The sequence below is a fragment of the Ptychodera flava genome, chromosome 7 (assembly GCF_041260155.1).
Source record: "Ptychodera flava strain L36383 chromosome 7, AS_Pfla_20210202, whole genome shotgun sequence".
In the NCBI taxonomy this organism is placed as follows: Eukaryota; Metazoa; Hemichordata; class Enteropneusta; family Ptychoderidae; genus Ptychodera; species Ptychodera flava.
The window spans coordinates 45,611,032-45,847,789 of NC_091934.1; the positions used below are offsets into that span (position 1 = coordinate 45,611,032).

The window sequence follows — 236,758 nt, forward strand, 5'->3', positions numbered from 1 at the left end:
CTCTGTAACTAAGTAAGTACGCAACTTGATACAGGCCCCCGTGTAGTTCCCCAAGCCTAACTCTGTAACTATGTAAGTACACCACTTGATACAGGCCCCCGTGTAGTTCCTCCAAGCCAACTCTGTTACTATGTGAGTACGCAACTTGATACAGGTCCCCGCGTAGTTCTCCCTGCCTAACTCTGTAACTAAGTAAGTACGCAACTTGATACAGGCCCCCGCGTTGTTCCCCCTGCCTAACTCTGTAACTATGTAAGTACGCAACTTGATACAGGCCCCTGCGTAGTTTCCATAGCCTAACTCTTTAACTAAGTAAGTACGCAACTTTATACAGGCCCCCGCGTAGTTCCCCTACCTAACTCTGTAACTAAGTAAGTACGCAACTTGATACAGGCCCCCACGTAGTTCCCCTGCCTAACTTTCTAACTAAGTAAGTACGCAACTTGATACATGCCCCCGCGTAGTTCCCCCAGCCTAACTCTGTAACTAAGTAAGTACGCAACCCGATACTGGCCCCTGCGTAGTTCCCCCAGCATACCCCCCCATTACCATATTTGAGCTCTAGTCATTTGCATAATTTTCGTGTACCCCTATATTCGTGTCGGCTACATGGACTATCTACCCCATGATTAGTCTAGAACCAGCGGTCCTGTCTACAGCGCTCTGTTTCTAGTGCCTGAACGTACGCACAGTCCCATATGTACAAGCAAAGCACTTGGGGCTAGATCTGCCCCAGGCAGTTTTGTTTTAGGCTTGTAGTTCAGTAGTTGGACTCGCAACTTTCGCTAAAAGCAGCCCTTCTCAAAGTTGTATTCGTAGAAAACTTTATTTCTGCTCTACTTAAACATCGACACCGAGTGCTTGGCCCCTATATCTGTATATTCTGTAGCCATTCTATACACTGTAAGTGGAAAAGCTTACAGTTGCACACGTCGACTGCTTCAATGACCAAGTTTACGGCGTCACTTCCGGTATTTTAGTACACCGCTGTTGTTAGCCAGAGAGGGAAAGTGAATAAAATCGACTCGAAAGCCTTTCAATGACCATATCAGTTTAATAATCCAAAATTAATTTTCAGGGTTAATTTCCCCTTTAATGAAATGAAAATTTCTGTACCCAGTAAAGCAAAATTTTATTTTGATAATAACACACATAGACATTCTTGGCAGTCATAGGTGATTTTACGAAAGTACTTCATTGTTTTGAAAAATAATATGTTTGCCTGCAACACTCCATTCCATTTCAGTAATAAAGATTTTATAACACACATGGTAAAACACAATCTGATGAAAATCTGTTGTACAGATGAGGACCGAAGAAAAAAAACAAAGATCGACCAATCTCTGCATCTGATTTGGGTAAAACATATCCTATTAAGGTACATTAAATGTAACTTTTGATTGTTCCTCTGCACTACTTTTGTTTGTAATATTGACCTTTATATCTTCTTCTACTTCCCAAAGCATGTTAAGATACACAGTATTCAGTTTGTCAACTCGGCCTGTGCGGCTAGACTGCATTGTTATTATTGACAACTGAATATTTGTCAAAAGTAAAATATAATGTAAACAATAACAGTGTTTTTCACATGTATACATATGTTGAGTTGACAAGCTAACTGGGTTTCAACATATTCTGGGGAGTAGAACAAGAACTTGAAATTAACAACAAAACAAAAATCATGGAAAAATCATCAAAAGTTACAGTTACTGGCCTGTAAGTAGAAAGCTATTCATATTTCAAAATCAGTTCAAAACATAATGGACAAATTGTTGGAATCCTGTACATCTTCTCGCAAAGAAAAATACATTGAAAAGAAGATAAGATCAACTTAAAAGTTTTTAGATCTACATACTTCTCTTTGTGTTGAAAGTAATGCCTTCTCCCTTTCTGAATAAACAGTCAACTGTGGAAAGTTTTTACTCTTTAAAATTAACAGATACAGGCACGCTTGAGTACTTGGTACATAAGTGACTGCGTCAGTCATACTTGTAGTACTTCTGAAAGTCAAAGTACAATTTGCATATTTACAAAGTAAACACTAGATAATTGACAAACAAGACACATATCCAAAAAAGTCACAGGTACATGCGGTAAAGGAAGGATATGTTTTAGGTATGTAGGATAAAAAACTAATATTTTTGGCCTTAGAATACATCTCTCTGAAATCTGTGTGTCATGCCTTTGGTTTCCTTATTTGGTGTGTTCAAGTAATCCCAACTATAGTTTTCCTACCCACACAAAATTATTTATGACACAGTATGAACAAAGAAATAGAATCAACTACAAAAATAGACTTAATCAGACTATATAAAGCGGTCTCCTTGTAATCATAAGAAATACAAACACATAGACTACGTCATGTGTAAAGCTGCCTTTTTATACTAAAAGAATACTAAAATTTAAGAGGTGTTTTGCAGTCTATACAATAAGTATTGCACTTATATCACATCAAAATAGAAAAAAACGGGGGAAAAATTGTATCACTCTTGCAACAAATCAAGCACCAGAAAGGATTATTTTGTTGGCCTTATGAACTGCTTCAACAAATTAATAGAACCAGTTCACATTTCTATCAACTGTTTTAGGATAAAGCATTATCATATAATGCTTGGTGTTTGCTCTTGAGAGAAACGAAAATATTCATTTCAGGAGGATAATTTAAATTTTCCACTTTAAAGGAAAATATTTACAGGTTTTTGTTTACCAATAATAGGACTTTTATAAACATTCCATGGTCAATAAACATAGCAAAACTTTACTACCAAAATAGTCAGTAATTCAATAATGCAGTTTGCTACCCCACCTACGTAAGTCTTTGGAAGTTTTCATTAAAAAAATACACACTGTATTCGAATAGAATTTTACCATGTATCTTTTCTGCCTGAAATTTTTTGCTTACAAATTTGTAAAATGTACTTCAAATGCCTGCATGCTTGTCACATCGTAGTGTAATTGTTAGGAGAAAAAAGAGTTCCTGCATTGATTCTTGAATTGGTATTCATTTTATATGGGAACAATCACTGAAATAAGAAACTTGCATTTGTAAAATTTGCTGTATGTGTTTTGAACCACCTCACCTACTCACTTATCTTTCAACTTAATTTTGAGTGACCACAAAAAGCAACGAATTTAATTACTCTTGCCTTACATTTTTGACTTTGTCAAAAGTGGGCTTTGGTTCAAGAAATGCTGACTTGAACTGACCTGAAGCTTGAACTGACACAGAAGTACAGTGCACCTAGTCACAAGAGAGAACCTGTGTTTAACCTGTTCACCCCTAATTCCCTGTAAACAGGTCCATGATCACCATTGATAACAATTGGTTTGGGCAAAACCATGGTGGTGAAAGGGTTAAACTCACATACCTAATTTTGTTCTGCATGTTCAGGGATTTTATCATTGCAGTATATCACATTGACATCAAAATGGGCAGAACAAAACCAAACATACCTTGCAATCTTCAAAAATTAAAACTGACATTCAAAATTGGCAACTAAAATATCCATAAAATTGCTATAAACCATATAAATGTATCAACCACTATCAACCAATATCTTACATTTACCACAATGTTAAATTAATATTCATAAATATTAACAAGGAAAATATTAATACAATGGCCACGCATCAGTGGCTAATATGCTGCAAAATGGCAACACATCAGTGGCTAATATGCAGCAAAATGGCAACACATCAGTGGCTAATATGCAACAAAATGACAACACATCAGTGGCTAATATGCTGCAAAATGGCAACACATCAGTGGCTAATATGCAGCAAAATGGCAACACATCAGTGGCTAATATGCAGCAAAATGGCAACACATCAGTGGCTAATATGCTGCAAAATGGCAACACATCAGTGGCTAATATGCTGCAAAATGGCAACACATCAGTGGCTAATATGCAGCAAAATGGCAACACATCAGTGGCTAATATGCAGCAAAATGGCAACACATCAGTGGCTAATATGCTGCAAAATGGCAACACATCAGTGGCTAATATGCTGCAAAATGGCAACACATCAGTGGCTAATATGCTGCAAAATGGCAACACATCAGTGGCTAATATGCTGCAAAATGGTCACACATCAGTGGCTAATATGCTGCAAAATGGTCACACATCAGTGGCTAATATGCTGCAAAAAGGTCACACATCAGTGGCTAATATGCTGCAAAAAGGTCACACATCAGTGGCTAATATGCTGCAAAATGGCAACACATCAGTGGCTAATATGCTGCAAAATGGTCTTTGGAATTCAAAGAGACAGCCATTTCCTATATAAATACTATTAAAAATATAGCTGCAAAGCAGCGATAACCGGGTTTTGAGACATCTCGGTGCACAGGGGCAATAGAGAAATACATATGCAAAAACATGGAAGGCTATGGTAGTATTTGTGAAATCGACGTCAAAGGTCATCGAGGTGATGTTACATTTTGTTAAAAGAATTGAATCCCATAGTTATCCCTATATAACAAAAATCAGACCTCTAGCTCTATTGGCTTGCCCAAAATTAGATATGTGCATAATTAATGAGGTAGAGGATATGTCGTCATAAGGTGTCCCATCATATTAAATATGAAGGGTGTAGCACTTGTCGATACTGAGTTGTGGACATAAATGTATATTTCGGGTCAAAGGTCATTGAAGTCACATGACATTTTGACGAAAAAAATTGTATCCCATAGTTATCCCTATATACCAAAAACCAGACATCTAGCTCTATTGGCTGGCCCAGAATTAGATATGTGCATAATTAATGAGGTACAGGATGTGTCATCATTAGGTGTCCCATCATACCAAATATGAAGGGTGTAGCTCTTGTGGTAACTCAGTAATGGACAAATACGTATATTTGAGGTCACAGGTCATCGAGGTCACATGACATTTTGTCAAAAAAATTGTATCCCTTAGTTTTCCCTATATACCAAAAACCAGACCTCTAGCTCTATTGGCTTGCCCAGAATTAGATATGTGCATAATTAATGAGGTACAGAAAGTGGCTGGTCATGTGACATATTCTTGAAAAACTTTGCTCCCATAGTTATCCCTATGTGCCAAAAATCAGACCTCCAGCTCTATTAGCAAGCCCAGGATTAGATATGTGCATAATAAATGAGTTGCAGAAAGATACCAAGGTCAAAGGTCAAGTGGAATCCCCAAAATTGTGGAGTGCAATTTGGTCCCCTACTGCGCAGTAAGTGAGGCTACCCATGATTCCCCTTGATTTGTTCACTCAGACATTTTTGCTTAAGGCTTTTTCAATTTTATCAGATTCTTAACACTTTTTAACTTACAATTGAAGTTCAGGATTATTTGTTAAAACTATGTTCCAAAAATATTGAGTATGTTTAAAATTCAAGAGTAAATTGAATGAGAAGACAATGTTTGGAGGTGCTAAAAATTGCACACTTTTCAAGATAAAGTTATCAGCAACTAAGATCTCAGCTAGGCGACTGATGCCGTATGTTGTGGGTTCGAATCCGATTGAAAACCATCCATATGGTCTCATCATACCACCTGTCAGACATGCAAATTTCCTTTGTTACAAACATTAAAAAAAATCAATACCCTTTCTTTTGTCAACACAGATGCAACTCATTCCCTTAGTTTCCTTGAAAATATTGTGTATGGCTGTCAAAAATCTATGTCGACAGAATTACAAAATTGCTATCTCCTCCGCGGAAAATGGGTTGAATTTCTCATTATTCACAGTGAGAAACCAGAAACTTTTGATAATCAGAATTATGTTGCCAAAATTTTGAAATATTGACCGGCTTGTTCTGTGTACAGAAGAAATTTGCTTCAGTTCAGTGAGTGATCTCCGTGTGTACAGATCATGGAGCATTGTGGGTAGCCTCACTTGCTGTGTACTGGTCATTGTCCAATAGATTGAATTAGATTACCCGGTAGTAATCAACGAGACACCATCATTGAGGCAGAATGCACCTTGAGGATACCATATTCAAAAACTTTCAAACTTCTACAATTCTTTTCTGATCTACCACTTATGGGGGCTCATTTTAAAGCTCTTAATGTAAGAAAAATTCACATTGTCTCAGTTTTTTTTAAAATTGAAAATTCTATTTTTCTCCGTATAATTATTACAGGGATGGTGGCCATTATAGTTTTCAAACATCGGTAAATTTTGAGTAATTTGTTTCTCTGGTACCAAAATTTGCAGGGTGACCCAATTTGTATTCTTGATTTTGAAAGAGAATGGTTGAAAGATTCTTTTTGAAAAGCTGGTCTTTCATTTCGATGCGCATACTACGTCAAATGCCCACACTGGGTGTAACTTACCGGTATGATCTGTTTTGTATGAAAATTCCAAGTTCTTGTCCTTCTCCAAACAGCATGTTGACATATCTACTATTTTTTTTTCTTTCTTTATTTTTTTTACGATTTTTATTTACGACATAGCTTCTATTTAGTTTGTCAACATAATGTCTATAGATGTAAAGTGCACTGTTACTGTTTGTATTCTTGTCAACAGTAAAATTCACCTGACAAGCTGTGGAGCTCAATGTGCTCTGCAGAGTAGAACGATAAACTACTGCTGACATTTAAAATAAAAACAGTTAAAGATACAGCTGCAAGCAGCAATGCCGGGACCAAAGCAATCTTAAGTGGGAAAAAGAAGGCAAATGTCATCAGAGAGAGCAAAGGTCATCACAGTTACACGTCTTTTTTGCAACATCACAAACGTCAGCTTTGTCGGGGTTGCGAAGATCTTGGGGCTGAATTGCCGGATCGCCCCAATCTGTCCGTGCTGTGTTTTAGTTTCGCGTTCATTAAATTCGAGGTATTCAGATCCATTCGGCGTTGCTTTGAGCGTGATGTCACCCCATGCTAGTTGACGATTTTCCTGTCCACCCCGAAAGCCAAGTATTTTTGTGTTGTTTAATTACACCACGTAAAACAGGGACTCAGGATTGTTTCGTCCAACGATGCCTTTCTCCACAAAGATCGCTTCCTCCTCGCTGGTCAGGGCATCTGCTGTATTAGGTTTGTTTCCCATGCCTAGTTTCTTCAGTTGAGAACGTTTTGCGGCCAGACATTTACGCGATCTTTTAAACTCGTCATCTCTGATTATAGAGTGTCCGTAATTATTCTCCTGGAGAAACCGGTCTATCCCACGTTGGTAGCCAGTCAGTGTGTCCGGCTCGTATTCGCGACCATCACTCTGTCTCGTACCCAGGAAATAGCCTGCTTAATACGAATCGAGATCGGTTGGTTGAATTTCAAGGAGTGGTCGATGCTCGTTCGGTTTCATTGCCTTCAGCCACAGTGAGAACTGTTTGACGGCAGTGTTGGTACTTCTGATGGTATTTTTCTTTCTCTGCATGGCGACAAATTCTTCCTCCTCATCAAGTGAGAATTCGGCATAGCGTGGATGTTGTTGTTTTTGTTGTTGATGGCATGTCCAGGGTGGTAATTGCTGGAAAATTTCGTCTTCAGATAGAGAATCGGCAAGAGCTAAAAATTCGCTGAGGTCACAGTCGAACGACATCTTGGCAAATGACAACAGATCAGGTTGTTACCCGCACAAAATGACAACAGAAGAGGCACATTTCATTTGATCGTGATTATTTATTTGGGGGATTGGAAAAATAAATGGCAACGACAAAACACTTGTTTATTTTTGAGCTTAACTGCTCGAAAATTACCCACAAAACGTACCGCGCGTTAATTTTGCAAACGGAAATAAATTGTTTACGAACGGTCACTCAACACCACACTACAGTCTAAACAGTTAAATAATAACACACGCCAGCAAGGGCAAGATCACGATTTGTTGCCCGTCCAAGGGATGGTGCTCATGACGGTAATATTGATGATGCCCGAGCCGGAGGCGAGGGTATCATCAATATTACCGTCATGAGCACCAGCCCGAGGGCAGGCAACAAATCGTGATCTTGCCCGTGCTAGCGTGTGTTATTAATTTTATTACACCGAACAAACACAGTAACTGTTGTTTTCGAAACTTTGCTTAAAAGGCAGTCAAGTGTCGATCGAGACTCGCCACCGTAAAGCCTTCTATTTGTTGCTCGATCGTAATGCTACATCAAGTTGAAGGTCAACATACCTTAAGGGCTATAAAAACATAGACAGTGTTGTTAAAGCTTTTCTCGTTTAATGTACTAAATATCCTCTACTTCAGATCCAGCTAATTTCTTGTACCTTTTCAAAAGCCATTGCCTTACAGAAAATTCCAAGCAAATATACGCGATGATGTGGTACGCACAGAAAGGACGCGCGGTATTCCAAAACGTAGTAGCGGGCTATATCACTGCACGCGACAGGGCTATATCACTATAATCAGCGCACGCGACAGGGCTATATCACCTAAGCCATGTTCTATCACTTTTTGTTCTATATCACGTGAGTGAGGCTCAGCCAATCACAGTACCTGGATAATACGTGAGGTGTAATAATACGCGTTCGTCACCGTTGAGCGGCAAAGTGAGCCGGCCGGGCGGGCGGGGCGGCCGGGAGATCTCGTGATTCCCGTTCTTTGTTTTGAGAAATATATTTTTATTCAGTTTAATATGATAACCTCTAAACAGCCTTTTTCAAAAAATGTTTCCAACGAGGTACATCAAAATTAAGGGTTTTTTATCGTATCCTACAATTAAAAAAATTGAATGGATAGAAAATGGCGAGTTTGTTTTGATTGAAAGTCGCCATCTTTGAAATAGTTCCGGCGCGCTCAAACTGATGACGTTTACCTTCCCATGTCAGGCCTGACATTTTACGGTAAACGTCACAAGTGTAAAAGATATTTTCCATGTCATATGATAAAATTCAAAATAATGCTTAAACTTTTGTTTCAAAAAGCACCTTTTCATCTTGTGGATTTACATGGTTACTGATTAGTGATTTATCGACACTTAAGCCAAAACTCCTAAAATTTTCAAAAATGTCCACGATTATGCAAGACTTTCAGATATTATAATATTCCGATGTCTAGTCATTTGGTTAATAATCATTAGGTATGACATAATTGTGGACTACGCAGTGAGGTGGTGATAAAAATGACATGTAAGAATATATTTTTGACCTCTACAACTTTTGTTTTCAGAAAGCAGACAGAGCATGAGTGTACATTTTCTTGAAAATCTAACTCATTCACTTTCTTTTCATCTTAATATTTTGAAAGCTACTAAATTACTGAAAACTTCGATATGTCCATAAACTCATGCAAATTTGCATAAAATTCATATATGATAAAACATGCAAATTTGCATAAAACCCATATACGGTACAACTCATGCAAATTTGCATAAAATCCACATATGGTAAAACTCATCCAAATGTGCAATAAAATCCATATATAATAAAACAGGCATGTCAGTTGTATTTGCTCACAAAACATCAGCACCGGTAGTTCTATACAGGATCAGTGGCGTACTTGTTTTAGCAAGTCCATCTCAGTGAAACTCTGTGATTACTGTTAGAAATACGGGTGACAGAATTCCTTTAATCAATTGTCATTTTCTCATCCTCTTCAACAGTCTAGTGTTCTCTCCACATTCTTCCTTGTTCCATCAAGACAAAGTCAAAATCAACTCATGACCCATTTTACGATATTGTTTCTGCAGCAAGATCAGAGGGTCCAAATCCTTTCGGAAGGAGCTCACTTGATGTTTCCATTTCATACGACTTATCGGGTTTTGTCTGATATATACTGATATGTTTACCAAACTATTAAAATAGAAAAGACACATTGTTTTCAAATTAATATGTACGTGCAAGCAATTGTAGATTGCGAGCTCCAAAGACTTCACCATTGCATCATTAACCATTTGAGTGCAACAGTCAATTTTTGTTGCCTTTGTAAAATATAACCCAGTCAATTTTTTTCCCCAGATTTTTGCCAAAGTTTTGTTGAAAAACTAGGCAATGACATGCAATGTCCATTTGGTCCAAAATTATAAAAAAAGCTGATGAAAAATTCATAAGATTCAGTAAAATGTTGCACTGGAACTAAATCAATAAATATAAGACACTACAAGACACGGATGAGCATTGATACATTTTAAAAGGTGGGCAAAAATTCCATTTACATGATACAGAATGTCCACGATTCACTTGATTTGTGATGCACACAAATCTTAAAACTGGTTTAAAGTACTAGTAGTTTACAGGTCACAACAAGCCAATGGAATTTACAGGGCCTAAAGCTATAACTTTTGACGATTTTTTTTGCTTTTTTTTTCTCAAATTCAACCAGTTTTCATGTAAGTTCTTAGCTCCAAAAGCATGTTGAGATACACAGTATTCAGTTTGTCAACTCAACCTGTACATGTGTAAACTGAATTGTTATTGTTGACAAGGGAACGCTAGTCCAAGACTAGAATTTAATAATGGGGGACTTTGCATATACAGCTGCTGTATTGACAAGCTAAGCAGAAGGCATTTCATGATATTGCAAAATATCATCAAAAGTTGAAGGTACTGGCCCCGCATGGTACAGGCTGACACACATGGGTGAGCAAATAAATGCTGACTGTATTTGCTCTACAACTGTGCATCTATGGGAGATTTCCAGACTTGTTGGATCAATGGCTTTTGAATTACCCTTCAGTCAGCCGTATCTTGCATGTCAACTCTTGAGACAAAGAGATAACTCTTGGAGTAATGGACAGTTGAATTAGATTACCCGGTAGTAATCAACGAGACACAATCATTGAGGCAGAATGCACCTAGAGGATACCATATTCAGAAACTTTCAAACTTTTACAATTCTTTTCTGATCTAACACTTATGGGGGCTCATTTTAAAGCTCTTAATGTAAGAAAAATTCAAATTGTCTCAGTTTTTTTGAAAATTGAAAATTCTATTTTTCTCCGTATAATTATTACAGGGATGGTGGCCATTATAGTTTTCAAACATCAGTAAATTTTGAGTAATTTGTTTCTCTGGTACCAAAATTTGCAGGGTGACCCGATTTGTATTCTTGATTTTGAAAGAGAATGGTTGAAAGATTCTTTTTGAAAAGCTGGTCTTCCATTTTCGATGCACATACTACGTTAAATGCCCACACTGGCTGTAACTTACTGGTATGATCTGTTTTGTATGAAAATTCCAAGTTCTTGCCCTTCTCCAAACAGCATGTTGACATATCTACTATTTTTTTTCTTTATTTATTTTTTTTTACAATTTTTATTTACGACATAGCTACTATTTAGTTTGTCAACATAATGTCTATAGATGTAAAGTGCACTGTTACTGTTTGTATTCTTGTCAACAGTAAAATTCACCTGACAAGCTGTGGAGCTCAATGTGCTCTGCAGAGTAGAACGATAAACTACTGCTGACATTTAAAATAAAAACAGTTAAAAATATAGCTGCAAGCAGCAATGCCGGGGCCAAAGCAATCTTAAGTGGGAAAAAGAAGGCAAATGTCATCAGAGAGGGCAAAGGTCATCACAGTTACACGTCTCTTCTTTGCAACATCACAAACGTCACATCTGTCAACCAAAAATCAGAACACTAGGTTTATTGACAGGGCTCGAAAAATTTTTTAAAAATTCACTTGCCATAGGGCAAGTGATTTTCAATGTCACTTGTCCGGAAGAAAATTCACTTGCCCTGAATTTCAGATGATTTAAGGAGTAAATGTGTATGGTTTTATTAATGTCATTGTAAAGAAACAGTAGCTGTAACTTACTGATAAATTTGTGTCCTTATTCTGTGTATCAAAATAATATCTTATGTAACGTATACATGCACAGTGTTTCAGCCAGCTTTTGCTACCATGGGGACACAGTGACCCATAGTAGGTCTTAAGGGGGACAAATTATATATAAATAATTTGAAATGTTAGCAAAATTAATTCTAGACTACATAAAATTAATTACAGCAAAGATAAGCAGAAAAATTAATTGGAACACATAAAATTAATTCGGCATGATTACACAAAATTAATTAAAGCATATAAAAATTAATTAAAAGAAACATACAATTAATTCGAGATGCTAGTAAATTAATTCCAGTCAACATAAAATTAATTCTAACATACTAAAATTAAAAATAGTGACAACATCACTGTTCGCTCCCATATAGTTATCAAAACAAGTCAACAATTGTATGAAACATGGACATACATATACAGACAGACTGACATACACAGACTGGCACAGAGTGATGACATTGACCCCAAGTGTGCCTTGGCCCATGGAGAGTGATAAAGATATAACAAATAGCTGAATGTAATGAAAAATAGTTAAGTATAGGCCTATACAGGCACTGACAGTGAATATGTACAGCAATTTGATTAGTTTCGTTTCCTTTTCTACTTCTGTGATAATATTTAAGACAATCAATCTGCAAGGCAGTTTATGTATTGACAAATATGTTATCTTTTACAAGCACACAGTAAACTGTTCTTGACTTTTCATTTACAATATTTGACATAGACTGAAATACATAACATGAAACCAATGTTTACACTTTGCCCATACACCAGATACATGGAGAAATTTCAACATGCAATCATCAACTCAGAAACCCTACAGGAAAAAGTAAACATTGTTTTCTTCCAGAACAGCTGGTACATCCACATCTGGAACAACTTACAAACTTACCAATTACACAAGGATGATGACACAAGAGATAAAGATAAACTGTGGTGAACTTGACTATTCCTTTCAAATCCTTACCTAACTTGACATCTTAAACTAAAATACACTGCATGGTTAATTGTGCACAAAAATACATCGGGGTTGACCATTTGATATGGGATGGTGTCTGGAAGATCGATGAGGTACATTATTTTTTTTATCCGATCCATTGTACATTCTTTTTTCCCCACTCTCCCACCTTTTCTTTTGTCAAACCTTCTCTGGCTGAATTTTTTATTGGCATTTGTTTGAATTTTTTCAAAATCTGCCGGGATTTTTTTACAGCATTTCAACACCAAATACAGTTTACCATATCAAATGCTTACTAAATCACCACATTATATACTCTTAGTTCCAGTAGGTATAAAATTACCCCCCCCCCCAAAAAAAAAAAAATCTTAAAAATACAAAATGAAAGATATCCAAGTAAAACTGAAAGTTCCGCAAAGTTGCCCAAAAAATTCAAAATTCCGGATTTCAACTTAATTTCAATATATCTTATTAACAAAACCCTAAGGACCGGTTTACTAAATATCAAAGCAATCAGACTGGTAAATTTTGAGAAACAAATTTTTTGACCAAAAATGAGAAAAATTGCCCCCAAAATACAAAATTGCAGATTTCATCCTAATTTTAAATATATCTAATTAACATAAACCCTAGGAACCTGTTCACTAGATATCAAAGCTACCAGATCAGAAGTTTTAGGAGAAAAATTTTTTGACCAAAAAAGGCAAAAATTGCCCCCAAAATAAAAAAAAAATTGCCAGTTTCAATATACCTTTAATACATTATATTGAGATTAATCTTAGATACCTGTATACCAAATACATGTATCAAAGCTATCAAATCAGCAGTTTTTGGATTAAAAATTTTTTTATCAAAAATTGGGAAAATTGCCCCAAAATTACAAATATGACAATATCAATACAATTTGTAAAAGCATGACTGAGGTCATTCTGAAGAACATGAACATTAGGTTTCATAGCAATCAGACGAGCGATTTCAGAGAACAAGATTTTTTGACTAAAAACGGAAAAAATACCCTAAAAATAAAATCATGCAAATTTCATCCCAATTTTTGCACATATAATTTAGAATACCTAAAGAAATCTGCGTACCAAGTTTCAACCAAATCTGATCAATGCTTACTGAGTTTTAGCCATTTGCAGGATTTTTCCTTTTTTCCCCTCATTTGCATATTTTTGGCACTGACATGTTCATTTGAATAAATTCACATCTCCACCCCTAGCTGCACCTGTACACCAAATACTAAGACAGTAGGTGCTACAGTTTAGGAGTTTTTGATGTTGACAGACTAACAGACATACATACATACATACATACATACACACAGACGCCATTTTGCCACCTTATACGAATACCTCCCATTTGCATATATACATATGCATATATGGGAGCGTAAAAATTGCCCCCCAAAATACTAAATTGCAGATTTCATCCTAATTTTAAATATATCTAATTAACATAAACCCTAGGAACCTGTTCACTAATTATCAAAGCTACCAGATCAGAAGTTTTAGGAGGAAAATGTTTTGACCAAAAAAGGCAAAAATTGCCCCCAAAATAAAAAAAAATTGCCAGTTTCAACATACCTTCAATACATTATATTGAGATTAATCTTAGATACCTGTATACCAAATACATGTATCAAAGCTATCAAATCAGCAGTTTTTGGATTAAAAGTTTATTTATCAAAATTTGGGAAAATTGCCCCAAAATTACAAATATGACAATATCAATACAATTTGTAAAAGCGTGACTGAGGTCATTCTGAGGAACATGAATATTAAGTTTCATAGCAATCAGACGAGCGATTTCAGAGAACAAGATTTTTTGACTAAAAACGGAAAAAATACCCTAAAAATAAAAACATGCAAATTTCATCCCAATTTTTGCACATATAATTTAGAATACCTAAAGAAATCTGCATACCAAGTTTCAACCAAATCTGATCAATGCTTACTGAGTTTTAGCCATTTGCAGGATTTTTCCTTTTTTCCCCCTCATTTGTATATTTTTGGCACTGACATGTTCATTTGAACAAATTCACATCTCCACCCCTAGCTGCACCTGTACACCAAATACTAAGACAGTAGGTGCTACAGTTTAGGAGTTTTTGATGTGGACGGACTAACAGACATACATACATACATACACACAGACGCCATTTTGCCACCTTATACGAATACCTCCCATTTGCATATATACACATGCATATATGGGAGCGTAATAATTAAATAATAACACACGCCAGCAAGGGCAAGATCACGATTTGTTGCCCGCCCAAGGGCTGGTGCTCATGACGGTAATATTGATGATGCCCGAGCCGAAGGCGAGGGTATCATCAATATTACCGTCATGAGCACCAGCCCGAGCTAGCGTGTGTTATTAATTTTATTACACCGAACAGACACTTGTTTTTCGAACTTTGCTCAGAATGCAGTCAAGTGTTGATCGAGACTCGCCACAGTGAAACGTTCTATTTGTTGCTCGATCGCAATGCTACATGAAGTTGAATTAACGTCTAAAAACGAAGACAGTGTTGTTCAAGATTTTCTCATTTAATGTACTAAACGTCGTCGTGAACTTCAGGTCGAGCTAATTTCTTGAACCTTTTCAAAAGCCATTGCTTTACAGAAAATAGCAAGCAAATTTACGCGATGATGTGGTACGCGCAGAAAGTATACGCGCGGTATTCCAGAACGTGGTAGCGGGCTATATCACTGCACGCGACAGGGCTATATCAGCGCACGCGACAGGGCTATATCACCTTAGCCATGTTCTATCACTTTTTGTTCTATATCACGTGAGTGAGGCTCAGCCAATCACAGTACCTGAATTATACGTGAGGTGTAATAAAACATAATTTTGACCAAAACGGGCCCCCATACGAATGACGCTGTTGCGTAGCGATTGACACTTTGGATATTTTTGTGTCCCGACAGTTGCTGGATTTGTGTCGGCGGAATTCCGGCGTGATGCAATTTGGTAATGGCAGTCTTTCTTACGCTGTGATTTACCTTTTTCCCAGTGATTCCCGCTTTCTCTGCCATGGTCGTCAGCACAGTAGCAAGTTTGTTCTGTCCCATCGGCTATTTTGTGTACCATACTTGGCTCTTGGGGTTGTAATTTATTGACAGATAGAATGGGCTTGACTCGCAACACATCTCCGCGGGTCGACGATCTCTGAATACCTTGTACGTTGTGACGGGACAAGTGTCCGGCTTTGTCGGGGTTGCGAGGATCTTGGGGCTGAATTGCCGGATCGCCCCAATCTGTCTGTGCCGTGTTTTAGTTTCGCGTTCATTAAATTCGAGTATTCAGATCCATTCGGCGTTGCTTTGAGCGTGATGTCACCCCATGCTAGTTGACGATTTTCCTGTCCACCCCGAAAGCCAAGTATTTTTGTGTTGTTTATTAAACCACACCGCGTAAAACAGGGACTCAGGATTGTTTCGTCCAACGATGCCTTTCTCCACAAAGATCGCTTCCTCCTCGCTGGTCAGGGCATCTGCTGTATTAGGTTTGTTTCCCATGCCTAGTTTTCTTCAGTTGAGAACGTTTTGCGGCCAGACATTTACGCGATCTTTTAAACTCGTCATCTCTGATTATAGAGTGTCCGTAATTATTCTCCTGGAGAAACCGGTCTATCCCACGTTGGTAGCCAGTCAGTGTGTCCGGCTCGTATTCGCGACCATCACTCTGTCTCGTACCCAGGAAATAGCCTGCTATTGCTAAATACGAATCGAGATCGGTTGGTTGAATTTCAAGGAGTGGTCAATGCTCGTTCGGTTTCATTGCCTTCAGCCACAGTGAGAACTGTTTGACGGCAGTGTTGGTACTTCTGATGGTATATTTCTTTCTCTGCATGGCGACAAATTCTTCCTCCTCATCAAGTGAGAATTCGGCATAGCGTGGATGTTGTTGTTTTTGTTGTTGATGGCATGTCCAGGGTGGTAATTGCTGGAAAATTTCGTCTTCAGATAGAGAATCGGCAAGAGCTAAAATTCGCTGAGGTCACTGTCGAACGACATCTTGGCAAATGACAACAGATCAGGTTGTTTCCCGCACAAAATGACAACAGAAGAGGCACATTTCATTTGATCGTGATTATTTATTTGGGGGATTGGGAAAATAAATGGCAACGACAAAACACTTGTTTATTTTTGAGCTTAACTGTTCGAAAATTACCCACAAAACGTACCGCGCGTTAATTTTGCAAACGGAAATAAATTGTTTACGAACGGTCACTCAACACCACACTACAGTCTAAACAGTACGCGTGCGTCACTTTTGAGCGGCAAAGCGAGCCGGTCGGGCGGGCGGGAGATCTCGTGATTCCCGTTCTTTGTTTCGAGAAATATATTTTATTCAGTTTAATATGATAACCTCTAAACAGCCTTTTTCAAAAAATGTTTCCGAGGTACATCAAATTAAGGGTTTTTTTTATCGTATCCTACAATTAAAAAAATTGAATGGATAGAAAATGGCGAGTTTGTTTTGATTGAAAGTCGCCATCTTTGAAATAGTTCCGGCGCGCTCAAACTGATGACGTTTACCTTCCCATGTCAGGCCTGACATTTTACGGTAAACGTCACAAGTGTAAAAGATATTTTCCATGTCATATGATAAAATTCAAAATAATGCTTAAACTTTTGTTTCAAAAAGCACCTTTTCATCTTGTGGATTTACATGGTTACTGATTAGTGATTTATCGACACTTCAGCCAAAACTCCTAAAATTTTCAAAAATGTCCACGATTATGCAAGACTTTCAGATATTATAATATTCCGATGTCTAGTCATTTGGTTAATAATCATTAAGTATGACATAATTGTGGACTACGCAGTGAGGTGGTGATAAAAATGACATGTAAGAATATATTTTTGACCTCTACAACTTTTGTTTTCAGAAAGCAGACAGAGCATGAGTGTACATTTTCTTGAAAATCTAACTCATTCACTTTCTTTTCATCTTAATATTTTGAAAGCTACTAAATTACTGAAAACTTCGATATGTCCATAAACTCATGCAAATTTGCATAAAATTCATATATGATAAAACATGCAAATTTGCATAAAACCCATATACGGTACAACTCATGCAAATTTGCATAAAATCCACATATGGTAAAACTCATCCAAATGTGCAATAAAATCCATATATAATAAAACAGGCATGTCAGTTGTATTTGCTCACAAAACATCAGCACCGGTAGTTCTATACAGGATCAGTGGCGTACTTGTTTTAGCAAGTCCATCTCAGTGAAACTCTGTGATTACTGTTAGAAATACGGGTGACAGAATTCCTTTAATCAATTGTCATTTTCTCATCCTCTTCAACAGTCTAGTGTTCTCTCCACATTCTTCCTTGTTCCATCAAGACAAAGTCAAAATCAACTCATGACCATTTTACGATATTGTTTCTGCAGCAAGATCAGAGGGTCCAAATCCTTTCGGAAGGAGCTCACTTGATGTTCCATTTCATACGACTTATCGGGTTTTGTCTGATATATACTGATATGTTTACCAAACTATTAAAATAGAAAAGACACATTGTTTTCAAATTAATATGTACGTGCAAGCAATTGTAGATTGCGAGCTCCAAAGACTTCACCATTGCATCATTAACCATTTGAGTGCAACAGTCAATTTTTGTTGCCTTTGTAAAATATAACCCAGTCAATTTTTTTCCCCAGATTTTTGCCAAAGTTTTGTTGAAAAACTAGGCAATGACATGCAATGTCCATTTGGTCCAAAATATATAAAAAAACTGATGAAAAATTCATAAGATTCAGTAAATGTTGCACTGGAACTAAATCAATAATATAAGACACTACAAGACACGGATGAGCATTGATACATTTTAAAAGGTGGGCAAAAATTCCATTTACATGATACAGAATGTCCACGATTCACTTGATTTGTGATGCACACAAATCTTAAAACTGGTTTAAAGTACTAGTAGTTTACAGGTCACAACAAGCCAATGGAATTTACAGGGCCTAAAGCTATAACTTTTGACGATTTTTTTTGCTTTTTTTTTCTCAAATTCAACCAGTTTTCATGTAAGTTCTTAGCTCCAAAAGCATGTTGAGATACACAGTATTCAGTTTGTCAACTCAACCTGTACATGTGTAAACTGAATTGTTATTGTTGACAAGGGAACGCTAGTCCAAGACTAGAATTTAATAATGGGGGACTTTGCATATACAGCTGCTGTATTGACAAGCTAAGCAGAAGGCATTTCATGATATTGCAAAATATCATCAAAAGTTGAAGGTACTGGCCCCGCATGGTACAGGCTGACACACATGGGTGAGCAAATAAATGCTGACTGTATTTGCTCTACAACTGTGCATCTATGGGAGATTTCCAGACTTGTTGGATCAATGGCTTTTGAATTACCCTTCAGTCAGCCGTATCTTGCATGTCAACTCTTGAGACAAAGAGATAACTCTTGGAGTAATGGACAGTTGAATTAGATTACCCGGTAGTAATCAACGAGACACAATCATTGAGGCAGAATGCACCTAGAGGATACCATATTCAGAAACTTTCAAACTTTTACAATTCTTTTCTGATCTAACACTTATGGGGGCTCATTTTAAAGCTCTTAATGTAAGAAAAATTCAAATTGTCTCAGTTTTTTTGAAAATTGAAAATTCTATTTTTCTCCGTATAATTATTACAGGGATGGTGGCCATTATAGTTTTCAAACATCAGTAAATTTTGAGTAATTTGTTTCTCTGGTACCAAAATTTGCAGGGTGACCCGATTTGTATTCTTGATTTTGAAAGAGAATGGTTGAAAGATTCTTTTTGAAAAGCTGGTCTTCCATTTTCGATGCACATACTACGTTAAATGCCCACACTGGCTGTAACTTACTGGTATGATCTGTTTTGTATGAAAATTCCAAGTTCTTGCCCTTCTCCAAACAGCATGTTGACATATCTACTATTTTTTTCTTTATTTATTTTTTTTTACAATTTTATTTACGACATAGCTACTATTTAGTTTGTCAACATAATGTCTATAGATGTAAAGTGCACTGTTACTGTTTGTATTCTTGTCAACAGTAAAATTCACCTGACAAGCTGTGGAGCTCAATGTGCTCTGCAGAGTAGAACGATAAACTACTGCTGACATTTAAAATAAAAACAGTTAAAAATATAGCTGCAAGCAGCAATGCCGGGGCCAAAGCAATCTTAAGTGGGAAAAAGAAGGCAAATGTCATCAGAGAGGGCAAAGGTCATCACAGTTACACGTCTCTTCTTTGCAACATCACAAACGTCACATCTGTCAACCAAAAATCAGAACACTAGGTTTATTGACAGGGCTCGAAAAATTTTTTAAAAATTCACTTGCCATAGGGCAAGTGAATTTTCAATGTCACTTGTCCGGAAGAAAAATTCACTTGCCCTGAATTTCAGATGATTTAAGGAGTAAATGTGTATGGTTTTATTAATGTCATTGTAAAGAAACAGTAGCTGTAACTTACTGATAAATTTGTGTCCTTATTCTGTGTATCAAAAATAATATCTTATGTAACGTATACATGCACAGTGTTTCAGCCAGCTTTTGCTACCATGGGGACACAGTGACCCATAGTAGGTCTTAAGGGGGACAAATTATATATAAATAATTTGAAATGTTAGCAAAATTAATTCTAGACTACATAAAATTAATTACAGCAAAGATAAGCAGAAAAATTAATTGGAACACATAAAATTAATTCGGCATGATTACACAAAATTAATTAAAGCATATAAAAATTAATTAAAAGAAACATACAATTAATTCGAGATGCTAGTAAATTAATTCCAGTCAACATAAAATTAATTCTAACATACTAAAATTAAAAATAGTGACAACATCACTGTTCGCTCCCATATAGTTATCAAAACAAGTCAACAATTGTATGAAACATGGACATACATATACAGACAGACTGACATACACAGACTGGCACAGAGTGATGACATTGACCCCAAGTGTGCCTTGGCCCATGGAGAGTGATAAAGATATAACAAATAGCTGAATGTAATGATAAAATAGTTAAGTATAGGCCTATACAGGCACTGACAGTGAATATGTACAGCAATTTGATTAGTTTCGTTTCCTTTTCTACTTCTGTGATAATATTTAAGACAATCAATCTGCAAGGCAGTTTATGTATTGACAAATATGTTATCTTTTACAAGCACACAGTAAACTGTTCTTGACTTTTCATTTACAATATTTGACATAGACTGAAATACATAACATGAAACCAATGTTTACACTTTGCCCATACACCAGATACATGGAGAAATTTCAACATGCAATCATCAACTCAGAAACCCTACAGGAAAAAGTAAACATTGTTTTCTTCCAGAACAGCTGGTACATCCACATCTGGAACAACTTACAAACTTAACCAATTACACAAGGATGATGACACAAGAGATAAAGATAAACTGTGGTGAACTTGACTATTCCTTTCAAATCCTTACCTAACTTGACATCTTAAACTAAAATACACTGCATGGTTAATTGTGCACAAAAATACATCGGGGTTGACCATTTGATATGGGATGGTGTCTGGAAGATCGATGAGGTACATTATTTTTTTTATCCGATCCATTGTACATTCTTTTTTCCCCACTCTCCCACCTTTTCTTTTTGTCAAACCTTCTCTGGCTGAATTTTTTATTGGCATTTGTTTGGAATTTTTTCAAAATCTGCCGGGATTTTTTTACAGCATTTCAACACCAAATACAGTTTACCATATCAAATGCTTACTAAATCACCACATTATATACTCTTAGTTCCAGTAGGTATAAAATATTACCCCCCCCCCCCAAAAAAAAAAAAATCTTAAAAATACAAAATGAAAGATATCCAAGTAAAACTGAAAGTTCCGCAAAGTTGCCCAAAAAATTCAAAATTCCGGATTTCAACTTAATTTCAATATATCTTATTAACAAAAACCCTAAGGACCGGTTTACTAAATATCAAAGCAATCAGACTGGTAAATTTTGAGAAACAAATTTTTTGACCAAAAATGAGAAAAATTGCCCCCAAAATACAAAATTGCAGATTTCATCCTAATTTTAAATATATCTAATTAACATAAACCCTAGGAACCTGTACACTAGATATCAAAGCTACCAGATCAGAAGTTTTAGGAGAAATATTTTTTTGACCAAAAAAGGCAAAAATTGCCCCCAAAATAAAAAAAAATTGCCAGTTTCAATATACCTTTAATACATTATATTGAGATTAATCTTAGATACCTGTATACCAAATACATGTATCAAAGCTATCAAATCAGCAGTTTTTGGATTAAAAATTTTTTTATCAAAAATTGGGAAAATTGCCCCAAAATTACAAATATGACAATATCAATACAATTTGTAAAAGCATGACTGAGGTCATTCTGAAGAACATGAACATTAGGTTTCATAGCAATCAGACGAGCGATTTCAGAGAACAAGATTTTTTGACTAAAAACGGAAAAAATACCCTAAAAATAAAATCATGCAAATTTCATCCCAATTTTTGCACATATAATTTAGAATACCTAAAGAAATCTGCGTACCAAGTTTCAACCAAATCTGATCAATGCTTACTGAGTTTTAGCCATTTGCAGGATTTTTCCTTTTTTCCCCTCATTTGCATATTTTTGGCACTGACATGTTCATTTGAATAAATTCACATCTCCACCCCTAGCTGCACCTGTACACCAAATACTAAGACAGTAGGTGCTACAGTTTAGGAGTTTTTGATGTTGACAGACTAACAGACATACATACATACATACATACATACATACATACACACAGACGCCATTTTGCCACCTTATACGAATACCTCCCATTTGCATATATACATATGCATATATGGGAGCGTAAAAATTGCCCCCCAAAATACTAAATTGCAGATTTCATCCTAATTTTAAATATATCTAATTAACATAAACCCTAGGAACCTGTTCACTAATTATCAAAGCTACCAGATCAGAAGTTTTAGGAGGAAAATGTTTTGACCAAAAAAGGCAAAAATTGCCCCCAAAATAAAAAAAAATTGCCAGTTTCAACATACCTTCAATACATTATATTGAGATTAATCTTAGATACCTGTATACCAAATACATGTATCAAAGCTATCAAATCAGCAGTTTTTGGATTAAAAGTTTATTTATCAAAATTTGGGAAAATTGCCCCAAAATTACAAATATGACAATATCAATACAATTTGTAAAAGCGTGACTGAGGTCATTCTGAGGAACATGAATATTAAGTTTCATAGCAATCAGACGAGCGATTTCAGAGAACAAGATTTTTTGACTAAAAACGGAAAAAATACCCTAAAAATAAAAACAGCAAATTTCATCCCAATTTTTGCACATATAATTTAGAATACCTAAAGAAATCTGCATACCAAGTTTCAACCAAATCTGATCAATGCTTACTGAGTTTAGCCATTTGCAGGATTTTTCCTTTTTTTTCCCCCTCATTTGTATATTTTTGGCACTGACATGTTCATTTGAACAAATTCACATCTCCACCCCTAGCTGCACCTGTACACCAAATACTAAGACAGTAGGTGCTACAGTTTAGGAGTTTTTGATGTGGACGGACTAACAGACATACATACATACATACACACAGACGCCATTTTGCCACCTTATACGAATACCTCCCATTTGCATATATACACATGCATATATGGGAGCGTAATAATTAAATAATAACACACGCCAGCAAGGGCAAGATCACGATTTGTTGCCCGCCCAAGGGCTGGTGCTCATGACGGTAATATTGATGATGCCCGAGCCGAAGGCGAGGGTATCATCAATATTACCGTCATGAGCACCAGCCCGAGCTAGCGTGTGTTATTAATTTTATTACACCGAACAGACACTTGTTTTCGAAACTTTGCTCAGAATGCAGTCAAGTGTCGATCGAGACTCGCCACAGTGAAACGTTCTATTTGTTGCTCGATCGCAATGCTACATGAAGTTGAATTAACGTCTAAAAACGAAGACAGTGTTGTTCAAGATTTTCTCATTTAATGTACTAAACGTCGTCGTGAACTTCAGGTCGAGCTAATTTCTTGAACCTTTTCAAAAGCCATTGCTTTACAGAAAATAGCAAGCAAATTTACGCGATGATGTGGTACGCGCAGAAAGTATACGCGCGGTATTCCAGAACGTGGTAGCGGGCTATATCACTGCACGCGACAGGGCTATATCAGCGCACGCGACAGGGCTATATCACCTTAGCCATGTTCTATCACTTTTTGTTCTATATCACGTGAGTGAGGCTCAGCCAATCACAGTACCTGAATTATACGTGAGGTGTAATAAAACATAATTTTGACCAAAACGGGCCCCCATACGAATGACGCTGTTGCGTAGCGATTGACACTTTGGATATTTTTGTGTCCCGACAGTTGCTGGATTTGTGTCGGCGGAATTCCGGCGTGATGCAATTTGGTAATGGCAGTCTTTCTTACGCTGTGATTTACCTTTTTCCCAGTGATTCCCGCTTTCTCTGCCATGGTCGTCAGCACAGTAGCAAGTTTGTTCTGTCCCATCGGCTATTTTGTGTACCATACTTGGCTCTTGGGGTTGTAATTTATTGACAGATAGAATGGGCTTGACTCGCAACACATCTCCGCGGGTCGACGATCTCTGAATACCTTGTACGTTGTGACGGGACAAGTGTCCGGCTTTGTCGGGGTTGCGAAGATCTTGGGGCTGAATTGCCGGATCGCCCCAATCTGTCTGTGCCGTGTTTTAGTTTCGCGTTCATTAAATTCGAGGTATTCAGATCCATTCGGCGTTGCTTTGAGCGTGATGTCACCCCATGCTAGTTGACGATTTTCCTGTCCACCCCGAAAGCCAAGTATTTTTGTGTTGTTTATTAAACCACACCGCGTAAAACAGGGACTCAGGATTGTTTCGTCCAACTATGCCTTTCTCCACAAAGATCGCTTCCTCCTCGCTGGTCAGGGCATCTGCTGTATTAGGTTTGTTTCCCATGCCTAGTTTCTTCAGTTGAGAATGTTTTGTGGCCAGACATTTGCGCGATCTTTTAAACTCGTCATCTCTGATTATAGAGTGTCCGTAATTATTCTCCTGGAGAAACCGATCTATCCCACGTTGGTAGCCAGTCAGTGTGTCCGGCTCGTATTCGCGACCATCACTCTGTCTCGTACCCAGGAAATAGCCTGCTATTGCTAAATACGAATCGAGATCGGTTGGTTGAATTTCAAGGAGTGGTCAATGCTCGTTCGGTTTCATTGCCTTCAGCCACAGTGAGAACTGTTTGACGGCAGTGTTGGTACTTCTGATGGTATTTTTCTTTCTCTGCATGGCGACAAATTCTTCCTCCTCATCAAGTGAGAATTCGGCATAGCGTGGATGTTGTTGTTTTTGTTGTTGATGGCATGTCCAGGGTGGTAATTGCTGGAAAATTTCGTCTTCAGATAGAGAATCGGCAAGAGCTAAAAATTCGCTGAGGTCACTGTCGAACGACATCTTGGCAAATGACAACAGATCAGGTTGTTTCCCGCACAAAATGACAACAGAAGAGGCACATTTCATTTGATCGTGATTATTTATTTTGGGGATTGGGAAAATAAATGGCAACGACAAAACACTTGTTTATTTTTGAGCTTAACTGTTCGAAAATTACCCACAAAACGTACCGCGCGTTAATTTTGCAAACGGAAATAAATTGTTTACGAACGGTCACTCAACACCACACTACAGTCTAAACAGTACGCGTGCGTCACTTTTGAGCGGCAAAGCGAGCCGGTCGGGCGGGCGGGAGATCTCGTGATTCCCGTTCTTTGTTTCGAGAAATATATTTTTATTCAGTTTAATATGATAACCTCTAAACAGCCTTTTTCAAAAAATGTTTCCAACGAGGTACATCAAAATTAAGGGTTTTTTATCGTATCCTACAATTAAAAAAATTGAATGGATAGAAAATGGCGAGTTTGTTTTGATTGAAAGTCGCCATCTTTGAAATAGTTCCGGCGCGCTCAAACTGATGACGTTTACCTTCCCATGTCAGGCCTGACATTTTACGGTAAACGTCACAAGTGTAAAAGATATTTTCCATGTCATATGATAAAATTCAAAATAATGCTTAAACTTTTGTTTCAAAAAGCACCTTTTCATCTTGTGGATTTACATGGTTACTGATTAGTGATTTATCGACACTTCAGCCAAAACTCCTAAAATTTTCAAAAATGTCCACGATTATGCAAGACTTTCAGATATTATAATATTCCGATGTCTAGTCATTTGGTTAATAATCATTAAGTATGACATAATTGTGGACTACGCAGTGAGGTGGTGATAAAAATGACATGTAAGAATATATTTTTGACCTCTACAACTTTTGTTTTCAGAAAGCAGACAGAGCATGAGTGTACATTTTCTTGAAAATCTAACTCATTCACTTTCTTTTCATCTTAATATTTTGAAAGCTATTTAATTACTGAAAACTTCGATATGTCCATAAACTCATGCAAATTTGCATAAAATTCATATATGATAAAACATGCAAATTTGCATAAAACCCATATACGGTACAACTCATGCAAATTTGCATAAAATCCATATATGGTAAAACTCATCCAAATTTGCAATAAAATCCATATATAATAAAACAGGCATGTCAGTTGTATTTGCTCACAGAACATCAGCACCGGTAGTTCTATACAGGAATAGTGGCGTACTTGTTTTAGCAAGTCCATTTCAGTGAAACTCTGTGATTACTGTTAGAAATACGGGTATCAGAATTCCTTTAATCAATTGTCATTTTCTTATCCTCTTCAACAGTCTAGTGTTCTCTCCACATTCTTCCTTGTTCCATCAAGACAAAGTCAAAATCAACTCATGATCCATTTTACGATATTGTTTCTGCAGCAAGATCAGAGGGTCCAAATCCTTTCGGAAGGAGCTCACTTGATGTTTCCATTTCATACGACTTATCGGGTTTTGTCTGATATATACTGATATGTTTACCAAACTATTAAAATAGAAAAGACACATTGTTTTCAAATTAATATGTACGTGCAAGCAATTGTAGATTGCGAGCTCCAAAGACTTCACCATTGCATCATTAACCATTTGAGTGCAAAAGTCAATTTTTGTTGCCTTTGTAAAATATAACCCAGTCAATTTTTTTCCCCAGATTTTTGCCAAAGTTTTGTTGAAAAACTAGGCAATGACATGCAATGTCAATTTGGTCCAAAATTATCAAAAAAAACCGATGAAAAATTCATAAGATTCAGTAAAATGTTACACTGGAACTAAATCAATAAATATAAGACACTACAAGACACGGATGAGCATTGATACATTTTAAAAGGTGGCAAAAATTCCATTTACATGATACAGAATGTCCACGATTCACTTGATTTGTGATGCACACAAATCTTAAAACTGGTTTAAAGTACTGGTAGTTTACAGTTCAGAACAAGCCAATGGATTTCACAGGGCCTAAAGCTATAACTTTTGACGATTTTTTTTGCTTTTTTTTTTCTCAAATTCAACCAGTTTTCATGTAAGTTCTTAGCTCCAAAAGCATGTTGAGATACACAGTATTCAGTTTGTCAACTCAACCTGTACATGTGTAAACTGAATTGTTATTGTTGACAAGGGAACGCTAGTCCAAGACTAGAATTTAATAATGGGGGACTTTACATATACAGCTGCTGTATTGACAAGCTGAGCAGAAGGCATTTCATGATCAAAAGTTGAAGGTACTGGCCCCGCATGGTACAGGCTGACACACATGGGTGAGCAAATAAATGCTGACTGTATTTGCTCTACAACTGTGCATCTATGGGAGATTTCCAGACTTGTTGGATCAATGGCTTTTGAATTACCCTTCAGTCAGCCGTATCTTGCATGTCAACTCTTGAGACAAAGAGATAACTCTTGGAGTAATGGACAGTTGAATTAGATTACCCGGTAGTAATCAACGAGACACCATCATTGAGGCAGAATGCACCTTGAGGATAACAATTCAGAAACTTTCACTTCTACAATTCTTTTCTGATCTACCACTTATGGGGGCTCATTTTAAAGCTCTTAATGTAAGAAAAATTCAAATTGTCTCATCTTTTTGAAAATTGAAAATTCTATTTTTCTCCGTATAATTATTACAGGGATGGTGGCCATTATAGTTTTCAAACATCAGTAAATTTTGAGTAATTTATTCCTCTGGTACCAAAATTTGCAGGGTGACCCGATTTGTATTCTTGATTTTGAAAGAGAATGGTTGAAACATTCTTTTTGAAAAGCTGGTCTTTCATTTTCGATGCGCATACTACGTCAAATGCCCACACTGGGTGTAACTTACCAGTATGATCTGTTTTGTATGAAAATTCCAAGTTCTTGTCCTTCTCCAAACAGCATGTTGACATATCTACTATTTTTTTTTCTTTATTTATTTTTTTTACAATTTTTATTTACGACATAGCTTCTATTTAGTTTGTCAACATAATGTCTATAAATGTAAAGTGCACTGTTACTGTTTGTATTCTTGTCAACCGTAAAATTCACCTGACAAGCTGTGGAGCTCAATGTGCTCTGCAGAGTAGAACGATAAACTACTGCTGACATTTAAAATAAAAACAGTCAAAAATATAGCTGCAAGCAGCAATGCCGGGGCCAAAGCAATCTTAAGTGGGGAAAAAGAAGGCAAATGTCATCAGAGAGGGCAAAGGTCATCACAGTTACACGTCTTTTTTGCAACATCACAAACATCACATCTGTCAACCAAAAATCAGAACACTAGGTTTATTGGCAGGGCTCGAAAATTTTTTTAAAAATTCACTTCCCATAGGGCAAGTGAATTTTCAATTTCACTTGTCCGGAAGAAAAATTCACTTGCCCTGAATTTCAGATGATTTAAGGAGTAAATGTGTATGGTTTTATTAATATCATTGTAAAGAAACAGTAGCTGTAACTTACTGATAAATTTGTGTCCTTATTCTGTGTATCAAAAATAATATCTTATATGTAACGTATACATGCACAGTGTTTCAGCCAGCTTTTGCTAGCATGGGGACACAGTGACCCATAGTAGGTCTTAATGGGGACAAATTAAATTTTGGGGGACATGCAATGTATTTCAATAAAACAACATCGGTACATTGCCATTGTGTGTCATCATGACCTGGTACCTTTTGTTAAATAGGCAAGTCAGTTCGGTGCACTTGGGTAAGTATATAATAGGCCACCAGTGTTGTTTCAAATTGTGCCCATGTGAAACTTTCAGTATCATTTAGTTTACTGCTACCACGTGGTATGTGCATAAACTGCAGGGTTCCCCTAAGTCACCAAAATGATTAGCCAACTCATTAGCTAAATCAAAAATCTTGTAGCCACTTTCAGCAACTTTTAAACAGTTTATGATCTCAAGTGCAGCAACAGCTTTCTCGGCATTCAGGAGTTCCTAATTTTACAAATCAAGATGTTTTGTATGTTGTTCATGATAGTTTTTATATTAAAGAAATAGTTGTTTAGTTTTTATTACATTAATTATCTGTGTTTTTTATGACATTGAAGGGATTGAAATACTTTTTCATTTCTAGTGGTAAACTTTTGCCACAAGAAATAATTAGGTGGCATTCTAAAAATCAGGTAGCAATGTGAAGTGTATATTACCACAGAATACAGAATACTTCTGCAGCATGAGTCAGTGTTCACAGTATGACAACTTATCATACATATACACTACAAGCTCCTTGTGTGGTTTTGTTAGCCACACACATACAAATTTTCCATGCAGAAGAAAGCATTCGGTAGCATAGTGATAGTGTAGATACAAGTATTGTGGTGTTGTGTCATAGTTGTGATCAAGCAGGCTCAATAGCATCTTCAGCATAAGTATTTTTCTTGAGACAAAAAGGGTCAGGTCAAAATCCTTTAAAACAAGACACAATGATATTGTTCAATTCATTTCCCAATGTTTTAAAGAGTAATAATAGTTTTAATGATAATGATAACATTGTAGCCCAGGAACATTTTCATTTGATATTTTGATATCATCAAGAAATGTCTGGTGATGTTCACTATTACATCATTAAACTGGAGGAATCTGCAGAAATATTAATGTGATGATTTTAAATGGATATGCTTACTGCAACTACTGTTGACAATTTCCCTCCCATAACTGTTAATAAAATTTAATTTAAAACGGACAGTCAAGCTATATGCAATTAAATTGGAAAGCACCAAGAAATTACTATTTATCATAAGATTGTACCTATTAGACCTCCCTAGGTGGTTTCTTTTGAACCATAATTGTGTACTTAAGGGGTCTTTATTCATGACATCACACAAGATGACCCAGATTTGACCTTTCAGAAAACCTCAAGTTTTTCTCCTTTTCTCTTGTATTCTGACTCTGTTTGTGAAAGTTTCCTTTGAAATAATGGTTTTTACTATCAAACTGAGTAATTGCAGGCCAAATTTTGATTCAGGCAAAGTAGATAAAACTTTGACTAAAAAGGACGACAGGTACGCGGGACTCACAGAGGCAAAGCCAAGCCTCAGTGTATTCATGGTCGTTATACGTCCATGATGTATTGTAGCATGGTCCGTCCATGAGGGACTGAGAGGGACCTGATTGCAGTATCGAACAGCTACAATGTTTGCTTCAAGTACCAGGGAATTTGTAACTTTGTAGAAAGGAGAGTAAAGTGTTTCAATACATTGTAACTTTGTAGGAAGGAGGGTAAATTGTTTCAACACCTTACAACATTTTATTGTAAGCTGTAGTTTTCTGTTGAGGAGGCATCGTGACATGATTTCATGAGAAGAAAAAAACATAAGAGCGTGCAAAGACGTTAATATTTTGCCATTTTGTAACCAAGCAGAACAGAGCTATTTTATCGGCCGGCCATATCGAAAGCAGTACACTCAAAGAACTAGAGAGTGGCCTTATTGAAATTCACTTGTCTGTCGGGCTGGGAGAATGTTGTTTTCACTTGCCCGGACTCAAAATTCACTTGTCACGGGCGTCGGGCGGCGAGAATTTTCAAGCCCTGTATTGGCTAGCTCAAAATTAGATATGTGCATAATTAATGAGGTACTGCATGTGGCATCATAAGGTCTAAAATCGTACCAAATATGAAGGGCGTAGCACTTTTGGTTACTGAGTTATGGACAAATATGAATATTTGAGGTCAAAGGTCACCGAGGTCACGTGACATTTTGTCAAAAAAATTGTATTGCTAAGTTATCCCTATATACCAAAAATCTGACCTCTAGCTCTATTGGCTCGCTCAGAATTAGATATGCACATAATTAATGTGGTACAATATGTGGCGTCATAAGGTGTCCCATCATACCATATATGAAGGCTCTAGGCACTTGTGGTTACTGAGTTATGGACAAATATGTATATTTGAGGTCAAAGGTCACCGAGGTCACATGACATTTTGTCAAAAAAATTGTATTGCTAAGTTATCCCTATATACCAAAAATCAGACCTCTAGCTCTATTGGCTCGCTCAAAATTAGATATGCACATTATTAATAAGGTACAATATGTGGCGTCATAAGGTGTCCAATCATACCATATATGAAGGGTTTAGCACTTGTGGTTACTGATTATGGACAAATATGTATATTTGAGGTCAAAGGTCACCGAGGTCATGTGACATTTTGTCAAAATATCTGAGATATCTGCGTGAACGGTTGGACTCACAGATTGACGAACGGACGGACATGACCCAATCTATGGAGAAGTGACTTATACATGGGAGTCTATGGAGGTGTAAACTAAAAAGTCCTCTAACACGGCCAAATTTGATTGCATTGTGAAACAAATCAACGTGCATATGTATGGGGTAGGGTACAATCCTTGTGCAAAGTTTGAAAGAAATTGACTTAGGCATGTCTGAGATATCTGCGTGAACAGACGGACGCACGCACACACGCACGCACGCACGGACGGATGCATGCACGCACCAACATGACCAAACCTTTAAGTCCCCCTGGACGGTGTCTGCGGGGACTACATATGCTGAATCGGGTCAAAGATGAATGACATTATAGTGGAATCGGTGTGTTGATTCTGGAAAAGAAGATATTTAAAGATAAAATCACGATTTTTGCAAACTCCAATATGGCGGCCAAACCACGTGACCAATCCAAACACCTTTCGCAAACTTGAAAGAGACCACACTTAAGATGTTACATGTCAAAGTTCAGTCAAATCGGTGTGTTGGTTCTGGAGAAGAAGATTTTTAAAGATTAAATCAAGATTTTTGCAAAATCCAATATGGCGGCCAAGGTCACGTGACCGCTAAGATTTTTATTGATCAATTATAAAGGGCAAAAGGCAAGCATGCCACACACCAAATGTGAAGATGATTTGCCCTGTGGTTTTGGAGTAGTAGTGATTTAGAAATTTTCATGAAATCCAATATGGCCGCCAGGTCACGTGACTAATTAAAAATTCAAGGGTTAGGTGCACACCTTCTCATTGGCCCTGATCAATGTGCCAAGTTTGATAAGTGTACGTGCAGCGGTTTTCCTGATCTAGGCTGGCAAAGAATTGACGGAAGAAGAAGAAGAAGAAAGGAAGAATTAAAGCTGCAAGCAGCGTTGGCGGGGCCCAAGCGGTTAACATGGTTGAAAGTTCTTGCACTAATGATATTATGTGTAAAATTCGAGCTTGGAAAAGTAGGATTTTGAACATCATCTCATAGTTACTATACATTTCACTTGGAATTGCATGTTTTATGGAAAATCCAATATGGCGGCCAAAGTCACGTGACCGCATGCGATTTTATTTACAAAATCTCAAGACCTTAGGTCATGCTTGCTATGTAAAAAAATTCAAATTGACCAGACCCCTAGATCATCAGGAGAAGCCGTTTTTAGGTTTTTGGAAAATCCAATATGGCCACCAGGTCACGTGACCAATAAAAAATTCAAGGGTCAGGTGCATCACTTCTCATTGGCCCCCATCATTGTACCAAGTTTGAAATGTTTAGCATAGGCGTTATTCAAGTCACGTGACCTCAGTGACCTTTGACCTCAAATATACATATTTGTCCATAACTCAGTAACCAAAATTGACACAAGAAGAAAGAAAAATTCCAACGAAACCAATAGGTGCCCAAGCTTGGGCTTGGGCACCTAAATATTGAACTCCAGTAAAACCAATAGGGGCCCAGCCGGTAAGCTTTGACCCCTAAAGTAAAGCTGCAAGCAGCCTTGGTGGGGCCCAAGCGGTTAACATGGTTTAAAGTTCTTGCACTTATTATATTATATGCAAAATTAAAGCCTCGAAAAGTAGGATTTTGAGCATCATCTCATGGTTATTGTATGTTTCACTGGTAATTGCATGTTTTATGCAAAATTCAACATCGCTGCCAAAGTACTTCACCGATCCAATTGCCTATCAGAAACAATTAAGTGCTCAGATATGAGTAAAATGTCATTTTATCGGTGTGTCGGTTCTTGAGAAGAAGAGCTTTAAATAGTAAATTGTGATTTTCGCAAAATCCAAGATGGCGGCCAAACGACGAGACCAATTGAACTGCCTTTTGCAATCTTGAAAGAGGTCATACTTTAGATGAAACGAGTAAAATTTCAGTTTAATCGGTGTGTTGGTTCTGGAGAAGAAAATTTTTAAAGATTAAAGTGCGATTTTCACAAAATCCAAGATGGCGGCCAAACCATGTGACCGATGAGGATGGCTTTCGCAAACTTGAAAGAGATTATACTTAAGATGACAGGACTTAAATTTTAGTTCAATCGGTGTGTTGGTTCTGGAGAAGAAGATTTTTAAAGATTAAAGTGCTATTTTCTCAAAATCCAAAATGGCGGCCAAACCATGTGACCAATCCATATGCCTTTCGCAATCTTGAAATAGATCACACTAAGGATGATGTTAGTAAAATTTCATCTAAATCGGAGTGTTAGTTCTGGAGAAGAAGATTTTTGAAGATTAAATTGGCCAATTTTTAAAACCTTAAACATGCTTGCTATGTAAAAAATTTCAAACTGACTAGACCCCTAGGTCAGCAGAAAAAGGCATTTTTAAGTTTTTGGTAAATCCAATATGGCCGCCAGGTCACGTGACCAATCAAAATTTTAAGGATAATATGCACTAGTACCCATTAGCACCTATTAGCCCTGTAAGTTTGAGAAGTTAAGTGGTTCCTGAGATCAAGAGGGGCAAAAAAAGTGGCGGAAGAAGAGGAAGAAGAAAGGAAGAATTAAAGCTGCAAGCAGCGTTGACGGGGCCCCAGCGATTAACATGGTTGAAAGTTCTTGTACTAATGATATTATGTGTAAAATTCGAGCTTGGAAAAGTAGGATTTTGAACATCATCTCATGGTTACTGTATGTTTCACTGGTAATTGCATGTTATATGCAAAATCCAATATGGCTGCCAAAGTACTGAACTGATCCAATTGCCTATCAGAAACAATAAAAGTGCTCAGATATGAGTAAAATGTCATTTAATTGGTGTGTTGGTTCTTGAGAAGAAGAGCTTTAAATAGTAAATTGCGATTTTCGTAAAATCCAAGATGGCAGCCAAACCACGAGACCGATTGAACTGCCTTTTGCAATCTTGAAAGAGGTCATACTTAAGATGATACGAGTAAAATTTCAGTTCAATCGGTGTGTTGGTTCTGGAGAAGAAAATTTTTAAAGATTAAAGTGCGATTTCCACAAAATCCAAGATGGCGGCCAAACCATGTGACCGATCAGGATGGCTTTCGCAAACTTGAAAGAGATTATACTTAAGATGACAGGAATTAAATTTTAGTTTAATCGGTGTGTTTGTTCTGGAGAAGAAGATTTTTAAAGATTAAAGTGCGATTTTCACAAAATCCAAGATGGCGGCCAAACCACGTGACCGATCAAAATGCCTTTTACAAACTTAAAAGAGATCAGCCTAAGGATGACATGAGTAAAATTTCAGCTCAATCGGTGTGTTAGTTCTGGAGAAGAAGATTTTTGAAGATTAAATTGGTAGTTTTTGAAAATCCAATATGGCGGCCAAATCACGTGACCGATCCAAATGTCTTGAGCAAACTTGAAAGAGACCACTCTTAGGATGACATGAGTAAAATTTCAGCTCAATCAGTGTGTTAGTTCTGGAGAAGAGGATTTTTGAAGATTAAATTGGTAGTTTTCGAAAATCCAATATGGCGGCCAAATCACGTGACCAATCCAAATGTCTTTCGCAAACTTGAAAGAAATCACACTTAAGATGTTACATGTCGAATTTCAGTCGAATCGGTGTGTTGGTTCTGGAGAAGAAGATTTTTAAAGATTAAATCACGATTTTCTCAAAATCCAATATGGCAGCCAAACCACGAGACCGATCAAAACGCCTTTCGCAAACTTGAAAGAGATCACACTTAAGATATTACATGTCAAATTTCAGTTGAATCGGTGTGTTGGTTCTGGAGAAGAAGATTTTTAAAGACTAAATCACGATTTTCTCAAAATCCAATATGGCGGCCAAACCACGTGACCGATCAAAACGCCGTTCGCAAACTTGAAAGAGATGACTCTAAGGATGACATGAGCAAAATTTCAGCTCAATCGGTGTGTTGGTTCTGGAGAAGAAGATTTTTAAAGATTAAATTGGTATTTTTCGAAAATCCAATATGGCGGCCAAGGTCACGTGACCGCACGCGATTTTCTTTGCCAATTCTTAAGACCTTAGGTCATGCTTGCTATATAAAAAATTCAAACTGACTTGACCCCTAGGTCAGCAAGAAAAGCCATTTTTAGTTTTTCGGAAAATCCAATATGGCCACCAGGTCACATGACCAATCAAAATTTTAAGGATAATATGCAAGAGAACCCATATTAGCACTGCAAGTTTGAGAAGTTTATGTCTTGCGGTTTCTGAGATCAAGAGTGACAAAAAAAGGGACAGTAGAAGAAGAAGATGAGGAAGAAGAAGAAGAATACTGAAGTCCAGTAAAACCAATAGGGGCCCAGCAGGTAGGCTTGGGCCCCTAATTAAAGCTGCAAGCAGCATTGGCGGGGCGCAAGGGGTTGCCCTGGTTTAAAGTTTTTATGCATGCTATGTCCAAAATCAAATATGGTGGCAAATCAAATGTCTTTGGCAAACTTGAAAGAGATCACTTTACGGATGACATGAGTAAAATTTCAGCTCAATGGGTGTTTTAGTTTTGGAGAAGAGTATTTTTGGAAAATCCAATATGGCGGCCAAATCACGTGACCGATCTAAAGGTCTTTTGCAAACTTGAAAGAGATCACTCTAAGGAAGACATGAGTAAAATCTCAGCTCAATTGGTGTTTTAGTTCTGGAGAGGAAGATTTTTGACGAATAAATTGGTATTTTTGGAAAATCCAATTTGGCAGCCAAATCATGTGACCGATCCAAATGTTTTTTGCAAACTTAAAAGAGATCACTCTAAGGATGACATGAGTAAAATTTCAGCTCAATCGGAGTTTTAGTTCTGCTGTTCTGGAGAAGAAGATTTTGTGGAGATTAAATGTGTATTTTTCTAAAATCCATATGGCGGCCAAACCACGTGACCGATCCCAATCTCTTTTACAAACTTGAAAGAAGTCACTATAAGGATGACATGAATAAAATGTCAGCTCAATCGGTGTTTTAGTTTTGGAGAAGAAAATTTTTCAAGATTAAATTATTATTTTTTTAAAATCCAAGATGGCGGCCAAATCACGTGACCGATCCAAATGTCTTTTGCAAACTTGAAAGAAATCAGTCTAAGGATGATATGAGTAAAATTTCAGTTCAATCGGTGCATTGGTTCTGGAGATGAAGATTTTTAAAGATTAAATTTGTATTTTTCGAAAATCCAATATGGCGGCCAAATCACATCACCGATCCAAATATCTTTTGCAAACTTAAAAGAGATCACTCTAAGTATGATATGAGTAAAATTTCAGTTCAATCGGTGTGTTGGTTCTGGAGTAGAAGATTTTTAAAGATTAATTTGGTATTTTTCGAAAATCCAATATGGCGGCCAAATCACGTGACCAATCCAAATTACTTTTGCAAACTTGAAAGGAGTCACTCTTAGGTTGATGTGAGTAAAATTTCAGTTCAATCGGTGTGTTGGTTCTGGAGAAGAAGATTTTTAGAGATTAAATTGGTATTTTTCGAAAATCCAATATGGCGGCCAAGGTCACGTGACCGCATGCGATTTTATTTGCAAATTCTTAAGACCTTAGGCCTTGCTTGCTTTACAAAAAATTTCAATTCGACTAGACCCCTGGGTATTCTGGAGAAGCTGTTTTTAGGTTTTTGGAAAATCCAATATGGCCGCCAGGTTACGTGACCAATCGAAATTTATAGGGTCAGGTGCACGAGTACTAAGTGACCCTTTAGCCCTGCAAGTTTGAGAAGTTTCCGTTCAGCCGTTTAAGAGATCTAGGTCGACAAAGAAATGGCAAAAGAAGAAGAGGAAGAAGAGGAGGAAATGGAAATAGTAGAACTCGAGCAATAACAATAGGGGCCCAGCCGGTCGTCTTGGGCCCCTAAATAGTAGAATTTGAGCAATGCCAAAAGGGGCCCAGCCGGTCGGCTTGGGCCCCTAAAGAAGAAGTGGAAATAGTAGAACTCGAGCAATAACAATAGGGGCCCAGCCGGTCGGCTTGGGCCCCTAAGAAGAATATTGAACTCCTGTAAAACCAATAGGGGCTCAGCCGGTAGGCTTGGGCCCCTAAAAATCATCTTAAGTTGTGGCTATTGGCAGTTCTCTATCATAAAATTCATTTTATTGCAAAATTGCAAATTCACAGATCTAAGTCAGAATTGGCAGTGTAACACATCAAACTTGATTTGGGTACTTTTGACACAGCATCAAGATAGAATATTGCCGGAGACACAAACACTTTGATACCACAGATACTGCACCATTGGGCACAAAATAGAAAGAAATGACAAAAAGTACATATAACTGGCAGTCACATTTGCAGTGTGATGTAATTGAACAAATGGTCAGTTTTATACTGGACACATCACAGACAGCTCTATAATGAATAAAGGTCTTGAATGCAGGATATGCTGTTTTAAAGAAAATGAGAAATGGCACTCACCTCAAATATGAACTGTCTACACATGCCACATGGTCTAATAAATTGATTTTTCATGTCACTGAAAGTGAAACGAAATGGAAAAAGACATCATTCAAAATTAGAGAGTTAACATTCTGGCCGATGTTACCGCTGTAAGGTAGAATAGGCTTGGGGACAGATATTTTCACTGTCGAACTTTTTCAGTACTTTTTGGGTCTACAACTTGTGAGGGCATATTAAGAAGCTCATGGAGTAAATAAGTTTCCGTAAGCTTATTTTTGTGAAAACTGAACATTTACTTCCCCCTCCCCAAGAGTTAAAGAATCCATGATGACTGCAACGCAGTTGCTGTTTTCCTCTGTCAGAATCTCTCCTATGGGGTGTTCGTGTACTCCGTCTATTGCGCCAATTCTGAAAAATGCGCACGTCTGATGAAATTTGCCACTATTTCAGTCTGGAACCTCATTTCCGTTTTTTGGCCTTCATACATACTCCATCTAGCCTAGGTTCATTTTTAAAGCTGCAGTGTGCAAAACTGGTCATTTAAATGACAATGGCCTCCAGCGGAGATCATTACGTCACTGGTGTCCCTTTGAAAGTAAATCAGTCAAAATGATCGTCTCATAATTGCTGAAATTACAGTGACAAAAAACAAGCCAGAGAACTTGCTATAATTGGGCAAATGAATATTAATGAGCAACACCCATGTAATCATCAGCCAATCATGAGAGGACCATTTTGACTAACTAACTTACAAAGGGACGCCAGTTACATCATGGTCTCACGACATCAAAGCCCTTCGCTTACAAGTTTGACACAGCTTTCAATGCAGGTCAGAGTTCATATAGAAACAACAAACAAACAAACATGCAAACTAATTAAAAATGATTACCTGGAAATGACAAGTGCCTTGATATTGTGATGGCCTTCTGATATGGCCTTGACAATGGCAGTTCTTTCAGCACATATAGCTAAACCATAGGAAGCATTTTCTACGTTACATCCTAAGATAATGCAAGTAGCAAGAGCAAGTACAATTGAATTGTAGACCAGGTGATTTCATTTTTTTGCTTCATATATAAGAGTTAGGAAAACATGAGAACTGTGAACTGTGCAATTGGTATTCATAACATACTGCTTCACAGATACACAGTAAGAGCCTTGTTATCAAAAATGTCAAATGTCATGTGACAAGTCATGTGACATCCTAATCATGTGATATTCATAAGATTGTCATCTTTGGATCAGACTTGCTGTGGGTGTTTTGACAAATTATTCACTCTTGTAAAATCATCACAATAAAATTGTTACTTTCATAAAAACTCAAATAATGTTCAGAAAATTCTATACAATGCAAGACCCGAGGTACATGAATATTCTACATTGATTTAGGGTCATTAGCATAGAATTTCAATACCGAAACAATGCTCATGAATGTAATCTGCATATTTGAATATCATAATACCTCGCATCTTGCACTAATAGGAAAATTCAATGTACTTAGAACTCTTGTCAAATAAATTTTTGTTTTACAAGGTCAGGAGTCATTCATTAACAGTAGTAAATGGACATTTGGCAAAACAAACTTGATATCAGTATCTTTTAAAATTATTTTGGATATTTTTTTTCACACAAACTATTCATGTTGTTCTGCACATTGCAACATGCTACCATTATGAAACCTAATAAATCATCAGATTTTTACTTCTCCCTTCATTGTTAATATATGGATAAAATTTGATGAAATAATTTACGCTACAAACCAGAAATTATGTCAACAGCATATTAATATGTATGTAACTTTGCAAGGTGCATATAGAACTTTAATGACTGACCACTGAACATATTTCAGTGAGCAAAACAATATAATTTCTAATTTGAAACAAAAATAAACATTGTAATTTGATGAGATAGAGACTTTGTCCTTTGGACAATTTATGAAACAAGAAATGTTTTTCATATTTAATAATTTAATAATTTTCATGAACAAAATAAATTATTGAGCTTATCGTCATCTCACCTGTGAACACAGATCCATCCTCTGTAATCAAGGCACAACCAACTCTAAATTTACTGTACGGACAATATGCCTTCTCTTTAGCTTCCTGGCTGTCCAGAATAAGCTTATTTATCTTGTCTGCAACGGGCAAAAACAAATTTATCTATCACATAGTAAAACCAGATTTTTCTCAAATTTATCTGTTATGCACAGAATCTGACAGCATAACTGTATTTGGCTGATAATATTATCTAGACTAATGACAGGAACAGATGTTGCTGGATTAAATATTTGTAAGAAAATAAATATGCAAATTATGACATGGTGACAGCGCCAAGCAAAATATCAGGTTAACATTGAACATGGTATCATTGAGAGTCATACGAAAATGTCTGAATTTCACTGAATATTTCTTGATAATCTTTATTTTGTATTTCCACAAAACTTTCAAATCTCTGCTCTGCAGATTTGGTTTAGGGCGAGCACCTTATGGTTCTACTGCACCACATCCCTGTATATGTTATTTGGTGGTCTTTTCTGCCACGTAGTTCAATTATAATTGTTCAACAATAAACATCTGCCACACAACTGCATCTTTGCCAGTATGTACATACATGCCGCCCTTTGCTCTCCAGCTCTGAGACACGTTTATCAACAATGTGGTCTAAAATGGGGGATATAAATTTCACTGTAACCAGGGTCTGAAATGGGGTATGATTTAATCCAGCTACATTAAGTTGAAGTCAAAAATATGTTCTTTCACCAAAATTTTGCTTTTTCCATAAACGTTTTCAACAAATCATGTCTTGGCCAGCAGCAATGGACTTGGAGTTGGCTTTGTTTTCGCCAAAGCCCAGCAAGTGCTCACTTTTTGCTCAAGAACTATTTGCATATTTCAATGATATGACCTTTGACCGGGGTCAAACCTCATGGAGGTCTAGCATGGGGTCTTAAGGGGCTGTGGATAATTAAAATACGCATACGGTAAACACAACTTCTGTATTGGGGGGGGAAGGTGGTTTGGCTGCATTTCGATTACAATGTGCAAAAATCGCACGACATTTTCCTATTGCAACATCTTGCCACACATTTGTCTGTATCACAAACTATGGCTACATAGTTTGGCATGTACCTGGCCACCGGCGCTACAACACCAGTATTCTTTTGGCATACATGTGAGTCAGTGCACGAGTAAAATAACATAACAATCATTTTGGATACACCATTTTACACACCATAATTATCCACGGGGTCCAGACACTTTGCACCAAAACCAGTTCGCCCCACACAACTTTGTCCAAAAACCATTTCATACCAAAACCACCTCGTCCCAAGTACTACCTCGTCCAACGCCACTTTGCACAAAGTACAACCTCGTACTAAAACCACTTCGCCTAATGTATACTACCATCAAATCGTCCTAAAATAATGATGCGACGACGTATCCTAACATTGTTTTTACCACAGGTGCTCCTTAGCTTTGTAGTCTGCTAAGTAGATCGATTTTCGGATCGATCTATTGATCCCGTAGTCGATATGCCCGCCACTGCAACCTAAATACTCACAAGGTGTGCAACACAGTCACTCAAAAAACACACCACCCGATTTGTAAACTGGCCGTGCGCTCGCACAAAACATTCAGAACTGCACTCCCATATACCTAGTTGGATCACAAATTTAACCATCTCCTCTAAAATCACGCCGATGAATGTGTTACTCGCGTCATCTTGAAGAAATTGGCCGCGTTTTGAGACCAAGCGAGGTGAAATGTGGCCTGCAGAACGATTCTACCATATGACGTCATTTTTTCCACTGCTATACTACACCAGTGACGTGTCGCCATGACCTATGTTTTGGCCGTTGATTAGCCAATCAGTAGTGGAATAAATTACATCATATGGTAGAATCGTTCTGCAGGCCACATTTCACCGCGCTTGGTCTCCAAAACACGGCCAATTTCTTCAAGATGACGCGAGCAACACATTTATCAGCGTGATTTTTGAGGAGATGGTTAAATTTGTGATCCAACTAGGTATATGGGAGTGCAGTTCTGAATGTTTTGTGCGAGCACACGGCCAGTTTACAAATCGGGTGGTGTGTTTTTTTAGTGACTGTGTTGCACACCTTATGAGTATTTAGGTTGCAGTGGCGGGCATATCGACTACGGGATCAATAGATCGATCCGAAAATCGATCTACTTAGCAGACTACCCAGCTAAGGAGCGCCTGTGGTTTTTACCTGCAACTTGGAAGCATTAATGTGTCAGGACACTTTGGCCACCACGAACCATTTATTATTGCATGAAACTATAAACTGTAGAATTAGAAAAAAGGAACATGCAAACTACTCAATGCTACAGCTCGGGTGCCTTGCGCGGAATTGCACAATGTCATTTTCTCGAAATGTGTACAATTTCAAGATTTCAGTCCTGGGATGATAGAAAAAGGTAATGAAAACTTCGATGGCAGTATATAGTTGGTTATTTTCAGCTTTACAGGTTGGCGATAAGTTTGGGGCAAAGTGGCATTGTTTTGTGGCAAAATGGTTTGGGGCGACGTGACTTTTGGGGCGAAGTGGTTTTGGTACGAGGTTGATTTGGTGCAAAGTGGTTTTGGTGCGAAATGGTATGGACGAGATGGTATGGTGCGAAGTGATTTTGGTGCGAAGTGTCTGGGAACCCAATCCACTGCCCCTAACATAACAAGATTTTAGGTCAAAATTGAGGGGTTCCCAGACACTTCGCACCACTTCGCACCAAAACAACCTCGTACCAAAACCTCTTCGCCCCAAAGACGAGTTGACGGAACTATACTTTAGTGAAGTGGTTTCAGTACGAGGTGGTACTTAGGGCGAAGTGGCGTAGGACAAGGTAACACTTGGGACGAGGTGGTTTTGGTGCGAAATGGTTTTGGGACGAAGTTGTGTGGGGCCAAGTGGTTTTGGTGCGAAGTGTCTGGGCCCCAATTGAGCTACGGGGGGGGGGGGGGGGTTTAAATAGGTTTGTTTACGTGTGGCCACAACAACCTACCATTTCTCTAAACAGGTACCCCCACCAAAAATAGGCTCAGGAAAATGACCAAATTGACAACTCCATAAACCATGGATTGAGCTACTGTCGATGATTATAAGTTGTTCTACTTGGTCAAGTTCTTCTTCTCTATACTGTGAGTTGAGCACTGTATTGCGTGTCAATGGTGATAAGCGCTGATTACTGGGCTGAGTGATGACAAGTGGGATGTCACTTGGATGTCATGCTAAGGTTCTTATTTCGTTTACTCGTATGAGTTGCCCACTATCAGTTACAACTTTTTTGGTCATCTTCAATATCATTTTAGACTGTGCTTTCCGCGATAGCATCGGTGACTGTCTGTGGATATAGTACTTCACTGTCGCTTATGTCCGCCTCCACATGTCCGGCGTAGATAGCGACTGTTGATTGTCGGGAGCTGACATAAATAAGTCTTCGACGGGTGCTGGCACCGCTGGCACTGCCTCATCTGACAAATTATCATTGCTGACGCAGGCATAGTCCCCGGCACAGTTGCTTGTTGGGGTTCGATACTTGACCAAGGCACAGTAAGTGAGGCTACCCACAATTCCCTTTGATTTGTGTGCTCAGACATTATTTGCTAAAGGCTTCTTCAATTTTATCAGTTTCTGAACAATTTAAAACTTAGAATTTAATTTAAGGATTATTGGTTAAAACTGTGTTCCAAAATTATTGATTATGTTTAAAATTCAGGAGTAAATTGAATGAGAAGTCGATGTTTTGAGGTGCTAAACATTGCACACTTGTCATGGTAAAGTTATCAGCAACTAAGATGGTCTCATCATACCACCTGTCAGACATGCAAATTTCCTTTGTTACAAACATTTAAAAAATCAATACCCTTTCTTATGCTAACACAGATGCAACTTATTCCCTTAGTTTCCTTGACAATATTGTGTATGGCTCTCAAAAATCTATGTCGACAAAATCACAAAATTGCTATCTCCTCTGCGGAAAAGGGGTTGATCTTCTCAATATTCACAGTGAGAAATTAGAGAATTATGATCATCCAAACTATGGTCCCAGAATTTTAATATATGGGCCGAGCTGTTCTGTGTACAGAAGAAATGTGCTTCAGTTCAGTGAGTGATCTCCGTGTGTACGGATCATGGAGAATTGTGGGTAGCCTCACTTGCAAGGCCGCCGCGCTGGCGCGCTGTATGCAGAGGCCTTGACGACTGTCGACGCAGCGCAGGCACAGGCTTTAGCAAAACAGGATGTACACTATCACAGTCCTTGCTCAACTGAAACGTGGAAGTTCGTTCAGCTCCATGGTTTGACGATAAAAGAAACCAAAGACGAAAGGACAAAACTTGTGATGATCTTGTACTGCCTTTTCACGTTTTTTTTTGGATAAAATGAACTATCGCTATCCACCTTACCTTGATCCATGATATGTGAATTATAGGCGCTGCAGGGTCCGTCTGTATACAATGAGGAACCCTTCTTTACTATGACACGCTTCTTTACAGATTGGCAATCGATCTTCTGAGTGTATGTATGTGTCTGATCGATTAACCATATTAGGAGTTGTGCTATTTGCATAAAAATTTGCATGTATTAATATGTAGAACACACCAGATCCAATAAATGCCACCGCTGGATCTAGGTCATTTCCCGCCTTTTGTCATTCAGATTTAGTGACCCGAGTTCTCACATAAATTACGAGGTCAAAATAAAGTGGGCGGTGTTTTCTTACTCCTGTTTTCAGTTCACAAGACTCTAACGTAGTTTCGTGTAAAATTCTACCAAATTAAAAAAATTCACCGATGCTTTTTAGAACAAGGAAAAATTGTTTTGGCGGACTTCTAATTCTAAATTTCTAATTGGTATTTTCAATTAAGATGAATATGAAAAATAAAATTCTATTTCAATCATTTAAATAACGCTTTTTGTGCTAAAATGCATTTTAATATTTTTGAGAATTGATTGGCCGCGAAAACCGTGCAAAAAAATTGATAAAATAAAATTTTTGTCTGCAAAAACGAATATTAAAAATTGGTTGTTATTTCATTAAAATGAAAATTGCATTTTGAAGATGATTTCAATTTTTAATTTTCAATAAATTGGTTGGACGCTACATACACGCATTTAGGTTACATTTGGTGAGTGGGAGTGTTTCGTCTCTTCAACTCCTTGTATAGTATTTATACTTATTTTTTTTTATGACAACTTTAATGTACTTTCTTTTTATCTATAAGTGTTGTAAAGCGCATTGAGATTTTATACTATTATGTAATGCGCTATAGAAGAATTAAATATTATTATTAGTAGTAGTAGTACAGATAGCAGCTGAAAGATTTCCACACCTGAAGCAGTTGTTACCATGTGTGCAAGAAAGTAACAAGAGAACACAAAAACAGTAACGTAGAGGGTGTCTCAACGTCTGTCGACCTTTAACCTGAATGGACAACTTGATTTAAAGTCAATAAATCATTGTTATCTGATTCGCTGAAGCTACCACTTAAAAGTAAGTATTGGTCTGCCATTTTCCTTTTTCTTGCAATTTTATCAACGCGTGTGTAAAAGATGTGTGTGCATACAAGTAAGTATTAATTCGCTTATTGCAATATTACATGCACCCAGAAACTGATCGAGATATTACATATTTACACGTACCACCCTTGAAGTTGCATTTGGTCCTACAAGTCAACAGGAAACAATTTGTTACTATCCCATAATACATGCCGGTTGCTATGGACAGTAGACGTCAACAAACATACCTATTTTCGGTTTGTTAAAACAATAATTTTTCATCCCTGTAAACTGTTCAAAAGCATCCCACAGCAACTTTCGCATGATGGCATGAATGGAAGACCTGATCGAAGTTTTTGTGTCAGAAACAGACCAGGAACTATTCTGGTAGATAACATGCACACATTATTGCGGGGTGTACTCTATTTACTGACCGATCATTTTGCCGATTTTTCTGTCGTCATCAATTTTGCTTCAGCTTACTCATGGAATAAAATATTTGCAAAAATGAAGAACCTGAAAGCGTGAACCTGACATTCAACAAATTTAGACAATTTCCTGTCGTTAAAATCACCATATTTCGATTTCATTCAACGAAGATGAACGACCTTTTTCTACTTCGCTAACCAAGGCATGTCTTTCATAGCAGTAAAATAGTTAAATTATATACAAATTATTTGCCCCGACATGAAATTTGGGTATTTTTATTTTATTCTCCTTTTTCCGCGCCTAGTAGAAAAGTGCAGCCTAAATCCGGTTGATCCCGGATGTAAATTGTTGATCTCGGTTGCCGACGGTCCGATCATCTTTATAGTGTTTGCACGCACATGTTTTATTTTTAGATCACCAGTTGACTTCTCAAGGGCACTTTTGTCTAAGATATCGTGACCAGGACGTGTCTGCCACTGAAGATATAAATGATTACAGTGTTTGGGTTCAAATGCCTAGCTACGTATATAGTGCCAAGGCCATTACAAGTCCAGGATCCTATATAGCAGTCGCGAACACTATTTAACCTGGCAACCGCACCACCTAATTATTCGTTACTCATATTAATATATAGAAAGATCATGGCTGTTATATCCATTTGACAAGTCACCAGACGTTTAGACTTTAAAGATTTTACTTAGTCGCTGAAAGTATGTTTCCCAGTTTTGTATCTTTTTTGTGTTTGTTTTGTTTTATGTTTCAGCCGGGAAGTACCTCTGTAAGCCTTACATTATACTTATTGATAACTCGAGGAAACTCTTGCAACATGAGCAAGAAAGAAATTATGCCCTTTTTTAATTTATTCGAAAAACACTTAATACAAAGTGTTTGGTGGCATCTGCAAGATTATTGACCATGACGAGTAAATGTAATAGCAGGTACAGATTTTCCGAGTGTCACAAGTTTTATAATCTGAAGGTTACGTACACCTTTACAAGTTAGCTATTGTAACTGGTTTTACATATTTTGGAAACCGTTTAAATCTCAAAAAATGTTAACTGTAGAAAGTAACAAAACATTTCCAGTCCAGAAGTATGGAATTTTTCATGCTTAATACAGCCAGAAGAGAGTATTTTAAATATTTGTTGGTCAAACATTTTAATTGTTGTTCTTGATCTGTTTATTTTCGATAGGATGAAAAATGGGCGTATGGTGCAGTAAGAGTGTCACCGTTGTCGTTGCCGACACGTCTCACAGGGCAATACAGGTATATGCACAGTTGGATAAAAAACTTTCTGGCAGTATGTGTGCGTTAGTGTGGGTTGTGGTATTAGTAAGATGCAGTAGACTGTGATGTAGATTTTGTACAGACATATACACACACACACACATATATATATATATATATATATATATATATATATATATATATATATATATATATATATATATATATATATATATATATATATGTAGATGAATAAAATTGCACACGTCTACTGATCTGCTTGTATATTTTCTGTTTATTCTGTTGGTAATTTTGATACAACGTTTCGTCCTAAAAGTAGGACTTCATCAGGTTGAAGATGTCTCCCTTGTAGACATCTTCAACCTGATGAAGTCCTACTTTTAGGACGAAACGTTGTATCAAAATTACCAACAGAATAAACAGAAAATATACAAGCAGATCAGTAGACGTGTGCAATTTTATTCATCTACTATTACCAAACCACGCTACGAACAACACTGGGAGCTATCTGTACATCTCAAGTATACGTATATATATATATATATATATATATATATATATATATATATATATATATATATATATATATATATATATATATATATATATATGTATTCATAATATGTATGTATATATACACATTCATACATTCATTGAAAATGTGTTTAATAATATAATCTATCTATCTATCTATCTATCTATATATATATATATATATATATATATATATATATATATATATATATATATATATATATATATATATATATATACATTCAGTGTAAATGTTTTTAATCACTGTCTTTTGGGCACTGAGATTGACAGTGTCTTAAGTTGGAATTCTCATATCGATAAAATATGCAAGAAACTGTCCATAAGAGTAGGTGTTTTGTGTAAGCGGCGTCGTTTAACACCTGTAAAAGTCTTTTTATTAGTCTACAATGCTATTTTTCTGTCTGTAAATCATTATTGCTGCATTGTATGGGCAATACTACAAAGATGAATCTCAAAGAATTTATAAACTTCAAAAAAGGGCCGGTAGGGTTATACTTGGAGTTGATATCAGAGTGTCAACAAAAACTCTTTTTTCACGTCTTAAATGGCTACCGATTGATCTTCGTATTGATTATTTTATGGCTGTACAAACTTTCAAAGTCCTTAATGGTCTAGTGCCTGACTATTTAAACAATTTCCGATATGTATCTGATATGAATGATTTGAATACTGATGGTTCCAGTAACCGTAATTTATATGCTCCTTCATTCAAGACAAGTATTTGACAAAGGTCATTTATTTATCGTGCAACTTTCATTTGGAATGATATTCCTCTTTCTATTAGAACCATTGAGAGTTTGCAACAGTTTAAAACTCAGTTGTGTAATTTTCTCCACGACAAATATATGAATGAAGGTTCTTCTCTTGATTAATTAGTTTTTCAATTGCTATATGCCTTATTTCAAAATATGTTTATGGATTGTATCAATAAGTATTCACTGTTTTTTTCAGTGATTATATTTATTCTCTTGCATTATACAACCCTTTTCAGAATTAGAGCGCGAAGCCACTGCAGTGAACTGCAATAAAACTGCTCACACTAATTAGTTTCAGCTGTAGCCAGCTGGCAAAGTCGACAACATTGTATGTCCCATGCAGACAGTTTGTCTGGGGAAGTTGAAATAAAAAAGATTTGTACATGGACCAGTGCATGGTAATGTTACATTGTATCTTAATCTTGAACACAGGGTGCCAATCGTAAACTCTCATTTACAACTCGAGCCTCAGACAGAGCTAGTTTTGCCTTTGTACAAGCAGACTTTTTGGTCTTTATCAAGTAGCCTTGTTCAACACCAAAGTGGCCACGGCTACAGCTGAAACTAATTAGTGTAAGCAGTTTTATTGCAGTTCACTGCAGTGGCTTCGCGCTCTAATTCTGAAAAGGGTTGCAATAGTTTGTTCTCCATTTGTATAATGTCCTGTGTGAGGGCTTTGATGTAAATTACAATTATTTTTTGTAACTCAGTCTACACTCTTGAAATAAAGTATAATAATAATAATGATAATAATGACAAAATAATAATAATATATTTATATATTTATTGCGTGTGTTCATAATACATATCTAATATATATATATATATATATATATATATATATATATATATATTTATATATATACAATATTGCGTGTGTTCATACTATTATCTACGATGTGATGACGGAGGGTATAGCAAATTCTGTAATTAATTATTTATTTGCAAATGACACAAGATATTCGGCTTTCATTTATCTGCATACAGATAAACTGAAATATTCGGCAAAACCAGCGCATCGGTTAGTAAGATGTCATATTTTTATCATATGTTTTTTTCTTTGAATATCTCTATTAAATCTTCTCCTTTTCAATCATCTCAGACAGAGGTTTCCCGCGGACAAACGCAAAATCAAGAAAACTCCAATTATAGTTATTCAAAACTTAATGACAGCAAAGTGGCATCCACCAGTCTTCACCAGCAAATGGAACATGGCGATGATGTGCAGGGATTTGAAGAGGGAGGAACATGCCTCACTTTCGAGCCAGAAACAGAAGCACAAAGTGTTGAAGATGTGGAAATATCGATTCAATTTCACGAGAAATCCCTGATAGATCTGAAAGCCAAGCATGGTGAAGATGCTGTGCACTCTGATATCGCTACCACTCTAGATAACCTTGGAAGTTCTTATCATTCCCTTGGTAAGTTTCAAATTGCTTTGCGCTTTCATCAAAAGGCTTTTAAGATGCGACAAGAAATCTACGGAGAGAGAACATCGCATCTAGATCTTGCAGAGTCCTACGAAAAACTTGGGCTGACGTTTGTGGCCATGGGTAAGCACGATGAAGCTGTAAGCCACCATTTGAAAGCCCTGGAGATTAGGAAACATGTTCACGCCGACCGCGAGCGCCACCCCGATATCGCAGTCTCACTTCACCATCTTGGCAGAGCTTACGAATTACAAGGTAATGGTAGACTAGCCATTGACTACAACAAACAGTGTCTTGAGATGAGAAAACGTATCTATGGAGATAAGCCAAATCCATATATCGCTTCCTCTTTTAATAATCTTGGACTGGCTTATGACTGTAACGGTGACCATGACAACGCTGTCGAATGCCACAGACAGGCCATAGAGATACGAAAGAAAGTCTACGGAAAGAGCGTCGCTCACGCATCAACCGCCGTTTCCTATAGCAACCTTGGTTGTAGTTACCATGCGTTGGAGAAGTACAAAGAAGCTATAGTGAACCTTGAAGAAGCTTTAAAAATCCAAAAGATAGTGTTTCGCCTTAATTCCGCTCACCCTACCATTGCAAATACTTTAGTCAACTTAGGGATGGCTCATAGACATCTTGGTGACTATAAAAAGGCAGAGGAATACTTCGTAATGGCTCTTACTATCAGAAGGAAGGCTTATGATAAAGCGCATCCAGAGATAATGTCATCACTTAGTGGTTTTGGTGATTTGCTCTCTTTACAAGGTGATCACAAATTAGCTGTTGGATATTACGAGCAAGCTTTGTCAGTTCATGGTAAGATCTATAACGTCACAGACAGTGACAATGCTGAAAAGGTGGCGCTGCTCACTAAAATTGCCAATGCGTATAGGTCTATGGAAGACCACGATAGGGCTATCAAAAGATTTGAAGAAGCACTCACAGTAGACAGGAAATTGTCAAATTCTGGTGAAAGAAAATTGAACACGGCAACTTTGTTGAACAACTTAGGAATTGAGTATACAAAGAAGACAGACTATGAAAATGCGATTAAGTATTATCTGGAGTCACTGGACATAAAACGAAATAGTCTGGGTCACGATTCCACCGACGAAAGCATCGTCATAACACTTCACAATCTTGGTAACGCGTATGAATCACTATCGGATTATGACAGTGCAGTAAAGTATTACCAAGAGGTACTGAAGTTATGCAGAGACGCTAATAACAATGATTTTGACAAAGGTGTAACCCTTCGTAACCTTGGTAACATACATTACCAGATGGAAAGGTTTTCTCAAGCGATTGACATTCTGTCCGACGCATTGAAAGTGGCCGAGAAACAAACTGGCTCACCTTCTGAAAATATTGCAAGTATCCTTAATAAGATTGGTCGGGCGCATTTTTATTTAGAACAATATCAGGAATCCCTAAAGTTCTTTACTGATGAATATGAGATGCAAAAGAAAATATACGGTGAAGATGCGGTCAACTCAGATTTGGCAACTTCATTGAATAACCTGGCCCATGCATTTGAAGAGTTGAGGCGATACCAAGATGCTGCTGAATATTACGGCAAGTCTGTTAGAATGAGAAAGGAACTGTATGGTGAGAACAGCTATCCAAATATAATCATACCTCTGAAGGGATTAGGAAGAATCCATATAGCTTTGAATGATCATAAACAAGCAATTACAGTTTACGAAGAAATATTAACAATGCTGAGATGTATTCATCAGGAGGAGGTAGCACATCCTGAAGTCATCACAACACTTTCTCTCATTGGTAACTTGTACAACCAAACTGGATATCACCAGAAAGCCATAGAATTTCACCAAAAAGCTCTGAAACTGAATGAAAATGTTCATGGCCGTGATAGCCCTTCTCAAGGCACTGCGCAATGTCTGTTCAATATAGCGAAGGTTTACCATAGTATGCGTGAATATTTGAAGGCAATGGACTATTACAGAAGAGCGTTGGACATGTACAAAATAGTCCATGGCCAAAATACTGCACACAGTGACATTGCAGTTGTTTTGAATAATCTTGCAAATTGTTGTGGTGATGTGAAGAACCATGAACTGGCTCTTAAATACCAGTTGGAGTCATTAGAACTCCTCCAGAAAGTACATGGAGAGAACGCCGTGAATGCGAATATTGCAGCACTACTGAATAATATCGGTCATCGGTACTCTTCACTTGGCGAATACAAGATGGCTGTTGAACAACATGAGAAATCCTTACGAATGAGAAGACAGTTACACGGCGAAGACAAGCCACACTCTGACATCGCTGCCTCCTTAAACAGTCTCGGTTGTGCTTACCATGCAATGGGGGAATTGAAGAAAGCTAAGAAGTATTTCACAGAAAGTTTAAATATGCTGTTTGATATTCATGGTGAGAATGCCGTCAGAGAAGACATTGCCTGTAGACTGACAAACTTGGGAGCCAGCTTTAAAGCACTCGGAAATTACGGAGAGGCACTGTCTTATTATGAAAAAGGGCTTCAGATGAAACAGGAATATTATGGTGATGATCATGCAGAAATTGCTGACACACTGGATAGCATCGGAGGTGTTTTTGAAGCACTGGGCGAAGGCCAGAAAGGAATTCAATATCACAATCAGGCTTTGAAAATGAGGCAAAACTTACATGCTGATTAACCCGTCCATTTTATCTATAGGCTAGATATGGTAATTTAGGTGGTACTATGGACCAGTGGTTAGGGTAACGGACTTACTATCAAAGGAGTTCGAGACCCGGTTCAAGACCCGGTAGGTCCAGAGTAACGGACTCACTATCAGAAGATGGTGAGTTCGAGACTCCAGCACGGTGGTGTGCCCTTGAGCAAGGCACTTTACTCCTCATTGATCCATTGGGGATTAGTGGGTTATTGGTACCTCATCCTGTAAATGGGCTAGCGCCTGTTGGATGATGGACTGATAATTTACAGAAAATTTACAGTAATTGGTTATCATGGGGCTTCAGTTACACCTGTCCAGAAACACTAGTACAAGTGATTACACAAGGTTGAAGCAAAACCAGCTGTCGTTTCTCCTGTTTGTTTGGCAACATATAAGATCGTTGATTCTACATTATGAGCAATAGCATACATCATTGTTTCCACTTTAATACTGGGCTAGAGACGGCGTCGCCGATTCGACGGTTCTTGGACAACGTCAAGAAATGTTGTTGATTCGATATGCAGAGCAACATTAGACATCATTGATCTACTTTGTGTAACATATTTGATATCATGTGATTCACTCAGGGGGAACACAGACAATTTTTCATCCTGATATGAGTCAGAATCTGATATTATTTCCTTAAGGGCATCATTGGGCTTGATTTACTTGAGTAGCGGGGAAAACTTACTGATGTTGCTCTTACTTGGGTTAGTATTGGGTTAAGTGTTAAGCTTATTAAATATACGGTTAGTACTGCACATTTGGTTAGTATTACATATTGGGTTAAGTATTATTACATATTGGGTTGCTTTACATACTGGATTATCATATAATTATTACATATAGGGGTGATATACAATGTGCGTGTTGAGAAACGTTTTAAGTGATTGAGTCCACATTGCAGTTTTAGGAAACTTTGAAGATTTTTGAATGCACCTCGTAGGCAACATAGGTGCAGAACATCATCGACTCTACTTCACCAATATCACTTTCAGAACAGAGTGGGATATCATCATTCAATTTTAGTTAACATTTAAGTCATGCCAATCTCTGACAAAGAAAGCATCATCATCTTGTTCTCGCAATTTCGCTTCAAATCCTACAAATTCCATTGGATAAAATGTGGTTTGCTTTCTGCTCATCATGAAAAGGTGTGTCACTAATATTTGAGCAGTATCTGCAAACAGCACTGGGCAGTGTGAATACTTAAATGATCGTTCTTTGATCGCTTCATATTTGTGATGTCCTTTCAAAAGGTGACTAGAAGTATACAGCTGCCTTTTCCAAGAAAATCATGCTCCGCTCCGCTAAAAGTATATTTTTGCCTTGTTGCCCAAACTTTGTCATTTAGCAGTTTAATTTCAAGGTACCAAAAAATTCTGCGTTTTTTGGTCGAACAAGATATCATTGGAGTGATGTTGAAGTGTATAGCTTGCATTCTGAATATTGGTCATGATGAAGTATTCTAATACAACTTTATACACGTGTACATCAGCTTCTAAAGACGGAGCTGTACTGAAAAATTATTTGCACTAATGTAAGATTATGTATGACATAAAAATACTTTGTACAGTTTCACATTCTAATATAAAGCAATGGCATGATGAAACTGTGAACCGATTCTCTTATCGCATCTTTATGTACATCTGCATGTATTCAGTTTTACATTAGCATTCTGATGTTATCTGTCAACAAACACATTGTGGAAATTCCTATGGTGAGGAAATAGTGAAGAACATCAGACAACAGCGATAGAAATACACAACAAAAATGGACATAAATTTTGTACAGACGTACTGACAGATCTCTGAACTTGCATACATTTTCATCAGTTGATTATGTAACGCATTTTCTTCAAAAAATAACCTTCCTTTTAATAGTCCAGGCATCACACATATCCCCGTTCAAAAGAAAAGATAGGTAGCTAACTTTCCATTTTGTAAAGTACGCAAGAATTATATATTTTTTGTAACAAGTAGTTCTGGCTGTGGTATAGTGCACGTCTTGCACAATGCGAAAGTACAAAGTCTCGCGATACTTGTGGGCCATACCACAGCCATAACTACTGTAATACCGGAGTATGATTTGAGTCATGTAGAAGTATGTAGATTGTTTTGTCACTGACATTGTATAAAAAGTATGATTGAATGTGTAATATTGATTATGACGACTTCACACCTTTGTACAATTCTTAAAGACGAGACTGTGTAGAAATATTATTCGAACCGATGTTAAATTCTGTGTACTCTGTGTACATTGTATTACATGCTTATATAAAACAGGAGCTAGCAGATATGATGTAACAATTTCTCTGATTTCATTTTAAGTACTTTTGTATGTATTTATTATTATATTATAATTAGGATAAAATAATCCGTCCACAATATATTACACGATCTTCTGTGGTAGTGACAAACGCAAAGAACTAGTGTAAAACAGTGTTTCTAATTTCTAATGCTTGATTGTCCAGTCATTTTTTCAATTGAATCGTGTATAGTTTTGGTATCAAACATCGATGTACACGATTTAACTAACGTTTTACATTGTAAAGTACCAAAGAATTGTATGGTTTTGCCTACCAAAATACGATTGGAGTGATGTAAAAATATGTGGCTTCTTTGGGCGCTTATATTCTATTTTCAAACGACATATTGATTATTCTGTCTTCTTATACAGCTTTACACCTTTGTAATGTATAAACCAGCTTTCAAAGACATACCGTACAGAGAAACTTTTGAAAAAATGTTATATTCTTTGTGACATGAAACAAACTTTACATATTTACCATACCGATCTTCAGCAATAGCACGCAGATACGGTGTGTCGCCTCCTCTGATTGTAATGCTATCTACATCTGTATGTACTCCGTTTCATATTAATATTCTGATGACATAATCCGTCCACAAATACATTATAGAACTTCTACGATAGTTACACTGGTAATGTAATAAGCAGAACATATATTAAGGTAGAATGCGCCTCGAGCACAGATAGACGGACTCTCAAATTTCTACAATTCTTTTCTTATCTACCACTTATAGGCGATTATTATAAAGCTCTTGCAGAAAGCAAAAACTTTCAGGGTATAAGTTTTTTGCAAAATCCAAAATTCAATTTTCCCCCATAGAGTTAACACAGGAATGGCTGCCATTTTGAATGACAAATATCGAAAAACGTTGGGTAATATTTGTTTCGCTAGTTCAAAACTTTATTTATTTGTTGATTTGGTAAGAGAATGGTTGAAAGTTTCATTTGGGAAAGTTTGAGCAAAAGTTTATAGTCTTTCACTTTTGAGGTGTTAGAGATATGATACAAAGGCGGGGCATAAATATCGTACAGTGAGTTTGTGTGTCAATCAACTTCCATGTATTTACAACAGCTGATTATTCAAGACATTTTTTTCAATTGAATATTTGTTTTTGAAATAGCCCTGACATCAAACTAATATTACTGTACGATGAAATACCAGCTGACATTTCACTTTGTAAAGTACCAAAAAATTAGTCTTTTCATACCAAAATATGATTGGAATGATGTAAAATTAAGTTGCTTTTTGTCGCTTACAGTCTATTTTAAATGAAATGCTGATGATCACATTTCCTAATATACAAACTTATACTTTTGAACATCGGATTTTAAGGTAGTATGCACCTCGAAAGTGAAACACTTAAACTTTTGCTCTAACTTTCCTCAAAGAATCTTTCAATCATTCTCTTTCAAAATCAAGAATAAAAATATGGGGTCACCGTGCAAATTTTGGTGCTAGAGAAACCAAATACCCAAGATTTACCGATATTAGAAATTCAAAATGGCCGCCATCCCTGTGTTAACTCCATGGAGAAAAATAAAAATTTTCGAATTTCGAAAAACTAAGCCGGTGAAAAGTTTTCTTACACCAAGAGCTTTAAAATGAACCCCTATATGTGGTATATCAGAAGAGAATTGTAAAAGTTTGAGAGTTCGAATGTCTGTCCCCGAGGTGCGTTCTACCTTAAGACAAGACTGTGGGGACAAATATTTTGAACTGATGTAAAAGTCTTCGCGACAAGAAAATACTCTAGGCCTATACTATCCTTTATAGAATGCAGATACGATGTGTCCATTTCTGTGATTGCATTTTAAGTGCTGTGTATGTATTCAGTGTAACATTAGTATTCTGATAACTTAATCCGTCCAAAAATACAGTAGATTATTGGAACTTCCACGACAGTTACACTAGTAAAGAAAAACTGCAGAACATGTACAAAAAGTACTATAAAGGATATATTACAACGTAGGGAAAAATTTCGCTGAGTGAATAATTGCGTCAATTAACTTGAATATATTTCCAAAAATATGATTACTCAAATCTTTTTTTCGGTTAAATATTTATCTGTTCAAGAGTTCCGACATCAAAGTTCAATGGATCCCTAGCTTTGTACGTTGTAAAGTACTGACTTGTGTATTTTTCTTTACGCAGATATGATTGGAGTCATGTCGAAGTATTTACCTTCCTTTATCACTTACATTTATTTTAATGTTAAATATTAATGATGAGGTTTTCTTGTACAATTGTGTGTTTTTTATACTAGCTTTTAAGGACGAGACTGTACAGAAAAATTGTTTGAACCAATTTTATATTCTTTGTGACATGATAATACTCTATTTGTTTCACATGCGAATCTAAAGCAATAGCATGCAGCTACTGTGTGTCAGCACAGACAAATAGAAAGACTGTCTCTCAATTTGTCTGTGGTGTCAGTGTTGAGATTAGCATTCTGATGATATATTCCGTCCACAAATAAGATTGGAGCTTCTACAATAGCACAGAAATAGCAAACTATATCAACAGAAAAACATACACTTTATAAATATGGCGCAGAATGAGTTGTTAAATTGCATTGGATTATTTCATCATTGATCTGCAAAACGGTAAACTCGTATCACATCATACCAATATAGTCAAACCTGTCTAAACTGAATACTAATCTGGAAACCTGTCTATACTGAACACCTTCTCCAGTCCCTTTCACAGAACACCACCACGTTTAACCCTTTCACCGCCATGGTTTAGCCCAAACCCATTGTTATCAATGGTGATTGTGGACCTGTTTACAGGGAATTGGGGGTGAACAGGTTAAGGAACTTCTCAACCAGACAACTCTGTAAACCAAACAGTTTTCTCAGTCCCTTTGGAGTTGGGTTTTAGACAGGTTTTACTGTATATCACAATGATGGTAGATCTAGAACCCGCTGTGACATTCCAGTACTGCAGTATTTCATTTTAACACTGCAGTGTGTTATTGTCGCACTGCTGTATCTAATAATCTAATCTTGAAAGGCATTCTGCCCCATATTGCAATGTTTAAAAACAATCTTGCACACTTGTTAATTACCTCTTTGATATGAACACGAACAAATTGAATCTCTTAAAAAAAGGGATAATAACTGTAACTGTTGATCAAATTTAAGGTAGCATGCGCATCGGACGAGTTGGACTCCAGGCATTTCAACGTTATTTAGAGAGTAGAGAGAAAATTTTGTTTTGCAAAGAAAAGCAAAATCATGGAAATGCATCATCAGTTACAGCTAATTGGACGCTTCAATATACTGTCCGTTTAACTGTGTTGTAGCTATTTATGGACATTTGTTCAGTAACCAGCCATAAATAATTGCTTTTAAGTAATCCGATTTTGTGATGTATGAAATTCAGTTGTCAAAAGTGTGTTATTAAAAATCAAATCAAAAGCAAATCAAAAGAGTCCGAGTACCTGTCCCCCAGGCGCATACTACCTTACTGAGAAAAGAACGTTGATCTGCTTCCTTCCAATCTAAAGCATCTAACAGGGAACTGATTATTGCATTCTAAAAGTTGGCTAATACGTGGTTTCAGTCAGTGTCTGCATCACGAGTGACCGCCACTATCACCGGATAACCATTGCTCTAATGATTTGAGAAATGTGATGAACAAGTCTTCACAGCGTGTTCAAATATTTCTGCTAAGCCATCGGAAGGGTAACCAATAAGATATCTTAAAGTACGTAGATCTACCTACTTCCCTCAAATCTAAAGCATCTGTCAGGGAACTGGTGAACCATGCTCAAATGATTTTAGAAATGTATCATGAATCAGCAAGTCTTCACAATATGTTCAAATATTTCTCGCTAATATCATGCCAATGGAAGGGCAGCCAATAACATGTCTTCTAAATCAGTAGTTACAATCGATTTTTCAGCGCGGGAGGGGGAATGGTATTTCTTTACCTGGATCAGCGTACAAGGCAGGTATGTTGTATCATCAGTGGACGGTAACTCGAACAAAGTAGAGTGTGCAGGTAGAGAGTGGAGGTTTTGCTGATGTGAAATAGCATGTGGCGAGAAGACAGCGAGACAGTACGGGAGGGTTTTAAGTGGGACGGGGAAGCCGTGGTTTTATGATGTAGAGTTTGGAGGAAGGAAATTAGTATTGCAAGGAAAACTTCTAAATCATAGTGAGAAGCGGGGACCAATTGCGAACAGCTTTCGCTTTACCTTTCAAGTTTTAATTTTATTCAAAAACAGTAGAATGTTACATTTACATGTCAAACACCTCTAGTTACGATGTCTTAAAATCACCTGATTTAAATGCCTCTACAATGCTCTCCTTTTCATTATGGTGTCAGGATTCAAAGGTGATAATTCTCTAATATCTCAAATTATACATTATTGTCCGGTAAAGTACGCTCCATGTAGTGCCAATACCCTTGTCGACCGCGGGAATGTATTCAGTTCACATCAAGTACATAACAGGTACATTTCCTCTGTCCCACTCCTTCACATTGACCGAATAATCACTATAATTCTGTATCATTTATCCATTACGTGAAGTTGACGTGACCTGAGATCGTCTGATACTATTACGTATGACACTTTAATCAGGTATCCAGGCGGCTGTGTAAACTTTGACCTGAGTCGACAACCTAACTAGTTACTAAAGTTTAATCCATTAATAACTTCCTGATACGTGAAAGCCCATGCATGAGGTAAGTACTTATCTCGTTTTTCCTCTTCTCTGGTTGTTTTATCGACATGCATGTCAGAGCAGATAAGTTCATACAAATCCATTGGTTACAGTTACCAAGAAATCGACAAGTTTATCCTCTCTGATGTAGCATTTGTAATAAGTATTACACGTTATACACACAATGTACCAGTTGCTATGGAGCATATACATCAACAAATGTTCATGTAGTCTGTCTTTAACCATATACAGTAGAGGGGTACAAGGTGAGTTGTTTACCCTTCTGAAATGTGTACTTCCTCTTAGGATAAATCGCCTGTATTGCATTTGTCAATTCCCAGATAAGGAACCACGTCCGTAAACATTCTTGCAAAGTACATTTGCTCTTCTGAGTGCAAACTATGATTTTCTCATTTTGCCTTTAATGGAATTGGAGATTAAGAGAAATTAGCTTTCTTTCTTTGAGAAATTCGATTTTGCATTTTCAATACACTAGATAATTTATCACTCCTTTATACACAGCGTTACTAGTTTTCACTGAAGGGTCAATAACCTCATTAAAGGGTTAGTTTCATTCCACAAGGCGGAAGTCAAGAAATAAATTTGAGATGTCTCTTACGCACAGCTCTGAGAGCTTTCTAGTCACTTTCTGACATCGCCCGAAAGCTACGGTCTATTGTAGTGAGCAATGCCCAAATATGTAAAAAAAAGCCCGAAATATTTGTAATAGTCGTCTTGAAATTCTAAATGATCCTTCTTTTTTAGAATTTTGACTTGTAGAAATAGACCGGCTTACCTCAGGTCATCAAGCGTTCACCCATTAATATCCAAATTGACAATATTCGTGAAGAAAAATGCAAAAAATAGAAATATGAAGTATGTTTAGTAAGTGAGTGTTTGGTTTTGTAATGCGATATTTACTGGTGGAATTATTATTATTATTGCTGACGTAACTTCAGATACAATGATTATTGCTCTAGAGTTCAAACCCTGCTCTATATTTTGATGATTTCAAGACAAGTTTAGTACCCGGATGTGGTACAAAGGGTACAAAACAGTTTGACCATACACCCCCAACCAAGGCAGTAACTCGTTGAAGTTGTACAGTTACGATGGTATATTGATATGTCCAGAAGTATAATTTACATTTAACTTGTCTAGTCAAAATTATTTTCTGTTCTTACTTGTTAAGCTTGGTCACTCGTCTTTGTTTTTTTATTCATTTTTTATCTTTTTCGTATTCAAATTGAATAGGATCAATAATGGGCGTATTGTGTAGCAGAAGCGATACTGTAGTTACATCGAACACCTTACACACAGATACACAGGTATGTCAGTTCAGTGTGGAATGCTCTAAAATTTAGCGTACTATGATACCACTATGGTGTAGTAGACCTATGTGAAATGCGTGGTCGGATGTTATCAACGATCAATTATACTACTGGCAAGTGGCCATGATTTATTCGCATTTACAATTCTCTTTACGTAAACCGGTACAAATTACCCAGCGTTCAATTATACGTATTCAAATAGGTTGTCTAAATATCAGGCAAAATCCAGTGCTATGTTGCCTGCTCGAATTCCTCTAATGAAATTATCATGTTTATTTGCCACGGATACAGGTTTCCCATGGACAATCACAAAATCAAGGGACCCTCAACGATGACAGTGCACAAAGTACTGACAACAACATACAATCCAGAGATGCACATAAGCAAATAGTGGTAGAAGATGTTACCAGCCAAGAAGGTTCAAATGTTGACAAAAAAGTGTTGGGCCGAAACTCGGCTGATATCAGTGTTGCCACTAGTTTGGTCAACTTAGGAAAGACTCACGAAGCTCGTGGTGCTTATACAAAGGCAGAAGAATGCTACTTAGAGGCACTTACCATTAGGAGAAAGATCCACGGTCAGGTACATCCAGACATTATGCTGTTACTCCAACATTTTGGTGATTTGAAGTCGAGGCAAGGCGAGCGAAAGATAGCTGTAAGTTATTACGAGGAAGCTTTATCAGTTCATAGTCAGATCTACAATGGCAGTCAGAGTGAAAACGCTGAGAGGGTGGCACTGCTGGCGAAAATCGCCGATGCCTATGAGGCCATTGGAGACGATGGTAGAGCTGTCAAGCATTTAGAAGAAGCTATATCTGTTGACAGAAAATTGCCATACTCTCGCGAGAGGAGACTGAACACGGCGGTTTTGTTGAACGACCTTGGGCTTGAGTACGCTAAGAAGAGTGACTATACATTTGCAATTAACTATTATTTAGAATCTCTTGATATCGATAAGAAAACTCTCGGTCCTAATTCTACAAGTGAAAGCATTGCCATAACATTACACAATCTCGGAAGCGCATATGAATCTTTTTCGGACTATGACAATGCTGTTAAGTATTATGAAGAATCACTGAAGACATCAAAAGACACTAAACATGATAAGTTTGACAGGGGCATAACTCTGTATAACCTTGGCAACGTACACTACCGGATGAACAGGTTTTCTCGAGCTATTGAAGTGCTATCCGAAGCATTGGAATTTGCAAATAACAGATATATAAACCCTTCCGAAGATATCGCAAGTATCCTTAACATGATTGGCATGGCACATTTTGCCTTAGAGCAATACCAGATGTCCCTAAAGTTCTTTACTGATGCATATGAAATGCGAAAGAAAATATACGGTGAAGATGCAGTCAACACAGCTTTGGCAACTTCATTGAATAACCTGGCCCGTGTGTTTGAAGAATTGAAGAGATGCAACGACGCGGCTGAGTATTACGGCAAGTCTGTTAGAATGAAAAAACGATTGCATGGCCGCGGTAAGCGTAATCCAAAGATACCTTCATCAAATCGAGGACTTTAAAGAGAACCATTTGTCTTTGAAAGATAACAAAGAGGCAATTGCAGTCTCTGAAACAACATTAATAATTTCATTTTTCATTACATTGTGTGTCTCTAAATCGATGCATGTATGAATGGGTTTTCATGTATTAAGTTAATAAAATACAACAAAAGTGGAAAAAATTAAAACAATAAACTGGAACTGAGAACAAATCAGCAAATTAAACATAAGTAAAATTGCTCCTTTGTGCACGACTAAAATCATTCTTGTGGGCCAGAACATGGTTTCCTTTCCGCGGACGCAAGTAAAATAGGGGACTGTGGTTTACGACGATGGACTAAAATTTGTCCAGAAGGTTGCGAAATGTAATCGATTCATTAAATTGCTTCTTATACAATAGCTGTCATCAAACTATCAATTGACATTGTATATATTGGTAAAGTACAAAAAAGTACGATATAACTCAAGTGGTTGTTTGATAATTTCACTTTTTCATACAAAGTCATGATTTCGATGATACAAGGGTACATTTTTATCGCTTAAATTTGTTGAGAAAGAAAAATTTCATGTGAAATATTCATGTGTATTCCATATTGATTTACATCAACTCTTACAGATCAGTCTGTTGTAGAAAAAATAGGTCCAACGTCAAATATTGCGTGACTTGAAAACACCCTGAAAGTGCTCTCCATATTTTAACCTACACAGAAATCACTCAAATACTGTATATCCATTTCACGAATTTAACTGTACATACAAGGAATTCTATTAATCTCCATCGTACTGATGGCTTATTTTGTCCATCGGTACATTTAGCAACTTCCACGGGTAGTTACCATTGTAAAGAAACAACACATTTTAATTAGTAGCGCTTGCTTGAACCATACATTATATAAAGTGGATGAACTTATACATTTATGACAGTTAATTGCACGAGAAATTTATCAATTCATTATATTCTGTTTAATAGTTCCGACATTGAAATAAAAACTAAGATTGTACATTGATAAAATAACCAAGAAACGTATAAGGTTGTGATTGAATATTTGTGCTTTACTGTATATCATTGTGGTGATGTTTACAAATAAAAGGTATTAGGTAATCTAATAATACAGCATGAATATAAAAAAATTTCTAATCATTTTTCGGCTTGGCCAGCCAAACACGAATGATTACAATGTGGAATATAATGTAATTAGAATTAAACTGGGGTATTATGACACACATTTGATGACGATGGAGCGGATGGATACAATCAGCGGATGGATACAGTCAGCGGAATGATACAATCACTAAGAGTGAAATCACGTGTTGATCCCTTAGTGAAATAAACCCAAGTATGTCAACTGCCATTTATTTATTGAATTAAGAATATTGTATATTCAAGAAGTTTGTTCACCGGAAATTTAGACTGAAAAAAGGGACTGTATGTCCATCTGTATATCAATAAATAATATAGATGGAAAGGCTACATGATGAAATATGTTTTTACACAAAAGATTGAGTTCATATATTTAAGAAATTGAATCTTCAAGTTCACTTGCCCTTCAGCACAATGATCAAGTATATCTTGATTTTAAAGTTTGTACAAAAATTTACACTGAAAACAGCACGCAGAATGTCTATCTTCGCACCTGAAGGTTTGCAGGAATTGATAAAGAGATAATTTTTGGCTTTTTTAACAAATTTTAATGTGTGGTGTAAAAAGTAACATAATCAGGATAGGAAAGTATTGTCTCTGCTTGTGATTGGTTGATGTAGCTAATAATATATAGTAATTATCAAGCGTTGAGCAAGTGATGTAACCGCAACGTAATCCTTGACCCTTGGTTAAAATAATAGATGCAACCATGACGTCATCTTTATATAAAGGTGTTTTTTTTTCAACTGACATGCCATTTGGAAGCCTAACCAAGCTTTCAAGGCCCAAGCCTTCAAGTAGATGTAAAATTGTTGAAATCGATAACATCTGTTTCAACCAATATTATAACCAAAACAAAAGTTATATACAGGAAAAACAAGTACGATCCATAGACTTTTGTAACTTTAAACCAGGTTATTAGCATAACTATCAATGACGACAACAAGCTAATAGTTAAACCAGCAAATAATATTGACTGCGTAGGTTGGTACTCAATCTGAAACGAAAATAAAATCCAGTTAATTAGTGTGAAGAAATACATTATGTATGTATGTATTGTTACGTGCAGAGAAAACGAACAAAAGGGTGAACTCAGCAGTTTCCGTTTAAACAAAATTTATTACGAAAACAAAACTAATTGCTAAGTTAGGGACAGAGTACAAGCTTTAAAAGTGTACAGACTACTTATCTCAGCTGGGACGGCAAAGCTCCAGTCTCAGAGTTGTAACAGTCAGTTGGATGAATGAACAGTCCTTTGGCTTGCAGGCTTGAAGCTGCACAAAGTCCACAGTATAAATCCAGCGTTGACAGTGAAGGTCTTGAAAAGTCTTGAGAATGACTACTGCTGGAGTTTAGTAACACACAAGAGACACGATCCCAAAAGTCTGACTGGAAGCTGTGCACGTCCCTTTTATAAAGGCATGTAAGAACAATCTAGAACTTTTATTGACATGCTAATTACTGTTCTAAAATTATCTCCCTTACACAACTAATCAACTTTCCAGAACATTCCAAACATGACTAATTGAATTCAAGGTTGTGAGGTCATCAAGGGCAGTGACCTTGGGAATGTTCTAGACTAATTGAACTCAGGTCATGATGAGTGTGGGGGAAATGACCTACATAACACACCCCCTCTTCAAAAAAAGAAAATTTTCGAAGAAAAATCTTTCTTTTACAAATGTAATCTTGAAAAGGATTTAAGTACTCAAATTTGTTTTACTCTAAAGTAAAATTTCTTGAAAGTGAACAACAATAAACTCTAAATACGAGAGAGACAGTCTGCAATTAAATTGTCTCTGCCTTTGATATGTCTAATGTCAAGATTAAACTCCTGTAACATTAAACTCCATCTTAGCAATCTCTGATTTTTGCCTTTAAATTTCTGCAGAAAAACAAGAGGGTTGTGATCAATATAAACCACTATTGGCTGATTTGAAGAAGTAACATAAACTTCAAAATGCTGTAAAGCTAATATCAAAGATAAACACTCTTTTTCAATTGTAGAGTAGTTTCTCTGGGATTTGTTAAATTTGCGTGAAAAATAGCAAACAGGATGATCTACCCCATGACTATCCTCTTGCAATAAAACAGCACCAGCAGCCGTATCACTAGCATCCACAGCTAATTTGAATGGCAAACTGAAATCTGGTGCATATAACATTGGAGCACTTTGCAGTATGGCTTTTGGTGTATCAAATGATCGTTGGTATGGCTCTGACCAACAAACTTTACTTTCTTTTTAAGTAAGTTAGTCAAAGGCTCAGTAATTGTGGAGAAATTTGGACAGAATTTTCTGTAGTAACCAGCCATACCGAGAAAGCGCATCAGTTGTCGTTTGCAGTTTGGTATGGGAAAACTTGAAATGGCACTGATTTTAGCATCAACAGGTTTTACCTCACCCTGTCCTACAGTATGTCCGAGGTAAGTTACCCTTGCCCAACCAAACTCAGATTTGGCAAGGTTGACAGTCAACATTGCTTGCTCAGTCTCTCAAAGAACTTCCGCATGAGCTTAATGTGTTCCTCCCAGGTGTCACTATACAGGACTACATCGTCAACGTAAGCTGCACACCCGTCTAGCCCGGATATGACGTCGTTGATCATCCGTTGGAACGTTGCCGGAGAGTTCTTCATTCCGAATGGCATCACCTTGTACTGGAACAATCCGTCTGGTGTAACAAAGGCGGATATTTCACGAGCACGATCCGTCAGAGGGACTTGCCAAAATCCCTTCAGTAGGTCAAATTTTGTCACATACTTGGCTTTTCCCACTCGGTCGATGCAGTCATCAATCCTCGGGATTGGGAAAGTGTCTGTCTTTGTTAAAGTGTTGACCTTCCTAAAGTCCGTGCACATACAATAACTGTGATCTGATATGGGAACAAGTATGCACGGCGAACTCCAGTTACTTTTACTGGGTTCAATAAAGTCATTGTCCAGCAGGTATTTGACTTCTCCTGGAGATATTTCGCTTTTGTTGGATTCAGTCTGTATGGATGTTGTTTTACAGGCTTACTGTCCCCAACATCAACGTCGTGATAGATGACGTTTGTCCTCGTTGGAACATCTTGAAACAGGTGTTTATATTCGTGGAGCAGTTCTTTTACCTGTTGTTGTTGTTCTGGCTGGAGGTGTGCCAACTTTGTAGACTCCAGCTTCTCCAGGATTTCTGAGTTCTGAAGCTTGACCGAGCCCAGCTTTGAGTTTAGAGTATTTTCACTCAAGTCAGTTTCAGTATCACTATCTTCATAATGGTTTGAACTGACTGCACTGACAGGCTGAGTTATAGTAGGATTATCCCTATCCAAATATGGCTTAAGCATATTTATGTGACATAGCTGTTTTTGTTTTCGCCTGTCAGGTGTTATTATGATGTAATTTAAATCACTCAATTTCTTATCAATTAGGTATGGCCCAAAGTAACGAGCATGGAGTGGTTTGCCAGGAATTGGAAGTAGAACAAGAACTTTTTGACCTGGTTCAAACTTCCGTTTTGAGGTGCTTTTATCATATCTGGTTTTCATTGACTGCTGAGATGACTCAAGATTTTCTCTGGCTAATTCACATGCTTTAGAGAGTTTTGTACGAAAATCTGACACATATTGCAAAATATTCAGACAATCATCATCGTCTGATAGGAATTTCTCTTTAACGAGCTTAAGTGGGCCACGGACTGTATGTCCAAATACAAGCTCAAATGGGCTAAAACCAAGAGACTCTTGAATTGACTCTCTAACAGCAAAGAGCAGAAAATGAATTCCTTCATCCCACTGCTTCTCAGTGTCAAAACAGTAGGTCCTAATCATGTTTTTCAAAGTTTGATGAAATCGCTCAAGAGCACCCTGACTTTCTGGATGATAGGCGGAGGACCTATACTGTTTAATGCCTAGCTGATCCATTACTTGTTGAAAAATTCCAGACATAAAGTTGGAGCCTTGATCGGACTGGACACATTTAGGGAGGCCAAATAAAGTGAAAAATTTGACTAAAGCTCTCACTATAGTCTTTGTCTTTATATTTCTCAGTGGTATGGCTTCTGGGAACCGAGTTGATGTACACATTATTGTCAGCATGTACTCATTTCCTGATCTTGTTTTTGGTAGGGCCCAACACAGTCTATTAGAATCCTACTAAATGGTTCTTGAAATGCAGGAATTGGCTGTAAAGGGGCCTTTGGAATAGTCTGATTCGGCTTTCCTACCATTTGACATGTGTGACAAGTTTTACAGAAATGTGCTACATCCTGCCTGAGATTAGGCCAATAAAAGTGACTGAGAATTTTATGATAAGTTTTCCTTACTCCCAAATGACCAGCCCAGGGCGTTTCATGGGCCAGGCGCAATATTTCAGCACGATAGGGCTTTGGAACCACAATTTGATGTTTTATAGCCCAATCGTCATCAACCAAAACATCTGGAGGTCTCCATTTACGCATGAGAATACCAGATTTTGTATAATAGGAAACAGAGCTATCTGAAGTTTTACCTTCATCATCTACCCTGTCAAACAAAGACAAAATATCTGGGTCTTTGTGTTGTTCTGCAATGAGATTTGATCTAGAAAATGTCTGACTTTGGTCAGCAGAAGTTTTACTGGAAGTTTCAAATCCACGAGGGATAACGGAATGATCCGTGTCAAACACCTGACTGAGAAAGGTGTCATTTAAGTCAACATCTGTGACATTATTTTTGAGAGTATTTTGATTCTCAGAAGTTTTCTTTGACATGGCTCGAGTAATGGCACATGAAGGAAATAAATCGGGTATCTCTTGTTCAATTGGCTCTGGATCCTGATCTAAACTAGGATTATCAGTCACAAGTGGATTAGTGATGACCTTGTCCCCAGCAAGGTCGTTCCAAGAAGAAGGTGAATCCCTTCAAAAGGCAAAAAAGGTCTAATACCTAAAGTCACAGGTCCAGAAACAAAGTCCGAAGACAAATAGACATTATGGAGAGGAACAGGAATGTAGTCATTACAATCTACCCCCTTAATAAGAACTTTAGAACCTGAAAATGACTTTTCAGAAAACGGCAGGGTATCTGCCAACAAAAGAGACTGGGAAGCCCCGGTATCTCTTAAAATTTTGACAGGGGTAGCGGAAGAGAAATCACTAGAAAGTGATATAAAACCATTATGAATAAATGGCTCGAAAATACCCATATGCTATCTTGAGAAGAATTGACCTTGACCTCATTAATTGGGGATAAGAGGGGTTTAACCTCAGAAAATGTGTTGCACACATTATTAGACTCTAATTGAGTTGATGAAGAAATAAAGCCGGTTGGCTTAGATCCACTTGACCACTTTGACCTTCACGTTTTCTTTTCAATTTGAAACACTCTGACATTAAATGGCCGTCTTTCTTACAATAATTACAAGAAAGTGTACCGAACTGTTTGTCAGAAGGAGATTGAGACTTGGGATCTGATGATGTGGGAGTGTTACGTGAACTCTGTGAACTGTTGTCATTTGATTTCCTACTCTCCTTTGAAAAATTCTTGGATGAAAAGGAGGAGTTAAATTTACCTGCATTGTTTCTGTATGAAAAGGACTGGGATGGTTTGCTGAGAAATGAAGATTTGTGGGTCAACGAATAATCATCGGCCAAACGTGCAGCAACCTCCAATGTATCTGCCTTTTGTTCATTGATAAACGTCTTGATGTCACTCCGGATGCACCTTTTAAATTCCTCAATCAAAACAAGTTGTCGTAATTTGTCATAATTCTGACTGACCTTTTCCGAAGAACACCAACAATCAAACAGTTGTTCTTTTGTTCGAGCAAATTCAACGTAAGTTTGATCTTTTACCTTCTCACAATCCCTAAATTTCTGACGGTAAGCTTCAGGCACCAACTCATAGCCCTTGAGAATTAATTCCTTCACAGAATCATAATCTGAAGCCTGCTCTACTGACAACTGAATGTAAATTTCTCTGGCTTTACCCACCAAAGCACTCTGCAAAAGCATAGACCAGGACTCCTTAGGCCAACTCAGACTCTGAGCAATTTTCTCAAAATGAAGGAAATATTTATCAACATCCTTTTCTTGGAAAGGGGGAACTAACCTGAAATGCTTAGTGATGTCAAACTTGTCTGAAGGGAAGAATTTTCCTGACTGTCCAAGCTCCAAACGTTTCATTTCTAATCTTTCCTGCCTATCTTTCTCTCTCTGTCTTTCTTCCATTTCTAATTGCATTTGTATTTTTTCTTTTTCTAATGCCTGTTCTCTTTTTCCATTTGTAATTCTAGTTTCTTGATCTCCAAATTTGTCTGCATTTCTAATTCTAATTTTCTGAGTTCAGAGGTAGACTCGGGCTCATAATCTTTCAGGGTGGATTCCTCAAATTGGCCTAAATCAACTAGATGTTTGGCAATACGGTACTGTATTTCCCTCTTGCGCATAGATCTTTTGACTTCTACTTTAAGGAAATTGGCCAGTGCAATGAGGTCGTCTTTTCTGAGGGAATCAAATGTGTCCTGATCAAGGTCATCCATTTCCTCTGGTTTAAATTCCGCCATGATTAAATTTCGCTGAGTTCACAGAATACTGTAGTTTTTAAAAAGGCTGGCAAAATGTTGTCAAACGGCTCAAAATGTTCGTATCCCGGACAAGCCCCCAATTTGTTACGTGCAGAGAAAACGAACAAAAGGGTGAATCAGCAGTTTCCGTTTAAACAAAATTTATTACGAAAACAAAACTAATTGCTAAGTTAGGGACAGAGTACAAGCTTTAAAAGTGTACAGACTACTTATCTCAGCTGGGACGGCAAAGCTCCAGTCTCAGAGTTGTAACAGTCAGTTGGATGAATGAACAGTCCTTTGGCTTGCAGGCTTGAAGCTGCACAAAGTCCACAGTATAAATCCAGCGTTGACAGTGAAGGTCTTGAAAAGTCTTGAGAATGACTACTGCTGGAGTTTAGTAACACACAAGAGACACGATCCCAAAAGTCTGACTGGAAGCTGTGCACGTCCCTTTTATAAAGGCATTAAGAACAATCTAGAACTTTTATTGACATGCTAATTACTGTTCTAAAATTATCTCCCTTACACAACTAATCAACTTTCCAGAACATTCCAAACATGACTAATTGAATTCAAGGTTGTGAGGTCATCAAGGGCAGTGACCTTGGAATGTTCTAGACTAATTGAACTCAGGTCATGATGAGTGTGGGGGAAATGACCTACATAACAGTATGTATGTATGTATGTATGTATGTATGTATGTATGTATGTATGTATGTATGTATGTATGTATGTATGTATGTATGTATGTATGTATGTATGTGTGTGTCTGTGCGTGCGTGCGTGCATCTATCTATCTATCTATCTATCTATGTGTACGTACATATGTATGTATTTATCTATGTATGTATATCTATGTGTATGTATATGTGTGTGTGTGTGCGGTATAGAAAATATCAAAACTTTGATTCAGTCAATACAAAAACAATGTGTAGAGAAAATTTGAAAACATCGGAAAGGGAAAGATAGAAAATGTAGTAAGGGCACGGTTTTACCATCTCCTTGTACATTAACTTCCCATGCTGTAAATTTATGAAAAAGCCCAACCCATTATGTTCTGTATTTTCTACAAATGGGGTATTTGTTCGATGCAGCAATCTTATTTGACACAGACTATAAAAATCATCAACGATACTTACTTCCAAGTCTTCTCCACTCGCTATTGTTCCTATGGTACATGATAACCCAAACCCTAGAAGCATATCTAAACTCAAGTTAAGGATTACATGCAATTCTATTTATTCCACCATTTTACATTTCCTTTTCTGTTTTTATACGATGCATATGAAAAATTCCTGGGATTCCGAAAATTCAAATAGGATCTCGACGACATCTGCTTTTCTGAGATACCACAAATTGTTACTGCAAAACGCCTTATATCCCCGAGAAGACATTTGGCCAAACCAGGAAATGATGCTTATTCGGGCTCCTGGTTCTTTGTACAGAAATGGTATGTAATTAAATGAAAGAACGTGATCAGGAGTATTGGAAGTTCAGATCACTTCAAAACTACTAAACGTATTTTCTGTTGACACAATTTTGGCAGAGTAATCATCAAAAATGTCATATTTGAGAATAAAGTCCTGTTGCTAGTTCTATTTAACGGCTGAAACGAAATTTCTTGATGAGATAACCTTTCAGCGAAATTGCTATTTGTTAAGTTTTATTTAATTTGAACTATGTTGGTATACTTGTCATGTCTGAATAATTGTTTTCAAAGTTTGGACATATCAAAGGATACTAAATAGAGGTCCACCAAAACATGCACCTATGGACATTACGGGGCGACCGGCCTTTGCATTAGCTGTGTCTGTGACTAGGTCTGTGTAAAGATAGTAACACTTGATGAATAACGTGTCAGGTACATGTAATATGGAATTAATCACATAATCACATCATAACGACATCGCAAAATCATCGAAGATAAATCTTGTCATTGCAAGTTAAGGCAGCAGTGCACATTCATGTCTTACATAGAAGAACACATCAGACAGTCTTTACTCTCTCCAGTCCTTACGCTGTATTTACCTTTTAATGTGAAACGATGAAGTGTTGAAGGAATAGGCTTCGTTGACATGATTATAATACCGCTGTACAATTATAAATGGTAAATTTACACTAACAGGGAGTAAGTTCATGCTGTGTTCGACAAATCATTACATGTGGAGAAGAAGTCGACAATCTTAGTCGTGTGTAAGATAGGATATCAATACTGTAATGTCGCCACATTGTACACTAATACACAACTATATCACATCACTTTTATAGAATTCCTCTTGTACTTTTGAATAGACGTGGTATTTATTCTAAAAGTGATATCATTTACCACGTTAACCTACCAGCAATATACTGTATCTATCTAAAAGTGATATTATTTACCACGTTAACCTACCAGCTATACTGTATCTATCTAAAAGTGATATCATTTACCACGTTAAGCTACCAGCAATACTGTATCTATCTAAAAGTGATATCATTTACCACGTTAAGCTACCAGCAATACTGTATCTATCTAAAAGTGATATCATTTACCACGTTAAGCTACCAGCAATACTGTATCTATCTAAAAGTGATATCATTTACCACGTTAAGCTACCAGCAATACTGTATCTATCTAAAAGTGATATTATTTACCACATTAATCTACCAGCTATACTGTATCTATCTAAAAGTGATATCATTTACCACGTTAACCTACAAGCAATACCGTATATATCTAAAAGTGATATCATTTACCCACGTTAACCTACCAGCAATACTCTATCTATGTAAAAGTGATATCATTTACCAGGTTAACCTACCAGCAATACTGTATCTATCTAAAAGTGATATCGTTTACCCATGTTAACCTACCAGTAATACTGTATCTATCTAAAAGTGATATCATTTACCACGTTAACCTACCAGCAATACTGTTTCCTATCGCCAAAAGTAACAGTCCAAGAAGTTCCTCACTGAGATTGAACATAATGCCCAATGCCTGAAGTGATGAAAGTAAGTGTGTTTAATCTGGCGAACTTTTAGATGGATTGATTTAAGACCGACAGGCAGCTCCATTATTTGTAGTCCTTTATTACAGGGTTAGAGGATGTGTGTCGGCAGTGGTACAAACGATTGCTGCACGTCATGCAAGGTAAAGCCAATGCGTAAGAGTTATTAAGATATAGTAGTAAATAACCAAATTAAAACATATTCTTGATTCAGTGCAAACTGAATGCGAAAGATGAAATTTGCCGTTCCGTACAACTCTTCAGTGTGCTAATATTTTGTTTCCAAAGCAAAACGCTTAATGCTGAACCGATAATTGTTTTGATTAAAACAGAAATGATACAGCATGATTTTTATTCAAAAACAAAAAAAAGAATTAACTTGCCTGCAGAACGTTGATAATTTCATTCGCAGCTGTGTAGATCCATATGATTCCCATGGCAAATCCAGCATATGCAAATGCCTGTAATCATATTTACCATATATGGTATGAGAGTATGCAAAACCCTCCTTCACATTTTAAACTGAACCCATTTGGTTAAAGAGTATCAAGATGCCAAAGGTAAGTTTACCTCATGGGGGATAGCATACATGTCATTTATGTAGACTGGTTATGTGGTATAATTTTACCAAAAAAATTATGTACGTTTTCAATTGACCAAATATGGTGTCAGCGTTAAGAAAATAAGTGCAGAAATATCACCAAATATGGTATAATCTGCTTGCTGTTTTGGTGATGTATTTAGGTAGGTTAAGAACCAATCGATGGTGTAGTCGTTTGCTGAGAATCATATGTTGGACATCGCCACCATCGATTTCTTCTTAGCCTACCGAAGAATGTCACCAAAATAGCGAGTACATTTTACCGAATATGGTATCAGCGTATGCAAATAGCCATTGGGATATCACCAAATATGGTATAAGGTATCTGTCATTTCTGTGACGTATATTGTATATTTAGGCTAAAAGCAAATTGGTGGACAACGTCCAACAACGTATGATTCTCAGAAGGGCAGGCATTGCTGTTCACACATACATTTAACTCTTGTTTTCAATTCTTAGTATCGGTGTACATAAAGTTCGAACGTGTATGATCGAAAAAAGCACTGTTGTGGATCGGGTAATTTAATATAGAGCGCGAGCATGAAGATGCTTACCGTGTGATAAATTGGTGGTCTCTCATACTTTGACGTCACAAAGACCAATATGGCGAACACGGTGCCGATAATAAGCGTGAGATGCCACGCAAGAAAGTTTCCTGAGACGGGATTTAGCGCCACTGTGAATAAATCAAAAATAAAGTGAAAGATGATTATATCATAGAGTAATATCACAATATCACACTGATATATAAGCTTCAAAAATAACAAATTTATTTTCACAGATAGTGACGTATTTTCTGTGTGGTATCTGACTTTATTTTGCGTTTTTTGAAAATGGTTATTTTTTTTTTTCGCGATTGCTTAAATCTACCAGTAGGACTGAAAGTTTATGAAATCACACCATATTTATTGCAACTTTTCTGAATTACCGTAGTAAATTATTTCTAGACTAAAAATCAGTGTTTCTTTACAGAAAATGATTAATTTTAGATCCACATAATAAAAAAAATACAAGATTTCAAGATTTATGGAGTCTGGAAAAGGAATTGTTTTTATTATTAATATTTTCCGTGATTTCAATTTAAGATGAGTATTTTGAATAACACACTAAATAATTTATTTCTTACCTCTAGTGACGAGGATGGCAAACATCGGTGCCGTAATCATATGCAATGAATTAAGAATTCTGTTCCAGTTTCGCTTCTCGAGATCTTTATCGTGATCAACCAGTGGAATTGTTAGAATTCCAAGGAACATCACCGGAATCTGAGGGTTGAAACATCGTATGACATGTAGTTAAGGTACGCATGTGCCTCGAAGGTGAAAGACTGTAACTTTTGCTTAAACTTTCCTCAGTGAGACTTTCAACCATTCATTGACGAATAATAAAATCAGGGGTCACCGTGCAAGGTTTGTTATTATGGAAACAAATTACCTAAAATTTACAGATATTTGAAATTCAAAATGGCCGCCATCCCTATGTTAACTTTATGGTAAAAAAGTAAAGTTTCGATTTTCGAAAATAGACAGTAAAAATTTTATTACTCCAAGAGCTTTAAAAAGACCCCCCCACAAGCGGTATATTGGAAAAGTATTGAAAAATTTGAGTCTAAATGTCCCCAGGACGCGTTCTTATCTGTCAGGAAGTCTCTGTGCTCGTCTGTCTAGCTGTTTGTGTGAATCCATGTCCGCCCGTCTTGTATTTGTTTCACTGATGAGATAATATGTTTGACTGTACTTACTTTCAGAACGTTCAATATTTTCTGCACCAACGACTGTTCAGGCCATTCTTTCCAATCGATAGGTATCAAAGCGAGGCAAAGTGACATCAAATGACCTCTGATTCCGACGGGTTGAAGTGTTCCTACCAGGGGTTCCGAATCTATGAAAGGCCATAGAAGAGGTCGTGACAACGATAGGTCATCTCAGGCTGCTAACTTTAAATGTCCAGAATGTTAGGAACTATTGTGTAATACTGGCTGTATGCATGCGAGATGCATACGATATGCGATTTTACAAGAAGACATGTTACGGTGTCAGGCCAACTGGATATTTCACCATTTTTACCTTGGTCGGGATTCAGCGTCAGTTTATATAAAAATTGTAATATTGAATTAGACATACTTAAAAACATTAGTCCTGTTAAAACAAGGCTGTTATATGCTGGACTGTATTAATACAAACAAGTTTTCTCAGCTTTCCTGTCTTGAGTGCATGACTGCACGAAATGGTTGGCTACCACACAGCAGCTGTGTATGCATCGACACATTTACCAGAGTCATCAGTAGTCTTATTTTGCAACACAATTTTTCGGACTCATTTCCATCATTACATCAGAATTTACCCCTTTATTGGTCAAACTATTAAACTTTAGCGAAACAAGATGTTGAATAAAACCTTATCAATGCTAGAGGGACTATCTGGTAGTTTTCTGTATGTGTTCTGTAACTCACCTTTATGGGTGAGGTCCTTGCCTTCCACCGCCAGAGTTCCATACCCTGTAGGTCCTTCAGTGCCTTGATTGGACGCTCCTTTCTCGGTAGAATCTTTCTGCTCTGCAGATTCTATGCGTGCTTTTTGAGAATCTGCTCCAGAAAGAAGAAAAAAGGTGATAATTTTCCACTTATTATCTTTAGATATCAATGTACTAGACGAAGTATCAGTTTAGCTGTTTTAATTCAAGATAGTTTTCAATCCGGATGTACACATAACAATTGGGAAATTTTTGAGCCTTTGTATATGACCCTTTATTATTTCTTTCACAAAATACAAATTATCTGTGTTGATGTGACATTCCTGGGCGACATATCATTGCAATGATAATGTCGCACTTCTATCTGATTTGCAAGTTTCTGAAACTATGTGTCGCGGTTCAAGACTCCTGTACTTCTGTCGCATGTCGTTCCGTAAAACAACAAATTTTCGTCGATGTCTGCTGCTAAATCTACAACCACCAGATTGTTATACTTCTGTTTTACTGAAATCAATTCTTTTATAGTTTTGAGAACCAGCAAATATTCAATTCTTGGTATATTCGATGAAATCAGGACAATTGTAAAAGCTATCAACATTATGGAAATGTTATTGAAAGATATTACTACTACGGAGGCTTCGAAGTTTTAATCAAGATTTCGATAGTTTTTACAACAAGACACTGAGTTGCTCAATGATATGAAGACTTGCGTTGATTGTTACGAATATTTCAGTCGATGTTCGGGGCCATAGGGAAGAATGTCTACAAAATTAGCGAGGATAATTTTTATCACAATACCTGTCAAAACGAAAACGTCACCGATATCTGATCCAGGGTGAGCGCGAAGTTCTCTCCGTTCCCGATACTGTGTTATCTTGTGACCAATCAGAACGACGATGACAAAGATGCCGTAGAGGACGATATAACCTGTGCGAAATGGAAATTCGATAAGAGCAGGACAAAATCGGAATGAGAAAAATCATATTGGAAATATTGTACGACTTTCAGGAGAAACTTATTGTCCAGAAAGAGAATATATTTCTACGAGCAGAAGTAGATTGAAATAGATGAACATGGTCATTGCTTCTGACAATGTTTACTTAACATTTTCTCACACATGGCGTATCTATGTGACGCATAAATTGACGCTTGTTTGGTCAAAATAAGGATTATTTTTAATTAACATATGTTTCTAATTTGATTAACTGGATAATTCAACTGATTTAATAGCAAGGGCTTGTTTAGTGACGGTGGCCAATTTTATCGAAGAGCGTATAGTTGTTTTCTGTTGTTTGTAAAAGTTTGCCTCTTACCACAGAGTAACACAGACAGAGTGGCAACGCCTGCATGCCTTTTGTTCCATGGTCGTCTCGGTAGACTATTGGCTTTTCATATTCAAATGAGCTTCAAAGGTGTTAAACTTTTTGGAGGCTTTGTTTGTGGTTGATAATTACACGAGATTATGTGAAACATACGACGAGATGGCATCGTACTGCCAGTCGCGTAGCAACCATAGTTACTTTGTGAGCTCTCAGGCCAGAAACACTGCTTCACGCCAATCAAAACATAACACGCCAGCAGTTTCATAAACATGTCCTTTCTTGACGCACGTGTAAAATACGGTATGACTGACCGTAAACCATTGAGTGAAACCAGACAGTGTCGATAAAAGACTTTCAAATTTGGTTCAAACACACTTATTATATATTCATAAAAATATGAGAGGAATCTTTAAAACGGTAAAACCCACTTTCCTGAAGCTCAAAACACTCCCATTTTCGCCAGCACATCAATTCCGATCAGCACCACACGACAACAAGAACACAAACTTTGTCGAACATACTTTCGTTTAACAATTGGTGAAAATCCGAAAATTACCGAAGGGTGCATGATCGGCACTCTTCGGAAAAGAGAGCCAAGAGCTTCGTGAGGCGAGGCAAACATGGATTGCTTACGTAACCGCTTCACGCCTTAAACAATAGCCGTTGCGACTCTGTCTATGTTACTCTGTGGTCTTACCTAACCCTTCGTACAATGTCACGCGACCGTCCCAGACAATCCAAAATGTCCAAAACGCTGCACCCAGGTAGAATATGACATCACGCATGAAAGGGACTTCAGCCAATCGAAAGGGACTTGCTACCATGGCAACGGCGAAGACGACAACTGATGTAACAAACATTCCACCACCTGAAGGAATCAAAGAAAGTATTTTCTTATTGAACGTAAAATATGTTTTTAAAATTCTTTTACCACCAAAATGATGTCGCGCTATCATATTTTCTTCCAATACATGTAATATTGCGATATTCCAGAAGTTTTGTCCTTGTTCCGTAAAATGTAAATGTGCACCACTGAAGACTGAGAGAGAGAGAGAGAGAGAGAGAGAGAGAGAGAGAGAGAGAGAGAGAGACTATCGCACAGACGGACAGAAAGACAAGGAAATGGGTAGACAGCTTGATAGGCGAAGACAGAGAGACAAACAGAGTGGGAGAATAGATCGAGAAAAAGGAGGTTGGGTAGAGAAGAAGTTGGGATAGATTAAGTTTATATGTAAAAGTCTGTCATCTTTGAGTTCATAACGTGTTAAACTTTATGTATGTCACTCACCGAACAATTCACCAACGACCAATCTCAGTCCATTATCAGCACCGTGACCACCGGTTACAGCAGCGATACAAGCAAAAATGTCAGGGGCGCCATTACCGAACGCAAGAAATGTTACACCGTAAGGTTGAGTTAAGAATCGTACACAGCTCACACGGATGAACAACACAAGGACAGTTTACTGTTCTATAACTGATAACGATAAATAACTATCTTTAAACACATGAAGTTTCTTCAGTCAGGGAAAGGGGCTGTTAACGTATTTTCCATTCGCACATTATAAAATTCTATTATGAAATGATAAATTGTCATCATAGTGGACAACTCAAACACGATTGGAACTAATTTGGGATAATTGGATGGTGAAGTAATGTTTGTTTAATCTGCAAATGTAAGCTCATCTGCTCTTCTTTTTAACCAATACACTTGCTTTAGGAGTAATTTGTAATATTGCAACATTCTAATCAGCTATAGGGCATCTAACACTTTTGAGAAATTTGAAAAATATGAAAATCTAATTATCCCAAAATAGTTCCAATCATGTTCTCAAAAAACTAAAAAAAAGACTTTAAATTTTAGTTAAAGGATATTGCTACGTTGTCTGATAGATTCAGAGATTTCGCAATGGCGTCGAGTGAAGGACAAAAGCTGCAACGAGAAATAAACATAAATGGTTAGTATCTGGAGTCTTCGACTTGGCCAAATCCTTTAATTAATGATAAAACAGTAAGTGTTCTTTAACAAAACTGTGAAGATCGTATTTTCAATACTTTGTACTCGTCGGAGTTGATCAGCGTATTGAGTTTTCGAGTACGTTTTTTTTACGTATTGGGGACTTTTCACTCTCCTTTGACATTTGATCTGCTACCGTAGTTAAAGGTATACAGTCACCTGTAATCTAAATATGCCCATATATGGTCAAAGGGGCGTTCCTTGCTATTCAAAATGCCTGTGTGAAGGGCACTGTTTTTAAAAGCGGCCACACGCTTAAAATCTTTGGTTGGTTAGATTTTCTCTTTCCATGGTAACTGCGGCAAAATTGGGAACAGGTGACAGTATATCTTTAATTGTTTTTTTTGGCCAGCATCTATTTAAAAGCCTGTCCCCCTTTACGATGGACATAGTCCCTGTGTGACTTATATGACTATGACGATGACGATAATAATGTCAAAGATAAAATATTGAATTTTATCAAAACTGACGTCAAAACTTGCAATTTCAACTATTGTCAAGTAAATGAATCAAATAAACATTTACTATGGTACACTGATAATGACTAAGCACTTACAAACTAGCTGCGATAGTTCCAAGAATTAAAAACAGGTAGAGTAGTATCAATGCCTGCAACGAAGGATGTGTAGAAAAAATTAAAATCTGGCAGAGTTTTGTAAAAATATAACTTTCACTGCTAGTCGTAGGAGAATCTTATTGGTTGAAACATCGTGGTAGTAATCGTAGAGCTGATTGGCTGACACCTGTCATGTGACCTTTCAGGATTGCATTCAGTTCGTGTTGTTAGATTTGTTGTTACAAAATGGCTGATTGCTAAAATACGGTTTCCTTAACACCAAAAAGCGTAAAATTTGGTTATTTTCTTTCGATTATTCATGGTAATATATATCTTCATGCATGAAAATTCAATGCCAATAATTATTCATGGTTGATGGTAATATTTCGAACTCAGAAATAAAAGCCTATCTAATCAATATTAATGTTACTTGGTCACACATAATTTGCATATAGTTATATTGGCAAAAGAGGTGTTAAACCACATCTAAAAATTTTGCTGATAGAATGTCTGTAGACCTTGTCTGTTTATGCGGCAAGTATTTTATATTGACTTAATGCCGCAAAAATTGTGGCTTTTTTGCCACCTGAAGCAGAAGTGGCTGAATTCCTTTAATCTTACCAGGATGATAACAGCAACTGTCGATAACGCCTCGTTGTTCGGAAAAGCACAATATTCAAATTCCAAGTAATTGATAAATCCATCGATATCTTGACAATCTGCCGTGTGACGTATGAAGTGGCATCTTGATGTGTAGTTGTAATTCTCGATACCAGAACACTGTGTAGAAAGAAATAAGACGAATGGTTCACCAAAAGACACTTCAAGTGGTTATTCTTGAATTACAATGCGGACAGCACAAGATAAAACACTTATAAGCATGGAAAAAACACTTATAAGCATGGAAAATTACAAAGAAACGAAGAAATGAACGAAATGCGTTCGTAGGATGAATATGAGAGCGCCCTCAAACCTTGTGATACTTTTGTTTTTTTATTAGCAACGTACTTTCAGCTGGCCGTCTCCAGACAAGTCAAACGAACTTAATATATACTTGCTACGATACACTACAACCGCCTTACTTGACAGGAGCAGGGTATTGTCAATGAACCAGCATCTCTTTCAAAACGTTCTCCCGTTCAAGAAAACTGTTCGCCTTCAGCAATTTGGTTCTTGCAAACCCTCGTAAACCGTGTCAGTTATTCACCGCGGCTCATTTGTATTACAGCCTGGAATCACTTGGAAGAATTGCATAGGATGACACTTTATCATGACGATAATATTTAAATTCAAAATTTTGCGTTGCTGATACAGTTTACGGAGTAGCTGCCATCTGCATGTAAGTTCACAATATTTATGTTGATGACATTTAAAATAACTAGGCCCTCTAAGTACGGAACGTGTCACTATGACCTTTCTCATGTAAGACATTGTAATGGAAGGGATAGATATTCAGCAAGGAACTCTAAACCTTCATGTAATGCCTTACTGCTAAAAAAACTACAAGTGTGTTGATATCTTAGTAGTCTGTTGCAACAGGCTACATACTTTTCGTGTTTCTTTTCGCGTTCAAGTTACCAGCCTTCTAGCTCACGTAATTCCTCCTCGCTGCTAAATTAGACTGTCGACAGTCCCTCGTGCCTCTCAGCCGGGGAAACCGTTCGAAGTAAACTGACTTCTCACTGTTAAATAAGCGAAGCAAAGGCTGCTGGCAGAAGAAGCTGTCGACAGTCTAGAACTAAACCAACAACTACGGCTAACTGCAACTTGTTTACAAAAGTTCATCTTGTTATGATTACAAGCACGTCTTGTGTGCATGGTCCGTAATTTTAACAGTCCGCATACAGGTGCGTGTGCCAATTATTCATTGAAAGTCGATCACACGTGAAAAATCACGATACTACCGGGTTAAAAGCGACACACTTGCAACTGTGACGGGGTTAAATTATTTCGCTCAATTATTTCAGAGTTGTGAATCGGATACCTGGGATAGTCACGTGACTGTTCTCAATAACAGGCTTTATGGTTGAGTGGACTTGCCTTGTACGGTTTGGCCAGTTGATACGGTCCGCATACTTTTATAATGAATTGCCGGCTACACAAAGCATAATGACCAAGTTTTCAAATGAAATAATGAACTTCACTTTGTAAAATTTGTTGTGTAAATATTCCGTGGAACGTAGTCTCTGAAATAATTGTACAAAACATGAAACATGTTCTGAATAATAAAAACTTTATCGCCGAACTCCGGCATCGTTTGTCAATGACTGTTGCCTTGTAAGTTTCCAAGTTATAGCTAAGCAACGGAGAGTAAACTAGGGATTTTCATGACAGCTATAAAAAGAAGTGTCAAATATAAAGAAACTCGCCCTTACCATAAGTTCTGCTTCATAATCTACATAATCGTGGGTAGGACTTGTACCAATATCAGAAAACCCATCGTCCCCGTCCCTTCGGAAAAGTTCGAGCGCTTCTTCTTGTTCTCCAAGTTGCCATGACAATAGAGGCAAGGCCGGCGCAGACTCGACAGCAAGAGAAAGTAAAAGAAAATTGCACAGGGCTAATTGGAAGCGATGTACAGACATTTTGCTAGGGAGGTTAGTAACGTTAAACCTGGGTCGAGTATACCTGTATACCCCAGTGTCAGAACCAATCCCTTTTTTCGCTACTGCATACAACACACAATGCTATCCTTGTTCTGGACCTTAATCTGCATAAACATTGACGTGCAGTATAAGTTGTTGGGACTGGTTTGAACTTTGACCCACGCTTCTTATACCAGGTGAATCAAAACGGTTATTGTTCAGTGCAAACGAAGCATCTGTCAAGTGACAAAGAGCGTTGTATTTTATGTCTTGCAGACGAAAGACAAACGAATGCGACCTCAATTTAGCTATGTAGGTCCGCCTATAGCAAACTTTTCTGTAAAGCGTTGTAGCAGCGGTCAAGGATACATGTTTGTTCTAAGCTCACAGGTAAACTCGACATACCTTCTCATGACGGCAGAGACGGTTAATGCGTCGGTGATATAAAAGTCTTAGCAGTGCAAAGATAATTGTAGGTAGCTCTGACATATATTTGCCGATTGAACACACTACTATTGTATGCTGACAAATCACATTGAAGTTTTTAAAGTTAGTATCTCTGTTTACCTTTGATTTATGTTATTGATGTTATATGATGAAAATGACGACGATAACGTCATTGCAATTATAATCAATAATAATCAAAGCAGTAATCACAATAATAATTATAATACATTACAATAATAATATACAAGAATTATGCAACAACAACAACAACAACAACAACAACAACAACAACAAAAACAACTTTACTAATTATGATCCTGACGACGACGATGACGACGATGATGATGATGATAATGATGGTGCTCGTTGTTTTTGCTTTTGTTGAACTTGCTGTTTTTATTCCTTCAGCGATGCGGCTTTAGTTTTAGCCTTCTTCATCCTGTAGTTCTTTTTCATTCTGTCACTTGCAATATTTGGTTTTAATACTGTCCACAAAAAGGAGGATGATATAATCTCTAAATAGGCTACTGTCGTCCTGGACCACCATCATGTAGGCCTATATTTGCTCCATAAGCTTAAATGTTGAAATTAAAAGCGGGTTTACACAGTTTCATTTTTTTTCGTTCACCTTAACATTATCTGTACATTAATCAAATATTATTATTATATTCTGTACAATATAGCAGAATCAACAACGGGCTCGTCAAGGAGCAACCAAGGAGCCTTTCTTCTGCGTGAGGAGGCGCGCGCGGCGTGATCGACTAGCGCCGGCTGGCGTACTCACGCCGAGTCACGCCCAGTGATATGACATGTGACCTTTCCCGTCATGCTAAGTGATTTCAACATGGCTGCGTCCATGAGCACGAAGATAGCATCCACAAAAATCAATGTTGACAAACTTTGTAGGGCATTTTCCTGGTCGGTAAGGACAAACAGTTATCCAAGAAGAAACACAAATGCTTTTTCTACACTTACATGTTCCAGTCAACACCAACTCTACGCGTAAGTAACAGTTGATGCTTCGTTGTATATTGTTATCATGATCGCTGCCTTGGTATCGGGTTTGGACGGCAATACCGCGACAAAACCTCGAGCTACAGTACTGCAGCTAAGTGGATGCCCTGCGTACGATGCTGTGTGTTCCCGGCATTATATGGCTTCCCACTACAGCCTTGCTAAGGTCCATAGACAAAACCGGCGACATGCGGCCCCGATATGGACCGCGCACGAAAAACTGCTTTTAAACTTTCGGCCCAAATCAACTCCTTTGGGCTTTCCGATCAATGCCTACCCGAATCACTAAACCACTCACATACTGCAAAAAAAAAATTCCTCTCGTGACGTCCCAAACCGTTAGTTTGCCGGCGATGCACTGTCGAGGGCTAGCCCTGCGTATGATGCTATGTGTTCACGGTGTTGTGCAGCAGTCAATGTTAACCCCTACCCTCCCCACCTCGGGGCATAGTGGGGGACTTGGAAATTAGTCTTATGACTTTTGTCAAATGCCCCACCCCCTGGGGCAAGACAGTCTGGAAAATCCCCACCTAAAACAAGTAAATCCCCCACCCCAGGCCCCAATGGGTGGGGCATTCTTAAATTCTGCGCTTGTCATAAGTGACTAGGGGAAATCACTGTTAGGCAATTGCCCCATCCTTTGGGCATAATTTCAAGGCAAACAAGGTACTTCTCCACATTTGTCCCTTTAACGCCTGAGGTGGGGTCCCTGTGAGACTACATTGACTGCTGCATTACATGAGCTCCAATAACAGCTCTGCTATGGTCCACAGACAAAACTGGTGACATGCGGTCCCAGTTGGGGACGCACACGAAAAACTACTTTCCTGACTATTCTCAGCCAAATCAACCCAATTCCAATCTTTACCTACCTGAATCACTCAAGCGCTCACAGACTGCAAAAAATTTGCTCTCGTTGTGCCCTAAACCGTTATTGTTTTCCAGCGATGCACGATCAAGGGCCTAGTGGTCGCCCATTAGATGAAAACTGTATGTTCATGTGATATGGCTGGCCACTGGACAGTGTTCCCGCTAAGGCTTATTTGCGCGCTAATTGCGCAGTGTCTCCGACTGCTCTTGCAGTGAAATTTCATGTTTTGCGCAACTTTAGTCTCAGTCATTTCAATCGGTATTAGTTTTGGAAAAGATATTAACTCATGGTGAAATGTGCAATCTGAGCACAGCGTAGATTTTACTTCTGCATTTCGAGTTTAGCTCCTTTTGGCGGCGCAGTTGCCATCAACGTTCATTGTACATTGTGATGAACCTCAATAAATTAGCATATACATGAACGGACCCAGCTGTGAGGCAATCAGGTGTATCTCAAGTTGCACACCCTCTCAAAACCTTAGCGGGAACACTGCCACTGGACCCTTGACCATGCATTGCCGGCAAACTTAGGGTTTGAGATGTCATGAGAGCAAATTGTTTGCAGTCTGTGAGCGGTAGTGTGATTCGGTGTTATTTTGTGGTTTAATAGGAACATTAAGAATAGAACGTGATTAGATCTCACCCTGAAAATCTTTAAAGTAAAACACGGTTTACCACATTGTGCAGCTGAAGGTCATGTAGTTTGGACACATGTATGTGCGTGAACTGGGAAGTTTGTAAGCATTACGCTCATGCATGACATTGAGATTGCTTTTGCATTATAACTTTGGTGGACCTTAAAAAATAGAAATACACTGTAGATCTTACAGTCTAAGTGGTTGCATACTCCTACTGGCCGAGTCATCCTACTGGCTGACTTCTCTAGCTGGCCGAGCTTGTAACTGGCCAAGTAATCCAACTGGCCAAGCTCGTAACTGGCTGACCTCTCTTGTATTCTTGGGACTGCATGACACCGGTTTTGTCCATAGACCTTAGAAGGGCTATGGTGGAAGGCCGTATAACACCAGGAACACAGCATCATATGCAGGGCTAAGTTTTTGGGTGTTCTGGACATCTGTAGTTTCCGTTCTGTAGTCCACAACTTTCCAAGCGATTTTTGGTAGTCCACACCCCAATCCCTGGAAAAAGTTGTTGGCTACGGTACTACAGCAAGAGAGTACTCTGTGATCTCCTATAGTCACCCAGTTGGATCATAGCATAGACACAGTTCTCAACCAAACTAAACTAACATTTGAATGACCAGGTAGTTTCTAGACTTGGTTCAAGTCTGTGGTTTGTGAATGTTTGAGTGGGGTGAACGTGATGATTTGTGTTGTGTTTTCATATGAAACGTGAGTGGGGTGAAAACGATACAGGGGAATCTGGTAGAAACTAACACGTTACTGTGCAGACTCAAAGGTAACGTGTTCGATTGTTGGAAAAGCCTGACCTTGGCTGCCAAATTTCAAATAAGTTTGAATGAAATAGAAGAGAAACAAGAGAAACTATTGCAATGATTTTATTTTTTTAAATTCACCGACTTGAACCAAGTCTAGGAAGTTTTCTGCGGGAACGACTGCAGTTGTGTGTGTGAAAAGTTCAGTGGGTAGTTGTGTCTGTGCGTGTGTCTGTGTGTGTCAGAGAGCGGATAAGTACAGGATGTTGACAACATTTGTTTGTTTGGCGAGAGAAATTTAGGACAGTGGTAAATAGTGCATGTAGGTATTGTAAATGCAAAGTAATATCTTCATTGTAATGGTACATTGCCGCTCATATATTCTATATGTATAATAGTTTCAACAATTATTTTCTCCATCATTTCCACAGATGTAACAAAGTTACTTCACTAGCATCACAACATCCAATACCTTACCGTCAAAAACTACACACAACAAGTATATGCTGTGGCCTAGAAGAATTCTTTGATGAAGAGAAGAACTGGGGTGAAATGGAAGTGAAGTCGGGACGTGCATGGGAATTAGATGAACTCAGAATAAAAAACAGTGCTGATTTGCATAAATTATGGTAAGATATCTTGCGATTTGGTGTTTATTCAGTTTGTACCCCCTAACCATGCAATTATTGTCAGGTGGCTTGCTAATGATACATCATATACTGACAGTCAAACTTTAACAGCAAAATCAAATCACATCATTGATGACGAACTTTGACCCAATCAAATACCCTAAATATCACTGATCATAATTTAGTTTTTAGCTACTATAGACTATAGTCTATAGAAGCTATTGGGATGGGCATCCGTCCGGCGTCCGTCGTCAGTCTGTATGTATGTATGTATGTATGTATGTATGTATGTATGTATGTATGTCCGTTTGTGAGGCGTCCGTCCACTCAAATATCTTGAGAACAGCAGTACTTACTGATTTGATATTTGTTGTGTAGATGAAAAATATGATTTTGAGAAACTGGTTTTTTTAATTTTTTGATATTGTTGAAAATAGGAAAATTAATGCCAAAAAAGGCGTTTTTGGTAAAAAATCTTCTTCTTCATAACCGCTAGTCAGACAGCTTTGTTATTTGGTATACAGGTCCCTAGGGGTAACCCAACTTAGATTTGTTAAAATTGTGATGAAATATGCAAATGTGTATTTTTAAGGAATTTTTTTTGTCATTTTTGGTCAAAATTTCACTTACATTGTATGTAATTCTTGTACTGTATAAACCCTATCAATTCACCCAGAAAAAAATAATTAATATGATTTTAAATAATTGAATTAATTAGGAAATCATCAAAGCCAAAATAATTTTAATGTAGAATTATCAGAAAGTTCAACTTTTTTGACAGTTCATAGTGAAATGCGTACCATCTTGGAGGATTAAAACATGTAAAGGCAACTTTCCTGAATCCCAACTTCGACATATCTGAACTATCATTTATTGTGCCCTGTATGTTATCCAAAAGAAATTGCTCATAATAGTTTGTCATGATAGGGTGGTCAAATAAATGGAGATAGAGAAAGTTCTAATTTCCATAAATTTTATGGTTGACTTGGTGAGGATAAAATAAAATTACTTTTTAAGGAAAAAAATAGAGTGGTCAATTAAAAGAATGGTCAAAGTGATAGGGTTTTTATGGTAAAGCTGGGCTGTAAGAGTCCTCATGTGCTATTTATAGCAATTATGCAATCTGTGTAAACAGTGCAATGAAAGTGTTACATGATTCCTTATAATGCTTTTGATGACCTTGAACTTGTTAAGTTTCAAACATTTGTCTCTTCAGTGTGCTTTCTCTGAGTACGTACAGTCTCAACTTATTCAACAGAACTTGCAATGTTAATTTGAGAGTTAAAATGTGCTTGGTTAATGTACATATATGTATGTATGTATGTATGTATGTATGTATGTATGTATGTATGTATGAATGAATGAATGAATGAATGAATGAATGAATGGCAGCTTTGTTATTTGGTATACAGGTCCCTAGGGATAACCCAACCTAGATTTGTTAAAATTGTGATGAAATATGCAAATCTGTATTTTTACCATTTTTTTTTTTCATTTTCGGTCAGGCCATCCTGAAATGAGCTATCAAAGATATCCACCTTCTTCATCAATACATGTGTCACAAAAGGTTATTCTCTATATAACACAGCAGAGCTCTGTCAACTGTTGAGTCGCTTGTTTTTTTCAAAAACACTGGTCAGACAGCTTTAATATTTGGTTTACAAGTCCCTAGGATGACCTTAGTGAGATAATTTCATACAGTCAGGAAATACTTAATTTTGTATCCATGTCTATATTAGCTTCAGGGACTTTGGCCCTATGTTTTTACTATATATAGCACAATGCATGTGCACTAGTGGCTTATGCTGATGCAACTATTTCTCGCCCGCTGATATCCTTTCTTTTCAACTGATCAGAGACTGTCCATGTTACCTTTCCACCCCTGTTATCCTGTGTAGAGGTTCAACTTTGTCATAGACAATAAGGTTTCTGGTCCACGATGTGGAAACAAGAGGGTTAATGTATCTTTAATTGCAAAGCTAGACTTTCTTTCTTGACTGTCTAGGTACGTACTGCTCAAAGAAAAAAATATGCTTTTAACGATGAAAGAGGAGGCCAAGAAAAAGAAGACTTTTATGCCAAGCCCTGAACGGTTAGAAAAGGTGAGATTCAGAATGAGATTAAATTTCAAATTTCTCCCAATACATATATTTGAGTTTCAGAAATGCATGCATTTGGTTGTCATTGTCAGAGGGTGTAGGCTGCATGATCATATATACCTGTTTTGAATTTCAAATATTGGCAAATTTTAAGTAATTGCCGCAATTTGCAAGGTGACCCTTGATTTTCATTATTGATTTTGAAAGATGGTTGCAGGATTCCTCAAGGAAAGTTTTAGCAAAAGTTTTTTACCTCCAAGGCACCAGAGGAATTTAGCTCTTTTTCCATATCATGCATGATTTTGCACTAATTGTATGCTGCAGTTACAACAGAAAGCATGCACCAGTATATGCTTGATAATCCAGTGATAGTTCAGATATTGTTTTAAAATGTTTGTTCAAGAACCTGTCAAAACTTTCTTTCAGGGGAGGTAATTTGAGATCAAACATAAAGAGTTTGGTTTGCCATTTGTGTCATTTAGTTACCCATGGTCCTAAAATTGCTTGATTTGGGTTCCGTCCCGGCATGTCAATCAAATCATAGCAGGGAAGAGTTGCAGTTCAACATTAGTTTCCAAATCATGCAGGGTTTTCTCTGTATTCTGCGCAATTGCGCAAATTATGCATTTTGAATCATTTTCTGCCCTTTAAAAGTTACTGACAGCACGAAAATTGCACATAAAACACAGCAAGCAAATACGCCCATATGAGGTGACCCAAGTGCATAGTGTCAGTGACCTGTGAATTTGCTGTTGTTTCTGCACCCTAATTTTGATGAATGCGGCAGAAATTGCCCCTTCAGTGAACATGCAGAGAAAACACTGAATCATGTACAGTGGATGTCCCTCAGCCTCTGCAATGACACTGTAATACATTGTCTTTAAAGGTGGAGACATCAATGGAAAGACTGATGCAGGTCGTCAAAGAGAGAAATGATGCAGTCAGGGAACTCAGAACTGGAGAGAAAGAGGAAATTCCAACCAGGATGTCTTACAATATATTTGGTGAAAAAATAAAACGGCAACTTCGAGAGTGGCCAATTCCATATCATATGAATAAAAAGGTGAGATGCTGGTGAAATTTGTATGTCCAAAACATAAAGCACTGATTTCAATTGTAATTTTGTCACTTGAAATAGCATTGTATGTGGGAACTTTGCTTCTGCCGACAGAAGTTTGGACAGTTGTCAGTTTTGCAACCTTGTTATGTTTGTTCCAACGCTTTAGGCATGATGGTCCCTTTAATTTATCTCTATCATTTTCATCATAGTATCGATTGAAAAACTCATGTACCATTTGATCAACTGAGTAAAAAAATTGAGACAAAAATTTATGCATAATAGTGATAGCACTCTGACTTGATGTGGAATCAACTGTCTTTTCATCTTTTTATTGAAGCTTTAGTTACAATGCGTGCAGGGTTTATGCAGTGCCATATTACAATCAAACATTACCCTAGGGGGTGTGTATTTTTTTTGTTATAAAAGCCCTCTAAGACAAGCAAATTGCTACCATTATGAAGAGTCCACACTTTCTTTTGAGACGATGCTGTTACCTCAAATGGAAACTCTATTGGTCAGTGTAGCTGGGTCTGTGGATGTTTAGTATTCAAGTATGTTGTTTTCTGTTCTGTTGTTTTCAGGTTCAAAATCACCGACACTTCTACTATCCCATGACAGTGAAGTACATACGAATGCGACGGGAAATTGAAGAGAATTATGAAAGGAGACGACAGAGAAAGATCAGTCAGGCAAAAGCATTCATCAAACGAAAGTTCCCAGATGCAGATATTGATTAAATATATTGTGTAAAAATATCTTTATTTGCCATTGCAGCGTTTCATCTTGGCTGATGTGCAGCGTGCTCGGAAGGTTATATCTGATTGGTCGATTATCATGATTCTCACCAACTTAGGGAGTCTTTTTGTATTATTTAATTATAATGGTAAGATTCAGCCACCGCATTGGACATCAGCTTTCGAGACGCTACACATCAACCCTATCATCTTGGCTGCGAGAACGTGATATTCTTGCAGTTTTGCAGGCAATGCTTTACCTATCTACCAAGTGTTTATCCAATGTATTTGTTTGTACCATTTTAATGTGGCACCTTCAGCATGTGGGTTCCATAGACTACTGCAGTACTCAGAGTGGGATATGTTATAGTGGAGTAGAGTAGACCCATTGATAAGTCATTTCTGCAACCCTCCATACAGATTGAAATAGATAAACGAAGCAATTTGCAACTTATCATTTCAGAAGATGAAAGTATCAGAGCATGTGTAAATACCATCTTGTTTCAGAAATAAAGATATGATTTCACTAAATGTTTAGTATACTGAAGTCTGTTCAGTGAAGTCATCAATGAATCTGTGTTGATAGTTGCTGCAGGCAATCTTTGCTGATAGTTGCTGCCGGCAATCTTTGTTGACAGTTGCTGCTGGCAATCTGTGTCGATAGTTGCTGCAGGCCATCTTTGCTGATAGTTGCTGCAGGCAATCTGTGTTGATAGTTGCTGCAGGCAATCTTTGTTGATAGTTGCTGCAGGCAATAGTTGGTGCAGGCAATCTGTGTTGATAGTTGCAGCAGGCAATAGTTGGTGCAGGTAATCTGTGTTGATGTTGCTGCAGGCAATCTTTGCTGATAGTTGCTGCAGGTAATCTGTGTTGAGAGTTGCTGCAGGCAAGGCAAGGAGGCTGTATGCTGCATGAGGGGCTCTGTATGAGGCTGAAGTACTGTCAGTGGAAGAAGTGTGTGTACGTCATTGTGAAGACTTTGCTGCAACTGTCAAGAGATTTTGTTTGTCTAATGACAGGGTAGCTTTGATATGCACAGTGGAGTATGTCAAATGACTTGTACGGTCACTGCATCAAGATTCAGTATTTTCTGACCAGCATCTGTCTTTCAAGGTCATGCACATCTTAAAAGATTTTAAATGTTGGCACTTTGTTGCCATAAACTTTACACTAGCCTTCTTCATTAATTTTGGGTATATTAAAAGAAAATTTTCAAGACATTTGTTATTGTAATGCAAATATTTGTAAAGCATGACCCCCTTGTTATTTTTAGTTTGTAATTATGAATGCAGATAACTACGTTTTTTTGAATGAAATTTCAGGTTTCATTTTTGAGGTGCATAATCATCCAATATCAAGGTTTATAATACTGCTGATTTTAGTAAGTCTGTGTTTTCCATAAATTTATTTCATTTACGAAGGTAACACCCAAAGGAAATTCCCGTCAGTGATTCAAACTGTAAAACACAGGGCTCCCTTCTTTACAATAGCAGTTTCAAGGCATTTGTACACTGAGACACACTGACCTATAGACCTACAAAACTAACATGCTCTACGCGACATAAGCACACATAGGCACAAAGCACAATTCATTGAGACAATACACTGCAATTATATCGTTTAATTCATAAATTTATGAAATATTTGCACATGAAAACTTAAAAATCTCATATTATATGGAAATCAGTGATATTGAGTGTTCATTTAGATCTGAAAATGTTACAGGTAGAAAACAGTCTTCATGTAAAACAGAGGTGAGTGTTCCACTTATGTACAGTTGCCTTTTGACTTCAACCTGCTCACCCCCCAATTCCCTGTGAACAGATCCACAATCACCATTGATGACAATGGACTTGGGCCAAACCATGGTGGTGAAAGGGTGATCTTAAACCTGTTCACCCCCTAATTCCCTGTGAACAGATCCACAATCACCATTGATGACAATGGACATGGGCCAAACCATGGTGGTGAAAGGGTGATCTTAAACCTGCTCACCCCCAATTCCCTGTGAACAGATCCACAATCACCATTGATGACAATGGACTTGGGCCAAACCATGTTGGTGAAAGGGATAAACATACTATCCTGTGAATAACTGGGTAGAGTTCAAATTTTAAAAGAACAGAGAGAGAAAAGTTAGTTTGTAATTCAAATAATGAAAATTGTGGTGTAACAGTATCATTGAAAATTTTTGTGGAATATTCACAAATACATTCATGTACACAATCACTTCACTATAAAACTGATGATAACTAGTAAATAAAAGAAAAGTAGAATTGTTAAATAATAATTGTGAAATTATATTTCAGAGAGCACACACAAACATTTTAGTAAAATAAATTCTCCTTAGAGAAAAGTGGTAGAATAGAGAAAGGAAAGTGCTGACAACTAGAAAATCATGCCAGTTTGGTAGAAATAAAGGGTTCAGATCAGAATAACACCAATTATCTGAAATCTTGCTGTTAAAGTTATTTATAAGAAACATATTACTCATTAAGACTTGGTGATCTGAAAATATATCACAGTAAATGGTGACTAGGAAGTATTTGATATTTTACAAAATTCTTGTATTATGTGTTGGCACTTAGTATTTTCTTGATGCGACCTGTAATTTTTAGGTTATGCATTTGACCCCTATTTTTAAAGAAAAGTCGACTGATTTTTTTAAGGGCAATGCAAATGAACTGGATCATGGACATTTAACTATAAACCTTTTAAGAAAAACATTTCTGTGAGATCAATAGCAGGTTGTTTTGGTTACAGATTTTAAAGATCATTACTGGTACAACTAATGCACAATTTGTGACTCACATGTACCAAGGTAGGTTTTCAGTTGATGAAAAAACATGGCGAAAAAAGGAAAGAAAAAGCTACAAAGAGCAAAGTAATGCCAAGAAATTTGAAATCTCAAAGTACTGCAGTGAATTACACTATGGCAATCTACAGATGTTCATTGTTGCCTAGAATGCACTGCTATAGTCTGTAATGTGACCCCCCTGCCGTGCACCTAGTAACATGTTACTTAACAATGCAAGATTTTCAATAAAACCCAGCTTGTCCACATCACATTGCATTATAATATTTTGCATATGATAGTTTCCAATTTCACAGCTCAAGATATGGTACTTCATGAAGTTCTAAGAATATTGTTTGTTCATGAAAGATTTTTTCTCAATAATATAACCTTCTGCTCACCATGGTATCACATATGTAAATGCAATGACAGAGTGATTCACATCATTCCGTTGAAACATTCAATACTATCACCCTGTAATCTCACACAGTGAGTATCTTTGTCAGTGTCAGTTTCTTCATTAATTCATTACTCCACTGAGAAGATTAGGTCAAGTTCAATAATCACTATGGCGATCGCTATTCTTGACACAGATTAGATTTGGACTTGCATGAAATGTTCGAGTTCGTTTCACAGACATCGTCTGGTGTCATTTATCTCCCGATAGATTGAATTCACTGTTCAGTTTTGCCAAGTCTCGCCTGTCAGCAGCATCATAAAGGTCATTTCTCCCAAGTAATGAGATTGCCATTCTCATAGTAGACCAGATGTTATCCGAAGTGACAGACTTCTCTCCGTATGGACCCTTAGCTGCATGCTGCATATTCAGTGCCAGTAGGAAATGTTCAACTGCTTCCCTGTGAAAAAAGATTATTGAAGGATGAAGTACAAAATCACTGACAATTGCAAAGTATGCAAACGATAAGCAGATGCTGACCTGAATCTCTTTATATGTTGCAAAATTGCATAGAATCAAAAGATAAAATTTTTCAAAAAAGGTAAAACTTTTTAGAAAGAAACACAGCAACCATGATATAATATTTTGGATGTAACCATGATAAAACAACCATGATGAAATTCTGTCTGCTCAAAGCCTGTGTTATCAATAGTGATTGTTGACCTGTTTACACAGAATTAGGGGTGACAGGTTCAAGTGAAAGAGAAAATAAATTTTTATGAAAAGGTATCGGATCACTGAGAAATGAATGTAATAAAGTACTATTGTATTTGGTCGATTTGTTTGAAAAACATCAAAAGACGTTATTAATAGTGCAGTTCATGATAGGTAAATACACTAACCTATGTGTTCCAAGGTTGATACAGCTAATACCTAGGTTATACCTGGCTCTGATAAATCCAGGTCTCTGATCCAGTGCATGGTGATATGCATTCACAGCTTCTTCACTTCTGTTGCCATTGGCTAATGTAGCACCAAGTTTGTTCCACAGTAGAGAATCCTAGTGTGTCAAAAGACATACAGATAATTGTAAAATAAAGACTTCATTCAATACTTAACAATGTCATCAACCGTCGCATATACTGGTATAACTGATACAATGCATTTAGCTCTTCTTTTACTCTAGTCACTCACAAAAATTATCTGTATGCTGAAACAAAAAAGTAATTTTTCCAGTGAAAGGGCAGTATTAAACAGTACTGTTGTACAGACAATTGAGGGCAGTGTTAAACAGTACCTTTGGCAAGACATTGACAGCGATATTGAGTGGTGCCTTTGGCCAGACACTGAGGGCAATATTGAACAGTACTGTTGTACAGACAATTGAGGGCAGTGTTAAACAGTACCTTTGGCAAGACATTGACAGCGATATTGAGTGGTGCCTTTGGCCAAACACTGAGGGCAATATTGAACAGTATCTTAGGCAAGACACCTAGGAAAGTATTGAACATTACCTTTGGACAAACACAGAGGGCAGTATTGAGTAATGTTGACAGACACTGAGGGCAATACTGAATATTATTATCTTTGGACAGACACTGTGGATAGTATTGAACATTACCTTCAGCCAGGTATTGAGGGAAATATTAAACGCTGCCTAAATTTGGCCAACACTGAGGGCAGTATTGACCAACACCTTTGACAAGATATAACATTACCTTTAGATAGACATTGAGGGCAGTATTGAATATTACCTTAGGCCGGACGCTGAGGGCAGCATTGAAGCAATCCACTGCTTTATCGTACTCTCCTGACAAATTGAAGAGAACTCCCAGACCACACTGTACATCAGGATCCACCACATCTGGTGATTGACGGGCTGCTGCTATGAACATCTGACATGCTTCATTAAAAGACTCGCTATCGATAATGACAGAAATCAAATTTAAAATTTTAAAACAAAGCTAATGACAATCAGCAAGAAACATTAAGGATTTACAACTCTTCAAATATAATCACAACAACGTCCCTCCACCACTGGTCTTAGAGTGCCAGCTGATCCTTTGTTTTGATGTGCTTTGATGGTAAAGGAATAATGAAAGTCAAATTTCCTCTTCTCAAAAGCTTCAGTGGTCAAAAATGGTAACAATAAATTTATAAGCTCTTTCAAAACTCCAAAAACACTAAAAAGTGCTGTCTTTGCTAAATGATAACAAACACTGCATGTTGCTTCATATTACAGCATTATTAGAAGTATAATTGCACCAGACAGCATAATTCATGTCTTTGACAGTAGCAATTTCAAGGCCAGAGACTGAGGGACTGTGTCATCAGCAAAATTGTCACATCCTAATAGATGAGTGTATGAAGGTGATACACACTTGTAAAATGAAACCATGGAAATTTTGACTAAGAATTTTACTTCCAGGAATCTTTTGAACCATTGACTCTGGATATCATAGGACAGCTACAGAAGTTAATGTCAATTTTCATAACAATATTTAACTTGCCCACAGCTCTTGCAAACGGTGCTTAGTGCAGGGCCTTTACTGTGTTAGAATGGTGATATAACCACATGAAATATGGCAAACACACTTAGTGATATAACCACATGAAATATGGCAAACAGTTTGATAACTCCATTTTAATGTGACATCACAGCTTTACGACACCTTTTGATGTGACATCACAGCTTGATGACACCATTTTGATGTGACATCACAGCTTGATGACACCATTTTGATGTGACATCACAGCTTGATGACACCATTTTGATGTGACATCACAGCTTTATGACATCATTTATGTTGATATGGCACTAGACGTTAATACCTTTCTTTTATGGTACAACATTACACTTGAAGTTGAGAGATGCATTTATTGCTTTGATAAAATTTGACAGTGATGCGTGATAGCGAGAGAGTGTGTGTGTGTGCGCAGGTGCTGCATGAACTCTACAGCGTGTGGAGGGGTCACAGTCAGAAAAATGGTAATAACTTAGAACAGCTACTGAACCATGCTTTCAAAGCCTGGGGATTTGGCCAAGCGGTTTTGACTGTGATGTCTTTTCCAGGTGACTTGATGCTGTAACGTTGTCAGTTCAAATCCCATTGAGAATTTACTGAATTTGATGACTTCATTGTCCATGATATGAATCGCAGTCAGCTTTTATGAAACTCAGTTATTGTGTGAGATGAGGTCACTCTTAGAATAACTACATTTCTTTTCAAAACATTCCATTATATATCAGGAAACTACTTTCTGACACATGTTACTTGCACATACCACCCAGCAGAAATTACCATAGCATGGAGATACTATACTAGAGATTATCTTAACATCATAGCTTAGCCACCTTGACAAAACATTGGTATCATGGTTTTAATGAGATCTGATGGTTAGTTCGGTAAAGCATTACAATATTGCATGTTAGTATTTACAGTTTATTCACCATAGAGATGGGTAAATAAAGCTATTTTGCCTTCTTGTTGAAATCTTATCTATCCAATTTCCATAAAAACAGGTCCAACAAAACCACTGCAAACTATCGTGGTTGAACAAAGTTTGCTAATTCCAGAATGAGTTAGGTGATGTACAAAGTCATATAACTTCAACCTTAACAGGGGATTGGCCTAACCCCATTATTCTCAATGGTTTGGCCTTGAAACCCACTATTATCAATGGTGACTGTGGACCTGTTCACAGGCAATTGGGGGTGTACAGGTCAAAGATAACTGCCAACTAGGTGAGGTAACAGCAACGTAGTCTGCAATTTCATCATCAAAACTGTGATAATTTGTGCTGTACAACACAGGCAGAAAACATAGTGATTATTGACTGGAATAATATAACCTAAACACTATTCAAAGGGTCAATGCCATACCATATAAAATCACTCTTCATACCTTGAAATGAAGTTACATGACTACCTAGCATTGTGTATCGCCCCCTGTAGTCAGATAACTGGCAAGTTAAAGTATTGGGTGGGTGTGTACCCCCAAAAGCAAACTCAGTCCATTTTTTTCGTTTTTTTCGAAGTTCAGCCAACAGCTTATCTTAATACAGGAATCAAGTCTTTCACACCTCCGTAAATCCCCTGCCTGTAAACTGTGAGGGAAAGGCTTCCATTTACACACCCAGCGACGAGACTTTCTCTGATTCAGTCTCCAGTCTTATTACTGCCATCGGTCATCATGGTAAGGTGTTGTTCCTTTGGAGGCTGCTCTATCAAAGGCGGTTCGGGTTTATTGTTTTATGGCTTTCCATCTGAGAATATCTGTACCACTTTTCAAGCTACTGATCTCAAAAGTATTCAGTCTTTGTAAGTTCACAAATTGGTCAAAAAATCCACCGACAGATTCGAGTCGAAGGAGTCTCCTTGTGAATGTCCATGAACCAGGGACCTGGACCTTTATTTTTATGTGTTCAGTGGTTGAGAATAACGACTCATATAAATGTATATGGCAATTTACGAAGTCTGGTAACTGAACTATTTGTAATATGGTAGCTATTGGCATTCAGGGGATTACTCACAAACATTTCCTGAACTATTTCATTTTGTCACTGTCATGAAAATCTGACAAAGGCCCATGGGAGCATTATAGTACATCCACGCTGTTCTCAGAAACAACTGGTAGTTTCCATAGCTACCATGCTAATTCTGGGCCAATAACTGATATTTCCATCGGGTTCTGATAATACCAAGTAACTCACATACTACGTAGCTTGCTATCTTCAGGCAATGGTTCAGATGTCTGAATCTTTCACGTCTCGAAACGCTTCTTGACAAAGAGATTACTGCACTTTTGTTTTTACCTTAGTTTTGCACAAGCAGTCAATAGCAGTTAATAGCTATGTCATCACATCCCATGAATATTCATGATGATATAATTTGTAACACAAAAAACACTATGACAAGCAACATCGGCACTGTGCACTTTTTACGCTGATGGAGTATAATGTCCCCTGGTGTGACATTGCTGTACATGTTCTCAGTAAAACATTCAAACTAACAGTTGAAGAGGTGGTTGAAGTTTCATGAGCTTAAAATATTGTGTCTGCAAATGTGAGTTGGCAGAAAGGTAATATTTCCGTTGTTCAGTGTGCCAAAGTCGATTTTTGTTGCCTGTATACAATGCCAACAATTTCTTTCAGATGTAGACAATTTTTTTCTGATTTTTCCCAAAATTTTGGTCAGAAAGTGTAGTCCATGACAATTTGTGTCCATTTGCTCGAAAATCTTGGTAAAAATTACAGAAAAATTCATAAAAATTGGTAAAATGTTGCCCTGATATTTTTTTTGGAAAAATTCAGTGTTCAAATTGTTAATTACTGCCATACATAAAGATTTTCTTCTAAATTTACGGAAGTAGGTCCGGTTCCTCATTGTGATATTAGAATAGGTGATGTCATTGTTCACCCATCTGACACTGTTCGCAATCTTGGTGTCACAATGGACTAATGGATTCTACTGGCAGTATGTCAGCACATGTTGTCAATGTGTGTAAATCGGCCTCTCATGCTCTTTGGAAGATTGGTAAAATCCGTAATATACTTGATCAGCCTTCAACTGAGAAACTCATTCATGCTTTTATCACATCTCGCCTGGATTATTGCAACACTTTACTTTTCAGCCTCCCTTCATTTGAAATACGCAAACTGCAAACAATTCAAAATTCGGCAGCTCGTCTTGTTACCAAGAAGAGAAAATGTGATCACATTACTCCCATTCTTCGTGACCTTCATTGGCTTCCTGTGAACAACGTATCCAATTTAAAATTCTTTGTAAAATTCTTTCAAAGTTCTTTGTAGTTATGTACCGCCTTACCTTGATGAGCTTTTGATTAGACGTAGTACGAGTCATACATTGCGTTCATTTTCAAATGGGGAAATTAAGTTACACCAACCCATCGGCCGCACAGCTTACTATGGTGATAGGGCGTTTTCAATATGTGCGCCTCGTCTGTGGAATTCTTTGCCGTCGCACCTTCGTGCATCTCAGTCACTCAATAATTTTAAAGTCGGGTTAAAAACTTACCTTTTTAAGTCATTTTATACATGAGTTTTATACCCTTTTAAGTCATTTTATACCTGAGTTTTATTTGTTGATCTATTTTAACCATTTATTTAGTTTTACCAGCTGTTACTTTTATTGAACATTTAAAATTTACTGTTTTTATTTGTCACTTATTTCTTTGTTTTTAATGTAAAGCGCATTGAGATATTTAAATATGTAATGCGCTATATAAGAAATAAAGATTATGATTATGATTATGATTAAGATGACATTATCATCTGCCAGCCGGTCAAGGATGTCTCCTTTATATTTTTCATTATCTACTTCTGGTACTTCAGTAACTTTAAATAATTTTATCCTAAGTATGCAAAACAATTCAATAAAATCGAGCTGAATCAATCACTCTGTGTAAGAATGAATCTGATTTGGAAATCAGAACAGCATACCTGCATGCACTGAATGTGCAGTGATGTTATCATCAGATCTTGATACTCATACTGCTGTACTGTACCAGCAACATGATCATCTTCTGATCAACCAGTGTTTTGCAATCATTTACATTTTCAGTTAGCAACTTCAGCTACTTTTTTACAACTTTATCCTCTCTGTAAAATGTTGCCCTGATATTTTTTTTGGAAAAATTCAGTGTTCAAATTGTTAATTACTGCCATACATAAAGATGACATTATCATCTGCTAGCTGTACATTTAGTTAATTGCTCTCAGTGAGAATTTATCTGATTGGAATAGTCTCTGTGATCTCTGAGTGCACAATGTTGTCATCTGGTGGTGTTGAACAATCCGGCTGGAGCACCGAAGTGGAAGCCACACTAGTGCGACCATGTATTATTGTTTTCTGTTGTTGTTTGTGTTGTTGTTAATTATTGTTGTTAAACTTTTATAGAAAATAAATTGTTTTACGGCTTTCACATTGAACTGACAGGTGAGGCAACAACTGGTAGCATTTTCTTGGTTATGAAGGGGTTTTGAAAACAGATAAAATTCTACACTTTCATGTAAACTTGGTTACCGTATTGTGGATCAGATCATCTTGCAACTGTCATAACGGCAGTGTTTTGCTATCATACTTGTAACCCTGAACAGTGACAAAACTTATGGCGTGGCAGCAAAATGAAGTGACCAGTCTTCTGCAACACTTGCCAAAGTGCAAATGTAGTTTGCAAGCAATGTTTATATAGCCGGCATTATCCCACTAGGTATATTTCCATTTCAGTGGCATGGTACAATTGATGTCATTTGTGCCAGCTGGTCAACATGCAAATATCAATGCTCGGCTTATAGTAAGAATTGGCCCCCTAGTCCATGAAAAAAGTGGCTGATTCCATCAGACATGGCCCCCTAGTCCATGAAAAAAGTGGCTAAATCTATCAGACATGGCCCCCTAGTCCATGAAAAAAGTGGCTGATTCCATCAGACATGGCCTAGTCCATGAAAAAAGTGGCTGATTCCATCAGACATGGTCCCCTAGTCCATGAAAAAAGTGGCTAAATCTATCAGACATGCACATTTTTCCACACTGACAAATAGACAAAGTACAGAGACGTGTCATTGGAGAGATTCTGAGAGGGGAAAGCAGCAACTTTGTAATAGTTAGCATGGACCCTTTAACTTTGATTAAATGATGACTAAAGAATCTATAATCTATGATGTGAATATCTGAAAAAACTATGTGAAAACACTGAAAGGAGTTGATGATGATGATGATGATGAAAATGCAAGACATGCCAATAAAAATAATCAGTGTTCCCACTCAGTTTTAAATATTCTGTTAATTTGACTGTGAAACCAGAACTACCATTGGCCAAACTCTTTATTCATTGTAATCGCCTAATGATAATCATAAAAACAAGTATTTATATTTCTATTTTGCAAAACAATGGCTTCAACACGTACTGTCTTCATATTAACCCTTATGTTCAATATCTAATAATTTCTGCTCTCAATCAATATTAAAAATGAAGCTGATGGAATTTCTCTTGAAGATGCACAGAATTTTAAGATGTACAATCGAACTGAACATATTTTTATATTCAGTATATTGAGTGCTATACAAATATACATTGTAATTTGGCCAAGTTTAAGTGAAATTGTCTGTTGCATGTGGACAAGACGAGGTTGAGAGCATGAATTTCAGCATCATCACTTTAGCTACCGATAATCTAGGGCCAAGACTTAATTTTCATCGTATATTACAATTAGGCAAGATTGGAGTGGAAACACTGATTATGGTGAGAAACTATTTTTAAGTGTGGTAATTTCAGCTGTACCTTTTAACGACTTGCAAACGGGTGTAATAGCTGCAAAGCAAAGTAATATACAGCTAGATAGATTGTTGGATAAAACAAGACAATTATCCAGAGTATGAAGGGCAAGGGTTTCAAGAGGAGGAATTGCATTTTCCATTTTAATTTATGGTATTTAAGATTGGCTTACACATTTGTATATACATCATATTGGTTTGTGTACTTTGTCATATTTCATTCTGTGTGCCACTACAACAAAACAGTGTAGCAAGCTTTGCAATGAGAAAGTAATATGCCTTTCGTCAACCCAATAGCTCAGTTCTAGCATTACAATACTTTTCACTGTTAAGAGTTTTGATATCTCCCAGCATCAAAATCTGTTTTTTTCAAATGCAGATTAAGAGTAAACATTTATTTTACTACTTACCTTGTTACAAATGATGATGGATTGATATCAGTTGGAGTTTGAGAATTTGTTTTGATATTTTGATATTTGGGATTGGATTGAAGCCATCTCCTGAGTGTTTCACAAGCTTGTTGTTGCATAGATTCATTGGTGTAACTAACAGCCAATGCCATCAGGGCTGTCAAGTTAACCGGCTCTAATTCCAAACATCTGCAATAACCATACCAAAGCAAAAGACAATCAGTATAACTGCTAAAGCCATCTACATAATATCAAATTGTCATGGTCATGATTTTGAAAACCTAGTAATTATGTTATTGTTAAAATTTATAAATCCAACAGACAGTGATAAAATCAACACAAGAATAACACAGGCATAAAACTCATCATAAAAAGTTTGAGACAGCAAACATCAAATAAACTTTCAACCATTCTCTTACAAAATCAAGTATGTAAATCGAGCGTCACTATGCAAAGTTTGCCACTGGAGAAACAAATAACCCCAAATTTACCAATATCTGAAATTAAAAATGGCCACCATCCCTGTATTAACTCTGGTGGAAGAACAACAAATGTCTTGTTAGGTTTAAGTAAGTTGGTGAAAATGTGGTTCTATGTAGGGAATCTCCATATGTGCACCAAACAATCAGACCTCTTTCAGTCAAACGAGTCTCGTACAGTAAAATATTAATGTATCCAAAATGTATACAATAAACATCCAGACTACTAGAATGTGTGTGTCAACTTGCTAACTTACTTTTTTAATGCTGCGATGGAAGCCATCTCTTGTTCATTTTCTGCTTGGCTTGTACCAAGATACTGCCATGCCTGTCAACATCAATAATCAGTTTTTACAATTCCTTCACTTACAATATCAACGTGATAATACTCAAAGAGATTTTTGAGACACACTTCCAAACCAAAACTACCATTTATGCTCATATTATAAGCAGTCCTATTTATGCCAGGCCCTTGCGGGTTCTTTCCCATTGAGATGAATACAAATGATAGCTATTTAAATTGTCAAGCTGCTCAAACCATTCGGGTAATTTTTCCCATCAAATTGTTAAGCAATATTCTACCAAATTTTAAGAATTCTTCTGTAATTTTTTCAATAATTTTGGACCAATGGACAATGTCTTTCAATGGCTACAGATTTGGATCAAAATTTTGGGAAAACCTGAAAAAAATTAACTGGGTTACATTTTATAAGGGTGACAAAAATTGACTTTGGCACTCAAAGGGTTACATTTTATAAGGGTGACAAAAATTGACTTTGGCACTCAAAGGGTTAAAGTAATTTTTTATATCAGCCAAGACTTCATCCTAGCCTTATCAAGGGCTTGATTTCTACAGATTACGTATTTTGTCAAATTTCCAGCAATAAGGTATGGGCAAGTTCTTTCCAATATTGTTTTGTAATGTAGATATGACATGTACCATATCAGCTTTCACTGTTAACTTAGACTGAAAGAGCCATTGCCCGAGGGCGCTCTCTACCCTCCCCTCTTACAGGGAGTGTAGAAAGCACCCTCAAGCAACGGACCATTCAGTCAAACTCTGCGTCATTTTACCTTTGCATGTGTTGGATCAGCTTGAACTGCCGATTCAAATAGTAATACTGCATTTACTAAATCTCCTTCCTCCAATCTTTTTAATCCCTCTTCAAATGGATTAGGATGATCAAGTAGTGGATTATCACTTTCAAAACTATATGACTGTTGGAGACAAAAAGACGTAAATTTTGTTTTACATACAAGATATTAGAGTGTCACTTAAACATGCATTACCAATTAACACAAAAAATATGTGCTGCTAAGTCTATGATTCCATTCAAATATTCAATTAAAATGCACAAATGCAAGTCAGTCTAAGCACCTTCTATACAGTAATTTGGATAACACCCTCCATACAGTAATTTGAATAACACCCTCTATCAAGTAATTTGGATAATCTAACTCATAAAAGTGAGGAAGGTCCAAAGTCAGACAAACAAAGTACTTACACAGACACAGACACCACACACATAGGTTCACACACATACATACATACACAGGTTCACACAAAGGGTTACTGCAAACTTTGGAAAAGACTAATACAGACTAAGTACAACTCAGATATGTGATTGTAACAGAGTGGAGTTTCTGATCCTTTGAGATATATCAAATTTGATATTGGAGCTCCTTATATTGGTACAATGCTCTATCACTGACCTGATCCAAGCAGAGAAGCTAGACATTAAGTGTGTTATTCTCTCAGTAAGTAAATTTCTCTACATTAGCACAGCAATCTACAAGGGCATTTCTTTTGATCTGTCATTTTAGCATGGCTCACATAGATTGAATCAAAATTATAAATCATTACATTGTGCTGTATTTATTAGGAGGAAAAGAAGCTGTTTATCTTTGCTATGACATTAAACAACTTTCAAGATAGGTTTTGTTGTAATGGCATATTATTAACAATAATAATTTTACACTTGGTAAACATACAAGTATGCCACTGGACTACCTTGATGAAAGTTTTTATATTTATTACGACAATGTAACAAGATAAAACAGTATATAAAACTTAGCTTTGCTGGGTAACAAGTAGACTGAAAGATCCATTGCTTGACGGTGCTCTCTACGCTCCCCTCTCTTACAGAGCGTAGAGCGCCCTCTAGCAACGGATCTTTCAGTCTACGTAACAAGGAGAACAAATTTTACAAGATATTCTAATACAGTGTCACTATAAATAATTTAAACTCCTATCTTGATCTTAAAAGTACCTTTACTCCCAAAGCATGTTGCAAATAATGATCCCTATCCATAACTAGCGTCTTAAACTTCGACCAAAATTATGTTCTTAAACTTTGATGTCAACTACAATGTCAGCATTTGGCACCAACTACATGTACCATACGTACCTTAATCTAGACCAAAAGTACTGTTACTTGAGAGTATAGAGAACTTTATGAAATACGATAAGATGTCTATCCCAATTTACCTTACGGAATAAACTTCCTGGAAAACTTATCATACTTACATCAGTGTACTAAAATATTTGGCCATGGATACTCGCATGTTCAAATGTGGCCTACATCATGAGGCATTATGCATGTGTGACCTTTGACCCAGCAGCAGCAATGCATCTCACCTTAGGTCCTACCTCTAATGTCTTTTCATAATCACTTAACCAAGGGTGTTCATCAGTTTTTGCCATGTCTTCCCATTCTCTCTGTAATTTTTCCCAGAAATCAGCATCTTGTTTCAAATCACCAGTCGCTTCCGCTGTGAATTCCTCCGCCCATCCTTCTGCTCCCTGTGAGATATCACACAGAACTTCATAATTGGGCCATCAGAATAACACCATGTAAAAATATTATGAAACTGTACAGACATAAACCCAGACATAAAATGTCTACTGTGAATGTAATGGGGACTGAAACACATGAAATTTCACTAATGAACAGCGCTGACACATCTCTCTGCCTTAATCCAACCAATGAGTGGCCCTGACACATAGATGATTACAGTAAAGGAAATGCTTTGATATGTGACATTTGTTACAATGTAACTAATTTGTAACCAAATAGTCTGTTACAATGTAACAAATTTGTAAGCAATGATCCAGAGTGTTTACTCCACCCAAAAGAACCTCACCTGTTGTTGTGTAAATTCTTCAGACCAGAGTGCTGCAGCTCCCGTTGCCTGTTTGTCATCTTTTGTGATAACTTGATTATTTTCTACCGTAACCTCACCTTCACCTATCTTCTTGATAAATTTCATAAACTACCAAAGATACATATACCTGATCAGTTTACGATTTTCCTTCTAAGAGGTACTAATTATTGAATTGGTTGTGAAATCTGGGGTCTGACTTCAGTTAATCTTCTGTTACAATGGATATTGATTTTGTCAACAATAAACACAGTCAGTTGATATTTATAATGATTGGCTTTCTTTTTGTATTCACTGTTTGACGTATTGGAATTTGGAAAGGTTGTACTGGTTGTGACATTTATGAAGTAATTATATGCTACAGTTATATATTGTTTACCTTGTAAAATTTTGTGGAATGACAAGACAAAGTCAAACTTTCAAATATCTGTTTTTTGGACAAATCGACAACACTGGAAACGATGTGAATGAATTGACTGTGAAGAACGATACTGTCAAAACTCACAGCGAATTCTATAATGGATCGAAGATGGTTTTAATACATGAAATGAAATGTTGATGAAGATAATGAACACAATTTGACAAGATGGATATCTACAATCACATTGCAACTCACGCATCTCATACTTACTTCAGAATTGGAAAATTTTGGATCATCCAGTGATGATAGAAGTTGATTTGCTGTCTTTGCTAATTCATTATCATCTGTTTTCTGTGAGCTCTGAAATTCATCAACCCTTAAAAAAAGATGTCAAACAAACAATTAACAATCAAAATGAGCCTATAACCCCGTGACAGACTGTGGTTTATTGTGTGGAATCCAAGACCAAAGCATGGGCACCCAACACAAGAAACCCTAGTGTCTGAGAAACACAATTATAGAGGTAAGAAAAGAAGCCAACACGATCAACATTTCCATAAGGCCTGAAACTAATGAGGATTATAGAGAAAAATCTCTCATGACTGGCCTTTTGATTTTTCCATGAAAGTAACAATTTCTATTTGTTTTGATAATCAGGGCTTGAATCATACAGCTTAGTCTTATTGATCTCACTTTGCAGTTTGGAGGTCTGATCAAGAATTTAGGCAGAACAGCTCTATTAAATCAATCTTGGAATGTCTGGCAGTTTCTTTAAAATCAATCCTTCACCTGAGTTTATGTGAAGTTTTCTTGAGTTAGGTGTGTGTTTATTTGACAAAGAGGCAACAATAACAATAGGGTACAACAATAACAAACAGATAATGTAAATATGTCCATATATGTGAATCATTCTCACTTTTAAAAGACTAATCACTCATATAAAAGTTTCTGAAATGCTTTATGTTACTACACAAAAATTAATTTAGAATCAATCATTTGAAGTCATTATAGCCAATTTTTCTCTAACAGTTTCAGCGTCAATTCTGGAGTGATATATCATTTCATTCTCTTGAATACCTGGTATTCACTCATGGCATTGCATGCTATGATAGGAAAACATACCGGTACACAAGCACTGCACACAGTGTTTTCTGCAATGGGATTTTTTGTGTGGTGGGCCACCTCTCCAATTTCCAGGCAATCTTTTTATATGTTAATAAGCACACAAAGGAATGCCTTTACACAACAAAAGAATATACAAATCATGTATAGTTATTTGAATTGATCACCCCTCTGTTGTTGCAAGTTGAGGATAACACTGGCACAGATTTGAAAGTCAGCTTACCATTTTTCATCTTCTGCTTTGTAAGTATTTTCAAATTCTTCTGTCCTATATTAGTGAAGACAATGTTGAAATATCACTTTTGAGGCCAAATTATTTAAATTAAAATCGCTTTTTCACAAATTATCTGTACACGCAATCATTTTGCTATTCCTTCACACAGCAGGAAGCAACAAGTTGACAGCGTTTTCTAAATTCTGGTTTGCAATTTTTTGTAAAATACGAGATCAATTCATTGTTCTCGTAAACGGCAAAAGTTTAAAAATAGCGTCAATGACACTGTAGCTCCCATCCTGGACTATTTAGTGTTTGTTCTCTGGTCAGATATTTGAACATGTGTGAAAGGGATAAAGTGCATGAAGTGAAAATACTTAAATGAAATGTACTGGAGACAGTGGAGACAGTGAAATATGTTTAATGTAATTATTCAGAATATAAAATGGAAAAAATACACAATTAGATATATCGAATACTGTGATACAACCATTAAATCAACAAGTCATTTACAATGACATAGTCCCCACTTGTAATAGGAGTATTAGTCTTGATGGGGCAGGAAAATGTGGTCATTAAGAAGTATCACTGGAGTGTATATGTTGAGATCTATGGGCACATAGGTCTATGTCGTTTTTCCCAATTTGAAACACATGAGGCATGTCTAAGTTATGGTTCTAAATCGGGAAAAAAGATCAGACCTCTAGCAGTATTGGCCAGCCAAGAAATACATATGTGCATTATAAATGAGGTACAAGATGTGACATCTTAAGGTCTAATATCCTATCAAAATTGGAGGGTATAGAACTTGTGGTTACTGAGATATGCATATATATGTATAATCAAGGTCAAAGGTCATCGAGGTCACATGACATTTTGAAAAAAAAAATTATATTGCTAATTAATCCCTTTATGCCAAAAAATCAGATCTCTAGCTCTATTCGCTTGCCCAGAATTAGATGTGTACATAATTAATGAGGTAAAGCGTGTGTTGTCATAAGGTCTCCCATCCTACTAAATACAAAGGACATAGCACTTGTGGTTACTTATTTATTGACATAAACATATATTTTAGGTAAAAGGTCATCGAGGTCACATGACATTTAGTCAAAAAATTTCTCTCCTATAGTTATCCCTATATACCAAAATCAGACATCCAGCTCTATTGGCTCGCTCAGAATGAGATATGCGTATAATTATATGTGGCGTCATAAGCTGTCCCTTATACCATACATGAAGGGTGTAGCACTTGTGGTTACTGAGTTATGGACAAATATGAATATTTGATGTCAAAGGTCACCGAGGTCACGTGACATTTTGTCAAAAAAATTGTTTTGCTAAGTTATCCCTATATACCAAAAATCAGACCTCTAGCTCTATTGGCTCGCTCAAAATTAGATATGTGCATAATTAATGAGGTACAATATGTGGCGTCATAAGCTGTCCCATCATACCATATATGAAGGGTGGTAGCCCTTGTGGTTACTGAGTTATGGACAAATATGTATATTTGAGGTCAAAGGTCACCGAGGTCACGTGACATTTTGTCAAAAAAATTGTATTGCTAAGTTATCCCTATATACCAAAAATCAGACCTCTAGCTCTATTGGCTCGCTCAAAATTAGATATGCGCATAATTAATGAGGTACAATATGTGGCATCATAAGCTGTCCCATCATACCTAGTCTGGCAGAGACCCTGCGATTCGCGTTCTTACCTGTTGGAACACGCGCGCGCCCTTCAGAGACGCGACGCGAATCCCAGGGTCTGGACGTTCTTGCAAGCGACCGGTCGGATTTCTGCCTGATCCGGGTACTTTATAGAACTCCACACATCCGTTAATCAAAACAAAAATGACAAGTAGCATAGCCAAATAAAACGAAAAATGATAAATAAAAACATACCACGTATATAAGTCTACCAGCTACTAGTATATATTCTCTCCGCCCGGTTAGATAGGTGTTTCTTTTGACGTCACTACCCTTATGAATATTCATATCCTTGCAAGAACGGACAGTCGCTGTGTCTGGCAGCGCGTGCTCACAGCTGCACAGCGTAGCCTTCGAATGCAGGCCCACCGTGGGCGCGCACAAAACAAGGCACAGCGACTGTGGAGAGTCTACATCATACCATACATGAAGGCTGTAGCACTTGTGGTTACTGAGTTATGGACAAATATGTATATTTGAGGTCAAAGGTCACCGAGGTCACGTGACATTTTGTCAAAAAAATTGTTTTGCTAAGTTATCCCTATATACCAAAAATCAGACCTCTAGCTCTATTGGCTCGCTCAAAATTAGATATGTGCATAATTAATGAGGTACAATATGTGGCGTCATAAGCTGTCCCATCATACCATATATGAAGGGTGGTAGCCCTTGTGGTTACTGAGTTATGGACAAATATGTATATTTGAGATCAAAGGTCATCAAGGTCACATGACATTTTGTCAAAATATCCGAGATATCTGCGTGAACAGATGGACTCACGGATGGACAAACAGACGGACATGACCCAATCTATAAGCTCACTGGACTTCATCCGTGGGGACTAAAAATTGTGTCACTGCATCCTTTTTGCAATATGAATACGATGAGAAACTAAATTTTTATTTTTTGTGGCCTATACATGGGAGTCTATGGAGATCTGCCTTATACATGGGAGTCTATGGACGTGTAAACTAAAAATATGCAAATTTCACCACGATTTGCCTAAATTGGGAAAGGTCACTCCTATGCACTTCCATACCAAGTTTCAAATCAATCGGACTGGTGGTTTCAGAGCAGGAGATTTTTTGACCAAAAATGGGAGAAAATTACAAAAAAATTCATGAATAATAGCAAGTCCAAGATACTGACCCAAGATGCGCACAATCATTTCATGTCAGCCCAAAGTACTTACATGCTAATTTTTCATGTAATCTGCTCAATGGTTATTGAGTTTTTTCAATTTTGACTGTTTTTACATTTTTTCACTTAATTTGCATATTTTTGGCAATGACAACTTCATTTGAACAAAATCTCATCTACAGCCCATCATCCATGTACACACCAAATATCAAGATGAAATGTACAGCGGTTTTGGAGTTTTTGATGTTGACGGACAGACATACAGACATACAGACATACAGACACACAGACATACAGACATACATACATACAGACATTTTCCTAGCCTATAAGAATAGCTTCCATTGCCATATATACATATGGCTATGGGAGCTAAAAACTAAGGAATTACTGGTACAAGGAAAACTTTCCAAGTGTACTTGAAGATCTTAAAATGCAGGAATAAAAATTTCAAAACTACTGAAAATATCTACTAAATGAATTAATTAACATTATGGTAGTTCACTTCGTTGTGCTCTCCTGATATTCATACTGATGTGCTTGCCTGAATGTCCCCACTTCTTTCAGTGCAAGATATCAGGTGTAATATTATTCATTTATGCAAATTATGCATTATTGCATTATTCAAATTTTATGGAACTGATTCTTCATCAAAGTCTAATATTAATGTATCTTGCCTTGTATAATCAACTTACCATATTTTGTCTTCTGTGTGAGCTAGGTATTCTTCAGCCCACTTTGTATTGCTTTCTATTGGATCAGGAGCAGCTAAAGACAGGGTAAAGATACTTATTAATCTAGCATACTATACGTGATCCCCATGACCTTACATCCTGGTACTTTTACTGGCATACTATGAAGCATTCAAATGTTGACACACTTCACTGGAAGAACAATGCAAATTTTCTGCCTTAAAATTAGTTGTGGAGGCACTACGCAGGACAGACAGAATGCAAAGAATATGTATAGTTGTTACAGAGGGTTTACTCAATTGGATAGATTCACATTGACAGAAATACAGATGTAAACGTCATTGAAAGATGAAAATGCCTATAAAATTGGAACCACGGAGATAATTTTACTGTTCTATTAAAGCCCCAATAACTGCGAATGTGTAATAAACCGATCTTAAAATATTCTGAGTTTTTCAAGAGTATTCTTTGAATAAGACCCATTAAAGATGGGGAAAGTGTATAGCACTGTCATGAATGTTGAAAGTGGCATGTAAATTCAATTGTTTTTATCATTTTAGATTTGCCCACTATTTTCAAAAACTAATCATGTGAAAGAGAAATAAAGATTACAACAACAAAATGTCAGCCATCGTGTGTTGTGCATTCAAGTATAAAATGGCATCATGCTTGTTTCTTATATGATCACAATGTGCAGGAAACACTGCATTTTTGTACTTTTCCTTGGAGTGCCATTACGAGTGCGGCACCCGTTTATTATTTAACCTGTTAAAACTCATAGAGATGGTCCACATCAGCGAGCAGTGATACTTCTACACATATCCTTCAGTTAACAGATTTACACGAACCAACTTTGATTTGAAAATAAAATCATGAAAACAATGCATAAAATTCGCAGCTATTAGGGCTTTAACCCTTTCACCACCATGGTTTGTCCCAAATCCATTGTTTTCTATGGTAAACTTGGACCTGTATACAGGGAACTGGGGGTGAAAAGGTTAATCAACAGTAAAGAAGCCATGGGTGTAACTGTGATGTCTATGCCATTGGGACTTTAACTCTTTCACCCCCAGTTCCCTGTATACAGGTCCAACTTTACCATAGAAAACAATGGATTTGGGACAAACCACGGTGGTGAAAGGGTTAAAAGCAAAGTATTCAGAACACAAAAAGAGATCCTATGCTACATATGAGATTTTCTTACCTGCTGCGTGTTGGCTTGCTAGAAAGTCCTGTGTCCACTGTGCTGAATTAGCTTGGGCACTTTTATTGACTTCTTGATTTAGGTATTCCGATGCCCAATTCTCACAGGCTATGTCTGCAACACGAGGCCCCGCTGAAATTACAAGTAATACTGTCTATAACTTGAGTGAAACTTTTCGACCCAAAACACTGACAAACCTATCAGGCTAGCTTTTAATTTGTATGTATTGACACACGTATTGTGTACAAAGTCTTCTTTCGCTAATCTGAATCTAAATGTATGAAGTAAAATAAAAGTACCATTTCATTCAAACTGTACAAAATTTCATTTTTTCAGAGTCCTCCCTATCCCAAAGTAAAATGCCCCAATGGAAGAATCTTAATGAATAAAGTAAAATAAAGGCATCATTTCATTCAAATTGTACAATATTTCATTTTTTCAGTGTCCTATCCCAAAGTAATGCTCCTAATGATAGGATAGAAAATCCTGATGAGAAATTTCAACATTTCAGGGAAGTATGTGCATGGCAAAATGAGACCAGCTGATACCTACCTCTGACAGGTACATGCCTGAGTTCAGTACCTTCAATAGCTTGCATTTCTTGCAGCAAGGAATCCATACGAAATGTTTGTGGTGGAGCATGACGATGCTGCTCTGCAAGAAACTCATTGACAAGCTGTAAAGAACCAAACCACCAGGTAAGTTTTGTGTCTGTGATTCTGAAATCACACATATCATACCACACGGGACATATATCAACTTTTATAATGAAAAAGATCTTAATGAACACATTCCAGATCATATTAACCCATTGAGCGCTGTAATTTTTCCCACCAAAATTTTAGTGCAACATTTTACCAAATTTTATGAATTTTTCTGTAATTTTTTTGATAATTTTGGTCCAAATGGAAATCACATTTCTTTGGCTACAGTTCTTTATCAAAATTTTGGCAAAAATCTGAAAAAATTTGACTGAGGTATATTCTGTAAAGGCAACAAAAATTGACTTTGGCGCTCAAAGGGTTAAAGTTTTACTAATGATACGCATCAGCATAGTGAAATGTGGACAGGTAGTTTTGGTTATACTGAATAATAGAAGTTCATTAATTGGTTAGTTTGGTAGAGTGAAAAATGATTTTAATGAATGATAAAACAACCAATAGAACTTTTTAAGCTGGGTCTTTCACCACCATGGTTTGTCCCAAATCCATTGTTTTCTATGGTAAAGTTGGACCTGTATACAGGGAACTGGGGTTGAAAGGGTTAAAGCTGGGTGTTTCTACCAACCCCTACCCTTAGTTGTATCACTGCACATACCGGTATAAGCTGTAGCAAAGTCAAACAGTCAAACATACACACCACAATGCTCCTAAATCTACTCATAAATTCTAATGAAATATTCACAAAACTGCAAAGACAAGTGCACGTGCACATATAGTAGCAATGGCATCAACTACATGTAAAATGCCATCAATTTTATCAACCATTACTGTCTGATGCCATCAATGGCAAAGCAAAATGAATATTTTATTTATTTATTTATTTATATATTTATGCAGATTTAAATTAGTGTAATGACATATTTATTCATTAAATTTTAAAAAATGCCATTTTGAAACTCAAAAGATTGCTATATGTCATTCGTAATCTACGCCTCAGGTTTACAATATCTACGGTATCCATCCTCCTTACCTGATCCGATGTTGACGGAAAGGGTCTCTGAAATTCCTTAGGGTGAATAGCACCATGTGGAAGTCCTTCTTGACGGAGAGACTTATCCTGTGTGAAATGTGTTGTCAATTTCATCAAGGCATTGGATCCTCCACACTCACCCTCCACTAGATCCCTCATCGCCATGGTTACCTGGAATACATATTCACAAAGCTGACGTACATTGATACGCCACTAACACATGGGATATGTAGTCTGACATTTGAACAATCTAAATTTAGTACGTAATTCAAGAGCCACATCAAAGTATATTAAAGTACCTATCGTAAGGATCCCTTTCCCTTCATGCAACACACATCAAGACTTACTATCAGCCCAATATTTCAACATTTTCAACGTACGTCTACATTTATCATGATTTGGAAAGTCAAGCAATACTAAATTTGCATCATTTTCTGGAGCCATGTGAGAAACTTTTTATCTCTATATGATTTGAAGTAAACTATTTTCATTTTTTATATATTTTCTTGACTTCAGGTAAAAAGGAGGGTCATCCACTGTATTTTAATACGGGAAAGCTCCATTAACTTAGGAATACCCGACTTCCCTAGAGGATCAATTTCACAGACCTGCCTTTCCTACAATGGCACTACAATGGCACCAGCTGGATTAGATAAACATAACAATGGAACATTCACACCTTGGGGATTAAAAGTCTTCTGTTTGTCACCCGAGTTGGTCAGGCAAGGACTCGGGTTTCAGGTACCATGCAAGTTAATGCAGCCTTCCCCTAATTTTAATACTGCAATAAATCATGTATGATCTAGGTAGTCTGTAGATGACTGTAATATACCATCCATTAGTATACACCTACATCTGTAACATGCAGAATTTCATCGCACAGTAAGTTTCTGTATAGAGGATGCGGTGTCCAAAAGCACTGAGCACAATAACTTTAGGTATTATTGGGTGCTATCTGACCTTTGACCCCACATGTGTTGTGTAAACATAGGGAAAACAAGACAATATTTTACTATATTTTTCAAAATGTATACATCCAATGATCGTAACATCAGAGTATGGTTGTCAGTCCAAAACCTGTCATTTTCAGTAAATTCGACAAGAGAAGGGGTATAATAAGGTTATTCACAAATATTGAGATTTAAGTCCTTGTACATCCAACTTTTTCCATATTGTCCTCAACGCTACAAGTCTCAGACAATACCGCCGTTGGATGATGTACTTGGACATAAATCCTAGTATTTTGTAAATAACGTAATATTATTGTGAATATGCGCTGTTGAATAAAAAAAAACTTGTACTTTAACAACTGCAGTTTTTTGAAAACAGAAGATGTCATGTCACACTTGTACAAACAGTAAATGAGGATAAACACATGCACAGGACTACACATAGTTCTATGTATGTTTCTGTACATGGTGGTCTATTTGTATTCAAAAGTTTACCTGTTGACTTTGAATAAATGAATATCATTATCTTACACCCCCTGGCATTAGGAAGAGTTAAAAAGTAGTTGGGTAGTTGCAAGTATTTGTATTGTAAGATATGCAGTTGACATGAAGCATTTCAGGAACATAAAAAGTTGATCACTTACAGTTTCCATACTATTGAAATTTATGCTGTGAATCTATTTTCAACTTTTTTTGCAATTTCTATGAATATTTTATGCCCTGACATAAATTTTGAGGGAAAAGAACTGGCTTCAGTGCAGCAACTATTGACAATCACTGAAAATATGTCGATGAAACTTTTATATATGGACCATTGCTGTAATTTTTGATATTTTCAAATACTTCATGTAATACTGTTAGAAAACAAGTAGTTACGCAGACTTATCTATAAAGTATGTTGAAATACCAAGTACTAGCCCTGCCAACAAAGTGCATGGTGTAAAGTTTGTAATGTTATTGACCAATGAATTTTTGTACACAATAGATTACAGTTGTCATTACACATATTATCATACAGGCTGTGTTGATAAGTTAATAAAGGCATTTCAATGTGTTTTGAGTAGGCCAGAAACAACAGAATTTGGAAAAAAAATGATGGAAAATAAAACAAAAGTTTCAGCTAATGGAGATTTGCAATCAACAAAATTGCCTATCGATAGAAAAGTAATTGTGACGCCATAATCGATAAAGGTAAGAGATCACTGTCGATGACATTTAGCTGTGCAACCTTGTGCATTTGGAAACATCAATCTGTACAGTACAATTATGAAAACCCTTACGACCTGCTGCTTAGTAGAAATGTGGAAGAATAATACTAAATAGACGGTCTGTGAATTAGCACTAATTATGATTGGTATGTGACGATTATCGTCGTATTTTTTCAGGTTTAGTAGCCATTTGATGTACACAATTATCTTAATCCGAGATCCGAGGTACAGGGTTGAAGGACGCTGGACAGCCTCGTCGACGCAAGGGGGCGAGCACCAAAATTGGCACATCGACTCTCTACTTGCTCTTTCGAGTTGATTTCAGCAATTAAAGATATTTTACCGTTTAGAATATGATGTAATATCATAGTCACTTAGTTTCCCTGGATTTTTACTTCCACGAGTGATATGGCCTTTGCCCATTGCCAAAGTATCAAAGTTCGTCGAGGTAAGGCCCACAGGCTGTGAACTCTGTATCTCATATGGCAATGTAAATAAATTTCATAATCTTTTGTATAAAGTCAAACTCTTTCGGGATTTGCGCTACAGTATTCACACAATTGTTACGTGGGAGTGAGATAAACCAAAACTCTCCTTGGTAGTTTCCACGTACCCGCCTTTTCGCTGTATCTGGAGTTAAATACGCCTGTGTTCATCTGCTTATCGTTCGAGTCATGTTGATCACAGTCGACTTCCGGATTTAGAACATTCCCCACAATGCACCTGAAAACGTCATCCCTGAACTGTGAACGCCTTGCTCAGTTTCTAAACAATGTCTTCTGGCGCGTACAACAAACTAGTAAAGCAAAAAGTCAAAGGTGGAAATTTTCATTTTAAAATAGGTGAAACGCAAATTTTAAATTATTTTTATTATCTTCTTAATATTAAATGCAAAACTTTGCCCAATTTTAGGTTTTATACATATTTGATTTAATGCGGAGTGATATACCAGGTTACCAGACTAGACAAGCACTACACGCGCCATCTTGAATATTCAGGTGTATGACAAACGCCTCGTAACCTGTCTGTTATTTTATTCAACGGTACAGAGGAAACCATTTACAACGTCGGCAAACTGAGAAGCGGCTGTGTGTTATATCCACGACATTTTAGCTGCACGTCGTCAAAGCAGGCAAGAAAATGCCACTCGCAAAGGCCGACGATATTTTGAAGGGCTTCAAACTGTATCCTTTCAGATAGTTTTGTTGTTGAGTTCATCATCGTGAACAGCCACTCGTGAAACGATGGTATTATGTATATCTGCCTGTTTTGGTACCATTGTAAATTGCTCAAAAGGTGTGTTATTTATATTTACGTTTATTTCAGCCCTGCAGAATTCTAAGAAGCCCATGTCTACTGGTTCTATTTTCTAAGCACAAGCTTTACTGTGTGAATATGTGTAACACGCTAAATTACAGTGCATATACACATTGTACTTTAAAATACAGTGTATATTGTATTGTATTGTGTACGGGAAGTTGAATTCAAAAATTCATCGTGCGAAACAGTGTCAAATGTACATATGATAAGGTTAAACATTTCAAAACGTGATCACACATTAGCGTTTAGGGAACTTCAATGGTCGACTGAGTGACACTTCATGAATTTACGATCAATGAAACATGAAGTCGGTAACTGACAAACGTTCATCAAGCACTGCAAACTGACAGTTGCGTGTGTATTTACGGTCACGAGTGGGTTTGTATTTGTTAACTATGGCAACCCCTCTGTTCCGGCATTTTTCTTCCTCCAGACTGGAACTCTAGACATCTTGCTACAACCGCCACACCAAATACAACCTTCATATGCAATTTACAGTACATTTCCAATGATTTTGACGATGAGATACAGCTGGATATTGATACACTACCTAATTAGGTTTGTCAGTTTGCTCTTGAATTTACCCTTTTAGTGGTCAACTTTTACAACTTTGCGCCAACATCAGACAGACTAAAACAGCAGGTGACGCAGCAAGATGTCTGTAAACTAATTTACGATGTAATATGTTTATATCTTTACAGCAGCTATCAGTTTCAATGGTGACACACACAGGCCAAATGAAAATATAACATTGCTAGATTTAGCAACTATTGCCACTACCAGCGATTATAGTACTAGTGACAATAACCCATTCAGGTCGTCTACTTCAAGTAAAATTTGAAAAATAAGTACACGTCCCATTGCACAATTTACTACTTTTTTGTGTGATCCATTTTGTACTACTTTTAGATTTTGGTTAGATTTGAGTTGAAGAGAAATGTTTTAGTTTTGAATTATTTCTTCGTTCGACAAAACACTTGTCTGAGTTTTTTTAGACTAGAAAGTTGCTGACCCAAAGCCCTTGGGTTGTTAGTTTTATATTTTATTTTTCTGTTAAATGAAAACGTCGGATCAACTAGAAATGAGAAACTCTTACAATGTTGCAAGGTTTTTATCGCTACAATCTTGTCAATATAGAAAACTGTTGTCTGAGTTTTTTTAGGCTAGAAAGTTGCTGACACAAAGACCTTTGGTTGTTTAATAGTTTTAGATTTTTTGTGTTTAATAAAAACGTCGGATCAACTAGAAAAGATAAACACTCTTACAATGTTGCAATGTTTTTATCGCTTGTCGCTACAATCTTGTCAATATAGAAAACAAATGACGTTCACGAAATAGCCTGAAACCCCCAAGTTCACTTCGTACTGAAGTAGGCCCCGATATCAGCTCGTTGAGAAATGTGTGTCATTCATTTGTTGATAACCAAAGCAAACTTTGTTCATTTTACACATCACTCTATTATTTTTGAAGTCATGAACTTTATTGATATTCAACTACAAAGAACACTATCCTCTGAGTCTAACTTTGCAGTTAAGGTTGTTCTTTTACCACCTCTCCGTGAATTTGAACTGCTTGTAAAACTTGGCAACCAGTCTCTGTGTGTGTCACCATTGAAACTGATAGCTGCTGCAAAGATATAAACATACTACATAGTAAATTAGTTTACAGACATCTTGCTGTGTCACCTGCTGTTTTAGTCTGTCTGATGTTGCCGCAAAGTTGTAAAAGTTGACCACTAAAAGGGTAAATTCAAGAGCAAACTGACAAACCTAATTAGGTAGTGTATCAATATCCAGCTGTATCTCATCGTCAAAATCATTGGTAAATGTACTGTAAATGCAAGTAGCATGGAATGTTCTTGTCCATGATATCAGGCAAACACAAAATTACAGGACAAAATTATTTTGCCATTTCCAGGTCATTTGATGTAATATGCAATTTGAATTGTAGGAGAGGCTAGTTAAGTAGTAGCCGCAAAATTGTAGCGCTACGGTGAGGCGGTCGGTGATTTTTGGTTTTTGCGACTTAGCTCACCAGTAGCGCTACAATGCCGATGGCCCTGGGGAGTATAAAATAAGCGCATCCCACTGGACTAAGCGTGTTGATGTGAAATGCTACATATTTACTGCATTTGGTCGTACCGATTTATAACTATTGAAGACTAAACACTACACTACACTTAACCTTGTCGTTATAGGGTTTGGAATTTGTTCAAACACGTCGAACGCATTCCATAAACATTGAGCGTGGGGCATCCGTGTTTCTGGGAGCCGCCATTACCGAAAGTTGGTAATGGCTGCTCCCAGAAATGTTTTCGGAAAGCGATCGACGTGTTTGAACAAATTCCAAACCCCAAATTTTTCACCCATTGATTGATGAAGAAATTGTAATGATAAAGGCATTATGTTTTCAATAACATATCTTGTTATAGTTGACTTTGATGGCCGCCATCATAAAGCTTACCTCACTTTGATTTGACTTTGATGGCCGCCATCATAAAGCTTACCTCAGAGCAAAGTGACATAGAAATTGCAGCTGCAACTAAACTAGACCTTTTTTGTGAAGCTTTGCCTGTATAACTTTTTAAAGAGATGTTTTGAAAATATAGAACAAATGACAAAGAAAGAAACTAAATTTGTGAACAATTTTAGAAAGAAACATTTTATTAATTAAAGACACATTGCAAAATGATAATACTATCATATTTTGTCAGTTTTAACAGGCAAGACTTGATCTACAGTGTATGACGTGTTCTGTCAAACATAGAACAGTAAAAGTTCATTAGTTATTTGTGATTGAGGAAGTCAAATATTTTTAGAAAGAAACATCGTCATTGCATTATGAAATGGTTATTGATTTATTATTCATTATTGATTTTAATGAAATTGAAATGATAAGAAAGCAAGGCTGTGTTTGACAAACAGGAGAATGGATTTGAATGAAGACATTGTCAATAATACAGTGATGCCTGGAATATGATGGACTGTTGACACTAGTTTCTAGAAAGGACATTGAACCTCTGATGTAATCAATAGACCTTGATGCTTGAGGCAGAATGCAGCTTGCGGACAGATATTCGGACTACAATTCTTTTCTGATATACCACTTGTGGGGGGCTCATTTTAAAGCTCTTGGTATAAGAAAACTTTTCACAGGCTTAGTTTTTCTAAATTCAAAAATTTTATTTTTCTCCATAGAGTTAACACAGGAATGGCGGCCATCTTGAATTTTAAATATCAGTAAATCTTGGGTCATTTGTTTCTCTTGTACCAAAATTTGCATGGTGACCCCCGATTTTTATTCTTGATTTTGACAAAGAATGGTGAAAGAAGTGTGAGCAAAAGTTTAAGTCTCACTTTCGAGGTGTGCACTACCTTAAGTTTTTCACCACCATGGTTTGTCCCAAATCCATTGTTTTCTATGGTAAGTTGGACCTGTATACAGGGAACTGGGGGTGAAAGGGTTAAGTTTTTAGATTCCACCATAGACAGAGAAACTAGAGTCTATGATTCCACTATAGTGCTTGACAGAGAAGACTTGTCTTTTGCCTGGTGAAAATATTTCATACCAATGACAGTTTGATCAGCAATTTTAGTATTATTCAGTTGGAACTTGCTGGGGATGCATACTAATATAAATCTTCAATTACAGAGTTGTTTTGCATTTGTGGTAGCTATTGATTTTGTAGATGCATAGTTTTTATGGTGACTGCCTATGACTAGCAAGCAATATGTTGTAGACAGGGATATTTTTGCTGTGTCAGTGGTACCACCATGCTTCAATTGTTGAACTGTCACTCCTACTCAGTTGCCAATCATGCCTCCTTTCAAACTCCTTTGTATGTTTTAACGGTTTCATTCCTGATTCCCTGTATAAAGGTCCCAAGCAGTAGACGGTAATGGGGTTGTGCAAATATTTGGTAACTATTGTGGGGAGGGGGGGGTGAGTATTAGAGTGTTTTATATGATTCAACAAACCAAGCCAAAACTTGCACTTTGAGTATGTGCGGCTAATTTAACTGTTTAGTTTTCAGGTTTGCCGATGTTGCACCAAGGACTTGTAACTAAAAACCTAAAAAACCTAAACCCCTGATTAGAAACTACAGGGCAACATTGTAGAAATTTCATAGCATTTTTTATTGAGCACTTCTGCCGACAATACTTGTCTTATGTTTATTACGTTTGCATAAACCTTGGCAATGTTACTTCTGTAAAAATTCCACAATCTCATAGTAAAGTTTTTGTGGTAAGAGATTGTTTTAATCTAAGTAAAAAATAGTTACTGTGACAGTATGGGAAGATTCAGTGGTGAATACCGGTAAGTTTCTATATGGTGTTCATGCATTTCGCATTTAATATTTTGTGAAAAAACTGGTCCAAATTTGGAGTTCATTTTATCGCCATAAGTGATAGACTGTATTCTGTTCCCTTTGGCATATGTGCATCATTACTTCAAACAACCAATTTGGGAAAAAATTGCAATGCCTGTTCAAAATAAAAAAAAAAAAAAATAATGTAAATAGTATTAACCCTTTTCCTGCCAAGTCGGTGAAAATCCGCTTGAAATTCGGTGTAGCTAGAAGCTGAGCAGCCACGGCCGTTATCCTCCTAAGGCGGTGGAAATCGGGCTACTTTTTGGTACCCCCTTTCCTGCCTAGTCGACGGAACTACGTTTTGCTATCCCCTGTGCGGTTAGGGGTCATCCGAGGACAGGTTTTCTGACAAGGAACGCCTTTTCCCTCGAAATGGGTTCGCAGGGAGTCGATAGACAGGGAAAGGTGCAGAAACCTGTCCGCCAGTCCCCCACACCCGAGGGGGGCTGGTTTTTTTTTACCGCTTTTTAGCGGACTTGGCAGGATAGCATGGTGACGTTTTCTGGCGGAGTTGGACGTACTTGGCTGCCTGGCACTATAGAGATTGCTGCCGAACTTGACCAACTCGGCAATGCTAATCTAGAAGGCTACCTCTTGCAAACGACTTGGCACATATGCCGATGGTGCGAGACGAAAGTCACTATTCAGTTGTGCGTGACTGAAAATGAGAACGTATTTTTGACGGGACGGCTCGACTTGTTCCTCCCATGGAACGGATATGAACGACTCGGAAATACCATTACAAACTGGTGTCCGACGTACTAAGCTGGGCTTCAGCTCTGCAAGTTCAAGCCAGGCAACGTCCTTCACCGCCTTGGCCATGCCATTCAATGGACGTAGCTTTGGATTTTTATTTATTCCATCGTCCGAAGTATTGGCTCTGGTTTGCAGGCAAACGTATCCTCTTGCCGACGCATTGGTAACTACGTACGCTGTTTGCGTACAGAGAATTCAAAAGGTGACATGAGGTCAATATGCTACATGTACGGGGATACCGCCTGCATTTAGCAGGGACTGCTTTTGTTATGCAAACCAGCTAGCAGTACAATATGGCTGCCAGCATGTGGACACGTCGATGGCTAGAACAATGGAAGCATATTGCGTTGCACCCGTGCATCGCAAAAGTGAACTGAAGACTTGGGGTAGTGACTGGTTATCACTGGTTAGCTGCAGCCCAAGCCATGTCGGTACAAACCCGTACCTGACTGAGGACCACTTGATTAAGTCAGTAATGAACGGTAACACTCGTAAGCCAACTCCCAACTGAGCTGGCAAAACTACGTAAAGCTGTGCTTCAATGGCTCAGCCATGTCGTTAATACAACGGCAAAACGTAGTTTTTGTGCTACACTGCCAAGTCGTTGGAGGTACGTATTCAATTGACCCTACCCTGGGGAAACAGGACAGGTTTGACGGTGCTGCTGCACCCCTAGCACGACCCTCAGGGTCTCTGACTAACAAACGAGTGAGGTGATGTTTGTGCCTAGCGGACGTACGTAATACTGAAGGAGTTTATTTCCGAAAAAATAAACATGAAACGGCAATAAAATGACGCACTCCCAGGGGCAAACAAAGCCGGTGACCTCAATTTTTTTCTGCAGCAACCCTTGAGCTCCTTCCCCTGTCTACGGGCATGTAGAAATTATCGAAGTCTAACACGTATAAGTACGGCTAAAACTACCCTGAAAATGGGCGATTTCTGCCAAAATGCCTGGCAGGATAACATGCAGGAGAGCCAATCTTTTGCAGGCACATATTATGGGGCGGTTTTCTACTGACTTGGGAGAATAACGGACAAGGGCGCTCGGCAGGAAAAGTGTTAAATAAACCATGGTACTGTATGTTGAAATTTGCCGTTGTTATTGGTAGCTAGCTTACAAGCACATTCCAAGAAAATATCATAAATTAATGATTGTATTCTGTCTGACCACTACCATTGAGTTTTCATATAATTTGCTAGAAGTGATGTCCCAAGACAGGATAACCGGTTGCACCAGTAACTGTACATATTGAAAGATATCCTTCTGTAATTTTTCATAGGGTTACTTCTACAGCTTGTTGGTCTACTCATAAATATGGTAAAATACCCAGTATTCAACTCATACAGTATATGTACTGTGTGAACTTTTTGCTGTTGACACTTAGATTACTGTCCAGTTCAGTTGCCATAAATAACAAAGCTCGTCACCATAAACCATCTGTGTTGACAAGCCACACAATGGGCATCTAAAGATTTCTGTTTGGAGCAGATCAATACATTGTTGTCTATTCAGGAACACAAGACATTAAAATTTACTATCAGAGTTGACACAGTAACATAGTGAAGGGAAAGTTTGGGTGCTCGTAGTCTGTTCCAAAGTTGACTATTTGTCATGCTTGCTCATTACTAAGGATATAACCTTCACAAAAGTGGTACAATGCTACAGAATAGTTTTGTAGCTATAATATCAGTAATGTAATCTTTAGTGCAAGTTGTAACTTTGTATTCCTGTTAATGATAAGAAATATGTGAAAGTGTTACTCTGACAAAGATTGTAGTCTTTACTTTGCTCTCAATGCATGTGAATTGTGAGTAAGTGCTTGTATCACATATTATTGTCAGACCTGTTGCCCAGTAGATTCGACTGAACAAGTTTGTAAATCAGGTGACTCATGCATGTTCGAATGAGGATGATTTGTACAGTATATTAAACTGATAGTGAAATCAGTGCTGTACAGGTCCAAGCCATTTGAATTTAACTTCTTTTGTACATCTTTTCCCCTTGTTGAGATCCAGCCTTTATATGGTGACAGTGTTAAACTAAACTTGGTGTTCTTGTTAAAAACTCTAATAAACCAAGTTTTTCAGTGAGGATAAAGATCATATCTGCATTCATCACAGAAAGGTATACCTGACTTTGTTTATCCAGATTGGCAAATCTTCAATGAATGTATTCCTTCCTTAGTTATCTGATTACACTGTACTTACAATTTATATCAAAGTTCTAGGTTTATTGTCAAAGGACTGTTTCCTGATTTAAATTTTACATTGCATTATAAGGAACTGTACAGTTTTATTGAATAGAAATTAACTTTTCATACAGTTTTATTGAATAACAACATTTTTGTGTCGCTGGATGTTTGCTAAAAATTATGTTACATATACTGACTACCTGTGGAAGTTGGTTTTAAAAAAATTCCTAGTTTTGTAAGAAAAGACTTCTGAATTTAGGGAAAAAGAGAGATGATTCACTAGTAATGCAAACCTATCACAAAAAGTCATCAATTTCTCCATGATTTCTTGAGATCTTAACACATAATTGTATGGTCAAATAGCAACTGTTGGTGTTGAATGACATGATCAAAGGTGTTACAATAAGACAGTCCATTTTAATTCTTATCTGGAAGACAATCTCTTCAAAAGTCCCACCAAAGTCACCACCTGACTTTCCTTAATTGCTGTTACCAAAGAAACTGGATGAATCTTCGAGACGCAGAAAATGGAAAAATTTTATGGCAAAGCAATGAAGACCTGTAAGTACAAGACTTGTTGATTATACGTATTCTGATGGGGACATGTTTGCACTGTATGTTCAGGCATGTGTTGATGTGTTGTCTGTAGGTCACTGTGTTTGCATTTTAGCTGTAGAGACTGTTGTTTGATTTTGCCCATGTCCAATTGCAGTCTATGTGTCTGGAACTTCCCATGATATGTTTCACAATTGCAGTCTATGTGTCTGAAACTTCCCATGTTATGTTTCACAATTGCAGTCTATGTGTCTGGAACTTCCCATGTTATGTTTCACAATTGCAGTCTATGTGTCTGAAACTTCCCATGTTATGTTTTACAATTGCAGTCCATGTGTCTGAAACTTCCCATGTTATGTTTCACAATTGCAGTCCATGTGTCTGAAACTTCCCATGTTATGTTTCACAATTGCAGTCCATGTGTCTGAAACTTCCCATGTTATGTTTCACAATTGCAGTCCATGTGTCTGAAACTTCCCATGTTATGTTTCACAATTGCAGTCCATGTGTCTGAAACTTCCCATGTTATGTTTCACAATTGCAGTCTATGTGTCTGAAACGTCCCATGTTATGTTTCACAATTGCAGTCCATGTGTCTGAAACTTCCCATGTTATGTTTCACAATTGCAGTCCATGTGTCTGAAACTTCCCATGTTATGTTTCACAATTGCAGTCCATGTTTCTGAAAATTCCTCTCTTGTAATGTATATGTATCTATGAAACCACAATTCCATTCCTGTTTTTGATCATATTACCATATGAAATCAGAAGCATTTGATAAATTTTATATGATGATTAAGAGATAAGTGATAGATAGAAAGGTATTTTTGATTAAATATACCTGTGTTCTCGCGTACTTGTTGTAACACCAGTAGCTGTGGGTCCACAGCTGTGGTGTTTTCGGACGGGATTTCCACCTTTTAGGGGCTGGTTTTGACTTTTCTGATTTTTAACCCCGCCACCACCGCTGTGGGATATTGCATAGACTAGCGTCCATGTTCCGCCGCAAGCACCCTTTGCGCAAGTTTGTTCGACGATATTTCGAAAAATTTTCCATCCAAATTACAAATTGCCAACACTCATCAACAGCTTGGTTATTAGGGACTCACCAGACCAGAAATCCGCTCAAAATTCACTGAAATATCGCCTTTTTTCTAGGTTTGCCCGACATGACTACACGGAGACCGCCATTTTGCTAGCGTAAAACTGTTGGTCGAGGATCCCTGCAGCACGTCACTACAGTGACGTAGGCGTGACCTGTCAACTTCTAAACACAAACTGAGAGATTCATGGTGTGATATCAATGACCATCGTTGGTCTTATGGACATTCCCAGTCTCACAAAACTGAAACCAAACTTTTACTTGGGGGGAAAAAAGTTCAGTCCTAGGATCTGTGATTATTTGTGGCGCGCGGATGCTGGCCATAATCTCTCAGTTTGTGTTTAGAAGTTGAGAGGTCACCGCCTACTACGTCACTGTAGTGACGTGCTGCAGGGATCCTCGACCAACAGCTTTACGCCAGCAAAATGGCGGTCTCCGGGTAGTCATGTCGGGCAAACCTGGAAAAAAGGCGATATTTCAGTGAATTTTGAGAGGATTTCTGGTCTGGTAAGTCCCTAATAACCAAGCTGTTGATGAGTGTTGGCAATTTGTAATTTGGATGGAAAATTTTTCGAAATATCGTCGAACAAACTTGCGCAAAGGGTGCTTGCGGCGGAACATGGACGCTAGTCTATGCAATATCCCACAGCTGTGGTGGCGGGGTTAAAAATCGGAAAAGTCAAAACCAGCCCCTAAAAGGTGGAAATCCCGTCCGAAAACACCACAGCTGTGGACCCACAGCTATAACACCAGCAGCTTCTAGCAAAGTTACAAAAGTCTTGAACAATATCTCTTCATGTCATATTTGACTTTCATCACACAATGTAGGTTGAAATCTTCACTTTCCTTCACAGTTCATGTTGTTTCTCGTAAATTAAGCACTATTCAGAGAAAGAGAAACATAAAATGAACTCCAAAAATGTTATCATGTTATCATAATGTATGTCGTCATTTCTGTCACAGTAGCAAATATGCCATTTTCATGGCCCCAACATAATAGTGCATGCTGGTATATTTTTTGCTATTTAATACTGAAAACAAAATTAATGTTGGGGAAAATGCAAAGTCATAGTGAAAACTTTAAAGCTGTTCCTGTATAGAATTAAGTGAACATCAATAGGGTTATAAAAGTCTTCAATCAAATGGTTGAGTCATACCAATAACATACCAGAATGTAAAGGATCCTACCAGGATGTAAGGCCAAAAAAAATAATAGGTTTGTTTCTGGTCATTGACATGTGGCAAAAATGATTTGGTGATGCAATTTTTTTTTCAATTTTTTTTTTGTTTTGGCTGGAATTTGATACATTTTCCCCTTTTTCCATAGGGGCAAATGAAAAACAGGAAAAAAAAGAGTTGACGCGCACACTTTGAAGTGATGCGCGCGCTGACCAGAAACAAATCAATTTTTTTTGGCCTAAGGTCTTGTAGGGGCTATTAAAGTTTTCATTACAGTGTCATTGGTTTCTCTGTGCTGAATTATTGATTTGTTGATTATCTATTGATTTCAGGTCAATACCAGAAACTGAGCATGAAGCCAGGGTTCCAAAAAAAATTCTCAAATGCAAGAGTGTTTCCAGAGAAATCAATTTTTCATCGATAGAACAGATGGATAAATTTAGATTAGAACAAAAAGTTATGTTCAAAGGAAGGTGTTTAGAAGGTGAGTTCACACATCACAGGTATGGATAAATTTAGATTAGAACAAAAAGTTATGTTCAAAGGAAGGTGTTTAGAAGGCGAGTTCACACATCACAGGTATGGATAAATTTAGATTGGAACAAAAAATTATGTTCAAAGGAAGGTGTTTAGAAGGTGAGTTCACACATCACAGGTATGGATAAATTTAGGGTAGAACAAAAATTATGTTCAAAGGAAGGTGTTTAGAAGGTGAGTTCACACATCACAGGTGTGAATAATTCATTTGATAGGAGTCATTTGATTAATTTTTACAGAAAGTAATTTAATAATTTATGTTTTGTGTCATTTGATAATTACAAGTTATTCCAACAAAGATAGTGTGGGAATACTCTTTGATAATTGAGGAAGGGACTGTTATCAAATTCATAGCAACCTGTTAACTCTTTGAATACTGTATTTTTTCCCACCAAAATTTTAGTGCAACATTTTACCAATTTTTAGCTACTATAGACTATAGTCTATAGAAGCTATTGGGATGGGTATCCGTCCGGCGTCCGTCGTCAGTCTGTATGTATGTATGTATGTATGTATGTATGTCCGTTTGTGAGGCGTCCGTCCACTCAAATATCTTGAGAACCGCAGTACTTACTGATTTGATATTTGTTGTGTACTTGAAAAGTATGATTTTGAGAAACTATTTTTATTAATTTTTTGATATTGTTGAAAATAGGCAAATTAATGCCAAAAAAGGTGTTTTTGGTAAAAAATCTTCTTCTTCATAACCGCTGGTCAGACAGCTTTGTTATTTGGTATACAGGTCCCTAGGGATAACCCAACTTAGATTTGTTCAAATGTGATGAAATATGCAAATGTGTATTTTTAAGGAATTTTTTTGTCATTTTTGGTCAAAGTTTGACTTACATTGTATGTAATTCTTGTACTGTATAAACCCTATCAATTCACCCAGAAAAAAATAATTAATATGATTTCAAATAATTGAATTAATTAGGAAATCATCAAAGCCAAAATAATTTTAGTGTGGAATTATCAGAAAGTTCAACTTATTTTGACAGTTCATAGTGAATTGAGGATTAAAACATGTAAAGGCAACTTTCCTGAATCCCAACTTTGATATATTCTGAACAACCATTTATGTTATCTAAAAGAAATTGCTCATAATAGTTTGTCATGATAGGGTGGTCAAATAAATAGAGATAGAGAAAGTTCTAATTTCCATTTATGGTTGACTTGGTAAGGATAAAATAAGATTGCTTTTTGAGGAAAAAAATAGAGTGGTCAATTAAAAGAGTGGTCAAAGTGATAGTGTTTTTATGGTAAAGCTGGGCTGTAAGTGTAAGATTCCTCATGTGCTATTTATAGCAATTATGCAATCTGTGTAAACAGTGCAATGAAAGTGTAACATGATTCCTTATAATGCTTTTGATGACCTTGAACTTCTTAAGTTTCAAACATTTGTCTCTTCAGTGTGCTTTCTCTGAGTACGTACAGTCTCAACTTATTCAACAGAACTTACTTACAATGTTAATTTGAAAGTTAAAATGTGCTTGGTTAATAGGATGAAAATACTGATATTAAAAGATAATCAGCTCAAGATTCTTTATAACCTGACAGATATGCTGTTTTTTTATGACGTAAATCTTGATTTAAGCAAGTCTTGTTTACTTTAATTAGAATGTAATTAACTCTCGTTTATTTGCTATTATAGACTAATATAGTCTGATGAAATATGCAAATCTGTATTTTTACGGAATTTTTTTCCATTTTTGGTCAGGCCATCCTGAAATGAGCTATCAAAGATATCCACCTTCTTCATCAATACATGTGTCACAAAAGGTTATTCTCTACATAACACAGCAGAGCTCTGTCAACTGTTGAGTCGCTTGTTTTTTCAAAACCACTGGCTTAAATTTTCCTTTTTCGCTAAAAGCTCAACCCCGATGAAATACTAACTCGGTTATATGATATTTGGTTTACATGTCCCTAGGATGACCTTAGTGAGATAATTTCATACAGTCAGGAAATACTTAATTTTGTATCCATGTCTATAGTAGCTTCAGGGACTTTGGCCCTATGTTTATGAAATTTTCTGTAACTTTTCTGATAATTTTGGACCAAATGAACACAATATTTCAACAGCCACAGTTTTTTATCAAAATTTCAGCAAAAATTTGACAAAAATTGACAGAGGTATATTTTACAGAGGTGACAATAATTGACTTTGGCGTTCAAAGGGGGGTTAATGTACCCTGCAGGAGGAAACATGAAATGTATCGGAAAACATGCATAGACTTCATAGAACTTCATTTCACAGAATTGTCCATCCATGAATTCCTGCTTGTAGAGGTTAGCCCTGTAAAGAATAGTACAGAACTAATTACCATAGAGGAAGTGCTATGGTGGTGTTCTGTTGTTGATTTATAAGGTCAGAGCATTGTAGCTCGTGTGTGATGTGTCAATTAAATTTTATATGCGACGTATTGCCATGAGCCTGTCAATAGAAAACTTCAATTCTGTCTATAATTCATAGAGATGCAGTTTAGAAATGAAGATCCTTTCACCAAGTTGGTCAGAGTTCACACCTTCCAGACGCTAGGTTGAATCTAAGCCCCACAATAAATAAATTTGCATTCCTCACTACCTCTCACAATTTTAAACTTGTCTGATGTATGTGCTGCAATATCATACTTACAGGTAATTATAATCTGGAGGTCAATTTCATACTTTGAACTGTCAAAATTACATTCAATATAGTTCAGTTACAATGATCTTGAATCTGCTGTTAACATTTATTGCGATGTCCTTCACATAAACAAGGTTTTAACAAGATTTAACTTTACCAGAGTAGGATTACGTTTTGGTCAAAGTAAAGAATCAAGAGATAAATGATCAGGTGACCTTGTTCAGATTTGTAGTCTCCTTCAGAAAACATCAAGCTACCAGCTCACACAGTATTATCAATAATTTTTGAATGCTGTCATTCAGTAGTACTTTTTGCCGCATATATCTTTATCACACTGATTATGTTGTTTTCTTTTCTGTGCATTACTTCCGTGTAGAGTGGTATTTTGATTTTGGTTTTGTGATTCCTAATTCTACAAACACCTGGCAGTCGATAATAGAAGCAGCGCCAGAGTCACAGATGATGCCTGCTAATGTTCTCAAGTAAGTAGTCTTATGCACATCATGATATTTCATCAACTAAATACTCCGTCATACCCATAATAGAGTATATCATTGGCATTGATCAGCTCAAAGTGTATAGATGGATTGTAATTTCCATCTATCTGTGTGTATCAGCAGTCATCTCAGGTGCATTTCAACTAGACATTGTCTGTTTGATGGGCAAACTGCATCTAATATTATTCATAAACCCTGAGAAATCATTCCTTGCCTATTCATCCCAACCTCATCTCTATGTCACCATTTTGAACACACTAAGAATGTACAAAAGTCTGTTGTTGAACCTGGTTAACCTGTTCCACCCCAATTTCCTGTAAACGGGTCCACACTCCCCATTGATAACTATGGGGTTTAGAACGAACCATGGTGGTCACAGGGTAGTCTGAAACCTGTTCACCCCAATTTCCCGTAAACGGGTCCACACTCACCATTGATGACAATGAGTTAGGGCCAAACCATTGTGGTAAAAGGGTTAAAACAGGTTTCACAAAGACATTCGATGATTATATTTAACTTGCAGGGCCAAAGGCCATAATTATAGTCAAAGTGAATTTCAATGAAATATGTCTCCACCATTTGAGAACTGTGTGTACATGTAAATAAGAGTAACAGAAAGTGACAGTGAGAGTTGTTCATACATACCAAATGCTCTTCTAATAGTGGTTTTTATGGAAAAGCAGTACAATTACATGAATGGCATCATTGCAAATTACTCTAATCAAATTTGAATTCATTTTGAAACTAGTATGGTCAAAACAGATGTAGCAACAATATAGCTTTTGTATGCCAAGCTCTTTTACACATTAACATATTTGAACAAGATTTATATACTCATAATTCAGTAAAAAAAGAAAAAAACTAAATAGACAAAAATAGACTGATGAATTTTTACGAAAATGTAACAAGAAAACAACTGATATGAACGTAATATCTGCACACTTTATCTAGTTCACCCCTATTCAGTGTAAACTGAACCTCAATTACCATAGATAACAATGGGTTTGGACCAAACTATATATAACAATGGGTGTGGACCAAACCATGGTGGTGAAAAGGATAAGTAGCAGCATTGCCCAAAGTAATATTGTATATATCTTGATAACATTGATGTTTTAAAAGGAAATGGTGTCATCATCACATTTTTCATAGAGGACTGTTCTGTTATCTTAACCCTTTGAGCGCCAAAGTCTATTTTTGCCGCCTTTATAAAATATACCGGATTTTTACGAGAGTACGCCCAGGGCCGTTAAACAGAATATGGCTACATTGTCTGCTTCACACCTGTAGCTAAATAACGGCCCAGGGCCGTAATTCGGTAAAAATTTACCGCCAATTAACTAAAACATACGGGATTTATTCTCTGGTCGTTCTACGTCATGACAAACCCGCGTCTATGTCATCAATTTTGGTGCGTCGGACCTTTTTTTTTGTCGATCTTCGGTGTGCTCGTAAATATGTAAACAACATGGCGGCCGATGTTTCTCCCACGATCAAAAGTCATGTAATGAAATCGATATTTTCACAGACTACGACATTACTCATCCAAACAATGTAAACACAAGAGTGTACCGCCTGTATATTCCGAAGGAATTACGTGAATAATTTGCGGAAACAACGAACTCGAAGCTGGTCGCGTATACCGTGGGTTCCGTACGCATTGCAAACAGGGTCAGGCGCGACGTTTACAGTGTTCGCGCCGTCGAGATTCAGTCGATATTTGTTCCCGAAAAATAGCGTATCTTCGTCTGTGATAAATTTCTAGGACTATACTACATTTGAAATAGAGTATAACTTTGCGGAAGGTAGCCTACGTGTAGACCGAGAGCTGTCATTTGCTCCACACACGAACGAACGTGAGCGCTAACGCACACAACGGACGACTGGAAATGATTGACAACTTGTGCACGGCGTACTGATATTTATTCCTAAAGTAGTTCAAAAGTTTAAACGCGGAATCGTCATGGAAAACTTATTTTATTTTGCAAAAAATAACGAATTCTTGGCTTGTGCATGTGATAAGTATATTATTCCCTAATATTTTTCTTCGTTCAGCAAGGAAAATACTCGTGACGTAATGACCGTGTCACCACGAGTCGAAGAATAATATCTAATTATCACATGCCTCCATGGTTTGTCGAACGCATTCAAATACGGCTAGTTTTCAATCGGATTCGAACCCACAACATACGGCATCAGTCGCCTAGCTGAGAGGCCATAGACAGAACCGCTCGGCGAAAAAGCGAAGAAAATCATCGATCAGATTTTGACGTGTGCACGTGTTCTGAGGTTGACCTAGTTTGTAAGTGTGACAAGTTAATCAAAGTAGTCGAACGTGTGAAAATAGATACAGTGTTTCACATTCGTTGCACGCAAAGAGGTCAATAATCATAAACAATTGTGGATCATACCATTTCTACTAGGGATTACTACTACTGTTACGTTTGTGAATGCAACAAATTTACGCGAAGAAAATCATCAGATTTTTGTATCAAAGCAAAAAAAAACCTGAAAAGTAATGATGTACATTAAATAAAAAAATAATGAAACAGAGTTATTTTTTATGATAGTCATTTTATTTATTTCATGATCCCCATCGTGCAGAATTGAAAATTCCTGGCTCCTGCTTCATCTGTCAATCATTGTCGGCATTGTGTGGCAAACTCTAACGTTTACTTTGCGTTCTTCTGGATCATTCCACCTGCATTTTAGTAGCATAAATAGGGGGATACGGACATATATCGCCGAAGTAATTATCTTAGAAGTGTAACTTATTTTATTTTGTACGCTATATAAAACTTTTTGACCTTTGCGTAGGTAATTTTTTTTAAGGGGAGTCAAGTTGAAATGCCGTAGACAAAGGTTGAGATGAAATTTAAAATTCTTAATAACGGCCCCCCCCCCCCCCCCAAATAACCGCCCATGGGCGGTTTTTCGAGTGGGCGTACTCTCAGAAAAATCCGTACCACAGTCAATTTTTTTCTGATTTTTGCCAAAATCTTGGTAAAACACTGTAGCTGATGAAATGTGATATCCATTTGGTCCAAAATTATTGAAAAACTTACAGAAAAGTTCAAAAAAATTGGTAAAATATTGCATTAAAATTTTGGTGGGAATATTACAGCAGTCAAAGGGTTAATTCCTCATGTTTCAAACTATCAGTTCATTTTCAGTCAACTGACACTCCTCTTTTTTGTTTTGTCTACAGTGGTAATGTTATCATAGAAACCAAATTCTATGACGATGACCTGTTGGTGAGCACATCCAAAGTGAGGCTTTTCTACGTGTAACCATGGTAATAGCTCTAGTGCAATAGACAGTCTTTTACAGCTCGGAGCATTTTGCTTTGCAGCCTTTTACTTCGGCCTTCTATCAATGTGTGATAATGTCAACTGATCAGATTTCATCTTTTCAATGTCAAAGATGATTGTGCATTTTTATGCATACTGTTAACCTACCTGTTCAAATACAAGATGACCATTGGAAAATGATCGTACCAGTTTTAAATGATGTTGCGGGAAATGAGAAATCTCTCGTTCATTATTCTGAAAAATACAATAGGACATGAAGCAGATCATCAAACCAGTTTGTACCAGATCATCAAACCAGTTTGTACCAGATCATCAAACCAGTTTGTACCAGATCAAATGTAGAATTATGACCCTGTAAGAATGCTGCTTTCTTGCATCAAGTAGTTAGGTTTAACCTTGGAATTTTCTTGTCACAACTCTTAGATTTTGACTCAAAAAATAGAGAAACACTGCAATCAATCAGACAAGAATTGAAATATTTGTAAACTATATGAAGGAAAATGCCTAACCTACTTGGTTTTGATACATGTGAAACTGTTTAAACTATAGCACTGATCACGGATGTAGCTTTGTAACTAAATTTCGAAATGGCTTCACGATATCTGCTGCTTTGGACAAAATTTGTCTCTGTGTACCTGTGTTTATTACTGCAGCTTGTGGTCAGACCCTTTGACGTAGTTTTTAGTTTTACAGTGGTAATATCATTGGTACCCAAATACCAATTCACACTTCTGTAATTTCTGAAAGTCATGTGGATATTTTCAGACAAATATTTATTTTTGCATACTGAAAATGGAACTCTGTTGTCATTACAAATCAGCCCTATTGATCATACTCTCTGTAAATTGAGTAATGTCTATGCCTGTATCTAGCTAATATATTTATATTTTATTCTCAAGAATGATGAAAACAATTTGTAAGTCTGATACAAATGTAGGATTGGAATTCTTAAGGGAATTATTGTAGTCTACAAATATTTGTAAGTGATTTGAAAAACATGAATCAGACAATACCAGTAAGGGTGTTTTGCATTTAAATGACTAGTTTGATCAAAGGAAATTTCACTCAGCTTCAGTACCACAAAAATTTCTCAGTTTGAAATATTACCAGGAAAATCTACTAGTTTGCACAATCACAATATTCTGTAATTAGTCTAAAGATATTTTTTAAGAAAAGGGTGTAAAAAAAGAAAAAAATCTGTCACTGTTTGTAAGTGTAATGTTTGAACATCATCAAACTTCACCAAATCTAATTATAACAAAATACAGTGTTGGTAACATAACCATAACCATAAGATTTGTGTATTGTCGAGTAAAAACAATAAATTTGTGAGTATCCTCTTGGTTTTAGAAAGGCTGTACCACAGGCAGTTTGGATTGAACCTTCTAACCATTGTCTTGATTTGACGTCCTGAAAACACCACTGTAATTTGTGTTACCTTGCAAAATGCTTTCTATGTACACTTCTATAGATCATAATATATAATTGTTATGTGGCAATACCTATACCTTGTCATTAATACCTACCAAGCCAATCGCGATGTCTCTTACAGTTTATACAATGGCATACCAGTGGAATCATTTGTTCACTAAGGAAGAGAATTGTATGAAACACAAAAGTATCATTAACCCTTTGAGTGCCAAAGTCAACTTTTGTCGCCTATATAAAATTTACCCCAGTCAAATTTTTCCAGATTTTTTCCAAAATTTTGATGAAAACTTGTAGACAATGAAATGTGATGTCCGTTTGGTCCAAAATAATAAAAAAAATTACAGAAAAATTCAGAAAAATTGTGAAAATGTTGCACTAAAATTTTGGTGGGAAAAATTACAGCACTCAGAGGGTTAATTGATACTTCAAATTGCCTCAGTAAAAGGCCTTTAGTGAAAGGAGAAGTATTCCAAATATGTCAAGTACACCATGTCAAAGGTGAGAGATATGCGGATGTTGTTTGATGGTGTTTTTATTTTATGAACAATTACTGTAGGTATTGTTGCTGTTGGCAGGTTGGAGCAAAATTTGTATATATTATGTATAGTATTTCTACAAGCGAAAAAAGTATAGACAGTCATTGATGGAAGAAAAAAACAGATAAGAGAATCAGCTTTTGTTATCTCTAGTAGAAGTTGTAAATTTTGTATCAATGTTTGTAGAAACAAAAAAGCTGGTTTTCAAAACATTTTAAAACATTAAATTTTGCTGGATTGGCCAGATGAAACTGTGTAAGTTCTAAGGAATCGTCAGATATGTCCAACTCTTTTATCAACCTTATAATCTCCAGTGACATATTTATTTTGTAACTCCTTGATTTAGTTGTATAATTTCATTTTTCTAAAATTAACAAAACAAACCTTTAAGATTCTCTTCATTTACTTTCCTGGTAGCAAAATTGAATAAGAAATTGTAAATTTTTCTTACTGAGTTCTGAGAGTTTGTTTCACCACTGTTGAGACATGGACATTGTGCTGATTTTTCTAGAGTAACCAAGCACCAATCTTTTCACCTGTACAATTTGATAAAAAAATATCATCCTCAGGCCATGTGACCATTCCACACAATGGGAAGTATAAAGTCAATGAATTTTAGAATATTCAAATTGTTTGATAGCAGTACCATCATTACGTAGTTGAACCAATCCTAGTAAATGCAGAATTCACTTGGTCATTCTCAGAAGGGACAGTAATTAGTATGATAGCAGTGCTAATGTATAAGAGACTGGGTTCCCAGAGAAGTGTAGGAAAAGTTAAATTTTCTGCAAATGACAGACTTCACAAAAAATTGGGGGATTGGGGTGAGTCACTTAAAAATAAGGGGATTTGGTTAGCAAGTCACACAACTGGTTTTTATTGAAACTATTAAAGGCTACTCAGTCATTTAAATTGCGTGAATCTTAGACAGCTGTGTAGATATTTTTGCAATTGACAATTTTACAGTGAATTCACTGATAATGTAATCTATGCTTTAAAAGAATACCACTGTCATCAAAGGTTGGATGGATTATGTACAAGTATGCATTAACCCTTGTCCTTCCAGTGTCTGTCAGAGTCAGTAAAAAGTAGTATTGAGTCAAAACCTGTATGATGTTTTCACCTACTTGGCAGTGTATGTTATAGGGACCAGTGGATTAAGTCTGTAAAATATTTTGTACAGTATCTGTTTTCATTGGCCTTTAAATGTTCCAGTTTTTGGTGAAATGCAATGCATGGGACCTGCGTTGCTTCACTTGGCAGGATAATGGTTAAAGGTATACAGTCACCTGTAATCTAAATATGCCCATATATGGTCAAAGGGGCATTCCTTGGTACGAGTATTCAAAATACCCATGTGAGGGCGCTGTTTTTAAAAAGTGGCCACCCGCTTAAAATCTGTGATTGGTTAGATTTTCTCTTTCCATGGTAACTGTGGCAAAATTGGAACAGGTGACAGTACACCTTTAATGTTCCCACCAAACTCAATTTTACCGAGAGACATGAAACTTGATTTCGCCATTTTGGAAATGTGGTAGAGTGCCTCGTCGTTTTCTACTGCATGGTTTGACTTATTCATGAGGAAATAAGGGTGAAACAGTTGAGCTATAGACACTCATCAAAGTTCACCTGCACACCATGTGACTTTCAAAACTAGTCAAAATCTTTTTACAAGTGTCCTGTTTTAAAAACCGAATCCCTCCATTGATTTTTGTGTATTTACATTACATAGTCCATATGAAGTATTTTCTTTATGTAAATGAAGTTTTATGCAGTGTTAACAGCAGTCACAGTATCCATGAAAAGTTTACACACAGCTTTCTCCCTGCGTGGTTCCTCATTAAAGAGTTTGTTTCAAAATATCATTATCTGTACAAATTTGTTGAAAGGTATTGAATGGTAAGATTTAATTATTTGAGCATGGACGCTGATAAAACTTACACCATGTTTGGTGTGTTTCTTTAAGGATTAATTCAAATTATGGACCTGTAGACGCTTATGTAATCCCACTTCAGAATATGAATATGGCAGTGACGGGAACCTGGCTTCCACCGCGCTTCGGCCCCACCCCATTGTTTTCAATGGAGAGGCTGGGCCTTCATACTGGGCTTTGGGGGTGAAAGGGCGACTGTACTTATTGCTGTACTAACGGTACTTCAAATACCATACTGAACAAAAGGGAACCCATATATCCAGGCAGAAGTTTAACTGAATAGCATTTAGATTTGCTGTTCTAACCTTTTCAATTCTGTAAAGCAGTGAATGATTATTTCTCCAAACCATGGCTGTCATTTGGTGCCAATGAGTTGTATTAGTTACAAAGACAAATGTTCTTGTCTTTTGTATAATGGAAAAGTTTCAGTGCATAGTAGAGCATAGGCTAGATTATTATCACTTGCGGTCATTTGTCAATTGCCTCGACATATCCGGTACAAATAACTTGATTCTGTCAAATCCATTCTGAATTTTGTTTGTGAAATCAAGTTTAATTTTATTCAATCACTTTAGTGATCTGATCCTGATTTCATTCACCACACAGCATCATAGAATTATACCATTCTTTTGGTTTTTCTCCATCAAGTGATTATTTTTTCCTTTCTGAGAGATCGTTTTAGGACTAATAAAGTTATTTTGTAAACTTTCAAGTTTTTGTCTGTGTCATACTTGTCATTTTGTACAGCTACTTTGATACAACAGTGATTAGTCAGTGTTTTTGTTTGGCATTCTGGCAAGTATTACAAAGTCAAAGGTTCCCAAAGCAAAAGTTATTTACAGGATCACCCTGTCACAGAGCAACAGGAATGTACATGTGTTACCAAATAATTTTGCCAGAATTCTGTAACTTCAGTAATAACATTGATGTCGACCAATGAACAGAGTAATGTATTACCATTTGCTACTTATATTCTCCCTGGCTCTGTCGCTCAAAAAACTTATTTCTCAGTATGGGTCTCTCACAAAAATGAGAAACATTTTCTAGTTTTGGCATGTCATCAAGGCATGTGGTTCCATGTTAGAGGAATTTAGGAAGTACGTACCTTAAATAGAAAGATTTAAACTTTAGCTCCAACTTTACACCAGAAAAATTTTTATACCAATCACTTTCCAATTCAGGAAATTTCAAACCCATCTCAAATTTAGGAAATTTTAAACCAATTTAAAATTCTGGAAATTTTAAGCCAATCACTTTCAAATTTAGGAAATTTTAAACCAATCATCTTCAAATTCAGGAAATTTTAAACCCAAACACTTTCAAAGTCAAGAATCGACCTCTTGGTCACCATACAAATTTTAAACAGAGGCAAAAATTACCAACAATTTACTATGTAAAATTCAAAATGGCCACCTCATCCATGGTAAGTATGGGGGAAATTGAATTTTTGATTTTCAAGAAATCAAGATAGAAGAAACTTCCTTACTCCACAAGCTTAACAGTGAATCCATTCCATGTAAAATATCGGCAAAAGATTGTGAAAAATTGAGAGTGACCGTGTCTAAATATGTACCCAAGTCACATTCTAACTTCAACAGACAATAGGGATCTTTTAAAACATTTGGAAAATTGTGTCTATTGAATAAGTGAAAATGCCGCAAATTCTGAATACACAAATGCTTGAAATTGAGCCCCAAGTCTTTGAAAAGATGTAGTTCTTATTCAAATCTGCCAATTTTTTCAGCATACCAGCCGTCTCCATCATAATTCTGAGGATGAAAGATTTTTTTAAAAGTTCTGATGCATCTGCTTTTATTTCCATTAAATAAAAATTGTACAGGCAAGTTTATACAAAGGTATTTAGCCTTGTAAGTTGTAAAAACCTTAAAATGATACTTTATACCCTGGCCATCCCTTGCTGAAGGCAATTCAAACTACTTTTTGATAAATGAAGAAAAAATAGAATAGCAGTTGTCAGGCAAATTTTGGTACCAAATTATCACATACAAACTGATGTTTGAAATTCGAAATGGCTGCTATATTCTGTGTTCAGCCTCTACAAGGAAAACTAAAATTTAGATATTTACATAAAATACATCAGTTACTCTTCCCTTGGTAACCATGCATACAAAAGCTTGTGAAAACTTGTCTCCTACACAAGCTTGAGACCAGCCTTGAATGTAAGATTTGGCAAGGCTGAAAATGTCCTTGAGATGTACTCTGTCTTAATTTGTTTGCATTCCATTGATACCTTTTCCAAATTATCTCCACCGAGCGATCAGTGAACAACAGTCTTGATTACCAAGAATTACATTAAAGCTCTTTGGTACATAATTGAAATAATAATTCCATCACCTGTTCTTCATGTAACTTTACGTTCTGTACATCTGTGTTGTGAATTGAAATTCAACAATTAAAATGTCAATTTGAATGTTAATATTACTTAAATTTCCTCATATTGGCAATTGTTATCAATTCTCTGTTGAGGTGAGGACAATCTGTTAGCGAAAAAACCCCAAAATCGTAGTGCGCAGACAGTGATCATCTCATTCCAGGGAACTGATTTCAGTCTGACTGACAGAGCACTAGAGGCAGTTTGAAAATTTGTATTTTTGTTGGTAAGACCATGGATTGGATGAGATGACATATTGTGCAGTCCTTGAGCAATGTGTGTTTGTTGATAGGAACAGGATCTTTGTGATTCTAGGTCACCAGATATCGCCATGGTCACCAGATATCGCCATGGTCACCAGATATCGCCATGGTGCCTTGTGCACTACTTGGGGTGTTACATACAATAGTGTGTCTGTTCAGTGTAAAATATTGTTGTATCTTTTAGCAATAAAGCACGCTCAATGACAGTATACCACAAGATTTGACCAGTTCGAGACATATATGCGCGAGTGAGAGCGAGTGCATATATGAAGTGAACTGGTCAAAATCGAGTGGTATACCGTCGCTGAGTTATTACTATTATATCATAATAGTATATTGAAATTCTGGCGTGGAACGTCAAAAACGGATTTTTACTCAACCTTTAATAGAGCTCATGCGTATGCCAGCCATGGTATGTCGCCAATATACCACTGTTCTTTTAGCGTCTCGACCAATTAGATCGCTGTATTTGCACCATCAATATACTGGTATGATAATACGTGATACAGACTTTGCATCTGGTGTAATATTGAGATATTGCATGTTTGAGGATTTAATGTTCTATGACTGGGACTACATCTTTGTTGTTGAAGTTAATCAGATATAGCCATCATTCATACCCAGTGTAATACATGACTTTTTTACATCATGGCCCATGTATTTCATGTGTTACACTGGCTTTATCAAGTTTTTAATATGTCATTTACTGAAATTTGCTTAGCATAGTTAGGTCCTACCATTATTCTGATGGCCGAAAAATATTTGGAAATGCTTTTCCCTTGTTATGAAATTTAGAATATGCAAACTCTACTGACAGATAGCACCAAGGTTGACCCTTGGAGGGTATGATACCTTCCACACCTGTTGTCTTGAAATTCCCGGTCATATCATAATTATCATATTATGACTGCATTCCAGGTGTGCATCCACTAAACACTGACACAAAGGGTAGAGACTGTACTGGGTTTCACATTTTTAATTCATAAAAATTCCAAACAAACACTTAACTTTCTTCACAGCAATAATATTTGAGACTTAAGGAAATCAAATCAATATGACAATGCAAAGTCTATGCATGACATGTATGCTGACATACACATGTCCTGGACTATTCCATTATTTCAGTTCTTGAAAAATATCTACAAGAGGGTTTTTAACTTTTTTCGCAGCATTTTTAGATATACAAAACTACAACTGCATTTGATGGAATATCTTTTACCCATAGCAAGGAAATCAGAAATGACAATATCATTATTTTGGAAAATAATTTTTGTCTATACTAAATGCCACTAGAATGTCTATGTTGGACAATTTGAGAAAACAGAATTTAATGGCAAGTGGTGGGTTCCCTTCACTTTATGCAGTATTCAGATAACCTCAACTGTCATGTGACATTTTGACCTTTGATATCTGCAAAATCAAACCCCCTAGCTTAGTATAATTTATTTTGTTTCATAAATTTTTGGTTCTGGAGTTGGGTAGTAGTACCAATGACCATCACCTCGCTGTCTCATCAACCTTCGAACCTGCTTTTCTTGTTCCCTGCAAGAGAAAATGGCAAGTCTATGATAATGAAAGAATAGTGAGAAACGCACTTGAAGGGAAAACTGTCAGACATAATAATGGTTGTAACTATCGTCACAGTAATGTGCCTACAGTTACAGAAATGCTGCTATGGCTACAGCATAATCACCATGGTAGCAGAATGCTACAAAAGTAACAGTTAGGTAGTCAAGGTAACAGTGACATTGCCATAGTATCAGAAATGTTACCATAGCACTGTTGCCATAGTAACCATTATGATGTAAAGTGGCAGACCATATACACACAAACATAACAGCTGGAAGAAATGTGATAATTAAGTAGTTGATTAAGATAGTACACACCTCTAAATTGAAAGACTTTAACTTTTGCTCAAACTGTCCTCAATGAAACTTGGAACAATTTCCTTCCAAAGTCAAGAATAAAAACTTTTGGTCACCATGCAAATTCTTGTATCAGACAATTTACTGAATTTGACACTAAAAATGGTTGCCATCCCTGTTTTAACTTGGTGTAAAAGGTCAGATTTTCAATTTTCATAAAAATAAAAAAGAGAAAAAATTTGTTGACTCAATGAGCCTCAAAATCAGTCCACAAAAGCTGTAAAACCAGTTTTGTAAGAAATTGAGAGTCTGAATATCTTTCCCCAAGGCGCACTTCACTTGAAATTTGCTGGGATGTTCCCTACCTCAAAGTTTTCTTTTCCATTTCAATGTCTAAGAAATCCATCATCTTTTCATAGTCCTTCTGTGGATTTCCAGTGATGTATTTAGCAATCCACCTTGTTATGGGATGCTGAAATGAAACAGAATGACTACATTGTGACCTTGTCAATCAAATTTATGATCAGAAGTCACAATATCATTGATATTCTATTGCCACTGTATACAGGAACTTAAAAGTTTTAGTTTCTCAGTTTTATGAATCAATGGTGGCAAGAATATTCAATGTGTTGTGTCATCAAGTTTGTATAGGTACATTTTAAGCTGACCATAAAGGGAATGTATCTGATATCTAACAAGTTAACAAAATTGTTCTGCAGCAATTGAATCAGAAAGCGTAATTCTTGTATAAGCTGTTAGCCATACTGAACTGATATAAGAAAACCCAAGTACCATGGTCACTTTCACTTTATTATTACAAAAATAATCAACAAGTCTTGCTACATATGTGAGTTTGTATTTCCACAGAAACCTTGTATCTTACCTGATGATACTCCCAATGTTTTGGTTCGTAATCTTCTGGTGTCTCTGCAAATTCTGCTTCACCTACAAAATCAATGTCGTAATAAGTGTGACTCAATGAAAAATGCAGGGTGAAAATTGCCCACTGGCTCGACGGTCAGGATAGGAGTGCGGAGTTGCACTTTACAGTAAACTATAAGTGTCTAGCATCAAAAAGCAAGTAAAACATGTATGGCTTGTCTTGAGAAGAGCAGACGAACATAGACCACTAGATGATGAGTTTGTATCCTGCAAGAGTCAACCTCTAAGTAGCAGGACTCAAATAACTAAGTGGAAATTTGCTAAGTCTTAACCATTTCCATAATTAACCTCCCCCCACCCCCCACATTATCCTCTCTAGAGGTCCAGCTAAGCTGCTTTATCATAGAAAAACAATGGGATTGGTTCAAACCATGGCGCTGAAAGGGTTAATGTACAGGTAGCCTGATGTAGATCTTACACACTCTTTTAGAACAATATTTTCTGCAAAAACAGAACACTCGTTTGTAACAACTCTCTTCAGTTTGTTTTTACACAAGTTTGAATGACTTCATCTTACCTATGAAGATATTGATGTAAGTTATGACAATAGCTGATGGTACTGCCGTGAGTAGAACATAGTGTTTCTAGAGAAAAACACATATAAATAAATAAGAAACAAATAAATAAAGTAAAAGTCCAATATATTGTAAGTACATCTTACTGTAAAGGCTATCTCTTGCATGGATATCAAAGTGAATGGCATAACAACTGTACAGCTGTTAAACAATTTTGATGTGATTTCATTAGTATTTACTGTCACAACTATTTTAGGTGACTGACTTGAGTGCTGCTACATACATGTTCACAGCTAAGAATTTAACTACTTATTCATACCAATAATGTCACTTCCAGTGTGTTTGCATGACTTCACAGCTAATATCAGAGCTTTACCTATGCCTTGGTACTTGCAGAAAAAATAAATTTCTCTGATTCAGAGCCCTACCACTCTCTTGATTGTGTTATGTTGCCTTGTTGGGAGTGGGATCACAACATAATGGATGGAGTGGCAGAATGTCAGGTCACAGACAGGTCAAGAAGACAGAAATGGAATACTTACAAATAAATCTAGAAACCTTCTGTCCGAATATTTCGAAGGTCTGATGGTGAATTTTGGTTTGTTGTATGGTCCACCAGCCATCTGCCGTGTTATGATGGATCCTGACAAAATATTGAGGAAGAAAAACTAGTGAACAGGAGATAAAAGTGTGTGCATCATATACAATTTACAGTACTATTATACGTGTTTCGATAGTGTTCTTTTGAGTTTGGCCACACCATCAGCGACGAGAGTTCAGAATTTACTCGTAAATATCTAAGCATCAGATGACATTGCATCAACACATACAGGAAACTACAGTACAAGCAGATAGTGGCAACTACCTTCTTCATTACACCGAAAGGCGAAACGACCGACGAGCGCAACTAAATGCAATGTTGGAGTGTGTTCAAATAAACTACACGTTGCAACTTCAAATTCGCGATCTACACGTTCCTTGAGTCAAGTATATCGCTATACATTACCTATGGTTCCCTTTGGTGTCTGTTGAAGCAATACATTACACCGATGAAGCGGTGTTCCGAGGCGATACAGCTGCATGACCCTCGAGCCTGCTCCGGTCGCCGCCATCTTGAAGTTGCAGCAGCTCACAAATTTTGGCATGACGGGAAAAATGACTAGTGCGCCCCCAGTGACAGGTATAGAGGGATATTTTGTTTGTTGGGAGTTCCGATATTTACAGGAAAAACGGAAGATTTTTGTTAAGAAATGGAAGACTTTTAAGTTTCTGTCTGTTTAATCAGATAACGATGGGACCGACTGTAATGCATGATAGAGGACAAGAAAGGCCTTAAATCAAAATAGTCCTCTCATCTTTTTATCATTCCCTTCAATCCGTAAAGGACAATCATAGACATTCTCACAGTTTGCTTTACATAGATGTATACTTTTCTGTGGTGATATACATGTAGTATGATTTATAATCATCGTGTTGTGGTTGGTTTACTTTTTTGACTGTTCTCTCCTGTACCGTTTTTTGCTTGGTTTCTTTCTTGTCTGTGAAAATAAGACTTTTTATGTGATGGGTAATATTTGCACAGGTACTTTGCACATTGCCATAAAAGACAACATTTATGCATTCAATAAGGTAAAACGTGCCTCGGGACAGATATTTGGACTCTATCTTCTACAACTTTTTTCTAATATACCAGTCGTGGAGGTTCATTTTAAAGCTCTTGATGCAAGAAAACTTTTCACCGGCTTAGATTTTCAAAATTCGGAAATTTTATTTTCCATTTTCCTCAATGGGGTTAACACAGGGATGGCAGCCATTTTGCCAAAAATTCCCTGTGAACAGGTCCAAAATCTCCAAAAGCTACCAAGAACTTTGTTAGAGCACTTTGGAAGGAGAGAAGCGCCCTCAACGATATATAGGCGTGATGAAAATTATTGCCATGCAAGGTGTTTATTTTTTTCTGTGTTAACTTTTGTGAAGTGTATTGCAATCTCTTTGATTGTGTTCTCATTTTAAAAAAAATAACCGTTACAAAACTTGTAAGCAAATAAATAAATAAACCATTGATAACGATGGGGCAATGCTAAACTATGGTGGTCAGAGTTAAAAAGTCCATACACAGACTAACTGCATTTGCAGAAGAATAAACAAAGAGGAACTGTTGAATATTTGTTGAAAAAATTATAATTGAAAACTTTATTTAAATTAAACATAGCAATTTATTAAAAGATGTTCAAAATTGAAAATTATAAAACATCAAAACATGCAGTGTTCTCTTTATGGAGAATCAACATTGTCAAATGACACTGATTTTGTACTCGATAATAAAATTTTACAGACATAGTGTTAAGTTTTGCCTTCATATGTAGACAGATGGTTGAAATGTTATGATGTATGAAACAGAATGGAATGTATCACAGAAGTCAATGATTAAAACCAAGCATACTGATAACATGATAGCTTATAAACTATACAGATTAGGAATAGTTGGTACAAAGTATAAATGGTATATATAGTAACCTGTGTGGATTTCTGGGCAAGTCTTGAAGTGGTGTTGTGAATGCGATAATGTCAAGGTGTACTGTCTAACTTCTGTTTACATCAAATAATTTCTGTCATTCAGAATGAGTGGTTGTACAGACTAATGTACAAAGCATAGAGAAACTCAGATTTGTGTTCGATTCAAAATTGTATGGAATCATTTGCTAATTTTACCAGCAATAAGTATATACCCTTGACAAATACATTTACATTTACGGAACTTACTTGTTACGTTGGAATCGATTTATTAAAAATAGTACAGTATACCCCGTACAAGACTGTATAACATAAAACATGTTTGATCATTCACCGTAAAGTGAAATGTAAGACCAGTAGGATAAGATGACAAAACATGACCCCTAAAATGACCCTGGATGACCCCCAAGAATGACCCCCAGCATGAACCTGGAAGACCCCTAGAATGACCTTGGATGCCCCCTGGAATGACCTGTTGGACAAATTGCTGAGAATGAAACAAAACAAATCTCAAAAAAAAAATTTCTTGACTGCACACCGGGAGTGTAAAATACAATTTCACACATTTGCAATATGATATTTGTCAAGAACTTTGGACATAAACATGGATAATTCCTTTGATCCGATCACATATTTTCATCCAGAATTGATTGACAGACTGGTAAGTGGAAGGTTCTAATAAATTGAATGCAATGTTTTGGTAATTGTGTGAGATTCTGCAGGTTGATCAGGGAGTCAGTAGTTTGTTCAACATTACTATACAATCAATCATAGTCGACAATGAATAGTTCTGTCAAGGTTTCAAACAGTGATCCTGTTTCTACACAGGAAAATGACACCAGATCTTTCAGTAAACATACCATTCAAATAGTAACTTTTGATACTTTTCAGGGTCAAACAAATCTACTGACCCAAGCCTCATGGGTTAGTAGTTTTTATGACTGGGCTTCTTGTTTTTACGGCTGGGCTAGTAATTTTTTCTTCTTTTTACTACAACACAGATTATGAAAAAGAACAATTTTAAGTTCAAAAGTATAAAGCTTCAATTCTGAGATGAGTATAACCATGTAGAAACTCTGGAGAAATATTCTTATTAATATGGACTTGTGATTTTTTTTTCAATTCACAACCTTCAGCTTGAAAGATCTGCTGTCCTACATGTAGTTAGAGAAGTGTTCACATTGGTGATATGTCAATTGGAACAGGTTTCACTCTACTCATTAGTGTTCTACTGGCCAAGTTTATAAGTCAATACAGTAAATGTTTCCAGAACTTTGCCTTTTTTTTTCAGAAGCTGCAAGGATGTGTATTTAAGTACATCTGCTGAATACACCTTTACAGAGTAAACATTGAAAAGTACATCACAGCTTTGCAAATTTGTAGAAAGGAAGTAATAAAGGAACACAAAAGTTTGATAAATATGACATAAATTAACATGGAATGGTATTTTGGATACATACCTTAAATAATTATAAATAATGATATATGCATAAATTACATAAACTGTACAAATGCAACACAAGTACATTTGATAAGTAGTATTACAAATGTACGTACTTAAATTTCTCTGTGATGTAGTGAGTTTAAACAATATACAGTCATCTGATTGGTTATAAAATAAAAACATGACAAAACATGTCAAAGGTCAAATGAGTTTAAAACAATATACAGTCATTAGATTAGTTATAAAATAAAAAGAATGATAAAACATGTCAAAGGTCAAATGAGTTTAAAACAATATACAGTCATTAGATTAGTTATAAAATAAAAACATGACAAAACATGTCAAAGGTCAAATGAGTTTAAAACAATGTACAGTCATTAGATTAGTTATAAAATAAAAAGAATGATAAAACATGTCAAAGGTCAAATGAGTTTAAAACAATACACAGGCATTAGATTAGTCATAAAATTAAAAGATGATAAACATGTCAAAGGTCAATGAGTTTAAAACAATATACAGTCACTAGATTAGTTATAAAATAAAAAGAATGATAAAACATGTCAAAGGTCGAATGAGTTCAACACTTTTCATTATAAATTGAAGGGGCTTACAATATTCTGTTAGCTTCAATATTTTTCTCAGTAAGCTAGGGGATCTACTATGATATGGTTTGCTATACATTTGCCACCTAGGGGTCTGTTATTTTACAGTATTACTTCTAGGCTCTAATACGATGCTGAAGTTATTTTCGTATTCGTTTTCGTATTCGTTTTCGTATTCGTATTCGTATTCGTATTGGAGTCACTGACAGAAAATGTTATTTTTAGTCCAGGTTTCAGGTATGAAACGTGCAATATACGATATTTACTGAGGTTTAAATATTGTGATAATTTGATTCGTAATTTCATCTGCCAAATTGGTTAAATTTACATAAATTTGCATTTGTAGATTTTAAAGAATTTGTTCACCTCATTTTATTTGAAAAAAACATACTTAAAATCGGTTGGGATCTGGTAAGGCAGCATCTTCGCTTGCCATGTCTCTTGACCGGGCAGCTGGATGCACCCCGAAATCAGGTGGTCAGTGCCAAGTAATGGGACTCGTGAGAGTGGATGCAAAGGAGCTGCCCTGGACTGTACCATTGTTTTGCGGGGAGGGCAGATTTTTGTGAGGCGCTGCAAAACGGTGACTGTTGAAAGCTATGATGAACGGGGGACTTGTCCAGGACAACCATCTAAACAAAAAAATGTGAAAACTGTTATATCCGGTCATCCTTTTGGGACTCACTTTAGAATACTCATATCCATTTACAATTTGTATTTCAAGTATTTTACTTCATTTTGACATGGCTCTACGTAGACCTGAAATAAATTTATAATAACAATACAATACAATACTTTACAAAACTCAGTGAGTGCGGTAAGGCAAAAATTACAAAATTGCAAGTTACGACAAAGTTGTACGTGCTGCTACAGGGTAGAAAGTAACAGAAATCAATCACAATAGGTAGTTTAACTTTCAGAGTAAAGATGTGAGCAATAATAACATAAAACCGGACCGACCGATAATTCATGTATTAGGCCTACATTCAATCAGGGCTCAAAGTAGCGACCATTTTCAGTCGCATAGGTGACCAAATTTTATGAGATTGCGACTCAATTTTTTCAAGACATTTCTCCATACCGTATACGTGATCAAATTGTATTCGCTCAGTGTTCACGGAGCATTGTCCCGAAAGGCCGCGACCCCAAAATACGCATTGAATAAGCATAGCCGTTGAGCGGAGTTACTCAAAGGTTTGAGCGCGTTCTCTCCACGCGTTCTCTCCACTGCACAGCGCTGCCAATGTGTCTGCTGATGTTATCTTGAATGATCTGTCAAAATATCCCATGAATTTAATGATAAATTTTAGGCCCGTAAATTTTACTACAATCCAATCAAGTATCAGAAGCAGTTTTAGTGCTGTCACATCATTTCAACTGAACCAATCATAATCCCAGCATAAAATGTCATCAAAATATAGCTGACAAGGGAAAACAAGCAACCAGTAACTGCAACATGTTTCATGCGTTCACGTGCGTAATGAATATTTGCGATAGTGGCATGTGACCGGCTAGACCATTTCCGGAAATCGTCCTTTGGAAAGCAGATCAAAGCATCGATTTCATCAAGCTTGGACTGTAGATTAGCATGTTTCATAAAGGTTCTTGTTTTCTGCTAGATCTAAATAGCAAGCAACTTTGTTGAAATATCATGGCAAATCTGCCTGGTAGCGACTGCAATTATGTAGAACAGACCATGGATGTAAAAACTTCCATGAACAGACCATGGATGGGACTGTGGCGATGACCTCAATGACCCGAGCGAGTTCGATACACGCCACAAGTACCGCTGCGATATCACAGTTAGGATTCAATGCGCATATACGTTTGAGTTTTGTTCTCTTGCCTACAAAATATCTATCGAAAGTTGATAGTTGCTGCATTTCTATTCAGAGTTTTTGTTGAAAAAAGTAGCTATCTACGGCTAGCGGCTTAATTGGTCCCCCAAAATAGTACTGCTGAAAGTTTTTGGAGTGACCTGCAGAACGGAGTTGTAGAGCGGGGCAAACTGCGTAACACTAAAACTGGATCGCACAGTAACAAATGACGGAAACCGATTGAGCCAGTTGCCACAGCTACTAGACTAGCTGAAGCCTATTTATCATAGAATACAGGTATTTCTCGATATTTCGCGATACAAATTAATTTCCATGCATTGTGGTGTATCTTATCATAACGCAAGTTGATTAACATGTTCTGGCAATGACAGTTGACGCAAACGCAAGGAAAGAAAAAGAGATGGGCCGTACTCAAGCACAGACTCTGACAACAGCTCACACATTAATTTAATCTTTATTAGGGAAACAAATGTACCGATCGGGACATAGGCCTATGATGCCATTTTATTCATCTCGTTTTCCTTTGCGACAGCAGTCTAAATATAGCATGTCATATATATAATTTTTAAGGTTTTCGTGACACTACAAAAGCCTCTAACATTTTCAAGGTCCAAGGTTGCCCCTAAAATTTCGACTTACGGGCATGCGATAACGTTGAGCCCTGCATTCACTGTCGTTATGACGATCACTTTCTCAGAGATATCAGTTTAAAACAAGAAAATTACCTTTTAAGTTTACAACTCGTCAAATTGGGCGGGTCAGCTAAATTTCCATTATCGATACTAATGATGTCAACAGAATGTTGAAGTTGGTTGTTGTGATAGAAGTTAATACGAAAACGAATACGAATACGAATACGAAAATGATGTTTGTTTAAAAAATCTTTCCTCAAAAGACTACTGGCCCACAGGCGCTAATAGTTTGGTAGATTGCTAAATAGATCGATTTTCGGCTCGATCTAACGATCCCGTGGTCAGTATGCCCGCCACTGTAACCTAGTGAGTATTTTGGTTACAATGGCGCGCATATCGACTACGGGATCGATAGATCGAGCCGAAAATCGATCTATTCAACAGACTACCCAGCTGAGGAGTGCCTGTGTACTGGCCGTTTGTTTTTAAAATCTCTCCTCTAATGATAGCAACGATATCTTTCAATCTAGGGCCTAAAAAGATTGGATCTTTTTCAACTTACATTCTCAAATATTGAAGTATTGATATATTGTCATATAAAAAGCACTTTGACTTCTGTAAAGACAGAACTTTTATATAATACGTACGAAATTTGGACTAAAAATAAAAAATTTTGTCAGTGACTCCAATACGAATACGAATACGAATACGAAAACGAATACGAAAACGAATACGAAAATAACTTCAGCATCGTGGCTCTAATACATTACAGAAATGTATGACAATACAAAATTATCCATTGGCACCTATAAATGTGCATAAAAATTAGGACTGATAATTATTTTCATTGCAAATATAAAATATAAATGATATAAATGAAATCAAGCATGTTACAGTGTTTTCAATAAAGAAGATATAAAATGAAACCCTATTAACATTTTCATTTCTTTACAATTGATAATAATTTATGTGGCATTTCCATACAAAGGTGAACCAGCTGTCAAAAATATAGATAGATTAATTGACAAAAAAACTGAATATGGTATAACAGCGGTAAAATATGGTAGTCTCAATGTGGAAAAACTATTTGGAAGGTAAAATTCACAAAATGCAAAAAACGTAATTTCCAAAAATATTGCAAAATGCAAGTCTGAATTTTTGTCTGGAATACATTATCTATTATTTGAAAACATTTCCTTGGCATGTCTGTGAAAAAAACATTCACAGACAGCTTACAGGCATTGTAGCTAATATGCTAGAATTGGACTGCAACAAAATTCAAAAATATCATTAAAATTTGCAAAAAAATATTAAAAGCAAAAATGTAAGTACATTAAATAAAAAACATTAATCAGATGGTGGCTTAATACTGCCAAAGTTGTTCAAGTACAGAATTATGCAAATTTATGAAAATTATTGAATACTTAACAAAATATAATGACTACAAGTGTTTACTCTATGGATATGTCAAACTGTACATGGTATCAATTATTTTAATTACAAGTTAATTAATTGTAACATGTGATTCATGAAAGAAGTCTTGAAATGGTGAATTGCAAGAAATTTTCCAATCCTGGCAGACTTTTTTGTCTTTCTTGCATTTAAATTTAATATTGTATCTGCAGGTCAACATGTAGTGTTATTTTAGGGTCAGAGGTCAAATTAATAGTTCATATGATTGTTAGTGCATACTGACACGTTTTAGGGTCAGAGGTCAAATTAATAGTTCATATGATTGTTAGTGCATACTGACACGTTTTCTTGTTACCATAAAAATTTTCAGTATGTCAAAATGAAAGACAAGTGAATAATATTGCAAGAAACTTTTGGCAAAGAAAAGTTAAAGCTACTGAAATAAGATTGTGTTTTATGGCACTGAATATCAACAACTCCGAAATGCCATGATTATTATATCAAATAGTACTGATTGCAAAATTAATAAAAGCACAGAGTAACAGTAGGATAAAATTAAGTATGGTAAGTATTCATTCAGGTAAACATCGAAGGAGAAATATTGCAACAGCAAAATAAAACATTTCCTTGCATTGTATCGCAGGATCTTGCTATGATAGTTAAAGAAACTTTGGGTAATGTCTGTGATATGGCCAAGGTAACTTTGTAAATGTATGTCTATAACCATGGTAGCATTTTGAGAAATATGTACAATGCATATAATAATCATAACAACAACAACAACAACAACAACAACAACAACAACAACAACAATAATAATAATAATAATAATAATAATAATAATAATAAAAGTGATTGAGTCAATTGAACTACTCACAGACTTTTTCATTGCTATTTTTCAAACACAAGACTACGAAAGTATATTATGTGAATTGTAACTGATTTGTCAACTATGTGGTGTTCAATGCATAACCATCACCTGTACTATATTTATGTAGCAGTAACAAGGTGGAACATTCTTGGGAGGAAGTCTGATACACTAATTTCATTGAGTAATTAATGTGCCTTGGGAAAAGATATTCAGACTCTAAAACTTTTATATAACTTACCATCAAAAGGTTTACCACTTGTGGGGGCTCATTTTGAAGTACAGTAATTCAAGTTTTTCGCTGGCTTATTTTTGTGAAAATCAAAAATTTGTCTTTTCCCCATAGAGTGAACACAGGGAGCGCGGCCATTTTGAATTTCAAATATTGGTACATTTACAGTAATTTGTTTCCATAGTACCAAACATTGATTCAGTGAAACATTTTAAGGAAAATTTTCTCTGAGATCAAATCAGACAACATTTTTTCTGATTTCTTCTCATTTACTTACATAAATTATCACAAAAACATATCACAACTGACTAAGGACTTTCATGAGAAATGAAGTTTTTCCAAATATTCCTCTCAAGGACTTCAGGCTTGTTTTATTATTCTACATCAATAGTAACTAATTTGATATCACTGCAGTAAATTGTCCGCTACTAAAAGTGACAACATATGTACTTTAATTTGGTATTCACAAAGAGCAATGTTAAGTTTTCATCTTATAGTACAAATGTACCATGCGTAGAGTAGTATAAAAATATCAAAGAATAAAAAGAAAATCCATTTTAATATTTTCAGTGTTGGAAGCTTTGTGTTGGTAAGTTTTCTCATTGAAACAGAATTGGCTTTCTAATTTACCTTGATCTACACTGGTAGATTATGATCTATGGATTGTATTTATTTCCAAACTAAGAAATTAACTGGACTTGAATAAAGCGAAAAGAAATAAAATAATAAGCCCAAATGGCAAGTAATAACAATAATAACAATAATAATATTACCATACATAATAAGAATATAAAGGGGCTCCTGGGGACTAAAATACCAGTAAAACTAAATCTTGACAGTAAATGCAAAATTATTCAGTTGCTCAATTTGCATACATCTATTATTCAAAACAGCTAACTTATTTACATAAACTTCAATGTAACATCTGTTAATCAAATCCAACTTGCTTTAATTCTGCTGATTGCAGGACTTTCTATCCTATGAAACTCCTTCAATTCCTTTGACACTGGAGGAGTGGAACTTACGTTCTCACGGGCTTCTGCCTGCTGATTGGCTTGTGGGGACTGTACAGGTGTACCTGGCACAAAGAATGGATCTGATTGGTCAGTTTCTGATGTATTGATATCAGTCACCATTCCAGGTGTTGCTGGATGGGGCTCTTTCCCAGTACGTTGGAACATCTTTAATCTGAATTCTGGAGTTGCCAGTTTCTTCTTCAAATCTTCACTGACATACGTTTCTTTCTCTTTTCCTTGAATTTTCATGTCACTTTGTAGAGATTCATCTCCTCGTTTCTTTCTGTGATACCGATGTGGTCTTTTGGGAGTGACAGCAGTGTCTTTATTTTCTCTTTTCAAATCCTGATTCACACTGCCTTTGCTCTGATCATACTTGTGTTTTGTATGGTGACTTCCCTGAGACAAAATAGTTTGTTCTGTACCCAAAATATTCCCACCCTGAGATATGATTTCTTCACCCCTTTGAGTGGGAATGGTTTGTTCCAGATCCAGTGAGAGAGTAGTTTGAGGTATCCCATGAGTCAACGGTTTTGTAAATTTCAGCTCTGTTGCCATGGTTTCCTGGGAGGTAAATCTCTGTGTGTTTTCCTTGTATTGAGAAGCACTGTGTTGTGAGGGACTTTCTGTTATGCTTGCCTTTTTCTTAGAATCTGGTTTCATCTTAAATCCTATCAGTTTTGGAGTTGCCCCGCTCTGTTGAGAAAACTGTAAACCATCTCTAGTGTTTGCAATGATATTTGTCTTTTCATGATCCATATGTTTCTTTCGTTGCGGTGGAGTTGTCTTGGAAGGACTTTCATCAACATGTTCAATTTTAAAAGTTGGTTTATTGCTGCCAAAACTTGAACCAGAGAGATGTGTTGAGTCAATGTCATCATCTCTGGAAGTGCTATGAACTTGAACTTGAATTAGTTGTCTGCTGACATCAACTGCACGACCTGGTTTAGGACTTGTCTTTCTCTTATGTCTCTCTTCTTCAGTGATTCTTTCGCCAACGATTTCTTCTTCATCAAGATCTTCAACTTTGAGGATGTCTTCAGTGTTGCTTTTCCCAAACTTTATCGACTCCGTTCCCACTTCCCGGAAAACTTGTGATGAAATTCTGACATCTGGAGAACTTGAACTTTTATCGGACATGACCAGGACATTCTGGAGTTGGTTTGATTCAGTGGACACAGAGGCCCCCGGTAGAGGCATATCTACAGCGGTCAGCTCAGGATGGCTGCGGCTGATATTATCATACTTTCGCCCATCTGGCATGACGGCAATTTCCTGCAAAGTTTGGGCAAAACTGTGTTCATCATCATTTGGTATGTCAATTGCAATGGACGGGATACTCTCAACTGATTGACATTTTACCTCACGTAGATTTCCTTCACTTGACGCACGCTGGATATCATCTGTTATGTGTAAACTTGGGACGGACAGTAATCGAAGATTGGGATCACTGGCTGTAATATTGCTATAAAGACCCTGATTTACAACAACCAGATCATTGGGAGAATATAAATGTAAATTGGATGGAATGGTTGGGTTTATACAGGATGTCAATTTGAAATATTCCCTTTTCAGTTTCCTGACGGCACTCTTCAAGTCAATTTGACAGTTTGCGATGATGAAGCTACGATTGCTGTATTTCTGTTTGACACAAACACTCAAATGTACAGTTCTTGTCTCAACCATCTCTTTTGAAACTTTCTTGTACTCCAGAGGTTTGGTGAATTTAAACCTGGATGGTTGAAATATTGCCTTAGTGCTTTCTCCATCTTGTCTTTTCACTGTGATAATACTTTGTTTCGTTCTTTCTGCCTCTTCCACTTTGTGTTCTTCCGTTCTTCGTTTTGTTTCTCCTTTCTTGTCCGGTAGAAGGTAACTTTTGATGTAGACCTTACTGATCATGGATGCCTCAACTTGGAAAAAAGAGAGAAAACAGAATACATTTAATGCACATCATGTCATTGCAGTATGATTAACAAGGCTCTTTGCTGAGAGTTGTAATCATGTGGAACCAATGTAAACTTGTTTGAAACTATCTTTCGGTTGAGGTTTTTAAATATTAGTACCTGATTACCATGACAATGAAACATCTAATAATGAGCTAGCAAGGATGGACATAGTTACAAAGGATTGCCTGTGTCAACAATCCTATTCAACATGATTGCTATAGAGGAAATGTGGTAAATGTTTCCCATGGAGGTCTATGAGATAACAACCCTTGATAGACAGAGGGATGTAAAAATTATTATATCCTAGCAATGAGTTGATGATTATTGTACACGTAATACCCAGTGAGTTCATGGACACTGGTTTAATGAACCAGCTACATCCTCCTAGCAATGAGTTGATGATCAGTGTACACGTAATACCCAGTGAGTTCATGGACACTGGTTTAATGAACCAGCTACATCCTTTGTAAATGTCTAACCTACATCTGGCCATCTATGTATCACAATTTGCTAAGTACCGGTATATGAACAATCTTTTAACACTCTTGATACAAGGTCATTGTCTCCACGTACTCACTAGCAATCTATAATGACATCAATTGATACATAATGAAATGCCTGTAAGTGCACTTCAATACCAAGTCAGGTGATTTCTTTTTCTCACTATCAGACACTACCAACTACACAAACAAACTACAACTCACTTACCTGGCGGTAGCAAGAGATCTTCAATATGCCAGACTCTTATCTTGAGAACAGAAGTCTTGGAGTTGTATTCAAATGACAACTGAAGCTGTCCGGCAGCTATAACATAAATTAAAAGAAACAGTTCATGTGGTATGTTCATTTTATCGTACTGATGCCTTTTTCAACTTTTTACATTGTATCCAATTGATCTAAAGAAGGTTTTTCATTCCGTAACTGTATTCACATTTATGGTAACAAGCCTGTATGATCATTAAAACATTTTGAAAAATACATTGAAGTGATGAATTCTTGTTTAAATTCTAATTTTGTTTGTTTTGTGTATTTTAGTCATTGTCTCTCTGTATTTTTTTGTAAGGATGATAGTTTTAAACAATACTAATCTGAATAAAGTAATTAACAATGATAAAATTAAATTTTCAAGAAAATCCCTGCTAAAAACTAAGAACGGAATGTTTACAGTGATTTTTGAAGTTGAAGTTCTAGTTTGTGTTGATACAAGAGTGGTTCAAGAAAAGTGTAAGTTACACATTCACATATCTGTATATGAAAGATAAATTAGATGAAAATGTTTCTTACATGGTTCAATATTTTGTGTCTGTATAACTGGTTTGATATCTTCAATCTTTGTCTCTGTAGTTCCTTTCAGTTTTGGCAAAACTGTTTCTATCAATGATTTCTCCTCTTCTTTATTTTCATGTTCATGGTCATTATCAACTTTCTCTGTCAAATCAACACTGCTGATGACCTCAATCTCGTCCCATGCTTTCTTTCCTGTGTGATCCTGTCTCTCCGGAATGCTGACAACATCACATTTTTCCTGAGATTCCTTTCCATGTTTTTCCGTCTCTAGTATTATCTCTTTCCTTGCATCTTTTGGAGAAAGTCTCATCAGCTTTCTCACTCCTATAAAATATCAGATGAAAGATGTGTCATTCTTTAACCCTTTGAGTGCTGTATTTTTTCCCACCAAAATTTTAGTCAAACATTTTAACAATTTTTATAAACTTTTCTGTAATTTTTCTGATAATTGGACCAAATGAAGACAACATTTCATTGGCCTCAGTTTTTTAATCAAAATTTTGGCAAAAATCAGACAAAAATTGACTGAGGTATAATTTATAAGGGTGACAAAAATTGACTTTGGCGCTCATTGCAGTCAAAATTTTGTTCACCCTAATGCTTTCCATGGATTGGTGGATCAATATAGGTGGGCCTTACTGTGAAAGGTGTAATATTCATGATTTTTTTGTTTTCTTTCTTGTTGATAGTCTGCAGCAATTTTTGTCATCAGAGCCATGCTGTGACATTGCCTATTGGCATGATTTAATACATTAACCCAATTCCCTGTATCCAAGACCAGCTTGGTAACTGTTGACATTTTGTCAGAATGCATTGTGGTGTTGCCAAATACTTCAATGATGTTCTGATGTTTCTGATGTTTAAACTAACATTATAACCCAACTGCTGTAAATCAATATGTTCAGTATCTAAATTTCACAAATCCTATATTGTATAGAACAACTTTGCATAATATAACATCATGTGCATGCTGTAACATTTAGAGAAATTTGAAATCATATTTTTAAAAGAAGACTTGAAACTTATACTTGAGTGTGTTTATGCAATAAGTTTGGAACAATGGTCTGGGAACTAGACTGCTGCAAGTAGAATTGTCTTGACATACAACAATGGGAACCTAAGTGAACAGACTTTAATAGTACTCAGTTCTGTCTCAGTATAGCCTAGATTCCTTTCCCGTCCGCTTGCCTCCGTACCTCCGTCCCCACTACGGTACGGAGGCAAGCGGACATGAAAGGAATCTAGGCTAGTCTCAGTAAAGATGCAATAGGGCTGTTCACAGTTTACGTCACTGTTCTCTCATTAATATGCAAAAATAAATATTTGTCCGCATTTTTAGATTACGCTTTTGAAAATTACGCATGCAAAAACGACGAAAATACATCTCAGTGGGCGACTGCTAGTAAGACAGTTCATACTAAGAAACATATTCACGACTCAGAGTACAAGCTGCAAAAACAGCCACGCATGCAACATTGATAAAATTTGTCCGCATTTCAAGCTGCGTGTCCGATGTCGCGCGCGTACAGCTATATTTAGTAACAAACCTGTAACCGTGAACAGCGCTATCAAAACAGTTCAACTGTGTATACCGTATGAAACAACAGATTACACGAACATCAACTTTGCTTTGAATCTAATTTTACTTTCACTCACTTTGTTTATCTAGTATTTGTTTACATTTTCCTACAGCCACATCTAGACAGTTTTCACCATCATCATTGCTGATATCGTACTTGCCGCCGGCATCAACTAGAGCTTGTAGACATTCCACATGGCCTTCTTTTGCCGCATAATGGACTGCTGTACTACCGTGTAACTGGTCACGTGCATTGGGATCACCTAGTAACAAAATGAACATACACTTCAACACGTAATATTGAGGTTGAAGCTACCAGGGTAATGATAGATTGAATTTTGTGAAGGGATTTGTTTAAATTGCGAAACAAGATGGGTGTAGAGTTACTCTATAAACATGTACATGGATACAGTTACATGAACAAAGAAGGGCTTCGGGCACGCTCCCTCTGTGCTTAGGATTGCACTCAATGGGTCAGTGAAAAAATTTCTGGAGTGGGTGTAATGTTACTGTTACCTGTGTATCAGGATTACACATGTAGATCTATTAACTGTAACTTTTGATCTATTAATATTATCCAGAGTGTTTGTTTTGTTTTGTTTTGTTTTAAAACACAGTTCTGTGTTCTCCGGCCAAAATCACGTTGAAATGTGAGGAGCTAAGCTCTGTGAGTCAACATTTCAAAGCCTTGCAAGGCATTGCTCAAATTATCTGTAGAAGGTTGAGGTCAAATCACACCAATGTATGGTAGAGATTGGAAAGTTCACTGTGAACATGAACTGTTAGACTGTACATTATGATGCCTGAATATGCATAGTTACGACAAGAATGTCAACTTCATTCTGCAAATAGATTAAATATTTGCCATACATGCAACTTAACAGGGTACAATGATACTACTGTATATAATATACTTTGGAATTTTTTAATCAAGTGCAATTTTATCATTTGAACATTTTTAAAATTTTGAAAAATTTTGAAATTTTGAAAAATTTATCAGATATAGCTTGGGAAATTGAAGGAGTTAAATGCAATTGTAAATTCGTGACAGATTATTGCTGATTTGCATATTAATTTGCATAAATCAACAAATATTGACATGCTTCCTGTCACAGATTCATATCATAATCAATAATCTTCTGAAATTTTTATGACTTCAATGAAAGTTAAGCTGTTCTGTCATGTTATATTAATCAGAAGAAAAAGAAAGACGACAAATGCATTGCTTCTTTGGCATTATTTAGATTAATATTAATAAGCAAAACTATATGATATTGGTCAGTAGTTGAGTCATGCAAATGCATGTAATTAGCAAAGATATGTTTATGTGTAAAGTGGGTGTTTTTGGAGTATTTGTGTAATTATATTGGAAAGCAACCGAGTACTACATTAAATAGATCTGACATGAAATAATAAGTCAATTAAAAAGACAAACTTACCATTGTATTCCAGCAGCATTTCCAATATTTCCAAGTCTCCATTATTAGCCGCTTCATGCACACAACTCCATTGATATAAACCAATCTGATTTGGATCAAAGTCTTCCTTCAACGCTTCTAACACTAGGTTGGTATCACCATAGCGAACTGCTTCATGTAGTTTGGTATCTGTACAATCCATTGCCTCATTTCTTCGAATTCATTACTCACATTCCGTTACATTTTACAACCTCAGATTTTTCACCTGTCAAATAAATCATTTTAATAACATTTACAAGTTGTGCCTGTGTAAAATAATGTGTTGTTCACACACTACAGGAAATGAAGGTAATAGTTGAAATATTTCACTGATGATGTCAAAACCACACAGCAATTTTCTAATCTTTTGCATTTGACAAAAGTGATAAAAAAATTTGTCAATCTAAAAAGGAGACACACTCAAGTGTAATGAAAGACCACTTATTTACTTATTTTATTACAAAATTTAATTATTTTTTAACCAAATCTGACAAAAATATGAAAAAAAATACAAAATAAAATTCACTGACTTTGTCATAACTTGGAGAAGTTTTTATGACAAAGTGAAGGGAAGATGATCTTTGAAAATGAACAAAACCCGTGCAATATACAATATGGTGTTTTTAATCAGGTTCTAACTCACAACATACAGCACCCAGTCACCAAGCGTAGAAGCCACAGACACAACAGCTCAGCGAAATCCCTACTCTCAAAAAATAGTAGTTCAATAACAAAACTTAAGAGTTATTACAATTTTTCTGACTGCCACCCCTCCACACGCTGAAGAGTTCATGAAGCACTCACACTCATACACTCACTATTACAAATTGCACACAAACTTTATCGAAGCAATGAAATGGGCGAAAGACAGCCTCCGAAGCAATTCTGTCCACCAGCAGAGCTATCAACCGATGTTTTCTATCAGGTTCCAGCTCACAAAGTTCAGCACAAGTGACTCTTTGAAATGAAATTATATGTACTTGCAGGTTTACATCAACTACTCACAATCTGTCCTTTATTATCTTGTCAATGCTTTTCAAAGAAACGGTAAATGTTTTCTAACATTTCAAATGCAAACACTTCATAGTTATGTTTGGAGGGACTAATTCTTCATTGTAAGAGAAAATGGTGTAAAGTTCCCTTGAGGAAAGTTTTAGCAAATACGTACAACTTTCAGTTTTTGAAGTGCATGTTACCGTAAAGCAGGGCCAAAGGTAAAATTGCTGATCACTATTTCAGCATGTTCAAAGATGTCAAAAAGCATAGCTGACTTCATATATCCTGTTAATACAAATCCGGAAATGTATGATGTTGAAAGACAACAGTTTTGTTCCGTAAACAAAAGCCTGATTCATCAAGAGACGACTGTATGTACACTTTTTGTGTATTAATATTTTGGATAATGTTTGTAAAATAACCTTTTATTCAAAAGCAATCACATTATTCATTGCAATGTGAAGTAAACAGCTTTTTCATTTACAAATCCCACATCGGCTCTTTGAATTGTAACAATAAGAAATGCAAATAGACACTGTCCAAGTACTTATTGTTGTGTAACCAATTGTGTCAATATTCAAACAGGCACTTTAAATGAGGTTGATGTATCGGTAGGTACACTACCTTCCAGAATATCTCAACCAGATCAGTATTTCTGTTATTCTGGGTAATAAGGATAATATTGAACCACTTACAAAACCACAAGTTGGTTTAAGATACTCACTTGCCTCAAAAGCAAACTTGAACTTTTCCTGCGGAGGGACTGTGATACAAAACTTTCCTCGTGGAAACTTTTATAACCATTCTCTTGAAACATAGACTCTAATGTCTATGCTTTGAATGAAGTGGAAAGATACGGAGTCAGTGGGCAAGTCTTAGTAATACTATAGCAAAAACAAATTACCTAAAATTTATTGACATTTGAAATTCAAAACGATCTCTATCCCTGTGTCCCTGCATTGAGGTACCACTCTTTTGGTACCTCCATGGTCCCTGCAACTTCATGAGAAACAATTAATTTCCATTTTCACAAGAACAAGACATAGAACGCTTTATACTCAACAAACTTCAAACTAAGTCTACGTAAACCATAGACTACAAAAGTTGTTTAAAATCTGAGTCTCAATATCTACCCTTAGGCGGCTATATTCTACCTGAGTTCTATCCAATTGTTCACTATGGTGAGATAGGTTGGCTGTAAGGGGTTTAATTGGCCACACAGGAGGTCCTTTTACTATGGTGAGATGGGTTGGCTGTAAGGGGGTTTAATTGGCCATACAGGAGATGGGTGGCTGTAAGGGGGTTTAATTGGCCATACAGGAGATAGGTTGGCTGTAAGGGGGTTTAATTGGCCATACAGGAGATGGGTTGGCTGTAAGGGGGTTTAATTGGCCATACAGGAGATGGGTTGGCTGTAAGGGGGTTTAATTGGCCATACAGGAGATGGGTTGGCTGTAAGGGGTTTAATTGGCCACACAGGAGGTCCTTTTACTATTCACTATGGAGAGGCTTACATACATCTCACTGAAGATCACAAAAGAATTCTAAATTTATACCTTTTTATTTATGAGCTGTTTTACTCCTTAACACTACATCTACATGTTCAGCTTGTTTATCAAGTAAAGGGTGGCATTCCATGATCTGATGACACAATTTATCTTTTTACCACCATGGTTTGGCCACAACCCATCGGTATCCACAGTGATGTGGATCTCTTGACAAGCAATTGCAGTGAATAGGTTAAAACACAACTGTACTGTCTGGTCCATAGACCCTCAAGAAAGGGTCTATATTTCTCAAGGGTCTATGCTTGGTCTCAGCTTTTGAAATTCTGACAATGCAAATTATACAGCCACCACAATATTCAATGAAATTGAAGAACTTCACTTTTGATATATTTTGTAGAATTTTTGTTTTTTACAGTACAGTCCACTCTTCACTGTCAAAATATGTTGCAATGTCCGATATTCCAATTGTCAATCTGTGTGTTTTACATCTTCTGTAATAGTTATTACCTGACTTGTATTTTGGACAAGAACTCTAGCTTTACTATGTCAGCAATAATATCTACACGTAGTGTCGGTAAGGTTAGTATTTTACATTTCAACAAAATGTAAAGGAGAGAAATAAAAACCTTGAGTTGTTTCCAGAACAAAAGTAATGAAAATATTTTCAACAAACAACAATTGGCTCATGAAATAACTTGTGCCTGTGCAATCAAAATTAAATTTCCTAATTTTACAAATGCTGGAGATTGAAAACTTGATTTTCTCTACTAACTTCAGAATCAGTTCAGAGTATTGGAATTTGAGAATCTGAATATTTATTCCGGAGGGGCATTTCACCTTCATAGCGGATAAATTTCTTTGACTCTGTATTTGTTCTGATAAAAACAGTTGTTGCTACAATGTGGCAAACACAAAGTACAAAGTATAGTTGTTTTTGGACCCATTAACCCTTTAACTGCAATGGTTTGGCCCAATCCCATTGTTTTATATGGAAAGATTGACTTCTGAACAGGGAAACCAGGTGTAGAGGAGAGTATTAGACCGATAAAGCTGAATAAATGACTGCACTTTTATTTACCCTATATTATCAGTTGAATAATATTTATCTGCAAAATTTATCAAAATACATATTTTCTTTAAGATCATACATGTGATGAACAAGCTCATGAAATTGGCACATGTTTGAGATTTATGACAGTGAAATTATGGATATCAAAAATTTGAAAAGTTAAAAGGCAGGTATCTGAGATTTCTCAAATTTAGGCAATGAAAGGCATATCTGAGATTGATCATAGAAATGGCAGATATCTAAGATTTAGACTGAATTGCAGATGATTGACAGTGAGATGAGATAAGAGATATCTTTAACTTTGATCTGGACAGTGAAATGATAGATATCAGATGTTTGACAAGTATGATGATATAGAGTGAATGACAAATGTTTGGGATTTGGAAAGTGAAATGATAGATTCCAGACTTGGACTAAATGATACATATCTTGGATTTGGATGGCAAAATGAGACAAGAGATATCTTTAATTTAGGTTTTGACAGTGAAATAATACATATCTGATAAGGATGGTGAAATGGAGAGGTCTTGGATTTACCGTAAACGATAAAGATGATGATCTGATAGAGTTGGTCAGTGAAATGACAGATATCTAGGATTTCGATGACAGACACCTTAGACTTTGACAATGAAAGCTGGTATCCAAGACATTTTACCAAGTATTTATGTTTTCTTGGCAATACAACATACAGAACACAATCTGATTTGAAATTTTTCTTAAAGTCGATGAATCAGAGTAGTTGTGTGTGTGTGTGTGTGTGTGTGTGAGTGTCAAGTGTAAATACAAAGTAACACAGACGTACGCTCATGCTGTCGCTTATGAAAATAATCAACATTAGTGATATGATACCGAGTAAGCACAACATATCATTTTCATAAAATATTCATAAATTGCATTAAAATTCATGATCTTCATTGAAAAGTCAAATATTTTCATTGATTGTTACGAATGAGCATGAAGGTACACAATGTAGATATTCCTTCCTCCTTGCAATAATGATATTGTATAACTATTTGTTGAGTTTCCTCGAATGAGAAATATGTGGTTAAGTTACAGGTGACTTTACCAACAGACACGCATGGAGACGACAGGTTTACCATGGATATATGGCCGTCACTGACAGGATAACGCGGCTGACAATAGCACGAGAAACTGCTACTTCCTGAATAGATCCGCGAGTACACCAGGAAACTATTAAACCCTGCATAAAAAGCCGTGTATTCCCAGCATTAAACGGCATTCAAAACCGGTATTAGATATTGGAAGCCATCAACAGACATGAAGCGTACGTACGACGCATGTATTTAGTTTAATGTACTACACTTCGCTATCAATGCGGATCGGGATATGTGCCCGGGGATATGTGTACCCGACGGTTCCAGACACTTCGCACCAAAACACTTCGCACCATACCATCTCGTCCCATACCATTTCGCACCAAAACCACTTCGCACCAAAACAACCTCGTACCAAAACCTCTTCGCCCCGAAAATCACGTCGCCCAAAACCATTGCGCCCCAAAAACATTGCCACTTCACTCCTCAATTATCGCTAACCGTTAAAAGCTGAAAATAACCAACCACTGCCTGTGAAATTTCAATCACCTTTCTATCATTCTAGGACTGAAATCTTGAAATTGTACACATTTCGAGAAAATGACATCGCATCGTGCAATACCACGCACGGCACCTGAAATGTACCATTTAGTAGTTTGCATGTTTCTTTTTCTAATATACCGTATGGTTTCATGGAAGAATAAATGGTTCGTGGTAGCCAAGTTAAAACAACGTTAAGATACATCGTGGCATCGATGTTTTAGGACGAGTTGACGGAACTATACTTTAGTGAAGTGGTTTTAGTACGAGGTGGTACTTGGGGCGAAGTGGCGTTGGACGAGGTAATACTTGGGACGAGGTGGTTTTGGTGCGAAATGGTTTTGGGACGAAGTTGTGTGGGGCGAAGTGGTTTTGGTGCGAAGTGTCTGGGCCCCGTACCCGACAAGACAGTCAACGCACCAACTAAACGGTTCACACCCGGGGGTTCACAGCCGTCAAGTTCGAGTACTGTAGAAAATTGACAAAAACTCGATGGTTATAGAGTACGTGAGTCCAACTGATCCAAAAATTTGTAAATGTCTTCCACGTCTTGATCACTATTATATCAACGTACACTTACTTACACTTGTAAACACCGGGAAATCCTGCGTCGGCGTACTGGTTACTGTTTCCAACAGACGGCCATTTGTAATTTCGAAAGGTACGCTGGGAGTTAGGCCATCCAGAAAAATATCTTCGACCGTGCAACTGACGTTGCAAAACAGAATATACTTATATATGAATTCAGTTGCTAAATTGACGGCATTGAAATATGCAGGTGTGATATTTAATAAAATCAAATGTTTTAAGTATCATGCACAAGTGGGTCAGTTTTTAAAAGCGGTATGTGACATGCAGTGAATGAGATGAATAGTTTTCTTTCAATTATTTCATTAGACAATCTTCGAGCAGGAATAGATTATAACAAGTACTACTGATATTACTCATCCCTGATTTTTTATATAGCTTTGCCTCGCCAGCCCTGTACGTTGGTGAGCACATTTCAACATAGTATTTGTAGGGGACCCACTTGACGAAACTATAAAAAAGTAGTGATGGCCCGGCTTAAGCAAGGCAATGTGGGAAATCAATGGCGGTCAATGTGGATTGAAGGTACGAGTCGAGAGGAAACTTAATCGAGAAAACTGGACCGAGATCGACACCCTGGTCATCTGACATCTTTCACTCTTACGTCGGAAACACACACCTTTGCTCTGATGCGAACACTTCTTCTAATGGGCTTTCGAACGGTGATACTACTGGCTGCAAAACTATGGAGTTTAATATGCTACCTTCTCCGGAAAAACATTAGAACGGTAAGGGGTCACTCGTCGAATTACTGGCAAAAATCGCCTTTAAATGCTCTGTATTTCACATCCCAAGTGCATTTCATGGAAACGTGCATAATGATAAGTGTTATGACAGTTGTATGAGAGTTTAGGCAAAATATGACATTGTTGTTTATGCGAGAAATGAGCGTGTCTTGCATGTATTGAGGCGTTGATGTGAAAGGTCGCGTGGAACTCGTAAAAATGAATGAAGAATCGTGTATCGATTACGTCCACCACCTCTCACGCGACATGTGCTCCCCATGTGTCGAATACCCCTTTTAAAGTCTGGTTAAGCTAGGCAGGACCTCCCCTGGTCGAGGAATTGTGACATATACAATATGGTTTGATAATCGTGCCTTTAGCCAGGCTGAGTAGAAATTACACATCTAGTGTTTTAAGCAACCGTGTAATCATGTGACCATTGCCGCCTTGTCATGATTGTCAAACCTGTAAATAAAATTTTACATGGAAAAATGTCACACAGATTATATTCATTGTAAGAGGCCGTTTCTTGTCTAAACTAATTATAAAATAACTGTACCTTCTCAAGTAATTATTTACACAGCTGTAGATAAATATCTTAAGTCTGTCTAAATACCCAATGATAACAATGTTGCTTATTAGTGTGAACTGACATATTTCCTAATTTTCCTGGCAAATTATTCATATTTATTTACTGGTGTCTAAGTTTTATTTCATTCGACAAAACTTTGCTGGTATTACCTAGTTCACCTGGGACACATTTTGTAACATTCAGTGTCCTACAGGAAGCACAGACTACATCAAGATGTTTTGCATATCTACAACTCCCTCTTTTGTCACTGGTCGCTCACAGTCCCACACCAATCCTCCAGAACAACACCGGATGTAGACATGGTAGAATGAACAACCATGCGTATTCTGAAGTGATTTCCTCAATTGAGTGACAACATGAAATTGACAGTTGAATATTGTTTGAATTTTGGTAAATGGTTTTATCATACTATAGTCATAAGGTTATCAAGAAGCCGAAGTCCATAGGTGTTTATGAGATTATTTTGTGTGCAGTAACCTGACGCTACAATAGTATATTACAAATCTCACCAGCCCACACCGTGCACATAAATGGATGTTATATTATAGAAAAAGTGAGACAAATCTTCTCTTTCTGAAATTCCTTTCTAGACCAGAGATTTTCTGAAAATAATTTCTTTGTATCTGACTCAAATAATATAGCGTTGGAGAACTCTGCTTATACAGATGTTTACATTTGTCCTATTGATAAAATTGTGTACAGTTTAATCACCTAAACAAAAAGTAAGAAACTTGACTTGTTTTTGTCATTTTATTTCATGCAAGAAGTGATCGATCACATTTTTAAAACACCCTGTATTTTTCTTTAAAAAAGAAATACATCGCAGTCATTTCATTAGTCATCAAACTTCTGCTTTTTGTAGATAACAATACTTCTAAAATAGTTTTATTGTGTCCATGTGTAATATTTTCATGGCTGTGAGCAGGCACTATGACATTTATGAAGATATGCGGAAACCAACCATCAGGTATGTTTCGGTCAACAGGATACATGTAACTGTGTCAGAGAGAGAAATAACGTGTATTGACACTGTCCATTGAAGGAGCATCTCCCGTTATCTGTTCAGTAAATTTAACAGCCTGTTGATTAGCCCATATGTATTTGGTTTTAGTGGTTAAAGTGTATACAGTTTTGTCAACAGTACAAATAGAATTGCACTGACCCATGAACGGTGACCTACATTACCGTGTGTATTGTGCAAACACGCTATGACATTGAAGCCATGGGACATATCAGGACAACTGATAATAAACTCAGTAAACTGAACACAGACTCATCAGTGTTTTTCAACTTGACAAAAATTTTGTTACGGTTGTTATGTCAATGAAAAACATAAATGCTGGGGTCTGATGGGTGTTGAAAAGAACTGGGGTCAAAGGTCAACAGGTCTCATGTACCAAAAAGGTCTGGTTCTATTTATAGTACAAAACATTGTGCTGCTATGTAGTAAACACCTTTAATGAGCAGATTGGTGTATAATGATAATACTATCAATTTCTGCAGTCAAGACAGGCCGCCAGCAACACTTGACATAATCTATAAAATAAGAAGTGTTTAAAGAATAATGGAAGATTTCACTGCTTCTTGAAGACGGATATGTCAAGTGCATCTCTTCAGTTTATTTGAATTGTGTGAAAGAGTGTGACAAGGCAGTGACCCAATGTGTAATATCAAAGTGAAAGAGTGTGACAAGGCAGTGACCCAGTGTGTGATATCAAAGTGAAATAGTGTGACACGGCAGTGACCCAGTGTGTGATATCAAAGTGAAATAGTGTGACAAGGCAGTGACCCAGTGTGTGATATCAAAGTGAAACAGTGTGACAAGGCAGTGACCCAGTGTGATATTTAGATATTATTCCCTAATATTTTTCTTCGTTCAGCGAAGGAAAATACGAGTGACGTAATGACCGTGTTACCATGAGTCGAAGACGAGTGGTGACACGGTCATTACGTCACGAGTATTTTCCGAGCTGAACGAAGAAAAATATTAGGGAATAATATACTTATCACATGCACAAGCCAAGAATTCGTTATTTTTTGCAAAATAAAATAAGTTTTCCATGACGATTCCGCGTTTAAACTTTTGAACTACTTTTGAATAAATATCAGTACGCCGTGCACAAGTTGTCAATCATTTCCAGTCGTCCGTCGTGTGCGTTAGCGCTCACGTTCGTTCGTGTGTGGAGCAAATGACAGCTCTCGGTCTACAAGTAGGCTACCTTCCGCAAAGTTATACTCTATTTCAAAGATAGCATAGTCCTAGAAATTTATCACAGACGAAGATACGCTATTTTTCGGGAACAAATATCGACTGAATCTCGACGGCGCGAACACTGTAAACGTCGCGCCTGGCCTGACCCTGTTTGCGATGCGTACGTACGGAACCCACGGTATACGCGACCAGCTTCGAGTTCGTTGTTTCCGCAAATAATTCACGTAATTCCTTCGGAATATATAGGCGGTACACTCTTGTGTTTACATCGTTCGGATAAGTAATGTAGTCTGTGAAAATATCGATTTCATTACATGACTTTTGATCGTGGGAGAAACATCGGCCGCCATGTTGTTTGTTTACATATTTACGAGCACACCGAAGATCGACAAAAAAAAGGTCCGACGCACCAAAATTGATGACATAGACGCGGGTTGTCGTGACATAGAACGACCAGAGAATAAATCCCGTATTTTTTGTTCGGAGACGACAAACTTGGCTTGTGCATGTGATAACATTATATACTATACTATTGACAAGGCAGTGAGTCACCCGATGTGTGATATCAAAGTGAAATAGTGTGACAAGGCAGTGACCCAGTGTGTGATATCAAAGTGAAATAGTGTGACAAGGCAGTGACCCAGTGTGTGATATCAAAGTCAAATAGTGTGACCATGCAGTGACCCAGTATATGTTATTAGTGGAAGAGTGTGACAAGGCAGTGACCCAGTGTGTGATATCAAAGTGAAATAGTGTGACAAGGCAGTGACCCAGTGTGTGATATCAAAGTGAAATAGTGTGACAAGGCAGTGACCCAGTGTGTGATATCAAAGTGAAATAGTGTGACAAGGCAGTGACCCAGTGTGTGATATCAAAGTGAAATAGTGTGACAAGGCAGTGACCCAGTGTGTGATATCATATATACTATACTATTATTACAGTAACCTGTAATATATGAATTGACACGTTCAGTTTGGTTGCATTTTCATATGAACTTGTACATGGTTTTTAGTTTCCACGGACAAAGTCAAGGGGGACTTGTAGATTAGGTGGTGTTTGTGCATCCTTGTGTAATCGGTCCGAGTTTTTGTTCACACAAATTTCTAAGAGATGCAATCAGCAAGTTCATTCGTACTTGGTAGAAGGATTATACCCTATGTCATACATATGCATGTTGATTTTTTTTTTTTTGTGATACGATCCAACATGACCATCATTTCTGTCAAATTCATAACCAAGTTCTGACTATGTCATTGACAATGACTTGTTATCTGCAAGTTCATCAAAGACGGGCACACTTTACTAAACTTTACTAAATTTGTGAACTGTAACCCCATGGTAGAAGAAGTTGAAACCTTTCACCAAAATTGCTTGGCCCAAACCTATTGATATCTTTTGTGAATTTGGACCTGTTTACAAGGAAGGGAGACAGGTTAAGTTGGAAATGTAGTGTTTTGCGTAGAGTTTGAAAAAGGTAGTTTAAAGACAAGACATCTTGAGTGAAAATGAAAGTTAAAGAGCAATACTTGATTTATGTGATTTTGAATTTTATTATAACACAATACATGATGTGAAAGTTTCCTTTCTATGTAGTGTTCATAATATACGTATATAGGTATATAAGATGAGTTTATTTAGTGGTCCTGGTGTTTGATTTGTTAACTTGTCATGAAAAAAATGGCAATTTTAGGTACATTACTCTTACACATGATCCAGATTTGTCTGATGATTGATGAATGTAAAGATTATCTATGCAGACATGAAGGAACAGACAAATCTGGGTCATGTGTGAGTTATGACCTAAAATGTAAGATATAGATTTAAGGAAATCTGAGTAATTACACAAATGAAATATTTGCATGCTCAGAGCATCATCACAGTAAAAGTATAACATACAGTGCTTTTGGTTTCATCCATGTTTAAAATAGCCACAGGATTTATGCAATACATGAATGGGTGATGACAGGATTAAGATTTTGTATCAGGTCTATTAATAGTGCCAACTTCATTCAGTTGTAAACAGCCATGGAAATCCCCCGTTTCATGCTTTGTGTGTGGTTTATGCAAATGAGTCACAGGTTTAATGGCACTTTGATAAAGTAAATGTATTTCAAAACGGGAAGTCCCAAACATGATTGTTTGGTCATAAAACAGATCAAAAGAGAAATTTACATATCTGAGAGTAGAAACTTTTGGAAAAGATATTGAAAATAATGGTGAATGGCAGGATATCCATGCTTGACTAAATTCTTTGCAATGGAATGTATCCGATTTGGAATTTTTTATGTTTCCAGATGATTTCTATTATCAATCTACGAGAGATAAAAATTGACAATTTTGATTTCGACATATTTATTCCTTTTACTTTAAATCTTTTTTTTTAACAACATGAAAATGTGTTGATGGAATCAGCTGGCTTAGTAGAAGAATTGGCTCCCTGCCAAGTGTTTTTCTCAGAAAGACCAATGATTTGCTTGTCATATTTCACTAACACTTGGCATCTCAGAAGCTGACACTGCCCACCTTGAACCACAGCAACGTAACCTTGCCTTGAATAAAAGAAAAAGGTTCAATGTCACCGTGACATTGAACCTCGCTGTGATGTTGCACTGCATATGTGACCTTTTAGGGTAATTATCGGCATGGGATACTTAAATTATCAGCATGGGATACTTAAATTATCAGCATGGGATATTTAAATTAGCTCTTCTAGAATGACATAACCCCATCCTTGGCAGTCATCTAAAGAAACGTTTATAGACATACATATGCTCAATATATATTTGTGCATTAATTTTGCTGGTTGTAAATTTTTAGCAAATGAGAATTACAAGCTGTTCATCATGACCTATTTAGGTTTAAATACATATGAAGTTGTTTACAAATACATTATCACTTTGTACCAGTACATCAATGTTGTTCTGTAAACAAACACTGTGGTGAACAATGTCATTGCTTAGCAATGGATGGTAAGACAGTGGACTGGAATTTAATTTTGTCAATAATGTCAGACATTAAAGTAACACATACAATGTATGTGTTCTAGCTGAACACTAGACATTTCAACATGATTTTATTAGTACCAGTAAAACAGGCAGTTGTGTTTTAAAAACAGAACCAAAATACAAGAAAATGCATTGAAAGTTATACCATGGCAAATGAAGCTATAATTGACACTTTTATGTTTTTTGCTGACTTGACTATGAAACAAGGATTTGTAGGGATAAACCATTAGAACTTGGTAGGACCTTGACAAAGATGGAAGAAAACTGATTAGCAAAATGTTGCAGATTTTGTAGCCTTGTTAGTTTTGTTTCAAAAAAATATGAATCTGTTTGGCCAAAAAGTGGAAGTTTTGGAAAAAAATGCGTACATGTTGTAGAAAATTCAAAGCACAATTTAGAATCCAATAATCATCAAATGGTTTAATGCTTGGATGCAAAAAAAATATTGCATGTCAGAGTTATGAGATTCCCTTTCCCGGCAAGTCATCCCATAGTTCATTGACCCTGCCATCCAAGTCACAATAACGTTGTAGGAGAGTTACAGCGGACAAAGTCACTATATTGCTGTACTACATAGTACAATTTATTTTGCAAATACTTTGGTGTGAAATAAGGTAACATATCCATCTAAAACCTCAAAACCATGTTATTAGAAATCAATCCATACTTGTTTACTTTGCTATCATGACTTACAAGATGATATTCAATATTACTAAGTCTCGGTATGTCAGTGACAATCTGTCCAGGCATGTCAAATTATCCAGGCATCTGTCAGAGTCAGACAAATGACATGTTGTACTGGCAGACTGCTTTCTGAAACAGGGAAAATACAAGTCACTAAAAAGAATTTTCGAAGGTGGAAAATAAACAGGAACTTAAATTCGCATGAAGCAGAAAGCAGAGGTAGCAAAGCTAGCCAAGTTTTTTCAGGCGTCAGTACATGTTGCAGTGGTTCACTTGTCCCTTTGTATCCATAGTTCCCCTCTGGTATGACAAAGCAAAAATACAAAGGAACAGCAGAATTGCTATGGTTCACAAGGTATCTGTCTGTGTGTCCAAACCATTGCAAAAACTCACTAAAAATGTAAAAGCAATAATTTTGACACAGTATTTTAATATTTTAGAATGGTAGCGCTCTTATTTTGTTTCAAAATAATTGTGCAAAGTCTGTAATGTTGGATACAAAAATGTAGTGATTGTTTGTAGAAGATGCAGGAAAGACTTGTTTATGGAAGATGCTTCAAAAGTTGACCCTTTTGTCTAATCATTGGTGAATTTCTCATCACTTTTTCAGCCATCATGAAAAGTCTGAGGAAACTCTTTGAAATTTTGCTGAGTGTCAGCAATTTCCTGGTCCAACAGCAGGGCTCGGAATTAGCGGTAGTCTTGCATCCACAGACCAACAACTTTTCCATTGGGTACCAAAATCCATGAAATGGTAGCCAACACGGACAACCAAAGCCTGGGACATTAAATTCAGTCAGAACTTTGTGTGCAATGTCCATCACTTTGGGATGAGCTGAATGCAGTCAAACCTAGCTAAAGGCCAGACTATGACTTTGTAATGCAAATTACAATGACCACAGTGCAGTGGAATTTTGCAACAAAGTTTCAATATCTGAACTGATTTACTTGGTTGACATGCACAGGAAATGATGGCCAATGAAAATGCATTTTCACTACATTTAGATCATAATGTATCAATTACAGTTACACTGAAATTATTGTCTCCTCCCCTGCACAGAAAGCCCATGTTCTATTTTAACCCTGCTGTGCTACAGTGCAGTGTATGTCTCAGGGGCTGAGAGAAAGTCATTGTCATGGCGACTGTCAACATTTGCATACAACTCTGAGTATGAAACAGGTTGTCAATAGGTCACCAAACTTTGGAGTGTCACTGCTGTCCAATTCATACTATTGGCTTCCTCTGGGTATTAATAAAGGTGTGCAAGTCACATCAAATGAATAGAAAATTCACTTCATTGGCAGAATCTTGAAAAATAGGTCTTTTCTTGCCTGGTTATAAAGGGAAAAATATCCCTAAGCTACAAAATGCGTGGGCTACCAGCCATTGTCACTGGGCTACCAACTTCAGAAAATGGTAGCCCAAGTGAACTACCAGGGAAAAAAGTTAATCAGCAATGTGAATCCCAGAATGATAAGACAAATTGTGTGTTGTGCAGAAAATTTATGTTGTTATTCTTATTCCTAAAGTATAGAATGTTACACTGTAAAGTATGGGTAAAATATTTTTAATATTGAAATTAAATGTGAAACCAAAAGGACAGAGCTCAAATACTAAAAGACACTTGTCTCCCAAGGAATGACATTTCTTGATTTTAGAATCAAAATTTGAATTTAAGGTTAATAACAACCTGATATTTTCTCTTTTCTGACAAATGATGTAGTCAGATAAATTTAGAAATTACAAAATTTCAAAGAGTGGATAATATCATATCAAAATTCTTTTAAAATGTGTGACATACAATATCATTGATTTTGTGTGGACTAGCAGCCATGCAATAGCAATACCCGTATAGAAGGATAATATTATACATTTTAAAAATAGTGACAAGTCACACCCAAATGGCAACAGATTTTCTTTGGAAGAATACCGAATACATAAAACAACAAATAGTATGTTCTGACAGTCTTCCTGCAGACAGTAGACATTTATGTTTTCTCTTCAGAAAATGACAAAACACTTAGAATATTTCCGAAACATTCCTTCATAAATGATTGTGAAATTAGAGGACTTGCGATAATATCTGTTCATTGGCAGTCTACTGCCACAATTAGCAGATATTTTATTCAGCAGGACAAGTACCCTGGACTCTCTTTTAATTATTAGCTATCAGGATTCACAGCCCCTTGGCTTTATCTAGATAAGCTAATATAATACTGGCAAAAAATGCCCTGTAACCAACAAAGACTACATTTGTTCTAGGAATGGTCCATGTAAAACAAAAGTGTAGGTCTTTGATAAACACATTCATACTGCAGAAAATGAAGTAGTGTACCTTTAGAGTGATTGTGATTGGAAGGATGTTTCTGAATATCAACAAACATATCTCTCTAGAGAATAGAACTGATCACAATCCTAGGTTTGTTACTGAATACAGCATTTGGCACACAACATCTGCTGTCCACAGAAATTCTTACAAATTTTGTCTTTGTTAATGTCTTTTTATCACTTTAGCTTTTGTACCAAATCCTTTCATATTTGATTATTATACATGTAGTTTACTTTTAATCATAACATAGGTTGTAACAAACTAGAAATTAAATCATTCCTGTAACGTTACCTAATTTCTTAAGTCTTTTCAAAATCTTCTTACAGATATGTGTTTTTGCATACAAGATTATTAGTGAAGGAGCTGATAAATTGAATTTTGGACTTCAAGTATTCATTGGAAATTCATGTGTGCTAATACAGTGTACCAGCATATTGAAGTATTTCTTTTCAGTGTCATAAATATTGACCTGGTGTGTACACAAAGTATCTACAATGGAAAATTCTTTTGATGAGATTTCCAAATATTTATTTAAATTGAAAAACTGAGGGTCTCGATGACTCATTATGGTGGTTTACTTAGTCATCTTAAAAAGACACATTGTATAATGTAATAAATTCTATGTCACAGATTGGGGTCAAAGTAAAAGATGGATGTTGGCATACATGTAGGTCAGAAAATATCCACTGTTCATACAAAGAAAACAGTGAGTGTATCAGCTTGTGTTAGGGTAGTATTGTCAGGATGTATAGGCCTGTTCTGTTTTTTTTATTTGTGATTTCCAAAATTTGTGAGATACACTGACCATTGTGGTGTAAAGGGAACATTAGCCTGTTTGAAATCATTGTATTCAAAGCTGGAATAATAACCATTGTACATTTAAAAGGACTAGAGCCATCACACATAAGATACCTCACGGAGTGAGGGCATCTACATGTATACAATTGCAAAGTAGGTCATCTGGGTTAGTGGAAATCTAGGGCAAACATTCACTGTCTCAGGGTTCGTCAGTCAACGTGTTTTGCTGTGGTTCTTCAAATTCCTATTTTCTCTATTTAATGATTTATAAGCCCATCAGAGCAGTTTTCTGAGAGAGACTGTGAAGAGGAATTCAGTGTGACAGACAGAATGTTAACACTTTGAGTGCTGTAACTTTTCCCACCAAAATTTTGGTGCAAAATTTTGCTAATTTTATGAATTTTTCTGTAATTCTGTTCATAATTTTGGACCAAATGAACAGCTCTTTGCATAGGCTACAATATTTGATCAACATTTTGAAAAAAAAATGTGAAATAATGTTTGGACCTAAAAAAAATTGTCTGGGTTATATTTTATAAAGGCAGCGGAAATTGACTTTGGCACCCAAAGGGTTAAAGAGCCACAGCCCATGGCATTGATATTGTTTTTGTGTACCATTTGTACACACTCTGAAGGCATAGTCATAGGTTGGGGTACACATGTATTCCATGCCAAATTTTGTTGCCTTTGCACTGATGACATGTAATGCTCACATGACCTCTTATGACCTCTAAAGATTGAAAAGTTGTTGGGTACAGCTGGTGAGAGCCGTCACATGATGCCACCTAATGTCAAAGGTCACGTGATGAACTATGCATGCTTTATTCTCAAGTGAAACATTGCCTTAAATTCAGTTGCTGATTGTAGGATGTGCACTTGGGTATCAGCCTGATACAACTTTCAAGTAACGGTACCAAAGTATTGCTGAAAGTGTGACAGAATGTCAAAAATTTCCACAACAATTTAACCTGTTCACCACAAATTTCCTGTAAACAAGTCGACAATCACCATTGATAACTATGGGTTATGCAAGGCTGTGCAGCAAAAATCAATGTTTTGAATCACTATGGTCATATTGCATTATGTGTGTAGATGAGTTCACATAATTAATGTACATACACTGTGTAATTACTGTTTAAAAAATAATTATCCAAGAGATATAAATCTGTAACAAACACTGCCATGAAATGTATTGAAAGCTGAAATCAAGTTCAAACTGGAAGTTTTGATGATAATAAATTCAGGAACTACGTGTAACATTTCCATTTAATATGCAGAGGTTTCATTAATTTTGTAATACACACATCAAGCTGACATAATTGAAATCGTTTGAGTAATAAAAGTGTACTTGAAAATGAACTCTTGATAAATATGCTATGTATGTGATATTGATACCAGTGTTCATGTGACCTTTTTTCATCAGTGTAAATACATGACATTAATCTTCAGATGATTATTATAGGGTTATGACTCAGATGGTGAAAGAGACACCAAGTGTACATGGTGTTTGACATTGATGTTCATGTGATGTGCATGGTGTGCATTGACAAATTGTGATTGATACTGATGTTATGTGACATTGATGTTGATGTATCTGATATCCGATAACTCAATATCGTCAGAATTAATGTGTGATTTTTGCGCACTATAGGACAGTAGACATAGAAAGTTATGGTTAATGATATGAGAATGTTAGGTGTATGGTTTAATTACTGTAAATAAACTGGAACATAGATAAAGAAAAATCTGTGATTCAAATGGTTTTAAAAATAAAAGTTACCTACCACAGGAAGGGCCTCATCCGAGCTAACCAGTCCATAAAAAACTGCATCGAGGCAGATAGTTTTACCGTATATTATATACACTTGATTGCCCCAAATTCAACTTCACAAAATTTTTTTAATTTCTTATTTTGTGGTGAAAAATTTTGGACAGGAAATCAGAATTTCAATGGTAGCACTTGTTGTTTCAAATATCTAGAATTACCAAATCTGCATTGACTAAATATTTTGCAGTTTGTGCTGACTTTATTCATTCTTTTTTGTAAACTTGCTCGATTCTGTCAAATAGGGCTTGAGTGTGACTTGGAAAAATTAATGTGTATGAAAACACTTGCTCAAATACAACATTACCATTCTTGCTAGCCAGAGCTAAAGTTTTACATCTGCACCAAGATGCTTGGCAATTCTTGCAGTAACACCTTTTGCTGCAGCCACAAAGTGGCTTGTGAGTTCTGAAAGTGTAGCATGCATGTGTGAGAGCTTATCAAGGCATAGAGTATATAATAATTATGAAGAAGTACTGATAGAATGTCATCTCAGGTTTAATTTAAACTGATAATCAACATTTCTCTGTTATTTTTACCCAACAGATAATTCAACACCAGACAGTTCGATATGATATACTACCTCTCTCACCAATTTCAAGACACAGACTGAGTAAGTATACAGTACCTTTCATCCCACATAATGAGCTGTTAACCCATATTTGAAAGGCATAGATGAAGCTAAGCCCATACAAGGAATTCATCAGGATATACCGTAATGTGGCGTCATCGGTGCGTGCATGTGTGTGTAGAGAGACTGATCTTTGTAGCAAATTTAGAAAAACAGTCGGCTTTGAAAAAAAGCCAAGTGTTTCAAATACATGTACAGAATATTTGGTAGCACAGTGCTAGTTTCTCCCTGACTACTTGTACTGTGTCTACTTCGTTGACCTTTTTTGTATAGCGCTGTTCATGGTTACAGGTTTGTTACTAAATATTGCTGTATGTACGCGACGTCAAACGCTGCTGCTTGAAATTTCAAGAAATTTTATCAATGTAACATGCTTGGCTGTTTTTGCAGCCTCTAATCTGAGTCGTGAATATATCATTTAGTTTTCATTGTTACACTAGCAGTCACCTACGAAGATGTATTTTCATCATTCTTGCATGCGTAATTTCAAAAGCGTAATCTAAAAATGCGGACAAATATTTATTTTTGCATATTAATGAGAGAACAATGACGTCAACTGTGAACAACCCTATTGACATGTTTGGATATGAACTTTTCATTTACTTATATTCATCCATATTTTATGAGCATCTTCTGTTGTGGGAAGTATGTCTGTCTGATACAGTCATCTTACGATAACAAGTCATCCGTGTAACCACTTCGTTTCAAGTGAACGTTTTCATGTTGAGAAATACATTCCAAGATCCATGTGATCCACTGAAGTTAAATATGGTAACAGTGAAAGGGGTTTACCAAATAAACCATGGGTATCCAAAAATGGCAAAAAATATCCGGAACATTGTACCAATTGTTACTGATAAAAGGATACAAGTAATTGTAATATTGCCCTTGTAATTCTGAAAATTATAATTGTAGCTATCACAAAGAAAACAAATCTGTCAGCTGGTTATCATTTATCAGATACTTGAAGATAATGGCTTTCACAATATTTCCCAAAAAGTTCATGCAAATCTATAGTACATTGTAGTTTATTAGTGTTCAGTCGAGTGTAACAGCTGTGGATAAGGGTACTGAAACACTTTTTGCAATATTTACTCAGAGCAATCCTGCAGTATGGATTTAAACTCTTTCTTACAATATTTTTTCCTTAGGCCTAGTCAAAAGGAAAACTATGGTATTAGATCTAGATGAAACATTAATACACTCACACCATGATGGTGTTATAAGACCCACAGTAAGACCTGGCACTCCGCCAGATTTTTTACTCAAGGTGAGTGTTTGTGTTTTCTTTACTCCAAACTGAACATGGTGATACCTCGCCTCTGATTGGTAATATGCGGAACCAAAATAATAACATATTTGTAGAGAACATATGTTATTTGACAGTATTTGGAATGCACCAGACATTGATCTGTGGAGTTTAAGAAATAGAGGAATTACAATTTCCATAAAATAATGTATATGTAAGACTAAAAGGTTAAATTTGGAAACCAATTATCAAAGTTATTCTGGTAATTAACAAGTTAGTATGCAGCTGTACCTTAGAATCAAAATCTTAGCCAGCATCATTTTAACTGTCTTAAAATAAGAGATTGACCTGAAGTTTATAGCTGTAAATATCATTTGTAATCTGAAAACAGCCTTAGCATCTGTGTGCATCACACGACATTAAACTGACCTTTCCAGCAGGATAGAGTCATTTATAGATTTTATTGTCAAGCATCTCATATGTACTGATAGCATAACTGGGCAATGCAGCAATGTTTTCTTACCAATTCACCATTATTTACATTGTCTTCCTTATCAGTTATTTGTACAGGGAGTAATAAAGTAGTAAACAGTTAAAGATGCTGTTTCATTTTCATTTAAGCTGTAGAAAGTCATTAATATTTTTGTTTTACTTCCTTCAACGTTTACAGGTTACAATAGATGGACATCCAGTCCGATTTTTTGTTTATAAAAGACCTCATGTGGATTTTTTCCTGGAGGTGGTAAGTATGAGTTGTATGCACCACACTGTAACTTTACAACCCTTTCACCACAATGGTTTGGCCCAAGCTCATTGTTATCAATGGTGAGTGTGGACCTGTTCACAGAGAAATGGGATTGAACAGGTTAAATACACTGTCTTACGCCAAGTATAATGATATTTTGTGTGTCACAGTATGTGAGAAAAGTAAAATATAATTACACGAGGACGTAAGTATGGCAGCAGAAAGGTTTCTTCAATTTTTTAGAAGAAAAAAAAATACGTGCAATTTATAAAGTGACTGAAAAAGAAACCAAATCAGTTGTTGTGCTGTGAGATAACAAATCAATATATAATAAACTCAGCTAGAGACAGTCCAATTATTTTCAATCACAACCGTACCGACCTGAAATTATACAAATCATATGTCTAAATAAACGTGTGGTTGGCTGTTCAGAAGACAATGCAGCAGAGATCGCCAGTATAGATAAACTGTATGTGCCATATATAACAAGGTGACATATATGAAAAATTGACAGATTGACACTTTACAAGATGATCCAAAATGTGATGTTAGGTGATTTAGAAAGGCTTACCCCATCCTAGGTTAAAATATGTACATACTACATCTGTAGATGGTTGATGATTACAAAGACATCTAACTCAGGTCAGGACAGATAGAATTTGAGAATTAACCCTTGCACTATCAGAGAGTGGTGAAGTCCCATTGTTTTCAATGGGATGGATCGACCCATATGCAGGGCGTTTGGAGTGAAAGGGTTGAAATTGCTCAAACAAGACATGAAAATGTGAAATACTGGAAAGTAAGATGATAACCTGGGAAAAAACAACCAGGAAGTGATGTCAGATGTTTAGAAAAGAGTGAGCAGCTCCTACTCAGAATGCAGCAACTGCACATATCATTTTGCCAGTCATAATTCGGAAATGGGCAACACACTCTTTAGAGGCATGCATTGTGAAACCACATCAAAGAGTCAAATTTCATAATACATTGTGTAAATTTGTAAATATGCCAGTGTTAACATGAACTTCTGCCTTATTTTATTGAATGGCTACTCGCACAGTTCAGAGCTAGATGACTTGTTCACTCCATCATTCCCCATTTTGTCTTCATCTGAATCACAGGTGAGCCAGTGGTATGAAATAGTAATTTTCACAGCAAGTATGGAAATTTATGGTTCAGCAGTGGCTGACAAATTAGATAACAAAAGGGGAATTCTCAGTAGGAGATATTACAGACAGGTATGTATAAATCTAGATTTATTCACTGTATTGTCAGCTACACAGCGTGACTAATTCAATTCTTTGTACAAGGCAAATTTACAACATGCATTGAATATGATTTAACCCTTTGTGCACCAAAGTACATTTTTGTTGCCTTTATAAAATTTACTGAGACTAATTTTTACAGATTTTTTGCCAAAATTTTGATAAAAAACTGTAGCCATTGAAATGTGATGTCCATTTGGTCCAAAATTATCAAAAAGATTACAGAAAAATTCATAAATACTGGTAAAATGTTGCACTAAAATTTTAGAGGGAAAAATTACAGCACTCAAAGAGTTAATACCCAGTATACAGTGTGTATAACATTGTAATGCAAGTGCCTGAAGTGTTGACTGACTCTACGGTATTAGAAAGTGTAGTGTGCCAGTTTCCTGCTGTGCCCAACATGGATTTTTTTTATTGAAAAGTATAAAACTGATAAATGAAACTTAATGTACAGAAAGTCTTTGTGTATATATTTGCCCAACCATATTCATTCAACATTCTGGAGATAGAAAACTCTGTTTTAGGCAAATATAGATGCCACAGTCTTGCAGTCAGAAAAAAAAAATATTTCAAATATTTTGAAATGATTCATTAGGTGGATGAGATAAATTAAATAAAATGAGTCACCCTGTAGGGTTTAAGCAACATAAAGAAAATACATCTCAGGATAGCCATGTGATAAATGTAAATGTTGTATTTAGGAAAACTATAGAAATGACCACTTTAATGAAATTTTTCTTCACAATGGCTCATTAGCACAATGATGCATAAATTGATTAGTTTGGCTGGGGGAGTATGCTTTTATTGCTGTAGCCATTGATATTTTAATAGAGTACTGCCAAGGAATAGCACACTTCCATACAAAAGTATCATAGAAGTGGAACTGGAATTGTGTAAAGTAATTAAGTTTTCAGCATTTCGACCTTACGTCTGTTATTTCTAATATGACATAAAAACTGGTCCAGTAATCATTTCCATTCAAGGTAATATATTACCAGGTCCATGGGACAGTTGAAGGAATGTATCACACATATGTGATAATTAAGCAATAAAGCACGCCCAACGACGGTATACCACGAGACTTTGACCAGTTCACGACATATATGCATGAGTGATAGTGAGTGCATATGAAGTGAAGTGGTCAAAATTGAGTGGTATACGTACACTTGGTGTGATTTATTGTTATTATATCATAACAGTATCTTGAATTCGGATTTTTGCTCAAGCTGAGAGCTCGCGCGTATTCCAGCCGTGGTATATCGCCAATATACCACGGTTCTTTTCGCGTCTCGACCAATCAGATCGCTGCATTTGCACCGTCAATATACTGGTATGATATAATATGGTATATATCATGGTGAATACATGTTATATTCACAACATTGTACATTAGACTATGGGAGCTATACCAAAGATTTGTCAGCTGTCTTGCCAGGTTTATCCAGTGTATTTATAGTAGACAAGCCATATGTGATAATATGGTATATATCATGGTGAATACATGTTATATTCACAGCATTGTACATTAGACTATGGGAGCTATACCAAAGACCTGTCAGCTGTCTCGCCAGATTTATCCAGTGTATTTATAGTAGACAACTCACCTGGTGCATACAGAGCGTTTCCAGGTAAGTCCATCATAAATTACATTAAGTGATAGTGACGATGATGATGATGATGATGATGATGATATGAAGATGATCTCATTTACAAATTTTATCAAATGTTGATGATGATGATGATGATGATGATGATGAGAATATAGTGTTAAAGGTAGAGATCTGTAATATTTAGTCAAATGTGAATGCATTTTATTCAGGAAACTTTCACATACATTGATTTCTCAGTATTACCAGCTTATAAAACAAGTTGGTCAAAAGTTGTATGATGATTTTGTATAAAGAATCACCCAACGAGTGGTTAAATAGTTATTGCATTTGGTAGATATAGCCTCAAGTTAGCAGACAGCAACTGTTTAAAGAAGGAAGCGAAAGTAAGGTGTCTCAAAGAAAATTATAGACCGATTAGAATGTTGTTCTTTAACATTTACAATCATTTGTGTAGTTTCTCTGGTGTGTAGGTACAATATGTAACTGCATATTAACAGGAATCTGCACAAACCCGCCTTCCAATCTTAAGGTAGTATGTGCCTCAAAAGTGAACGACTTAAACTTTTGCTCAAACTTTCCTGAATGAAACTTTCAACCATTCTCTTACCAAATCAGCAATAAAAATTCGGGTCACAGTGGAAAGTTTTGAACTAGCAAAACAAATTACCCAACATTTTGTGATATTTGAAATTCAAAATGGCCATCATTCCTGTGTTAACTGTATGGTTGAAAAATAAAATTGTGGATTTTCAAAAAACCTAAGCCAGTAAAAGTTTTTCTTTCTCCAAGAGCTCTAAAATGAGCCCCCACAAGTGGTATATCAGAAAAGAATTGTAGAAATTTGAGAGTCCGAATATCTATCCCTGAAGTGCATTCTACCTTAATCAAGTTTATTTGTGAATTTCTGTAATGGAATGCTTTTCTTTTTTTTTGTTTCAGACAATGCAGTCCCAATCAAATCTTGGTTTTCAGACCCCAGTGATGTAGCTTTATTAAATCTTCTGCCAGTGCTTGATGGTCTCAGGTTCACACAAGATGTTCGTTCAGTTCTTAGTAGAAATTTGCATTTGCATAGACAATGGCTACAGTAATATCAAATGTAACCAATCCATAGTGATACTTTGTATCATGTAGTGGCTTCCATCAGCTGTTGATGTGTTTGGGATAACTTTTTAGCAAACTGAGGTGTCCTCCATCAATTTTTCAGTGAGTTGAGGTGTCAGCCATTTGTCATTGTGTCCCTAAGTTTGCGATAGTTTGCAGGTTATAAATTTAAAAATATATTCCTATGGATATGATTAGTGACAACAAATAATAGTGACCTGTTTCTAAGGTAAATCTCAGCTTCTTTAAGACATAATTTCTATCGTTTGTCTTTACAAAGTGTGTTTTTCATTTGCTAATTCTGTATCAGCCATCAGCAGTGTCCTGTATAAACCTTCAAAAACATGTCCCAAACATACTACACAGGAAAGTTCAAACGTTGATTTCCTTAATGTGTGTTTGTGACTGGTAAACTGAGAGTGAACGCAGAAAATGATGGAGATCGTACTTACTGTACCCCTTAGGCTACACTCCTTTAGCTCAAGTTGCTTCTTTAACCGTCAGGAGAGCCAATCAGGTAATGCAGATGAAGAAGTAGTGCCGTGATTTACATTTGCTTAGGGGGTTCAGCTCCTCAGGCTGTCTGTGATTGATAAGCAATATTTTGATACAGATGCAATATGAAAACCTAGTTTTGATAGCTTGATGCACATGAAGTTGAGAAGTCAAACTTCCAGTTTGATTGATGGTAGACTCATGACCACACCAAAAGAAAATTCTTTTCGACAGAAACAAGATCTTAAAACCAATTGTGGTCAGAATTTTGTGAATGTTTTGGTACACTTACAGAGTTAGAGACTTTGCTCATCAGACATAACAGGACGTGTGGCAAGTTTCTGGCAAGATAGGCAGCTGTATATTGAAAGTACTGGTTATAAACTTTTTTGACATTAAATTGCTGCATCAACAATTTGATGAAATATGCCATTATTGCTAGTGTTCACCCGCTGTATGGGACTATATTACCCTCATCAAGCGTTGAGCGCAGGACTTCATGAGGTCACCCATAGTTGCCAAAGTACGTACTATGCAGATTATTGTAAATGTGTGAATAATTTTCACAATTAGACATGAGAAGTCTTTCACAAAATAGCCCAGGAATATATTGGCTGATTGGTAGGGTGAAAAAATTGGGCTGCAACAACCATGCAGATAACACTGTCACATACACTGTTCATATTCTAATCATTATAGTTCAAAGGTCAAAGGGCAGACCAGAGACCATGCAGCTGCTGATATTCAGATATATTTGACTGCTTGACTCATTGCTAGTGTAACTACTTCACAAACAGTGTTGCAGGATCATCTACAATGTAACTAAACATGAAATAGTTACATTGTAACCATTTCACTGGTTTCAAAGAGTAATGAAAGATTATCATAAGGGATGGGCTGTTAACTCTATAGGTGTGTTCACAAATGAAAAAAAGTGTAGAGGAAAAGTTAATTAAAAAATATATGGCCGCCTATTAACAAATACATCGTAAAGAGTGACAGGAAATTGAAAAAATATGGAATTTTAGTATAAAAAATACCAAAATGTAACAATCTTGAAACAGTACAGATGTGCGCATTATCAATCTGACCACCGCTTCCCAAGATCCAATTGTCCATCTCCATGGTAACAATTTGGTATCATCAATTTCTTGTGGAATATTACAAGATTATTTACTACTGTGTCATGGGTTATGCTTCAGTATCAGTCAAAAGGGCAGCCAGGTCATTGGAAAGGGTAGTCAGGTCATCAGAAGGGAAAAGAAACGTTTTACGATGCGTGGGTCATCATATGCGTGCTAACAACACCTGATATTACATAAACAGATGAATACAGTTGTACCCAACAGAGTGAAAGTAACAAACCATTTACAGGCGCAGTGTTTGGCAATGTTAGCCTTGATTTGTGTGAAAAGGCAACCTACAGCTTGGTAGCTACATTCCATCATGAAAGCTATGCTAACATCTAACAGGAAACTCTGACACACTTATCTAGCAATGTGCCCTCAAATTTTAAGATTTCAGAAGTCTGTAAGTCAATTGAGGATTTCCCAAAATTTGAGTCTGGCCCATACCAATATATGTAAATTCTTCAAAGAAAGACTGTTTAGTCCATTGCATGTCAATATGACCTTGAGGTCACTCAGCTTGTCTTGAGTGTCATAAAAAGCTGTAAATACTGTAGTTGCAGAATTTCTGTTCCCTTCTTTGACCACTACCAAGGTATGCTGAAGCTTGTGTATTTTGATTGTTACAAGAAATGTTATTCAAAATGATTACAGGGCCATACTTGATTCTATTGCTGAACATAGCATATTGATGCTTACCCTATAAATCACATCATGTAAAAATTTGCAACAAAAAAGTTTGTAACAAACATTGTAACAAAATTTGCAACATTGTAACAAAGTATAGGTTTGTCCAGAGTGATACTGACTATGAAGACTGCTATTTCAGTGGCTGTAACTGTGAAATGCCTGACGGTCTATGCTGCAAGTTAACCCTTTCACCCCATAAGTCTCTTTAAGCCAGTCCAACCATATTACCTATTGATAACAATAGGAAGGTACCAAAGTCTTGGGGTAAAAGGTCAACTAGTTCACTCCCCAGTTGCCAGTAAACTGGTCCAAAATTACCATTGATGTCAATAGGTTTGGGCTGAACCATGGCGGTGACAGGGTTAAACCATCACTGTGCAATAACCTGACCAATCTTCATCAGCTGTCAGTATATCATCATTTTGAAGCAAGCCTTGCACCCCTATTTTACAGTCTAAAGGTCCAACTTTGCCATAGAAAACAATAGGATTAGACTACATCATGGTGTGGTAACCATAGGGGGCTCAGTCTCCAATGTTTCTGGTTGTTTGTTTGTTTGTTTACCAGTACATAGAGTAAATAACAATATCGCTGAAATGTGATGATAAATGATTTTTTTTAAAGGAAAGCGATAAATAAAAGATGAAAAGTAAAATGAAAAACAGCACAGCACACGCACACTCCACCTAAACTTTCACTTTGGACGGACAAATATATTCAAGTAGTTTATGGGCAGAGTGTGTGTGCTGGTCTTGCTATCATTTGCCCTTAATATTTTATTTATTTATTGTTCTTTCAAACAGACATACACCCTCATGTTTCAGCTATATGAAACTTTTTGTATCTGTAAACAAGCAAACAATCAACAACAAAGCATCGGAAACTGAACCCCTATGGTGAAAGGTTAGAAAAGCTCAGATGAATTCTGATGTAGTTACTTCATAGCGTCATTCAGTTTTGCCCTTTGACATTCATAGAATATTTGACTTTGTTTCTAAATTCCCTGACTCAAAGCTGTTCATGACAGTAACAGGTATTTCATTACTTGTTTGTTATCACCTATCAAAAATGCTGCACGCTTTTTGAACCAAGAAAAGTTTTGTCCCTTTTTTTTGTAAATTTCAAGTTAAGAAAATTTTATTTTTATTGCCATAATCATGAAGGTAGAGAAATGATACAATGCATGTAATTTTTGTATCTGGTATTCTTCCTCAAGTTGTACTATATGCATGGATTATGTACAGAGATAGGTCAAATGATAGCACTGATTTTACTCTGACTTTATAGCTTTTCTTAGGGGGTCTTATATTCTTTCATCTAACATAGCTTAGGGAAGCCATTGAGTTGCACTATCAAACTACCAACATTTTCTTGTTATTTTTTTTTTTTGAAAACCGTGTTCACTCCTGTGTAAATGATGATCAATTGTGGACAAGAACCAAATTTTAAAAAACAGGTCAACTTTCAACAGGCCATTGAACAGATCAAAACATATATTGTATATTTCTGTTTATTATGGCCTGCTGTGAGTTTCTTGCAAATTAACATGCTGACATTTTTTGCTGGGTTTGAATACACTGAGAATAAAAACTGTAAAATTGTTATTTTTTTAGTTAGGTATTGCAATATATCTTTTCTTTTCAATGGTCAAGTAAAGCACAATACTCTTAGAAAAGACATGAAGATGTTTTGATGACTGTTTCTTTTCTGTCTGTTATAACCACAGTTTGAGTGGACAGTATCTGCAGTTGAAAAAGCTCTGTCAACTAGGTCAGTTAAGGTAGAATGCGCCTCGGGGACAGATTTTGGACACTCAAACTTTTACAATTCTTTTCTGATCTACCACTTGTGGGGGGTTCATTTTAAAGCTCTTTGTCTAAGCAGACTTTTCACCGTCTTAGTTTTTCTAAAATCCACAATTTTATTTTCCCCGTAGAGTTAAACAGTGGCCATTTTGAATTTCAGATATCAATAAATCTTGGGTAATTTGTTTCTCTAGTAACAATGATGACCCCTGATTTGTTCTTGATTTTGAAAGAGAATGGTTGAAATATTCCTTGAGGAAAGTTTGAGCAAAATTTTGTCTTTCACTTTCAAGGCGCATACTACCAGTACCTTAAGCTTCATTTATTTAGAACCTGCTATACTACCCTTCATGGCATAGCCCTGGGGATGGGGATGGCATGGCCCCTGGGGATGGGGATGTTGGGGAGGAGGACAGCTACTAGATGATGCTAGAGATTAAAAAAATTACTGAAAATCTGTCGAGTAAATTTTTTAAAAATTCAGTCTTCAAGTTTCGCAGAGAATATTCATTTGATTTCAAATTAAAATAAGAAGACTAAGAGATTTACAAATGTTTGGAGTTCTTGAGAAAAAGTATGTATGGTCATCCTACCCTAAAAGATGGGAAATCTTGGAAGGCGGGAAAAATGTGTGTTTACATACGTACCTTTGACCAGCCCCCTCTGGGGTAAGGATTGTAGAAATTAATTGATAAAGTGCAATGGGACTGCAGTCCAAGGGAAATCAAATTCAGAATTGAGTTTGAAATCAGTTCATGAAGTACTCTTTCTCAGTGAATGGCATTTGTATTTTGGTCCAGTCTCCTCAGAAGAGAATCTAGCTAGTTGTTCTGTGACTCTGCAAGACTTAGTAAGGTTGACTGCACCTCAGGGATGGAGATTGTACAATACTTTTCTGTTATGCTGCATGAGAATAATATATCGGCTCAGTTTGAAGCTTGTTCAGCAAAATATATTTCCTCAGTTTTGTTATTATGAAAACCGAAAATTTAATTTTTCACCATAGAATTAATATAGGCATAGCAGCCATTTGGATCTTTGAATGTCATTAAAACTTTAGGTAAGGCCAAAAAAAAAAAAAAAAATGTTTCTGGTCAGGTCTCCCTTTAAAAAATGGTGCGGCGACGCGCATTTCATTTTTTTTTTTTTTTATTTTTTTTTCCCTCAAGGGAGGGAGGAGGGTCAGTTTTATAGTTTTATCAATATAGTCACATATATACTGTTCATGCAGTCACTGATCATGCCCCCCACAGAATTTTCTCTTTCTCTTCAGCCATTTTGGTTTGGTGTCAGCCACGGCCGCCGGCCACAAACAGAAAAAAAAAGGGTGACGCGCTGTTGTTCAAGTGACGCGCGCTGACCAGAAACATTTCTTTTTCTTTTTTTGGTAATATGTTTCTGTTCTACTAAAATTGACACAGAGTGACCCTCAATCATTTCACCTGATTTTGACAAGAATGGTTTGAAAGTTTTGTAATGATAGTTTGAACAAAAGTTTAAAATGTTCAATATGAGGCATTTATTACCTTAAAGGTATACAGTCACCTGTAATCTAAATATGCCCATATATGGTCAAAGGGGCATTCCTTTGTATTAAAAATGCCTATGTGAGGGCACTGTTTTTAAAAAGCGGCCACCCGCTTAAAATCTGTGATTGGCTAGATTTTCTCTTTCCATGGTAACTGTGGCAAAATTGGAACAGGTGACTGTATACCTTTAAGATTTGCAAACTCTCATGATGGTGTGGTAGATTATAGGCTACGATCCAGACCCCCATCGATGCGCGCATCCCACACATCCCCCAATCCCCATCCCCGGCTCAACGCTATAAGTCAACTAAGCAAGACACATGGTAGGAGTTGACCTTCACATTATTGCTGTGTCTGTCTCTGTATTTTGAAATTCAGAAGCTGAACTGTCTCTATGGTTCAACTGCTATGCTTACCACAGTATGATGTTCATAAAGACACATTTATACTAAATTGAGCTAGCTCACTTAAGGTACAATGCGTCTCAGAGACAAGTGTCCAGGTGTTTCAAATTTCTAGCGTACTCCCTGTCATGACTTCTTTTGAAACCTGCAAAGTAAACAAAGTTTCAAAATTATGTTTTTGTGAATAAACAGAGGGTTATAGTGGTCATTTAGAATTTCAATTATATCAATAAATTTTAGATGATTTGTTTCTCTAATCCTAAACATTAGATTTTGATCAAAGATTCCTTCACTAGACTTTTATAGTGAATAGATTTAAGATTCCTCCTTTGGAGACGCATTCTACCTTTAACATGCAATTGAAACCAGGTGTCCTGAAACGAATGCACGACAAGATTTTCATAAAATGGTTCAAGATGAGTAAATGCCATGTTCTCTCTCAGAGAGACAGTATTCCTAATGTTGGTTCAGAATCTGTCATATAGCAGTTTTATTTCTATAGGGTTTACTTGAAGATGTGTATCTGTTTTATGATGTGAGGTACACCAGGTCTTTTCTTTATCGGGTTTCTAGCTTCTATGAATCTTTATTTTCAGACTGTTGGTATCATTCTTTTTTCATCTTTAACGAAGATAGCAGGGATTGAATTGTGAAGACACTCCAATGAAATGGAAATTAGTCCATTAAAGCTGTATAGGCTTGAAATACGATTCCATTAAAGCTATATAAGCTTAAAATATTAATCTTTAATGCATCCTGTCATATGTTGATACAGAATTACTGTTGCCAAACCATTCTTAAAATGAACTTCCACGTAACTTTTTTGAAGTGTTAGCTTAATGTAGAATGCGTCTCGGGGACAGATATTCAGACTCAAACGTTTACAATTCTCTTCTCATCTACCACATGCAGCTTGGGCTCATTTTAAAGCTCTCTGAGTGAGAAAAATTTTTCACTGTCTTAGATTTCCAAATATCGAAAATTTTTATTTTTCTCCATAGAGTTAACACAGGAATGGTGGCCATTTTGAATTTCAATATTGGTAAAATTTAGGTAATTTGTTTCTCTGGTACCAACCTTTGCACGGTGACCCCTTATTTTTATCCTTAATTTGGTAAGAGATTGGTTGAAAATTTCATTAGGGAAAGTTTGAGCAAAGGTTTAAATCCTTCAAAGCTTTAAGCACAAGAAGCACCTAATAAATACCAATGTTTGTCCATTAGAGTTAAGACAAGGATTGTGACCATTTTGAATTTCAAGTGTCAGTACCGGTAAATGCCAGGTCATTTTTTGTCATATACCAAATTTGCACCATGAGCCCTGATTCTTACTCTTTTTTTTGAAAGAGGAGGGTTTTAAAGTTTTCTTGTTGAAAGTAAAAGTAAAAGTGTCTTTCAATTTCAAGGTGCATCTTTGTAAGAGTAATGTCCATTTTGTCCACTGCTTGTGCATTATACCTTTGAAGTATCAGAAGGGGTGGACCATCTGATATACTGGGGGGGGGGGAGGTCCTTGAAGGTTTTTGAAAAAATAGGATTTCCAGCAAATGTCAATAAAAAAATCAGCCAGAGAAAGCTTGACAAAAAAGGTGGGAGAGTGGAAAAAAAAAATAATGTGCAATGGATCAGGTAGGTTAAAAATAATTCTACCTCATCAATCTTCCAGATCACCCCCATCCCTCTGGATATCAATGGTCCACCCCTAAGCTATATAACTGACGATATTTCCACCACGCACTGATCAATTGCGGTACAGAAAACATGCACATTTGCATTCTAACTGCCATTTGAATGGTTCTGGCACATCAGACCTACCTGAGATGCTATAAGGGAGCGTTCAGTTTTACGGCCTGGGGGGGGGGGCCGGCAAATCTTGTCGCCGGTGTTCAAAAAAATATAGACCCCCCCCTGCATTTTTTGTGAAAAAAGATGACCCCCCCCCTTTGTCAGGCGAAAAAAATTGATGACCCCCCCCCCCCTGAAAAATAACCAAAACCCATATGTCAAATTTACCCGCATGGTTTGGATTTGAACTCCGGTACGCGGCGCACTTTATTCGATGCCAGTGCACAAACTTCTCAGCCACATCCATTGAAACGTCTGTTAATTAGGACGACTGTAAGGCAATTTTTAACTTCATTTCCATAGACAACTCATGTCCATGGACATTGTATAAAGTGAACTTTATTGTAGTGGGCCGCCAAAGGCGGCCCGCCGGTAAAGAGGGTCGATCATGGCCATTGCATGAAGTAAACCTAATTGGAGTGGGCCGCCAAAGGCGTCTGCCCGTTAAGAGGGTCATGGGTAATACATAATGTATATTTATTGTAGTGGGCCGCCGAAGGCGGCCCGCCGGTAAAGAGGGTCGATCATGGCCATGGCATAAAGTGAACTTTATTGTTGGTATTATGTTTTTGAAAATGTGGTGACCCCCCCTTTCCTACCAGTAAAAAAGCGATGACCTCCCCCCTTTGCGGATTCCAAAATATGATGACCCCCCCCCCTGGATTTTGCCGGCCCCCCCCCCGGCCGTAAAAACTGAACGGTACCTAATATCACAAAATAGCACACGTCCCAAAAACAAAAACTTATTGTAGTATTGTTGAATGGGTAACACAGGGTACAGTATTACATTACAGTATTACAGGTTACATATTAACTTTGTTTGAATTTCATTTGACATTAATATGAGTTTAAAATTCTTGTATGAAGCTTAACATTCATTATTCCTCAAGATTTTATTTCTACATTCAAATTAAACTGGTTCATCAATCAAGACTTTGTGGAATAGTAAGCAGACACTCATCTCTCAGTTAGTAGAAGAAATTGAATAACTCAAATTTGAAACTAAAGAACGTAAAACTGAAGTGAAAAGATGAGGTACTGATGCTTGATTACGCCATGCAGAAAATAGAATCCTGAATATGAGGGAATGGAATTCTATACTGAACTTCGAGAATTGATAATTAAATGATACACAAAAGCGATAATATGCGGTATGCGGTGGTCGTCACAACCCACGAGCGTACTGTGTACCCTCTAAAGACTCACCACTTTTATTTACACAATTCCCCCCTTACAACGCATTGTCTAAAGGCAACGGACTAAACAGGATCTGTAAAACTGCATTACAAGATTTAGAGAATATACACATAAAAAATACTTGTGTGGACATCGTGGAGTTTCGACCGAGACTGAAGACAAAAGACCTTTACACCAATATATACGCATTCAACACCTGGTGACACAAGCGTCAATCAAAGGAATTCTCTTATGTAACGAATAGATAGTAATATTCTAATCTTCGAAACGCATATAATTATTCATTCTTCAAGTCAAGCGCCCTCTAGTGTTGTAAACTTGGTATTACTTTTTTAAGTTCACAGGTTCAAAGTCTCTTTTATATAAAGTTGTAAATTATCCCCTTTTCTTTGGTTCTTGTTCAGAACTTGCCAGTGTTTCTCATTATTTTAAGACATCTGTTACAAACATCTTAGAGCGGTCATCATTGCAATTCTGCCGCAGAAGGTTTTGCAAGTTTTTCCCAGCACAGCCACACAATAAATAAAGAAAAGAAGCAGATTAATTTGCTTTTGAATATTACCGGTACTATGAAAAGAAAAAGCAAACATTGAGTTGACTTGCTTTGAAGTTTCAGGTGAAGTATATTAGTATTTTGCATTTAACATTTCCTTTCGAGGAGTGGTTCTCCACTGTGAATCTATAAAACCGTCTTTCTCCTCGTTGCTACAGAAATTCATCAGAAAGATCTGAACAGACACTGTTATCGAGAAGTTATACTTTATCAGAAAAATATTTAGAACCTTTGTTTACTGGCATTGTGTAATAAATCTACCTTGAACTACCTTCGCACTGTGTTCTTGGACCTTGTTAAGCGTCGTGTCTTGACACAGGAAAGGGTCTGACGATTCCTCCCAGAAAAATGCTCTTGAGATTAATTCATGTTAATAATTATTATTACTTTTTAGTTTGTAGAACTAATTATTTAATAATTAGTGTATTAAGTTGTTTAAAACAAATGGTCAGGCAGATTTGAACATCGAAAAGTTTCCGTCAACTTGTCAAGAGTTCTGCAAACTTTCCTTCAGGACTTAGAGGTTATTGTGACAATAACGAGTAAGCTAGGTGCCCCTATCTTTAAAGCAAAATGGCGTCGTCTAAACGGTACGATGTTATGAAGATAAACAAAGCGTTATGCCGTTACGCCGATAAAGTTGTCTATCCAAACGAGAAGAAAACGAAGAGAGCGCAGGCATTTATCATCAACCGAGTTGTTAATCCTATTTTAGAGGAAATCGGAAACCTCGACGACCGTTTCCGCAGCGAAAAAGTGAAAGCTGATGGTTGCTACGTTGGACTGATGAAAACAGGGGGTTGGGACTTTGACGTGTTGATCTGTTTGAACAATTTGTTAAAGTGTAAAGTAGTCGGTGACTTTCCAGACAAAGAACCCGCAATGTTTATTGACAGTAATAATTGTGATAACCCGTATCTGACCGGTGTTCCTGGTTTTGGCTATGTGGCAACCGATCCAAATTTGACATTCATTCACGGACTCTACAGCCCAAACAACGTACCGGTTGACACTACTCAGTACTTCCCATGTGAGAGATATCTATCGCCCCAGAAAGTCCTGAAGCAATATTGCTACTTAGCTGAACAAGCTGTCGGATCTCTGGAAGAAGAATGTTTTTGGGAGCAAATGCCAACCGTCTACGGTGTTGATGTGGATATATTTGGTAAGGAATCACAAGGAATGGAGTATGGAGTTCACACTTCTACACAATGCACAGCAAGGCACACTAGACTCAAAGGGGATCGGGAGAAAAATTGACCCCCTGATTAGGAGAATTTCTCCCGATACGGGGACTTCTCTTGACAGAATAGTTCTGCGCAATTTAATAATAATAATAATATAATAATAATAATAATAATAATAATAATATTTTTATTGCTTGCTTGTAAATATAGGATTTACATCACATTTGTGGCAATAAAGTGTGATACAAAAATAAGTTAAAATTTTCTTCAATAAAGATAAAGTATTTAATAGACATGTGCTCATTAAAAAAAAAATGTATACCAGTATGTTCATGAAGTTATCAACTTTGAGGATGGGTTTACCATTTTTCTGAAAAAGTTTACCATTTTTGCAATGTTTTAATTTATTCAATAATAGTGATACCTTCTGTAGAAAAGGCATACAGCAAATTGTCACTTTTCATAAAAATGTGTTCCCCCATGTGGATCAACTCCATTAGTACTTTTTAACATCAAAGTCATGTCCCAGAATTCATTCATTAACATTTTGAAACTGTTTATACACATATAGGATAAAATCTCCCAATTGGAAGAATTCTTTAATTTTAGAGAAAACTGTCATCAAATAGCTGTATCAAAATACACGCAACATTTCTAGGAAGTCTCCTGATTGGGAGAGAATCCCCTTTTGGTCCAGTGTGCCTTGTGCCTAGTGCGCCTTGTCAAGCACAACACTTGACAAGGTCCGTAGTACATCCATGAATGTAAGCTACTTAGGTATAACTATACACAGTCCCATCTGGAGCATTCTGTCAAGCCAGAGCATGATTTCTGCTCCGCAGACGCATACAAAAAACAGATAGCGCCAAGCTGTTTCTGTAAAGGGACGCGTGGTGTCATCATGGTCTCAAGTTTGTGGAGGGACTGTGATGTCACCCATATACCAACCATTACCATCATCCAGACATAAAGGCAACGTCTGGTATACCCGTACTGCCAGATACTCCACTAAATGTGTGGACAGGCTTTTTTCAACTCTGGTTAATCTAGCAATGCTATGTTGAATTATTGAAACATTTTAAAGAAGGGTAAACGTAAAATTTTCTGCTTATAGAACTGATTTGATTTGCTTTATATGAGCTGTTTTCAAAATAAACTGTTTATATAGGTGATACCAGACGACTTTTAACCAACTTGCCATCAATAAGGAATGCACATTATGAACAATATACAACAATGAGTAAAGACACAGCAAAGTTTTATTTGTAGTGATGTCAAGATTAATAATGCAAAAAGTAAATAATTGTCCCAAACTTTTGACAGCTTTTCCAAAATTACTCCTGCAGGAATGGGGAAGGTGGTGATATTTTACAACCAATGTTCTGATCCATAGCTGAAAAATCAAATATCAAAGGAGACGGCCACAATCTGTTGTTGATATAGACAGGTGCATAAAGACAAAATTTGTCCAAATTTCTGTCGGTAGCACCAGCAGCAAATATTATTTGTACATTAGAGCATTCAGTAACAAACTTACAATCACCATCAACCCTATTATGTTTGCTTTAAATTTTGCAGTTATGATGTCCTATTCAACATTTGCTGGTTTCAACACAATTATTGCAAGGTAGCAGACATTTTGAAAACAATAATGTTTAAAGCAATAACTTCTCACTCCCTTTCCCATTTAGGCCCAACAGTTCAGCTGACAATTCTGATGGAGGGGGAAACTTTCAACGTCCATCTTGTTCCGTCAATCAAGTTTCCAGAGTTCCCAGACAGTGCAAAGGCATGGGGGAGACGAACTGAACGCAATGATTGGTTGTCCAAGGAAAAAGTCGATCAAATTAAAGAGAGTTTTTATGTGTTTCCCAACAAAGCACCAGAAGATACAGATCCAACTCGGTTATGGTGTTGTTTTTATCTCGCCAAGGAGGTAGAATTGGCTAAAACAGCAGACAAAGGACAGCCAGATGCTTGCAGGGTTCTTGTTGAACAAATCATGTCAACTCTGTGTGAAGAGAATTGTGAAGATTTCCATCCAATCAATCGTAGAATTATAAGGACTGTGTTTCTACAGCAGTGTGTTCAGTTTCCGCATGCCTACACCTGGGCAATCGAGAAAATTGCATATGCATTTATTGATATGTTTGAAGCTTTGCTTGACTCTCTGGCTTTTGCTTCATGTCCGCATGCCTTTCTCCCTGAGACAAATTTACTTGGCAGTTATAAACCCAAAGAATTGAGACGGGTGGCTGAACATTTGCAGGCGATATTGCATGACATTGTCTCAAGGCCAATGAAAACAAAATTTTTGGTGTGATGTCAGAGTGCCTACTGAGCCAATGAAACAACCAATACTATGTGTGTTTGTGTTTTGTTTCCGAACAGAACCCGATGTAGCGCAAGATTGCAAGGCACAGTGTGAACATCAGATTTCACAGAGATGGATCTAATAAGTCATTCATATATCAAACATTTTTCCCCAGGAAATCATGTTTTGTTTAAACCCCAACTCTATTGCTACTCAATATGTAGAAAGACTAGTAGGATTTATGCATGAAATTTCATTTCAGAGAAAAAAATCCTGAATGTGTTATAGATCTATTGTTTGAAAGTTTTCTAAATTTATTCCTTTGTCACTAATATGCTGCATGAGTCTGTCTGACTTGTGATCACTACCAGGGGTAATTGTCAGCGCAAAGTGTTGTTTTCTTAGAGAAACCATAGATCCTACGGGGCAAATAGCTTTCCATTGTATATTGTGTATATATATATATTGTATATCCCAAGATATTATTACAATTGCAACCGTATTATTCAGTGAATATCTATAGTAAGTACAACTAATAGGAAGTTAAGTGTAATACAAAGTCATTAATACATGACTGCAAAGAGGGTGTAATGTATTTTAAAACTACAATGTGCAAAGTTTATTGGATTACATAATTTTTTTCAACTCAGCCATCCACTTCGTTAAAGACTCAAAACTTCATTTCATGGACTTGAAATGTTCAGACTATGTAAGCAATTTTATTTTGAATCTGGTCATGTAATATTTATCAATATAGCATAGAAGTAACTATCAAAAACCATGGTGATATGGCTATTACAAATGCTGGACAGATACTGAGATTTTTCAAAAGTAAATGTTTTTCATATCATAGTAAAAAGTGGTAGAATTCTTTTGTAGAATATAACCCTAGCAGTGGAATCCTATAGAGTATCAGGTATAGAGTCAGATTTTCTGATTTGTAGAAATATTTTCTTTGTGATGGGAGAATGTATATTTACGTAATTTGCTAATAAATATCAAGTTTATATTTTCTAGTACAAATGTTTGTCATGAACTAATCATGAAAATCTTAACTGTCTGTTTTTAGTTAGCATATTCTAGCATAGATCCTAAAAAAGAGGGTCTATGATTCTAGTATCCACTTTGTAATTCTCTCAAAATTTTTAAGAGATTTTCTCAAACTCAAATCTCAAACTCCAGGAAGAATTTTCAAAAAATCCCTACCTACAGTGTCAGTGTGTTTCAAAGCAGTAAACATGTGAAGCTTTACCAAACATTTCCTCGATACAATCAAATTGACAAATGACGTATTGACGTATTCAAAGCAGTAAACATGTGAAGCTCCACCAAACGTTTCATCAATAGAATCAAATTGACCAATGATGTTTTATCAATAGCATCAAATTGACCAATGATGTTTCATCAATAGAATCAAATTGACCAATAACTTGTTTTATTAATATAATAAAATTGACCAATGGCGTGTTTCATCAATCGAATAAAATTGACCAATGATGTAAGTTTCATCAATAGAATCTGATTGATAAATATTATAAGCTTCAAAGTCAGTATGTTAAAACGATTAGGACACAAAAATTAGAAGAAAGCTATATAAATTGTATAAATTTTCTTCTGTATGCTTGGATACTGCCAACACCAGTTACCATTTGCACATTCACTCCTTTTTGGCCGTGTTTAAAAAGAGTCAGGGAGAAAGCCACGAAATTATCAGTCTGCTTGCAAAAGTACGCATTCTACATTTGTACTCCTTTATTCCTCCAGCAGTCATCGCTGATCTCTTCATTGCTGATCTCTTCATTGATCCTTAAAGTCTAAGTCACGCATGTCATACGGGTTTCTCCACAACTTAGAAAATACAGGGTGATATCCAATTTAATTTACATAACGATACATCATTTTGTTGTCTAAATGTAGACTTTGATATGTTATTAACATATGAATATATTGCTGGAAACACAGAGGGTGGTCCAACCCTCAAATCCAAGCTTTATACTGCATGACGTCATAGTCAAAACTATTGGTGCAAAGCAGCACCACGGGCAATTCTGATATTTTATATTTGTGAAATATTTCATTGGAGATAGAAGCGTAGTAGCGTAGATAATAGACATGTCTGTGCTCCATGAGAAAATAAAACATTTTAAAGACGGGACGCTTTTGCCCAATGAGATTTTGAATTGCCAACAAAGTATTGCACCTTTCAGCACCAGTTAGTTGTGTATTCTTGATGATCACGTGTCAGACTGCCTTATCTGGATTTCTAAAATGGAGTTAATGCGGAAACTATGTAAAGAACATAGTACTCACTAAGCAGTTGCTCAATAATTTCATGCCTTTGTCACAATATGTTCATTTATCCAACCAAATCTGACCAAAGATAAAAAAGCCGATTAGATACAGCACGCCCGAAAACAAAAGCCATGGCAACAAAATAGTAGAAAGATTATTCCTTTCTTTTCAAAGATTTAAGATTGATTTGGTTTAAAGACCGTTTCACCCATCTCTGCATGAGGTATTTTGTTGATGGTATAGTAACTGGCTACATAATATTTCCGATTCTGCATAAATAACGGTAACATGAACCTAAATTTCGCCGGCATGAATGGTTGAACGAAATACATTAATGTGGAGCATGCGCATCAACCTACGTACGTCCTTATTTCTACCGTCGGGATTTCAAAAAAAAATGAACGCAAGTTTCTATTTCGGTTTGCACTTTTTGTTATTAGATTGACGCAACATAGTAACTCAACATGATATACTTTTGGCTATTAAATTGACGCAACATAGTATCTGAACATGATATAATTGTAGCTATTAAATTGACGCAACATAGTAACTCAACATGATATCATACTTTTGGCTATTAAATTGACCCAACATAGTATCTGAACATGATATCATAATTTGGCAAATTACGTAAACAGTTCCAAATCGTGTTCATCTGAACCCTTGAAAACTTTATAACTACATATGTAAATTAAAATTAAACCTTTGAAATTAAAGCTTTGCTAAACAAACGTTGACTCCATTATTTTAACCTGGGCCGCTTCCTGAACGTTTGATCAGTAGGTTTCCATTACATTAGAATAAAGTTTAGTGATAAATAGTTTGTTTTTTAGAATATTGCACAGTGAATTAGCCATATTTGTTTTGCGATTACGGTGTGGTCGAGGAAAGTGGCTATCAATGTTGCAGAAAAACAAAAGGTCAAATACTTCCTGATGGTTGAGGGTGCACTGTATAACAGTTGATAAAATTAGCAGTTTTGCCCAAGGTCATTATCGATTGGTCGTCCAGGCTGTCATGTCTGGGAGGCAGGGTTTTCTTCGCTCACTAAATCAGATTCCAATTGTCAATGACGTAATCTTCCGTCTGTTGTTATATCAATCTGTGTTACTCTATTGTGCGGGGTCGTCAATTGCTTCCAGCTCAAAGCTAGCGCAGAGCGTTGAATCTGTTCCATTTATCAAATGTCAACACTTTCGTCACTTGTTCCCATAACTTTGAATGGAAGACTGGTGCAATATTACATTCAGAATACGCATGTCGATTGAAGAGACATTTTGATTTGTTGTACTCGACAGTGTAAGCTTTTGACGGTAAGTTTACAACATTTTCGCTGGTATCTATTTACTGTGTTTACGATATCGGCACCTATAGGCCTACCGCCATAGCAACTTCATGTTTAACTCTGTAATTGGCAGTCTTACCAAACCATGCTTTCGTCACTCAGGATTGTCTGAGATAGGGTTAATTTTTGCCAGCACATTTGCAGCGCGGTTAATATGACATCTGAAAATCTAACATCTTTCGGGTCATATTCTGGTAAAAGTCGATATCTTATCTTGCCGAAGAGAACGTGCAGACATCAGTATCACACACATTCGTCGTTTTATCACGTTATTCCAATCGAATCATATGTTTCGTTTACAATCTTGCTGAGGAAAAGTTCGATTTTACCTGGACGCAGTGTAATTGCATACAATGCCCCCCCCCCCTCTCGTAGAGACGCACATCACAACGAATGGTCAGACAACGACAAGCCGAATAGGATGGCCTGCACCTGTAGTGACCATGGAAGTTATGTATTCAAAAGTTTAATCGGCCTTAAAGTTACTGTAGTTCTTCACTTTTCCCAAGTCTGCGACGTCTGTGATTGACATTCTGATGACGTCACAAGTTCACTGACCAGTGTAGGTGTACTGGACGTACACAATGGTTAGAATACCCAAGGCCACTTGGTTTTGATATTGTTTCTTTCTTGTTTCATATGATTAGTTATGTAGTTTATTTATTGTTGTAGCTCATATATCAGTGTCTTGCCAAAACACGTATCTCGTCCTTCATTAAAGGGACAAAGTCGGCAAATTTTCATGAATTTTGTTTGATACCAGATACTATGTAAATTGTTTGACATGTTGGAAGATAATGAATGGGTGACCATGCATATATTCGACCCCGGTTTTAGACACGATACAATCATGCAACCAACGCGAAAATGAATAAAATGGTCATGACTATTAATTCTTTTTCGCGATGGTTTCATTTAATTTGTTTAAAACCGGGGTCCAATATGTGCATGGTCACCCATTCATTCAGTATCTTTCAACATGTCAAACAATATAAATAGTATCTTGTATCAAACAAAATTCATGAAAAATGGCCGACTTTGTCCCTTTAACATATTAACCCATGAATGATTCAATGACGTCACAACTTTGTATAAAACCATGCTCAGATGTTGTAGAACAATGTACATGCCAGGAGAGAAGGGTTTGGAGAGCTGCAATAATTGTAGCTCAGGGATTGTTGTGTCGATTGTGTTGCGCTGGCTCCCCCCAGGCTGGCCCGTAAGTGCTACATAGCCAACACCACAAGAAGAAGAAGCCGGCGGCGTACGACCCATGGGCCACAATTATTGCAGCTATCAATGAGAATCAATGAGAGCGTAACGAGTGATGACATATGAGAAATGTATCTTTTCTCTTTTAACCCCCTTTGCCCAACAACGAGGTCAAACTTTACCATACAAAACAGTATAGCTACGCCACAATGTTGCCTTGAAAGTCATAAAAGCATTAGGTCCTCTTGGATGGCATGTGTTTCAAGGCGATGGCTCTACAATCTGCAGGTATTCTGCTGTGCAAACAGTCATAAACCTAAGTGGCCCAGTCAACAATAATTTTAATACCGACTTGGGTGGTCTGTCGGATTTCCTCTAAATTGTCACGTGGTAAACCTACGCCTGGGGTTGAAACTGTCGACCTTCAGAGGCCATCGGGAAGTCAACTTCTGAATTCAGTTTGACCATTTTTGGAGAAATCATGGCACGCAGTCATACAATCTGAAGGATCGTCTGATCATTCTTACCTTCAGTATTTGGAAGTTTTGCACTACTCCGTGAGCTCTGAGATAAACCGGTTGACAACCCTATGACCCAGCACGCTGCACTAGGTGAGTTATTTATGTCGGCAGAATAATAGAGTGTTTGTATTCAAGACTATGTTGGCTGCTATGTTATCTACAGCTGATTTGGCTGTTCAAAATGAAGTATTCTCCACAGGCCAACATTTATAAGAACTTCCGAATTAACATATAACTGTAACAGTCAATTTCACGTATTGTCTTCTATTGTTCTTTCCTTTTGTTGTGTCCGGCCTCTCAACGACGTGCCGGGAATTTTGTTTGCTGGTTTCACTCCAGATTCATGTCAGCTTTTTACCGCAATGGTATCTGTCATCATTTTGTATTTGTTCAGCAACAGGGTTAGTTGCGGAGATCAGTAGTCTCCGCACGTCACGTCTGGTGTTTCGGTACTAGTTATTCGCGCTATCACTCTCCACAATAACTGCGTTTTTAATACCCTAAAATGTTCTTTAAAAAGCTTACATTTCTCGGCTTGAAACTTGACTCTTCGGACGAACGACGTCTGACATCCTTCAAGCGTGACGTCAAGAGGTTTCCTGTGAGCTACATGCAACTTTCCGGCATGTTTAAAGTTAATCATTTGCAGTCCTGGGACACATTTTCTTATCACGAAAGCCATGTGCCGCGCTGAGTATACGCAGTCAGCGCCAATTTGGCCCACAGACCCATGAGAGTTAGAAAACGGCTATGCGGGATTCTTATTACGTCCATACATACATATGTATGTCTACCTCGGACCATATGTCAAAACAAGGTACCGCGGTCAGAAAAGATCACAAATTTATTGATAGTCGGTACTTTAAACTTGCAACAGAATACAAGCCCACATCCCGCACTAATTTCAACCATCTTTTTGTCTCATATTTGGGTCAGATCTGACTGCCTCGTTTTCACAACTGCAAAATGTAATTCTCTCCAACATTGAATGGCCCAAATGATTAAAGTCAGAGAGATCAATGAATAGGAGCCAGCAAAATAAGAGTAATAATTTATAACAATGTGTTAGCCATGATAATGCAAATAACGAGGAACCTATTATTGATAGTTGAAGCGGAATTAAATCATTAATTTTGGTCTTAATGAATTATATATTTCACGATCAAATGATATTAACATTCCAAAATATAAATTGGAATCTTTCCTTATGTCGCCATAGTCGAAGCTATCACGGTCGAGGATGGATGTGCGCTCTTTTCAAATGAATTCGCACATGGTTTCCCATCGGTTCAGAAGATAACATGTAATTGACGTCACATGGCTGTGTATTCTTACTTACATTGATTCGAAGTCTTTTTAAGTTTTCCAAGATGTAGTGCCAAGAATGTTGGGGGTATTATACGAGAGACCATTTCTTTGACTTGGTAGTATTTGACAGAAGGAACTATCATGACCTACAAGTATAGGTAGAGAAAATACTTGATGGTTCTTTTTGGCGCAGCTGTAGTTACTTTGATTGTTAAATCGAGATTTTGAAGAACGGCACCAGGACTGCGACGTGTATATAGTTAAAATGTCGGGACTTTATTGTTTAGTCGACAGCGCCAGACTGGGCTCAGGCCTGGGGCCTGAAGACTCCTGCATTGTCGTGGTGCAGTCTATCGTATCAGGCTAATTCTATTCCACTTCAGAGAAATATTGTGTTCTACTTATACAGAATCGAAGTTATCGAATACATTAGACAGACTGAAAAGGGACACTAGCCCGCATGAGGTATGTCACAACATTATTGATCTAAAACACAACTTAGAAAACATCGAAGAGATAGTTAACAGTTATATTTCGGATGTACAAACTCTCTCCACCCGCGTACCCGTAAACGGACAAAGCATGTGGGCTGACTATTAACTTTGCGTACTATGCGATTTACCTACATGGTCATTGAAATTAAAACAAGAAACCTGACATAGGATAATGGCGCCAATTTTGAATGATATTTTTTTTCTTCTTGACGCGTTATGTGGGAATGTATTGAATCCTTCGCGTCCAGCCCCGATATCGACTTTTGATAATTTTTAGAAGACTGCTTCATAAAAATTAAAGAAAAAGGTGGAATTTTGACATCTTACTTAACCCCTCATTTTCGGATCATGACAGCACGATCGAAGCTTAAAGAGTTCAGTGAGTCGATGTTCTTCTGTTTGTGCGCATCATGGCGGTAGCATTATCGGAGACGAGGGGAAAAATTATTCAAAACCATATAAAGAATATAGTTCAAGGAAAATATTTTTTTGAAATAAATATTATGTAATGACTGATTTCTTTGATAGATCATAACAATATAATTATGAATAAATGGTGCGACAGCTGCCGGTCAGTTGTGCGGTGTGCGACTTAATTTGAAAAGAACTCGTCGGAAGATACAGCTGACTCAGCGTTAGTTACCTCTGTTTGACTTATTTATCTGTTCAACAGTTATATCAATAATCGAAGACAAAGCGTATATCATTATTCTGCCACCGCATGGCAACATGAATGACATATCTGTTTGTACAAGCTGCCCTTGATCTGCCCATAGGCGGTAAGGCGACATATTGAAGTTTTGCCGCCGAAAATTATTTGCCGCCGTTCTTCATGTCTGCGACAATCATATGTCATTTACAAACGCTTCACAGAACACCGATATTTTGTGTCTATGTTTGCCTAATGTAAGAAGAAAAGCCCACTCAATATTCACCAAAATCCAGTCTGGGGCGTATATTCAAAAACAAGTTAATCTGCCATTCCCACTCCTTTGGTTCGCCTATTCCAGGTCAAATTTTACATGTCAGTGTTTCCATAGTAATCGATTACCTGGTAATAATAGTCGTGAGGGGGAACAAGAGCCATGTTTTAATGAATTAGCAAAAGCCTAGACTAGGTTCCCGCATAATAAGACTAGAATCCAATGGTTATGAAAAACATGTCAAGAAACTTACAAAATATTGTGTGGGCTGTAAATTAGAATTAGAATACATATGGACTGTGGCCTGACACAACTCCCAAATGTACTCGCACGCCCTGTATTTAGTTTCAGGAGGCAGGAATTACGTCACTATAAACTCATATTTATGGGATCTGTTAGATATCAGGTTAATTCAGTTTATCAGCATTTCAGTTCGTGTTTCGATCTTGTGGTAGAGGTTACACAGAATGTCGCTTATTTCTCACAGCTGTCTTCCGCTGACTTACCAGCTGTTTTCACAGGATATGTAACCCGGCCCTGGCCAATCCTATACTGAGTCACTTGGGTTTTAAATTTTGTCCCAAAATTCGTACTTCCCTGTCGTTCAGTCGCTCTCTGTAACCCTCACTGACACTCCCTTCCACGGTAACTTTGACCTTGCTGGCAATAAATGGATTAGAACTTCCTTGTCGACAAACAACTAAAAGTTCTGGTCAATGCCAGTTTTCGACCGTGAAACCTGTCGAAAAACGTTACATTCTACGGGCCCACAGAGAACCAGTTGCACAAGTACGCGACATAGTTAAACATAGGCTGCCATTTGATTTAATAAATCATTTATCTGGAAGCATTCGGTGTGATTTATGTGTGACTATGTTTGAGCATATGTGCACCAGTACTTCTTGTTTTTATTAGTTAGAGTAATGTTTTCGACTATATTGCCTGGGGTTAAATCGACGCGATGAATTCGCTGCGTAGTTGATGTTGTGTCCTACCCAAGGTGTTTAATAACACAAATCTTAAGTGGAGTTTATCTCTTCTTGTCATTAAGACATACCATCCTGTGTTATACAGCGTTACCATATTTTGGAGTTGTTTTTACGGATGTGAAATAAGCAAAGATGGAAACGGACATGTTATATCAACAATACTTAACAATGGCTGTCGGAAGTTGTGCACTGTACGGCCTGCCAATCATCCAATTCTTTGCGAGTTTCGTTTCCTAAAATATACTCGTTTGTTTTCGCTTTGTACGTTAATCAACGATTATGGCGTACAAACAGTACTAAGGTTATAAATTACTGTCATGAATTTTATAGATGGACAAAACAAGACTTAAAATATTGATTGATTGATTGATTGATTGATTGATTATTTAGCTTGCCATCATATGTGAAATCGAAATCAAGGTTTGAAAAGAAATGAAAACATAGCGAAATTACATTATTCCTTTACTCTGCAAAATGGTAGGAAAACAAAAATTTTCGACAAAAAGTGGACCGTTCTTTGAAAATGGCAGGCTGGACTCTGAACAGCCCGTTATAGTAATTATTCTACGTGAGACAGCGAATCACTGACTACAGTTTGCTTTCATCGTCACTCCGAATCATCTTTTCCTGACGGCGTATGTCTAAAGTTTTCAAAAATATCGAGAACAACATACGTGCTCACGACATTGCCCTTTATGAAATGTACTATATTCTAAAATGATGTGAAGTTCGAACATGGAAAATTTTGTCCAAATATTAATTCCCGAATAGTTTGCATCTGTGCACCGTGATTTAGCACTGTGCGATAAATAATATCTCCAAAGAATTTGCTGAACATCCACAGAGTACATATTTTGATCGTACCAAAGTATAATTGTTTTCGGTCGGCAGATCGTGTTTCTCATTTCCTGTGGCAAGTTGTAGACATATATTCTAGAGGTTAATCGTCTGCTGTTGTTTGTTTCATATCAAACAAAATGAACAATATATTATCATATCTGTAACCGCTTTCATCAGTTCACGGACGAATAGCGCCAATGATAACATATATTATGTTGCTATTTCATTAACTCACTTTTCGAGTTCGTTCGAATTTAGTTGTAGGCCCACCAGGCACATGTAAGAGAATTCACCGTGTAAATATTATTACATACTGTATCCAGATGTTGAAAAGCAAATTTGGTTCACGTTCTGAAAGGAAGCACTATAAGCAATGACAAGAAGAGATATTATTTACAATGGAAATGTATTCTTCGCTGTGGATCTGAAAGACCAATGTCCGTTGTTATACCTGCTCTGATAATAGTATGCTTTGGTATTTGTGCACACGTTATCAAAATGTTCACGTTATTAATATTCACGTTATTAATATTCATTAGCAGATAATATCAAACACGATGAATGTAAAGTTAATTAATATTCAGTGTATGAATGTAAAGTTAATTAATATTCACCCTATATTTTTACTTTGTACATTAAGCCTAATCAACGATTATGGCGTATAAACAGTACTAAGGTTATAAATTACATATCTAATTAAGATTCAGTGTGATTGCTCACAGAACATTCATGATTAGGAACATTGATGGTTTATGCCAGAGAGATAATACAGATAATTAAATGCAATATAGTAGGTAGGTATATAATGACATTTAACACAATAGGGGATTGCTCAACAAAGGTTTCAAATGTGAATCTATTACATTGCTCATTACTTGATGCTTAAAGCCCGGGGACTCGATCCCCGGGATCAATTTGTTCTAGTCTTTTAGAGGATTATGAAGGTGACATAGCCTTTTGTTTTCCATTGAAACCGTAATCTAGTAAGTACATTTCCCTGGCAAGACAATGTGACGCCTGACATCACCTTGGTGAACGGTTTAATCAGTTAATTTACTAGTAAATAGATAGCAGGTACTTGACCTATGTAGTCGTTTTAGTGTTTGCGTCTGGTTAGTTTCGTTCGTGGCAAGACTGAGTCCAGCCGTAAGAACAAATACTAGTTACAAACGAAGAGCAGGTGAATGCGACAGTCGCAGTCAAATCTCAGAAGCATCCCTTGGTGACAGGACAGTGAACAGTGACATACACAGATACGACAGAAGGAAATACAACTCTGGACTCTATTTCTCTGTCAGTCTGCCTGTCTGTCCCCCTCTCTCTCATGAAAAAAAACCATAACGGTATAGTTTTATTTCTAACACATCTCATATATACTGCGTATGTGAGCCGTTGCACGCTTTGTTTTCAACTCAGACATAGCTTCCACGGTTGTTTGAAATTAAACGTGTTGACGTTTGTTTCGGGGAATTTGGATATAACAGCACCGGTAAGAAGAGTGTTTAAATATCCATCAACAAACATTAGGCAACCTTAGAAACACCCCCTAGAAAGTCGCTGTAGCCAGTTTAAATATGTACACCATAACGACAGGGCACTATAGGATAGGACAAGACATGGACAGAAAGGACAAATGAAGAAGTGTTGTATAACACTGCAATGGTTATCGGTATTTGACCCCGTACTACAATGCAGGCAAGTATGCCAGGCCATCGCTGTGAATTGTGACTTTATTATTGTCAAAGGGAATTGTTGGCGAGATTCCAACACGTCGTGCAGTGACCTCGTCTTAACATCGACTTGAATATACAGCAGAACATCATCAAAATCAGAAAAACGGGACAAAGAAAATTGCTGTAGTGAGTGTTTGTAAGTTATTTCTGCTTGCTTGAATCTTAACATCTCTACATCAATTATCACCAAAGTATTGATAATTCGAATGTGTTGTTTTTGTCTTCTACTTCAACAAGGTCTTCATAATATAACTATTAGTGTCCAACATTCAGATTATTAGTCGCTCGACAAATTGGGACATTTTTTCAATTTCAATAAAACTATTTCGTTCCCAAGTACTGAATACACATGACAAAAACGCTCCGTTTCATCCTTTGACGACCGTAAAATGTAATACATTACTTATCAATGCAACTCTTTGACAGTTTAAACTTCGGTACAGTCCCTCTGCTGGCCGATGGTTCAGTATGTGTTTCTGTAAACCAATGCACAACTCATTCAGAAGCTACCTCTTATGGAAGTAGTCAATGCATGTGGCTTTCATAAGCTATAACATTATTGAAAATTTGTAAACGAAGAACATTTTCTTTCGGTTGACTTCATATGATACTGTTTTCAGCAAGATCTATCTTTTACTACTTTCGCCACACTGTTTATTTATCTGACCTTTCATATGGCCGTACTACATGGTTGTTTAGCCAGGCATCGCCGTATCGTTTAACAATGTTGAATGTTTTGCAATTTTCCCATGGTTTGGGTACCGATGCAACTTGTTTACCAAAACCTTGATCGTAAATTTATACGTTTCGGCCAAACAGTAAAAGCTACAAATACCTTTATCGCAAACACAGCTGCAATAAATCGGCGTAAATGATCCGTCAAATTTTAGTGTTCACCCGACGGAATCCTTCAACGGTTGACTCTCCGTCTGAAGAAAAGTTAGCGAATTTTCATAAGATCGTGTTTCATGACGGAACCTAAAGCTTTAAATCTGTCACCTGCTACACCTAGCTCACCGAATGCACGGTCACCTCACAAAAGACAGTGCCGAATGTTATCCAATACCGGCGTAGGAAGCTTTTAACTTTCTTCAAAAGTCACAAGATTTTATGAAGACATAATTTTACGCTCAGCGGTCTGAATTCTGTCCTATCCAAAAGTTGACACAGATACCTTTGGTATGATTCACTGTACCGCGATGCTTCGGTGTAAAATTTGGCTAATTTGATATGCAGTAACTTAAGAATGTCGGAAGAAACTTAGCTGTTATAGTGTAATGTAATATTGTATACGGGTAAAATGCACAACTCAGTGACTACTCGTCTCTCAAAACTCAACACTGTTACTTGCCCCCATCGGGAATTACGGAATGCATTTGGTTACCAACAGTCTGGGTACCCGGATGTAAACACATCGAATTGTATTACTTCAATGATGTTTTTCAAAGAACGTTAACCCGAAGTTACTTGTCAAAGTTATGGTATTCCTCGAAACTATGACATCCTAAATTGCAAAGAAATGTTTTGAAGAGACTACGTAGCGTTCTGTTGGCCGCCACTGGTAAGCATTTTGAAGCCATATCTTGTAGTGTTGATATATGGCACACTTTTTAAGCGATAAAGGAACGTGAAACAACACTCTCAAAATTGCTCGGGCTGTTGCAAATTGTACATTGTCATGATGGAATCTAAAGGTATACGCAACAGCTGTAAATAATTACAAAAAAACATGTCAAACGAACAGTCCAGATACAGCCGACCAGTCAGTACCCCAGAATTATTACGGAATATTGCTAGTAAGCGGTGCCGTGCGGCATGTTCCAGATCATTGGAGATAAAAGCAGTTGTCGTGAGGTAAAAACATTCTTTTATCTCTCAAATTATCGCGTTGATGTTCAACTTGACAAAATTCGACTGGGAAGAGAATGTCTCTGTGATGCGATGAAATCTATGGTAATTGTGGTCTCGGTTACCCAGAATGCACTTTGGGGCTCTCATGTGTGTTTTTGGCGGCCGGATCTCACAAAGTGCAGTCTGAGTAACGAGATTTCAGCAATCGTCATAAATTCGGAGAAATTTGACGATTGACCTCAACTGACCCGATGACGAGAGTCTGGTTTATGACATAAAAAAACATCTTCTGCCAGTTCTATACACACATAACATCTGACATTTGTCACCTAACGAACAATACAAATAGGCGTTCTAATATATGGTTATGCCAATAATTCTACGCATGAAGTTATAACACACGACATATCTTCCATGCCATGTGCGTAGATATAATTTTATTGTTTCTCAACATCGAAAATACAGCATTAATTTCAATAACAGTAAATGTCATATATGCACGTTATGACCGTGCTGTATTTAGTTGTTTCTATGACAACAGGCAACCATACATCTGCATTTTCTCACATCGTGTGATTTGTCGGAGTCTGAATTTGTAAATCTTGGCGAATTAGCCTTTGAAGCAAACCAGGGTCGTGCCCGACGAGTTTGTTTGGCAGTTTAACGACAGGGAAACAAATAAAATAAAATGGTGTGGCTGATAAATATCATATCTCTTTACTCTCTGTGCACTCTGCAGAGCCACCAACTAGGGATTTTCTTTCCGATGGTAGACAAATGACGGAGTGACGCCCGACATTTTGGTAAATATTTAGTCTCTAGCAGTAGCCCAGAAGCTTGTCTAAATATTTAATGTTTTTGGGTGTGGGTGACACGGTTTGGAATGTGTCAAGAAACAAATTAACACCGTCATATGTTACAATTCACTTTAAATTAAAGCAATTATATTATGTACTTGTCTTGTATCTTTCAGGGTGTAATGTTACTGGGAGCTGAGAAGGGGTATTTAACATAGCTGTCGTTTTTTTGCTATAAAGACGTCCCGGGGACTCCATCCCAAGTATGCGCAACAGAAAATCGCTGTGTGCCGGATTACAAACTGTGCGCTTTAGAAATCTATGCCTGGAATAACACGAGTTGAAAACGTGGGATTTGAAGTAAAATGTCGAAAACCATCAAGAGAATACTATTCGGAAGAAAAAAGTACAAAAGACTTTACCAAATCGAGGATGATTTGATACCTGGAGATATCATCGAATTTAAACCAAAGAAGCGTGTTTGTTTGTACACAGAGTGCGTGGTATTTATCGGCGAGGGAAAATCGGTGTGTTTTTACAAAGGGAAACTGTACAAGGAATCCATACGCCATGCGGCAAGAGGACGCAAAGTGCGTATTCTGAACGATGTTGCCGCGGAGAAGTACAGCAGAGAGGCCCTGACTTACGGAGAGATCGTCTCCAGAGCCACGGAATATCTCAATGTCGACGAAAAGGAGACGGCCTGCTACTGGTTGAATTGCGAACATTTCGCCGTGTGGTGTCGTTTTGGTGACCGGGTCAGACTCTTGTCCCCGTCGGAAGGTAGGCCGTTACCAATAGTAACGAGTACACCGTGCAACACGCCGGACTTATGCCGCCATCATCATGCCCCTTTGGCCACTGAAGAGGTTTATCTCATGGATGACGTCGACCTGAAAGAGGTTGATGTCGACATGAAAGAGATTGATGCTGCGCATGCAAAACTAATGGCAGTTCTAACGGATAACGGAGATGTGAATGAAGATCGTAAGTCAACGATAATGCTTTAGGGTGATGAACAAATGAAGCAGATGACGCAAGAAATGGCTTACAAGAATAGCACAGCACTGAGAAATAATTTCTACTTGTAGACACTTCTAATGATTCAATGTTTTCATGGTTTCTGCGACAAACTGTTTCCATGCATATAGAACACGATTGGAACTAATTTGGGAGAATATGATATTGTAGTAATATTGGTTTAATCAGCAAATTTAAGCTCATCAACTTAATATAGCAATTCACTTGTTTTACGAGTAATTTGTAATATTGCAACTTTCAGCTATAGGGCACCTAATACTTTTGATAAAATTGAACAATTCAAGTGTTTCATTTTTCTAAATTATTTCCAATCGTGTTCATTTAAAAAAGAAATCACATAATTGATATTAGATTCATAGATTTGCATAATTTTTGTACGTCATTAAATTATTTCGTATTGTTGTGATGGTGTGCTAATGTTTAGTTCAGATCATGGTTAATACGAAAACATTGCGGCATTTACATATAATTACCATAAGATAGAGAAATTACACGGATTGTTACAGTAGCATTATTGTATGTTGCAATGAAACAACACCATCAATAATAATATCTTATTGAATACGTCTATGCTGATTATCATATTCTCCTTATCATTAATTGGAAAGAAAAATTGACCACTGTGTCACTTTCATGGAAAGACGATGAACTTAATAACACCTTCAATCAATTTACGAAAATTTATGTTAAATTATATAAAATTGTTTTGTTTGCCCCGGAGAATAATTACATGACTCCATAATCTGTCACTTTAGTTTTAATATTTCTAATGCAAAATGGAATGCATAGATTTTTCTTTATGAGACACGATTTAGTTTCCATTCAACAATAGTGTAAAGTTTATGAATTACGTCTGTATGGTCCCTGTACATCTGTTCAGCAGATGACGTATTACGTACTTATCAACACAACAGCTGGACATACAAGTGTTGAGACGAATTGCTCTAGGGAAAAGTTCCATAACAAACGCATATGCATCAGGCAGGGTGTGTTTGTCGCACTAACTTTATTTTCTAAAACCAAGAACTTACACTTTTTTAAATACATATTGTTGTTTGTTTGTTTGTTTGTTTTCAGATGTCGGCGTGGAGGAATCTCCTGAAGACTTTAGCTATGACCCGGAGGCTATTCGCCCTAGTTATCAGGAAGAGAAAATATCAGACGGTAATAAATCAACGAACGTCCTGCGATGACATTCAGGCAGTTAGGGATCTCAGGGATTGACCATTGAGATCTTAGGGTGGTCAAAGTTAGATGGAAAAATCCGAAAAAAACTTGCGGCTGTCCCTCTCTTAGAAGAAAACGTCATGTAATCGGAAGTTGAAAATGTTGCATTCCGTAAAGAAAGTACGCTGGCTCTTTCGACAGCGTAAAAATTTAATAGGTTACAAAATTTGCATTATAGCAGAGGCTAATTCTGACAACTCGCTAAATCTTGAAGTTATTATTCTATTTTAAACGTCCTGTCCTCGACCTCCCTCCTGTTTTTTTTCGCCCCTTAGTTTTTGTCAACCAAATCCAGTAAATTAATAGCCCCTATTTACAATTATCAGAAAAATATTCCGGCAGGTAATCTTGCAGACATACAGTTATAGAAACATCAACCGATCTGAGCATTGATGATAACATCGGTTTCCTACTAACAGGCCAGTAAAAAAACCCACTGACAGATTTAAATTAATTTATTTCCATCGACATCGTCATTTTGTCGCTTTTCGAGGAAACCAGAAGAACATGTTACTTTTTTTGCTATTTCCGTGAATTTTATTGTCCAATTAAAATCTGTCACCCTTCCACTTTCGTTCCAAGCCTCCAAACGAAAATATAACCATGGTATTTTCACTGGATTTTATTCGATATCGTAAATATGTCAACCAGGTCAACAACCACATAATACATGGTATTACATTGGACACCGAGCTGTGATCAATACCCTCATGATTTATATATCATATACACCGAGGTGTATGTGTGTAATCTTTTACCGTCTATGCATGTACAAATATTGTTAGCATTTCAAAGAACGCGAAGTATAGCACTTACAATCATATAAGTATAATGACAGTTATATACATGACCACTATATGACCATCATACAGCTCTGAGCAACACAACTTAACAAACGTCCATACTGTATGTACCTTGTTTTCATTCCCTCAATTTCATCATTTAGACTGCGTCACTGGCATACTGGTCGACATAAGTAGGTTTTGATTGATTTGAGAACACACCTGAACTGTTATGAACCGACTTGTTGCACGTAGACCTCAGAAAATTATTAACCAACTTGTCTCCATGTCAGGGCTATAATGTCAAAAGGTGAAAGGGTCAAAGGTGAAAAGATCACATCGTTCACCAGGTTGATGTGTATTAATTGGTTCCCAGAAATCATTCAAGCTGAATTGTTTTCAATCTACTGATAAGGTTTATGTAATTCAGTCACCTGCTTTAAAAATTATACTCCGTCTTTTCTTCGTACAGGACTCGATGAAATTACCAAGGGAATTGAAGAGCTCCAGGTAATGCCACACATACAATTTCCCTTTAATTTTCATCGTTGTTCATTTTCACTGGGGATGTTGTACCCTGCAATGACCCCTTAACCTCCTTTGAAGTTTTCTTCATTTACAGAACCGATGTGGACAAACTAATCATTTCAGTCTGAAGTGGAAAGTCCAGAGTTTATCTTTGAGTGTCAAATTGTCGACAATATGTGGGCGATTGCTACCAAGTCTAGTAAACGCCCAGAAATATCGAATAATCATCGTTTCTTGAATCAACACGATTAGAACTAATTTGGAAGAATTAGATCTTTACATTTTTCAAATTTCTCAAAAGCGTTGGGTGGCATATAGCTAAATGTTGCAATATTGTAAATTACTCATAAAAACAATTGGATTGCTCAGAGAGAAAAACAGATGAACTTACATTAGAGATTAAACCGACATCAGTTCACTATTCAATTACTCTGAATTAGTTCCAATCGTGGTAATGATAATATCATGCCATACTTAATGATAGCATATATGTTTTTAACAAAGACAGATACACGCAAGTATGGACTTTTGCAGAAATATACGATATAAATTAGAATGTAAACTTGTATGTGTAGAACGGATAAGATGTTTGTATGTGTCTAGATAGAAAAGTACGGCCCTTCGCTGAAAAGTCATTTTTAAGGGTCGTCTGAAAAGATTTTTAAAACGTTTTAATCGAGGGTACGTCTCCTCCACCTGGATAGTATTTTTTTACACACGTGATATCAATGTCCCTTTTAAAAAGATTTGCATATTGTTGTTATTGTGTTGGAAACATTTCGTTCACTGTTGATGTGATGTTGATCGGCAACCAATACGGGAGACTAGGGAAATATACGGATCTTGACTGATGTCCGTGAATCAAAAGACGGTACCCCCACAAGAGTGACTGTTATACAAACAGTAAGGGGAGCTTGTTAGGTTCAGAATCTATGTTTGCCTGTATCAAATATCAAATATCAAATATTTAATATTTAGTGATTGTCTTTCATGAATTAATTGTCCGCCCTGTCTCGATGTCACAGGACGATAAGCCTATGTTCTGATATGTTGTGTCAATGAGTGCTGGTTTTCTGTAAGGCCCTGTCATTAACTAATTCGCTGTTATTTATGAATTCACAGGTGTCGTTCACAAAATTGAATGTGTATTTCAAAGATTACGAAGCCTTGTTGACACTTACTGCCGAGATGGACGGCGACGCTATTCAACGAACCGCTAGTATCGGTAGCAGCGCTAGCGGAGATAATGCTCTGAACTCCCTCAACAATAACGACCTTTTTGCCCAATACAATCCCTCGTCACAGAGGGCGTCCTCCTCTGATCTGAAACAAGATGCCGGTAAGTGGTGCATGACAGTTTGTCACTCGCAATACACTTTGAAAACACTTCAGTTTAATACGAACTGCAGTACTCAGGTAACATTTTATATAAATGTATCCACCCACAACAATACAACAAAATCGTTGTTGTTGAAATGTCTTTCCAACGACTGCTTTCCAATTGAAAGTTATCATCATTATATGAAATGACGTCATGCATTATATAACGAAATTTAAAGTTCCATGTCCTTTCATCTGTTTTGTTGCAGAGACTCGAAGTCGCACTTCCAGCAATCTGAGTAACGGTAATGGCATGAAAGTTCCCAAGGAATATTTCCACGTTCGTAAATGGATCCACGACCAGAGAGAAATTTTGTCACAGCTACCAGCCTATAGGTCAAACCCTGAAGCCTATCTCAGAAACCTTAACAAAGTAAGTCTAAAGTCTTGCCGCTTAGTTGCACCTTCAAAAAGATTACAAAAACAGATCACAGAAAGTGTCGTTTCTTCTCAAGTGTCGTCTCAATCTCATGCATTTTGTAGGATTTGAACTGCGCAAAAGTCGCGTATGTAGCTTTAAGGTCGTTCGCGCCTCGAAGGCGAAAGATTTAAACTTTTGATCAAACTTTTCTTCAGAAGTCTTCGAACCGTTCTCTTTCGAAATCAGGAATGAGAGTCAGGGGGCACCGTGCAAATGTTGACACTAGAAAAACAAATTTCCCGACATTTTATACCGATATTTGAATTATAAAATGGCTGCTGTTCATAGGCGCGTGAGATGTCAGATGTTCAATGTGGAGTAACGTAAGCGTGTAGACTACATTGGCAATGCCAAGCACCTGTGGCCATCCCTTTGTTTTCTCTATACGGAAAAATAACATTCCCGACTTGCACGAAACTATTAACTCCGTTAGGTTCAAAATGAGCCCTCACAAGTGGTAGGCGAAATAATATTGAAAAAGTTTGAGAGTGGGAATATCTGTGCCCGAGGCGCGTTTTACCTTCGACTACGCAAACTCTCATGTAGGGCGATCAAATTATCTATCACATTTTAAAATCTCATGTGATTTCACAATGAGCGAAAATCAACTTGATATTTACGAAAAATAATTTGCATAGACGTTATTTAGAAGTTAAAGCAATTTATTTTGATGCATATCTAAATGTTCTCATCAAATGACAAAGGAGAGCCCAATCAGGCCGTCTTGAGTTCAACAATAATGTAGGTACCTTCATTCTATTTCATTTCTTTTAAAATACATTTACTTTCTTCAAAATACTAAACCAAACCTCTTCTTTCACATCTTTACAGGTGATCACCAACTCACAAAGTTTGTCAACACTCAGTCAGAAGGACCGTTCACATCGTCCGAGCCGCACGTCGTTAGCCACAGATTCTGTCATGAGCGAGGATCACACACCGCTGATGAGTATTGCGGATAACGACTGCAATGACCACCGCCATCGTGGGAACCCTCTCGATTGAGCGAACACGGTGAAGTGGTTTCTTTCAAGACGTGTGAAATCGACAAGCCTTGTCGGCGTCGATGTCGATGTTGATTTCGTCAAAACTGAACCTAAGATTCGACACACTGGACACAGTCAACACTGCAAATCTCATGTGAATACTTCCTTTAAGGAAGAACGTACGACTGCGGACTTTGACCTCCAAAGTTCGGAGTATATCGTCGAAATCTGTCATTGAACTAATCAGACAACGTTCGACGTTTTCGAATATCATTATTTTAAGCGATGAAGGAACACATAAAGACGAAACAAGTTGAAATGGAACTCATTATTCACAGAATTCATTTCTCACTTGATATGAGAATTACGATTTCTGTCTTTCGAGGGCAGCTAAACAACTCGACTTTGTGTACAAAACTCACACTGCTCAGCTACGTAGCATGAAGTTTATGTTGTTTCTTGCCATGGTCGGCATTGCGCAAAAGCTAATTTTATGCCGATATTTTATTTGTTTTAAAAAAACTTATGACGTTGACTTATCAATAAACTTTTTCCCTTTTCCATGCGACATGTGAAGTGGCCTACCTAAGGACTGAATTATACGCTATGTATCATGGGTAATTCTGTGATCAGTTGATTGATTGATTGATCGAGTTTATGACTTTGTCCTGATATGTGTATGAACACGTTACGATATACAGCCATGGGAAATGATTAAGGGCCTATATGATAGAGGAAAAAGACCATTTTGCGATCTTTAAAAACAGCAATTTTGTTTAATCATTAAGACTGTGATAGACAGAAACGAGGAAGAACCAAAGACAAGATGTTCTGTTCAGGACAAATAAAAACATATGCGAGTTTCCAATAACCTGACCGACTCTAGAAAAAACCGCCGACCCCAGACACTTTTTTCGCATTTTCAAAACACTTCGAGTAAATTGTGTAAATTTTACCTGATTTTATTGGCCAACAAAAAATTCCTCCGACCTATGTTTAATGCAGGCAACGCACATGTCTTTTTTGCCGTATCACTTCAACGTCCCTCTTTTAGAATCTGACAAAAGTGTCCGACATATTCTTCCGTGCAGCAGGTGCCAAAAAATCGAGTTAATGATGTGTAGGCCACTGAAAATTATCTTCAGAGAGAATAATGATTTCAAATCGCTTCAGATCTTAACGCCGCGTACAGTTGCCATTGTACATACTTAGCTCTCTGATATGAAAGCTTTGATCTGAGTGAGTGCATGATTTTTTAAAAGTGGCTGCATAGAGTACACTGTAACTTTCTATATTTCCGAAAGACATCAATAAAATTATGAACAGTATATTTAGTGTATTCCCTCTTGCATAATTGTTGTTGTTTCTTAGATTATTGTTAAAACAGGACAGGTGGACAGACAGGAACTCAGAGATCAAGAACTTATAGGTTGATTACAGGTAACTTGAAAATCAAACCATTCCATAACCAAGCACGTTCGCTGACAATATTGAGACTTTGATGGCGATTAATGTTCCAGTTTCAACTCAACTTTACACGGTTCTGCCTGCACTAACCTCTGTACACACAGTCACTGATAACTTTTATGATCCAATAAATTTATTATTTGTGACAGGGGTTGTCCCGCCATATGACATTCCGTAATAAAACCACGCCGAGTATACCGTGGTTGTCATGGTTACTAGAAAAACGACGTGACATGCCAAACGTTCTCTGTCCCATGCTCGTTATCATTTACCGCCGTTTACATATTTTTCAAAAAATAATTTGGTTTAACTCTTGAACGTATTCTTTCTACTGTCACAACCTTCTTGACATTAAAATATACAAACTGTAGTAAACGTCACGTGAAAAGTGCTTCGCAGTTTCGTATGCTTACACTTTCCATCATTATCTGTGTAAATCAGGCTTCCGAGTCTCCGACCAAAAAACATTTGTGTTACATCACAGCGAAATCATCCTCATCTATCCCATCGAGCATCAGGAAGGCGTAGATCTGAATCTCCAATGGTAATCTTTATGTGGCTTACATAGTTTCATAATGGCAGACTTTGAAAGCGTTTCCCCTATTTGCACAATAATGATACTTAGGTAGAATAGTCCTTTAGTTCATTCCATGAAAACTGATTCGGAAATATCTACTGACGTGGCGAACTGAGAAATTCTTTTGGTTCGGTCTTTGATACAGAAGATTCCTCTCAAATCATCTTGTCCAATTAAACAGAATATAAATTTCCCATCGACTCAGCAAAGTTTTAAAGTCTCAAATATCGATTCTGTTGTAAAAATATATATGAAGTAAAATAAATAGTTTGAAATCTTGATTTGAATTATGAAAAGGACGTCAAAGAGTTTAGTAGACCCTGATGTCAACGACGTGTTATATTTACAAACGTATATTAATTAGATGAAAATTTGCCAACTTTCGTACCTGACTGGTCCATCCAAGGTCGAACATAGAGGCAAATGACCTCGTGTATATCCTTCGGCTAAATGAAGTATCACTAATAGTGATATCGATGCCAAATCATAACGATTACATCTTATTTTTTCACTAACCCATAGACAGAATCTTTTAATCGGGGAAATTCATGTAAAAGGCAGATCCAACGTGTGTCTGGCGATTTCACTTCGTTGCGCTGTGTTCCTTGCATGGAGTTCCAAGGGCATTTAAACAGTCAGTTTTCGATCTCTCGGAAGTAACTCAATAAGTCTTTGACCAGGATGAGATTGTGGAAGTTTATTGGCCTAGGAACCATCTCACATCTCCCTTACAGGGTCTGCTTAATAAGGTAATGTATCTGTCGCTGTTGTTCGTTTTCTACCCGCTGAAACGAAAGTTTTCATGATCACTGACAGAGAAGCGCTGTTGAAAAAAGTTTCTGTCGTTGAGGGCGATGTTCAAAATGGCTGATGATGAAGACGAAGAAGTGTGGGACAGTTGGGAGGATGCAGTCGACAGCGGTGTAAGTCCGGATGTCCATCCGTTTGAAAGAAATCTATCACGCAACATTGTTTACATTAACCTGTCGATGAGAATACTCTCTATGATACCTAACCACGCTGAACGATTCAAAGCGTGAGCGACACTGTCACCGTTGACATGGCACTGAGTGACAATCGTTTGGAGTTACAGCTTACATCCATGGTATACGCTCCTTGATTGCTATTTTTGTAGCAATCGCGGGGTCGTATATACCGTGTACCAAGGGCCCGTGAAGTCAGCAATGTCGAAGAGATCATTCGCTTTCAGGTTGCTTAGCTTCGTGTAATAATCCGTTAATATACTGGGTAGTAAGCTACCTGCAAAATCGTAGTTCTACGGTGAGGTGGTCTGTGAATTTTGGTTTATGCGACCTCTCCCACCAGTAGAGCTACAATGTCGAAGGCCCTGTAGAGTTCAAAATAATCGCACCGCAAATGTTGAAGCATTTTGGTGTGAAATCCCACATATTTACATATTGTGGTTGGTTGATAAAGCAATACGACCAAATGCAGTAAATATGTGGGATTTCACACCCAAATGCCGCAACATGTGAATTGCACTTATTTTGAACACTACAGGACCTTCTGCATTGTAGCTTTACTAGTGGGCGAGGTCGCAAAAACTAAAACCCACCAACCACCTCATCACACAGCTACAAAATTGCAGCTAAGTAGTAAGTGAGACTATCATAGCTCCACATTTGGAGGTATGTTACATTGTTGAGGGAATAAATCAGTGTAGGCTCAGCCTGGTGTAAGTTTGAATGGTGATGACATCGCATACTGTTTTAAGTGCAGGAACTAGACTGTCTATGCATGGCCCTTTGATTCTACATATACATAGACGCTATGAAATCTCAACAGCCATACACAATGGGTTTACACATTTCAGTCGACGGTTACGCACTCTTTGAATTCCCTCTATAGCTTGCTGAACCAGGTTGATTGGTGCTCTAGTAAATACATGTATACTCCATGATTATTCTCACTTGCCGGGAAAGTGTTATCATATTATGCATAAAAAAGTCAGTATATCCAGTGTGTTCTCACCTAAATATTAGAGTAATAATTTTATTATTGTGACTGTTGTAGAATATCAAGTTACAATTGTTTTACCATCTAAATTGTAGACGCAACAAGCCATGACCAAACGATTTTTTCCTTGCAGGCATTTGACAAGAAACTTGAAGTTGAAGAAAGTAAGAATAATGCGAAGTAAGTGTTCTGTACGAACTTTTGGAGAATAAAGTTTGTTTGTAAGATGTAGGATTTTGAATCATGTTGCATTTGCAGTGTACAAGTTATTACCTTCTATTCATGACTGTTGCCAAAGTTTGGACTTTGATAAAATGTACAACTAGCAGAAATCCTGTTCAATCCTTTATCTGTAAACAGCTGTACAGTACCGAATTTTATGTAATTTTAGCAGACAGCAATATCATTTATTTACTGATGATTGGTTAACCTTTGAATGCCACATTTTCCCACCTAAATTTTGAAGCAAAATTTTTCATATCTTCTTTCATTTTTACCTGATACTGTTTTCCCCTTTCGACACAAAATGTATAGCGTGACACTGGTTTAGGATTTTGGTCAAAATTATAACAGATTATCATACATACTTTATCTAATTACAGCCGATAATAAGCAGACTATTTTGTGCAAGGAGTCAAAAGTTGACAATGCCGAAGGGTTAACCTGCTCACCCCTATATCACTGTAGACAGGTCCACACTGACAATTCATGACAATAGACCAAACCATTGTAGTGCAAGGGTTGAAAGCTTAATGGATTTTAAAAGCAACGTGTCAAGTGGGTTATAATTGTTTTGCTAAATTTAATACTTTTGATGGGTCATATCAGCTGATCTTATTAAAATCAGGATTTACTCATCAAAGAACAATCCAGTAGTGAAGCAGAGAACCACAATATGGCAGAGAAATACTAACTCCCAGAGTCACATACAATCACCCATTTCAGACATTGAAGTCTTACACAAAAATATTGCATTATGGAATATCATTTCTTCTTGTCAGAAGTAGCTCAGTTTAGACATATCTGAATGACGCTTCATTTAAAGTTATGATGTAAATAATGTTTTGTGTGTTTGAATTGCTATTTTGTCACATCTATGTAAATGGAATGGCATCATTGAAAAAGATGGATGATCAGTCTTCTAGCAATCATTCTGATAAATTTCTTCATGAAATACTGGTTCCTTGTTTGACAGAAAGGTCAACTCGGAGACACAACCAATCATACTACAGGAAGATTCAACAAGGACGGCATATCAACCTCAGTTGAAGATTTTAAAGAGACCTAATGCATCTGATGAAGTAAATAACAAAGCAAAGACTGCTGAAAACAAACAGGTATCTGTTTGTCTTTAACATATTATTTAATTAAGGTAATATGCATCGTGAAAGTGAGAGACTAAAACTTTTGCTCAAACTTTTCTCAATCTTTTAACCATTCTCTTTCAAATTCAAGAATGAAAATCTGGGGTTACCGTAAACATTTTGATACTAGAGAAAAAAATTACCCAAAGATTTACTGATATTTGAAATTCAAAGTGGCCACCATCACTATGTTAACTCTATGGAGAAAAATAAAATTTTTTGATTTTCAAAAAACTGAGAAATTGAAAGTTTTCCTTACTCTAGGGCTTGAAAATGAACCCCCACAGGTGGTAGATTAGACAAGAATTGTATAAAAGGTTGGTAGTCGAAGTTGCTGTCCCCGAGGTGCATTCTACCTTAAGTTTGTAATAGCACTATTGCTCTTTAGTGTGCATTCACAACAATCCTGGTTGTAATTACCCATGATTTGTTCAGAAAAAAACAACAACATGTATGATGATGGATTTCACAAAATATTTTAAACTTGACATTGTATTTAGCCCAGTTTGAAATTGTAGTTATATATGTGTGTAGAGATGACGTTGATGGTCCATTTGAATTGATGTAATGTTCAGTTTCTAATCAAGGGTTATGTTGTCAATCTGCGTTTATCTTGCATAAATGTTTTTACTGTTTTTACCTTTAATTAACTCATTAATACGAGCATGGTGAATTGTAATGTTATGGGACATAAAACCACATGTGTGTGTCCACTGTCAGCTTGCTTGTTTATTAAGAAATTGATCTTTTTGTCTGAACTTGAAGCATGAAGCATGGAAAATCACTGGGTGTAGTAGATAATATATTACAGTATACTCTGACATGTAGCTGGTTTATGTTGTCGTGCGTTAGGGTTTTAAAAGGTTTCTGTAATATTAAGTATTTGGTAACTGTAGTAGTGACAGGTAATATACCAGTAGACCAACCTTACCAACACCGATCATTTCCATGATAATCCCATTCAACTGAGTAAAATGCTCAGTAATTTTGTCACATCCCTTCAAAATATCCTATGGTCTTTTTTATTTTAAACAGGCAACATATAAAAGTTTAGAGCAGAGAGAGAAAGAATATGCTGAAGCCAGACAACGAATATTTGGATCAACGCAAACAGAGGAACAGGAAAGGTAATGACGTTGCAGTTTGCAGTTTGACTTGCCCCCTCCATCCCCCTTCTCCTCCTCTTCTCATAGTTTAAAAGGCCAACTTTGCTGTATAACAACAATAAGGATTCTAGCACAATTTGATTAGGAAGGGGTAAATAGTGAAAAAAGGAAATAACTTGAAATATTTGTTTGTTCTGCATATTCACCTCAGATTCTTAAAACTGTCCCTGATTTCTTCACAGATATCACAAAGGTCCAAGTTTCACACAGGCCCTGAGTTTCACACAAGCCCTGAGTTTCACACAGGCCCTGAGTTTCACACAGTCCCTGAGTTTCACACTGGCCCTGAGTTTCACACAGTCCCTGAGTTTCACACAGGCCCTGAGTTTTACACTGGCCCTGAGTTTCGCACAGTCCCTGAGTTTTACACTGGCCCTGAGTTTCACACAGTCCCTGAGTTTCACACAGGCCCTGAGTTTCACACAGGCCCTGAGTTTCACACAGTCCCTGAGTTTCGCACAGTCCCTGAGTTTCACAGAGGCCATTCACTGCAGCTAATCCTTTGATTCTAGGTTGTATTGTACATGTCATGGATAAATTTATAAAATGGCATTTTGGTCAGTGTGTCATGTTTTTCAACTGTCAGCAGCAAGATTTTTCCAACTCTGAATTAAATCTTGCAGAAATTTTGTACTAGTATGCAGTTTATGCCTTTGAAGCATTTATCATGTGTTTCACTTACACATTTTTACCTGTCTCTGATTCAATGCAGTGATTTTCATCTGGTCATTGGAAAATCATGAGATACAAATAGATATCTGCTACAGTCCTTCAAGACTTATTAGTCCCCACGGACACCGTCCGGGGGGACTTATAGGTTTGGTCATGTCCGTGCGTGCGTGCGTCCGTGCGTGCGTCCGTCCGTGCGTGCGTGCGTGCGTCCGTCCGTCCGTTCACGCAGATATCTCAGAGATGCCTGGAGCGATTTCATTCAAACTTGGTACAAGGATTACTTCATATGTCATACAGATGCACGTCGATTTGTTTTGTAATGCGATCCAATATGGCTGCCAGGCGGCCATTTTATTACGATTTTTTCATGTACAGAGCCATAACTCAGGCATGTTTCAACTGATTTTATTCAAAGTTGGTACAAGGACATTGACCAATGTCATAGATATGCACGTCAATTTTTTTTGTGATACGATCCAATATGGCCGCCGTGCAGCCATTTTGTTACGATTTTTTCATGTACAGAGCCATTACTCAGGCATGTTTCAACAGATTTATTCAAAGTTGGTACAAGGACATTGACCAATGTCATAGCTATACACATCAATTTGTTTTGTGATACGATCCAATATGGCCGCTCTGCGGCCATTTTGTTACGATTTTTTCATGTACAGAGCCATAACTCAGGCATTACTCAACCGATTTTATTCAAACTTGGTACAAGGATATTGACCTATGTCATGCACATGCACATTGATTTTTTTGTGATACGATCCAATATGGCCGCCGTGTGGCCATTTTATTACATTTTTTCATGTCCAGAACCATAACTCAGACATGTATCAAGTGAATTTATTCAAAGTTGGTACAAGGAGATTGACTAATGTCATACATATGCACATTAATTTGTTTTGTGATACGATCCAATATGGCTGCTGTGCGGCCATTTTGTTATGATTTTTTCATGTACAAGCCGTAACTCAGGCATATCTCAACCAATTTTAATCAAATTTGCTACAAGGACATTGACCTATGTCATACATGTGCACATTTATTTGTTTTGTGATACGATCCAATATGGCCACCGTGTGGCCATTTTATTACGATTTTTCCATGTCCTGAACTACAACTCACACATGTATCAAGCGAATTTATTCAAAAGTATTTTTATCACAGACCTAATGAAGAGGACTCTATCCTCTCTGAGGACCTGTAATCAAAGTACCCATTAACAAGTGGGGACTGTGTCATCAACGATGACTTATTATGTCTAGTATGATAGCATTCCTATGGACATAAAAATTTGGTTTTCAAATATACTGTTTCTTTGCAGACCATTACATCTCCTGCCAAAACAAGAATCTGCTGAAGATAATGTTATCAGACAACCAAAAGGACCAGATGGAACGTCTGGTTTTAATCTGCAAAGATGATGCTGATTGGATAAAAGAGATCTTGTGATGTCATCTATGTGTCCTGATTGGATAAGAGAAATCATATGATATCATCTGTGTGTCTGCTATTGGATAAGAGTTCAGGATGACATTGAGCAAGTGTTCCTATTGACTGTATGGTTCCAGATATTTGCTCAATGTCTATTTCAGTCTATCTGTTGTTTTGTCTATGGAGGACATAAGCCTTTGGTGAATGTTGCATGCTGGGATGGTACTTGTTGAGGTTGTCAGTTTCTTCAGCAGATTACTCACAAAATGACAGCATATGAGATCTCCAACAGGCAACACTTCTTTTCCTGTGAAAGATATAAAGATTTTTCACAGGGATGACATAAATTTTGAATTCATATTTATGTTTGCAAATTTAACATAGGCAAAAATTGGCTTAGATAAATTGAAAATGCTAAATCACATGACTGTTACACACAAATTTTTCAAATTCATCAATGGCATGTCGAACGTGGGAAATTTGAAATGTAAACTTGAACTGTCATTGCAGAAGACAAGATGGTAAAATTAGTTATCTCATTAGAGCAATATAATGCAAATGTATTGTGGATATGCCCCAAAAATATTTTCGTAAAATTTGATAATGAACTTATGCAAGCTTTCATGTAATGAAACAGATCAGTTGAAGTTGTATGATGCCAAACAAGAAAAAATTCAAGATTTTTTAAAGCAATATGTAAATCTTTCAAGGCCAAAAATGAAAACATGTTGTTTCTGATCCTTGTGTGAATCAATCTATTCTAGCTGCATCAGCTGTATTTTCATATTTACCTCAAAAAATATAAATATAGAAATTGGCAATGCGCTACCCTTGGCGGAAAATATTAGTATTTGAAGTCAGGATTTCATGTATGTGAAGATACAGCTCTGAACATTGAACTTGTCATCTCATTACATGTCAGATTAACTGATATGTGTAAGTGTTGCTGATTTGTCTTTACCTTGTAGGTAGTTGGGTCATGTGATCTTCACAAAATGAAAATCTAAACTGTGTTGATGCATCATTTAATAAGAGATCAAGGATCACAAGCACAGTTGAAAATGTTTCTGGCCTTATTTTCATTTTACAAGGCAGTTTTCATCACATAACTCACAAAGGAAAGTAGCTGTGGAGGAGCTGTTGGCATGGATGGAGAAAAACAGTATTTCCAAAGTTGAAATGATAATAAGGTAATATGCACCTTGAAAGTGAAAGACTTAAACCTTTGCTCACATTTTCCTCAATGAAGATTTCGACCATTCTCATACCAAATCAAAAATAAAAATTACGGGTCACCGTGCAAAATTTGGTACTTGAGAGACAAATTACCTTAGCTTTCCCGATATTTGAAATTCAAAAAGGCCACCATCCCTGCCTTAACGCTATGGGGAAAAATAAAATTTTCAGTTTTCGAAAAACAAGATGGGAAAAGTTTTGTTACATCAAGAGCTTTAAACTGAACCCCTCAAATGGTAGATCAGAAAAGAATTGGAAAAGTTTGAGAGTCCAAATATTTGCCTGAAGGTGTGTTCTATCTTAATTGTAATGTATTGCTGTTTTTAGCATTTACAATTGCTGAAAAGTGCGCCCTCTGTGTCAGGAATATGACACTTCTAATCATTGTTATGTTTTAATTTTACTTGCACCATTTGACAAAGTGATATCAAACTAAATCTTCCATTTTGTTAAGTTTATTATGCCAATGGAACATTTCAAAATTATTACCAGGTATTATGTTCAGTAGATCTATACACCAATTTGTGTAAAATACTTTTTATTCAAGTGAACTTTAATTTATTAGTACAGAAAATTATAATTTAAACAAGTTTGCAGTGAAACCTGTCCTTGCAGGCACATCTCTGTTCATGATAATTATCTATCTGGAACAGATTTTCAAACTGAAAGTCTTTACTTGTATCTGTACAATAAAGACCTGTCTCTATCTCAGCCTGTTTTTGTTGAAACTAAGGGGTCAGCCTGTTTTTGTTGAAACTAAAGGGTCAGCCTGTTTTTGTTGAAACTAAGGGGTCAGCCTGTTTTTGTTGAAACTAAGGGGTCAGCCTGTTTTTGTTGAAACTAAGGGTCAGCCTGTTTTTGTTGAAACTAAAGGGTCAGCCTGTTTTTGTTGAAACTAAGGGGTCAGCCTGTTTTGTTGGAACAAAGGGGTCAGCCTGTTTTTGTTGAAACTAAGTGGTACCTTGAAAAAAAGACAGGCTTTGCTGTACATAGGCAGATATGATTACGTTACTTGTAATCAGTAGTGTTTGTTTTCAGATAGCGCAGAGAAAATGTAGAAAAGAGTCAAATTATGGCGATGAGAAGGTAGAGTTTGGAAAAATTGATAAAACTACAATTGAATAAAAGGAAATGTACATGGAAAATAATTTGTTATCAATTTGAGAGCAGCAGTTACTTTGATCATGAATTGAGGAAATTGAATTTTACTATTTGTATATAATAAACTGATGTTTAATCCCAGTGTTAAGAACAAGTGACGCAGTTTGTCAGTATTTGTGAAATTTCATTACTTTAAGAGGTCCATGAGCATAAGGTACAGGATCGGGTTAGAGCTTAGACCCATGTTTGTCATGGCAAACTTGAAATTGACCTAAGTTAATGACATTTGACTTTGACACTTACAAATACCTACTAGGTCTGCTGTTCCAAATTTTCACAAATGGAGCAAAATAAAAATCACTGCCAATTTCTTCACAAGCTCTGTGGTATGAGCTGGTCAATGGCATCTCCGTACGGTTTCCATGGTTTTCACCTCCTGAAATAATAATACTGGAAATACAATTTACATGAAAACTATTTTACATTTCTTTGGAATTGTTTATGGCTTGCTTACTGAATCTGCTCATGTCATCGACAAAAACTGTACTAGATGCAAGAAATGCTTTTGTATCAGGTGTGTTAATCTAGAGATGACGTGAATATATCTCTACGATGATTGAATGGACAAAAGTTAATTTAGAAATGTGTGTATGATTGCATATTGACTGTACTGAGATGTATATTCTGTATTCATAGTGTGACAATATTACAATGTCTTATTATTTTAACTTAATGAAATATTTTTGTGATTTAGAAGTAATTTATATAGATTAGATTATGTAACTTTTCAAAATCATCCCATGCAATGTTGGCTTTTGAGGAACCCTTTCACCCCTGTTTCCCAGTACTAATGTCCAACCTTACCACTGACAAAGAGTAGACTTGATCAAACCACGATGATAAAGGGGGTTCAAAGTTTATTGACATTTACAATCAGCTGTTTACCATCAATTAAGAGTTCCATGTCACACCTAACTCTGTATTCTTTGTAAATGAATTTTTCATGGGATCATCTTACGAAGTGTTTCCATGGGAGGGTTGGAGATCAGTACTGCATCGGCCACAGAAACTGGGAGATGGTTTACTTATCGAAAGTTAGGCAGTCACAAAACAAAGACACTCCTTAGTTTCCTCACAAAAGATTTAATTTGGTGGTAGGGTTACCAGCTAGACTTAAGTAGATTTATTTTCAAAAGATGTAATTTTTTTGCCTCGTTGTCTAGAAAGTTTCATTTTGCTACCAACAGCATGTGATAGACTACCGGCATAATAACGCAGCATTGGTTATCAACACTATACGATGGACTACCAACACCATACAGTGGACTACCAGCCCAAAACTCATCAAATGCTAGCGTATTTATAGACCTTTGAAATACCTGTTTTAAAAGACATAATCAAGCCACACAATCAGTTTTAGAACCTGTATCTGATGAATTTTGCAATTTGAACATTCTACTGATAATTTCTGAGACATATTTTATACAACCCACCGAAGCAATGTATTGAAATATCAGCAGAATTAGAGCAGTGTCCAAATATTGCAGTGAAGGGTTATGGCTTGTAGATCTATGAGTAATAATACAATGATGTATTTTACAAGAAAAGATGATTTGTAATGAATTTCTTTACAGAAGATTTTTGCTGTTTTAGATTCTTGCAAGGAAATAAAATTGTATTTAAACAGAACTTGCATATTAATGAGAGAATGATGTCATTTCCAAACACTCCTATTGAAATGCAAATTATTTGAAATATGACTGAGATACTCATGTTCATCAAAGAGAAAATATATGCTCAGCAGTTTTTGTGCAGACAATCAGGGGCTGGTACATTCAGAGGCGGTTTTTGAAAAGTAATGGCGTTGTTACTTCTGTCCAGGCTTTCGTATCACAATTTCACAGCTTAATCACAGACAGGAGAGGTAACATTCCGACCAATGGTTTTTAAAGTATGACTGGAACAAAATGAGTCTACAGACAAACAGACAGACAGATGGACAGACATAGTGGTGACATAGGACACCATTCAGGCTTCCAGCATCAAATATATCATGAAAAGTTACACCAATGACCCTTTAATGTCTCTGAAATGAACAATTTGAACTTTCATTGAAGCATTGAAACGTTGTGAAATGAAAAACCAAGGGAAATATGGGTCGTTCAAAGTCTGTACAAATTTATTCCTTTGTTTCATGTACAATGTAAACATATTTGGTACAAAATGATAAAATGTACATTCCTTAATTACAATTTATACACACAATAATGATATACTAATTAACAAAATTTGTACAAAAATAAATTGAGACTCAGTTGAATTAGCAAGAAATCATGGCCGTATAATGATTGGCTATATTCAACAGCTGACATTTATGTGACTATCAAAGCACCATAATTCAAAATTATTGGATTTCAAAAATGAGAACAGTAAAACCAGTGAAATTGTGTCAATCTTGTCAATCACGCTTGCAATTTGTCTATTCTAGAAGAATGTACACCCTAGGTTGTTGAAAAAGAACACACACCATGAAGAGATACAAATCTTGTTGTCAAATGTAAAATTGAGTAAATGTTTGCAAACTATGTAAAGATACTGTGTCAAGAGACAAATGCAGAAGTACAGCAAAGGACTGGCGTTATCTAGCCTATTTTGTCTGCCACAAAGGTATGAAATTGAAGGACAAAAATAAATAAATATTTTAAGAGAAAAAAATAAAGGGCCTGGGACTCTGTGCTAGAACTTTCATTGAGGTACTTAGGTGGTACCTATCAGAGCTTTTACTGAGAAACTTAGGTGGTATGCATTAGCCTTTATCTTAGGGCAGAATATGTGAAAACTTGGTCCTTTCAGAGCAGAGATGAATGCATCCAACTTGGATACCTATTGTGAGACATGTCTTGACAATCATAAGTTGCCCAATGCTAACAGGGGCAGAGGTTCCAAAGATAAAACGGAGCGCCAACATGACAACATGTATGTTTTTATCCTGGCTGTCCTGAAAGATTCATCTTAATAACAACAGAACTAGAACAATTTGAGAGAAAAAAAGATTAAAGACATAACAAAACCCAAAACTGCCTGTGTCCTGGTGGTATGGTACCATGGAAACAATAAAAAAAATCATGCCATGTTAATGGCTCAAAAAAATGTCTTACTACATAAATTATCTACAACTACTGCTATTACTGAAAAGTTGCTATAATATGAAAGCTGCCAAATGTTATGGTAATTATCTCAATCATCTGATGTATCATTGTTCTTATAACAAACAGAAGGTGCAGAATTTTCATAAAATTGTTTAAACTTTCAGTATTTCTCAAACATCGCCAATCATATGAAAATTTTTGATTTTTTTATGGCATTTAACCCTTTCATCACCATGGTTTGAACCAAATCCATTGTTTTCTATGGTAAAGTTGGACCTGTACACAGGGAACTGGGGGTGAAAGGGTTAAAAGAGATTTAGGGGATACTACTTCATTCATAGACAGTCTTGTTTCTACTGTCTATGCTTCATTAAATGAAACAAATCTCTTTACAGATCAAAACACTGAAGGAATCAAACAAGAAACCAAAATAACTTCTGTTCACAGGTAAATTTAAATTCAAACCTATGCGTAGGGTCACACCTGAAAACCGGAAAATAACCAAATTTTCTGTCAGCATTTGTGCTCCAACACATGGTAGATGAAATGTTGCAAATAATGCATTTACATGTAAATGATTTAAACTGAGTTCTCAAACCTTGTTTATATGACCACTCGTTTTAAAATTTGATATTCAACACTTTGACTGTGTTTTCTTCAAACTTAACACAAGATGTTGTCTTCATCATTACTTTGTTTTGTGTATTAACATGATGCAAAGTGAGCAAAATATGCAAAAGTAACTATACATTGTAGTACAAAGTGACAAAAATATGCAAATCACTCATATACTGTAATATAAAGTGACAAGAATATGCAAATTACCACTGTATTATAATATACAATGATAAGAATAAGCAAACTGTAGCATTGGTTTTGTTCTAGAAATAACAATTGTATCAAGTTATGTATACATACATCAGCAATAATCAAAGGATATTAAAAACTTCATCAAAACAACAGTGTGAAAATGCTCAAAGAATTGTGCAACAGTATATATGGTACACTGAATTTCTGAAGTTTGATGTATGTATATTATATATATTGGTTGGCATATACTACGAGATAAAATTACCCAACTCTTTGTTAGAAGAGCTTTCTCCATTTAAACCTTCATGAAAATGTGCAGATAGTCTGGAATTTTTACAAAAGCACTTTATAACAAAACTCTACATGGAGTCATCGTTGATGACACAGTCCCCACTTGTTAATGGGTACTTTGATTACAGGTCCTCAGAGAGGATAGAGGCCTCTTCATTAGGTCTGTGATAAAAATACTTTTGAATAAATTCGCTTGATACATGTCTGAGCTGTAGTTCAGGACATGAAAGAATCGTAATAAAATGGCCACATGGCGGCCTTATTGGATCCTATCACAGAACAAATCTATGTGCATATGTATGACAGACATCCAGCTCTATGGGTTTGCTCAGAATTAGATATATGCATAATTAATGAGGTACAGTATGAAGCATCATAAGGTCTCCCATCATACCATATATGAAGGGTGTACCACTTGTGGTTACTGAGTTATGGACAAATATGTATATTTGAGGTCAAAGGTCATCGAGGTCATGTGACATTTTGTCACAATAATTTTATTGCTAAGTTATCCCTATATACAAAAAATCAGACCTCTAGCTCTATTGACTCGCTCAAAATTAGATATGCACATAACTAATGAGGTACAATATGTGGCGTCATAAGGTGTCCCATCATACCATATATGAAGGGTGTAGCACTTGTGGTTACTGAGTTATGGACAAATATGTATATTTGAGGTCAAAGGTCACCAAGGTCACATGACATTTTGTCAAAAAAATTGTATTGCTAAGTTATCCCTATATACCAAAAATCAGACCTCTAGCTCTATTGGCTCGCTCAAAATTAGATATGCACATAATTAATGATGTACAATATGTGGCATCATAAAGTGTCCCATCATACCATACATGAAGGGTGTAGCACTTGTGGTTACTGAGTTATGGACAAATATGTATATTTGAGGTCAAAGGTCACCGAGGTCACGTGACATTTTGTCAAAAAAATTGTATTGCTAAGTTATCCCTACATACCAAAAATCAGACCTCTAGCTCTATTGGCTTGCTCAAAATTAGATATGTGCATAATTAATGAGGTACAATATGTGGCGTCATAAGCTGTGCCATCATACCATATATGAAGGGTGTACCACTTGTGGTTCCTGAGTTATGGACAAATATGTATATTTGAGGTCAAAGGTCACCGAGGTTTGTCAAAATATCTGAGATATCTGCGTGAAAGGATGGACTCACGGATGGACTCATGGACGGACATGACCCAATCTATTAGCCCTCTGGACTTCATCCGTTGGACTGAAAACTGTGTCACTGCATCCTTTTTGCAATATGAATACGATGAGAAACTAAATTTTATTTTTCTCGGCCTTATACATGGGAGTCTATGGACTGCCTTATACATGGGAGTCTATGGACTGCCTTATACATGGGAGTCTATGGACTTCCTTATACATGGGAGTCTATGGACTGCCTTATACATGGGAGTCTATGGACTGCCTTATACATGGGAGTCTATGGACACTGCCTTATACATGGGAGTCTATGGAGGTGAAAACTAAAAAGTCCTC

The 236,758-nt window shown here is 36.8% G+C and overlaps 14 protein-coding genes across 25 annotated transcripts; 9 read left to right on the top strand and 5 right to left on the bottom strand.

The window, feature by feature from the left end:
* The first annotated feature begins 3,642 nt into the window (after positions 1-3,642).
* LOC139136532 (putative uncharacterized protein DDB_G0286901) lies at positions 3,643-4,287 on the top strand. Its single transcript, XM_070704257.1, has one exon. The coding sequence runs from the start codon at positions 3,643-3,645 to the stop codon at positions 4,285-4,287; it is 645 nt and encodes a 214-aa protein (XP_070560358.1).
* Positions 4,288-23,155: 18,868 nt separating this feature from the next.
* On the bottom strand, positions 23,156-44,298 carry LOC139137708 (cytidine deaminase-like). 2 transcript variants are annotated; one of them, XM_070705944.1, is made up of 5 exons: positions 44,159-44,297; positions 39,749-39,865; positions 38,621-38,732; positions 37,750-37,807; positions 23,156-26,690 (listed from the first exon to the last, which is right to left on the bottom strand). In XM_070705944.1, the coding sequence occupies exons 1-5, from the start codon at positions 44,166-44,168 to the stop codon at positions 26,568-26,570; spliced, it is 420 nt and encodes a 139-aa protein (XP_070562045.1). In that variant the 5' UTR covers positions 44,169-44,297; the 3' UTR covers positions 23,156-26,567. The 2 variants fall into 2 exon arrangements, with proteins under 2 accessions (XP_070562045.1, XP_070562046.1); XM_070705945.1 differs by lacking the exon at positions 23,156-26,690 and adding an exon at positions 26,736-31,753 and having other exon boundaries at positions 44,159-44,298.
* Positions 44,299-46,879: 2,581 nt separating this feature from the next.
* Positions 46,880-53,197, top strand: LOC139137682 (tetratricopeptide repeat protein 28-like). Its single transcript, XM_070705898.1, has 2 exons — positions 46,880-46,947; positions 49,342-53,197. The coding sequence occupies exons 1-2, from the start codon at positions 46,882-46,884 to the stop codon at positions 52,339-52,341; spliced, it is 3,066 nt and encodes a 1,021-aa protein (XP_070561999.1). The 5' UTR covers positions 46,880-46,881; the 3' UTR covers positions 52,342-53,197.
* A 6,159-nt stretch (positions 53,198-59,356) lies between these two features.
* On the top strand, positions 59,357-62,207 carry LOC139136533 (uncharacterized). The gene is made up of 2 exons (XM_070704258.1): positions 59,357-59,365; positions 60,966-62,207. Exons 1-2 carry the CDS (start codon positions 59,357-59,359, stop codon positions 62,205-62,207), a joined length of 1,251 nt encoding a protein of 416 aa, XP_070560359.1.
* Positions 62,208-63,218: 1,011 nt separating this feature from the next.
* Positions 63,219-82,501, bottom strand: LOC139137683 (mitochondrial sodium/calcium exchanger protein-like). Its single transcript, XM_070705899.1, has 16 exons — positions 82,185-82,501; positions 80,431-80,589; positions 79,810-79,862; positions 79,112-79,169; positions 78,525-78,642; positions 77,934-78,104; positions 76,713-76,841; positions 75,895-76,026; positions 75,184-75,323; positions 74,569-74,707; positions 73,997-74,118; positions 73,225-73,302; positions 72,756-72,831; positions 71,593-71,673; positions 70,991-71,055; positions 63,219-64,324 (listed from the first exon to the last, which is right to left on the bottom strand). Exons 1-16 carry the CDS (start codon positions 82,392-82,394, stop codon positions 64,121-64,123), a joined length of 1,935 nt encoding a protein of 644 aa, XP_070562000.1. The 5' UTR covers positions 82,395-82,501; the 3' UTR covers positions 63,219-64,120.
* Positions 82,502-83,654: 1,153 nt separating this feature from the next.
* LOC139137685 (large ribosomal subunit protein uL29m-like) lies at positions 83,655-91,174 on the top strand. The gene is made up of 5 exons (XM_070705906.1): positions 83,655-83,843; positions 86,553-86,750; positions 88,756-88,852; positions 89,736-89,912; positions 90,491-91,174. The coding sequence occupies exons 1-5, from the start codon at positions 83,668-83,670 to the stop codon at positions 90,644-90,646; spliced, it is 804 nt and encodes a 267-aa protein (XP_070562007.1). The 5' UTR covers positions 83,655-83,667; the 3' UTR covers positions 90,647-91,174.
* Positions 91,175-93,188: 2,014 nt separating this feature from the next.
* Positions 93,189-117,208, bottom strand: LOC139137684 (peroxisomal targeting signal 1 receptor-like). Of its 5 annotated transcripts, none has more exons than XM_070705901.1 (16): positions 117,087-117,208; positions 114,316-114,486; positions 113,176-113,299; positions 112,624-112,755; positions 111,423-111,495; positions 107,888-107,932; positions 106,813-106,918; positions 106,164-106,292; positions 105,670-105,822; positions 104,094-104,237; positions 103,277-103,347; positions 102,541-102,729; positions 102,138-102,167; positions 95,589-95,754; positions 94,737-94,894; positions 93,665-94,294 (listed from the first exon to the last, which is right to left on the bottom strand). In XM_070705901.1, the coding sequence occupies exons 2-16, from the start codon at positions 114,478-114,480 to the stop codon at positions 94,087-94,089; spliced, it is 1,893 nt and encodes a 630-aa protein (XP_070562002.1). In that variant the 5' UTR covers positions 114,481-114,486; positions 117,087-117,208; the 3' UTR covers positions 93,665-94,086. The 5 variants fall into 5 exon arrangements, with proteins under 5 accessions (XP_070562003.1, XP_070562002.1, XP_070562001.1 ...); XM_070705900.1 differs by having other exon boundaries at positions 93,918-94,294; positions 105,658-105,822; XM_070705902.1 differs by lacking the exon at positions 102,138-102,167 and having other exon boundaries at positions 93,189-94,294; positions 105,658-105,822.
* Positions 117,209-117,436: 228 nt separating this feature from the next.
* Positions 117,437-139,535, top strand: LOC139137687 (retinal rod rhodopsin-sensitive cGMP 3',5'-cyclic phosphodiesterase subunit delta-like). The gene is made up of 5 exons (XM_070705908.1): positions 117,437-117,657; positions 125,615-125,677; positions 128,285-128,436; positions 131,492-131,597; positions 134,821-139,535. Exons 1-5 carry the CDS (start codon positions 117,614-117,616, stop codon positions 134,900-134,902), a joined length of 447 nt encoding a protein of 148 aa, XP_070562009.1. The 5' UTR covers positions 117,437-117,613; the 3' UTR covers positions 134,903-139,535.
* Positions 139,536-142,439: 2,904 nt separating this feature from the next.
* LOC139137686 (NADH dehydrogenase [ubiquinone] 1 beta subcomplex subunit 5, mitochondrial-like) lies at positions 142,440-145,960 on the bottom strand. Its single transcript, XM_070705907.1, has 6 exons — positions 145,807-145,960; positions 145,343-145,443; positions 144,803-144,869; positions 144,227-144,288; positions 143,709-143,815; positions 142,440-143,020 (listed from the first exon to the last, which is right to left on the bottom strand). Exons 1-6 carry the CDS (start codon positions 145,943-145,945, stop codon positions 142,921-142,923), a joined length of 576 nt encoding a protein of 191 aa, XP_070562008.1. The 5' UTR covers positions 145,946-145,960; the 3' UTR covers positions 142,440-142,920.
* Positions 145,961-151,799: 5,839 nt separating this feature from the next.
* On the bottom strand, positions 151,800-167,463 carry LOC139137688 (ankyrin repeat domain-containing protein 12-like). 4 transcript variants are annotated; one of them, XM_070705909.1, is made up of 6 exons: positions 167,384-167,463; positions 161,614-161,857; positions 160,252-160,437; positions 158,593-158,919; positions 158,017-158,112; positions 151,801-157,272 (listed from the first exon to the last, which is right to left on the bottom strand). In XM_070705909.1, the coding sequence occupies exons 2-6, from the start codon at positions 161,792-161,794 to the stop codon at positions 155,276-155,278; spliced, it is 2,787 nt and encodes a 928-aa protein (XP_070562010.1). In that variant the 5' UTR covers positions 161,795-161,857; positions 167,384-167,463; the 3' UTR covers positions 151,801-155,275. The 4 variants fall into 4 exon arrangements, with proteins under 4 accessions (XP_070562013.1, XP_070562010.1, XP_070562011.1 ...); XM_070705910.1 differs by having other exon boundaries at positions 167,380-167,448; XM_070705911.1 differs by lacking the exon at positions 167,384-167,463 and adding an exon at positions 163,532-163,686.
* Positions 167,464-167,870: 407 nt separating this feature from the next.
* LOC139137689 (CTD nuclear envelope phosphatase 1-like) lies at positions 167,871-190,154 on the top strand. The gene is made up of 7 exons (XM_070705913.1): positions 167,871-168,115; positions 180,105-180,171; positions 181,341-181,459; positions 182,109-182,180; positions 183,305-183,421; positions 184,968-185,079; positions 186,001-190,154. The coding sequence occupies exons 1-7, from the start codon at positions 168,017-168,019 to the stop codon at positions 186,150-186,152; spliced, it is 738 nt and encodes a 245-aa protein (XP_070562014.1). The 5' UTR covers positions 167,871-168,016; the 3' UTR covers positions 186,153-190,154.
* Positions 190,155-196,357: 6,203 nt separating this feature from the next.
* Positions 196,358-200,317, top strand: LOC139137690 (protein mab-21-like). Its single transcript, XM_070705915.1, has 2 exons — positions 196,358-196,974; positions 198,688-200,317. Exons 1-2 carry the CDS (start codon positions 196,383-196,385, stop codon positions 199,317-199,319), a joined length of 1,224 nt encoding a protein of 407 aa, XP_070562016.1. The 5' UTR covers positions 196,358-196,382; the 3' UTR covers positions 199,320-200,317.
* Positions 200,318-202,561: 2,244 nt separating this feature from the next.
* On the top strand, positions 202,562-221,308 carry LOC139137691 (uncharacterized). Of its 4 annotated transcripts, none has more exons than XM_070705917.1 (7): positions 202,562-202,915; positions 213,792-214,602; positions 215,734-215,820; positions 217,138-217,175; positions 218,316-218,532; positions 218,783-218,946; positions 219,826-221,308. In XM_070705917.1, the coding sequence occupies exons 2-7, from the start codon at positions 213,981-213,983 to the stop codon at positions 219,997-219,999; spliced, it is 1,302 nt and encodes a 433-aa protein (XP_070562018.1). In that variant the 5' UTR covers positions 202,562-202,915; positions 213,792-213,980; the 3' UTR covers positions 220,000-221,308. The 4 variants fall into 4 exon arrangements, with proteins under 4 accessions (XP_070562018.1, XP_070562017.1, XP_070562020.1 ...); XM_070705916.1 differs by lacking the exon at positions 202,562-202,915 and adding an exon at positions 204,470-204,770; XM_070705919.1 differs by lacking the exon at positions 202,562-202,915 and adding an exon at positions 210,815-211,103.
* Positions 221,309-222,876: 1,568 nt separating this feature from the next.
* On the top strand, positions 222,877-231,137 carry LOC139137715 (SUZ RNA-binding domain-containing-like). The gene is made up of 5 exons (XM_070705959.1): positions 222,877-222,947; positions 224,135-224,181; positions 225,197-225,338; positions 226,401-226,492; positions 228,537-231,137. Exons 1-5 carry the CDS (start codon positions 222,879-222,881, stop codon positions 228,634-228,636), a joined length of 450 nt encoding a protein of 149 aa, XP_070562060.1. The 5' UTR covers positions 222,877-222,878; the 3' UTR covers positions 228,637-231,137.
* Positions 231,138-236,758: the final 5,621 nt, after the last annotated feature.

Bases quoted from the DNA above. Each gene is read 5' to 3' on its own strand.
- LOC139137684 (XM_070705900.1), bottom strand. From the start codon at position 114,480: ATGGCGATGAGGGATCTAGTGGAGGGTGAGTGTGGAGGATCCAATGCC. The intron at 113,300-114,315 runs GTAAGGAGGATG...GGTTCTTTACAG, and splicing joins TTCCGTCAACATCGGATCAG to CTTGTCAATGAGTTTCTTGC. The intron at 106,293-106,812 runs GTAAGTATGAGA...TATCTTTGGTAG, and splicing joins CAAAATTTTCCAATTCTGAA to TTTATGAAATTTATCAAGAA.
- LOC139137691 (XM_070705917.1), top strand. From the start codon at position 213,981: ATGTCGAAAACCATCAAGAGAATACTATTCGGAAGAAAAAAGTACAAA. The intron at 215,821-217,137 runs GTAATAAATCAA...TTCTTCGTACAG, and splicing joins GGAAGAGAAAATATCAGACG to GACTCGATGAAATTACCAAG. The intron at 218,947-219,825 runs GTAAGTCTAAAG...ACATCTTTACAG, and splicing joins ATCTCAGAAACCTTAACAAA to GTGATCACCAACTCACAAAG.
- LOC139137715 (XM_070705959.1), top strand. From the start codon at position 222,879: ATGTTCAAAATGGCTGATGATGAAGACGAAGAAGTGTGGGACAGTTGG. The intron at 222,948-224,134 runs GTAAGTCCGGAT...TTTTCCTTGCAG, and splicing joins AGGATGCAGTCGACAGCGGT to GCATTTGACAAGAAACTTGA. The intron at 225,339-226,400 runs GTATCTGTTTGT...TATTTTAAACAG, and splicing joins AGACTGCTGAAAACAAACAG to GCAACATATAAAAGTTTAGA.
- LOC139137708 (XM_070705944.1), bottom strand. The intron at 37,808-38,620 runs GTAATCATTTTT...TTTCACTTTCAG, and splicing joins AAGGCACTTGTCATTTCCAG to TGACATGAAAAATCAATTTA. The intron at 26,691-37,749 runs GTGAGTGCCATT...CTATTTTAATAG, and splicing joins GTAGACAGTTCATATTTGAG to TTTGGTAAACATATCAGTAT.
- LOC139137686 (XM_070705907.1), bottom strand. From the start codon at position 145,945: ATGCCAAAATTTGTGAGCTGCTGCAACTTCAAGATGGCGGCGACCGGA. The intron at 145,444-145,806 runs GTAATGTATAGC...ATATTTTGTCAG, and splicing joins GACACCAAAGGGAACCATAG to GATCCATCATAACACGGCAG. The intron at 144,870-145,342 runs GTAAGTATTCCA...GTTTTTCTCTAG, and splicing joins GAAGGTTTCTAGATTTATTT to AAACACTATGTTCTACTCAC.
- LOC139137683 (XM_070705899.1), bottom strand. From the start codon at position 82,394: ATGTCTGTACATCGCTTCCAATTAGCCCTGTGCAATTTTCTTTTACTT. The intron at 79,170-79,809 runs GTAAGTGCTTAG...TTCTCGTTGCAG, and splicing joins GGAACTATCGCAGCTAGTTT to CTTTTGTCCTTCACTCGACG. The intron at 76,027-76,712 runs GTATTGTGATAA...TTTCTGGAGCAG, and splicing joins TGACGTTTTCGTTTTGACAG to ATTCTCAAAAAGCACGCATA.
- LOC139137688 (XM_070705909.1), bottom strand. From the start codon at position 161,794: ATGGATTGTACAGATACCAAACTACATGAAGCAGTTCGCTATGGTGAT. The intron at 158,920-160,251 runs GTGAGTGAAAGT...GATATTTTATAG, and splicing joins ACAAATACTAGATAAACAAA to GAGTGAGAAAGCTGATGAGA. The intron at 157,273-158,016 runs GTAAGTGAGTTG...CTTTTTTCCAAG, and splicing joins AGATCTCTTGCTACCGCCAG to TTGAGGCATCCATGATCAGT.
- LOC139137682 (XM_070705898.1), top strand. From the start codon at position 46,882: ATGGGCGTATGGTGCAGTAAGAGTGTCACCGTTGTCGTTGCCGACACG. The intron at 46,948-49,341 runs GTATATGCACAG...CAATCATCTCAG, and splicing joins CGTCTCACAGGGCAATACAG to ACAGAGGTTTCCCGCGGACA.
- LOC139137690 (XM_070705915.1), top strand. From the start codon at position 196,383: ATGGCGTCGTCTAAACGGTACGATGTTATGAAGATAAACAAAGCGTTA. The intron at 196,975-198,687 runs GTAAGGAATCAC...TTTCCCATTTAG, and splicing joins TGTTGATGTGGATATATTTG to GCCCAACAGTTCAGCTGACA.
- LOC139137687 (XM_070705908.1), top strand. From the start codon at position 117,614: ATGCCACTCGCAAAGGCCGACGATATTTTGAAGGGCTTCAAACT. The intron at 125,678-128,284 runs GTAAGTACAAGA...TATTGATTTCAG, and splicing joins TGGCAAAGCAATGAAGACCT to GTCAATACCAGAAACTGAGC. The intron at 131,598-134,820 runs GTAAGTAGTCTT...TTTTGTCTACAG, and splicing joins ATGCCTGCTAATGTTCTCAA to TGGTAATGTTATCATAGAAA.
- LOC139137685 (XM_070705906.1), top strand. From the start codon at position 83,668: ATGCTAAGTGATTTCAACATGGCTGCGTCCATGAGCACGAAGATAGCA. The intron at 86,751-88,755 runs GTAAGATATCTT...TTGACTGTCTAG, and splicing joins GCTGATTTGCATAAATTATG to GTACGTACTGCTCAAAGAAA. The intron at 89,913-90,490 runs GTGAGATGCTGG...TGTTGTTTTCAG, and splicing joins CATATCATATGAATAAAAAG to GTTCAAAATCACCGACACTT.
- LOC139137689 (XM_070705913.1), top strand. From the start codon at position 168,017: ATGCGAACACTTCTTCTAATGGGCTTTCGAACGGTGATACTACTGGCT. The intron at 181,460-182,108 runs GTGAGTGTTTGT...CAACGTTTACAG, and splicing joins CGCCAGATTTTTTACTCAAG to GTTACAATAGATGGACATCC. The intron at 182,181-183,304 runs GTAAGTATGAGT...TCTGAATCACAG, and splicing joins TGGATTTTTTCCTGGAGGTG to GTGAGCCAGTGGTATGAAAT.
- LOC139136532 (XM_070704257.1), top strand. From the start codon at position 3,643: ATGCTGCAAAATGGCAACACATCAGTGGCTAATATGCAGCAAAATGGC.